The sequence below is a fragment of the Sus scrofa genome, chromosome 12 (genome assembly GCF_000003025.6).
Source record: "Sus scrofa isolate TJ Tabasco breed Duroc chromosome 12, Sscrofa11.1, whole genome shotgun sequence".
Lineage (NCBI taxonomy): Eukaryota > Metazoa > Chordata > Mammalia > Artiodactyla > Suidae > Sus > Sus scrofa.
In genome coordinates this window covers 52,285,472-52,543,726 of record NC_010454.4, presented here as the reverse complement: position 1 = coordinate 52,543,726, position 258,255 = coordinate 52,285,472, and the positions used below count along the sequence as shown (strand labels likewise).

At 49.4% G+C, this 258,255-nt stretch overlaps 10 protein-coding genes, 4 long non-coding RNA genes, 2 other non-coding genes and 1 pseudogene across 40 annotated transcripts; 9 read left to right on the top strand and 8 right to left on the bottom strand.

Moving 5' to 3' along the window:
- Nucleotides 3,091–6,989, top strand: ASGR1 (asialoglycoprotein receptor 1). 2 transcript variants are annotated; one of them, XM_013987940.2, is made up of 9 exons: nucleotides 3,091–3,307; nucleotides 3,498–3,616; nucleotides 5,172–5,288; nucleotides 5,415–5,510; nucleotides 5,589–5,660; nucleotides 5,898–5,984; nucleotides 6,080–6,231; nucleotides 6,301–6,425; nucleotides 6,562–6,963. In XM_013987940.2, exons 2-9 carry the CDS (start codon nucleotides 3,550–3,552, stop codon nucleotides 6,722–6,724), a joined length of 879 nt encoding a protein of 292 aa, XP_013843394.1. In that variant the 5' UTR covers nucleotides 3,091–3,307; nucleotides 3,498–3,549; the 3' UTR covers nucleotides 6,725–6,963.
- LOC100736856 lies at nucleotides 9,964–10,891 on the top strand (annotated as a pseudogene).
- Nucleotides 32,541–37,221, bottom strand: LOC110256107. The gene is made up of 3 exons (XR_002337354.1): nucleotides 37,141–37,221; nucleotides 34,360–34,575; nucleotides 32,541–32,660 (listed from the first exon to the last, which is right to left on the bottom strand). It is a non-coding gene; the product is annotated as an uncharacterized LOC110256107 (long non-coding RNA).
- On the top strand, nucleotides 37,158–64,323 carry ASGR2 (asialoglycoprotein receptor 2). Of its 11 annotated transcripts, none has more exons than XM_013981301.2 (11): nucleotides 37,158–37,241; nucleotides 44,399–44,603; nucleotides 46,186–46,387; nucleotides 46,695–46,834; nucleotides 52,653–52,772; nucleotides 52,966–53,061; nucleotides 53,663–53,734; nucleotides 53,890–53,976; nucleotides 54,059–54,204; nucleotides 63,517–63,623; nucleotides 63,822–64,323. In XM_013981301.2, exons 4-11 carry the CDS (start codon nucleotides 46,714–46,716, stop codon nucleotides 63,976–63,978), a joined length of 906 nt encoding a protein of 301 aa, XP_013836755.1. In that variant the 5' UTR covers nucleotides 37,158–37,241; nucleotides 44,399–44,603; nucleotides 46,186–46,387; nucleotides 46,695–46,713; the 3' UTR covers nucleotides 63,979–64,323. The 11 variants fall into 11 exon arrangements, with proteins under 11 accessions (XP_013836755.1, XP_020923465.1, XP_005669255.1 ...); XM_021067806.1 differs by having other exon boundaries at nucleotides 54,059–54,267; nucleotides 63,822–64,227; XM_005669198.2 differs by lacking the exons at nucleotides 37,158–37,241; nucleotides 44,399–44,603 and having other exon boundaries at nucleotides 45,939–46,387.
- On the top strand, nucleotides 79,095–81,977 carry CLEC10A (C-type lectin domain containing 10A). Its single transcript, XM_021066313.1, is given in 12 exon segments — nucleotides 79,095–79,221; nucleotides 79,290–79,371; nucleotides 79,453–79,616; nucleotides 79,886–79,981; nucleotides 80,074–80,144; nucleotides 80,255–80,263; nucleotides 80,409–80,559; nucleotides 80,920–81,000; nucleotides 81,003–81,070; nucleotides 81,318–81,424; nucleotides 81,564–81,604; nucleotides 81,607–81,977. Coding segments are annotated over 12 exon segments (1,110 nt in total). The 3' UTR covers nucleotides 81,720–81,977.
- On the bottom strand, nucleotides 95,774–101,248 carry LOC102159513. Its single transcript, XR_306601.3, has 4 exons — nucleotides 100,100–101,248; nucleotides 98,804–98,906; nucleotides 98,020–98,342; nucleotides 95,774–96,540 (listed from the first exon to the last, which is right to left on the bottom strand). It is a non-coding gene; the product is annotated as an uncharacterized LOC102159513 (long non-coding RNA).
- On the top strand, nucleotides 101,251–109,120 carry SLC16A11 (solute carrier family 16 member 11). 6 transcript variants are annotated; one of them, XM_005669186.3, is made up of 6 exons: nucleotides 101,251–101,435; nucleotides 101,698–101,905; nucleotides 102,168–102,311; nucleotides 102,476–103,243; nucleotides 103,332–108,409; nucleotides 108,711–109,120. In XM_005669186.3, the coding sequence occupies exons 2-5, from the start codon at nucleotides 101,704–101,706 to the stop codon at nucleotides 103,559–103,561; spliced, it is 1,344 nt and encodes a 447-aa protein (XP_005669243.1). In that variant the 5' UTR covers nucleotides 101,251–101,435; nucleotides 101,698–101,703; the 3' UTR covers nucleotides 103,562–108,409; nucleotides 108,711–109,120. The 6 variants fall into 6 exon arrangements, with proteins under 6 accessions (XP_005669243.1, XP_020923464.1, XP_005669245.1 ...); XM_021067805.1 differs by having other exon boundaries at nucleotides 101,260–101,430; XM_005669188.3 differs by having other exon boundaries at nucleotides 101,288–101,435; nucleotides 101,698–101,864.
- On the bottom strand, nucleotides 104,096–108,208 carry SLC16A13 (solute carrier family 16 member 13). The gene is made up of 4 exons (XM_003131926.4): nucleotides 107,517–108,208; nucleotides 107,225–107,368; nucleotides 105,894–106,631; nucleotides 104,096–104,918 (listed from the first exon to the last, which is right to left on the bottom strand). The coding sequence occupies exons 1-4, from the start codon at nucleotides 107,713–107,715 to the stop codon at nucleotides 104,737–104,739; spliced, it is 1,263 nt and encodes a 420-aa protein (XP_003131974.1). The 5' UTR covers nucleotides 107,716–108,208; the 3' UTR covers nucleotides 104,096–104,736.
- On the bottom strand, nucleotides 110,496–116,322 carry BCL6B (B-cell CLL/lymphoma 6B). The gene is made up of 9 exons (XM_003131927.6): nucleotides 116,218–116,322; nucleotides 115,478–115,668; nucleotides 115,047–115,268; nucleotides 114,563–114,937; nucleotides 114,162–114,286; nucleotides 113,425–113,589; nucleotides 113,200–113,330; nucleotides 112,946–113,083; nucleotides 110,496–112,584 (listed from the first exon to the last, which is right to left on the bottom strand). Exons 2-9 carry the CDS (start codon nucleotides 115,654–115,656, stop codon nucleotides 112,468–112,470), a joined length of 1,452 nt encoding a protein of 483 aa, XP_003131975.4. The 5' UTR covers nucleotides 115,657–115,668; nucleotides 116,218–116,322; the 3' UTR covers nucleotides 110,496–112,467.
- LOC102161115 lies at nucleotides 119,272–123,552 on the top strand. The gene is made up of 3 exons (XR_001300001.2): nucleotides 119,272–119,943; nucleotides 121,919–122,191; nucleotides 122,659–123,552. It is a non-coding gene; the product is annotated as an uncharacterized LOC102161115 (long non-coding RNA).
- On the top strand, nucleotides 121,319–121,398 carry MIR497 (microRNA 497). Its single transcript, NR_038558.1, has one exon. It is a non-coding gene; the product is annotated as a microRNA 497 (primary transcript).
- MIR195 (microRNA 195) lies at nucleotides 121,609–121,688 on the top strand. The gene has a single exon (NR_038559.1). It is a non-coding gene; the product is annotated as a microRNA 195 (primary transcript).
- C12H17orf49 (chromosome 12 C17orf49 homolog) lies at nucleotides 121,789–124,738 on the bottom strand. Of its 4 annotated transcripts, none has more exons than XM_003131935.6 (6): nucleotides 124,504–124,738; nucleotides 124,205–124,299; nucleotides 123,495–123,596; nucleotides 122,640–122,830; nucleotides 122,313–122,417; nucleotides 121,789–122,056 (listed from the first exon to the last, which is right to left on the bottom strand). In XM_003131935.6, exons 1-6 carry the CDS (start codon nucleotides 124,522–124,524, stop codon nucleotides 121,992–121,994), a joined length of 579 nt encoding a protein of 192 aa, XP_003131983.3. In that variant the 5' UTR covers nucleotides 124,525–124,738; the 3' UTR covers nucleotides 121,789–121,991. The 4 variants fall into 4 exon arrangements, with proteins under 4 accessions (XP_003131983.3, XP_005669251.1, XP_005669252.1 ...); XM_005669194.3 differs by having other exon boundaries at nucleotides 121,789–122,052; nucleotides 124,504–124,735; XM_005669195.3 differs by lacking the exon at nucleotides 123,495–123,596 and having other exon boundaries at nucleotides 124,504–124,735.
- On the bottom strand, nucleotides 124,851–126,824 carry RNASEK (ribonuclease K; the record flags this gene model as incomplete). Its single annotated transcript, XM_003358238.4, has 3 exons — nucleotides 124,851–125,243; nucleotides 125,628–125,704; nucleotides 126,375–126,824. Coding segments are annotated over 3 exons (669 nt in total), but the record flags the coding sequence as incomplete, so codon positions are not given.
- ALOX12 (arachidonate 12-lipoxygenase, 12S type) lies at nucleotides 128,814–141,866 on the bottom strand. Of its 3 annotated transcripts, XM_003483092.4 has the most exons (14): nucleotides 141,714–141,866; nucleotides 140,922–141,123; nucleotides 139,450–139,531; nucleotides 139,212–139,334; nucleotides 138,996–139,099; nucleotides 138,596–138,756; nucleotides 137,622–137,765; nucleotides 136,617–136,826; nucleotides 133,939–134,025; nucleotides 133,584–133,753; nucleotides 132,468–132,589; nucleotides 129,738–129,838; nucleotides 129,445–129,615; nucleotides 128,814–129,322 (listed from the first exon to the last, which is right to left on the bottom strand). In XM_003483092.4, the coding sequence occupies exons 1-14, from the start codon at nucleotides 141,846–141,848 to the stop codon at nucleotides 129,143–129,145; spliced, it is 1,992 nt and encodes a 663-aa protein (XP_003483140.1). In that variant the 5' UTR covers nucleotides 141,849–141,866; the 3' UTR covers nucleotides 128,814–129,142. The 3 variants fall into 3 exon arrangements, with proteins under 3 accessions (XP_003483140.1, XP_020923459.1, XP_020923460.1); XM_021067800.1 differs by lacking the exon at nucleotides 141,714–141,866 and having other exon boundaries at nucleotides 140,922–141,514; XM_021067801.1 differs by lacking the exons at nucleotides 128,814–129,322; nucleotides 129,445–129,615; nucleotides 129,738–129,838; nucleotides 141,714–141,866 and adding an exon at nucleotides 132,247–132,354 and having other exon boundaries at nucleotides 140,922–141,514.
- On the top strand, nucleotides 141,238–228,756 carry LOC110256106. 3 transcript variants are annotated; one of them, XR_002337351.1, is made up of 9 exons: nucleotides 141,238–141,375; nucleotides 141,478–142,093; nucleotides 167,661–167,784; nucleotides 170,443–170,625; nucleotides 201,140–201,278; nucleotides 202,507–202,629; nucleotides 211,514–211,792; nucleotides 224,872–225,105; nucleotides 228,465–228,756. It is a non-coding gene; the product is annotated as an uncharacterized LOC110256106 (long non-coding RNA). The 3 variants fall into 3 exon arrangements; XR_002337352.1 differs by lacking the exons at nucleotides 141,238–141,375; nucleotides 141,478–142,093 and adding an exon at nucleotides 142,130–142,257; XR_002337353.1 differs by lacking the exons at nucleotides 141,238–141,375; nucleotides 141,478–142,093 and adding an exon at nucleotides 163,640–164,812.
- On the bottom strand, nucleotides 247,854–256,553 carry ALOX15 (arachidonate 15-lipoxygenase). Of its 2 annotated transcripts, none has more exons than XM_013981286.2 (14): nucleotides 255,022–255,950; nucleotides 254,429–254,633; nucleotides 254,041–254,122; nucleotides 253,826–253,948; nucleotides 253,581–253,684; nucleotides 253,230–253,390; nucleotides 252,497–252,640; nucleotides 251,252–251,461; nucleotides 250,549–250,635; nucleotides 250,280–250,449; nucleotides 249,990–250,111; nucleotides 249,333–249,433; nucleotides 249,043–249,210; nucleotides 247,854–248,931 (listed from the first exon to the last, which is right to left on the bottom strand). In XM_013981286.2, the coding sequence occupies exons 1-14, from the start codon at nucleotides 255,049–255,051 to the stop codon at nucleotides 248,752–248,754; spliced, it is 1,887 nt and encodes a 628-aa protein (XP_013836740.2). In that variant the 5' UTR covers nucleotides 255,052–255,950; the 3' UTR covers nucleotides 247,854–248,751.

Sequence of the window (258,255 nt, the reverse complement as noted above, 5' to 3'; positions counted from 1 at the left end):
TTTGTTTCATCACTTCCAGCTCTCACTCCCAAGTCTGTTGGCTTTGGGTGTCTTTTGACACTGGTCCAAGTACCGCTCCTTAATCAATGGGTTTGGGGAAATGGTTATAGGGTAGAACCAGCTTGCACGAACGTCTTATTCTAGTATAAGATACAAGCAGAAGAACACACAGCTCTTAAGTGGACAGCATTCAGCAGCTTTACAAACTGAACACACCCTTGCAATCAGCATCCAGATCAAGAAGGGGAACATTTTCTCCCTTTCTCTTTCTTTCTTTCTCTCTCTCTCTCCTTCCTTCCTTCCTTCTTCTTTCTCTTTTTGCTTTTTAGGGCTGCACCTGTGGCATGTGGAGGTTCCCAGGCTAGGGGTCAAATGGGACCTGTAGCTGCCAGCCTATGCCACAGCCACAGCAACGTGGGAACTGAGCCGTGTCTGCGACCTACACCACAGCTCATGGCAACCCAGATCCCTGACCTACTGAGTGAGGCTAGGATTGAACCTGCATCCTCATGCCTCATGCATACTAGTTGGGTTCATTTTTGCCAGGCTACAAGGGAAACTCCAAGACGTGGAATATTTCCTTGGCTCAGAGGCTCCCTTCCAGGCACTGCTCCTGTGGGGTGACTGCTATTCTGACCAAAACAGCGTAGGTTTGTTTGCCTGAATAAACCAGATTGTTAAGTGATAATATCAGAGAAGCCAAATTCACAGCCATCCAAATGACTGGCCACAGTCCCAGTGCATGAGAACAACATGGGGCTTTTCAAGACACAGACACAAGAGGGTTCAGCCAGGGCTTCTTCTTGTATGCATGTCTCATAATGTAAACTCTCCTAACTCAGGGTCACGTTTTCTCATGGAATAACTGCAACATAGGATTTGCGTGACTCCACATTTGGGGCTAAACTGAGACTTATTCATGTCTTTCACATTGCCCAATTTCCTTTTTTTTTTGTCTTTTTGCCTTTTCTAGGGCTGCTCCTGTGGCACATGGAGGTTCCCAGGCTAGAGATCGAATTGGAGCTGTAGCCGCCGGCCTACACCACAGCCACAGCAACGCGGGATCCAAGCCACGTCTGCGACCTACACCACAGCTCATGGCAACACCGGATCCTTAACCCACTGAGCAAGGGCAGGGATCGAACATGCAATCTCATGGTTCCTAGTCGGATTCGTTAACCACTGCGCCACAATGGGAACCCCTCCTTTTTTTTTTTTAATTTAAATTTTTAATTTTCTTTTAAAAATTTTTTGGAGTTCCCATCATGGCTCAGCGGTTAGCAAACCCGACTAGCATTGATGAAGGTGCAGGTTCGATCCCTGGCCTTGCTCAGTGGGTTAGGGATCCAGCAATGCCGTGAACTGTGGTGTAGGTCGCAGGTGCGGCCTGGATCCCGACTTGCTGTGGCTCTGGCGTAGGCTGGCAGCTACAGCTCCGATTGGACCCCTGGACTGGGAATCTGCATAAGCTGTGGGTGTGGCCCTAAAAAATACAAAAAAAGCAAAAAAAAAAAAAGAAACAGAGCTGAGAATCAGCAGAAATACCCAAAAGCTGAAACAAATAAACAAATACCTTAAAAAAAATTTTTTTTGGGCGTTCCATCGTGGCTTAGTTGTAACCAACCCAACTAGTATCCATGAGATTGAGGGTTCGATTCCTGGCCTCGATCAATGGGTTAAAGGTCCAGAATTGCTGTGGCTGTGGTGTAGGCCGGCAGGTATATCTCCGATTTGACCCCTAGCCTGGGAACTTCCATAAGCTGCAGATGTGGCCCTAAAAAAAAAAAGACAAAAAAAATCTAGTTGATTTACAGTGTTTTTTTTTTTTTTTAATTTTGTTATTCTCTTAAATTTTTTTTTTTTTGGTCTTTTTGCTATTTCTAGGGCCACTCCCACAGCATATGGAGGTTCCCAGGCTAGGGGTTGAATTGGAGCTGTGGCCTACGTCGGATCTTCAACCCACTGTGCAAGGCCAGGGACCGAACCTGCAACCTCATGGTTCCTAGTCGGATTCGTTAATCACTGAGCCATGATGGGAACTCCTTAAAATTTTTTTATTAAGGTATTGGTGATTTACAATGTAACATTGCCCAATTTCTTTCTTTTTCCTTTCTTCTCCTTCTTCTTTTTTTTTTTTTTTTTTTTGCTTTTTAGGGCCACACCTGCAGCATATGGAAGTTCCCAGGCTAGGGGTTGAATTGGAGCTATTGCCGCAGGCCTATACCACAGCCACAGCAATACAGGATCTGAGCCACATCTGTAACCTATGTTGCAGCTCATGGCAACATCAGATCCTTAACCCACTGATCGAGGCCAGGGATCGAACCCACAACCTCAATGATTTAGCTGGATTCTTAATCTACTGAGCCACAAGGGGAACTCCCCGCCCAACTTCTAATTTAGCCTAATTTCAATTTGCACACGCCTCAATCCTCCGTGAACCCTCCATGGGGTGCTGAGGGATCACTTGTAGCATCTCTGGGACCCTGGGGCCCAGTTGTGGCGACAGGAGGGGATTCTGGCTCTGAGGGCAGCACACAGGCCCTGGAGTCCCACCGCCCACATTCCAGTCCTTGTCTGCTCTTCCTTGCGGTGTGACCCTGGGTAAGCTCTTACCACGCAGGGCTCGGCTTCCCCATCTCCACATTGGTGCCTGGTTGGCACCAATCCTGGCCAAGGGGGGAAAGCCTACCTCCCCCACCCCCAACAGTGTGCAGGGCTTACTCCCCTGAGAGAGTCCCCAGAAAGCCAGCCTTAGGTTCAGATGCCAGGGTCACAGGCCCGGATTGGGTAAGAGCAGAGCAGAGATCGGCCCCTCTGTTCCTGGTCCAGAGGCAGTTGGAGACACTAAAAATTCTGGAAAATTCAGAGGCAGGAAGTGAAGGGGGAAGGGCGGAGGGGAAACAGCAAAGGGCACCCTGGCCGCTCTGGGCCTGGCCCCCCTCCCAAACTGTGCCTTCAGTGAGGTTGGGGCGGGGAGGACAGCCCAGGTGACTCCCTGTCCCTGGGAAGCCAAGATGAGACAACCCATCCCCCGCTCCCACCCCCACACCCCCCCGAGGTCCAAATCCATTTCTGCCTGTTTACGTCCAAAGTCCTGGGCACTGGGGATGCCAGGTTTGGTGTGTGCGGACACACAGACACGCAGACGCACAGGGCTCAGGGCCCGCGTATGGACCCTGCCCCCTCCGCTCCCACTTTCCAGGGCTGTCCGCGCACCCTAATTCTCCAGCCTTCGGCCGCTCTCCCAGCCGGGCATCTGCACAGCAGTGAGGGACCCAGGAGTCCACCTTGAGACCTTCAGCAAGTAAAAGGGGAAGAAGGGCGGGGGGTGGGGGCTGGGGGCTGGGGTGCCGATGGGGCCGCGCAGCTTCAGAAGACAGATTTTTGGATGCTGGGTCTGGGAGGGAAGGGGAGAAAGAAGAAGGGTCTCCGCGTAGCCGCTGATCCCTTAGAAAGGGACGGGGCCTCCCACACCCAAGTCTGTTCAACCCCAGCCTCAGCCTTAACCTTGGCGGTGACCTGGTTCGAGGTCTAGCCAGCCTTAGCATGACAAAGGAATATCAGGATCTGCAGCATCTGGACAATGAGGAGAATGACCAGCAGCACAGAAAAGGTGAGGGGACGCCTCCGGCCATTTCCAGAAGGCTCTCGCCCCGCCCCCTCGCCTCGGCTCCTCTTCCTCCTGTGACCCTGACTCTTCCTGGGGTCTAAGCCGCCCTCTTACAGGAGGGCAGGGTGCAGGGCTGCAGTCCCTTTCTTGACCCCTCTCCTGTCCCTCGCCTTGTCACCAGCTTCTCAGGACCCTGGGGAGAGGGGTGCTCAGGGGCGTGGGAGTAAGCGGAAGAAGTCAGACCCCCTTCTTTCCTCTTCCAGCACCCCAAGAGCTTTGGCCGAGTGTGTGTGAGTGGATGTGAGTGTGTGAGTGTGAGTGCACAGGTGTCTGGGATTTTTAAAAAATTTTTTATTTATTGGAGATCCCATCGTGGCTCAGTGGTTAATGAATCCGACTAGTAACCGTGAGGTTGCAGGTTCGATCCCTGGCCTTGCACAGTGGATTAAGGATCCGGCGTTGCCCTGAGCTGTGGTGTAGGTTGCAGACGCGGCTCGGATCCCATGTGGCTGTGGCTGTGGTGTAGGCCGGCAGCAATAGCTCTGATTAGACCCCTATCCTGGGAACCTCCATATGCTGCGGGTGTGGCCCTAAAAAGACAAAAAAAAAAAAAAGATAAGGAAATATTTATTATTATTATTATTTATTTATTTATTTATTTTAGTGTGTGGCATTAGTTTGGTCAAGGGGTAAGATGTCTTTGAAAGGCCAAGGGATCCCTGAGAGTGGGGGAGATGAGGCCCTCCTACATCAAAAACCAACCCCCCTTTCTTCCTCCTGCGACCAGGGATGTTTGGCTGAGCCAAGATGAAGTTCTTGGTGGATGGGAGAGGGCAGTGCCTTTTGATGGGGGAAGGGGCTGCTGGTGAGAATGGAGGGGGGCCCCCCCACATTCCAGCTCATGGGGGACAGGGTTCCTGAGAGCGACTTGGGGAAACTGAAGTCTGGTTATTCTGCCTCCTGTCCCTGGGCCCAGCCAGAGAGGAGTGGGATTCACGGGGAGAGCAAGAAATCCACTTCTCTTGCCTCACCTGCAAGCGCCCCCCATCCCAGTCCCCCAGTCTTCCTGCTCACGAACTCGGGCCTCCAGGCTGAGTTCATCAGCTGCAGTGACTAAGTTCAGCCACCAGATGTCAGCAAAAGCCCATGAACTGGGTAGGGTTCCGGCCGGTCAAAGTTTCCGTCCCTCCCCTGCTCCAGGTCACCGCTGGCTCCTCAGCTTCACCCACCGCCTAGGTTTCCTTTCTTCCCCCATTCCTCTTTTCTTGTCGTGTCTTTTCCTTCTTCTTTCCTTCCTTTCCCTTCCTTCCTCCCTCCCTTCCTTCTTTTTTGGCTGTGTCTACATGCAGAAATTCTTGGGCTAGGGATTGAACCCTTGCCATGGCAATGCTGGCTCTTTAACCCACCGAGCCACCAGGGAACTCCCATGTTTCTTAATCTATAAGGTTCCTGCTCGTCTACAAGAGGAGGCCCAGGATGCTCTCCTCCTAGGACCCCAGAGCTGCCCTGCCCCAGGTCCCCTCTGTCCCTGAGGGCGTGACGCCCTCTCCTCTTGCAGGGCCACCTCCTCAACAGTCACTCTTTCGGCGTCTCTGCTCGGGACCCTGCCTCCTCCTGATTTCCATGGGCCTTAGCCTCCTGCTGCTGGTAGTTGTCTGTGTGATCGGATCCCAGAGTGAGTTCCCTGGGGCTGGCTGGGGAGGGAGCATTGTTGGGGTGGGATGGGGGACAGTGGCAGGGGGAGCGCTGGCTTGTGGACACGGCTCCTCATGTTGTCCTGTCCACACCCTCTCCTGCCCAGACTCCAAGCTGCAGGAGGAGCTGCAGGCCCTGAGAGAGACCTTCAGCAACCTCACCGCGAGCACAGACGCCAAGGTCAAGACCCTCAGCATGCAGGGTGAGGAGGGCTGGGGCCTGGTGGGGGGGTGCTGGGACCAAAAAGCAACAGCGGGATACTGAGCGGAGTCTCCTCCAGGAGGAAATGTGGGCAGAAAGATGAAGTCTCTGGAGTCCCAGCTGGAGAAACAGCAGCAGGACCTGAGTGAAGGTCAGAGAGGGAGCCTGTGTACACGAGTGTGCACAAGTGTGCATCTGTGTGTGTGTGTGCATGTGTGCGCAGGATACAGGGGTCTCGGGCCAAACCAGGGAGCTTTGTGGCAGGAGCATCTGTGATCTGGCCTCAGCGCGGAGATGACAGAGCCTTCCCAGCTCTCAGGGTACATCCTGGCCCCTTTCCCTCCCCTGTGCCCATCTCCGTGCCCCCTCTGCCCTGCTGTCCCCCTAGATCACTCCAGCTTGCTGCTCCACGTGAAGCAGTTTGTGTCCGACCTGCGGAGCCTCAGCTGTCAGATGGCTGTCCTCCAGGGCAATGGTGAGGAGTGGGGGTGCCCAGCCCCTCTTTCCTGCCCACTTCCCCTCAGCCCCTCACCTTCCCTCTGTCCCCCCACCCCTGCTGCCACCCTGCAGGCTCTGAAAGGACCTGCTGCCCGGTTAACTGGGTGGACTATGAAGGCAGCTGCTACTGGTTCTCCCGCTCTGGGAAGCCCTGGCCGGAGGCCGAGAAGTACTGCCAGCTGGAGAACGCCCACCTCGTGGTGGTGGGCTCCTGGGAGGAGCAGGTGAGGGCCCCCCTCCACCCCAGGAGGGGCTCAGCTGGGAGGCTGGCAGGCTGAAGGCCGGGTCTCCAGCCCCTTCTTTGTCCCCAGAAATTTATCCAGCACCACGTGGGCCCTGTGAACTCCTGGATCGGCCTCACTGATCAGAGCGGGCCCTGGAAGTGGGTGGATGGCACCGACTACGAGTCGGGCTTCAAGTGAGTGTGCGGCGCCCCGTGGCACTGCCCCTCCAACTGCGCCCCCTCCCCAGTGGGGGGGTCCAGGGGCGCCCAGGCTGCTCCCCTCGGCTGAGGCTCTGGCCCCCTGGGGCCCCCGTCCGTCTGGTCTCTTTAGGAACTGGAGACCCGAGCAGCCGGATGACTGGTACGGGCATGGGCTCGGGGGTGGCGAGGACTGTGCCCACTTTACGGAGGACGGCGGCTGGAACGATGACGTCTGCCAGAGGCCCTACCGCTGGGTCTGCGAGACACAGCGGGACAGGGACAGCGGCAGCTAGGAGTCTCCTCTCCCTCTAATTTATGTCCTCAATGCTTTTACCTGCCACGGGGGTCTTGGTTGGGGGACCCTCCCCTCTGGGTGCTTCCGGATTTTCACCTCGGATTTTGAGGGAAGGGAGAAGGGTGGGGTCTGAGGAATGGAGAGTGATGTTTGGAGGGGTGGGGAGTTTGAAACGCCTGCCAGTTTCTGTAGTTTGCAGGGTATTATTGTCAACTTTTTTTTTTTTTTTTTTTTAAGAGTAAAAAGAAGTGAAATATACAAAACATTCTGAGTTGTTTGGTTGTTGGGGATTAGGAATTGGGAGTGGGCTGGGTGATGCTAGGAAGCCTTAGGCAGGCAGCAGGTCATTCTGAGAACTTTTTTTTTTTTTTTTCCATTTCTTGGGCCGCTCCCGTGGCATACGGAAGTTCCCAGGCTAGGGGTCTAATCGGAGCTGGAGCCGCCGGCCTACACCACAGCCACAGCCACGTGGGATCCAAGCCAAGTTGCAACCTAGACCACAGCTTACGGCAACACCGGATCCTTAACCCACTGAGCAAGGCCGGGATCGAGCCCGCCCCTCATGGTTCCTAGTTGGATTCCTTAACCGCTGCGCCACAATGGGAGCTCCCATTCTGAGAACGTTCTGGGCTTTGGCGGGTGGCCCCAGGAGGTGCTATTTACAGGTATGTGAGTTAGAGCAAGTGATTCCGCTCTCCGCGTCTAAGCTGTGAAACAGTGTTGGTGCTGAACTCAGCTTCAGCGGCTCAGCTCTCAAGAATCTGGTACTGAGGAGTTCCCGCTTTGGCTCAGCGGTAACAAACCCAATTGTTCCTGTTCCTGGAGGCCAGTTCTTGGAATTGGGCAAGATGGAGTGGCTTCTGTCGTGACTACAGTCTAGACGTGATGCAGTTAGTTTTTTCGATTTAGTGGTGGTTTTAGTATCTGAAAAACAACTTGGGAATGTGCATCAGACACTCATCTCTGTCCTTCGGGGAGGAGCTAAAGATTCTGTAATTCTGTTGTCCTTATCTTTAACTGCTTGAGCTGGCTCTTTTGTGACTCAGGGGAGGCTTGGGAGACTACAGCATTTTAAAAAAATGTTTCTTTACAAACAAGCGCTAGGGGACGTGGAGGGGGTTTTGTACTTGGGAAGGCCCTTCAGGGTCCTGCTTGGTGTCACTGGGACCATCCTACCTCCAGCAACGTCCCCAGGAACAGAACCACCCTAATGTGAATGGAAGCAGCATCCGTAGATAGGTAACAACTGCAAGATAAACCACAAATACCGTGGAAGAGAAAACCCCAATGAGTAAACCCACACTGTAATGATGTATAAAGAGCATATAAGAAAAAATGAAAAATCCGGAGACCCCATCGTGGCTCAGTGGTCAAAGAATCTGACCAGGAACCATGAGGTTGCAGGTTCGATTCCTGGTCTTGCTCCGTGGGTTGGGGATCCAGCATTGCTGTGAGCTGTGGTGTAGGTCAAAGACGTGGCACAGATCCCGTGTTGCTACAGCTCCCATTAGACCCCTAGTCTGGGAACCTCCACATGCCACGGGAGCGGCCCTAGAAAAGGCAAAAAGACAAAAAAAAAAAAAACCCGCCAAATTCATATATAAATTCAATGCAATAAAAGTACAAATTTCAGATGGGTTTTTTGTTTTATCTTGTTTTATTTTGTTTTTGGCCTCACCTGTGGGCTGCAGAAGTTCCCAGGCCAAGGATCAAACCTGAGCCCTAGCAGTCACCCAAGCCACAGCAGGGACATCGACAGGTCCTTACCCCACTAGGCCGCTGGGGAACTCCTGGGAGATGTTTTCATAAAGGGACGATTGACAAAATCCTGTGTGAGCAGGATTAGGGAAGCCACAAGAAACAGGGAAGGGACCCAGGTGTCCCGGCAGTGGGGAACTGGCAGCACCTTCAGGAACCCAGGGAGAGAGAAAGCTGCATGGATGGGGTCTCCCGTTGCAGCTGTGACTCTCAGTCTGTTGTGACCTTTGTTCGCAGGAGGTAATTAGCCCACGGAGGGAGATGGGGAGTCAGTATCTTTCCTCCCCTCCTCTTCCTCCCCCTGATCTCCTGCCCCAGCCTGAAGCCAGATGGCAAGGGAGCGCTTTGATGGAGCCATGCAGCTCAGCCTCTGAGGCCACAAGACAACGTGGAGACAGTGGATGCAGAGGGACCAAGAGAAGACATCCAGCTCTTGGGAGTTCCTGTTGTGGCTCAGTGGTTTACGAATCCGACTAGGAACTATGAGGTTGCGGGTTCGATCCCTGGCCTTGCGCAGTGGGTTAAGGATCCGGCGTTGCCGGGAGCTGTGGTGTAGGTGGCTCAGATCTGGCGTTGCTGTGGCTTTGGCGTAGGCCGGTGGCTACAGCTCTGATTAGACCCCTAGCCTGGGAACCTCCATATGCCACGGGAGCGGCCCAAGAAATGACAAAAAGACATCCAGCTCTGAAGGAGCCCAGAGGCGAAAACATTGATAGGAAACCTATTAGACAATTAGCCAAGGTTACAAACGGTGGGTTCACAGAAGAGGAAGCCCAGGGATCTGATGGGCCTATGAAGATATGCTCATAATCACCAGTAAGGAGAGAAATGCAATTAGAACAAACACCAATGTGTCGTCTCTTTACACCCATTCAGTTGACAAAACTTAGAGAGGAAGTCAAACGCTGGCAAGGGTGTGGGGGAAATGGGAAACTTATGCACCTGCTGGGAAGAGTATAAATTGAAGTAACCATTCTGCAAGGTATTTAGTGGAATTCAGAATGCATGAAAATTGGAGTCCCCTGGTGGCTCAATGGGTTAAGGATCCGGGGTTGTCACTGCTGTGGCTCAGGTTTGATCCTTGGCCCGGAACTTCCGCATGGTGTGGGTGGGGCCAAAAAAAAAAAAAAAAAAGATGATTAGACAGGAGAAGGTCAATTAAAAAAAAAATTGCAGGGGAGTTCCCGTCGCGGCACAGTGGTTAACGAATCCGACTAGGAGCCATGAGGTTGCGGGTTCGGTCCCTGCCCTTGCTCAGTGGGTTAACGATCTGGCGTTGCCGTGAGCTGTGGTGTAGGTTGCAGACGCGGCTCGGATCCCGCGTTGCTGTGGCTCTGGCGTAGGCCAGTGGCTACAGCTCCGATTCGACCCCTAGCCTGGGAATCTCCATATGCCGCGGGGGCGGCCCAAAAAATGCAAAAAGACAAAAAAAAAAAAAAAAAATTGCAGAAGCTTTCCGCGCTGCCCAGACTGGGGTCCACACGGCGTTGTTCTTGATTCCCGTGGTAACTTAAAAGGGAAACTTTCGCAACGTCTGCAGCCCTCGATGTCCAGCAAAGCGGAGGATGTCTGCAGGTTCCTTGCAGCAGGAACCCACCTTGCTGGCACCAACCTTGACTTCCACATGGAACAGTACTCCACAAAAGGAAAAGTGATGGCATTACATCAGAAATCGGAAGAGAACCTGGGAGAAGCTTCTGTTGGCAGCTCTTGCCATTGTTGCCATGGCAACCCAGCTGAGGTCAGTGTCACCTCCTCTAGGAATATCGGCCAGTGGGCTGTGCTGAAGTTTGCTGCTGCCACTGGAGCCCCTCCTATTGCTGGCTGCTTCACTCCTGGAACCTTCCCTAACCAGATCCAGGCAGCCTTCTGGGGCCAAGACTTCTGGTGGTGACCGATCCCAGGGCTGACCCCCCGCCTCTCACAGAGGCCTCCTGTGTTAACCTGCCTACCATTGCTCTGTGTAACACAGACTCGCCTCTGCGTTATGTGGACATCGCCATCCCGAGCAACCACAAGGGAGCTCACTCAGTGGGTCCGATGTGGTGGATGCTCGCCTGGGAAGTTCTGCGCATGCGTGGCGCCATCACCCGTGAACCCCCGTGGGAAGCCAGGTGGCCTGACCTCTCCTGCTACAGAGACCCTGAAGAGATTGAAGAGGAAGAGCAGGCAGTGGCGGAGAAGGCTGTGACCAAGGAGGAATTTCAGGGTGAATGGACTGTGCCAGCTCTTCGGTTCCCTGCTACTCAACCTGATGGGTCTGAAGGCGTGCAGGTGCCCTCTGTGCCCATCCAGCAGGTCCCTGATGCAGATGGGTCTGCAGCTCCCACTGCTCAGGCCACTGAATGGGTAGGAACAACCACTGAGTGGTCTGAAGTTCTTCCAAAACTCTTAAAATAGAAATGCGTGGGTGTAAAATAAACAGTTAAAAAAAAAAATTTCAGGAGTTCCCGTCGTGGCTCAGGGGAAAGGAATCCGACCAGGAACCATGAGGTTACGGGTTTGATCTCTGGCCTCGCTCAGTGGGTTAAGGACCTGGAGTTGCTGTGAGCTGTGGTGTAGATCGCAGATGCGGCTTGGATCCTGCCTTGCTGGGCTGTGGTGTAGGCTGGTGGCTACAGTTCTGATTGGACTCCTAGCCTGGGAACCTCCATATGCCGCGGGTGTGGCCCTCAAAAGACAGAAAACAAAAAATTGCAGATATTAAGGGCTCCCATTTTGAAGCAATGGGTGCTACTCAGCATCACCTGGGAAAGAATTTTCTCTGAGAACCTTGAACCTGAATCTAATTAAGCTTCAAGTGCTGACTACCAGTTCATTGTCAATTTAGCGGAGAGGGGAGCACCTCCCTGGTGTGCATTCTGTTAAATCCGGAAGCAGGAGGAGTTTACAGCCAATTTCCGGTTTCTTTAACGAATAAAGGACAAGGAAAAAAAAGAGGGCGGGACTTGTTAGAGATTAAAGAGCCCTAAGAGGCGGATCCTCTCTGTGCAACGTGCGGAATGATGGATGCTGATTGGAACAGACCAATTGTAAAAAGACAATGCAGGAATATCAGGTAATTTTGAATACTACGTGGTTAAGGCATTATTGTCAATTATTTTTTGGTAAACTATTATGTGTCTTGGTGAAGTAAAAAATGGCAGATTATTTTAGAGATTCATGCTGAGATATTTACAGGTGAAATTACATGTCTAGGATTTGCTCCGAAATAATTCGGCAGTGTGTAGGGTGGTGCGGGGGCCACAGGCTGGGATGAATGCAGAAGAAATGAAACCCGTCACACGTTGGCAATTGCTGAGACCAGCCACGGAACGTCGGCGTTCACACTTGTTTTAACTTTGCTGCATGTTTTATTCACTACAGCTCAATCAGAAAATGCAGGGCCGCAGTTCCCGTTGTGGCTCAGCGGAAAAGAATTCAGCTGGTATCCATAAGGATATGGGTTCGATCCCCGGCCTGGCTCAGTGGGTTAAGGATCCAGTGTTGCCGTGAGCTGTGGTGTAGGGCCCAGACACGGTTTGGAGCCCGAGTTGCTGTGGTGTAGGTGGCAGCTACAGCTCCAATTTGACCCCTAGCCTGGGAACCTCCTTAAGCTTTGGGTGTGGGCCTAAAAAGCAAAACAAAACAAAAATCCAAAAAAAAGAAAGAAAAACAAAAGGGAGTTCCTGTCATGGCTCTGTGGTTAACGAACCGACTAGTATCCATGAGGTTATCGCTTTGATCCCTGGCCTCGCTCAGCGGGTTAAGGATCCGGCGTTGCCGTAGGCTGTGGTGTAGGTCGCAGATGTGGCTCAGATCTGGTGTTGCTGTGCTCTGGTGTAGGCTGGTGGCTACAGCTTTGATTCAACCCCTAGCCTGGGAACCTCCATATGCTGCAGGTGTGGTCCTAAATGTACAAAAAAAAAAAAAAAAAAAAAAAAAGCAGGGCCTGCAGATATGACTTAGTAGAAATATGGGGCATAATCGATTTTTACAGATGTAATGTGGGGAAGTAATATTTTGCTTTTACAGAAAAGATGGGCAGATTTGACTTCACTAAAATCGGAAACAAGCAATAGACTCGGATGAATTATTTGCAAAATTTCTAGCAAGTAATTAATATCTGGAGTACAAAGAACTCCTGCTCAGAAGTTAACAAACTCGGAGTTCCTGTCGTGGCGCAGTGGTTAACGAATCCGACTAGGAACCATGAGGTTGCGGGTTCGGTCCCTGCCCTTGCTCAGTGGGTTAACGATCCGGCGTTCCTGTGAGCTGTGGTGTAGGTTGCAGACGCGGCTCGGATCCCGTGCTGCTGTGGCTCTGGCATAGGCCTGTGGCTACAGCTCCGATTCAACCCCTAGCTGGGAACCTCCACATGCCGCAGGAGCGCCCAAGAAATAGCAACAACAACAACAACAAAAAAGACAAAAGACCAAAAAAAAAAAAAGTTAACAAACTTGACTAGCATCCATGAGGATGTGGGTTCGATTCCAGGCCTTGCTCAGTAGGTTAAGGATCTGGTGTTGCCCTGAGCTGTGCTGTAGTTCGCAGATGTGGCTCAGATCTGGCGTGGCTGTGGCTGTGGTGTAGGCCTGCGACTACAGCTCTGATTCGACCCCTAGCCTGGAAACTTCCATATGCTGCAGGCGTGGCCCTAAAAAAGGACACAAATTCCCCACCTGAACTTCGGGCCCTTCTCTAAGCCGTTGTCTTGTCTTCCTCTTTCCTCCTCAGGCTAGCTGTGCTTGGGGGAATAAAGGGAGGGGCTCTTTGGGGTCTTACAATTTCGGAGGAGCTCAGCCTTGTCAGGGAGGTTGGAGGTGGGTAAGGCGCCATGGGTAAGAACTCGGAAATATTTGGCTTACAGACCGACACACAAGTGTGTGTGCTCATGTGTCTGTGGGTAGTTGTACATGTGTGTGTGTGTTTGTGTGTATATATGTGTGTCTGTGGATATACACGTGCGTGTTTGCATATGTGCACACACACACACGTGCCTGCTGGGAAGGAGAGTCCAGGGAAAGGGGACCCTGTCTATCAGGAGTTTGCTTTTCTTTTCCTCTTTTCTTTTCTCTCTCTCTCTTTTTTTTGGCTGCGCCTGGGGACATGTGGAAGTTCCCAGGCCAGGGATCCAACCCATGCCATAGCACTGATGTCTCTGGATCCTCAACCCCCTGAGCCACCAGGAAACTCCCCTTGGGACTTTGATTCCCCTGCCCTGGCTCTCCGGAGGCCTAGGTTAGCCTTTCCTGCCCCTCCTCACCCTGCCTCCCAAAGGACCTCATTACATCCCTCGGCACCACTCTCACCAGAAGAGACGCAGGGCAGACTGGTTCCAGCCCTGTTCGTGCTGCCTGAGGCTGGAGGGACGATTCTTGGCAGCAGGAAGACCAACCAGCTCAAGGGATCCTCTTAGAAGATTCCCTTGTCTCAGCTGAGTCAGAATCCCCCAGGAGGCCTGTCTCGGCTTGAGGGTCTCCCAGAAGGATCTCTGCCTGGGAGAAAGCCTTGAGAAAGAGGGTTTTCTTGGGAGCTGGTTCCAGAAAGCAGGAGGGAAGGAGGGGGAGAGGAGCAGGGAAGTGCACCCCCATTTGGTGTCAGAAGTGTGAATAGAGAAACCAGTGTTTTAATAATTGTGGAGTTTCAAATCAGAAGCAGAAAGATGCAGTGAATAGCAGCAGGCCGGTTGTCCAAATCATTGGCCTCATCACTTAAAAAATATTTGATGGTGGGAATCATTTTTCTTTCTTTTTTTTTTTTTTTTTTTTTTTTTTTTAGGGTTGCACCTGTGGCATATGGAAGTTCCCAGGCTAGGGATTGAATCAGAGCTACAGCTGCCAGCCTGCACCACCACAGCAACCTGTGATCTAAGCCGCGTCTGCGACCTACACCACAGCTCATGGCAATGCAGGATCCTTAACCCACTAAGCAAGCCAGGGATCAACCTGTGTCCTCATGGATGCCAGTCAGATTTGTTACCGCTGAGCCACAGTGGGAACTCCCAATAATTTATTTCTTACGCGTTATCTTCCTAAATTCTGAATGCCTGGGATGCTACTTCTCAAAAATATGGGTTTAAATATGACATTTCATGCTGATGGGACAGAAATAGTAAGATTGGCACAGAAGAGCTATGGTTACCCCAAGGTTTTAATAAGCAGTGAAGAAAACTTCAAATTCAAAGCTTAGGAGTTCCCGTATGGCGCAGTGGTCAACGAATCCGACTAGGAACCATGAGGTTGCAGGTTCGGTCCCTGCCCTTGCTCAGTGGGTTAATGATCCGGCCATGAGCTGTGGTATAGGTTGCAGATGCGGCTCGGATCCCGCGTTGCTGTGGCTCTGGCGTAGGCTGGTGGCTGCAGCTCCGATTCAACCCCTAGCCTGGGAACCTCCATATGCCGCGGGAGTGGCCCAAGAAATGGCAAAAAGAAAAAAAAAAAAAAAAATTCAAAGCTTAAAATGTTTGCCATGAAGTGAAACCCAGAGAGCTTCTTCCCTCTGTTTGAAGTCCTGTGTTTTACCAAAAATAAACTCTTTTGAAACAGCTATGGAACACATTCCACCTGTGTGGAAAATGCTTGTGAAAAACGTTTGTGGATTATATATATATACATATATATTTTTTTTCTTTGCATTTTAATACCTGCAGCATATGGAAGTTCCCAGGCTAGGGGTTGAGTCAGAGCTGTAGCTGCTGCCTACACCACAGCCATTGCAACTCAGGATCCAAGCCTCGTCTGTGACCTACACCCACAGTTCATGGCAATGCCGGATCCTTAACCAACCCACCGAGCAAGACCAGGGATCGAACCCGCAGCCTCATCATTCTAGTTAGATTCGTTTCCACTGCGCCACAATGAGAACTCCATTTTTTAAAAAAAATACTTCCTCTCTCGAAGTTCTCGTCATGGCTCAGTGGTTAATGAATCCAACCAGGAACCATGAGGTTGCGGGTTTGATCCCTGGCCTCGCTCAGTGGGTTAAGGATCCAGCGTTGCGTGGGCTGTGGTGTAGGCTGGTGGCTACAGCTCCGATTGGACCCCTAGCCTGGGAAGCTCCATATGCTGCGAGTGCAGCCCTAGACAAGACAAAAAGACAAAAAAAAAACAAACAAACAAACAAACCAAAAAACCTTCCTCTCCCCCAATTCCTCCTTGGTGTCTCTTGATGGAGTGTAGAGGCTGCTGGTTGAGAATCATAGCTGACACCGTCTGATGAACGATAGAAGGTAAAAACCCCATCGAGGAACCGTGGGCGTGGAATTGTCCTCCTAAGGACGCCACACCAAGGCAAGAGCCTTGGAAAAATCCCCAGTCTTGGAACATTCTTCCTTATGCATGATGCCACCTTCTCAGTGTGGCTTGTGACTCCAAGTAGGTACCCAGTTGCTCTCAGGGACTTGCAGCCATTCCTGGGCTTCCTATCCTTCTCTACTCCCTGCCAGGAAGCTCGGATGTGCCCAGTGTGCTTGGCAGGTTGAAGGAGGAAAAAAATCCCTCCCACAGCTGTGGCCGCTGCCTCCCCAACCTCCAGGAAAACAAACCCCTTGTGCCACCTGGGGATACCTCCCCTCGTCATGGGGGGTGATCACGCTAGACTGCTGTGCCCAGGCACCACTGTTCCTTAGAAAATTCTTCAAGGTCCAGCAGTTCTCAAACTTTGCTCAGTTTCCTTGCCTGGGCACAGCCATGTAGACGGGCTTGTGTCCCGAGGACATTGCAGGGGCTCCTGCTTTGGCATTATCCTTCCCTTGTCATGCTCCCTGCCCTTCTCGGTGAGCCACCTGAAGTCACTATAGTTAAAATTAGAATTATAGTCCTTTCATACCCTGAATTTCCTTGCTCCTCTTTCCCTCTGTCATTCTCACCAGGCAAAACTCCAACCCCAGTTTAACTCTTTATTTTTCATTTTTAATCAATTAAATTATCTTTTTTGGCTGCGCCTGTGGCATTGGGTAAGTTCCTGGGTCGGGGATGGAACCCAAGCCATGGTGGTGACAACACCAAGTCCTTAACTGCTTGGCCACTGGGGAACTTCTCTCCAGTTAATTTCTTTTCCTCTTGCTCTGTTCCTACACCTGGGTGGGTGAACAGGCTATAGAAAGCAGCTCCAATAGCAGCACCACCACGGCATGATGACCTGTCTGGCTTAAAAATTGTGACCGATTTCAAGTGACTCTTCAGCACTGCCTGACACTCCTACAGATTCTGCTAATCAGTCTGCTGTCCTTCCATCCAAGATCGTTGCTTCATATTTTCTTTTCTCTCCATCTTCCTTACTTTTGGTTGATGGCCTTCCTTATTATTATTATTTTTTGGCCACACCTGTGGCATGCAGAAATTCCTGAGCCAGGGATTGAACCCACGCCACCAGGGACAATGCCAGGTCCTTAACCCACTGAACCACCAGGGAACTCCCAACCTTGCTTTCTTATTTCACTGAAGAAATGCCTCATGTCAGTGAGTGTCCCCCCACCCCCTCCTCCCTGGTGAACACCACACCTGGTCTCCTAGGCCGCTCATCTCCTCTCCTCCTGCCAGCCTGCCTTACAGGTAGGTTGGGGCAAGGTGACTGGCTTCCAGCTTGTACTGCTCCTGTCTGGCTCGGGTCTGGCCATGACGCGTCCCACTGGGTCCTTCTCATTTTCTCTTTCCTCCTCCGTTGGCTAGATGGAAGGGATCCCGTGGAGGCCCTGGTGGACAGCAGAGCCCAGGGTGGGAGAAGCCTGGACCCTGGGTCACACTAGTGAGGAAACCTGTCCTCCTTGGGACTGTGAGGTGAGTGAGAAATACGCTTTGTGACGCTAAACCATCCAGGTGGGTGTTAGGCAGCTAAGGAGGCTCACTTCTCACCTCTGTTACCATTCCTGCATCTCTACACACACACACACACACACACACACACACACACACACACACACACACACACACACACACACACACACAGTGTGTGCGTGCGCAGGGCTTCCCAGGCACACACACACACACACACACACACACACACACACACACACACACACACACACACACAGTGTGTGCGTGCGCAGGGCTTCCCAGCCCTCGGCACCCATGAGTTCTCTCTCCCTCCTGAATCATCCCCTACAAATTAGAATCAAGTCTCCCCCCATCTCAGACGCCCAGTCTCTGGAACACAAACCATTTCAGTGAGTTCCCAGCCTCTTAGCTTTTCTTTTTTTTTTTTTTTTTTTTTCTTTTGTCCTTTTAGGGCCGAATCCTCAGCATGTGGAGGTTCCCAGGCTAGGGATGGAATCCGAGCTGCAGCTGTGGTCTACACTGCAGCTATGGCAATGCCCGGACCCTTTGTAACCCACTACTTAGCTAACTCTGATCCTTCTTTCTTTCTTGCTTTTTTCTTTTAGGGCCGCTCCCACAGCATATGGAGGTTCCCAGGCTAGGGGTTGAATCAGAGCTACAGCTGCCAGTCTACACCACAGCCACAGCAACACCAGATCTGAGCCACATCTGCAACCTACACCACAGCTCATGGCAACGCCAGATCCTTAACCCACTGAGCGAGGCCAGGGATCGAACCCATGACCTCATGATTCCTGGTTGGATTCGTTTTTGCTGTGTCACAATGGGAACTCTTTAGCTTTTCTTGAGGGCAAAACTCTTGAAGAGTTGTCTTTTTCATTGTCTTCACTTCCTCACTTCCTCTTTTTAATAAAAAATGATATTATATTTCAAACCTATAGGAAAATGTAGGAAAAAAATTTAGCCATATACCCAGCATCTGGTGTTCACAGGTCTTAATATTTGCTGCATGATTTCCGAAATATTTTATTTTTTATTTTGTTTGGTCTTTTTGTCTTTTTAGGGCTGCACCTGCAGCATATGGAAGTTCCCAGGCTAGGAGTCGAATCAGAGCTACTGCTGCTGGTCTACACCACAGCCACAGCAATGCCAGATCTGAGACGTGTCTGCTACCTACACCACAGCTCACGGCAACGCCAGATCCTTAACCCACTGAGCGAGGCCAGGGATTGAACGCATGTCCTCATGGATACTAACTAGTCGAGTTCGTTAACCACTGAGTCATGATGGGAAATCCTGAAATATTTTATTTTTAAAAACTATTTTACTGGAGTATAGTTGATTTACAGTGTTGTGTTGGTTTCAGGTGTACAGCAAAGTGGATCAATTTTACATATACATGTGTCCATTCTTTTTCAGATTATTTCCCCACATAGGTTTTTACAGAATATTGAGGAGAGTTCCCTGTGCTGTACAGTAGTCCTTGTTAGTTACCTATTTTCTATATAGTAGTGAGTATGCTAATCCCGAATTCCTAGTTTATCCCTCCACCCCATGTTTCCCTTTGGGTAACCATAAACTTTATTTGTGTGTGTGTGTGTGTGTGTGTGTATGTGTATAATATTACATATATATAATACATATTATATAAATGTATGTAAGATTCCACATATGATATCATATGATATTTGTCTTTCTCTGCCTGGCTTGCTTTGCTTAATACGATAATCTCTAGGTCCATCAAGATTGCTCAAATGGCATTATTTCATTCTTTTTTATGGCTGAGTAATATTCCATTGTATGTATGTACCATATTTTCTTTATCCAATGCTCTGTCGATAGACATTTAAGTTGCTTCCATGTTGTGGCTATTGTAAATAGTGCTGCAATAAACATTAGGGTGCATGTATCTTTAAAAATTTAAAAAAAAATTATAGTTGATTTACAATTTTTGTTAATTTATTTTATTATTATTATTATTTTTTTGTCTTTTCTAGGGCTGCACCCATGGCATATGGAGGTTCCTAGGCTAGGGGTCTAATCGGAGCTGTAGCCGCTGTCTATGCCAGGGCCACAGCAACACAAGATCCAAGCCGCGGCTGTGACCTCTGGTGTTCATGGCAACACCAGATCCTTAACCCACTGAGCAAGGCCAGGGATTGAACCCACAACCTCATGGTTCCTAGTCGGATTCGTTAACCACTGAGCCATAATGGAAATGCCTATAATTTTTTCATTACAGTTGATTTACAATTATAATTGATTTATAGTCAATTTCTGCTGTATAGCAAAGTGACCCAGTTATGCATACATATATATGCATATATATACATACATTTACATGTTTTTCTCATATTATCTTCCATCATGTTCCATCACAAGTGATTTATATAGTAGGATCTCACTGCTTACCCACTCCAAACGCAATAGTTTGCCTCTGATAACACCAAACCCCCAGTTTGGCACAGCTTCCCCGTCCCTCTTGGCAACCACAAGTCTGTTCTCTATGTCCATGTGTTTCTGTTCTGTAGACAGGTTCATTCATGCCATATTTTAGATTCCACATATAAGTGATATCACATGCTATCTGTCTTTCTCTTTCTAACTTCACTTAGTGTGAAAATCTCTAGTTCCATCCCTATTACCACAAATGGCATTCTTTGGTTCTTTTTTATGGCTGAGTAGTGTTCCATTGTGTATAGGTACCACATCTTCTTAATCCATTCATCTGTTGATGGACATTTAGGTTGTTTCTATTCATTGGCTATTGTGAATAGTGCTGCAATGAACATGGGGTTTCATGTATCTTTTTGAAGGAAAGTTTTGTCCAGATATATGCCCAGGAGTGGGATTCCGGAACCTATGGTATTCTATATTTAGTTTAAGGAAGCGCCATATTGTTCTGACATATTTAAAAGAGATAACCAGTCACTTAAAGCCACTGGCACACCGTTTCCAATGCCACCTCGTGCCTTTGTCTTCTTAGGTAACCCCTGCCTGGAAATAAACCAGTGTGGTTCAAATTTTTGTATTTTAATTTATGTCATATGTGCCCATTACTAATGACTAGCATTATTTTGAGTGTTTCTAAACACAAATTAGAGTCCCCATGCATAATATCCTACTTTACATCTATAATAACCTACTTATAAATCATTCTACAAATTGCAGTTATTCACTCAGTATTTTGTTTGTGAGGTGTATCCTTTTGAGTGTATGTAGGAATATTTTTACTTCATATAAAACCATCGAAGGGTTCCGTTTTTTGGACGACACAGCAGTCTCCCTCGCTCCCATTTTTATTTCCCCTCTAATGCTCATTTGGGTTGTTTGCAACGTTTTCCTGTTATAGATTAACTTATTGAGTAATTTGCAAAAAGTTATCTTTATTCTAATTTGTCCATTCTGTTTCCATCTTCAAATACTGTCCCAATATTATTTATAGTAGTCTACTTCTTTTTAATCTCTGCCATATCTTGAGTTATAGCTTCTTTTGAATTCCTTTTCTTTTTTTTTTTTTTTTGTGACTAATGTTTTCAGATAAGGTCAATTGCAAAGAAACACCTTTTGGCTTTGCTAATAGTCTGTTTTCTGTTTAATTCATCTTAGTTCTCATCTTTCTTACCACTTTTCTGCTCTCTTTAGTTTATTCTCTTCTTTTTCTAACTTTTAAAGAAGGCTACTTAATCTTTATGCTTTTCTACTTGAAAGATGTGAGAATATGAATTTTCTCCCATGTCCTCCTTTTGCTGCATGCTATAAGTTTTGATGCGTAATGTTTGCAATATTGCTCAATTCTAAAGATTTAAAATTTGTTGTTATGGTTTTTCTTTGATAAGATGTTAGAAGCAGGTTTTAAAATTTCCAACTGTTCAGGAATGTTTACATTTATCTGCTTATCAATGGCTTCTTACTGATTGTCATTTGATGAGAAATCTATATGATATTCCTTCCTTGAGATTTGTTGAGACTTGCCTCTAGCCTTATTTTATTTTATTTTATTTATTTATTTTTTTGGCTGTGCCTGCAGCATGTGGAAGTTCCCAGGCCAGGGATTTGACCCACCCCTCAGCAGTGACTTGGGCCACAGCAGTGACACTACTAGATCTTAAGGTGTAGTGCTACAGGGGAAACTCCCTCAGCTAATTTAATATAGATTCCGTGTGTTCGAATAGACGGTGTAATCTTTAATTCTTTGGAGCAGGGTTTACATGACATTAAATCAAGTTTTTAGTTCCTGTTGTGGTTCAGTGGAAATGAATCCAGCCAGTATCTGTGAAGATGCAGGTTCGATCCCTGGCCTCACTCAGTGGGTTAAGGATCTGGCATTGCCATAAGCTGTGGTGTCGGTCACAGATGAGGCTCGGATCCTGGTGTAGGCTGGCGGCTACAGCTCCAAATCAACCCCTAGCCTGGGAACCTCCATATGTCATGAGTGCGACCCTAAAAAGCAAAAAAAAAAAAAAAAAAAAAAGATCAAATTTTAGACTTTTTCAAATCTTCCATATCTTTGTTATTGATTTATTTACGGTTGGTGGGGGAGGCGGTGATCGATCCACCAGTAATTGAGGAAGCATGTTGCAGTCTCCCACCCTGATGGTGAATTTGTCAGTTTCTCTCTGTCGTCCTATCACATTTTCCCTCTACATTCATTGAGGTTATTTCACTGAGTTCATATAATTTTACTCATTGCATTCATTTAATTTTACAAGTGTTCTATCTTTCAAGTGATTGAATCTTTCATCATTTTATAATGAGCCCGGAATTCCCATTGTGGCTTAACAGCTTACAAATCCGACTAGTATCCATGAGGATTCAGGTTCGATCCCTGGCCCCGCTCAGTGGGTTAAGGATCCTGCGTTGCCTTGAGCTGCGGTGTAGGTCGCAGACTCGGCTCAGATCCCAAGTTGCTGTGGCTGTGGTGTAGGCTGGCAGCTGCAGCTCCAGTTTGACCCCTAGCCTGGGAACTTCCATATGCCACACTTGTGGCCCTAAAAAAAAAAAAAAAAAAGAAATTTATAAGGAGCCCTTCTATCTCTGAAGTGTTCTTTCTGTGGGTCCAGCATCACTGGCCAGTACTTCCCTCTAGGAGCGTGGATGGAGCCTTGGGAGCAGCAGCCAAGGCTGGAAGTGGTGCCCAGAGTGGAGCAGAAACGCAGGGCAGAGATCACGATGAGGATGGGAACGTGGCGTGGAGGAGGGACTCGACAGGCTGGACCAGGTGAAGGATGTGAGGCGTCCAGTGGTTGACCGTTTCTCACGTGTGTGATGCTGGTTTATAGCAGGTGACCTGTTTTGTGCACCTGCGATGCACGACCGTCACCTTGTGTCATGTATCAGGTTGGGGCAGCGGGATCTGGTGGAGCCAAGCAAAGCCAGAAAAGATCACCAGACCACGGGGCTACTTCCTGTATTCATCAGAACGCCCTGTTGGAAGGTGACAGAAACAAAAAGGAGAATTTCTTGACTCATAAAACCCAACCTGGTGAAGGACAGGGGCGGACCTGCTCTTTGAGGCTTCTGGAAGAAACCCAAACACCATTAGGATTCTTTTTCTGCCTGTTGGCGTCTTTCTCCCAGGCCCACTTGTCCCCAAGGCCCATGGCCATGGTGCTGGCCCTTCTGTTTTAACATCCTCAATTCTCCGAAAGGGACTTCCAGGACGAACACATAGACAGCAGTCAGCCTCAAGCGCTTTCCTGCGAAATCACGAAAAGACCATGGAAAATTCCATTTTAAATAAACCTGGAAAAGAGACGTAGCCACAGATAGCACAGTTCCAGCTGTCCATGGGCCGGTGATTAGGAGAAAGGGAAGGTGGGACCGTGGCAAGGGGCTGGAGGGGCTGCAGCTTTCTGGAAGCACAAAGACGCTTCTGGAAGGTGAGAGGGCCATGCAGTTGCATCACGAGTAGAGCAAGAAGCCGGAACTGGAGGGACCCGGGCTGGGGTCGTTATTCTGTCCACTGTCTGTTGAGTGAAGCAGAGGAGTTGGGGGTCCTCAGAGACCCCACCCTTGAGCCTTACTTCGAGGAAGCAGACACGCAGAGAGCCTTTGGGCTGTGACGCTGGAAAGGACACTGGGCAAATACTGGCCTAGGAAAATCCAGCTCATTCCGTGACGAGTCCCAAAAAGTAACCAGCACAGCGTTGAGGCCGTAGACCAAGGGGGTGGGGGTGGGGGGATGTGGAAAATGGCTGTAAAATTCACAAGGAGGGGGAGAGCGCTCACCGAAAAAGTTTTGCCATGGAGCAGTTGAAAACGGTCCCTGAAGACTGTGCGAGGAATTTAAACAATTTAATTGAGCAAATCCTCCAGGCGAAGGAAGATAATAAGGCAGAAATGCAAGCGCTCAGAAAAGCAGCGGTGGGACATCCGGGGCAGGTGGAGTGAGAGCTGGCTGAGTTTCAGGAAGCAATGGAAGAAACACCTCGCACGCATCGGAGAAATGAAAACGAAAAAATGAAAAGGAGAATGAAGAATAGACACTGCGGAAAACCTGGCCAAGGACAGAGGAGTGAAATGAGAAACATGAATGAACAAAATGGAAATAAAAGCAGAGCTAAAAAGAATATCAGATTCTATACGCACACGATAATGTACTACACACATGTAACAGTATACATTGTTGTATAGATATATATGATATCTATAATGTAAGATATAGAATTATGGCTTGCAAAGGTGATCCAATAGATGTGTAGGTGGAATCTCTGAAAAAAACAAAAAACAGGAGTTCCCATTGTGGCTTAGTGGTAATGAACCAGACTAGTATCCATGAGGATGCAGGTTTGATCCCTGGCCTCGCTCTGTAGGTTAAAAATCTAGCATTGCTGTGGCTGCGGTGTAGGCCGGTAGCTACATCTCTGATTCGACTTGGAGCCTGGGAATTTCCATACATCACAGGTGTGGCCCTGAAAAAGACAAAAAACAAAAAAACACAAAAACAAAAAACAACAAAAAGACCCCCAAACAATTGATAGAACACAGCATTTTTTTGTTTTGTTTTGTTTTTTGTTTTTGTTTTTGGCCATGCCTGAGGCACATGGAATTTCCTGGGCCAGGAATCAAACCCACACTGCGACCCTAGCTGCTGCAGTGGCAATGCTACATCCTTAACCCCCTGCACCACAAGAGAACTCCCAATAGAGCACACATTTAAATATGTAATTCAAGGAGTTCCCGTCGTGGCGCAGTGGTTAATGAATCCGACTGGGAACCATGAGGTTGTAGGTTCGATTCCTGGCCTCGCTCAGCGGGTTAAGGATCCGGCATTGCCGTGAGCTGTGGTGTAGGTCACAGACGCGGCTTGGATCCTGCGTTGCTGTGGCTCTGGTGTAGGCCGGCAGCTACAGCTCCGATTAGACCCCAGCCTGGAATCTCCATATGCTGCAGGTGCGGCCCTGGGAAGAAAAAAAAAAAAGACAGAAATAAATAAATATATAATCAAGAAAGGTTATCTGCGATGAAAGAGACCTGACTTTCTATAGTGAGAGAGGACGCGATGTGCTGGGGGAGACTAATCCAGTTAGGGAAGTCTAAACATACAGAGTTTTTCGAGCAGCCAGGAAAAAAGATTAAGTCACTTCTAAGGAGATACAAAGCAGGCTAGCCTGGGGTGTTTGCATACCCACATCAGATGCCAGGAGAGATGGCACAAGATGTTTAAGGAAAGAAAACACGAGTCAGGATTTTATTAAAAGGCCGCTGGCAGGCTTCTTGCTTCCTCCTCTCACTCCTCCAGGCAGCCATTGATCTTTTTACTGCCTCAATAGCTTTTTTTCCCCTAATATTTCACATGGTTGGAATCATATAGTATGTCGCCTTTTTATTTTCTTTTGAACCCACCCATGGCACCCAGACGTTCCCCGGGCCAGGGATGCAACCCAAGCCACCGTGGTGACAAGGCCGGAGCCTTCAGTGCTAGGCCACCAGGAAACTCCAGCATGTAGCCTTTTTAGACTGGCTTCTTTCACTTAGCACTGTGCAATTAAATTTCCTTCGTGGTTTGTAGCTCATTTCTTTTCGTTGCTGAACATATTCCATTGCTTGGAAGTACCACAATTTGCTCATCCGTGCATCTATGGAGGGACATTCTGGTTGCTTCCAATTTTTGGGTGCTTAGGAATAAAGCTGCTGTTGACATTCGTGTACAGGCTTTTGCGTGGACACACACTTTCAACTCATTTAGGGAAATACCTAGGGGTGCGGCGGCTGGATTGTAAGGGAAGTCTATGCTTCCTTTAGCTTTGTGAGAAACTGCCAAATTGTCCGGCTAAGGAGCTGTGCTGTTTTGCATCTCGCCAGCAATGAAGAGGGTTCCTTTTGCTCCATTTTGGCAGCATTTGTTTCCAGTGTTTGGGATTGTAGCCATCTAATAGGTGTGTGTGGGTACCCACTTTTTAAAAAATTTTTATTTATTTATTTGTTTTATTACTCAAATGAATTTATCACATCTGTAGTTGTATAATGATCAGAACAATCCAATTTCACAGGATTTCCATCCCATAACCCAAGCACATCCCCCACCCCACTTTTTTTTTTAGTGTAAAATCACCTAATGACATATAATGTAGAGCATCTTTCCAGATACTTCTTTGCCTTCCATATGTCTTCGTTGATGAGGCAGACGTTCAGATCTTTTGCCCGTTTTTCAATTGGGTCGTTTGTTTCCTAACTGCTGTGTTTTAAGAGTTCTATGTAGATTTTGGACAGAAGTCCTGTATCAGAGCGATGTTTTGCAATTTTTTTTCCCTTAGACTGTGGCTTGCCTTTTGATCTTCTAAACCATGGAGAGTTTTGAACAGGCATGATCTGAGGACATAATTGTTCTCATGAATGATATTTGTGAAGAAATTACTAGAGGATGAAATTGAGTCACCCAAGGGATAACTGAGTGACTTTCAATGGGAGGGAGGCAGTGAATGTTGAATACATTGAACAGGGAAATAAGACAAAAACAAAAGTTTGGTGGTAGAGTTGAGAGAAGGAAGGAGAGAAAATAAGGCTATAAGCTCATTTATTTGTTGTTCATAGGAAACCAATTTGAAAAGCTGCATTCTTTCTGTCTTTCTGTCTGTCTGTCTTTCTGTCTTTCTTTCTTTCTGTCTTTTTTTGGTCTTTTTGCCTTTTCTAAGGCTGTTCCCTCGGCATATGGAGGTTCCCAGGCTAGGGGTTGAATCGGAGCTACAGCTGCCGGCCTACACCACAGCCACAGCAACTCGGGATCCGAGCCACATCTGTGACCTACACCACAGCTCATGGCAACGCTGGATCCTTAACCCACTGAGCAAGGCCAGGGATCGAACCTGCAACCTCATCGTTCCTAGTTGGATTTGTTAACCACTGTGCCATGATGGGAACTCCTGCATTATTTTCTTTAAAAAATTATTTAATAAAAATATCCCAGGAGAGGAGTTCCCTTTGTGGCTCAGTGGGTTAAGAAACCAACTAGTATCCATGAAGATATGGGTTTGATCCCTGGCCTTGCTCAGTGGGTTAAGGATCTGGCATTGCTGTGAGCTGTGGTGTAGGTTGCAGATTTGGCACAGATCTGGTGTTACTGTGGCTGTGGTGTAGGCCGGTGGCCATAGCTCTGATTCAACAGGTAGCCTGGGAATCTCCATATGCCACAGGTGTGGCCCTAAAAAGACAAAAAAAAAAAAAAAAAAAAGTATCCCAGAATGGAGAAAATATATACAGACATTTCTAATACAGGAAAGATTTCAAAGAGCCAATATCTTCCCCCAAAAGGATCAGGCTCGGATGGTTTTGCAAAGAAATTCTAACAAACCTTTGGAGATTATTTGATACTGTTCCAGGGCACAGAAAAAGAGGTGCCAAAGATCTCCAAATTATTATTATTTGTCTTTTGTCTTTTTAGCGCCACATCTATGGCATATGGAAGTTCCCAGCCTAGGGGTGGAATCGGAGCTAGAGCTGCTGGCCTATACCACAGCCACAGCCATGCCAGATCCAAGCCTCGTCTGCGACGTACACCACAGCTCATGGCAATGCTAGATCCTCAACCCACTGAGTGAGGCCAGGGATCGAACCTGTGTTTTCATGGATGCTAGTCGGATTTGTTTCCACTAAGCCACAACGAGAACTCCTGAGCCCAGATGGGAACTTACCTAATTATTTTAACTAAGGCAATACATCATTAATTCCAAAGCTTGATCAAAATTACATAAATATTATTTACTTCTTCTAGCTACAAACATGGATGCGAAAATACTAAATAATATATTAGCAAACGGAAGCCAGCAACACATTAAAAGAATTGGGAAATGCGAGGAGGGTTCAGCATCACTAACCTTCTACGTAAGCTTAACTTTCATGCAATAATAACGATATCACACCTCTACCCAACATGGGGCGACAATTTTTATTCCAATGAAGATGTCCCCAAAAGGGGGAGACAGAAAGCCCTATCATTCCCCTTCCCCATCTCTGGGTGATAGTCATTCCTCCTCTCGTTCAGTCGCAACCACGCCTGGATGTTATGTGACCTGAGAAATACAAATTAACGTTAACCACCGCTAATAGTCTTCCTATGAAATGGGAGGAAAAGGGGAAAAAGCAAATAACCAGTTAATGCATTCAGATCAGTAATAAGCAAGGCAGATACGCATATATCTGCTGCAGTCCTTTTTTCTGTTATGGCTACAGAGCTATCGTTCTAGTTATAACTTCATTCTTCCACTACCTACTACCTCCTCCCTCTGTCCCCGGTGAGCCCTCAAGCAGGCAGACAGGGCATCCTTTTCTGGTAGGAGATACAAACCTGCAGGCCTGAAGGTCTGAGCCCCTGGATTCTACGCCTTATTAGGCTGTGGCCATCCTCTATGAAGCATTACTCTAAGGCATGGATGGACCAAGGGCCGCCCGGGAGCCCCTTCCATTCTAGAGAGATGCCTCCCAGCCCCCGTGGTGTCGCAGCAACCCCATTCCACCTTGGGAACCACGATGAATCCCTCTGGACATTGAGTCACTTCCCTGTGGTTGGGTGGCCAGAGGGGCCCAGGATGGTCGTGGCGTATCTCATTGGTTCAGTGGACCCAATCACGTCCCCCCATGGAAGCAGTGCACCCGTGGGAATGAAGACTTCTAAAGTTGGGAGGTCTCCTGTGGGGCAGCGGGTTAAGGATCCAGCATTGTCACTGTAGCGGCTCAGGTGACTGCTGTGGTGCGGGTTCGATCCCTGGCCTGGGGAACTTCCACATGCCGTGGGCGAGACCAAGAAAACAAAAACCAAAAAACCCCCAAGACGTCTAAAGTCGGTAGAACAGGAGCCAAACACGAGTGGGTCATTAAATGCGGTGGGGGAAAGAATGCTTTGATTTCTAGACCTGGGAATTCAGGCTATGGGAGGAACCATCAACGTCTATAGAGAGCTGGTAGGATGGACCCCTGTCTTCCGGGGTGTTGCCGAGCTGGCACAGCAATGGAGGGTTGACTAAGGCATTCCACCAGAAGACAGACCAGGCACCTCTGAGCAACGAGGTCCCAGGAAGAATCAGTGCCCTCCAGGGGCTTGAGGCCAAGGCTGTACTTCCTTTGCTGTCAGATGAGTTGCCGGTGTGGCTCCACGATAGTGAATGAGGCTTTCCGGGAGTCCAGGCATGGATGGTGGTGCTGGCTGAACAGTGCAGGCAGTGAAGACCAGTCTCTATGCCAAATAGCGACTAAGTCTATGTGCTGCCCCCTCTGCGATGTCCAGTACCATTAGCCTGCTAAACTGCTACGAGGTGGGTGATTAGCTGGTTTCCATCCCTCCCCCCCACCTCGCTACCATGAGGTCTAGCTTCTTTCTTCTACATGATACCAGGGAAGTTTGGGTATCATCCCAGTCTTAACCAGTACAGACCACTCCCGGACCCAGATTTCAATCAGTCAGCCAAATTGTTACAGCTGCTCTCAGCTGCTTGACTCAGTGAATCCAGACCCTCTCAGAAGTGCATTTACAGGAGTTTCCGTCGTGGCTCAGCGGTTAATGAATTTGACTAGGAACCATGAGGTTGCAGGTTCGATCCCTAGCCTTGCTAGCCTTGCTCAGTGGGTTAACGATCGGGCGTTGCCGTGAGCTGTGGTGTAGGTTGCAGATGCGGCTCGCATCCCGCGTTGCTGTGGCTCTGGCGTAGACTGGTGGCTACAGCTCCGATTCAACCCCTAGCCTGGGAACCTCCATATGCCACAGGAGCGGCCCTAGAAAAGGCAAAAAGACAAAAAAAAAAAAAAAAAAAAAAAAAAAGGATTTACATCAGTGAAATAACTAGGTGTCACAGAGACCTCTTTCTCCCTTTTTAATTTCGTGGTACGTGATTTGCAATGTTGTATCGATGTTTGCCGTCCAGCAGAACAACTCAGTTATACATACATATATTCTTTTTCATCTTCTTTTCCATTATGGTTTAGCACAGGATACTGAGTAGAGTTCCTTGTGCTCTTGCTGTTTATCCATCCTATATATTCCTGTTTGCACCTGCTAAGCTCAAACTCCCAGTCCTCCTCTTCCCCCAGAGACTTGTCTCTGTAAGCCTATGGCTGGAAATGGGCAATGGTTTAAGTCTCAAGTGTGTGGCCAAGGGCCGCCTGGCCAGATCATAGCCAGGGATGCTCCAGCTTGAGCAGACCAAGGACAGCTTCCTGGACAGATTGTGTTGGCTGTGGGTCACCCCGGAGCACCTAAGGGTGGTCACAGGCGGGCCTCGGCAGTGGGAGGAGCATAGCGTGGATGCTGAGAGAGGCTGGCACAGGTGGGGAGAGGGCAGGCGTGCGTCTCTCAGGGATGTCCTGTCTCACTCTGGACATTTATGACCAGAGATATTAAGACTGGCCTCTCTGAGCCCAAGAAACCAAATGTCATTATTACCACAATCAGGGAGTTCCTGTTGTGGCTCAGAGGTAACAAACCTGACTAGGAACCATGAGGATTTGGGTTCGATCCCTAGCCTTGCTCAGTGGGTTAAGGATCCAGAGTTGTGAGCTGGGGTGTAGGTCAAAGACGCTGCTTGGATCCCACATTGCTGTGGCTGTGGCTGTGGCCAGAGACTACAGCTTCAATTTGACCCCTAGCCTGGGAACGTCCATATGCTGCAGGTGCGTCCCTAAAGAAAAATGACCACAATCATTGCAAGTTCAATGAATTGCTTTTTTTTTGGGGGGTCCATTTCTTTGGGGGTGTCAAGCCACAGAAAGGACAATACGTTCTGAGATGCCAGCCTGTACCTGCGTACAAATATGGAAACAGTCCCCAAAGGCAGACCTTGCTTGTCCCAAAAGCCAGTCTTCACAGGGGCCATCTCAGCTTTGTGCTCTGCTCTTCTTATGGGCTGCATCGCGTTCCCTGATATGCAGATGTTACTGTCCTAAATTCCGGTACCTCACAAGGTGACCCTGTTGGGCAGGAGGGACTTTATTTTTTGTCTTTATTTTTGCCTTTTAGGGCCGCTCCCGCGGCATATGGAGGTTCCCAGGCTAGGGGTTGAATCGGAGCTGTAGCCACCAGCCTACACCACAGCCACAGCAATGGGGGATCCGAGCCAAGTTGCAACCTATACCACAGCTCGTGGCAACACCAGATCCTTAACCCACTGAGCAAGGGCAGAGATCGAACCCACAACCTCCTGGTTCCTAGTCGGATTCATTAACCACTGAGCCCCGACAGGAACTCCCGAGAGGGACCTTAAAGAGAGAATTAAGTTGAAGAGAGGTGATGGGGGTTAGGCTCTAATCCACGGCACTGGGGAGGGACCTATGGACCCAAACACACATTATGAAGATGATGCGAAGACACACGGTGAAGACAACCACCTGCAAGGCAGGGAGAGACGCCGGAAGAGACCCTGCCCACACCTTGACCTCTAACTTCCAGCCTCCAGGACGACAAGAAATGAATTTTTGCTGCTTGAGCCCACGCAGACAGCTCCCTTCCTGGGTGGATGCATGTAAAATTCGGAGTCCCCTCTGAAAACCGGTGCTGCGACAAAATAACCAAGTCCACCCGTGACCATCTCTCCCCAAACCAATTAGGATGATTAAGGCGTCGAGTCCTGCAGGGGAGGAAGGCATCCAGCGAGATTTGTGCCAGTGGGTTCCTGTTTTGGAATCCCAGTGTGATGGAGGAAATTCCTGGGAGTTCTCTGATAGCCTAGCTGGTTAAGGCTCCGGCGTTTTCACCACCGTGGCTCTGGTTGCTGCGTGTGGCACACGTTTGATCCCTGGCCTGAGAACTTCCACATGCTGCAGGGTGTAGCAAAAAAGAGAGCGAGAGGGAACTCTCATTTAAAAAAAAAAAAAGAAAGAAAGAAAGCAAAGCAAACTCCCTCCTTTTGCATTGCCTCAGTATCAGCAAAGAAGTCCAGTGTAAAACGGATAGCACTGCTTTGAGCAGCGAAAAACCTGCCGGGAGCATTAACCTTGACGTTGACCTTCTCTCCCACCCCCAGGCCCCCCACCCCGGCTCCCTTTTAGGCTCCCTCTGGCCCCCTCTGCCGTTTCTAGGCTGCGCATCGGAGGAAATGCCTTCTTTCCTCCAAGCTGAACTCCCATCGTCATAGCGACCTGCACGCCTCATCCCGAAGGATGGAGGATGCGGGGCTTTGCCGTCGAACGAGCTTGCCTGGTATTTTCAGTAGTTTGTTTGGCTGTGAAGAAATTTCCGGGGTGAAAGGGGCCAAAGTCCAACAGGCAGCTTTTAACTTTGGTGTGGATTGGGTAGCCTTCCTTTTCTGGAAGCTCCTTCTCTCTTCCCTGGGGTTGGCAGCTTTATTGCCAGGGGAGACCCTCCTGCCCTCCCAGCAACATTCCTGCCCCGCCCCACCTCCCACCGCAGCAGGGCTGTGCTTTCTGTTTTTTATGGAGGAAAAGAGAACAACTCACACATCTGAAATACAAAATTAGGATCTTGGAGGTCCCTTTGTGGCACAGTGGTTAACGAACTCGACCAGGAACCTGAGGTGGCGGGTTCGATCCCTGGCCTTGCTCAGTGGGTTAAGCATCCAGCGTTGCCGTGAGCTGTGGTGTAGGTTGCAGAGGAGGCTTGTGTTGCTGTGGCTCTGGCGTAGGCCAGGGGCTACAACTTGGATTCGACCCCTAGCCTGGGAACCTCCATATGCCGCAGGTGTGGCCCTAAAAGACCAAAAACAAAACAAAACAAAAACCCAGATGTTCCAACATCCCTTAACAAGAGGACAGCTTTCAATTGAACAGTAAGTTTTGTGGTTCAAGGGAGGGGCTAGGTCCTTAAGCAAACATGTCACTTAGGTATACTCACTAGTTGTATTTTTATTGCAAATATTTAAGGAGTTCAAAAAGCAGAGGATCCAGTTCCCACTGGGGAAATAAAAACTCAGGTTTGTTTTAGGAACAAATGAACCATCAGCACCTCCTGGGTTTGGGGATGGGGGCAGAGAGCACCTGTGAAAACAAACGAACTTGTTAGAAACACTTAAAAATATGAATTTCACAGCAGAAGTGCAACCTACGCAGACAGACCAACTATATCATGGCTTCCATTGCGGACATTTTTTTTTTTTTATTAAGAAATTGAGCTGTGTGTTTAAGAAAACAATCCTTTCCTCAAACAGAGCAAGACTTTTGATCTTGCCATTGGCAACAACAGGGAGGGTATTTTGCTGAGTGAAATAAGACGAAGACAAATATTGGATGTGGAATCTTAAAAAAAGAAAAAAAAAAAACAACCCTCAAGACCAAAAACCGAAATCATAGGTACAGAGGACAGATTGGTTGTTGCCGGAGGCAGGTTTGTATATAGAGGGGGTGAAATGAGTGAGGGGACAAAAGGCACAAACTTCTAGTTATAAAATAATTCAGTCCTGGGGGCTTAATGTACAGCGTGGTAACTGTACTTAATAATATGAATTGCAGAGTTCCCGTCGTGGCGCAGTGGTTAATGAATCCGACTAGGAACCATGAGGTTGTGGGTTCGATCCCTGGCCTTGCTCAGTGGGTTCAGGATCCGGCGTTGCCGTGAGTTGTGGTGTAGGCTGGTGGCTACAGCTTCAATTTGACCCCTAGCCTGGGAGCTTCCATATGCTGCAGGAGCAGCCCAAGAAATGGCAAAAAGACAAAAAAAAAAAAAAAACCCCAAAAAACCTGAATTGCATATTTGAAAGTGGCTAAGAGACTAGATCTTATAACTTCGTATAAGGAAGACATGTTTTTGTAACTGCGTGGTGACCAATGTGCACCAGACTTTGAGGATCATTTTGCAACCTCTTCAGATATCGAATGGCACAAATAACTAATCTAAGGCAGAAGGCAATAAACTTCATAGGAGAGAGAGAAAATGTTTTGGATGTTTATAGAGGGAATTCAAGGACAGCCATTCATCTTAAGTTTAAATAAATTTATTTTGGCACTGAAAAAAAAAAAAGAGTTCCTGGAGTTCCCATCATGCCTCAGTGGTTAATGAATCGGACTAGTATCCATGAGGATGCAGGTTCAGTCACTGGCCCCGCTCAATGGGTTAAGGCTCCAGTATTGCTGTGAGCTGTGTTGTATGTAGGTCACAGATACAGCTTGGATCCCCAGTTGCTGTGGCTGTACCATAGGCCGGCAGCTGTAGCTCTGATTTGACCCCTAGCCTGGGAACCTCCATATGCTGCAAGTGTGGCCCTAAAAAGTCAAGAGACATAAAAATTTTAAAAGTTCCTGTTGTGGTACAGTGGGTTAAGGACCTGGTGCTGCTGCAGCTGTGGCCTAAGTCACAGCTCCAGCTTAGATTCTGTCCCTGGCCTGGGACCTTCCATATGCTGTAGGTCCAGCTGAAAGAGAAAAAAATAAACAAACAAAACCAAAAAAGGAGTCTTAGAGTTCCCTGGTGGCCTAGTGGTCAAGGACTTGGTGCTGTCACTGCTGTGGCTTGGCTTACTGCTGTGGCACAGTTACTGCTGTGGCCTGGGAACTTCCTCATGCTTCAGGCTTGGCCAAAAAAAAAATAATGTAAAAAAAAAAAAAAGTGTTTTGTAAGACTCGGGACACTCTGGCTGGTGGTGACAGTAAGCAGATGGGGGGCTCCAGGGAGGCTCTGAGCATGAGCAGGACACCTGGGGTGGGTGCAGGGTGCTGTGGCTGAGGGGGACACAGACCCCACCTGGCATAGGTGTTAATGAGAGCAGCAAAGATGGAGCAAGAAGGGACAGAGCAGCCCAGCTGGCGGTTGCAAAGCCACAACAGGGCAGAAGAACTCTTGGCGAGCGGAAGTGACTTGACGAAGGTCGTTGAGCTGGATGGAGCCAGTTGGAGACCAAAGTGGGAGGCTGGGCTTTCTCTCCCTCTGCAGGCTTTCCGGGCTTCTCTGCCGCAGGCTCTTGAGGAGGGGAGACAAAACATATTTATTTCGACCCATACAACTGGCTTCACCAGCCTGCAGTACGACTAAAGTTACCTTCCTTGTACATATTCCAAGTTATTGTTCGAGACCACAGCAGGCCAGATGGGTGGGAAGCCCTCGGCCAAGTTCTTGGACGACTTGTGGAGACATAGGGAGGCACAGTTTTTGTCTGTTTGTTTGTTTGTTTCAGGGCTGCACTCGTGGCAAATGGAAGTTCCCAGGCTAGGGGTCAAATTGGAGCTGTAGCTGTCGGCCTACGCCACAGCCACAGCCAGGTCGGTGACCTACACTGCAGCTCAGGGCAACACTGGATCCTTAACCCACTGAGCGAGGCCAGGGATCGAACCCAAGTCCTCGTGGATACTAGCCGGGTTCTTAACCCACTGAGCCACAACAGGAACTCCTTTTAAAATTATTTATTTAGATGTAGGCACTTCTAAAGGGCCAGACCTCTCTCCATATGCGCTGCAGAGAGAGACCTGGAGGGGCCTTCTGTCCCCAGCAGGCTCCGTTTTCTCCTGCCTTGTTGCTCATGGTTGCTGCTAGAGGCTGGTGAAGACAGGTCCTGTGCTGCCTGAGGCTGCCCTGCTCAAGGCTGTGTCATCCATCCAACCCCATTGTGCTCAGCTTCCACCTTCCTTAAGCCCCTGGATGCCTGGGCTGTGAGAATTTCAGCTCTTCTGCTGCCCATGCATGGCTCATTCTGGGCGACCTTGCTCTCTCCATAGTCCTGATGAGCGAGTCCTTGGGGCTCGCGTCCTTGGGGCTCGTAGGCAACCCTTTATTTTTTTAAATGTTTTATCTTTTTATTTTTTGTCTTTTCCAGGTCCGCACCTGCGGCATATGGAAGTTCCCAGGCTAGGAGTCCAATCGGAGCTGTAGCTGCCGGCCTACGCCACAGCCACAGCCACGCCAGATCCTTAACCCACTGAGTGAGGCCAGGGATCGAACCTGCAACCTCATGGTTCCTAGTCGGATTTGTCAACCACTGAGCCAGGACGGGAACTCCAGTTTTCTATCTTTTTATTTTTTATTTTATTTTATTTTATTTTATTTGTCTTTTTGCTATTTCTTGGGCCGCTCCCGCGGCATATGGAGGTTCCCAGGCTAGGGGTCTAATCGGAGCTGTAGCTACTGGCCTACGCCAGAGCCACAGCAACGTGGGATCCGAGCCGCGACTGCAACCTACACCACAGCTCATGGCAACGCTGGATCGTTAACCCACTGAGCAAGGGCAGGGACCGAACCCACAACTTCATGGTTCCTAGTCGGATTCGTTAACCACTGCGCCACGACGGGAACTCCAGTTTTTTATGCCTGCACCGCAGCATGTGGGAAGTTCCTGGGCCAGGGACTGAATCCGAGTCACAGCTGAGACCTCCACCACAGCTGCGGCCACGCCAAATCCTTTAAACCACTGTGTCCGGCCGGGGATCAAACCCAGCTTCTTAAGGCACCGCAGCATGGTGGGAACCCCCAGCACAGCGCTTTAGTTCATAGCACCTGCTCAGCGCTGGTCCCCAAAGCACAGCTTCTAGCATCTATCCGTCAGGAGGCATCTTCCATCTGTGCCCAGCTTGCCCTCCTCTGGGAAACTGTTCTAGGCTTTAGCACTGACGCCAGGTGCATCTGCCCAAATTTGGATGTCGAAGCCCCAAGCCCCAGGGTGATGGTATTTGGAGGCGGTGCCTTTGGGGAGTGATCAGGTCACGAGGGTGGAGCTCTTTATGAGAAGAGGAAGCAATCGCGCCCCCTCTGTCTGCTGCGTGAAAGCAGTGTCTCTTGTCTAAGGCACCCAGTGTGTGTGTGGGGTACGCTGTTGTAGCCGCCGAGCTAAGGCACAGGGGCCCTTGTTCTGGCTCTTTCTTTGCTCCCAATGGCTTCCTCTTGGGCCCTCAGGTTCCCTTTCTTTTCAGCAGACCTTAGTCAGAGCCATGGCTCTCCTTAGGAGATCCTTGTCACGTCAGATCCCCCAAAGGAAAGAGGTGGGGTTCTCGATCTTTCTTCTTTAATGGATCGAGGTACAGTGAAATCCGTCTATTCCAAAGACATTCCCTGGCCCCTGTGAAAAGGGCCCGGGTCCTCTCAGCAGCCAGCCCTGCACCAAGGCCTGTGAGAGGAGCAGTCTTGGCCAAGCCCCGGGGACAGGCTTTGTGTCCCCTCCCCTGGAGGGCAGCTGATTGAAGCCTCTGAGGAGAGGCTGCAAGGCTTCTAGCAGAGCGGCCTGCTGCAAAGTCACTTGCAGAGAAATTGTTAGCAAGTTTTACCTGTCAGCTTGGGAAACAAAACAAGGTTACAGGTACCTGAATCAGGAACCAGGTTTCTTCATCAATAGTTAATTACAAAAAAGCTCTTGCCTGGATGGATCGCAGGCAGCCAGGCGGCCCTGATGGGGGGTGGGCGCCCGCCAAGGCAGGGGCCTGGGCAGGGGCTGCCAGAGGGTGGGTGGGGCGGGGGTGAGATCAGAGGTGTGTGTGGTGTGAGGCGATTGGGCAACACCTGGGATATTCGTCAAAGACAGAACCAGGAGGGAGAGCTCACCTTACGTGAACTGCAGACGGAACAGCTGAAGGCCGGGAGGACAGAACACCCGCAGAACCGGCCCAGGAGGAAGATTGACTCAGGCCCCACCTGAGGCCCAGGTGAGGGGAGGGCGGGGCTTATCGGGGGTGGGAGTGGCGGGAGTGGCAGGGGTGGGGGTGGGAACCAAGGGACCCCAGCAAAGGCCAAACGCGGTGATGGAGGGAGTGGGCCGCAGGCCCCAGAAGGCCTGGCAGGTGCAGCCCAGGCCCTTCCTCACGCTTTCAGGGTGGGCGGAGCGGGCAAGCAGGGCATCTCCTGCCTGGGAGGGTCCCAGCGCCTCCCAGGGCGCGGTCCTTTTCATCCTGGGCTCGGGCGCTTGCAGGTGGATTTGCATACCGCCAAATCGGAGGGGCCTTCCGTGTCACTAACTTGCTAAAAGGGTGTGTGTGTCGGGGGCGGGGGGGGGGGGCGTTCAAAGAGCATGACCGCTGAAGATATGCTTGCATTTAACCTTGAAGGGAACAGTTTGAGGATTCCTTGGGGCAGGTTGTCACGCAGCCGGGCCGCATCCGAGACATCCGTGGGTGATGCAGGGCGGGGGCCCCTGGGCTGCGGAGGAGGTGGGTGGTCCTGCCTGGTGGGAGGGGCCGTCCTCCTCCAGCCCGACCCGAGAGCACGCTGCTCTCTCCTGCTTTCGGCAAGAAGCGGATAAGATGACAGTGGACTGTGTAGATTCCGCTCCCCGTCCCCATTTCCTAATTTGACTAAGAGGAATGAAGCAGAGATCTGATAGAAGCTGCGCGGTGTGTTAAACGCTTTCGTGGAAGGTAAAACTCGAGAGGCCCATCTCTTTCCCCCCTCCTCCTCCGCCTCCCAGCCCTTAGAAACCTGGGGCTTATAAACACAGGCGTCCTGGCTTTTGAACTTGGAGTTCAATAGGTCTGGTCATTACACGGAGAGAAACTACCACTGTTTGATGCCATCTTGACACCTTCAGGGGCTTTGCAAGCCTTTAGTGACTCTCAGATGGAAGTCAGAATAACCAGAAAGTGTACAGGATTCGACCTGGAATTTTTTTTTTTTAAATTGAAGTATAGTTGTTTACCATGTTAAGCTGGGATAAGTTAATAAAAGTAAATAAAGGAAAAATGATCAGAGGAAATGCCGGGGCCAGCTCAGCAGGATGGGGCTGAAGAACGAGTGCTGTGGAACTTAAGGAAAAAAGGTTAACATAAAACAAGACACAGAGACATTTATCTTAAGTAAAGGTGGGAACCGGGGGACTCAAGGTCTCAGGGACCAAGAGCGCCCTGCCTCAAGAAACCACACTGCTTTTATTGTGAGATCAAGTGAGGAGTGGCTATGGGTGGATGATACAGGGTTTGTTTACTATTATATAAGTTCTTTTACTATTTAGAAAGCCACTTAGGTGGTAAAGGGTTAAGCTCTTACTCTGACCTCTAGGCACATAACAGTTCTTAAGCTTAAGTCACTTATGCCTTTAGGTCTTTGTTCTTAAGCTTAAGTCATTTACCAGCACTGTGACTGTTTTTCCAAGAAGGAAGATGGGATAAAATAAGACAAGAAGATGGGATAAAGTAAAGAAGGGCAAGATGGAGTTTTCAAGGAAACATGTCTTGCGACAAGGAAAAAGTCGCCAAATTGCACCTAGGAGTTGATTTGTGGAAAACTTTAGTTAGCAGAATGACCCCTGGGACTTCCCTTGTGCAGATCTGGCATTGCTGCAGCTGTGGTGCAGGTTCCATCCCTGGCCTGGGAACTTCCACATGCCTCCGCGTGAGGCAAAAACAACCAACCAACCAAACAAAAAAACCAACACTTGAAAAAAAGAGAATGATCCTTTTACTATTTAATGTTTTGCTTCAGTTATTTGGAGAGAGGCAGGATGCTAAAAAAAAATGTTGGGGGATCCGGTGGAAGTGATGGAGTCTCCGTTCTCGGAGACTGGCGCATCATGCAGGTGTGACCACAAGGTGGCGCTGCCCTCATGGAAGTTGGGAACGTAAGCGGAAAAAGGAAAGAAAAAACCTAGCTTCTTCAATGGTGAAAAAGTAAAACCCTCCAAAAACGAAATGACTTTTCATGTCTATTATAGTAACTTAAAGAAAATTTCCAGAGGAGTTCCCTCGTGGGGTAGCGGGTTAAAGATCCCACTTTGTCACTGCAGTGGCTCCAGGTTGCTGCTGTGGTGCAGGTTGGACCCTTTGCCAGAGAACTTGAACGTGCCATGGGCCGGGCAAAAAAAAGAAAAAAAGTTTTCCAGAGACACGCATAGGTCCAGTTCCACAAATCGAAAACAAAAGTGCAATCCGGTTTTCAAAAGAACATAGTCAGTACCCCGGAATCCCCTTATTTCCCCTTCCAGTCCTGGCTCCCTGTCTGACTTCGAGTAGCATAGGTTAGTTTTGCTCGTTTTTGTACTTCAGTAAATGGAAGCAGGCCAGATGCGCTCATTTGAGTCTGGCTTCTTTCACTTATTGTGAGAATCATCTGAGTTGTTGCACAGTCTAACTGGCCGTGTGCTGTCCCATTGTGTGAAGAGACCCCAGTCCATCCACTCCGTTGCTGAGAGGCATTTGGGTAGTTCCCCCCCCCTTTTTTTTGTCTTTTTAGGGCTGCAACTGCCGTACATGGAGGTTCTTAGGCTAGGAGTTGAATCGGAGCTGTAGCGGCCGGCCTACATCACATCCACAGCAGCTCGGGATCCGAGCCGTGTCTGAGCGACCTACACTGCAGCTCACGGCAATGCCAGATCCTTAACCCACTGAGCAAGGCCAGGGATCGAATCTGCATCCCCTTGGATGCTAGCCTGGTTCATTACCGCTGAGCCATGATGGGATCTCCACCATTCTTGTTTCTTTACAGGTGAACTTCTCTCCCTCTCCAGTAGCTTTTAGAATCTTTATTGCTATTATTCTGAAATTTCATGATTGTGCCTTTTGGTCATTCTTCAGTGAAAAGCTGGGCAATTAGTAGGTTATCAAAATTTGGAGCCTCGTCCTTTCCATTCTAAGTCACATTCTTGTGTTATTTCTTTGAGAACGTTCTCCCTTTAACTTCCTATTTCTAGAACTATCAATTGGATGTTGGTTCTCCAAATTGCTTTTTCATGCTACCGGTACAGAGTTTGCAAAGCTGCTCAGAAAGAGCCCTTTCCTCTCCTCTGAAGTTTGAACCCAACTGAGAATCAAAATAGAGCAGACAGATAAGGGATGTTAGGACATTAGCTTTATTGCTGATGAGCAGCAAAGGAGGATTTGGCTTAGAACTTTTTTTTTTTTTGCTCTTTAGGGCTGCACCTGCGGTATGTGGAGGTTCCCAGGCCAGAGGTCCAGTTGGAGCTACAGCTGCCAGCCTACGCCACAGCCACAGCAACGAGGGATCTGAGGACTTATACCATGGCTCAGGGCAATGCTGGATCCTTAACCCACTGAGCGAGGGATCCTTAACCCACTGAGACGCAGGGATCAAACCTGTGTCTTCATGGATACTAGTCAGATCTGTTTCCACTGCGCCATGATGGGAACCCCGGATTTGGCTTAGAACCTTTAATCAAAAGGATGTGTTAATATTTCATCCAAGAATTAGGAGCATGTTTACCCAGTCACAGGCAGAGCTGGGCAAAGCAGGCTTTCTCTGCAGGGGCGGGCTCAGTGTCACCTGGCAGAAAATAGGTTACAAGCTGAGCAGGGAGATGCCAAAGAACCCCACGGGGCTGAGCCAGGCGTGCTCAGTAAGTCAAGCTTCCTCCCCTGGGGAAGAGTGCGTTGGGGGGGTGTCTGGAGAGAGCCCCGGGGGGTTTCTGTAGTGGGAAATATACACAGAAGCAAACATGAGGCCAGGGGAAAAATTCCCCCCAATTTAGCTATATGTTTTCTTTTCTTTTTTTTTTTTAGGGCCGCACCTGCAGCATAGGGATTGAACCAGAGCTGTGTCTGTGACCTACACCACAGCTCATGGCAACGCTGGATCCTTAATCCATTGAGCGAGGCCAGGGATCGAACTTGCATCCTCATGGTTACTAGTTGGGTTTGCTAACCGCTGAGCCATGAAGGGAATGCCCTAGCTACTTGTTTTCTGATTTAATAATAACAAAGAAAGACTGTGGAATTCCCTTGTGGTACAGTGTTAAGGATCCAGTGTTGTCACAGCTTTGGCTCAGGTCGCTGCTGGGGTGCGGGTTCAATCCCTGGACTGGGAATTTCTGCATGCTGCAGGCATGGCCAACCTCCCCCCCCCCAAAAAAAAAACCAAAACCTTTGTCCTTTTTTTTTTATGATTTCCTAATTTTTATCTTCCAAAATTTCTCTGAATTTTTAAAAAATTTGTTTTGTCTGCATTTTTTAGGATCATGCGTGAGGCACATGGAAGTTCCCAGGCTAGAGGTCGAATCAGAGCTATAGCTGCTGACCTACACCACAGCCACAGCAATTTGGGATCTGAGCCACATCTGCGACCTATACTACAGCTCAGAGCAATGCTGGATTCCCGACCCACTGAGTGAGGCCAGGGCTCAAACCCAGATCCTCATGGATACTAGTCAGATTCGTTTCTGCTGCACCATAACAGGAACTCTGTCTGTGAATTTTTTTTTGCTTTAATTTTTTTTTTTTTTTTTTTTTTTTTTTTGCTTTAATGCTCTTTTGGAGTTCTCTTGTGGCTCAGCAGTAATGAACCCAACTAGCATCCATGAGGACATGGGTTTGATCCCTGGCCTCATTCAGTACGTTAAGGGTCCTGAGTTGCTGAAAGCTGTGGCATAGGTCACAGATGAGGCTCCGATCTGGGCTGGCTGTGGCTGTGGTGTAGGCTGGCAGCTGCAGCTCTGATTCGACCCCTGGCTTGGGAACTTCCATGAGCTTTGGGTATAGCCCTAAAAAAAAAAATAATAATAAAAATACTTTTTATGTTCAAGAGAACTTTCTTGTTTTCTGAACAAGTGTCTAGAATATACAAGAAATTGTGCTCATCAGCAAAGCGGATTCAGGCGAACCCAATAGAAAAACGGGTAGAGTATATGGAAGAGTGGGTCCACGCAAGGGGAAACCCAAACGATAGGAAAGCAGATGAAGAAGGGTTCAAACCCATTACTAACTGCAAGTGTGACGTCACTGAGCAGTGAGATGACATCGGTCTGGCAGCATGGTGGGGGTTTCAACGGGAATGACCATCCTGGAGAATGTACAGCCTGGCAGGACTCAGTGAAATTAAGCCTGCGACTACTCGGTGCCCTCACGCTTTCACTCCTGGATTTATTTCAGAGGGACGTTCTCACCTAGGTCCCCCGGGGAACTTGATGAAGCATTAACAGCAGAGATAAGACAGTAAGACCATTTTTGGGTTCTTACTATCATCATAGGAGGGGCAGGAATGGAAGAAGCAGTGAGGGGCAGAGTAGAGCAGCATGAGGCAAGCAAGAAAAGAAAGGGAATAAAAACTGTACTGAAAAAGAGTATGGAGGGAGTTCCCGCTGTGGCATCTCTGTGGCCCCAGGACACGGGTTCAATCCCTGGCCTAGCACAGTGGGGTCCAGGATCTGGCATTGCCGCAGCTGCCGCGGAGGTTGCAACTGTGGCTAGGATCTGATTCCTGGCCCAGGAACTCCATATGCCACGGGGTGGCCAAAAATGAAAAAAAAAAAAAAAAAAAAAAAAAAAAGATCACAGATATGATCTCATTGATGCAAAAAATGTGTGTGTGTGTGTGCGCATGAAATTAATTATGAGGAGTTCCCTAGTGGCCCAGTGTGTTCAGGGCCTGGTGTTGTCACTGCTGTGGCGTGGGTTTGATCCCTGGCCAGGTAACTTCTGCATAGCATAGCCAAGGGAAAAAAAAAAAAAAAAAAGAAAATTAAGTATGAGAATATTCTGTGATCTAGAAGTTTTATTCTTGGATGTAGTCCTGAGAGACAGTCTCACCTAGGTCCTCAGAAGGACATCGTGGTCATTGGCTGTCGGGCACAACCTAGGGTTCATTACTAAGGGACTCGTAAATGTGCTGTGATGGTTACACACCATTGACCACCATTCAGCCGTTCATAGTAACAGACCAGAAGTACAAATAGCAACATGGGTAGATCTTAAACCTTTATTGTTGGCTGAAGGAGGTCGGGGACAAATGGGATTTATAAAAGTTCCGCTGATGTTTCCAACAAGCAGGCACACAAACTATACCACATATTTTATAAGGATACCTATGTAAGAACATATATTGTTTCAGTTATCCGCTGACACATAACAGAGCAACCCAGAGCGTTTGTGGTTTAAAACAAATGGCTACAGTTGACCCTTGAATCCATGTCTACGCCATTTTTTTTCCAGCTAAAAATGTATTATGCCACCTGCAGGTGCCAAACGGGGGATACAGAGAGAGACTATAAAGGGATACTCGGGGATTTTTTACTGCAGGGGAGGGCTGGTGCCCTAACCCCTGCATTATTCGAGGCAATGCAGTTTAGTTGGTCATGAACTTGAACGCAAGCAGCAAGGTAAGCATTGCTTAATGGAACATTCATGTCGATAAGATATCTACAAATTCACTCATTCATTCATTCATTCACTAAATGCTTGTTGAGCACCTAATATGGGCTGGGCACTGGGGATGCAGGAGAAAGTCAAGCATACAAATATACATGCGTGTGCGCAGGTGCCTGTGTGTGTGTGTGTTCCGGGTCACACTTGTAAAAAATGTAGCTCTTACTGCCAGTTACAGTCACAAAGCAAAGCAGCCACCACTGCTTTAGTGGCTTTGCAGGAATGCCAGGCTGTTGGAATGTGTGGCTACTTCCTGTGTGCCAAAAAGTTACCCCAAGGAAATCAGAGGCCTGTGTCCTTTTCAACACAAGGGGAAACGCAGGCAGCTTTATAAGAGCCACTCTGCCCACAGCCAGCAGCCAAAGTCTGAGGAGGATCAGAAACTCAATGACAGGAGTTCCCGTCATGGCGCAGTGGTTAGCGAATCCAACTAGGAACCATGAGGTTGCGGGTTCGATCCCTGCCCTTGCTCAGTGGGTTAACGATCCGGCGTTGCCGTGAGCTGTGGTGTAGGTTGCAGACGCGGCTCGGATCCCGCGTTGCTGTGGCTCTGGCGTAGGCCAGTGGCTACAGCTCCGAGTCAACCCCTAGCCTGGGAACCTCCATATGCTGCGGGAGCGGCCCAAGAAATAGCAACAACAACAACAACAAAAAAGACAAAAGGCAAAAAAAAAAAAAAAAAAGAAAAAAGAAACTCAATGACAAAAATTATGTTTTCTCAGCCACCAGGCTGCCCAGCTCTGGGCCAACTCGCTTCACCCTCCAGGGGAGTAGAGACCCTCAGGGACCTGGAGTTCAGGGGGAGGAGGGAAGAGCATCCAGAAGGCGGAAGGCAGGAGGGACTCAGCTCCAGAGATAAGCCCCTTCGGTGGCCCTGGGTCCTCAGACTCAGCCACGGCGCCAAATGAGCCACAGATGTTTTTGCAGGTAATTCTCACAACCGGTCACCTCAGGAGGTGGGTTCTGCAGCTGTTCCCCTTTCACAAGAGGCGGAAATGGAGCCTCGGGGAGATTAAGCGACTTGCCCCAGGTTGGTGGGTAGGGACATTGAGAGGCCAAATTGAGTAAAGAGGAACGAAAAAGAGAGCTACCACGTGATCCTGCACTCCCAGTCGTGGGCAGCTCTCCCCAGAAAACCGTGATTCGAAAAGATACATGCACTCCGGTGTTCATTGTAGCACTTGTTACAACAGCCACGACACGGAAGCAAGCCAGATATCCAGCAATTGAGGAATAGATAAAGAAGAGGTGGGACATGTATACAGTGGAATATTACCAGCTATAAAAACAATGAAGCAAGGCCATTATAGCAACATGAATGGACCTATAGAAATGATCATTCTCAATGAAGTAAGGCAGACATCTAGCATATGATATCACTTATATGTAGAACCTGAAAAAAAAAAAAAAAAAAAAAAGGATACAGGGAGTTCCTGTTGTGGCTCAATGTTAACAAACCTGACTGGTCTCTATAAGGATGTGGGTTCGATCCCTGGCCTTGCTCAGGGGGTGAAGGATCCAGAGTCGCCGTGAGCTGTGCTGTAGGTCACAGATGCAGCTTTGATGCGGTGGGGCTGTGGCTGCGGCCCTGGTGTAGGCCAGCAGCTGCAGCTCCAATTCGGCCACCAGGAACCCGAGCCTGGGAACGTCCATATGCTGTGGGTGTGGCCATCAAAAGCCAAAAAATAAAAATTAAGAAAAAATTTTAAGATAAAAGTGATCTTATTTACCAAACCGAAATAGACCCACAGACATAGAAAACAAACTTACGGTTACTAAAGGGGAAAGTGAGCAGGATAAATTAGGATAAATTAGGAGGAGGATGGGATTAACATCCACACCCGACACTATGCATAAAATAGATGGTCAACAAGGACCTCCTGTGTAGCGCAGGGAACTCGATTCAATATTTTGTAATATCCTATAAGGGAAAAGAATCTGAAAAAGAATATAAATATTTTATATATATATGCTTATGTATTATATATAACACATGTTATATATAATATATAAAACCGAATCACTTACATATATCGGATGTATAGTTATATATGTAACTGAGTATAGAGACTATATACTCTTTTTCAGGTTATGTATACATATACACACACATATCTATCTACTATGCGTTGTTATTTCAGGTGTACAGTACATCCTAGGATGTGGGAGCCTAGGCTCAGACGTCAGACTGGGCAAGAGCGCAGAGCCCGCCCCCCTCTGATCCCAGGCAGGGATATTTGGAGAAAGCAGGAATTCTGGGAAAGTCAGAGGCAGGAAGTGAATGGGGGAGGAGGGGCAGAGGGGAAGCAGCAGCAAACCTCACCCGGGCTCCTCCTGTCCCCCCCACCTTGCCACGTGCCATGAGGAGTGGGGTGACTGGCTTGCGGGGGTGAGGGGGACAGACCAGGAGTCACCTTCTCTGTGAAGGACAGAGACAGTCCTGCCCCCTGCCCCCACCACAATTCGCCTGAGTTCCACCTCGGTTTCCACTCCTATTGACTGTCCAAAGTCCCAGGGGCAAGAGATGCCAGGATAGAAGCGCCGGGACGCTCAGACGCACGGGCTCAGAGCCCTCAGCTGGACTGGCCCTCGCTGCCGCGCTGCCGCAGCCTCCAGCACCACCTGTCCCACTTCTTCTGCTTCTTGCCCCTCCTTAGCCCTGGGGCCTGGGCTGCCCGAGAACACGACTCAGCCCGCCATACCCTTAACAGGTAACCCAGGCTCGGGGAGCAGCTGGCACTGGGAACAGCCCCCGGTTCAGGGATGGAGGGGGGCAGATGGGAAGAGAAGTTAGGGGGGCATTTGGAAACTGTGGAGGGGAGGCTCCTGGCCATGGCAAGGCCCAAGCAGTTTCCTGAGAAGGGATGGGACCCCGCTGTATTTTGGCCCCAAACTCACCTCCAAGCCAAACCATTGCCTTGACCCACCCTCACCCCACATCCATCAGCCCTCCCCCCAAATTAGCCTCTGAGCACAAGCATCAGCCCTGAAAGAGAGGCCCCCCCCACCCCGGTCCAGTTGCAGCCCAGGACCCAGCATGGCGAGGGACTTCCAGGACATCCAGCAGCTGGACTCCGAGGAGAACGACCACCAGCTGGGCAGAGGTGAGGGCCCAGGCGCTGGGTACCGTCCCAAGAGAGAAGACCCAATCTGGAAAGGCAAGTGTCCAGTGTCAGCCTAGCTCCTGGTCACTCTCAGTCCCTGGGAGTTCTCTGTCACATTCACTCCATGACCAGGGACTGTCCCCTGTGGTCACCTCCTTCTCCACCCCCAGGCCCCCAGGGATGGTTCCTCTTCCTTCCAACCTGAGCAGCATGTGCTGTGTGTGTGGGGGTGGGGGGTGGGGAGGGAGTGGGGATGGGTGTGTGTTCTAGGGAAAGAATACATAGAGGTCCTGGAAGATTCTAGAAGATTCCTACTTTCCCCCCAATCCCTCTGCCTGGATTCTTCTCTAGCAATTTTTTCTTTTTTTTTGTCTTTTTGCCTTTTCTGGGGCCACTTCGCGGCATATGGAGGTTCCCAGGCTAGGGGTCTAATCCGAGTTGTAGCCGCTGGCCTACGCCAGGGCCACAGCAACGTGGGATCAGAGCCGTGTCTGCGACCTACACCACAGCTCATGGCAACACTGGATCCTTAACCCACTGAGCAAGGCCAGGGACCGAACCTTCATCCTCTTGGTTCCTAGTTGGATTCGTTAACCACTGTGCCACGACGGGAACTCCTTCTTTAGCAAATCTTAACCAAAGGCCCCAAGTGTCTGGGAGATGGTTTTCAGGTGAGAAAGATCTGAACAATTCTAGGCTGTGTGGCAGCCAGGGCTCAAAGCTCAGGGAAGGGGATGGGAGGTTTAGGGACCCTCTCCTTCCTGAGGCTGGCAGACCCAGGGAAGGCTGGTGCTGTGGCGGGGTGGGACCTGGACGGGGCAGAAACAGTGGGGGGCAGAGCACAGGAATCCCCACCAGCTTCTCCTTAACTTTTGAAAAATGGAATACAAGAGTTACAATAACTATTTGAGCATTTTGGGGGGCTGTGCCGGCAGCATGTAGAAATTCCCAGGCCAGGGACAGAACTCTGGCCACAGCAGCTACCGGAGCTGCTGCGGTGACAATGCCAGATCCTTCCCCTGCTGCACCACAAGGGAAGTTGACAAGAACTCTTTTGATGCCCTTGTCTGCTAATCCTAACAGTTCTGTCAGTTCTGGCTTAGTTTTGGTAGATTGATTAACCTCCTTATCATGAGTTGTGTTTTCCTGTTGCTTTGTATGCCTGGTAACCTCTGATTGGGTGCTGGACACTGGGCATTTTACCCTGTTATGTCCTGGGCATATTTGTACTCCTCTAAAGATGCTTGAGGTCTTGGAGTTCCTGTTGTGGCTCAGTGGTTAATGAATCCAACTGGGAACCACGAGGTTGCGGGTTCCATCCCTGGCCTTGCTCAGTGGGTTAAGGATCCAGCGTTGCTGTGAGCTGTGGTGTAGGTCACAGACGCGGCTCGGATCCCGTGTTGCTGTGATTGTGGTGTAGGCTGGCAGCTACAGCTCCAATTAGACCCCTAGCCCAGGAACCTCCATATGCCGAGGGAGCGTCCCTAGAATAGGCAAAAAAAAAAAAAAAAAGATGCTTGAGATCTGTTCTGAGATGCAGTCAAGTAACTTAGAGTCAATTGGATCCTTTTGGGTTTTGCTTTTGAAACAGCCACACCTAAGGCACATGAAAGTTTTCAGACAGGAGTTCCCGTTGTGGCGCAGTGGTTAACGAATCCGACTAGGAACCATGAGGTTGTGGGTTCGGTCCCTGCCCTTGCTCAGTGGGTTAAGGATCCGGCGTGGCCGTGAGCTGTGGTGTAGGTTGCAGACGCGGCTCGGATCCCGCGTTGCTGTGGCTCTGGCGTAGGCCGGTGGCTACAGCTCCGATTGGACCCCTAGCCTGGGAACCTCCATATGCCGCGGGAGCGGCCCAAGAAATAGCAAAAAGACAAAAAAAAAAAAAAAAGAAAGAAAGAAAGTTTTCAGACAAAGGGTTGAATTGGAGCTGCAGCTGCTGGCCTATGCCCCAGCCATGGCAACACCGGATCCGAGCCACGTCTGCAGCCTACACCACAGCTCGAGGCCATGCCAGATCCTTAATCCAGTGAGCGAGGCCAGGGATGGAACTCATATCCTTACCGACGCTGTGTTGAGTTCTTAACTCACTGAACCGCAACGGGAACTCCTGGGTTTTGCTTTTATGGTGTGTTAGATGGGTCTGAAGCTCTACTGAGGCAAGAGCTTCTTGGGTACTTTACCCACTGCCCTGTGGGTTATGAGTTTTCCAGTCTGGCTGGTGGGAATGGCACTATTCCCGGCCCTGTGTGAGTGCCAGGCATTCTTCCCTAAGGCTTTTGGGTTGTTTTCCTCCTGGCCTTGGCCAGTTTTCCCCACATGCATGTGGTGATCAGTACTCAGCTTGCCTGAGCAGGTCTCTGGGATTCTCTGATCCTCTGCCCTGTGACCTCTGACTGCCTTGCTCTCCAGACTCTCAGCTCCATCTCCCTCTCTCTCTCTCTCTCTTCAAAGGGCCGTGTTCATGGCACATGGAAGTTCCCGGGCCAGGGGTCAAATCGGAGCTGTAGCTGCCAGCCTAACCACAGCCACAGCAATGCCAGATCTGAGCCTCATCTGTGAGGCTTCCCCACAGTTCATGGCAACGCTGGATCCTTTTTTTTTTTTTTTTTTTGTCTTTTTGTCTTTGTTATTGTTGTTGTTGTTGCTATTTCTTGGGCCGCTCCCACGGCATATGGAGGTTCCCAGGCTAGGGGTTGAATCGGAGCTGTAGCCACCGGCCTACGCCAGAGCCACAGCAACATGGGATCCGAGCAGCGTCTGCAACCTACACCACAGCTCATGGCAACGCCGGATCGTTAACCCACTGAGCAGGGGCAGGGACCGAACCTGCAACCTCATGGTTCCTAGTCGGATTTGTTAACCACTGCGCCACGACGGGAACTCCCAACGCTGGATCCTTAACCCACTAAGTGAGGCCAGGGATCCAACTTGCATCCTCATGGATACTAGTCAGGTTTGTTACGGCTGAGCCACAGCAGGAACTCCCAGATCCATCTCTTTATGGCAAGCAGTCTGCTGGGCTCTGCTTGGCTCTCCCCTCCCTGCCCCATGGCCTGCAAACTTTGTCCTACCTGGAGGCTGGGGCTGTCTGATGACTTGTCTTGTTGGTTTCCTGTCTCCACAGGGATCACTTGTCTTTGTTTCCTGAATTCCAGTATCTCAAAAAATGTTGTTTCTTGGAGTTCCCGCTGTGGCACAGTGGGTTAAGAATTTGACTGCCCTGGCTAGGGTCGATTTGGAGGCGTGGATTTGATCCCCAGCCTGGTGCAGTAGATTCAAGGATGTGGTGTTGCCACAGCTGGGGCTCAGATTCAATCCCTGGCCCAGGAATTTCTATATGCAGAGGGTGTGGCCATAAGAAAAAAGGAAAAGGAAACATTTTTTCTTATAGCTCTCTGCTTTTTGTTCGGCTTGTTTCTGGCAGTAGGGTGGATCTAGTGCCTCTGCCTCCATGTTTAGAAGACTCTGACTTTCAAACTCGCCTGAGCTGCACTTGATATGTTTCATTTCACTCTCAGAACAGTCCAATCAGGCAGCTACTGTTCCTACCCCATTTTTTTTAAATTTTCTTTTTCTTTTTCTTTTTTTTTTTTTTTTGTCTTTTTTGCTATTTCTTGGGCCGCTCCTGCGGCATATGGAGGTTCCCAGGCTAGGGTTCTAATCAGAGCTGTAGCCACCGGCCTATGCCAGAGCCACAGCAACGCGGGATCTGAGCCGTGTCTGCAACCTACACCACAGCTCACGGCAACGCCAGATCGTTAACCCACTGAGCAAGGGCAGGGACCGAACCTGCAACCTCATGGTTCCTAGTCAGATTCGTTAACCACTGCGCCATGACGGGAACTCCCCCCCCCCTTTTTTTTTTTTTTTAAATTGCAGTAAGAAGAACACTGAATATGAGATCCACCCTCTTTTTTTTTTCGGGGAGGGGGAGAAACTCTTTTTTTTTTTTTTTTTGCCACTTCACATGGCATACGGAAGGTCCCAGGTCAGGGACTGAATCTGAGGCAGAGCTGTGACCTACACCACAGCTGCAGCAACGCCGGATCCTTAACTTGCCGTGCTGGGCTGGGGACTGAACCCAGGGCTTCCAGAGCCGTAAGCCGGATCATTAACCCACTGTGCCACAGCAGGCACTCCGAGATCTACCCTCTTAAGGCATTTTATTTTATTTATTTATTTATTTATTTATTTATTTATTTATTTATTTTTGCTATTTCTTGGGCCCCTCCTGCGGCATATGGAGGTTCCCAGGCTAGAGGTCGAATCGGAGCTGTAGCCACCGGCCTACGCCAGAGCCACAGCAACATGGGATCCGAGCCGTGTCTGCAACCTACACCACAGCTCACGGCAACGCCGGATCATTAACCCACTGAGCAAGGGCGGGGACCGAACCCGCAACCTCATGGTTCCTAGTCGGATTCATTAACCACTGCGCCACGACGGGAACTCCTCTTAAGGCATTTTAAAGGGTCCAGCGGCCCCTTGTGAGTTCAGGAACAGCATTGTAGGCAGCTCTCCAGAACGCACTCGACTTGCACGACAAAATTGGAACCTGTTGATCCGCAACTCCCCGTGTCCCCAGCCCCTGGGGACCATCCCTCTGCTGTCGATGCCTGTGGGTTTGATTCTTTTAGATTTGTCACTTAAATCAACTGGCTCCTGACCTCAGAGCCAGTTGATGGCACAGCTGGATCAGCTGTGGGAGGGTCTGGTTTCAGGGCAGAGGTCCAGGGGGCAGATGCTGAGTGGACCCAGAGTCGGGACTTACAGGTCGTACGTCGGTTTGGGAAGCAAGCCAAGGGCCCGTTGAATGGACGGTGCTGGAGAGAGGGTCAGGGCTCAGCCGCGGGGTCCCCAGGGGCGGGGAAGACCGTGTGGCCTGGGAGAGGGGAAGCCTTGTAGGAAGCGAGAGGCAAGGGGGAGGCTGTGCCGAGTGGCAAGGGGTGCGTCGGGGACCTGCCTCTCTAGGGTAGGAGAAGGGCCTGGGTATGGCCCACGTGGACGAAGCTGACAATCCTTGGTGTGAGGGGTCAGGGGTTCTGGGTGGATGTGGGGGTGCCTGAGTGTGATACACATGAGAGAGGGAGCTCAGGCAGGAGCCCAGAGCTCTGAGAATCCGGGGCGGGGGCGCGCGGGGGGGGGGGGGAAGCTCTGCGTGTGCATGTGTGTAAGAGGACGTGACATTTAGTGTGTGTGCGTGAGGGCATGTGCTGATGAGAGTGTGTGTATGCAGGAGCGTGAAATGAAAAATATGTGTGCAGCTGTGTGTGACGGGGGGGTCTTGGCTTGGTTGAGGGAAAGGAGAGGTTTCTGTGGGGTGACTGAGCCTGAGGGGAGAGGGTGTATGGTGGGACCAGGGCTTCTGAGGGTCAAGGGCGGAGGGCCCCCAGTGGTGGGAGACGAGAGGATGGGCGTTCGGGGTGGGGTGGGGTGGAGGGCGGCTGCTGGGGATGGGTGCGCAGTGGAATGCCCTGGACTTAAGGATCCCAGTGGAACTGGGGGCGGTTGTCACAGGGTGGGATTGGTCTGAGGGGCCCAGACAAATTTAAAGCACACAGGATCTGGTTTCTAGGACCCCCAGGTCCAAGATCAGGGCTGTGCACACCGACGATGTGACCATCGGGTGCATGTGTGCTGGATGCACCTGTGTGTGTGCATGTTTGTATGTGTTCCTGTGGGTGTGTGTGCAAATGTGTGTGTGTGTGCGTGCACGATGCATGAACACAGGATAAAGCCCATGGTCTTACGCACCAGCACCCCCCACCCCGTCTCCTTTCTTCCCACCCACCCGGCGCTGCGCTTCCTCTGCTCCCCTGGTGCTCCCCGTCGCTCTCTGGCTTCCTGGCCTCTGACGCCCCTTCTCTTCCAGGGACACCTCTTCCCCAGCCTCTTGTGCTGCAACGTCTCTGCTCCAAGCTCCGCCTCAGTCTGCTTGTCCTGGGCTTCAACGTCCTGATGCTGGTGGCTGTCTGTGTGGTGGGGTCCCAAAGTGAGGGTCACAGGGATGGGGCAGCCATGGGGGAGGAGAGGCGGGCAGTGCTGGGGGCAACGAGAGCCATGACGAGGAGGGGATGGAGGCAGTTAGCGGCAGTGAAGGGGAAGGCACGTGGACAGTGATGGGGGGCTGTCATATGGGACACAGTCCCTTCCACTTTGTCCCCTTTCCACTGTCTTCGGGCAAGGAACACAACTGCAAATGGAACTGCAGACCCTAAAGGAAACGTTCAGCAACTTCTCCTCCAGCCTCCTGATGGAGATGCTGACGCTAAGCACCCGTGGTGAGTGGGTGCTCCCCCAAAGGGAGGGACTGGGTGGGCTGGCTGGTCAAGGGGTTGGTTTGTCCCCGTGGGTTGGCTGGGCTCCGTGCTGGGTCTACTATATGGGTGTGTTCCGGATGCTGGGGACCGGGGCACAGACCCGGGCAGATAACTCAGTGGGAGAAGCTGGGGAAGGCTTCCACAGATGCCGATTCCTGTGCAGAAGGCCCCTGGAGGATGAATAGGGGTTAAGGGATGGAGGGTGGAGCCAGGTAAAGCACAGAGTCTGTGATGACCGCGGCGGGAGGAAGACCACTGTACATTCTGGGACTGTGACCACTTTCAATGGGGCAGGAGGGGTGGGCCAGAGAGGTGCCTAGGGCCAGGCCATGCAGGCAAGCTGTGCTAACTCGTGGGGCTTTAAGAAAATGGGGATCTCTTGGAAGAATTTAACAGGGGAGCGGCCCGAGCAGTTTGTGCTTCAGAAAACCAGCGTGCAGTGCAGGGAAAACTGGGCGGAGTCGGAGAGACCAGAGCGCGGTGCGCCCCAAGTCCAGGATCTGTGGTCCAGTGGCGTGAGGATGTCGGGGCGGGAAAACAGCTTAGCTTTCCTCTGTTGCAGGAGGCAGCGCAGGTGACAAGGTGACATCTCTGGAAGCCAAGATGGAAAAACAGCAGCAAGACCTGAAGGCAGGTCAGAGACCCTCCTTTGAATGCGTGCGTGCGTGCGTACGCGCGTGCATGCGTGTGTGCGTGTCGTGTTTCCTCCGCCGAACGCAGGCGTCCTGGTAGCTGGGGCATGCGCACTGGCCTCACCATTGTCGTCCGTCGCCCCCCCCGCCCCCCCAGATCATGCCACCTTGCGCCTTCATCTGAAGCACTTCCCGAGGGATGTGCGCACGCTGACTTGTCGGTTGGTGTTCCTCCAGAGCAACGGTAAGGAGCGGGGTGGTCTCCCGTCCCTTGAGCCTGCCGCCTCCAGCTGGATCTCATCTCCCTCTCGCCCCGATCCCCTCAGGCACGGAATGCTGCCCGGTTAACTGGGTGGACTATGAAGGCAGCTGCTACTGGTTCTCTCGCTCTGGGAAGGCCTGGGCCGAGGCTGAGAAGTACTGCCAGCTAGAGAACGCCCACCTCGTGGTCATCAACTCCAGAGAGGAGCAGGTGACACCGTCCTCTTCCCCAAGACGGGAGGAAACCTCGGGACCGCGAACTCTGGGAGGCTGGGTCAGGCTTGTTTTGTTACTCTTGACCTGAGGAAGAGTCCGGAAGCAGGGGTCTGGCAGAGCTCTGGGAGATTCGTGGTGGAGGAGCCACTGATTCTAAGAGGTGGGGGATTACAGCCGGGACCTGGGACAGAGGAACAGGAGCAGGTGACCAGGTGATGAGCAGGTCAGGAGACAGGACGCGGGGCAGGATGAGCTGGATGGCCAGGACTTGGGTGGAGAACACAGTGGAGAGGCACAGCTTCCGCTTGCTGGGTGCTGGCCTTGGGGTGTGATGGTCTCAGGGACTCACCTGCCATGGGTTACTGTGTCCCCCCAAGGCGCCCCAGCTCTCCCGTGCCCTCTGCTGCCCCCAGACCACAGCCCCAAACACCAAGTACAGGGAGGCGTCCGGCTGTTAGAACAGGGAGGACATTTTTTGGGAAAAGTCGATGCTATCATTTACTGAGTCCTTCCTATGTGTCAGGGCCTTTCATAATCCAGTCCTTGGATCCTCCCACCCTGTGCGTTGAGCACTCTTGTTAACTCCACTTGGAGGGGCATAGAGATGAGGGAACTAAAGAACAGAGGTGAAGCAACTTGCCACACAACTAGTAAGTGCTAACTAGATCTATATGTGCATGGTAGGATGGTTACAAACATATTGCTTCACTGATCGGGTTGAACTTGTCACTATTTTATCAGTATTGGCCTGTAAAATGCCAATTGCATGCAGGTCCACCTAAGACTTTGGTAGTTTGGAGTTCCCTGGTGTCCTAGTATGTTAAGGACCTGGCCTTGTCACTGCACTGGCGCAGGTTCCATCCCCGGCCTGGGAGCATCTGCATGCCATGGGGGTGGGGGGTGGCCAAAAAAAAGACTTGAGTCGACTGTGATTTGATCCACAGCTGGTTCATGCTGGTGACGACTTCATGGTGGGTGGGCTCGTAGCTCCGTCCTGATGAAGTCAACGCCGGTGTTCTGTTTGGTGCTTTTGGCCTTGAATTCATCTTCATGTGATATGAAGAGACTGGTCCTTGATGTCTTTTCGCTGGCATCTGCTTAATGTATCTCTGTCCATTCTTTGTCTCCAGCCTATTTGCGTCTCTGTTTTAGATGAGTGAGTCTCAGCCTTGGCAGTATACTGTAAGCTCTTGAGGAATTTAAAACATTGACACCTGGAGTTCCCGTCGTGGCGCAGTGGTTAACGAATCCGACTAGGAACCATGAGGTTGTGGGTTCGGTCCCTGCCCTTGCTCAGTGGGTTAACGATCCGGCGTTGCCGTGAGCTGTGGTGTAGGTTGCAGACGCGGCTCGGATCCCGCGTTGCTGTGGCTCTGGCGTAGGCCGGTGGCTACAGCTCCGATTGGACCCCTAGCCTGGGAACCTCCATATGCCGTGGGAGCGGCCCAAGAAATAGCAACAACAACAAAAAAGACAAAAGACAAAAACAAAAAAAAAAACAACAAAAAAAACATTGACACCTGGTCTCACACACAAAGATTTGATTTAATTAATCTTGGATTCATCCTGGGCTTTGAGATTTTTAAAGTTCCTCCCAAGCATCACTATTCTGATGAAGTAGCATCTTGTCCTTTTGGGGAGCTCAAGGCCAGACCTCTGCTTGGCTTGAAAAGGGACGTTTTCCAGAATTTTCTGTCCCTTAGGGCGTCTTTGCCTCTTAAAATTCCCCAATAAACTCATCAACTTTAAAAACAAGTGACGCTACTCTACAAGCTGAAGGTATTTCTCCTATAGGTTATGTATAAGTTTTGTGTTTGTTTTTTAATTTCAATTTTTAAAATTATTTTAATTTTATTTTTTATGTGATGGCCACACCCGAAGCATATGGAAGATCCTGGGCCAGAGATGGAATCCGAGCCACAGCTGTGACCTCTGCTGCGGGTGCGGCAACATCAGATCCTTTAACCCGCCTCTGCCAGGCTGGGGATCAAACCCGCACCTCCGCAGTGACCCGAGCTGCTGCATTTGGATTCTTAACCCACTGTGCCAGGGTGGGAACTCCTGTTTTTGGTTTTTAAAAACTGAATATGTAAGCGCCTTTTTGCCTTTTAGAGGTGAGTATATCTCATTTACATTTTCAAATTTTAAAAACATGTTTAAAGGAGGTAGAGTTGACTTACAAAATTGTGTTTGAGATATATAGCAAAGCGATTCAGTATTTTCAGATTTTTTCCCATTTTAGATTATTACAAGATATTGAATATAGTTCCCTATGCTCTACAGCAAATCCTTGTCACTTATCTATTTTTTATCTAAAAAATATTCGTTTTCTACTAATCCCACACTCCTAATTTATCCCTCCCCGCCAGTCCCCTTTGATAACCATGTTTGTTTGCTATGTCTGAGTCCATTTCTGTTTTGTACATAGATCCATTTGTATTATTTTTTAGATTCCATATGAGTGATATCATAATATTTGTCTGATTTATTTCACTTGGTGTGATAATCCCTTGAGTATGATCATTGATAAACCCTGATACCGTTACTGCAAATGGCAATATGGTTATTTTTCGTGGCTGAGTAATATTTCCTTGTGTGCATGAGAGTGTTTGTGTGTGTATACACTCAGGTTGCTTCCATGTCTTGGCTATTGTAAATAGTACTGCGGTGAACACGGAGGTGCGTGTAACTTTTAGAATTAGCGTTTTCATCTTTCCCAGATATATACCTAGGGGTAGGATTGCTAGATCATATGGTAGCTCTCTTTTTAGTTTTGTTGGTTTTTTTTGTATTTTCTCGGGCCACACCCATGGCACATGGAGGTTCCCAGGCTAGGGGTCTAATCGGAGCTGTAGCTGCCGGCCTTCGCCACAGCAACTCGAGATCTGAGCCATGTCTGCAACCTACACCACAGCTCATGGCAACACCAGATCCTTAACCCACTGGGCGAGGCCAGGGATCGAACCCACAACTTCATGGTTCCTAGTCAGATTCATTAACCACTGCGCCACGACGGGAACTCCCTTTTTTTAAAATCTGCACCTGTGGCATGTGGAAGTTCTCAGGCTAGGGGTTGAACTGGAACTGCAGCTGCTGGCCTATACCACAGCCACAGCAATATGGGATCCTTAACCCACTGAGCAAGGCCAGGGATTGAATCTGCATCTTCATGGTTACTAGTCAGGTTCTTAACTGCTGAATGACAACGGGAGCTCCTATTTGAAGACTTCCGATGCTGGCCATTCTGACCCGTGTGAGATGACAACCCCACTGTGGGTTTGATTGGCATTTCTCTAATAATTAGTGGTGTTGAGCATCTTTTCATGTACCTGTTGGCCGTCTGTATGTCCTGTAGAGAAATACCTATTTCGGCCTTCTGTCCGTTTTTTGGATTGGGTTATTTGTGTTTTCGATATTGAGTTGTCGGCACTGTTTGTATATTTTGGGTGTAACCCCATCATTTGAGGTATTTTCTCTCATTCTGTAGTTGTCTTTTAGTTTCGTGTATGGTTTGCCTTTGCGGTGCAAAATCTCTCAAGTTTCATGTGATCTGGTTTTGTTTTGTTTTTTTTTTTTTTGGCCGCAACTGAGGCATGCAGAAGTTCCCCGGCCAGGGATCAAACTTTGTGCCACAGCAATGACAATGCTGAATCCTCAGCCACTAGGCCACCAGGGAACTTTTTCCCCCCCGTTTATTTATTTTCGCGTCTGTTTCTTTTCCTTTGGGAAACGGATCTAAGAAAATATTGCTGTGCTTTATGTCCGAGAATATTTTGCCTGTGGACTCTTCTAGCAGTTTCATGGTGTCATGTCTTATATTTAGGTCTTTAACCCATTTTGAGTTTATCTTTGGGTAGCTGTGGGGGAGTGGTCAAAGTTCATTGATTTACATGTATCAGTCCAGCTTTCCCAGCACCACTTGTTAAAGAGCCTGTCTTTTGTCCATTGTGTATTCTTGCCTCCTTTGCTGTAGAATGACTGTAGGTGTATGGGTTTATTTCTGGGCTCGCTCATATTTTAATTTTTTTATTATTTATTTATTTATTTTGTCTTTTTGCCTTTTCTAGGGCCGCTCCCACAGCGTATGGAGGTTCCTAGGCCAGGGGTCCAATCAGAGCTGTAGCCGCCGGCCTACACCACAGCCACAGTCACACGGGATCTGAGCTGTGTCTGCGACCTACACCACAGCTCACGGCAATGCCAGATCCTTAACCCACTGAGCAAGGCCAGGGATCAAACCCGCAACCTCATGGTTCCTGGACAGATTTGTTTCTGCTGCCCCATGACGGGAACTCTTTTTTTTTTTCTTTTATTCTTCCACTTGCAATATGAGCTGTATCCTTTTTGTTTTCTCTTCTGTGGTATTTTCGACTAGATGTAGCTTGTTTTTAGTTATATTAGTAATTGCTGTCACAACTTTAAAGGATGGGCTGAAAGTTATTGGCTTCAAAACATGAAAGAGTGTGTGTAACTTTCCATATGAAAGATGAGACTGGCCCCCTGCTTCGCATGCCTCATTCTATTCTCTTTTTAAAAATGGAAAAATTATTGACATATAATACCGTGTAAGTTTGAGGTGTAGAACAAACTGGTTTGATGCATTCACACACTGCAATAGGGGTGATGGATCCGTGTTACTTTCGCCTTTATCATGTCACATAATTATCATTTCTTTTCTGTGTTGAAAACAATTAAGATTATCTCCTAGCAACTTTGAAGTTTATAATGGCTCGTTCTTTTTTTTTTTTTACAAACACTTTTCTGTTTGTTTATACGTGAAGGAGGGGGAAGCAAATCATTTACAAAGAGGAGGGAACAAAGGGAATACGGTTTCATTACATGTCAGTGTTTCTCAGTTTCTACAACAAGATTCTGTGATAGCAGGGGTTTGTTTCTGGTCTCCTTTGTTTGGGTATTGACATTTTGCAATGCTTAAACAAGCTGCACACCGGGGCCTGAGATCGCAGGGACAAAGAGGAATCAAGGCGGGAAAACCTACCGAGCTGTTACCTAGGGAAAGAACCTTTTTTGTGTGTGAAACTATTCCAACCGAGCTATGGATTTAAGGCAAAAATGAGTAGGTTGTTGGACAGTCATTTCATGTAAAATGGTATGGCAGGAGATTACGCTTTTCAGATAAATAGGATCCCTTGATTTTTTTTTTTTTTCTTTTTTTGTCTTTTTGCCTTTTCTAAGGGCCACCCCCGGAGCATATGGAGGTTCCCAGGCTAGGGGTCAAATCCGAGCTGGAGCCGCTGGTCTACACCAGAGCCACAGTAACACGGGATCTGAGCAGAGTCTGCAACCTACGCCACAGCTCACGGCAAAACCGGATCCTTAACCCACTGAGCAAGGCCAGGGATCAAACCCACAACCTCATGGTTCCTAGTCGGATTCGTTAACCACTGCGCAACGAAGGGAACTCCCAGGATCCCTTGATTATTGCAGATGTACATGAAGCATCTTTGACATGCAAGCAACAGTCTTTGATGAAATCCTCGCTTTTCCGTGTGCAATAATGGCTCATTCATTTCTTCCCGCATTCCTTATGTGTTGGCACAAAGAGTTGGAGTCTTTTCTCTTTTTTAGGAAGATATTAAATCACCTTTAAATTTTTTTAAATACAGTTGATTTAAATACAGTTGATTTAAAATGTTAAATTATCCGTAATCACAGATTGTATGTTTATGGTTTGAGATTACATAAAAGTACTCGACACATAATGCATTAGATCCTAAACCGTAAGTTTAACAAAATTGCTGGATCGCACACAGTTAAATATAGCATTTCTCTTTTTTGGATATTTATTTTTATTTTGCATTTTAATATTTTATTAATTTTGATTTTATATCAGAGTATGATCGTTGTACACTCTTGTCTTAGTTTCAGGGGTACAGCCCAGTGGTTGAGTTATGCGTATACCCATATTCTTTTTCAGATTCTTTTCCCATGTAGGTTATTACAGAATATTGAGTGCAGTTCTCTGTGACATACAGAGGGTTTTGTTTTTTTTTTTTTTGGTCTTTTGCCTTTTCTAGGGATGCTCCTGTGGCATATGGAGGTTCCCAGGCTAGGGGTTTAATCAGAGCTGTAGCTGCCAGCCTACGCCAGAGCCACAGCAATGCCAGATCTGAGCCGTGTTTGTGACCTACACCACCGCTCACGGCAACGCCGGATCGTTAACCCACTGAGCAAGGCCAGGGATCGAACCCACAACCCCATGGTTCCTAGTTGGATTCGTTAACCACTGAGCCATGACGGGAACTCCCTGCAGTAGGTTCTTGTTGATTATTTTATATATAGTAGTGTGTGTATGTTAATCCAAGTCTCCCCCACCTTTCCCCTTTGGTAATCCTAAATTTGCTTTCCAAGTTTGTGAGGCTGCTTCTGTTTTATAAATAAATTCTTTTGTATCTTTTTTCTTTTTCTTTTTTCTTGGTCTTTTTGCCTTCGTAGCACCACTCTCACGCCATATGGAAGTTCCCAGGTTAGGGGTTGAATCGGAGCTGCAGCTTCCAGCCTGCACCACAGCCACAGAAACTCAGGATCCAAGCCACGTCTGTGACCTACACCACAGCTCACGGCAACGCCAGATCCTTAACCCACCAATCAAGGCCAGGGATCGAACCCGCATCCTCGTGGATACTAGTAGGGTTCGTCACTGCCGAGCTGCAATGGGAACTCCTAGTATCCACTGTGTATACGCCCCACATCTTCTTCATCCAGTCCTCTGTCGATGGACATGTAGGTTGCTTCCCTGTCTTGGGTGTAGTAAATAGTGCTACAGTGAACAGTAGAATGTATGTGTGTTTTCGAATTAGATTTTTCTCTGGATAGATGCCTAGGAGTGGGATTGCAGCATCATTTGGTTGTTCTATTTTTAGCTTTCAAAGGCACCTCCATACTGTTCAGTTAGAGTCTCTTCTGTCTTTGGATTTCATTAGCCTCATCCAGATATATCTCTGTGTTGCTATTCTGTCTGTATTTTTGCTCTAAGGAGAGTCCTGTTAACCACGAAGTTAGGTTTTATAACATTTGGGAAGACTTTCTTAAGCCACATATTTGAATAATTTTTTTCACGTCCATTTGTTGTCTTTTCCCCTGGATCACATCATCCAAAATTATCTCCATCATCTGCAGCCATCATCTGGTTGCTGCTTACTTCCATCTTTCTCTTTTTTCCGCTGTCTTCTGGGTCCTTTTTGCAAGCCTATCTTTCGTATTTCAGACTTGGTTTTTTTCCTAGGTTGCTGTTTGTTTGTTTCATGTAGCTCAAAATTTTCTCTTCATGGGAGTTCCCGTTGTGGCTCAGTGGGAACGAATCCGACTCGGAACCATGAGGTTGCGGGTTCGATCCCTGGCCTCGCTCTGTGGATTAAGGATCTGGTGTTGCTGTGACCTGTGGCTCAGATCTGATGTGGCGGTGCCTGTGGCATAGGCTGGCAGCTGTAGCTCTGATTGGACCCCCAGCCTGGGCACCTCCATCTGAAAATGTGGCCCTGAAAAGCGCAAAAAAAAAAAAAGAAAAAAAGATTTTCTCTTCAGTTTCTTCCCTTTACTTATCAGTGTTACCTTTCTTCTTTCATAATTTTATTTATTTTTTTTTTAATTTTTATTTTTTGGTCTTTTTGCCTTTTCTAAAGGGGCCGCTCCCACGGCATATATGGAAGTTCCCAGGCTCGGGGTCTAATCGGAGCTGTAGCCGCCAACCTACACCACAGCCATAGCCATACCAGATCCGAGCTGCTTCTGCAACCTACACCATAGCTCACGGCAACACTGGATCCTTAACCCGCTGAGCGAGGCCAGGGATCGAACCCGCAACCTCATGATTCCCAGTCAGATTTTTTCCATTGCACCGTGATGGGAACTCCTTTTCATATTTTTATATCATTCATCTCCTCTTTAATATTTTTGAGGATGTAAGTTGTTGCTCAGTATCCTCTCATGTTTTGAAACATGACTTCTTTACAAAGCACATTTTCCATCCTTTTTTTTTTTTTTTTTTTTTTTTTTTTTGCCTTTTTGCTTTTTAGGGCTGCACCAGTGACATAGAAGTTCTCAGGCTAGGGGTTGAATTGGAGGCACAGCTTCTGGCCTATGCCACACTGGATCCTTAAACCACTGAGCGAGGCCAGGGATCGAACCTGTGTCCCCATGGATACTAGTCAGATTTGTTTCTGCTGAGCCGCGACGAGAATGCCCACTTTTCTTGTTGATATCACCGTTGCGTCCTTCCTCTTCTCTTCTTCCTTTTCAAGGCCTTCAGGGGTGCTCCCCTCTCTGCCTTCGGAGGAGGCGACTCGCTGTAATCTTAGTTGTGTCTCTAGGAAGTGAGAGTGGAATTAGGAAAATTCCCTCCAAATGCAGCTGGAGCCGCTTCATGTGGTGTCAGAGGGAACAGCTACATGTGCATGTTGATCAGCCCATCGCTCTGTTTCCTCCTAAAACAAGGCGACCACACCCTCCCCCTGCCGTCCTCCCAAACCAGGGACCTCAAGGCCCCAGAGGCAGCCGTAGCTGTAAGAGAAAGCCACCTGGGGGGTCCCTTGTCCCAGGAGAAGTGCCGGAGTCCTGGGAAGCCACCTCATAGACAGCTTTCCCCCCCCACCCCCGGCCCCTGCCAGCTGGATGGTGGGGCTGCCCCTCACACACAGGGCATCCTCCAGAGCTCCGACTGCCAGACCCCGCGTAGCCAAGTCGCAACAGGGCTGTGGGCAGTGGGTCCACACTTGGGTGCTCCAAGGCCTGGAAAACTCTAGAAATGACAGCTACACATAGAAACAGGAGCAGAGGTACTCAAGAGGCAAGCTTCAGTGGGGTGCTGGGGTCCATGGGGGCAGCAGGGGCAAGAGCCCAGGTCAGGATCCCGAGAATTTGGGGCTCTGGGTGGAAGACAGAAGACTAGAATCTGAGTCTAACAGCTGTGAGTTAGGTGTGAAGTGGGGGGCCCGGTCAGGGGGCAGAGGTCCTGAACTTGGGCACTGGCCCTCAGGCTCTGGACTCTGCTGGCTGCCACCGAGTTCCTTAACCTCCCGTGGAAAGTGTGAATCCTTAGGGCACCCAACTTAGAGGACTTCGTAAGGATTAACTAGGATCCTCTTGGTAAAGCACTTGGCGTGAGGGTTAGCCCGGTCAGTGGTCACTGTACGATGCTGAGGATGCAGAGGAAAAATGCAGGAACTAGTATGGGGAGCTGATGCTTCAACCTGGGGGCAGATCAGTCTGGGGAGGGCTGAGGGAACCACAGCGAAAGCCCACGTGGTGGTACACAGGCCTAGAAATTGCCCTCCTGCATGTCTTCCAGAAATTCATTGCACAACGCACGAACCCCTTTCAAACGTGGATAGGTCTCACCGACAGTGACGGTTCCTGGAAATGGGTGGATGGCACAGACTATGGGAACGGCTACAAGTAAGTGGCCTCGCCTCCCCACTCCCTCAGGGACCAAATTCTCCAACCATCCCCAGGCTCCCCGCCTCCAAGGCTGCAGCTGCTGCTCCCTGCACACACACCCCAAACCCCGAGGTCGTGCTTTTCTGAGCTGGGGGTGAGGGTTGCTGGGCTGGGGGTGGGGGGCATCTGGAGCTGAGCTCTGTCCTGCCTTCCTAGGAACTGGGGTGCCCTGCAACCAGACGACTGGCAGGGGCACGAGCTGGGGGGCAGCGAGGACTGTGTCGAGATCCAGGGGGACGGCCGCTGGAATGATGATTTCTGCCAGCAAGTGAAACGCTGGGTGTGTGAGATGAAGCAGAATATTACCATGTAGACCCCCGACCTCCAGCAGACCCCTGCCTCCAGCCCCCCCACCACCCGGGGGGGGGTTGCATTTTGAAGAAAAGGAGGAGAAGAGAGTCGTCAGAGGCGGGGGGAGGGGCTGAGGAAAGCTAGCAGGGGCTGGTTGAAGAATCTCGGACCCCGGGGAGCCTGTGAGCCTGCCTCCTTCTGAAATTCACTGTAATTATGATCATTTTCGGCCTCCTCAATGGCGTAGGAAGAGAACAAATACTTGAAAGGCTGCGTGGAGTGGTTATTTGGCGCTGGCAAGTGCAGGCTGCAAAGAGGGAGGGCGGGGGAGTCCGGAAGAGGGAAAGCTAAATAAATATCTAAGAAAACAAGTACTAGGCGGCTGTCCTTGACACCTGGTCCTGAAGGACAAGGGTCAGGGACGGGAGGGAAGAGGCTGGAGCAAGGTGCCCCCATGGAAGGGAGACAAAGGTGGCTGGGCTGGGGCGGGAGGGTGTCCACACCCACACTCTGAGCGGTTCTCTGGAGTTGGGGTCCCCTCCAGAAGAGGTTCCAGGGAACAGCCCTGCTCCACCGTCAGCTGGAAACTGGGCTGGGGAAGGCCAGTGAAAAAGCTTTGCTGGAGCTCCCTGGTGGGTCAGTGGGTTAAGGGCCTGGCGATGTCCCTGCTGTGGTGGTGTTGGGATCCTGGCCTGGGAACGTCCGCCTGCTGCCGGCCTAGCAGAAAACAAACAAAAGGGGTTTGCGAAGAGGAGGGTGGGTCGGTTCCAGCAGATCTGGACGTCTCTCTAGAGTGTCATCTACGACTTCTGCAGTGCGTAAATGTCACCTTCCAAGGTCATTCTGAAACTGACTTTAAAGGAGTCTTTAAGCAACTGGATTTTGGTGTGTGTGTCTTTTTGTCATTTCTTGGGCTGCTCCCGCGGCATATGGAGGTTCCCAGGCTAGGGGTTGAATTGGAGCTGTAGCCACCAGCCTATGCCAGAGCCACAGCAACGTGGGATCCGCGCCGAGTCTGCAACCTACACCACAGCTCATGGCAACGCCGGATCCTTAACTCACTGAGCAAGGCCAAGGATCGAACCCACAACCTCATGGTTCCTAGTTGGATTCGTTAACCACTGCACCACGATGGGAATTCCTGCAACTGGATTTTTTTTTTGTTTTATTTTTATTATAAAATAGTATAGGAGTTTGCATGGCTACAGCTCCGATTAGACCCCTAGTCTGGGAACCTCTATATGCTGTGGGAAGCAGCCCTAAAAAGACAAAAAAAAAAAAAAAAAAAAAAAAAAGGAAAATTGACCATTGCAGGTTTCCTCTCAGGATGCTTCCTGTGTGGATGTGTGTCATTATGTAGTTTGCTTTTTTTTTTCACTCTCCAGTGTCTCATGGACATTGAGTCCCAGCTACTTGATTCGCTGAGTTTTACTTAATTAAATTTAGCAGGGGCAGCGAATGCCAAAAGTATGCATGTGCCATATGCTGTTTAATCATTCTCTGATGGGTGAGTAGTTGCTATTTTTATCTTCACGCAATTACTCTTTCAAGCAATTTTTGCTTCTAAGCTTGTGCTGGGTCAAGGCTTCCCAGTCCTCGGCTGGAAATTTTTCTAGGGCTTCTTCAAAATGTGTATAATTGGCATTAAATTAAACAAATTATGGCAGAAATAATACATGCACTTTCAAGTCTTAGAGGGCTGGAAGCAGTTACTGGTGCTGTTCAGAGAAACTAATTTTAGCGTTTTAGCTGTTTGCCTTAGTCCTGACATTTGTACTTTGATGTGAGACCACACAAACTATCTATTTCTCAATTGCAGGCATTATTTAGTCATTTTTTATCGTGTAGATGGGTACAGTTGTCCAGTTTAGTCTACAACAATTTTTACTTAAATCCAAATGCAGACTGTATCGGTTATAGCTGTGTCAATATTGTTCACTGCTGAGTCAAGTCGTATAATCTGATTACATTCCCTTTCTTGCACAACTTCTGTTTCTTCTGAAGTTAATCATTTAAAATTTTGCTTTGTCTTCTTTGAACCAATTGCAGTCTTCCTTAACTGTAACCAGCCTGACCACACAATTTTCTGCAGGTGCCAACTGGTCACATAGCCAGCATTTCCGTTGTACTTTTCCCGTAAAACCCCTGGGATGAATCCAGGTTTCAGGGGGTCTGAAAGGTACACAATTGTGGGGAGCTCTCCTTAGGAAAGAAATGCTAAATTAGTAATAGAAAATTAAGCGTAAAAATTAATGAGGAGTTCCCATCGTGGCGCAGTGGAAGCGAATCTGACTAGGAACCATGAGGTTGTGGGTTCAATCCCTGGCCTCACTCAGTGGGTTAAGGATCCCGCGTTGCTGTGAGCTGTGGTGTAGGTTGCAGACGCGTCTCGGATCTGGCATTGCTGTGGTGTAGGCTGGCAGCTGTAGCTCCGATTGGACCCCTAGCCTGGGAACCTCCATGTACCGTGGGTGCAGCCCTGAAAAGATGAAAGCCCAAAAAAATAATAATAATAAAATAAAAAATAAAAATAAAAAATCTAAGTTAGAAGAATACACAAAAAAGCTGAAAACTACCATAAACATCACAAAATCCAGAGAAGTGATTTTTAAAAATTAATTAATTATTTATTTTTCGCTTTTTAAGGGCCGCTCCCATGGCATGTGGAAGTTCCCAGGCTAGCAGTCGAATCAGAGCTATAGCTGCCGGCCTCTACCACAGCCACAGCAGCGGGGGACCCGAGCTGCATCTGAGACCTACACCACAGCTCACGGCAACGCTGGATCCTTTAACCCACTGAGCGAGGCCAGGGATCGAACCCACATCCTCATTAACCGCTGAGCCACAAAGGGAACTCCCGTGATATATTTTTAATAATCTTTTAAAACACCTGTGAAACCCGTCTTCCCCACACTTTGTGGCCACATGCTTATTGTCTATTTCTGCAGGTGGTAAGGGGGTCGTACGGTGACTTTCCATAGAGAGAAGAGGAAGATAAGAGGTTTCCTCCGGAGTGTTTCTTTTTTATTACTGAAGTCCATGCTTCAGGGTGGCTCGCGGCCCACCTTCATGTCACGGGAGTCTTCGCAGGCGGAGCAGGGGCGGCAGCACCCCCAGAAGCTATGCCTGGGCAGGTGGGCCAACCTTAGGGAGGAATGCCGTGATGGCGAGGCGTCAATCAGGGACCCTCTCCGACGCAAGCCGCACTGTGTTTCAACTCAGCTTCTTAGTGGCATGTTAAAAAGGCCACCGGCCACGAAGGGAAGCGTGCAGGAGGGGAGGGAAGGGGAAGCCGTGGAAAGTGACTCTGCCCATCTGCAGTGATGGTAATTCAAATAGCCTCGCTTCCCATAACGTACCAAAGCTTGGGATCCTGTGAGGACTTGCTGCAGCCTGGGCCCTGCTGAGAAGCTCCTGAAGGGGCCCTCGAGCTCAAGCTCCCTTAGGTTGCCTGTTGACCCCCTCCTGCACCGCCTTCTCCCCGTCCCCTGCCAGTCCACCAGCCTTTCGGTCTCATCTTGGCTCCCACTGGAAAGGTCGTTCTCTGCTTCTCTGCAGAGCAGTTACCTTGGGACTTCTCGGTCATCCTGCGAAATTCCTGGACCTCTCTTTCTCCTGGGCTGGAATCTCCCTTCCCTGGATCCGTGTGTTCTTTCTTGGTTGAGTTCCTTGTTTTATTGAAACCTTACTCCCCCCTCCCACTCCCCGCGTGCGCCCCGTAGCTTTCTGAAAAAGGGTGTACAGGAGGGGCTTTTTTGGACAGACGGATGGATCATTTGTGGAAATAGGGCATGCTAGGGTGAAAAGGAATCTCCTTTTACGGTTTCATTGGCCTCACCCCGTGTTTTCCAGCTTTCAACGGGCTGCGGAGAGATTTGACCCTCTCCTAGGCCTGGTCCCTGTGCGTCTTTAGATGTTTACCACCGGTGTCTGAAAAGCCTTGCAGTCATCATACGAGCGCTCATGGGGGTTTTGGTCTGGGAGGGAGGAAGGCCGTGCTGTGGGAGAGCCACATGGTTGGCCTTTGGGGCAGGTCCGAGGGTTCTGGTGCTACTTGCTCGAATTCTGCTGCTGGCTGTATATTCTGCTGTGTTTCTTCCTACCCTGTGTCTCCTGGGTGTCTCTGGAAAACCTCCAGAGACGTTTGTCCACATCCTCACCTGCATTTGGTCACTGGGTTTTGGTTTTTTTGTTTTGGTTTTTTGCTTTTTTGGGCCACTCCTGCCGCATAAGGAGATTCCCAGGCTAGGAGTCTAATCTGAGCTACAGCTGCTGACCTATATCACAGCCGTAGCCACACAGAATCCGAGCCACATCTGGGACCTACACCACAGCTCACGGCAATGCTGGATCCCCAACCCACTGGGCGAGGCCAGGGATCGAACCTGCAACCTCATGGTTCCTAGTCTGATTTGTTTCTGCTGCGCCACGACAGGAACTCCTGTTTTTGTTTTTGTTTTCAGTCCTTCTGATGGGTGTGTAGTGATGTGTTATTGTGGTGGTGGTGTTTTTTCTCTTTAGGGCTGCATGTGTGGCGTATGGAAGTTCCCAGGCTAGGGGTCCAATCAGATGAGAGCTGCCAGCCTACGCCACAGCCTATGCCACAGCCACGCCAGATTGGAGCTATTTCTGCGACCTACACCACAGATCTCAGCAACACTGGATCCTTAACCCACTGAGCGAGGCCAGGGATCAAACCCACGTCCTCATGAATACTAGTTGGGTTCTTAGCCCACTGAGCCACAACAGGAATGCCTGTATATCCTCTTGACTCAGTGTCGCTTCGTGTCTTTTGCCTACTTTCTAATTTTTTTTTTAACTGTTGAGTTTTGAAAATTCTTGACATATTCTAGACACCACCAGTCTTTGATTGGATATGGTAGCTTATCTTTCGATTCTTTTAACAAAACCCATTTCTAGAGAGACTGCTGTGATAAAATTTTGGCGAGCCCAGTTAAGGAACTGAGAAGACTGACATGACCACATGAAACAGGAGGTTAAATAACACTTTTCCCGATTTTAGAGAAATTTGGCCGAATTCCCCAAACTGAGAGTGATGTTTGATAAGCGCTTATACATTTAAAGCAGAGAGCTGGGTGGGGGAGGGGGGAATGGGGTGATAGGGGTCAAAGGGCACAAACTTCCAGTTATGAGATTAACAAGTTTGGGGATCAGTGTGCAGCACCGTGAGTGTGGCTAATAATACTGTTTCCTCTACTTGAAGGTTGCTAACAGAGGCGGTCTTAAATGTTCTCCCCACACAAAAGAAGTGAATAATATGAGGTGGGTTGGAAGTGGTAGCTACTACTATGGAAATAAGCGTGTTACAGTTTATACATGTATCAGATCAACACAGGGGATGCCTTAAGCTTATACAATGTTACATTAAAGCTGGAAAACAAAACAAAACAAGACAGAGGAGCTGGAGATAATCTCATTAGGATTTACTAAGAGATGCCCACCCAAGCAAGCAATCCTTCCTCTTCCCAGCCTTGAAGTAGAAGGGTAGAGAGTTGACTATTTGGAGGGAATTCCTAGATGTAGCAGGAGAGCCAACGCTTTTTCTCCCCATACGGAGGAGGGGAGTGCGTCTCCATATCCCACTAGCCGGATGATGGGGTCCAAAGAGAACCACTACAGAGAGTGGGCTTGTCTTCAAGGGGGCGAGACAGGCCCGTCACTACCAGGTCCGATGGTCATTGAGCCGCAGATGCGATTGGGGTCACTCTGGACTGCTGTTTGAGAGGGGCAAGAAGACTTTGGGGGGAGGCTGTGGGTGTGTCCTTAGGAGATGTGGGGTAACCATGGAGAAATAGACTCATCCTTGACAGGAAACGTCTGAAGATGAAAACCTGGGCTGGAGCTGCCCCTTTCATCAGTCGACCAGGCTGCGGTTGGTTATCTGCCAGAGAACCTGTGCACCTGCCGGACCCCATGGAGGTCAAGCTTAAATCATGTAGGGAGGACCCTGCCCAAGAGAACTGCCTGGCAGAGTGAGGCTGAAGGAGGATGTGGGTGTACACCTGCATTCTGGGCCAGGAGCCAGTGGTGACCCTCACAGAGGGTCGCCAGAGAGTTCGTCATCCTTGTGAGGGACCGATAGGGTGCAGAGGGTCCCGTAGGGTCTCTGAGGCACCACCTCCGAGAGGCCCGTGTCGATGCCTGCTGTGAAGAGCGTCTTGGCGGCTGTAACAGCACCAGGTCCTGGACCTCTTTTGGTTGCGTTCTCCCCTCCCTTGCCCTGACCCTGCGATACAGAGAAGAGGAAAGAGAAAGGAGCAGAACAGCCTGTAACTTCTGTTCTGGCTTCTCCAGAAGCAGATCCTGAGAGGAGGAACCTTGTGAAAGTGATTCATTAGAAAGTGTTTTTAGGGAGGCGTAGTGGAAATGAATCCGCCTAGTGTGTTCGATCCTTTGGCCTTGCTCAGTGGGCTGGGGACCAGTGTTGCCATGAGCGGCGGTGTAGGTTGGAGACGTGGCGCAGGTCTGGCTTTGCTGTGGCTGTGGTGTAGGCCAACAGGTACAGCTCCGATTCACCCCCTAGCCTGGGAGTTTCCATATGCCTTGGGTGGGCCCTAAAAATAAATAAAAATAAGGGGATGAGGGCACAGGATGAGGACGAGGAGGACATCAAGCAGGAGCGCAATAGAAGCTGACCACAAGCCGAGGGTTCTTGTGAACGTGCGTCATTGAGAAGTGTTTTTAGGCCATGTTAAGCGAAGTCCTGTGATAGTGGTGCTGTAACCAGCTCGGTCCGCAGGCAGAAATGGGGACAGTGTGGATCACATCTCAGAGTTGCCTCAATCAGGGACGAGAGATCTGGAGTATGGGTCCCCTTGCATCCATAGTCATTGGTTAAGGGCGGTCTGTGGTTTGGGAGAATGTAAATGCTGAGATACTTCCTGTTTCCTTTGTGCCCAGGTGAAGCACCTTCTAGCAGCCTGAGAGCAGTCCCCTGACAAAGAGATGCAGGTGCTGGTTGTTAAGAAAAAACTCACATTGGAAACTAGTGTGCATGACAAGAATGAAGGGATCTGATCAAAATCCTGGCCGTGTCTGCTACAGCCCAGACCTCCAGATCCCGAGTAGGTGGCATATAAAGCATTAGTTGGATGTGAGATTAAAGTTTAGCTTTATTCTAGACTGCACCTTTGAGACCTTAAATTAAGACTGATCTTATAGCCGATTATATAGGCAAGAAAAACTCCAAGAAAATCTGCTTAGTAGCAATGGAATGACGCATTAGTATGTGATGCTCTTTATCAGCTCGAGGAGGTTCCCTTTTATTTCTAGTTTGCTTCGAGTTTCAAAAAGATCATAACTGGCTATTGAATTTGGTCTAATGCTCTTCTAAATGAATCGATCCTATTAAATGGATCTTCTTCTATTGTTAATTTAGTGGATCACATTGATTTTTGAATATCGAGCCAACCTTGCCGTCCGGCAGCAAGCCTCACTTGGTCATAGTTGTTACACTTTTTTTTAGTTGCTAGATTCAAATTGTTAGTGTTTTGTTGAGGAGTTTTATATCCATGGGCATGAGAGACATTGGTCTGTAGTTTTCTTCTCTCGTGTTATCTTTGTCTCACTTGGTAGCAGGGAAAATGCTAGCTTGATAAAACGAGAAATATTCCCTCCTCTTCTATTTTTCTGGAAAAGATTATATAGAATTGGTGTTCTTTAAGTGTTTGGGAGAATGCTCTAGTTAAGCCATCTAGGGCTGGAGATTTCTTTTTTGGAAGGTTTTAGATTATGAATTCAATTTCTTTCATTGTTATGGAACTACCAATTTTTAAAAAATTTCTGTCTTTTTAGGGCCACACCCGAAGCACATGGAGGTCCCCAGACTAGGGGTCAAATCGGAGCTGTAGCCACTGACCTACACCACAATGACGGCAACGCCAGATCTGAGCCGCGTCTGTGACCTGCACCACAGCTCATGGCAACACCGGATCCTAATCCACTGAGCGATGCCAGGGATCGAACCTGCATCCTCATGGATCCTAGTTAGATTCGTTTCCCCTGAGCCACGACAGGAACTCCTGTACCACATTTTCTTAATCCATTCATCTGTTGATGGACATTTAGGTTGTTTCCATGTCTTGGCTGCAGTGAACATGGGGGTGCATGTATCTTTTTGCATGGAAGTTTTGTGCAGATACATGCCCAGGCTGGGATTGCCGGATCCTATGGTAGTTCTGTATTTAGTTTTCTGAGGAATCTCCATACTGTTTTCCATAGTGGTTATACCAGTATGTTGACTGTGTTTTTCTTTTTTATCCTGTTCAGGCCTCACCTGCAGCATATGGAAGTTCCCAGGCTAGGGGTTGAATCTGAGCTAAAGCTGCCAGCCTACACTACAGCCACAGCAACATGGATCCAGGCCGAGTCTGTGACCTACAGCTTACACCCCAGCTCATGGCAGCGCTGGATCCTTAAACCACTGAGTGGGGCACCAGGGATTGAACCTGCATCATGGATACTAGTCGGGTTCGTTACTGCTGAGCCACAGCGGGAACGCTGTGTTGACTGTTTTAAAATAGCAGTTAGACATTTCTGTCTTCCAGCCGTAGTTGTCCATTATAAACTTTAATTAAGTAAAAGAGCTCCTGACAGTTCCTGTACCTAAAATATAATGCAAAATTTTGGCTTTTTTCCCCCAAACCAGCGTTCAGGTAAGTGCTCATTGAAATAATGAAATAGAAGATATATATTTTTTTATGGCGACACTCAAAGCATGGAAGTTCCCAGGCCAGGGATTGAATCCAAGCCACAGCTGTGACCTACGCTGCAGACGTGGCAATGCTGGATCCTTTAACCCACTGCACTGGCTTTGCCGTGGATCAAACCTGCACTTCTGCAGCAACCCAAGCCGCTGCAATTAGGTTCTTAACCTACTGCACCACAGCAGGAAGTCCAGAAGATATTTCTTGAATATCATTGGCAAGAAGTTACAAGATTTATGGTGAAGGTGAGAATAAACAAAAATCCTTAGGGAGTTCCACCATGGCGCAGCGGAAATGAATCCGACTAGGAACCCTGAGGTTGCAGGTTCGATCCCTGGACTCGCTCAGTGGGTTAAGGGTCTGGCATTGCCATGAGCTGTGGTGTAGCTTGTAGGTCGAAGACGCGGCCTGGGTCCCACATTGCTGTGACTGTGGTGTAGGCAGGCAGCTGTAGCTCAGATTCGACCCCTAGCCTGGGAACCTCCATATGCTATGGATGTGGCCCTAAAAAGACAAAAGAAAAGAAAAGAAAATCCTTATACAGGGTTGGGGAGAAAATAAATTGGTAATGTCTTTTCAGAGCTGCTTGACAGTATCTGTCCAATTTTAAATTTTAAGATAGGTGTTTCTACTCAGCAATTCTACTTCTAGTTTTTTTGTTTTGTTTTGTTTTGTTTTGTTTTGTCTTTTGTCTTTTTAGGATCGCACCCACAGCATATGGAGGTTACCAAGCTAGGGGTCCAGTTGGAGCTGTAGCTGGCAGCGTGCACCACAACCACAGCAACACCAGATCCGAGCCGCGTCTTCGGCTTACACCACAGCTCACGACAACGCTAGGTCCTCAACTCACTGAGCAAGGCCAGGGATCAAACCCGCAACCTCACGGCTCCTAGTCGGATTCGTTTCCCCTGCGCCACGACGGGAACTCCCTCTACTTCTAGATATTTAACCAAGAGACGTGTTTGCTCGTTAGCACAAACAGGAATATATAAGCCTATTCATGTCAACATTATTTATAAAAGCCGAGGACACAAGCATTTCAAAAGTGTGTCACCAAGGGAATCGTGAAATAAAGTCTGGAACATCCACACCCTGGAACATCATGCAGCCGTTGAACAGAAAGAGATGGGCTGCCCCGTGGGAAGATGCTCAAGATCCATTTTTAGGCAGAAACATGTTTAAGAGAAAACTTTGTGATAGGGAGAAAAAAATCTTCACTGCTTATGTGTATGGGTTCTTACAGGCATATCAGTGTATCTGAAGATACATCAGTATGCTATCTCTAGGCTTGAGGGCTAGAAATGGGATAAATTTCTTCTTTTACTACCTTCCCCTGACCTCTCACGCCTGAGCCCTTGGTGAGGATACAGCTTAAATCAGTGGCCGGGAGTTCCCGCTGTGGCTCAAAGGGATCGGTGGCATCTCTGCAGTGCCGGGGTGTAGGTTCAGTCCCTGGCCTGGCCCCGTGGGTTAAAGGATCCAGTGCTGCTGCAGCTGCCATGTAGGTCGCAACTGTGGATCGGGTTGGATATCTGGCCTGGGAACTCCATATGCTGAAGGGCGGCCAGAAATGAAAAAAGAAAAAAAAAAATCAGTGGCCAATATGGTGCAATCTCCCCAAGCCATGTGCACAACCAAAGGACAGAGCAGAGGGGTGTCTCCTCTGACCTGACACCTAATAATCCACCCATTTGGGAGAATAGCTTTGGTTCTGTTTAAATTTGGAGACAGAGAGTTCCCTGGTGGCCTAGGAGTCAAAGGATCTGATGTTGTCCCTGCTGTGGTGAAGTTTCCATCCCTGACCCAGGAACTTCTGCACTCCGTAATGTTCAAAAAATTTTTTTTTGAAGATGAGATTGAATCCTGGCTGATTTGGGCTTCTCATTATGCCTCTAGGTAGGAGATGAGGGTAATTGTATTTTTTGGGGGGAGGTGTGTGACCAATTCTGATTAAGGGAAATAGGTCTGCTGCTTCACAATGGGAAAAAAAGAGGACAGCCTGGAAATCAGGAGACTCTGGGGTGCCACGTAGCACTCCCATGTCCAATATTACAATGGTCAGTGGTGAACTGTGGTGACCCCGTAAGACCCCAGAAGACTTGAGGGGTGTAGAAACAAAGGTATGGGTCACCACACCTGGTAAAAGAATCGTGACCAGCTGAGGTGCTGGGAGAGGGTATAAAAGGGACCGTGGACAAGGTGGCAGAAACAGGAAGCTGTCATTGTCAAGCATGAGAGAGCTCAGAAACAAAAGGGGGGAGAAAAAAAAGGTCACTTGCAAAGAAGTTGTAAAGGGAAGCAGACTTGGGGAGGGACAGGCTCACCAAACACAACCCCACCAGGTAGTCAAAGGAAAATTCTGCACAGTTAGGTAGTGTGTGCAGGTGTCTGTCTGTCCGCTCCTGGCGGCAAAACACCTTCTCGCACGTGATGATCGTATTCACAAAAGAGGTTGTAAGGCACCCGCATTGCCTTGGCAAGGGAGAAAGTTGTGTTTCGTAGGGAGTCAGCAATTTATGGGAAATGCACAAAGTTTCTTGTATTTTGGGGATTAGAAGGAGGACTGTGGTTTCCTGTGTGTGTGAAATCCACATGCAATTTATCAGCAAAAATCCTGTCGATTCTACCTTCACCGTATATCCAGAATCAAAACACTTCTTGCCACTTCCAGGCACAGACTGCCAGCATCTTTCCAGCAGACACTACAATAGTCCTTTGCTGGACCCTGGGTTTCCACTCTGGTCCGTTTTTGTGCAAGTCACAACACAGGAGTCACATTGTTACCATTAAAATGTGAGTCCGTGTACTCGCTCCTCACTGACCCCCTCCCCCAAAGCCTGCCCCTCTAAATCAGAGTAAAAACTAATCTATAGCAATAGCCTACAGGCCGGAAAGAACTGGCGCTCCATGTTTGCCCTGTGACTCATCGACTTCTCCCCCGCCTCCTTCAGACTTGTGCTTGGATATCGTCTTCCTACTAAAGCTGTTCTTGACATCCTATTAAAAACTGACCTGTCTTGGAAGCTTCCTACACTGTTGGCGAGAATGTAAACTGGTGCAACCACTGTGGAGAACAGTATGGAAGTTCCTTAAGAACCTACATATAGAAAGAGTTCCCGATGTGGTGAAGTGGGTTAAGGATCCTGCTGCATCCGTGACATGGGGTGCAGCTCTGGCTTGGATTTGATCCCTGGCGCACGAACGTCCATATACCACAGGTGTGGCCAGTTTAAAAAAAAAAAGCAAAAAAAAAAAAAAAAGCAAATTAATGCAGAGCTACCCTATGATCTAGCAATCCCAGTCCTGGCCATCTATCAGGAGAAAAACGTAATTCTAAAAGATACATGCACCCCCCAGCGGTCATTGCAGCACTATTTACAATAGCCAAGACACGGAAGCAATCTAAATATTCAGCAACAGAGGAATAAAGAACATTTGGTATAGATATACAATGGACTATTAACCAGCCATTAAAAAGAAGGAAATAATGCTATTTGAAATAATGAAATAATGTAGTGCGATGGATGGACCTCGAGTGAAGTCAGAGAAAAACAAATGGGAATTGGGTGTTCCCCTTGTGGTGCAGCAGAAACGAATCCGACTAGTATCCATGAGGCACGAGGCGGGTTCTATCCCTGGCCTCACTCAGTGGATTAAGGATCCGCTTTTGTCATGAGCTGTGGTGTAGGTTGCAGATGCGGCTTGGATCTGGCATTGCTGTGGCTGTGGTATAGGCCGGTGGCTACAACTCCAATTTGACTCTTAGCCTGGGAGCTTCCATATGCAGCAGTGTAGCCCTAAAAAGAAAAAAAGAAAAAAAAAAACAAAAACCTATATGGGGACGGATGGCCAATGGGGACCTGCTGAGGGGCACAGGGAACTCTATTCCATGTCCTGTGACAACCTGTATGGGAAGGGATGTGTGCACACGTGTGGCTGGATCACTTCGTGGTGCAGCAGAAATTAATACAACATTGTGAAACAGCTGTACATCAGTAAAATTAAATCTAAAATTAAATTTTAAAAGATACAGAACAAAAAAAGTGGATTTTATCCTACCCACTTTCTTGCAATGTTTTCCTTTCTAGCACTTATCACTGTTATATCATCTATTATATTTTACTCATTTCTTCTGTTTATCTCTCTCTCTCACCCTTTAAAGTAGGAACTCTGTGACCCGGGCATTTTTTGCTGTGTGTTCACTTTTTTTTTTTTTTTTTTCTTTCCCAGGGCCGCTCCCGCGGCATATGGAGGTTCCCAGGCTAGGGATCTAATCGGCCTACGCCAGAGCCACAGCAACACAGGATCCAAGCCGCATCTGCGACCTACACCACAGCTCACGGCAATGCTGGATCCTTAACCCACTGAGCAGGGTCAGGGATCGAACCTGCAACCTCATGGTTCCTAATCAGATTCGTTAACCACTGAGCCACGATGGGAACTCCTGTGTGCTCACTTCTGAAGGCTGCCTCGTCTGGAGGATGATGCCTGGCATATTGCAGACACTGTTGATGGAAATAATCAGTAAACAATCAATAGCAAGAATAGAAAAGAGGTTTATTTGAGCCACATTGAAGACTATATAGCCTGGAAGCCAGCTTCTCAGATTACGCTGAGAAACTGCTCCAGAGAAAGATGGCTTTCAGCACAGTTTTTTGTTTTTTGTTTTTGTTTTTTTCTTTCTATGGTCACACCTGCAGCACATGGACTTTCCCGGGGCCAGGGGTGGAATTGGAGCCGCAACTGCTGTGGCAACTCCAGATCCGAGCTGCATCTGCAACCTACACTGCAGCTTGCAGCAAAACCGGATCCTTAACCCTCTGAGCGAGGCCAGGGATTGAACCTGCATCCTCATGGAGACAACATCGGGTCCTTAACCTGCTGAGCCACAACGGGAACTCTTCCAGCACAGTTTTATATCTTGTCAGAGCAAAGAACATTCAACGAGTCAGGGATACATTTCTTCAAGGTTTCAAAAAAACCAGGTCAGCACATCCACATCAGGCTAGGTTGTCAGGTAGCCCCGGGCAGGGATTCTGGCTCTCGCTTTTACTCCAGGCTTGAGATCTTGGGCAAGTCACGCAATGGATCAGGGGTGCTTAAAAAGGGCGGAAAGGGAGCAGACACTCCCTGGAGGAGGAGAGCAGAGCCAGCCCCGCGTGCACCGTCTCTGCCTGTGTCCTGACTGCCGTTCCTTCTCGTCATTTATTGCTCCAGATCGAGGAATTGGGACATCCCAGATTTATAGACTCCTGGTGTTTCAGACACAAAGACCAGCAGGACTTGGGTCACTTAGGTGGCTCTGACTTCGCTCACCTCTGCCCCAGCGCTCCAGGATTTTTTTCCCAGCTCTGATCATGGCTGCACCAAGAACTCAAGAACCACAGCCTCTCGACGGCACGGGTAACCTGACTGGGGATGCCAGTGGGACGGAAGGGTCAAGGAGGATGTCAGAGAAAGCGGGGAGGCGGGTCTTAGGTGGGACTGAATGGGAAGGTAGACAATGGGGCATCTTGGGGGTTTCATGATTGAGTAGAGGTTTGAGGCTCTCGTCCTTGCACTGGATGCAGGTTGAATGATGGCACGTACGGCCTCAGTCACAAGCTGAGACTCACACAACCCTTTCTCGAGCCCAGTTCCAGCCTCATGTTCGGCCCCCACCCCAGGCACAGCCTGATCCCCATCCTAACCCCAGCTTCTCCTTTAACCCCAGTGCAGCTTCGACCCCAGAGTCAACTTGAATCTGAGCACGGGCCCTCCCACCCAAGCTTGAACCTCAATTCTCTCCTATTTCCAACTTCAGCACCAGGCTCAGGTCCATCTCTTCTCATGCGGGAGATGCACCCTCAATTCCAGCCCTCATGTTAGTCTCCGTCCTAGGACTACCTTCTGCTTCAACTTGACCTCTGCTGTCAACCCCACACTTAACCTGACCCTGGCGCAAAGCCCAATTGTGATCCCACGTCTGGCCTCAGCTGAAAACCCAAGCCCAGCCCCGTTCCTAGCCTTGACCCCCAAACCCAAGCCCAGCCCCGTTCCTAGCCTTGACCCCCAAACCCAAGCCCAGCCCCGTTCCTAGCCTTGACCCCGCGTTCCTTCTCAACTGTCAGCTCTTCGCTCATCTCCAGCCCTGCCCACAACTCCTACTCAGCCCCAGGCTGCCCCTTTGCCCCAGCTCCCACCCCAGCCTGGCCACTGGCCCTGCCTCCATTCAGCTCCGACAGCCTCAGAGGCCTCGTCGATCCAAGGATGTCAGTGCATATGAACATCTCCAGAAGTTGGAGGGGGAGGAGAAAAGCCGGGGCTTCACGGATGCTAAGACCAAAGGAGACACGGCCCCTCCTCAAATCTCTGAATATGCATAGCAGGGTTTTCCTGTTGTGCATCCTGTCTGCACCTCTGCATGCGTACTATGGGTCCTCCCCAGCCTCTGGGGGCCCCAAGAGGAGGAGGATTCAAGGTCCACGATGGGACTGGCTTCCTGTGTTCTGGGGAGAGCATCGGAGTAAAGCCACTTTCTAGCCGGTTTTCAGCCATCAGTGTGGTGAGCCTGCTCAGGACCCGGCTGCCCCCATCTCTCTCCGGGCCCTCTTGCCACCTCCCCCAGCTCTAATGAGAGGACCTTACATTCGCCAGCATCCCCTGTGTGTCTATGTGTTCGTGTGTCCCCAGGGCGGTGAGGGGCCCATGTGACTGAGCACTCGTGCTGGTCCATGAGGGGTGTCCCCTGTCCCCCCAGCATTTCCAGCGCACCAGCCTCCTGCCTGAAGGTCCTCCTCCCTGTGTCTCTGGACCCTGACGCCCTCTCCTCTTGCAGGGCCGCCTCCTCTGCAGACCCTCCTGCAGCGGCTCCTCTCCGGCCCCCGCCCCTGTCTTCTCTCCCTGGGCCTCAGCCTCCTCCTGCTGGTCGGCATCTGTGCCATCGCATCCCAAAGTGAGGGGCCCTGGGAGGAGAGAAGTAATGGGGTGCTGTGGTGGGGGCGCCGAGGGCGATGGGTGAGGATGGCTGGCTGCCAACGCTGTCACTTTCAGTTGGGGAAGGCAGTCAAATTCTGTCAATACTGGGTGACAGTCGCACCTGTCCCTTTGGGTGGGGTGGCTGTAGGGACCCAATGAGAAAATGCACATCAGGCGACCTGCCCAGTGCTGGCGCAGAGAGGGCCTGAAACCCCTCTGTCCGGATGGTCCCATCCGCCTGATCAGATTCCAAGTTGCAGAGGGACCTGGTGACCCTGACAACAACTTTCAGTAACTTCATCTCCAACACTTCGGCTGAGATCCGGGCACTGAACTTCCAGGGTGAGCCTGGGGGGCAGGGGAGCTGGGGAGGGAGGTGCGATGGGGGAGGGGCGGGGGCTGACTTCGGAGCCCTGAGCCCCAGTGTCCTCCAGATGGCACTTTGCAAGGAAGGATAGCATCTCTGAACACGGAAGTGGAAGGTCAAAAGCAGCAACTGCAGCAGGTGGGAGACCCTACCCCTTCGCGAGTGCAGGGGTGGGGCGGGGGCTCCAGGATGGAGATGGCGGGGGAGGGGGGGAGCAGCCACGTGGTGCTGAGTGCCCTCCCCTCCAGCTCAGAGCTTGAACGACAAGGTGCTTTCTCTGGAGAGCAGGCTGGAGAAAGAACAGAAGGAACTCCAAACAGGTAAGGCCCCGGCTCCCCCCACCTGGGCATGAGGCAGGGGGTTCCTAGGCTGGGCCGCCCAGCATGAACCTCTGGTCTTCAGGGACTCAAGAAGCAGAAGCCACACCCAGGGCACTGTCCCCACTGCCCATCTGTGTGTGTCCCAGGCTACTCTGAAATGCTCCTCCGAGTCCAGCAGCTGGTTGAGACCACAGACTCCCTGACCTGCAGGATGTCTGCGCTCAAGAGCCATGGTGAGGCGTTCCCTTTGTGGCTCAGCGGCAACAAACCTGCCTAGTATCCATGAAGATGCGGGTTGGATCCCTGGCCTCGCTCAGTGGGTTAAGGATCCGGCGTTGCTGTGCACTGCAGTGTAGGTTGCAGTCTCGGCTCAGATCTGGCGTGGCAGTGGCTGTGGCTGTGGCATAGGCCGGCAGCTGCAGCTCCCATGTGACCTCTAGCCTGGGAACTTCGCCAAGGGTGTGGCCCTAAAAAGACCCCCCCCAAAAAAAAGCAAGGGCGAGGGGTGTGGGGGAGGGCGGTGGGCCAGGCCCCAGTTCCTGCCCAGTTCGCAGGGGCAGCATCTGAGACCCTCCCCCACCCCGACCCCCTAGACTCGAGAGATTCCTGCTGCCCCACTGATTGGCTGGAGCATAGAGGCAGCTGCTACTGGTTCTCTGGCTCTGAGAAGCCCTGGCTGAGGCTGAGAAGTAGTGCCAGCTGGAGAATGCCCACCTCATGGTCATCAACTCCAGAGAGGAGCAGGTGAGGACGGCAGGTCCTGAGTCCCGCCCCTCGAAGGGGTTCTCAGCCTTGGCTGCTCATGGGCATCACCTGGGGAGATTGACCTTGACCGCCCTCTGAGCCAGCCCCACAGGGCTTTCATTGGCCCGTGGGTCGGGGGTAACCAACCCAAATCACCTTGGCGGATTGAACACGTGAGGTTCAGAATTGCTAGTCCCCAGAGCTGGCTGCGGCGGGGAGAAGTCACCTTTGCCCTTCTGTCTCCCAGAATTTTATCCAGGCCCATATGGGCTCCTTCTACACCTGGATGGGCCTCAGTGACCCGGACCGAGTCTGGAAATGGGCGGATGGGACGGATTATGAGACCAACTTCCAGTGAGTGCCTGGCTTTCTGTGCCCTTCCTCGTCCTTCAGCTCTGCTCCCCCGGGGGTCTGTGCCGCAGCCCCTTCTCCCCGAGCTGGATTCTGTTCCCTCTGACCTTCCAGCTTGTTCCTGTCCTTCCTGTCCCCTCAGGAACTGGAAGCCAGGCCAGCCAGACGACTGGCACGGGCACGGGCTGGGGGAGGTGAGGACTGTGCCCACCTCCACCCGGATGGCATGTGGAATGACGACGCTTGCCAGAGGCCCTACCACTGGATTTGTGAGGCCAGGCTGAGCAAGGCCAGCTAGGGGAGTGGGCGTGCTGCTACCTGTGGAGCCCAAGGCCACGGCCAGGGCAGCAGTGGTGGGGGAGGGGAATAAGCCCCCCGGGGGGGGGTTGGAGCACTGCCATCATTTCGAGTTTTTTCCCTTAACTTTTAAAAGCCTATCTAGAGTGCCTAAGGTATGTGAAACTTTTTCTGCTTAATTGAGGTGTCGTTGACTTAGAAAATTGTAAATATTTAAAAGTGTACATTGTGGAGTTCCCATGGTGGCTCAGTGTTAAGGAAGCGGCCTAGCATCCATGAGGATGCAGGTTTGATCCCTGGCCCCGCCCAGCAGGTTAAAGGATCTGGGGTTGCCCTGAGCTGTGGTGTAGGTCACAGCTGCCACTTGGATCTGGCATGGCCGTGGCCACAGCTGTACCTCCGATTCAATCCCTAGCCTGGGAGGTTCCACATGCCACAGGTTCATCCTTAAAAACCCAAAAAAACAGGCTCGGATCCCGAGTTGCTGTGGCTCTGGCGTAGGCTGGTGGCTACAGCTCCGATTCGACCCCTAGCCTGGGAACCTCCATATGCCGCGGGAGTGGACCAAGAAATGGCAAAAAGACAAAAGTAAATAAATAAATAAACGTATCCATAGCCTCACATATTCATCTTTCTTTTTCAGATGAGAACCCTTGAGTTCTCCTCTCTTGGCAAATTTCAGTTATACGATGCAGTGTTATCTGTGGTCACTGTGCTTTGTGTTAGATCTGCAGACGGACTTCATCTTACACCTGACTGTTCCGACCCTTGACCAACCTCTCCCTATTCCCCCTGCCCCCCAGCCCCTGGCAACCACTCATCTGCCTATGAATGTGACTTTTTGCAAAGCTTCTACATGCAATATAGAAGCAGGATTGTCTTTCTCTTCCGGTTTATATCACTTGGTGTAAATGCTGTCAAGTTCCATCCATGTTGTTGCAAATAGCAGGATTCCTTCTTTCTCATGGCTGAGTAATAATACTCCATCACATATATATGATGGGATTGTATATTCATACATACGTACATACATATGTAATGGGATATTATTCTTTATTCATTCATCATTGATGGACACAGATTAATTCCGTATCTTGACTATTGTGAATAATGCTACAGTGACCGTGGGAGTGCAGATATTTCTTTTGATATTCTATTTTCATTTCCTTTGTATATAAACCGAGGAGTGGGATTGCTGGATCATATGGTAGTTTGTTTTATTCATTCATTCATTCATTCCTTCTGCACCACGACATATGGAAGTTCCTGGTCCAGGGATCCACAATGCTGAATCCTTAACCCACTGTGCCACGGCAGGAACTCCAGGAGATCTAGTTTTAATCTTTCGAGAAACTTCCGTATTGCTTTCCGTCCTGGCAGCACCAATTTGCATCCTCACCAACAGTGCAGAAGGGTTTCCTTTTCTCCTCATCCTCACCAACTTCCATTTTTTTTTGCCTTGACAAGCAGCTTTATTGAGGTGTAATTCTTACCTGATAAAATGCACCCAGAGTAGAGGTGACTTTTGACAAATGGGAATACCTAGGGAACTTGCCCTCCGGTGAAGACATGGAACATTTCTGTCACCCCCTCAAAGCTCCCTCGTGCCCCTTTGCAATCTGACCCACTTACTTGTCCCCAGGCAGCTAATGATCTGCTTGCTTTTCACTGTTGATTGGTTTTTGCCGGCTCTAGCATTTCACATGAATGAAATCACACAGTGTATACGCTTCTGTGAAACCCCATGGTTGTCATGTTTCCTGGTGGAGAAGCCGGTGGGGCCTTGGATATAGGGCGCATTCAGTGCTCACTTGCTGCCTTTAGAATCATCTCTTTGTCTTTAACGTTTGCCATTTTAATGACAGTATGTCTTGGTCTGCGCCTTTGTGGGTTCACCTCGTTGAGGGCTCTTTCTGCTCCCTGAGCTTGGATATCTTTCTGTCTTTAGGTTTAGGGAGTTTTCATCTCTCATTTTTTTTACGACCACACGCATGGCATATGGAAGTTCCTGGACCTGAGACTGACTCCAAGCCCCAGCTGCGAAGTACACTGCAGCTGCGGCAACACTGGATCCTTTAACTCGCTTCAAGGGGCCAGGGATCGGAGCCCGCGGCACCACAGAGACAGCACTGGATCATTAACCCACTGCCCGGCAGCGGAAGCTCCCTCACTTTATTCTTCGCTTTCTCTGAAGCTGTGTTCTCTGTTTCTGTGACAATATTAATTATATTTTTTGTTTTCTGTGTTTGATGATGCTTTGACATTCTGCACATAGCCCTTCTGTTGTAAAGGGAGAGTCAGACCAAGTCTATTGGGAGCTCGGAGCAGCGGAAGCCTAAAAAGAAAGCTGGGTTTTGGAGTTCCCGTCATGGCTCAGTGGTTAATGAATCCAACTAGGAACCATGAGGTTGTGGGCTCGATCCCTGGCCTTGCTCAGTGGGTTAAGGATCCATGAGCTTTTGTGTGGGTCGCAGACAGTGGCTCGGATCCTGCATTGCTGTGGTTCTGGCGTAGGCCAGCGGCTATAGCTCTTAGACCCCCTAGCCTCTGGGTTCAGCCCTAGGAAGGACAAAAAAAAAAAAAAAAAAGAAAGAAAGCTGTGTTTTGATTGTACTCTACCAATCAAAGTAGTTCAGCCTATTGAAAGAGTAGATTATTGACAGATGGGGAAGAAAGTAAATGCATTAAAAAGAAAATGATTTGCAACTCCAGGACAATAAAATTTAAAGACCTGGGAGAGTTCCCATCGTGGCTGACGTGGTTAACGAACCCGACTGGTATCCATGAGGATTTGGGTTTGATCCCTGGTCTTGATCAGTGGGTTAAGGATCCAGCGTTACCGTGAGCTGTGGTGTAGGTCACAGATGCGGCTCAGATCTGGTGTTGCTATGGCTTTGGCATAGGCCAGCAGCTACAGCTCTGATTTGACCCCTAGCCTGGGAACCTCCATGTGCTGCAGGTGCTGCCCTAAAAAGACAAAAGACAAAAAAATAATTTAGGAGTTCCCATCGTGGCACAGTGGTTTACAAATCCAACTAGGAACCATGAGGTTGCGGGTTCGACCCCTAGCCTTGCTCAGCGGGTTAAGGATCCGGCGTTGCCAAGAGCTGTAGTGTAGGTTGCAGACGAGGCTTGGATCTGGCATTGCTGCGGTTGTGGCATAGGTCGGCAGCTACAGCTCCGATTCGACCCCTCGCCTGGGAAGCTCCATATGTTGTGGGAAGTGGCCCTAGAAAAAGACCAAAAAAAAAAAAAAAAAAAAAATTAAAGACCAGAGATGAATGATTATCTAGCAAAATATAAATCAACTAAAGTTGACCAAGAAGGATAGAAAACCCATATAGACTGAAAATCATGGAAAAGAGTATAAAGATAATTAAAGTAGGATGTATTTGAAAATAGATAAGCTAATTCTACAGCTCCTATGAAGTAACATAGCAGCCAGAGGAAGTATCTAGGCAAATCTAGAAAGAGAGGTAATGTGGGTTAGATTAGCTTTGTTGGATGCAGAAAAAAAAAAAAAAAAAGCACAATAGTTAAAATAGTGTGGTAGAGGTACCTTTTTTTCTTTTTTTTTTTTTTTTTTTTTTTTGGTCTTTCCGAGGCCCACACTCAGGACATATGGAGGTTCCAAGGCTAGGGGTCTGATCGGAGCTGTTGCCACCAGCCTACATCACAGCCACAGCAATGTGGGATCCGAGCCACATATGTGACCTGCACCACAGCTCATGGCAATGCCAGATCCTTAACCCACTGAACAAGGCCAGGGATCGAACTGGCAACCTCATGGTTCCTAGTCGGATTCATTTCCGCTGCACATTTCTTATATCTTGAAGACATTCCTTCACCTCCATGTTCATTGCGACATTATTTACAGTAGTCAAGACATGAAGACAACCTAAGTACTCAGTGATGGATGGATGAATAAAGAAGATGTAATATGTATTATATATATATAGTGGAATATTATTCAGCCACGAAAAAGAGGAAGTCCTGCCTTTTGTGATAGCAGACTTTGAGGGCGTTAGGCTAAGTGAAATAAATCAGAGAAAACAAATACTGTTTGCTCCCTTATATGTGGAATCTGGAAAACCTGAACTCCTAGATACAGACAGCAGATTGATGGTTGCTGGGGGCGGGGGATGGCCTGATACAATCTCCATCATAGATTTGATGCTCAGTAAAGGTTTGCTTCTTTCCCCAGCTCCTCCCCCTCCTGTTCCGGTCAGGAAATCCTATTCTCCATCACCCTCTCTCCTCCCTCCCCCGTGGTCTGGACTCCTTGGTTGACTTGTACTTCTGAGTGCTGGGAAGGCCAGAGCTGGGCGAGCCTAGTGGCTGAGCTGTCTGATGGAGCTGGGTCAGGGGGTTCAGGTCCTAGGAGGCCAGGTCTGCATTGGGCCAGAGAAGAGACATGGGTTCCTCCAGACCAGAGCCCATGATATCTGGAGACATTAGCAATTCTGGGAAGTTGAGAGGCAGGAAGCGAAACAGGATGAGGCAGAGGAGAAAAAAAAGCTGCGGCCCTGGCCCCTTCCTGACCTGCTCCCTCTCTCAAATGCAGAAAGGAGGAAGTCAGGAAGCTGGAAAGAAGAGGAAAGAGAGGACAGGCTCCCTGGAGGAGGGGTCCCAAGTGGGGCTCACCGCCCCCCAAATAAACGCTTTGTCTATGCCGCCCCAACCTTCTCATTTACTGTCCACAGTCAGGAGCTAGGGGACCCCGGGGTACAGAATGCTGGGCCCTCACAGGGTCGGGAAGGAGTCAGGCACTTGTGTGGAATATTTCCATTTTATGGTCCTCAGTTCCGACCTTCCTGACCCTGGGACTTGCACCGCCTGGGGAAACCAGGAATCACCTTCTCCAGCTTTTTGCAGCTCCCGGCACTGAGGAGGCCCGGAGGAGATGAGGGGGTGGTAACTTTGTGTTTTAGGTGGAAATAAATGGGAGTTTGGATCACAGACCGGATGACTGATTGTAGGAGACTGAGACTCTGCCTCTCCGCTGACCTCGGGATCGGGTTAGACGGTCCTGAAGCAGCACAACCACGGCGCCAGCTCCAGCTTCAGACTCAACCTCATCCTGTACCCAGCTCCAGCCTGAGCCCAACCCCACCCCGAACCCAGCTCCTGCACCCAATTTCAGTGTCGGCCTTGGCTCTAAATCCATCACTAATTCAAGGTCTGGCCCAAATGCCGGTCCAGCCTGGCCCCGCCCCAACCTCAAGCCCCCACTCCTTCCTGCCTTCCTTGGGCCTCGGCCTCCTCCTGTGGGTTGGCATCTGTGTGATTGGATCCCAAAGTGAGGGTCACGGGGTGCACAGGGATGGAGGCACTAGTGAGACAGAGTGATGGCACAGGGATGGGAGAGTCCTGAGGTTAGTGATGGATGGTTGAGAGGATAAGTGTTGAGATAAGCGGGAAATCTTGGAAAAATGTTGGGGCCAAGGCAGTACAGCAGAGTGGGCCCAGTGATGAGGGCAGTTTCTGGAGAATTGTGTGACACTTACGGCACATATGAGAGCAGTATTTGGAGAGTGACAAAGGAGTGGTTGGGCCATGATGAAGGCGGTGGCGGGGACAGTGTTGGATCGTGATAAGAGCCACTGGGGCATTCTGGAGTCAGACACACTAGGGTCTGGTGTTCGGGCTATTGCAGTTACTAGTGTAACATGGATTAATCCTCCCCCCCGCTCCCCAGCTATAGTTTCATCCTCTGTACCATTAGAACTATAAAGTGCCCACCTCACTGAAGACTAAATGAGATGATGCCCATCAAGTGCCCCGCCCAGCACTGACAAGAAAGAGGACCTGATAAATCTTAGTTCCGGTTGTCACAAACACATTCCCTACCTGATCAGTTTCTCCACATCAGAGGAGCCTGCTGGCCCTAAAAAATGATCAGCGAAATCACATCAAGCTGCATGGCTGTGGAGTTCCCGCTGTGGTGCAATGGGGTCTGCAGCATCCTGGGATCGCTAGGATGCAGATTTGATCCCCTGGCCAGGCACAGTGGGTTAAGGATCTGGCATTGCTACAACTGTGGCTTAGGTCGAGACTGTGGCTCAGATCTGATCCCTGGCCTGGGAACTCCAAATGCTTCAGGGTGGCCAAAAAAGAAAAAAAGAAAAACAAACAAACAAACAAAAAAAGCAACATGGCTGAGGCCCAGGCATTGGAATTTCTACAGTGGACCTGGCTTGTGTGAGGCTAGATTGGGAAGCGGATGGAAACTGACTTGGGGACCTAGTTCCCCTGTCCCCCAGGTGGAAGCTTAAAAGAAGAGATAATTGGGAGTTCCCACTGTGGTACACTGGGTTAAGGATCTGACAGTTGCCGCAGTGGTGGCATAGGTGGAAGATGGCTCAGATTCGATCCTGGCTCAGGAACTTCCATGTGCCATGGATGCAGCCAAGAGACAGAGAAATATTCTAGAAACCAAGTCCAGGGCCATGATCAGGAACTGCAAGAAGGTGAGAGACCTCCCAAGACAAAGTGGTAGCGGGAGCAAGCAGGGAGTTGTCGGAGGCAGCCCACACCCAAGCGGGATGATGCAGGATGATGCCAGCCGTGGGGATGAGCTGGAGAAATCAGAGCAGCAACTCAGGTCAGAGACCACCCTTGGATGCAATGTGTGAGAGGGCATGAGCACTCCCAGGGCAAGGTCAGGGCACAGGGTGAAGGCATCTGACCCCCGGAGACCCTCGCCGACCCCCACTGCCCATCTGTGTGTGTCCACGGGACAGGTGCCTATGTTCCTGCAAGTCCAGCAGCTGGTGAGTGACCTGCAAGTTCTCCCTTGTGTGAGGAGAGCCTGGTGCCCAGCCCCACGGACCCACCTCAGTCCTTCCACCCTGACTCTGGCCATCAGGTGCTAAAAGACCCTGCTGCTCCTCAAGCTGGGTGGCCACAAAGGCAGCTGCTACTGATTGTGCCATGTTGAGACATCCTGGCCTGAGGAGTTCCTGCCAGCTGCAGAATGCCCACCTGGTTCCATCAACTCCTGGGGTGTATGTATGATATATAGGTCCATTCGTGTTGCTGCAAATAGCATTGTTTCATTCCTTTTTATGTCTGAGTAATATTCCATTGTGTGTATATACCAAATCTGTATCCATTCATCTGTTTGTGGGCGCTTAGTTTGCTTCCATGTCTTGTCTCTTGTAAACAGTGCTGCCATGAACACTGCAGTGCGTGTGTCTTTTCAGATTAGAGTTTAACGCCTTTTCAGGATATATACCCAGGAGTGGGTTTTCTCCATCATACCGTAGTTCTGTTTTTAGTTTGTTAAGGGACCTGTGTGCTGTTTTCTGTCGTGGCTGCACCAATTTACATTCCCATCAAGAGTGGAGGAGGGTTCCCTTTTCTGTACATCCTCTCTAGCATTTATTATTTGTAGATGTTTTGACGATGGCCATTCTGACGGTCGTGTGCTGATACCGCATTGAAGTTTTGATTTGCATTTCTGCGCTCATTAATTAGGTTGAGTATATTTTCATGTGTTTCTTGGCCATCTGTATGTCTTCTTTGGAAAAATGTCTGTTTAGATATTCTGCCCAGTTTTTGATTGAGTTTCTCTCTTTTTTTTTTTTTCAGTATTGTGTCCTATGAGTTGTTTGTGTATTTTGTGTATTAACCTCTTGAGGATCAAATCATTTGCAAATATCTCCTCCCATTCTATAGGTTGTCTTTTCATTTCGTCGATGGTTTCCTCTGCTGTGCAAAAGCTGTTAAGTTTGATGAGGGCCCATTTGTTTGTTTTTGCTTTTATTTCTTTGGCCTTGGGAGACGGATTTTAGAAAATATTGCTATGATGTATGTCTGAGAATGTTGCGCCTGTGTTCTCCTCTAGGAGTTTTATGGTGTCATATTTTATATTTAGGTCTTTAAACCATTTTGAGTTTATTTTTGTATGTGGTGTGCTCTTCTTTCTTCCTAGTTCCCCTCCTGCCGCCGTGGAATTGTCTCTCTCCCTGCAGGGCTGGGAGGCTGGCCCCCCGACTGCGCCCTCAGCTCTGGATCTGGGTTTACACGGTCATATTGCTGTTGATATTGAGAGCGAAACTTTTGGAATCTGAAAAAAATCTTTTCTCTCCTCCACAGCCTGGCTCTTGCCAATCACTGTGGTTTTCAGGATGTTGCTGCTGTCATGAGTTTAAAAATCCATTCAGAACTCGAGTTGAAACCTTTGTCTTGGGTTTATGTGCACACCAGCTCCAACTCAGGGCAGAGACTGGAAAGTGGTCCAGACTGCATGAGTGGTTGGCAGAACAGCGGTTATGCACAGATTTGGCACAGGAAACAAAGGAGCATCATCTACTGCTGCTCCAAATATTCTTTTTTTTTTTTTCTTTGCTTTGCTTTTTAGGCCCACACCTGTGGCATATGGAGATTCCCAGGCTAGGGGTCTAATCAGAGCTGCAGTTGCCGGCCTACGCCACAGCCACAGCAATGCAGGATCCGAGCCACAACTGTGACCTACACCACCGATCAGGGCAATGCCAGATCCTTGATCTACTGAGCGAGGCCAGGGATCAAACCCACAACCTCATGGTTCCTAGTTGGATTTGTTAATCGCTGTGCCATTACGGGAACTCCCTCCCCAGATATTCTTATTGCCTGTTTTTCATCCAACTTTTCTGCACTGCTTGGATTTTCTAACTGCATAAAGTATTTTTTTTTTTTTTTGTCTTTTGTCTTTTTTGTTGTTGTTGCTATTTCTTGGGTCGCTCCCACGGCATATGGAGGCTCCCAGGCTAGGGGTTGAATCGGAGCTGTAGCCACCGGCCTACGCCAGAGCCACAGCAACGCGGGATCCGAGCCGCGTCTGCAACCTACACCACAGCAAGTTCTCGGGCCGGATCGTTAACCCACTGAGCAAGGACAGGGACCGAACCCGCAACCTCATGTTTCCTAGTCGGATTCGTTAACCACTGAGCCACGACGGGAACTCCTTCTTTTTTTTTTTTTTTTTTTTTGTCTTTTGTCTTTTTTGTTGTTGTTGTTGTTGGTATTTTTTTAATAAAAAAAAAACTGAGGAGTTCCCTTGTGGAGCAGTGAATTCAGGATCCAGCGTTGTCACTGCAGCAGCTCTGGTTCCTGCTGTGCCACGGGTTTGATTCTTAGCTTGGGAACCTCCACATGCTGTGGGTGTGGGCAAACATTTTTTAAAATAAATATGGAGTGTCCGTCATGGCTCAGTGGTTAACGAATCCGACGAGGAACCATGAGGTTGCGGGTTCAATCCCTGGCCTCGCTCCGTGGGTTAAGGATGTGGTGTTGCTGTGAGCTGTGGTGTAGGTCACAGACGTGGTTCCGATCCTGCATTGCTGTGGCCATGGTGTAGGCTGGCACCTGTAGCTCCAATTAGACCCCTAGCCTGGGAACCTCCATATGCCGAAAGTGCAGCCCTAAAAAGCGGGAGAAAAAAGATATCAATATCGAGAAGAGGGGGCAGGGATTGGGAGGGAAGCACGACTAACCTAGCACCAACCTCCGATGCATCAGGAGGATCACGCAAAAAGATGTTTTTTGTTTTGTTTTGTTTTTAATTTTTGGCCTTGTCTGTGGTGTGTGCAAGTTCTCGGGCCAGGGACTGAGCCACAACAGTGACCCAAACCACCGCAATGACAACACCAGATCCTTAACCCACCGCGCCACATGGGAATCCCAAAAAAGTGTTATTTAAAGGCTACATTTTCACGAATTACAACAACAACAGCAACCTGAATTTTCTTCTGTCTGGCATGAATATATTTTAAAAGCAGACTATTCCCAAATTTTAGGAAACTTCCAAGACTGGCTCTCTAATTAAACAAGCAAACTCTCTGTTATTCAGAGGCATACAAGACCCTCTTCTGGAAAAAGACTTTGGTTCAAAAGAAATAAACCGCTCTTGGGTAATCATGTAAGCTTTTCTAAGTTGCTTCTGGAAACAGTCTTTTTTTTTTTTTTTTTTTTTTTTTTTTTTTGCTTTTTAGGGCAGCACCCGCAGCATATGAAGGTTCCCAGGCTAGGGGTCAAATGGGACCCGTAGCCACTCGCCCACACCACAGCCACAGCCATGCCAGAGCTATAGCAGTGCCAGATCCGAGCCACGTCTACAACCTACACCACAGCTCACGGCAGCACCAGATCCTCAACCCACTGGGCAGGGCCAGGGATTGAACCCACAACCTCACAGTTCCTAGTCAGATTTGTTTCCATGGCTCCTCGAAGGGAACTCCTGGAAACAAACAGTCTTAGGTGAGGAGAGGATGAGACTGAGGAAGGGATGGTGTGACCGTGTTTGTCTGGACTAGTTTGAACTCCAACTAGAGTCCTGTATTAGAAGGACTTTGGTTGTAAACTACAGAAAGCCTCTGAATTTAGGGAATGCCACAAGACCGTTCCTTATACAAAGGTGTCTGTCTCGGCCTGTTCTCAGTTGAATTGTGTCCTCTAAAAAGATACGTTGAAGTCCAAAACCCCCGTCCCTGTGACTTTACTTGGAAGGAAGACGGTAACAGATGTAATTAGTTACACTGAGGTCACAGTAGCATAAGGTGGTTCTTTAATCCACTGCAATGAGTGTCCATATAAGGGGGAGAGACACACACAGGGGAAGAACCAGTGGCTACCGAGGTGTGGCAGCCTGCAAGCCGGGGAACATCCAAGATCGGGGCAAACCAGCGGAAGCTAGGAAGATGCGAGGAAGAGCCCTCCCCTAAAGGTTTCAGAAGGAGCATAGCCCTTCTGGGACCTTCATTTCAGACTCCTAACCTCCAGGTCTGTGAGACAGTGCACTGCTGTTGCCTTTGCAGCACTCTCTTCGAGCAGTGGTACCTAGGAGACCAGCAGGCGACTCCAGGGCTGAGAAGTGATTGAGGCCCAGGAGCTGGAACCCTGAGGGACTCTTTCCTCTCCTCCACTGGCTTTAGTCGCCTTGCTAATGGCAGACTGTCCTTCTCTGCTCTTTCGCCAACACTTCCTGCGCACATTTCCTGCCCCTGCTCCTTGCTTTGTTGAGGCTCGCAGGTCTGGGGCAGCTACCAGTCCAAGGTAGCCTCTACCCTTCTTGCCACCAAGGGCTGGGTTCCAATTGGTTTAAACCTATTAGGCCACGCCCACTCTTTTGTCTGTGATTGGTTAAGGGGTAGACAGGAGGGGGGGTTGTTTGTTTTTAAGGCTTTTTAAAGAGCCACACCCTAGCTTATGGAAGTTCCCAGGCTAGGGGTCCACTTGAAGTTACAGCTGCTGGCCAACACCACAGCAACACCTGAGCCGAGCCTCATCCTCTCGACCTACACCGCAGCTCATGGCAATGCCGGATCCTAAACCCCATGAGGACGTAGGGATCGAACCTGCATCCTCATGGAAACCAGTCGGATTTCCTTCTGCTATGCCACAACGGGAACTCCCTTTCTTTCTCTCTCTCTCTTTTTTTTTTTTTTTTTTGTGACTCAGTTTTGGCTAATGACATTGAGGGTCTGGAAACCTGCTGGGGCTTCTATGAACGATTTTCTTCTCTGATTTAAAAAAAAAAAAAAGAGAAATTCCTGTCGTGACTCAGTGGTTAACGAATCCGACGAGGAACCATGAAGTGGCGGGTTCAATCCCTGGCCTTGCTTAGTGGGTTAAGGATCCGGCGTTGCCGTGAGCTCTGGTGTAGGCTGGTGGCTAATGCTCCGATTAGACCCCCTAGCCCAGGACCTCCATATGCCGCGGGAGCGGCCCTAGAAATGGCAAAAAGACAAAAAAAAAAAAAAAAAAAAAAGAAAGAAAGAAAGAAACAAAGCTGGAAACGAATCCGACTAGGAACCATGAGGTTGTGGGTTTGATCCCTGCCCTCGCTCAGTGGGTTAAGGATCCTGCGTTGCCATGAGCTGTGGTGTGGGTCACAGACAAGGCTTGGATCTGGTGTTGCTGTGGCTGTGGTGTAGGCTGGCAGCTACAGCTCCGATTCGACCCCTAGCCTGGGAACCTCCATATGCCATGGGCGCAGCCCTCAAAAAAAAGGCAAAAGACCAAAAAAAAAAAAAAAAGAAAGAAAGAAAAGAAAAAAGAAACAAAGCTATCTAAGAAAGGAAACCTGGAGTTCCTGTTGTGGCTCAGTGGAAACGAACCTGACTAGTATCCATGAGGATGTGGGTTCCATCCCTGGCCCTGATCAGTGGGTTAAGGATTTGGCATTGCCTTGAGCTGTGGTGTGGGCTGAGGACAAGGCTCGGGTCTGGCGTTGCTGTGGCTGTGGTGTAAGCCAGCAGCTGTTGCTCTGATTTGATCCCTAGCCTGGGAACTTCCATATGCTAAGGGTGTGGCCCTAAAAAAACAAACAAACAAAAAGAGAGAGAGAGAGAGCAAAACCCTGCTTGTTGCTTTCTTGCTGTGGATGGGTTCCTTCTAAGGAAATGATGTTGGCAGCTGTCACATGATGATGAAGAGAAAGTCAGGAGTAAGGAGTTATTTAACTGCTGAAGTGGTGTGAACCTACTCGACTCCTTTGGCGAAGGCGGGAGCTGGTGTTTAGGGGCTAATGCTATGCCCAGCCAAGGGCTCTGCACATCTGCTTCTCCTCTGGAATGAAAACATACACATCTTTTAGAATTAACCTACTCACATGTTTGGGAGGAAAAGGACAAAAATCTGAACAAAATCTGTGACTCATTGGATAGAAAGGAAGACAAATGCCTGTAGTTGTCCCCCGGAATTATTAGCATTCGAAATGTCAAAATGAGTCATACCTGGTCATGTTTTATAAGTGAAAAAGCAATCCCATTGTGTATTATTCACATGGGGCATGATTACTTTATGGAGGTGGATGGGAACAGACTACTACCATTTAATAGAATAGTTTCAGAATGAGAAAAGAAAACCATTACAGAAACCAGGATAAGCAATGCTAACTCCACTGCTTTTCCTTGCATTGATTTGCACTGCCTGAGAATAAGGGGCAAGACGCTTCTCCCTGCTGTACACGTGGGCATGGTCACTACCGCCTAAAACCAGTCAGTTCCAGAGTCCTCTTGTGGCACAGTGGGTTAAGCATCCGGTGGCACTGCAACGGCTTGGGCCACTGCGGTGGCACAGGATCGATCCCTGGCCCAGGAACTTCTACAAGCCACAAGTGCGGCCAAAAAATAAAAATAAAAAAAAAAATCAGTCAATTCAGAAGTTAACCCATAAACTCCAGTTTCATACCTTAACCATGGTGAAGAGTAAGTAGGAATAGAGGAATTCTATTCCAGGAGGTCATAACGAACAGAACGCTTATATAAACTAAACTGACTTTGACCTCCGTTAAGAAATTACATGGACAGCAGTTGCAAAAACTGGAAAAGATTGTTCCCTTCCATCAGCAAAACTGTTGAGTCATACTCTGCTGAAGTCCTCATCCGCTTCTGTTGATCCAGCAGATGGACAAGAATGAATGGGAAGCGGAGTTCCCGGTGTGGCGCAGTGGAAACAACCTGACTAGTATCCATGAGGATGCGGGTTCGATCCCTGGCCTCAGTCAGTGGGTTAAGGATCTGGCGTTGCCCTGAGGTGTGGTGTATGTAGGTTGCAGGTGCGGCTCGGATCTGGCCTTGTTGCTATGGCGTGAGGCCAGCAGCTGTAGCTTCAATTAGGCTCCTGGCCTGGGAACTTACATATGCCTCGAGGGCCCTAAGAACAAGAATGAATGGGAAGCAACCTCATGTGCATCATACTGCCCTGCCATCGACCTTAACCCTGGATGGAGGCAGCACTATGCTTCTCAACTTAAAGGACTGGGCTCAACTCCTTCTCGCCTCCATTGTCCTCATTCTACCGCTGCTTTCAGGCTCTTTCTGGATTTTCAGGAGGTCTCCTTTCTTTCTTTCTTTCTTTCTTTTTTTTTTTTTTTTTTTTTTTTTTAAGGGGCAGCATATGGAGGTTCCCAGGCCAGGGGTCCATTCAGAGCCACAGCTGCCAGCCTACGCCAGAGCCACAGCAACATCAGATGGGAGCCACATCCACGACCTACACCACAGCTCATGGTAACGCCAGATCCTTAACCCACTGAGCAAGACCAGGAATTGAACCTGCAACCTCATGGTTCCTAGTCGGATTCATTTCCACTGTGCCACGACGGGAACTCCCAGGGGGTCTCCTTTCTTAAAGTCAAAGAGGGGTGGGCCACCCATGCTCAGGCTCTTCCAGCCTGAGAATCACTCCACGTCCCTGCCTGACCTTGGGAACTGGGTCTATCAATGCTCTAGTGCCTAAATGGTGCATTTGGTAGAATTCCACTAAAGTAGCCAATGACTCAAACTCCTGATCTTCTGTTTGGAAGCTGAGGTGACTCAACCCAGTTACTCCGCTCCTCTGAGTGGAAGTCACCTACCTTGGTGGTGTCTGCACCCACGTGCTGAGACACCTGCCAGCCCCAGCAACCACACCGCAGTGGACCAGCTGGTGTCTCAGCCTCACTGTTGTGCCTGCAGTGGCAACAGCAGCTGTGAGCACTCCCCACTGGAAGTCTCTCTAATCCCCTTGATAATTTTTTTTCCTATACATATTTTCAAACTCTCTTTGGCTTATTTAAACATATTAGATATATTTATTTCATATGTTTCCAATAATTCCAAGGTCTAAACATAAACTGGCTCACCGTTGGCTCTTTCTGCTGACTCACCCCTGGGGCTCTGTTTCTTTTGTGTCCTCTTTTGTGACTTTCTTTTGTATTATTCTTGTTTTACCTTATATCCTCTTAGTTTTGAAACTTTGTCTCTCAAGATTCTTTCAGGTCTGGTCCAGTGGTATATTCCCCCAGAGGGGATGTGTCTTTGCTTCTGCCAGGTGCCTGAGGTCCTTCTAAGCTGAGACTATGTTTAAAAAAAAAAAAAAAAATTATGTTAGATTGGAGTGTAGTTGATTGACAGTGTTTGTTGTGCAACAAAGTGGTTCATTTACATATACATTTGACTGAGCAGAGTTCCCTGCATGATGGCTTTAAATAAATCACTCAGCAGGATATTTCCTGAAATTCAAATGACATGTGTATTTGTGGGCTGATCCTGCTTGCGGGCAGGCTTGGTTATTATCGTTTATGGGACTCTTCCTTCATTCTCTAGGAGAGCAGCTTTCTTCTTGTCTTTTTTGGGGGTCCTTCCTGAGGCCGCCTTTAGATCTCTCCCCTCTACCTCGTGTGGGCCCAAGCCACTCATAGGGGTGTTTGCTTTGAAACTCCATATTACTGCATTCAGCTTTGAGGCCTGTATCTGATTTTCTTTATTTTATTTTATTGCTTTTTAGGGCCACACCTGCAGCATATGGAGATTCCCCAGGCGGGGGGTCGAATTGGAGCTATAGCCACCAGCCTACACCACAGCCACAGCCATGCCAGATCTGAGCCGTGTCTGTGACCGACACCGCAGCTCACGGCAGCGCTGGATCCTTAACCCACTGAGCGAGTCCAGGGATCGAACCTGCATCCTCATGGATACTAGTCGGATTTGTTACCGCTGAGCCACAATGGGAGCTCCTATCCTTGCTTTTTAAAGAATCATTTGCTCTTTAGGGCTTTTCTGAGAAATAGCCTTTATTAAATTTAAGATGTTTCCTTATATTTCTAGTTAGAGTTTTTAAAAAATAGAAAATGGTAGCATTCCCTGGTGACCTAGTAGTTAAGGATTTGGCGTTGTCACTTCTGTGGCACAGGTCACTGCTCTGGCTCGTTTGATCCCTGGCACAGGTGTGCTGCAGGCTCAGCCAAAAAAAAAAAAAAAAGAAAAGAAAGAAAATGGCTCCTGAAGCACATCCAGTATCTTCCTAGAATATATTTGTGTGAGGCTACATCCAGCTTGTAACCATGCTGTGCCTTATCATGCTTCACTCATTCACCCCTTCAGGGGGCTGAAGCTCAAGATCCAGAGAGAGCGAGAGCTCTAAAGATACTCAGGCTGATTCAAAAGATAAAGGCCCTTGTGTTCCTGGCTAAGGAGTCTTGAGTTTGTCCCGAGGGCAGTGGGGAGCCTTGGTGGGTAGATCAGATTTGAATTTTAAAAGAAACCGCTCTGTTGCAGTGAAGAGAATGAATCGCTGGCGGGCTGGTGGCGGGGGGGGGGGGGGGGGGGGGGGGGGGGGGGGGGGACACCAGTTAGGATGTGGGTACCATCATCCAGGCTCAGGGAGGAGAGACAGGCTTTTCTCTCCTGCTGCCCTCTCGCTGTCCTTCCCACGGAGCAGAGGGAGCAGAGGCGAGTCTTCCTGCTCCTGTGTGGATGGGTGGAGGGAGGACGAGCTTCTGGCAACCATCAGAGGGAACAAATGATATTAATAATACCAAACAAAGAAATCCTCACCAGAGTCCCAGGAACAGTCTGCTCCCGAGGAATCTCTGGTTTTCCAGTCGCCCCCAGGTGTCTTCAGATGCCAGCAGGGGGGTCGGGGACGGTCCAGCCAGCCCACTGCGGTTCCTGTGCAACGTAGCTGCGGGGCAGCGGCAGGAGTTTCTAGGCCCAGTGGCTGCAAAAGGACTGCTTCATTCACTTCTGTCTCCAAATCCAAGTCCAGGGTCTTGCTCCTGATCACCTTAACCTTGGTGGCGTGTGCTCATTCTCCCTGGAAGGGGCACCAGCCACAGCTGTGGTGGAGGTCGCAGCAGGGAGTCAGATATTTTCTGTCACTGTAAGGATGTAAATTAGACATCATGAGGATCTGACACGGGTAAGGCAGAGTTTGGGGGCCCTATTCTCTTTCCCCAAGGGGGAACTCTCTGTGTAGACACTGCCAGCTGTGGGATGGGGACGGACCGAGCCCTGGGAACCTGAAGAGTCATTGGAAGAGTCTGTGAACTAAAGAGCCTGTGCGTGGCCGCTGCTGTGACATCTAGTGTCCAGCGGTAACAGCAGTGGCCTTGGCCCCCCATCAGGCTTAGGGCAGTCTGTGTTATTGCCAAATCTAGTTCTGTAGTCTTAGTAATTCTGAGCACTACCCAGTATCCTGTAACCAATCATTTCTCTCCTTAAATAAGACAGAGTTGGTGTCCACAGCTTACAACTGAGAACTTTGATACACGTGTTGGCCAAAGCCCCAGAAGAAGAAAATGCCAGAATAAGACATATTTGCATATTTAAACACACAGACCAGGCTCAAAGACTTTAGCTGGGTGCTTCCTCCACCATCCGGGTCCCCTGACGTGGAAGCTGGGGTGTCGGGAGAAGTCCGAAAGCCAGAGGTGGGTGGGGCCCTAAAAAGTCCAAAAAAAAAAAAAAAAAAAAGCCAATGATTATGAAACAGGATGCAAAATGCCACAGTTTCTTTCCCTTTTTTTTGGCCACACCCATGGCATGCAGAAGTTCCCTGGCCAGGGATGGAACCTGCACCACAGCAGTGACAACACCAGATCCTTAACCTGCTGAGCCACAAGGGAACTCCTCCATATGAATTTTCAATGTAAAACAAGATATTTCAAAGAAATTTCACTGCCATAAAAGGTCTACACTGCAGGAGTTCCCATCGTGGCGCAGTGGTTAACAAATCTGACTAGGAACCGTGAGGTTGAGGGTTCGATCCCTGGCCTTGTGCAGTGGGTTAAGGATCTGGTGTTGCCGTGAGCCGTGGTGTAGGTCACAGACATGGCTCGGATCCCATGTTGCTGTGGCTCTGGTGTAGCCTGGCGGCTACAGCTCTGGTTCAACCCCTAGCCTGGGAACCTCCATATTGCCGCCGGAGCGGCCCAAGAAATGGCAAAAAAAAAAAAAAAAAAAAAAGATGGGTTTCAAACCCGGGAAGTCTAGCTTGGGAATTGATCCTCCCAACCTCACTGCTGTATTAGCTCCCTGAGCAAAGGATGTGTACAGTGATGGTGATTTTGGCTAAGCCTACAGGGAACATGAAGATGCATGTGCCCTCCTGTAACCAATACAGCTTGGTGCCAGGCTCTGAGATGATGCCAGGCTCTGGGTTCATAAGTGTCTGGGAGAGGTGCTCAGGATCACTGTGTGTGACTCCCAGATCCCAAGGGCTCAGTGTCCTCTTTGACTGCCCTGCTCTTCTATTTCACCCCCGAGAGGGAGGGATTTGTTTCAGCTGACTTCATTCAGATTGGGGCGGAGAGCTTGCCTGACATCCCAGGAAGTGGGCTCCCTGCCTTCCTGGTGGCTGAGGACCTGCTGGCCCCGCCTCCCAGGTGTCTTTCGCAAGAGTACCCCAGGCTAGGTAAACCCTTGAGACCACTCTTCCACGGTCCATGTGGCAGGAATCCAGTACCCCGTCCAGGTCATTTCAAGCAGTGGGGCATGATATATACAAAACTTGAGGAGAAAAAGTTATGCCTGCTCACAGAGCAGGGTGAGAAGCTAATGGCTGATTGTGGAAGGGTGAGGGGGGGGGGCGCGGGGATGGAAAGATAGCCTGGGTTGCCTTTGTGAACGGCCTTACACTCAAAGTAGAGGATTGTGGGCTTTTCCCTCCTTTAGCCATTGGAGAGCCAGCAAAGGTCATGTTGTCTTGTTAGGCTCATAGTTTTCACTGATCCAGAAGCTGTGTTTCTTTTATTTGCAGGAACTTTTTCAACAATTAGGAAACACTGCCACCATGTGGCTGCCAGGTGATGCATGCTCCAAACTGTAAGCCACAAATTTTCGGATATTAATAATTACACCAAAAAATACATCTCTTGATTCAAATAGCTGGAGTAAATCACTGGTAACCCCAATTCTAATGTAAAAAGAGTACTTTCAAAAAATCTTTTCAAGAAATCCGTCACGGGGTACAATTCTCTGATTTCTTACTTCGTTTTTAAAATTCTAATCTAAATCCTCATTGATTCTTAGGATCCTTTCTATTCCCAGTAACCCCTATCTCAGAATCACAAACTCACGGGCCTGGAAAGGCTCTACCATTCCCAGGTCAGCTTGGCATCAAACTGTCTCCAGGCCATTTCCCTCCGCGGTGGCAGATTCTACTTCAGTCCCCCGTCTGTTCTCCTTGTATGGTTCCTAGTTGGACAGACCCAAACTCAAATATTTCCACCATTTTTTTTTTTTAAGCTGGGTGATTTGGGGCAAGTGACCTAAGCTGCCTAAGCTTCAACTCGTTCATCTGTAAAATGGGGAGAAGCCTTTTCACAGGGTGACTGTAAAGATGAAAGATGGCATGTCCCTAACACATCACAAGGAAGTCCCTTTCTTTCCCCTCCGTCCTTGAGTGCATATATTGTTGAGGCCGCAGCACGCACTCGGTGGAGGTCTGTGATCTGAGGTTTACCTGGGTCTTCAGCACCGTCCCCAGGGAACGAAAATACTGGTCCCTTCATGCTTTGGGAGGATCACCGGTTTCCTTGCGTTGCCTACCGACCTTGGGCTGGCGATTGATCCATGGGTCTCCGGTGAGCGCAGCCGGCGACAGGTGCGTGAGCGTGGGCGGGGCTGGGGAGGCTTTCATTCCTCGCCCCACCCTTCCCCAGGGCTGGGGGGGGGCGGTGTAGGAGGATAATTCAATCCCCGTGGGACTAGGTGTCTGGCCTCACCCGTGGCTCCGCGGATTGGCTGTCTCCGCTCGCCCCCGCCCTCCGTACCCTCCCCAACCCCCCCCCCACGCCCCAGGTGGCCCAGGCCCCCAGTGGCAATCCCTGTTTACCCGGAGAGCCTGTGCAAGTTGGGCTCCATCTCGGCATTCTCTCCCCTCTGGGGCCCCGCCCGCCCGGAAAGCGGGGAGAAAACCGGGCCGAGCCATTCCTCGCCCTTCCCCTCCCCGCACCGCCGGGAGAGGTCGGGTAAGGGGGACCCATGTGTGTGTGGGGGGGGGAGTCTCAGGCCTGGGGGGGGGCGGTCCGGCTGTCACCCTGTACTCGCGCGGACCCGGGAGTTCTATCCCTAGGCCTAGCTCCCTCTCCTCCGCCCCGGTCCTGTTGTGCTCAGGGTGACGTGCCCACCCTGGGCAAACAGCCAGAGGCTGGACCTCAGGGATGCCCAGGTCCCTAGAGGAAGCACAGACGTGGAGGCTTGCCTCACAGGTATCTCCCCTCCTTCCCCCAGGCGGCGATGACCCCCAAGCCAGCCGGACCCCCGGACGGGGGCTGGGGCTGGGTGGTGGCGGCCGCAGCCTTCGTGGTGAATGGGCTCTCCTACGGGCTGTTACGCTCCCTGGGCCTCGCCCTCCCTGACCTCGCGGAGCATTTTGACCGAAGCGCTCAGGACACTGCGTGGGTCAGCGCCCTGGCCTTGGCGGTGCAGCAGGCAGCCAGTGAGGGGGGGGGGGCCCGAGGAGGGAGGCGGGAACTGGGGTGGGCGGGCCATGAGGGCAGTGGTGGGGGGCTCACCTGATGGATTACCAGACAATCTATTGGTGGAACTAAGTTCTAGAAGAAGAGTGGGTCTAGAGGGCAAGAGAAGGGGCTGCTAGACAGCGGGGGGGCGTTTAAGCCATGCAAACAGCCAATGAGAAGTGTTGGAGCGACTTTGGAGGCTCCGGGAGCGTGTCTTCCGTTGACCCCGCCCCCTTCTAGGCCCAGTGGGCAGCGCCCTGAGCACCCGCTGGGGGGCGCGCCCGGTTGTGATGGTTGGAGGCGTCCTCACCTCGCTCGGCTTCGTTTTCTCGGCTTTCGCCCGCAGTCTGCTGCACCTCTATCTTGGCCTGGGCGTCCTTGCTGGTGAGGGGGGAGGGACACCCGGGTTCTTAAGGGGTGATGGTGCAGAGCCCAGCTCGTTGGGGGCCAGAGGCCAAGGGGGCGGGGCCTCCTGCAACCAGCGGGGCCGGGACGGCGGGGGCGGGCGCTCCCGCTTCCTGCCCTCACCTGGTCCTATCCATTCGCAGGCGCCGGCTGGGCCCTGGTGTTCGCCCCTGCCCTTGGGACCCTCTCACGTTACTTCTCCCGCCGTCGAGTCTTGGCCGTGGGGCTGGCCCTCACGGGCAACGGGGCCTCCTCGCTGCTCCTGGCGCCCGCCTTGCAGCTCCTCCTGGATCATTTCGGCTGGCGGGGCGCCCTGCTCCTCCTCGGCGCCGTTACCCTCCACCTCACCCCCTGCGGCGCCCTGCTGCGACCCCTGGAGCTCCCAGGCGACCCCCCGACCCCACCCCGAAGCCCTCTGGCAGCCCTCGGCCTAGATCTCTTCACACGCCGGGTCTTCTTGGTTTTTGCTCTAGGCACGGCCTTGGTGGCGGGCGGGTACTTCATCCCCTACGTGCACTTGGCCCCTCACGCTTTAGATCGGGGTCTGGGCGGATACGGGGCAGCACTGGTGGTGGCGGTGGCCGCGGTGGGGGACGCGGGCGCCCGGCTGCTCAGCGGGTGGCTGGCGGACCAGGGTTGGGTGCCCCTCCCGCGTCTGCTGGCGATGTTCGGGGCTCTGACCGGGCTGGGGCTGCTGGCGGTGGGACTGGTGCCCGTGGTGGGGAGCGAGGAGGGCTGGGGAGGCCCCCTGTTGGCCGTGGCTGGGGCCTACGGGCTGAGCGCCGGAAGCTACGCCCCGCTGGTGTTCGGTGTGCTCCCGGGGCTGGTGGGCATCGGAGGTGTCGTCCAGGCCACCGGGCTGGTGATGATGCTGATGAGCCTCGGGGGGCTTCTGGGCCCTCCCCTGTCAGGTAAGGGCCTGAGCCAGCAGATCCATTCGCATCCCTCCTCTGCACCTGCGGTCCGAGGCCTCTGACGTCCTTTCCCCCTCCGCTCCAGGCTTCCTAAGGGATGAAACAGGAGACTTCACCGCCTCCTTCCTCGTGTGCGGCTCTTTCATCCTCTCGGGCAGCTTCGTCTACATGGGGCTGCCCAGAGCGCTGCCCTCCTGCCGTCCAGCCTCGCGTCCAGCCACCCCTCCCCCGGAGAGGGGGGAGCTGCTCCCCGCCCCTCAGGTGGCCCTGCTCTCCCCAGGAGGCCCTCGCTCCACGCTGGACACCACTTGTTGACCATTTTCTTGTTGGAGCCCCTCCCCCAATAAAGACTTTATGATTTTTCCTGCAAACTCCAATTGTTAGGCAATCTAGGATGCTGGAAACGCTCGACTTAAGATATCCATAAACACTGGTTCAGAGGAAGAGGATCCCGCTAAGCCCCAGAAGGCAGGAAGGGTGTTTGTTCAGGCAGTCCATTTCTCTTTGCCCATTACAGCAGGAAATCTTTGAGAAATCGTTTGCTTCCTCGCAGCTTCAGCTGGTTGGGGGGGGTGAGAGGGGGTGGTGTGCTCCCGGGTGCTAGCTGCCCCATTCTCATTTCCCAGATAACTTTTTCCTGCATGTCAACCTCCTTCCACTGGCCTGAGGGAAATATAAGAATCCCAGACCTGTGGAGTTCCCTCGCAGCACAGTGGGTTAAGGATCCAGTGTTGCCACTGCCGAGGCTCTGGTCACTGCTGTGGCACGGGTTCTATCCCTGCCCAGGAACTTCCACATGTCACAGGAGCAGAAAAAAAAAAAAAAAAAAAAAAAATCCCAGACCTGGACTTCAGCTTTTTTAGCTTTATCTCCCCCTCCCAAACTAGCACCCCCCACCATGTTCTTCACTATTTTCTTTCTTCCTTTTCTAAGTTACAGGGGAGAGTGGGAAAGAGGAGGTCAGTGGGCAAGTGGGAACAACTGTGGTGAGAGAGCAGAGTCCAGGGTTTAAATGCTCGGGGTCACCGGAACTCCTGGCTACCTCCCCTCAGCCAACCCAAGCATGTGGGCCCCGGCTCTTTTTGAGGTTCTGATGATCATCCAGTTTTCTTCATCAGTTGAATCTCAAAGGGACATCCCTCTTCCCCAAAGATCTGTCTTCAGGGAAGAAACTTAGGAGGCAACACTAGGAGATCACGTGAAACAGGGTAAGTCTCTTGGCCTTTGATTTCCACACTCTGTGGTCAGCTGTCTGGAGCAGGCTGAACTCCTGATCCTTCAGAACAGGTCACAGGAGCAAAGAAGAGGTAAGAACCCTCCACGGAATACAAAGGGTGGGCACAGCCATCCCAGGAGCCCCAAGCCTGCTCTGGCGGGAGGCGGATCTTGATGCTAAGGCACTGTGGTCTGTGGGTGCCAAGGTGGGGCAGGCGAACACCGGGAGCCGCCAACCTCTGGCTTTCGGGGTCTGACTCTCCCCGTCTTGGCGTTCAGTCCTCTCCCAGGCCCTCCTTGGGCAGCACCTCTGTTACAGGGTCCTGGGCCTTGGAGGTAGGAGCTGAGAAGCAGAAGAAGTGGGGCAGAGTGATGAGAACGCCACTCCCTGCAAGAAGGAAGGCCCCCGCCACCACAAAAGAAGCTGTGTAGTTGCCTGTCACATCCCGGAGGTAGCCTAGGTTCAAGAGAAAAAGAATACACATGGGTGATCTGTTTCCGGGGCCGCGAGCTCAGACACACTTGGGGGAGGAGGGAAGAAAATCATCCCTGGCTGATCATCTTGGAAGAGTGAGGACTCTCAAGATACAACTGGGTGAACTTGAGGACTGGGCTTTCCAAGGGGCCTGAAAAGTTATTTTCAGCCGCCTTCCTGCCTTCTGAAAGCATCTCTGCACCAGCCAGTGGGGGCCTGGGGATCCAGATGGAGTCAGGCACGCCTGTGCCTTTCTTCCCAATAACTGGGACCCTCGCTACCATGCCTTCACTTCATAGGGGTTTTTTTGGTTTGTTTTTTGCTTTTTAGGGCCTCACTCGCGGCCTATGAAAGTTCCCAGGCCAGGGGTTGAATTGGAGCTACTGCTGCCGGCCTACACCACAGCCACAACAACGCTGGATCCAAGCTGTGTCCGCGACCTACACCACAGCTCACAGCAACGCCGGATCCTTAACCCACTGAGCGAGGCCAGGGATCGAACCCGCAACCTCATGGTTCCTGGTCAGATTCGTTTCCGCGGCGCCACAACGGGACCTCCAGGACTTCAGTTAATGGTGAAGAGGAAAATAAACGTTACGGATCTGAAGGTTCTGGCATCTGGAGCCTGGAGAACTTTAACCAGATGGCTCAGACCCCTGGCCTGGGGCCCAGTGGGCCAGGAGAGAAGGCAGACAGCGGTATGCTCGGTCTGGCCAGGTCGTCTGAAAGCCCAAGCTGGAGGTACCTGGCCAAGTGTGCCACATGGCTTCCCTTCACCTTTCCACTGCCCCCGTTTCTTTGCTCCTTGGACCCGTTTCAGGGCTGTTCTGGTTGACCACGTGGGCTGTGCACTGTAGCACAGCAGGGGGCAATAGGCACACACATCCTACAGTAAATTCCCTCCCTGAATGGGCTGACACGGCAGCCATGGCCCCGGGACGCCCCCCTTCCCCTTACCTGACAGAGGGGCCCCCAGCAGCCCCCCGATGCTCTCTACCATCTGCACCAGTCCCAGGCCACAGTATATCCTTCCGGTCCCCACCAGTTCAGGCAGCACGGAGAAGGCCACTGGGGTCAGAGCCCCTGATGTGAAGCCATAGGCCACAGACAGAGCCACCAAGGCTGTGGGAGCCTGAGCCACAGGGAACAGGGCGAGTATCACCCCCGTCAGGGTGGTCCAGAGCATCAGGAGTCTTGCCACAGGCCCTGGGACTGCATCCCCTAGACACCCAGAAGCCACTCGCCCCACAAGGTCAGAAATAGCAGCCACCGAGAGTAGGAAGGCAGCAGGAAGTGCGTCCCAATCCAGGTCCCGGAGATGGGCCACCAGGTGCACATAAGGGATGAAGTAGCCCGTGTTGATCAGGGTCAGGGCCACAGTGTAACGGAGGAAGGGGCCGTGATGGAGGAGGCAGGTGAGCTGGGCCCCGGGGCCACCCACAGCAGGGTCCTCAGCCAGGGAGAGTGGGCGGAGCAGAGCACCACAGGCCACCAAGTGGAGGGAGAGGGCAGACACCAGCAGTAGGGCCCCCCGCCAGGCATAGTGGCTGAGCAGCCATTGGAAGAGTGGGGCAAAAGCAAAGGAGGACAGGCCCACGCCCGTCAGCGCCAGCCCGGTGGCCAGGGACCGCCGGCGAGAGAAGTAACGGGACAGGCAGGCCAGGGTTGGAGTGAAGGTCAAGGCCCAGCCAGATCCTGTCAAAAGGAAGAAATGGGGGTTGAGGGACTCTTAGGGAGCTCAGGGCACCCAGTCATCCTCCCACCACTGCCTGAATGCGGCACAGGCCTGAGTTACGGTCCTAGCTCCATGCTTTCTAGCTGTGTGACCTTGTGCAGTTCACCTCCCACCTTCAGTCTCATTGCAAAACAGGGCTTATATATTTTATGAGACTCTGGAGGCTTAGAGATAATGTTTGCAAAGTACCACAGACCTTTGGAGTTAGACCTGGGCTCTCCCGTTTCTGGCTGCATGTGCTTCATTTGCGAGTAGCATAAGCTCATCTGTAAATAGGATAATGAAAAGTCCCTGCCGCCACTTCACAGTAACTCCAGTCCCACTAGCCCTGGGCTTGTACTTTCTGGATTCATCGTCTTTGAGTTTCCTGATCTTCCCTAACCGGTTTCTCACTTTAGTCACCTCTCTTTAAGAAGCCCCTCAGGGCCCAGGCGCCAGCCAAACCTTTCCCTCGGCTTCTCCCTAAGCCTTTCAAAGCAGCCAGAAGAAGGTAAAAAGTCCAGAGGCCAAAGACTCAGGCTTTTGACTCTCCGGCCCTTGCCCAGGGTCTCACCTGAGAGCAGCCCAATACTCAGGTACAGGTGGGTCAAAGAGGTAGCAAAGGAGGCGAGCAGCATCCCTAATGCAGCCAAGATGCCTCCAGCCATCACCACAGGCCTGGGTCCGAACTTCGTGCTCAGGGCACTGCCCACTGGGCCTGGAGAAGAGGAAAGGTTCTGGGGGAAGCGCCCAGGCGTCCTTCCCCAGCAACCACCCGCCCCATCTCCTTGACTGTCTCCCCCCACCCCCGCCTCCCTTCCGAGGGTCAAGGGTCGCAGGACTCTGGACCCAGGCGCAGCACTCACTCCCGAACTGCTGCACCGCGATTCCTATGGAAGCGATCCAGGAGACTCGCGCCGCCTGCTCCTCAAACGCCGCCACAAACTCCACAAAGAAGACGCCGAAGGAGCGGAGCACCCCGAACACCAGCGCCGACTGGAAGAACGCTGAGAGCACCACCATCCATCCCCAGCCCCCGTCGGGGGGCTCAGCCCTATGTGCCATCAGGGAGGCAACAGGGCAGCCGCCACCAAGAGACCTTCGGGAGCAGGGCTCAGGAGGTTGCGCCCACCCACCTGGCCACCCAGCCGGCCGGCTCCGGACCGCGCGGGGGCGGAGAGGATGGTAGCGAGGAAAGCACCTACGAGGGCTTGAAAGATGCAGAGAGGCTGCGTGAGGCGCCTGCGCCTTTTCCTTAGTGGGGGAGCGATATAGGTGGGGTGACCAGGCCCTCGCTGGCCCCCCGCGTTCAGCGCCAGGGGGCGTGGCTACGCTGGCGGTAGTCGAGAGTCCGGGCCCGGGTGGGACAGACGGAGGCAGGGGCGGCCATTCGGTCTAGGAGCCCGGGGGCGGGGGCAGCACTGGCTTTGAGCCCCACCCCTGGGGCGCCAGCCTCCGGGTGGATCATCAATCTTATCATCGGAAGGGTCAGCACCTGGCCAGCCCGGCCGACATCCCCGTCTGCAGCTCACCAATGAAAACGCGGAACTCCTCGGCGAGGGGCGGGGCCAGAGGGGCGGGGCGGGGTTTAGAGCCCGTTCCTTGCAGGGGCAACGAGCCCGGCGCATGCGTGAGGCGGGGACTTTCCGGGACCAAGTCAGCGGACCCCGCGTGACCCAGGAGCCTACGAGGAGGCTCCTTCGGTCTCCTGTCTACCTAGCGGGCTAATTCGACCAGATTTCAGCACGGAGACGTGCACGTAAGGAGTCCCTGGGGGTTGGCGGTGGGTGAACTACTTCAGGAGAAGATAACGTACCTGCTTAATGAGGGACCCAGGAGTTGAAAGGTGGGGCGGGGGTGGGTGGGGGAGGGGGTTCCGAGGGATTCTGAGATAAGACTAAACAAAGTATCTGGCCAAGCACCTGAGGCCACTAGAATCTAGCCGGCTAGATCCCCGAGGGATTCAAAGACCAAGGAAGGAGGCAAGGGAATGGGCTGTTGGACTCCTGCGCTGATTTCTGTAATAGGAACTCGTTCCTGTTCCCTGTTCCCACTAACAGGAAACCTACAGGTCACGGAGACCAAAAATAACTGGGGAGAGGAAGTGCAGCTCTGAGCTCACTGGAGCCCCACCAAGCACCCTTCTTCAGTGGGGCTGGAAACTTTTCCTCTGCACTCTAGTAACAAGCACTTCCTGACCACAATTTTTGATCTCATGGTGGGATAGACTAAAGAGACAAGCTGTGACCACCACTGGAGCAATAAGCCCCTTCTACCCCACCAGCACCCAATTTCTCCAGTCTTACACAGCGCTATAGGGCTCGGCTTCAAGATCTTTAGGACACTGACCTTGAAATGTGAGCTCAAGTGTTCATACCGGACAAGTGGGCTGGGATGAGGAGGGAGGCTGGGTACTTTTCAAAAGCGTATTGAATCTTTATATGTGGGAAATAAAAATAATCATGCCCCAGATGCTCTTTTTTTGGGGGGAGGGGGGAGTGGGGTCAGAACTTTGGCTGGTGGGGACTGCATCAAAGATGTGGAAATTGGTGTGGCTGTATGATCGTGCCTAAGGGCACAGTCTTTAGAATCAAATCAGAGTTTCAGTCCGGGCTTGATCACTTGTTAACTTGACCAAGATCTTGAACCTCTCAGCTGGTTTCCCTAGTTGTAAATTGAAGCTAATAATAGTACCTACTTTTAGGATTGGCAGGGGAGTTGAATTAGAAAATCTATATGCTATCGGAGTTCCCGTCGTAGCTCAGTGGTTCATGAATCCAGCTAGGAACCATGAGGTTGCGGGTTTGATCCCTGGCCTCGCTCAGTGGGTTAAGGATCTGGCATTGCTGTGGCTGTGGTGTAGGCTGGCAGCTGTAGCTCCAATTCGACCCCTAGCCTGGGAACCTCCATACGCCGTGGGAGTGGCTCTAGAAAAGGCAAAAAGACAAAAGAAAAAACCCCAAAAGCAAAAAACTCTATGCTAAAAGGCATAGTTTAGAGCCTGGCATGTAGCAGGAGGTAAGTAATAGTAGCTGGTTTCATTTTACACAGGGGATAAGCTGTAGTGGGAGAGGAAGGAAGGTTTTAGTTTAGCTTCTTTGTTTTGTTTTTTGCTTGAAAAAAAAAAATCTAATCCAGATCATGGGTTTTCAAAGATTGAGAAACATAATCACAAACAAAATGTTGGAAGGAACTTACTCCTTCCATGTTAATGGACTTGTTTCACAGACGAGGAATTTAAATCCAAAAGGAAGGTAAGTTATCAGAATTAGTGATCCTTTTTCTTCTGCCCACAGGGCAGAACAAAGCTGGGCAGCAAGAAACACGGGGCAGGGGAAAGGGTGGAAGAGAAGCATGTGTCAGACATGGATGGATTCCAAGGCACCATTGCTGGGGAGGGGTAAAGTTGGCACACTGGCTCTAACCACACAGCCTTCTCACTGCCACCTCTAGCTCCTGTTGTCCTTACGGGACTCAAGTCCTATCCATTTTCCATGGCGGTGGTGGTGGTAGGGGGTATCCCAAGCATTAAGTTCCCCAGCACAGATGCATCCCCCAGCCTCTTGGTATTATTAGTGGCTTCCTGGTTTCTCCCTGCCGCCTCCACACCTCAGGCAGGAAGTGACTTCAGAGCAGCAGGATGCAGGTGGCTCCGGAGAGACTTCATGAAGTCACTGGTTCCTACACAATGAGCCGGAAGGCAAGGGGAGAACAAGGGCCCCTCAAAACATCTGGTGGCATGGGCACAAAGTCCAAGATGGTATCCAGGAGGGAAGACCCCCTTTCCCCCCCTCCAGCTTCTCCCAGTCCCCAGATCTGCCCAGGCAAGAACCCAGGACACAGCAGGCAGCACAAAGAGGCTTCTTTATTCCATGATTCTGATCTTGCAAGATCTAACATCTCCACCCCTTGGCACTCTGCACCTGCCCATCCAATCTGCTAAAAAACCCCACAATGGTTCCTTCTCATGTCACTCCTCTGCTTTCCCTCCCTCCTTCAGTTCTGCCGCGGGGAGTAAGAGGGAAAGAGGGAGAAGAGGAGCTGTCTTACCAGTCCCCAAGTGACAGTCACTAGCACTGACCTGTCTTGAAGCTCCACCCCACAATTTCAAAGCGCTTCTTACCCTCCACTCTATGCCCCCAAATCCAGCAGGCCCCAGGGTAACAGGAGCAGGCCTGTAAATCAAGGCTTCAGAGACTCATCTAACATTCCAGACAGTGCTCCCACACAGTGAAGCATCAACCCATTCCTAACTTTCTGCCTATTTGGTCTACACCAGAGACGGTGCCTGTCAACCAACCGCTTAATCCTACCTGGATTCTTGGTCGACCGGAAGGTCAATCAGTCTTTTAAATCTTCTCCATCTCTAAACCCAGCCATAATCCTAATTATAATCTCAAACAACAGCAACTCCAGAATGGAACTCAGCCCCGTTTCTTTCCTGTGGAAGGTTCTAGTGCATTCACTGGTTCCAGACAGGAATGCAGTGGCGGGAAAACCAGGTCGCAGACCCGGGCTGTTCTAAGGTAAGAAAGTTACCAAGCACCTGGGACTTCTAGAGGCAAAGACATTTCTGGAATCTGGATACTTGCCAGAAGATATCCAAAAACCCACTAAAGGAAGACGAGGTTCATCTCAGGTAGACCCCCCCAGGAACATTCACACCCAGACGCCTTTGCAGTAAAGAATGGGTTGTATTCTTTACTGCTGAGTTGAGATAAAAGGTTTCGTAATTCTCCCCTAGGTCGTAACCTTCTTAGGGACTGGGCAGACTCAGAAACGGTTGCACCATCTCTGATGAGGAAATTTCAGATTTCTCCCACATGGAGGGATCAACTCAGTGCTAAGAAGGGGCCTCAGTGGAGGCTTATGGGCTCAACTCAAGCTCCTGGGTGGGCTCTGTCATGAGAGACAGATGCAGTGGAGCCAAACCTAGGTGACCGGACCCCTGGGGCAGTCCGAAGCAAAAGAGAGAGCCTCTCCAATCAGCTCCCCCAGATCCAAGACTGACAGAGGCCCCATACCCACAGCCTCCAGGAGGTATTTATTACCTCGACTCCAGGCTCACCATAAAGGTTCCTATAACCCTTGAAGAACAGAGCAAAATCTATATTGGGTGCTAGCCTGCTAGAGAACCTGCAATATCTAGTATACCAAAGAGGGTTCCTGACCCAATTCCGTAAACCCACATGTTCCCACAGCTGCCCCAGAACAAACGAAGGTTCCAGACCTAGAATTGAAGGGGCAGGACACAGAGAACCCCTTTCTCCATTCTAAACTAACCAACAAGAAAACAGAAGAAAGAATTCTAAAGAGAAAAGTTAGGACAATGGTAATACAAAATACTCAAGCCAAAGGAGACAGCCAAGTGCTAATCTCTGCCAGCAGAGCTGTGACCTCACATTCTGTGTTTCAGGTCACGTTTGATCACACTTGTGGAAGAGGGACCTGGGAAATGCAGCAGAATGAAGGCCCCGGGTGCCACCCAAAGGCCTCAATAAATTATATTTACAGATAAACTAAGATGGGGGCTGCAGGTGGAGGCCTGATTTCCTTAAGGCTCCCCTCCTCCAGCTCCTAGCTTGTTCTCTCCTCAGAAGCAATTTTGATTGTGGGGAAGAGGTTTTGACCAGCAAAACAGAGGCAGATCTAGCCGGGACCTGCCACCCTGCTCTCCCCAGTGAGAAAATGAAGGTGGTGGCAGTCGCTGACATCCAGGGTCCTTGCACACCCCCATGCCCAAGCCTGACAGAGAACCAGGCTGAGCCACAGCTTTCCCATCTCCGGGGAAGGGAGTGGGGCCTGGGCCGCGCTCAGCTAGGGCCCCCCCAGAATGTGGTAATGCACTTTGGTGTTGGTAGCAGCTCCGTGTTTCTGGCGCAGATGCAGCCGGAGTTGACTCTTGTGCCGGAAATGCAGGCTGCAGGGGTCGCACTGTGGGAGGACAGCCGAGTCAGGTCCCTCTCCACCCACCACCCCCTTTTAGGCGCTGAGCGAAGGAGGACCGCAATTTGGTCCGCACAGCGTCCCAAATCCTCCGGGGAGGGCCGAGGAGATAAGCCCCGCCCCTTTTCTAGCCCTCAGCTCCTCTGCGGGAGGGATAGTGCCCCATCCCGGAGTCGAACTTTCCTACCTGCGATCCCTACCCCCGGCCCCGCCCTTTACTCACCAGGGCTCTTCCAAGACCCCGCCCACCTCGAAGAGCTCTGGCCACGCCCGCTCCTCTCCAGAGCCCCGCCCCACGGTAAACGGGAGGTCACTCCGGGCTTCGGGCCCGGCCAGGTCCGCTACTCACGTGGTAAGGCTTCTCTCCCGTGTGGATGCGAACGTGGCTCTTGAGGGTCTGTAGGTGGCGGAAGCGAGTCCCGCAGGTGGGGCAAGGATAGGGCTTTTCCCCCGTGTGGATCAGCACGTGGGCCCGCAGATGCGCCACCTGGGAGAGGAGGGGATGTCAACCGCGCCTCCGGTAGGGACGGAACCCTTCCCGTTCGGCCCGCCCCGCCCTCCCGTACCCTTGCCGTTCGGCCGGCGCAGAGCCCGGCGTCCTACCTGGACAAAGCGCGAGCCACACGTCTCACACTTATAGGGCTTCTCTCCCGAATGGATGCGGCTGTGCGTTTTCAGGTTAGCAGGCCGGTTGAAGCGGGCTCCGCAGATGGAGCAGTGGTAGGGCTTTTCCCCTGGAGCCGAGGAGGGAGGGAGGTCAGGGACTCCACCAGAGGACACCTGCGGGGCACGAAGGCCAGGGCCGTCGCCTCCCTGCCCCTCCCCTACCTGTGTGCACAGTGCGGTGACTGGCCAAGTTGCCCTTATAGCGGAAGGCAGACCGGCAGAGCTGACACTTGTAGGGCTTGTCCTCATCCCCAGGAGCCAAGGGGTCCAGCCCCGATGAGCACCCAGCCACAGCCTCACAGTTCTGGCAGCTGAAAAATTCACTTCCTGGGAAGGAGGGTGGGGCATGACAACAACGCCTTGAATCCTCAGACCAAGCGGGAGCAGGCTTCCTTTTTCTCGGGTGCCTGTTAAGGTTTCTGGGGCTCCGCTGACTTGCCTGGGGTCACACGGTTTTTAAGCGGACAAACCAAGATCTGACGCCGTGTCTGTCCGATTCCAGAGTACTGGGCGAATCTCCCCGGTAGTGGTCGTGGTAGGTGGAGGCCCTACTCGCGGGTGGAGGTTTCTGTTTCTTTCTCCTCTCTTGCACCACTCTGGAGGACAGCTTGCCAGAGAGGCATTGCCAAGCCGTGGGCTGACCACTCAGCCCTGGATGGGAATAGGCCCGGAGGCTCCCAACTTTGCCGCTCATTGGAAGCTTTAAAAAAATATGGATGCCTGCCTGCGGACATTCTGATCTACAGGGTGTGACCTGGGCAATGGGAGGTTTAAAAGCTCCCTAGGGATTCTAATTTGCAGGAATTGGAATAGGCCCTTCCTGAGGGCTTTTGGCCTAAACTGGCCTTGAGCAGCCACAGGCGAAAAGCCAAAAAGGAGGCAGAAGGAGAGGCTCTTACCTGGTAGTGGACGGGCCCGCCCAGAGGGTGGCCCAGTGGTCTCTGGAGCCCGGGGTGCGAGGAGAAGGGGGGTATTGACTGGAGCCCCACATTTGAACTGTCCAGTGGCAGCAGTGGGAGAGAGCCTAGGCAGACGTCACGGCCCAGAGAAAGGGGGAAGGAGAGATTATATGGTTGGGGGTTCTTCCCTGGGGAACTTGTTGCCTAAGGCCCACCCGCTGGATGTGAGAGTACTGACAATGAGCCATATCCAACTATGCTCCCAAAGTCCCCTCCCCCACCGAGAAAGCCTGGCCAACTCCCTAAGGGGAGCCAGTGTCTCTGAAGGCCACCCCCTCACTCCCTCTTCCCAACCACCGAGGCCAGCCTCTCCACGTTCTGGGGGTTTCCAGTCACTGCACCTGCTCTGGGGGCCAGGAATGGGTCCTTCTTCGCTGCCGCTGCTGCTGCTGCTGCTGCTGCTGCTGCTGCTGCTGGAAGCCTCATCTGCACTGGGGAGCTGAGCTTGGGAGCAAAGTTGACCAGAACTTCTCTCCCCGCCTAGGCTCCCTGCTTGGGAGGCCTGAGAGTTTAGCACGATGAACTTGTACTTTTTCCAGTTGCAGGCCTTGGGGTCTGGGCTGCCTGGACTGGGGGGCCCTTGACTGCAGCTGCGAGACTCAGTAGGTGGGTCTGGGTGTCCTTCGGAGCGCCTGGGACTGCCTGGAGGAGGGGCCGTTGGGGGCGTGGGGGGTTCTGCCTCCAGGGGTCGCAGGGAGATGCCCAGAGGTTCATAGCTGAGAAAAGAGTGATGGACATTAGTCCTGTTTCCTAATTTTGTCCTCTGCCCTAGACACCTAGGTTGCCACTTCATCCACGGGGAACGCCAAGGCGGGGCTCCCTCACCTGGCCTGGATGAAGCGGTGGCATGCCTGGACCACGTGTTCCATCTGCAAGTAGGTGGCAGCTGCCAGGACCGCTGGCGCCGTAGCCGGAGAGAGGCGTAGGCGCGAGGTGTACATGAAGTCCAGAAGAGGAGCGAAGCCTCCAGCTTCCGGACCCCCAGGCAGGGAGAGCATGTCTACCCCCACTCCTGCACGGCCTCGGAAAATTGAATAGAAGAAGCCACTGGAGAGAGGGCAGATGGGTCACATTAGGGGCTGGGGAACCGAGGGAGACCAGCGCACCAGTAGAAACCCGCCCCTACAGAGAGCCCCGCCCCCAAGCCCTAGACGCCCCGCCTCCTGCTTCTGGAAGGCTTGGCTTCGGGTTCCCTCGCCAAGTCCTCATGGCTCCGCCCCCTTCCCATTTGGGCCCAACCCAGCCACGCCTCGAACCTGCAGGCAATAAGAACCGCCTTGTGCGCTCGCAGGGGTTGCCCGCCAACCAGTAGCGTGACGTCAGTGAGGATCCCGCGCAGGCGCAGCTCATTCAGGTTGCCGAGCACGTCGGAGGAGTGGCGAGTGAACTCGCGGACGTAGCCCAGCGCTCCCTCCGGGGTAGCGGTGGAACCCATCGCGACGTAGGCCTGCGGGTGCCGAGGCAAGGGCTCAGGGATCCAGGCCGTCCTAAGACGCCTTCCCTTCCGCGGTTTGCCTCCTCCTCCTGAGGGGCAGCTAGAGCCAAGCCCCCGGCCCCGGCTCTCGCAGCCTCATTTAATTCGTCTTGTTCTCTCTGCCTTCAACCACAGCATCGCTCGCTTTCCTCCTCTAGATGCCACAGCGCTTGGAGCGAGTTGAAGGTTCCCACACCGCGGCGTCGATGGCAAGCGTGGGGAATCCGGCCCGCAGGGTCCTTAGTTAGACTCCCAGTGCCCTTCCGGCATCCCCATTTCCCCTCAGCCTCACTGCGCGCCTGGTCTCAGGTGTCCGATCCTGCTTGGAGACCCCAGACGACCTGCGGTCCACACCTCTCCAAATCCCAATCGAAGCTCCCTTCCCCGAAACACAAACTTCCACTCTCCAGTCCCGGATCCCTAGTTTAGCCCAGTTTCTGGGCCTCAGTCTTCTTTCCATCAACAAGCCCCAACCCTCTTAGGGGACCTAGGCGTCTGGCTCCCACAGTCTCAGGTTCTTACCCCCGTCCTGCAGGGGCTTCGGCTTCTCTTCTCAAGGGGGGCGGGGTCTCTCTCCCTCTTGGCTTCGGCTCCTTTATCTGGCCGGGATGTCGGGGGCGGGGGTGGAGGTGGGGTGAACGCCTGGGTCTGTATCCTTCCTTCCTCCCTCGCTCTCCAGATGGTGAACCCGGGGCGGGGTCCCCGGCTCCAGGGCGGGACCTCAGAAACGCTGGGTGGTCGTAACGTAAGGGGTCTTGGGCCTGAAGGTGGAACTGAGGATGGGACATTGGAGTTGGGGAGGAGGTTGGGGATATTGAGATTGGAAGTGTGCATAACCTGGGTCGTCGGGGGGCCCGGGCGGGACAGCGAAAACTGACGTGTTGCCTTTAGCAAGGAGCCTTTTAACAGGAGAGTGAATACTACACAACCCCCCTTCCAATGTACGGTATTACGGAGATAAAGGGGAGCCCTAAGAGGCACCAGGTTTGGGGAGCTGATGGGGGGCTCCTGCGGGCTCTCGGACAGCCGGAGGGTGTGGTGGAATGACAGCCTCCTCTGGCAGGGCCTGCAAAAAGGGGGGCTCTGACCGCGCTCGGTAGGGAGGGGGCGGATATGATTTCTAGTTCGTTTCCTTCCATTGTCCTGCGACCGGACGGCTCCGCCAGCTGCTTCCCCTCGAGGAGGTGGGGAAAGCCCCGGGTGGGGGCCGAGAGACGTTCAGGAGCCCTAGGGTCCGGACTTTCGCTCCCCACTCTCTTCTTACTCCTTTTAGGGATCCGGAGAGACAGACTCCCGCCCAAAGCCCGCTCGCCCTCCCCCAGTCCCAGCTCACTAGGGCCTCGGGCACCCGCCCGTCGGCTACGCTTGGAGGCTGGCGGGACGCCGGGGTCCAGCGCGGCAAGTAGGCAAAGCTCGGCAATGTTTGGCTCCTTCCACGAGGGGGCGGACGAGCACCAGCCTCGCCTCGCCCCGTCGTCTCCACCGGCTGGGGGGTCCACAGGATCGGTTAGGTCTGGGTGGCCGTAACCTTCGTTCTCCCCCCACTTTGCGCTGGTTTATTTTGTCCAAGGGAGTAAGGTTGGGCGGAGGGAGGGCGAGTTAGGCGACAGAGGGGACTTTCCTCTGCGGCTGTGGTTCCTACCTGGGGTGAGAAATCCGCGAGTGGGACAAGGAGCAGGGTCTGAGCGCTGGGAGCTTCTTTTCTTACTGAGCTGGATACTGTTATCTGTCTTTAGGGGTGACTTTTTAGGGAACATTCATATGAAAGTTGGATGCGGTGAACAGACAGAGGGAGGGTCTCAGGGTAAAAGAAGGGAGCCAGGGCAGGAGGGGCCGCTAAGCCCAGTTTGAGTCCCTGATCTGGGAGATAGGCCCGGGTCACAGCCTCATATTTTCTTTGCGGAGACAAGGTTTTGTTGGCGGAGCAAGGTTCATTTGGAGAAGGGGGGGGGGGTCAGAGCGGAGTCTGGCTGCAAAGCAGGGCTTGCGTTTGGGCTCAGAAGAGTCTCCAGTTACCCAGTGATGACTGCCCATTATCCATGGAGCTGCCTAACCTGGCCTGGGGCCCTCCCCTTCAGATTTGAGGGTGTCTTTATTTGGGTGCAGGAAAGAGCTGTTGAGAAACTGGGAATGGGGGACCACTCAGGATTCCGGATGGTGAGGTGGCTTTTGCAAATGGCCATTACCTTGGTCTCTGCCCAGTTGGAGGTGGGAGTTTGACTAGGGGCTCCCTTTGGTATCAGGATGGAGCTGCTTTTGTGTCATCTGGTTAATTTGTCAATTGCGGGGTGCATGTTTCTTATGGGATGTTGAATTAGTTTGATTGGTTTGGGCACCAGGGGGCCTGCGTTCGGGCTTGAGGGCCAGTAGTAAGTTTGAGGCATGGAGCTGACTTTGAAGCTATGTTAGTTCTGGGGATCCGGGCACCCACACTTTGGAGATGGTCATTTTGGACTATCAGGAGAACCTGCTAGGTGTTCTTTGGAGGTGGATGAGCGCTTTGTTTGGGGGGGGTGCATAGTCATTGGTGCGTGGGGACCGTCTGAGTTCCAGTAGAGGAATCCTCCCGATTTGGGGATGCAGTCTATTTTGGGGTGCCAGAGAAACGTCAGGGCTCAGGCTATGTTTTGGGGGGCAGGAAATTCAATTTTGGGCTTTTATTAGCTTGAGGTAGACCATATTAGGGAGCTGGGAGCCAGTTTGAAGGCCTTGTGTGCTTGCAGGTCCTTGACGGGGAGCAAAGTTTTATACTGAATGTTGTGCAGACTTACTTCGAGGAGAGGAATGTTTCTGCATACGTGTTGCTGGCCAGGAAGCTTTTTCCAGGGGGAGGTGTCAAGGTGAGGGCCCAGGAAAGGAGACGAAAGTTTGGGGGTGTCCTTATTTGGGGGTGTTTTGCCACTCTGGGTGCATTTGGGGAAGCTAAGTAATGGCTCATAAGGCGAGACTGATTAGGGTCCCCTTAACCGGGAGCACAGTGCTTGTCCGAGACGCCCTTCGCTTACACTGCCTCTCACCCCAGATTCTAGAAGTTTCTTTCTCGAGTGAACCTCCACATATGCCCAGGATCTGAAGGGAGACATTTGGCAAGGGAGCATCATTTCTCTTACTCCGATGTGGCCTGGGTAGATCTGAGGGAGAAAAGATGGTTTCAGACTCTGAACCCCAATTTCTTGAGGGAGCACGCCTCGGTCTGGGGGGAGACGGGGGAGATGGGGGTATCTTGTGGTAAAGTGGACCCCCGTGACTAGGACAGTGCTGTTGGAACGGTGACAGGGAGGTGAATCTTGAACCCTGATTTGCTAGATTAAGAGCCCCAAACAGAAAGCATGCAGAGGACTGGGAGTGTGGGTGAGATGGGGGGGTTCCCCCGGGCGGCAGGGGCTGCGGGTGGGCAAGCCAGGCCGGCTCTGCACACCCCGGTGCCTGCTGTCTTCGGCTCTCCTCCCCTCTCTCCCTCCCACCGCCCACCCCCCCAACCCAAGGAAAAAAAACTGCCTGTGCAACAGCAATGGCAGATTCCAATCCTCCAGGCTTTCCTAAACCACCACCGAGACCAGCCAGGGGGGAGGGGAAGGGAGGATCGGGCTTTCCTGCTTCCCTAAGACTGGGGCTATGAGCTTGACCTCCTGGCCCCTAGCCCTCCGAGGAGTGCCCCCCTCCCCCTGGCCTGGAAGCCAGGTGTCCTGGACCCTAGCCCCCGAGCAGGGGGGGGGCCTGGAGAGACGGGGAGGAGGAAGGAGGGAGTGACTTCCAAAATTGGCATCGGGACAGAGCAGGGCTGGCGGGAGGCAGGTGAAAGACGGAATTTTCCTGAAAAAACGGGGGGATCTGAGGACCCCAAATTTGGAGAGCTAGTCCAGGACCGTCCTGCCAACATCCTAGATTTTTTTGGGATTTTTTGGGGCCCCCGGGACCCCTCTAGATGGGGTGAGGAATGTAGTGTTGGGGGAATCTGACTGGGGCATTGCAGCTGCCTCTCCCGCCGAGTTGGAGACGGATGGGCTGGGACGGGTTTGGGGGGGTGTCCCCAGTTCTGACTGGGAGTGGAGGAACCCCCTCCTGTGCTCTCTTGTGGGGGTCCCCCCTCCCTAGGGCACTCCCCACTCCCTGAGCCAGCCGAGAGGAAGGAGGCCAGCGATGCGACTGGGGCGGCTCCTTTCTCCTGCACCCCAAATGTGAGGGATGCACCCCAAAATTTGTTCCCTTCATAATAGGGGACCAGGATCTCAGGGGAGAGTAGCTGAGGTAAGTGGGGAGGAAAGTGTCCCCTGTTTTCAGGAGAGACGTGGCGGTTGGGGGGAGGTTTGGAGGTGCGTGCTGGGGTGGGGTTGGGCTTTATCAGTCTTGAAACTGGGGGGATGATTGGAGAGGCTTTCTCTTACACCCCGAAACTGCAGTCCCCCAGGTAGAAGCCAAAGACTGAGACCAGAGGGCCCCCCACCATCCCAAGCCGTTAGTGTAGTGTTTGATTTCTGTTTCATCCCCACAAAGGCTCTGCCGAGGATGGGAGCTGGGGCAGCTGTTCGGGTTTGGGGGTTGCGGAGGGTGGCGTGAGGAGCAGGCGGCCTTGGCAGGATTTGATGTAGGACAGACAGGGGTCTTGACCGAGGGGGTCTGGCATCCCCCGGGGCCTAAAAAGTCTGCTTACACCACCATCTTAGATCTTTGTGATTGCTAAGAGTTTTGGGGGGTGTGTCGGAAGGGGGGTTGGTATAGGATGGGATGCGAGGTGGGAAGGTAGCTTGTGGGTTTTAGCAGATATTGTTTTGATTTGCGGAAGGGACTTTGGACCTGGGATTCTGCTTTCTGGGGGGTGTTTTTAAAAACTCCAGCCCTGGACAGGAGGAGAAGGCTGAGGGAAGGCCTAGGGTGGAGGTGGGGAGAGGCATGTTTGTCTCAGCTTAAACGTGGCTTTCTGGGGTGGGCCCGCCTTCCTGGGCCTGGTGGATGGGCTGATGGGGGTTGTTGCGGGGGGGTGGGACTTGGGTCCTGGGGGGCTGTGGGGAGTTAGGACAGTGCTGGGGGGTAAATACCTGGCCCCCAGGTCCAGATGGCCCCCGCCCCGGGCCCTGCTGCTCCCCTTTCCCCCTGGCCTCCATTTCCTGCCTTTGGCCTCCATCTTGTGGCAGGCCCAGGGCCCAGGGCGACTTCCGGCCCCCCTCTCCCAACCATGTTCCGGCCCCACCACCTCTGGACTGCCAACTCCCAACCCTGCTGTCCTTGGCCTTCCGTCTCTCCTTGCTTTCTCTTGGGTTCTGACCCAGGGAGGGGAGGAACGGACACAGGAAGCCTTGGGTCCCTGCCCTTGCTGAGCCGAGAGGCCGTCTATTGGTCCCCACAGTCATTCCCCGTTTCCTCTGCCTCTGACCCCACCCTGAGGCTCCCCTGAGCAGAGAGCCTCCAGGGAAGATGCGCCCAGTCTTGTCCCACGGCGAGCTCCCCCTCGGGGCCCTCTCCCTCCAGGTGCCTGCTCAGCTCCTCGCTCTGGCTTACTGTCCTCCCCAGCCCTTCTTGGGGCCATGTTTGCCTTTTAAGCCTTGGCGACCTCCCGCCCTTGGCGGTGGGGGTCTTCGCAGCCCTGGCGCGTGCTCCCTTCCTCTCAACCCACCCCAGTCCTGCTCCCGCCCCAGCAGCACACTGTGGTTTGTACGGCACTGTGGCCACGTCCAAACCACACTGTGGTGTTAGAGCGAGGGTGGGGGAGGCATCGCGGAGGCTTGGCCCGGAGGCCACCCTGGAGAAGCGACACAAAAAACATCTGGGGCCTTCTGCTGAGGTGGGGTCGGGGAGGTGTGAAAGCGCTGGAGGCTGCCCCCCTGAAGTCCCCAGGGTCTCAGGATACTGCCTGCCAGAGACCCCGGAGTCCGTGCCGCCTCCGGAGAGCAGAGGGGGGCCTTCGTTGCCCACACGCAGCCCCCCTGGCTCTAGCAGCACAGAAATATTGGCACCGGGCGGAGAGTCTGCCAGTATTGGCTGTGCTGCCCCAGGCAGGGTGGTGAGAGCTGCGGAGGAGGGGCTGAGCCCCGGGGGCCTAAGGAGAGAGGGACGAGTCCCCTGTCCTCCAATAACCTCAGGCCCAAGGCACCAAGCTGAGAGGGAGATCTTTATTGTTTTCTGTATAAAAATGTCCATCAGACGGGGGATCCGAGGGGTCGGGGCCGGATGCTCATACAGGAACAGCAAGCTGGGCCGCCCCGGCGGCCTTTCTGCCCTCTCTCAGGCAGGCCTTGCTCAGAGTCCCAGGCGGTCCACAGGTCCAGGGTGAACAGTGACAGGGGTCAGAGGTGGCAGGCTCAGCAAGAGAGCAGAGGAGGATCAGCAGAGGTCAGAAGAAGGCCAGAATCCAGGGTCAGGCTGTCTGGAACAGGAAGTGAAACGGGCCGAGATGGAGCGAGCCCCAAGGTGGCCTCCGAGATGACCCCGACCTCCCGGAGCAGCGGGCACCTGACAGACCCTGCGTGCACAGGAGGGCACCTTCTCTCCCAAAGCCCAGGTAGGTGGGAGGGGGCTCCTGCCGAGGTCCGCCCCCCACCATCGGCATCAGCACAGGGGGGCGCGGGGGTGTGGGGGCGGGGGCGCCCCTTCAGCTGCTGTGGGAGGAGGCAGACTCCTACCCTGGTCGAAGTTGAGTTTCTTGGCCGGAGGAGTCTCTCCCAGCCCTTCAATGTCCACCAGGTCACTGTTGGCGTCGGAGTCGTTCAGAGCACTGAGTGTCACATCTGGGAGGGGGGCACAAGCTAGGTTCTGGGTCCCCTGACGTCCCCCCCACCTCCACTTCCCAAAGTTCCAAGCCCGCCCTCCGTCCCTCCCCTGCTCCAGCCCCTCTCTGGGAGCCTTCACTGGGAGAAGAAGAGAGACGTGCCCTTTGACCCAAGCCCAGTTCTCTCACTGAACCTCCTGTGGGCCCTTTAATCCCTAGGCAGCAGCTCCACAGCCCTCACCAGCCTTCTGTTTCTTTAGGGGGGGACCCCCGGCCTCGGGGGCACTGGAGCTGCTTGGTGGAGGGGCAGCCGGAGGAGGCGACAAGACGCCAGATGCCACCTTCTTGGGCCCTTTCTTGGGCGAATCAGCCGGAAGGGGGATGCCGGAGTCTTCGTATACCTTGCGCTTCACCGTGGCCTTTATCTGAGCCCTGAAGAGGAGAGAGAGCAAGTTGGGAAGGGGGGTCGTCAGACAGGCTGAGGGAAGAAGGGAGGGGAGGGCAGGGGCAGTGGGCCACTCTGAAGGGACACGGGGGCGCCCCGTCCTAAGAATGCAGGCCAGGGTCCCAGCGCTTTGGGCAGGCTCTGATCTTTCTGAAGCTGTGCAGCCACTTAGGGCCAATGGAGCGTGAAGAGCGGAGTCCCTCGGCTGAGTCGTGGGACAGGCCCAGCTCCTAATTCTCTTCTGGGAGGGATGACTGGATGTGTGGAAGCTACCAGGTGAGCCTGGGTGATCGACAGGTAGCCTGAGACTTATCCTGATCTGCTAGTTCAGAATCCTAATACCGCTGGAAACACCGCAGGAGCGTCTCGAAAGATCTGTACAAATAACCAGGGAACTCCTATCACCAGATTCGATTGCTCAGGCAACCTAAAATCCAATTCTTGTAAGGGCCTGACTGCCAGAGCATTTTAGTTAACTTCTGATCAATTGTAACAATTCTTTTACTCTTTCAGTCCTCGAGGGAATGCTAACAAAACTAGCAACCGAGTAGGAAAGATGTTGAGCTGGGCGTTCTGAGGAAGACGGAGCAACGGGCATGGAGGAAGAAAGCTGCCCACCCACCCTCTCTCTGCCAGCCAACCCTCCCTCACACTGTCCGTTCCTTGATGACACAGCTGATGTGATTAAGATCGTCCCCAAATCGCTTCACAGCAGCCCTCAGCATCTCTATCTCCGTCTCCGTCCACTTGGCACTGTCAGAAGGGGAGAGGGGAATTGCCAAAGTGGGAGGAGGAGGAGGGGTGTGGAGCCAGCCCACCGGCCATGCATTCCACAGCAACCAGCCTCCTCCCCTCAATGCCTGGGGCCCCTCCCACGGGTCCACAAAGACATCCTCCTTTAAAAAAAAAAAAAAAAAAAAGGTCCCGTGGGAACCCTGAGGACCCCCCAAGCACACAATATTGCAACAAGCGCCACCTTAGAAGAAACCCTCCCCCCCCAACGTGACACTGCTGCTGTAAACAGCATTCAAAAGTAGGAATCTTACAAACAGAACCCCTAAACACAGTCTGCAGCAGTTTGACAGAATGCCACATGATTGGGGTAGGTGGGGAGTGGTGGTGATCTACAGTCTGCTAGTTCGCAGCAGGGTAGAGCTGTGAAATGAGTCCGGATCGTGAGCCTCAGTCTGTGTTTCATTCATTCATTCATTCATGCAACAATCATTTATTAACACCTATTCTGCGCTGTGCCAGGCACAAAGGGAAACTAACATCTGTCCCGGCCCTAGAGAGTGTCCGTGTCTGTGACCGAGTCCCAGCGTCCGCTCTCAGCGTCCACGTCCCAGCCTGGGCTCACGTACCCCGCCGGGGATGAGTCGGCCACGGGATGCAGCTGCATGGTCAGCTCCCCGAGCTTCGTGAAGGCGGCGCCCGCCGCGGAGAAGATCTCTCCGACCTGGGGGCGGGGCAGCATTACGGGGGGCCGGCGCACACCCCCGCGCCGTCCCGCCCGGAGCCCCTAACCCCACCCCAGGCTGGACTCCCGCCCGCCACCCCACCCCCGCCCCCCGCCCCCGCCCCGGACGGAAGAGCCGGGAGCCAACTGAGAGCCCGCCCTCCCGTGGCCGCCAGGGAGCGCTGTCCGCGAGGGAGGTCGAACCTTTGTGGACGCTGACGTCATGGCCCCGCGCGCCTCCTCACGGAGACGCAGCCGCCGCCGCTAGCCCAGAGCCGGGACCACGGAGAGCGGGGAGACCGAACGGCTCCGGCCTCCGCGCAGGAAGTCCCGCCCCTTCCCGCAGCTGATTGGCTCCAGCTCGGCCGCTCTTCGCCTCACTAGCCACGGTTACTTAGGTCGCCTCCGCGCGCGCAGGGAAGGAAAGTGGAAGACACCGCCTCACTTCCGGCTCTGCTGCATTCCACTTCCGTCGAGGGGTCGGACTCCCTATTTGGAGGCAGATCTCCCGCCCCGGTGCCCGCCCCCCAGCCCAAGCATACACAGGAGGCTTCAGAGAGCAGTTTCTCTTTTATTGTGGAACCGGACATGGCAAGAGGGCCAGAGGGATAGGGGACGGCCAGCCCTAGCCTCCCTCCACTGGGGGCAGTCTCCCGAGGTTGGTGAACAAGGGATTCCATCTCTAGCCAGGGAAACCCAGTCCGCAGAGGGCTCCAGAATGGGCGGGGCGGGGCGGGGGCGGGGTTGACCGGGTGGTCTTTAAATAGAAGAGGGGGCTGGAGCGGGGAAACGCAGTGGTGCTCTAGCGCACCATATATTCCTTGCGCTTATTGAGCCGAACTTGGCAGAAAGAGAAGCCTCCGAGGAGAAGGTAAAGGCCCGCGGCGATGAAACAGTTGTAGCTGACTTGCTCGTAGAGCTTGTATATGTCCTGGGGGCCATTCCTAGGGGTGGGATTAGGTAGAGAAATGTCAGAAACATTAAGAGCAGCCAACATTTACTGAGCACTATGTGCCAGGTACCGTTCTAAAAGATTTTACGTGTGTTATCTTTTTCAATCTTCATAACCCTATGGGGTGAGTTCTAGTATAGTATCCACTTTGCAGAGGTGGACGGAGGCCCAGAAAAATAAAATGCCTAACTAAAGAAGCCGCCCCAAAGTGGTGGGTTTAGTATGGTCGCTGAGGTCTGACCCAAAACTGCTCCTGTGTGCCAAAGAGAGCAACTCTCCGCACCCAGTTCCCTGGCCTCCTGGCCCCAAGCATCCCACTTTCTGCAGTTTCCCCACCCATAATTCTGACCATTTCCGCTGCCGCCTCTCCACTTACTCAAAATCTTTCTCCGTGAAAGGAACGTCTTCAATGAGCACAGCAGAGTGGACATTGAAAAAGATTCCGAGCATTATCTGAAAAAAGGAAAAGGGTAGCTTGTTGAACCTCAGGTACCTGACGGGTCACCGCCTAAACTCCTCCCACTTTGAATGTTGCCACAACATCTGGGTTTGGGAATTACCAAAACGACCTGGGATTAGGGATGGTTGTTGCCGGATTTGGGCTCCAGTCACCCGGAATAGGGTGTGAGTGTGACATAAAGAAGACTTTGCTGGGGCAAGGGCAGGAAGAGTGAGGGACCCAGATTATCCTTCTCTCTGGAGGCGTCATTATCATGGGACAGCGCGGAGGAGGTCAAGGGGAATCGGCACTTCTCCATATTTCTTCCTCAAGTGGGGCGAGAAACAAGGCCCAGCTACCCCTCTCGGGACCAAGCGCTCCCTTTCCCAATGCCCTCCATTCAGCTCAAGGATCTCTCAAGAACCCAGCTCTTCTTCTTACCCTGAGGGGTCTCCAAATGTACCATCCCCGGCTCCCATTCCAAGCTCCAGCTCCCCTCGCCCCTTTCCCCCCTCCCAGTTCTCCATTTTTCAATTCAGTTCTTTCTCGTTCTCCAGCGGCTAATCAACCACCCCCTCCAGCCTGCCTGCTGCTTTCCAAGGCCTGAAGTCTCCTAGCCTCCAGCCCTCCAGCAACAGGGCCCCTCAGGCCCTCTCTCCGGTTCTCGCCGGGCAGTCCCCTCACCAACATGATCACTCCCCAGGCGCTAAGGACGATGCCGCAGGCGGCCAGCTTGGGCCCACAGCACAGAAGCGACGCCATGAAGAAGGGAGTCGGGGATCGCCTAGAGGTGGGCCAGGTAGAAAGGCGGCAGGAGGAGGCCGATGAGCTGGGGGAAAGCGAGCAGGACTTGGGGGCTCGCGCCGCAGAGGACCGAGAGCAGGTAGGGCGGCTGAGGGGGCGGGGCCTCAGGATCCAACCATCTTGGGTGTGTGTGGGGGGCGCCAAGCGGAGAATGTTGGCGCTTCCGGATCCCCCCGGACTTTGGCGGGAACAGACGGTGTGTCTGGAACCGTAGCAGCCCTTTAGGAATCCTCTGTTGACCCCTACGTAGCTGAAGTGAGAGTAGGCTGGAGTAAAGGCCCCCGTCTTCTTGGCGTCCCCCCCGCCTCTCCAGGATGAATGGGAGGGGCTATCGTGTCACGTGACCAAAGCTGGCACAGCAAATGAAGAGGAGGAAGCCGTAGCTCGGCCTCGGGAAAGAGTTTAAGCTCTGCCGGAGACCCAGGTGACCTTGGCGATGGGCTCTTAGGGGCAGAGGACTGAAGTTATCTGATTTTTCTTTCAGATACCATAGTCACGGGTGGTATCCTGAAGGGGGCGTGGTAAGTAGAGACAGAGATTTAAACGGAGGGAGAACCTCTGTATCTCCTCTCTACGCATCCCTACCTTTTAAAATAGACGTCCTGACCCAGGAAAAGGAGGCAGGAGCCCCCTCCCAAGCCCAAGCCTACTTGCTGTGGCAAGAGCGCCTTAAGATTGCTGAGGGTTCTTGGCGCTGGAAATACTTAGGTAGCGTTTTGTTACCAAGCATGGACTACTGAAGCGTTTTGGATGCCAAGTCCAGGAAAAATACGGGCGTTAGGAAAAGTCCAGGGAAAGCAGACTCAGTGAACAAGTTGTTAAGGTGAGTGGTCCTGCCAGATGTGCTGGAGCAAGGAGTAAGTCCACAAAAATGTCGCTTTGCTTCCCTGCCGTAAACTAAGAAAACGGATCATAAATCCTTTGAGCAAGGCAAGGCACAAGATTTTGAAACTATGAATAGATCATATTCTCCAAAGGATAAGTTTGTATACTTTGCTGGTGAAAGACGATGATCCGTAATATTATTCAGGGCAATAGTGGTGTTTGAAGAACACAGTTTTGCGCTGAGCTTGTCATATGCATTCTAGTCAGGACGGTGATCTTAGCATAATTGAGAAGGGTCATTTTGATCCCAAGACCCCAGAGCCAAACACTGTCAGTGGTTAGCATACATTTGTGTTATTTTTCCATGTATTTTGTGCATATTGTTCTTAGAAGGGTCATGACAGAGAACTTGCAACGTGGGAAAAATAGAGGCCCTGGGGTACTGCAGAGGCTGGCAAATGACCTTCAGACGTGAATTGTGTCTCTTTTGTTTGAGACTGTATGGGGGGAAGCCCTTGTGCGGTGAAGGTTTTTATTCTGCCTTGGGAGCACCATTCTCGTTCAGGGACTTTGGGGGTAGGTGTGTGAATAGGAGATGAAGGGGAGGAAGGAAAGCTGCCAAAGAAGAGTCAGGAGGAGTTCCCGTCATGGCGCAGTGGTTAACAAATCCGACTAGGAACCATGAGGTTGCGGGTTCGATCCCTGGCCTCACTCAGTGGGTTAAGGATCCGGCGTTGCCGAGAGCTGTGGTGTAGGTTGCAGACGTGGCTCGGATCCTGCGTTGCTGTGGCTCTGGTGTAGGATGGCGGCTACAGCTCCGATTAGACCCCTAGCCTGGGAACCTCCATATGCTGCGAGAGCGGCCCAAGAAATGGCAAAAAAGGCAAAAAAAAAAAGAAGAGTCAGGAATTTTTGAGCTGGTCACCAAGCATGAAGTCAAGCTCCTGGGAAAGGAGAATTGGTTGAGCTTCTCCAAGAAACCTTCCCTGTCTCCAACCCAGCCGCCCAGCATTCTCTGGATGTTTTGCAAGTACAGTCAATTCCTCAGGCTCCTGCAGGTCACCCTTGGGCAGATACCGCCCTTGAGGGCCAAATCCAGCCTGCAGCCTGTGCTTCCATTTAGCAAAGGCACAGGTTTTTGTTTTTCTGCATTTTATTTTATTTATTTTTATGTTTATTTTTGTATTTTGTCCATTTAGGGCTGCACCCGCAGCATATGGAGGTTCTCAGGCTAGGGGTCTAATGGGAGCTATTGCTGCCAGCCTATGCCAGAGCCACGGCAATGTCAGATCCGAGCCATGTCTGTGACCTACACCACAGCTCACAGCAATGCTGGATCCTTAACCCACTGAGCAAGGGCAGGGATCGAACCCGCAACCTCATGGTTCCTAGTCGGATTTGTTTCCGCTGCGCCACGACGGGTACTCCTGTTTTTCTGCATTTTAAGATGGTTTACTAAACCAAAAGAAGAAGGATGTTTTATGACACAGGCAGTTCCTATTTCACTGTCCATAAATAAAGTTTTATTGGAACATGGGTCACATTCATTTACATCTTGCCGGTGGCTGCTTTTGTGCTACAACAGGAGAGCTGAGTGGTTTCAACACTGACTGTGTGGCCTGCAAAGCCTATAATATTATCAGGACCTTTACAGAAAAGCTTTGCCACCTGCCTCCTGAGCTCGTGGGATACAGATATAGGGTGTTTCATTGGGGGAGGAAATGGAGCTGCAGCAGCAGAGTTGTAAGAAACCTTGAAACTCAAGGTGCAAGTGTCGGTCCCAGAGCTGATCTGCAATCTTCCTGCTGGAGGTGCCTTCGAGCTCAGATGGTAACGCTGTTCTCTATGAGGCTGGGCCTCAGGTATTCATAGGGCAGGTTAAGTTGCTCATTGCGGGCTGTAATAGCCTTTTCCAAGTTTTCCAAATCTCTTTGGAATTGGTTTAGTACAGCCTTGGCCTTGGGGCTTGAGAAATACATTTCTTTGTGATGCCCCAGAGGCACCTATGAAGGAACAAAGGGTCAGTCAGCTTCAGGTCGGAAGGCAGACAGGCCTGGAGCCTAGCCTGTCACCCTGATGTTTCCCTTCCAACTGTCGTTTCCCTTTCCCCAGCGTCCTCTCTTACCATGTCTGGCTGGCGGCGACCCAGATGCCATGTGATGGCCATTTGAAGACAGGCCTGTCGGACATCAGGTAGCGAGCCCATCACTGTGGCCATTGTCACGTCTTCCTTGGTGGTGGGTGGGGGCATCCGCATCGTGCAGGGGGCATTAGGGACCCAGGCGTACCAGTCCAGCTGGGGGAAGAAACTGCACCCCTAGGATCCTGCTACTTAGTGTTTGAACCCCCACCTCTCCCTTAGGCCTCCCAAGGTCCAGACACTTGCCTTCGGGGACCTGGGCTTTCAGCTGTCCATACCTGGCCCTGGTTGATGGCCCCGTGCTGAGCGGTGCACGTGAAGACGCACATGGTAAGGAAATGGCAGAGTTGGTTCTGGGACTGGAGGGACACAGGGAAACCTGGGCAGGAAAGAATAGGATTTCGAGGCTGCAGCCTGAGAGGAGAGAAATAAAGGCCAGTATCTTGGAAGGTCTACATTTTGGCGTTGATGGATGTTTAGTTGTTCATTGATTCAAATATATTTGCATCAGACATGGGTTTCAATTCAGGCTCAAGCAATATATTTGGAGTACCTTAGGCCAATTACTTCACCTCTCTGAACCTCGACTTCTCCACCTATAAAATGGGTGGGTCAGAGTTCCCGTCGTGGCTCCGTGGTTAACGAATCCGACTAAGAACCATGAGGTTGCGGGTTCGATCCCTGCCCTTGCTCAGTGGGTTAAGGATCCAGCGTTGCCCTGAGCTGTGGTGTAGGTTGCAGATGGGGCTCAGATCTGGTGTTGCTCTGGCTCTGGAATAGGCTGGCGGCTACAGCTCTGATTCGACCTCTAGCCTGGCAACCTCCATATGCTGCAGAAGCGGCCCAAGAAATGGCAAAAAGACAAAACAAAACAAAAAAATGTATATATGTATATATGTATACATATATACGTATATGTATATATATATACGTATATGTGTGTGTATACATATATACGTATATGAGTGTGTATACATATATATGTATATGTGTGTGTATACATATATACGTATATGTGTGTGTGTATATATATGTATATGTGTATATATAGGTGGGTGATACCTACTCTATAAATGAGATAATCCCCTGATATGGGACACAAGCTCCATACATAATAACTGTTACTATAGCAGGGTTGGGGGCTGAAAAAGTCAGAGTGATTAAATATCCTCTGTCAAAAAGTGGTTGAGAATTCAGGGGTGAGTATAACCAACTATAAAGGAAAAAATAAAAATCTTTTTTTTAAAAAAAAAAAAAAGGAATTTAGGGATACTTCCGCCTAATCCAAGCAGGGAATTAACAGATGTCTGAGGTATAATGTGAAGGAGGAGAGAGGTCCTAGATTCATAATGTCACAGCCAAGAGAGGCTTTCCATAATGGATTATGTCTGGTCACTTGGTTTACAGTTGAAGTTGGGGGCTCAGAGACCCAGCAACCCTGTTAGGGAGGTGAAACAGATATAATCACTGCCTTTTTATAGATTAAACAAAAATCAGGAGTTCCTACTGTGGTCCACTGGGATTGGTGGCGTCTCTACGGCAGCCAGGACGCCGATTAGATCCCCAGCCCAGCATAGCGTGTTATAGGATTTAGCGCTGCGGCAGCTGCAGCGTCACTCACATCTGTGACTCGGATCTGATCCCTGGCCGGGGACCTCCATATGCCTCAGGGTGGCCAAAAAAAAGAAAAGAAAAAGAAATCCAAGACCAGAGATGCTAAACCACTTGTTAGGATCGCACAGCTGGGCAAAGGCAGAGGCTGACCTTGAACCGGAGTTCCTGACGGCTAATCTCAGACTTTTTAAAATGTTCACACAGTTTTCTCTAAAAAGTCTGTTGGGGAAAATGAGGCAAAGGTGCGCTGTGAGAACCGCGGGGGAGCGGAGGGAGGCTGGCTGCGAGGCACTGGGGGAGGGTCAGGCTAACACGCAGGTGGCAGGTGTTTGTTTTTACTGTCAAGGTTGGATCCTGGTTGGGGAGAAGCTGGCCTCGGAGAGGAGGGAGGGGCTTCTGGGAGCACGTGGGGCCCCCAGGACTCACGAGACAAGTAGCGACAGTGTACTCCTGGAAGTGGGGGGCAGGGGCGGCCACAGATTCCCCAGGGGGCCGCTCCCTCCGGAGTGGGAGTGCTGATTTACTGCTCACTGAGTCCCCAGGGGCTGGCCGCAGCGGCTCCCCAGTAAACATTCGTAGGTGTCCCACACAGGGGCAGAGGTGTTGGTGTGAAGTGTGACGGGCGGGGACTGGAGGGCAACGTGGGGCCGTCCAGGCCGGCCCACGTGTGTTGGAGGAGGATGAGCTCAGGGCGAGCTGGAGAAAGGCTGTTTGTTGCAGGGGGTGGTAAAGGGAGTGGCTGGTCCTAGCAGCATTGGGGCCCCGGGGGGGCAAGGCCGCAGTGGCCAAAGAAATGGGAGCCCCAGGGGCCAGGGCGTTCAGGGTTGAGCCAGAGCACCTGGAGCACTGACTGAGTTGGCACCTGGCAAGGACCTTGCCCTGTGGTCGGTGTGCCCTGTGCCCGGACTTCCTGTGTGTGTGCTGGACAGTAGCGGGCCGGAGAGGGAAGACAGACGGCATGCGCACAGCACTTAGTGGCCCTGTGGTCGGTGTGCCCTGTGCCCGGACTTCCTGTGTGTGTGCTGGACAGTAGCGGGCCGGAGAGGGAAGACAGACGGCATGCGCACAGCACTTAGTGGCCCTCTCTTCCCGTCTATATCCTCAAGCAGGACTGGACAGCCGGGCGAGGAGATCACCCGCCCGGGCAGATCCCTCGCTGGCTGAAGTTCTGGCCCTGTTGGGCCCCGTGCTATGGCAGGTTAGGCGGTCAGGGTGGAAGGTGGATGGCCAGGGTCTCCGAGGAGGGCTCTCTCGACTCGTCCTGAGTCTTAGGAGGTGTGCCTGGAGACGGGAACGCGGTGAAGCGTTGCCGTCCTGACCCCTGACAGGCAGGGCTGGGAAGGGGCTCTGGGCAGAGGGTCCAAGGAGCTCCTGTCTCTGGGGAGGGGTCTTACCTCGGTCCTGGGCCTGGCACAGCCCCACCTCAGTGATCTCCCGACACCAGGCCTGCAGCTCAGGGTCCTCTTTGACGACATCGTCCCCGTGGTAGAAGAGCTGGACAATCCCCTCCACGTACCTGCCCCCAGGATCAAGCAGGTGAGCTTCCTGAGAGGAGAGGGCTCTGGCCTCTGACCTCCGCACTTTGCCTCGGTCTCTGGCCAGCCCGACGCTCACTGTGCCTGAGGACACAGCTGACAAGACTCGCCCTCTGGCACATCCCTTAGCTCTTTCTAAACACTAGTTGAGGGAGTTCCCGTCATGGCGCAGTGGAAACGCATCTAACTAGTACCCATGAGGATGCAGGTTCCATCCCTGGCCTCGCTCAGTGGGCTAAGGATCCGTCGTTGCCTTGAGCTGTGGTGTAGGTCGCAGACATGGCTTGGATCTGGCGTTTGATTCAACCCCTAGCCTGGGAACCTCCATGTGCCGCGGATGTGGCCCTAAAAAGGTCAAAAAAATAAACACTCCTTTAGAAAGGAAGGAAATAGGGGTCTTTGGTTCTGGAATACCCTATACATGGTTGATAACTCTTTTTACTAACAAAAACTGGGTCCTCCAGTTCCCTCAGTCTCTTCATCCACTGGGACTAGATTTCGGCTCTCCAGCCCCATCCCAGTGTCCTCCTCCTCAGACCCGACCCACTTTCTCCCCACCTTCCTCATCTCACCCCAGGATCGAGTCTTCTGCTCCTCCTGTGGGACCTTCTTTTTTTTTTTTGTCTTTTTGCCATTTCTTGGGCCACTTCCTCGGAGGTTCCCAGGCTAGGGGTCGAATCGGAGCCGTAGGTGCCGGCCTGTACCACAGCCACAGCAACGTGGGATCCGAGCTGTGCCTGCAGCCTACACCAGAGCTCACGGCAATGCTGGATCCTTAACCTACTGAGCGAGGCCAGGGATCGAACCTGCAACCTCATGGTTTCTAGTCGGATTCATTAACCACTGAGCCATGACGGGAACTCCCCCGTGGGACCTTATGTTCATGTTCCTTCTGCCCCATGCTGACCTCAGGCCAGAGCCCCACTGGCTTGCCTCCCCCCGCCCCTCCAGTTCTCGGCTCCCGCTCGCACCCACCGAGCAGTGATCTCCCAGAGCTGCAAAGCATCGTGGGCATAGTGAGCCCCTGGGGTTCCCAGCAGGCCGCGGTCAGCCAGATCGTGAGGGGGACAGAGGGAGCGGTAGGTCAGCTGAGCCATCGCCCGGCGGAGCAAGTGCACGTGGCCCCCTCCACCGGTGCCCACTGCCTGGGACAAGAGAGATGCGAGGCCTTGAGGAAGAAGCCAGCACAGTACCTAAGGGGTTCCGATGTGGGGGCTTCACCTTAGAGACACGGATATAAAGGGACAGGCTCACAGGTTTAAGGGTCCGGGATCTTGACAGTGGCAGGAGATCACTGCCTGGCCAGCGCCACGCCCCATCCCCTCTTTACCTTATCGAATATACCTCCGTCCGAGATGAGCTGGGTCCGGGCCCGCGTGTTGATTTCCATAGTGTAGCGGATGTGTGGGATCAGGAGCTGGGACGGGGGAGATTAGAGGGGAGGGTTTATGGGGGACAGGCTGGGGTCCTTCCTTGTAGGCAGCACGGTGGCCTCTCCTCAGCCTGTGGCGCTCCAGGCCAGGGACAGGATCTGAGCCACAGGTGTGACCTACGCCACAGCTGCGGTGATGCAGGATCCTTTAACCCACGGTGCCGGGCCAGGGATTGAACCCGCATCCTGGTGCTGCAGAAACATTGCCTTCGCTCCTCTTGCTCCTTTCCTTCCTTGACAGGCTGGTCTGCATGTCTGATCGCTCGCTCTCATGCTCTTTACACTTCGGTGAGTCAGGCCCCGGAGCCAGACTGGCCTGGGTTTCCATCTAGGCTTGAGCGCTCACTCTGACACTTGTCCAAGGTACCGACCCTCTAAGTGGTGGTCTGTCTCATCTCCTTTGTAGCACCTCCTCTGTCAACAGTGGGTCATTTGCCCCAGGAGGCTGTGGTGATGCTCCTGCGAGTGGCGTGTGAAGAGTGTGTAGTACACAGACATCCTTGAGTAGAAACTGTTACCATTTATCTTTGGGATTTCTGCCTGGAGTGTAGGTGGCCTTTGAGAATCAGCCTCTTTTGATTTGCTTTTGTGCTTCTGTCATTTACATCATCATAGCTTATGGGAGTTCCATCATGGTAAACGAATCCAACTAGGAACCATGAGGTTTCGGGTTCGATTCCTGCGGCCTCGCTCAGTGGGTTAAGGATCCGGCATTGCCGTGAGCTGTGGTGTAGGTCGCAAACTCGGCTTGGATCCTGCGTTGCTGTGGCTCTGGCATAGGCCGGCGGCTATAGCTCCGATTCGACCCCTAGCCTGGGAACCTCCATATGCCACAGGAGCGGCCCCAGAAAAGACAAAAAACAAAACAAAAAAAAAACCCCAAAAAGATATCATCTAGCTTAAATCAGCCTCTCTACTGGCTATTAAAGCCACACCCCCACCCCCTAGTTGCTTCATTGTTGGGTGTTTGGGGGATGTGTACCTTTAGTGAAATTTATTTTTATTTTTTTTTTTTTAATTTTTTTTTTTTTTTTTTTTTTTTTTTTTTTGTTGTTGTTGTTGCTATTTCTTGGGCCGCTCCCGCGGCATATGGAGGTTCCCAGGCTAGGGGTTGAATCGGAGCTGTAGCCACCAGCCTACGCCAGAGCCACAGCAACGCGGGATCCGAGCCGCGTCTGCAACCTACACCACAGCTCACGGCAACGCCGGATCGTTAACCCACTGAGCAAGGGCAGGGACCGAACCCGCAACCTCATGGTTCCTAGTCGGATTCGTTAACCACTGCGCCACGACGGGAACTCCCCTTTAGTGAAATTTAGAGGAGACATCCTGAGCCACCTGCTTAAGCAGCAGAGGGGCTGTTGTCAAATTGCCCCCCATCCCCAGTTAGGCCCCCTTTTTTTTTTTTTTTGCCTAGCCCACAGCATGCGGAAGGTCCTGGGCCAGTGATTGAACCCTCATCACAGCTGTAACCAGAGCCATAGCATCGACAACACTGGATCCTTAACTCACTGAGCCACCAGGAAACTCCCCCTCCTCCGTTTTTAAATAGTCTTTTTTTAAAAATAGCTTTTCCTTAGCTATTAAAAAAGGCCATCTAGGAGTTCCTTGAGGTACAGCTGGTTAAGGGTCTGGCATTATCACTGCAGCGGTGTTGCTCACTGCAGTGGCTCAACTTCGATCCCGTGTCTGGGAACTTCCACATGCCATGGACACAGCCAAAAAAGGGCCATCTAATCCTCACGTGCATTTCTTTTTATCTCAGACTATTTTGTCTTGCTTTTCACCCAGTTCATGTCCAGGTTTCAGGCAGTGGTGGCATTTATCTGAGTTGTTGCTGGACACAGGGAATGAGCCAGAGATACCTCTGGTGTCAGAGGTCAAAGCAGCTCACACTGGACCCACGCTTTTCAGAAAGCTCATGAGAGATGCTCAGTGTCCTGGCAAGGCCACGGTCTGTGTGAAAAGGCACCTGAGGCCTAACCGCTCATACTAGTAATAATCATTAAGAACCAATGCTTTTTGTAGCTTTTCGCTTCTGTCACACTGTGAAGTCATTTGCTCCTTTTGACAACCCCACACTGGGGCGCCTGTGTCCCCATCTAGCCGTGAGGATACAACTCACATCTGCTCAGTACCGAGGCTGGGATTCAGGATTCAGAGCCCAGCAGCCTGAACCCAGAGCCTGCAGGCGACTTCTGGGACATGTGCTGGCTTGGCTCTCCCGTGGGTAGTGGTAACAACTCCGCTTTGCCAGGACGTTGCCATGGGCGTGGAACTAGAGGGGGAGAGGGCTGAACTCATAAAGGGGGATTTTACGTGTGGATAGAGGCCGAGCAGAAGGTGATGGTGCAGGAGCACCACGACGTTAGGAAAACCCAAGATTCTGCTCACCACGCTGCTCTGCATCTTGTCTGCGCTACCCCAGAGCCGAGAGGCCGCAGCTCCTCCTGGCCCACAGTCCTTCTCCTTACCCCACAGTAATCTAGGTATTTGTTGCTGCTGCAGTATCATTTGCTCTTGGGCTGTTTCCTTTCCCTGGGGTCCACGTGGGACCTGAAAAGTAGAGGATGTACCTTGAAGACAGGGTGCAGCCCTGGGAGACACCTCATGGTGGCCACGGCAATGACCTCAGCCAGCAGGTGGGTGTTCAGCAGATGATACTGGAGCTGGTGCAGCTGGAAATCGGAATTTCGGACCCAGCACTTGGCCAGGAGCCAGGCAAGGGGAGGATCGGAGGGCAGGAACAGGGGTGGCGTGGGACAGCTGTGGCTGGGAGGCTGGATCTGGGAAAAAGAAACGAAGCCTTTGCTGAACTCACACATCGTGTCACTTTATGTGTGACATGACGGTCAGCACGCCTGGGGGAGCAGGGATGAGTAAGCGCTGTGCCTGCCGTCCAGGAGGTGGTGATCTAGGAGGAGGAGCAAGGACCTTGCCACCCTGCCTCTCACCAGCTGTGGCGCCGTGCGAGCACCGTGCCGCTCCGGTTTACCCCGGGGGAGTGAGAAGCAGGGACTGCAGTGGGGAGACAGTGGTTTGGCAGAATCGTGCTGGGGCCTGAATGACGCTGGGGATCCGAAGAGGGAGCTGGGGCTGTGCGATAATTGACCGTGCTCCTTACCTAACCTGAGGACAGCGGGGCAGGAGACGGATGGGTCATGCGGGTCAGAGGGACCGAGAGATCAAATAGTGCTTCTCCAGACTCGCGGCACCAGCATCGCTTTGGAACTTGTTAGGCATGCAAGTTCCCAGTTCCCCACCCCGGACCTACGGACCCAGAAGTGGTGGGGGGACCCAGCGAGCCGTGTTTTAACAAGCCCTCTAGGTGAGTCTGAGGCCCCCAAAAGTTTGAGACCCACTGGCTCTAGGACAAGACTCCAGAAGGCCATTATGACTCGGGAACGAGTACTTCCAGTTGGGTGAGTCAGGAGACACGGAGCTGCAAGCACAGGGACATGAGGACGGGCCACGCTGCCTGAGGAGGGAGCTGGGGAGCCAGGCCCAGTGGGCTGGGTCCTGGGGAGCAGAGGTCGAGGGCAAGAGAAAGCCAGCATTGGGGGGGGCCCAGGGCGCCTCACCTGGATAACCATGGGTAGCAGCTTCCCGCTGGGCTCCATCTTCAGCAGGACGAGGGGGGCAGCCAGGTACTGCTGCTCTCCGCGGATCACGTTGGCCGGAATTCCATCCAGGAGGGTGAAATCGGCCTTGAACAGGGAGCCATTCTGGGGAAAGGAGGAAGGCAGTCCATCGTTAGGGTTCAAAGTCAACCCCCAGAGAGCCGGGGCGGAGGGGGCAGACATTCAAAGACATTTATCTCGCTTCTTGCCACCACCCTCTGCCCGTCGCAGAGACCTAGCGGTGGAACCTGAGCCCCCGGCCCGAGTCCTCTCATTTGAGGGGAAGAAACAGCCTAGTGAGGGCAGACGCCCCGTGCAGGGATTGTAGCAGTGAGTCTGATCTCAGAACCGGGCCTGCTCGGGCCGCTGTGCAAGCTGTCCCCTGTGGGGCTGGCCAGGCCCCTTCCCCACTGTCCCTTTGATCTGCTCCCTGTGTCTGGTTGTGGCCAGCTCAGCAAACCCTTTTTCACTCCCTGTCCGAAACTCACCTCTGCCAGGTAACCCACAGCGGCTCCCCTGCCCGCACGCCGCCGCATCCAGCGCTCACACTGTGCTCCCATCCCGCCTCGCTTGTCCTCCTCCCGTGCCGCTCGGCTCTTCCACACCCAGGCAACCCCCGCAGGTCTCCCCACCTTTCTCCCTGCCCGGGAACACGCGTGTCCAGAGTGCCGATGTCAGCCAGGGAATGTCATTGTCCCCGCTCACATCTCTGGCCCCTTCTGTGCCCCGGGAATCCATCCCGTTGCCCCTGCACGCTGGGAGCTCCTCCTGGTGTCCCCTACAGACCTCCTCTTCTCTGGGTTTTCCCAGCCCTGGAGTCTGGACCGAGAGGCGGCAGGTTGGCACAGCCTCCCTCCCCTGCCCCCATCCTTGGGCCCTCCCCTCACTGCTCTGGCTGCGCCGCCAAGGAGAGAACAGCACAGGGCGGAGGGTACCTCGAGTTCTTTTTCCAGCTGGGCCCGTAGCGCCTCCATCCCCGAGGACAGCACGAGCCGGGAGGGCAGAGAGGTGCAGCGTCTCAACAGCATAGGGTTGGCGCCATTGAGGAACTGGTAGCCAAAGAGTTCATCCTCCTGCCAGTGCTGGCGAACCTGCTCTGTGGGGTCGGGGTGGCGTGTAGGGAGCATGTTTACACGGTCGGGATATTCCTCCTCCAGGCCCTTCCCCAGCGATCCAGGCACGTGACCTCCCCATGTCCAGCCCCTGCCTTTTCATCGCGGGGCCTGTGGGTGATATGTTCTCATCGGGGGGGTGATCGCAAGGGACTGTGGAGTGTGACGGGCGGGTCATCAGAAGGGGCCATCAAGGGTTATAGAGACCTGGGGGGCGACTGACCAGCCAGGGTGCTCTTCTGGCCCCAGAAGATGTTATCAAAATCCTCCAGGTGGTTCCAGGAGCTCAGGAGGGTGTAGACACGCTTGAGGACCATCTCCAGAGCCCTAGGAGGTGGGGAGGCACGAACTCACTCGCTGGTCCCTCAGCCCCTCCCCACGTACCACCACGTGGGTCTCCCAGCCCTTTTCCCACTCTGAGCCCCAGGCTTGTCCTCACCCTGCCTTCAGTGTCCACTCAAAGTCTCTCCTCTTCTCCTCATGGAATCTCACGTTTGGAGGTAGGTCATCCTCACAGCCTGCAGCTATTGTCTGGGGTAACCCTTCCTTCCAGGTGGCCCAGCTAGGACATGGGGACAAGGCTTCAGGGAGAGTGTCCAGGTCAGTGATGGGGGCCGGGTCAGGGAGGGTGGTGTGTGGGGGGGAACAGCTGAGAGGCCCTGCATGTTGGTGGTTACCAGTATATCTGACGTCTTTCTTTCAGTTCCTTTTCTCGATGCTTCTGGAACACGTCCAGTGCATTGTCTCCTGCCAGGCGGGCTGGGGAGACATCAAGACGATTGGCCACAGTTTGTGAGGTCCTGGGCACTCCCCTCCTTGTCCTCCTCTTCCTTTCCGTGGTCACAGGCCTTGTGGTCAGTCACGCTCTGTTGCTTTCACCTCTGGCCTTGCCTCGCTCCATCGGTTCCCCAGACACATTAATCTTTGCCAGCTTTGCCCTCCGGCTTTCCCCAGCCTTGGCGCTCCTCTCTTGCCTTGAGACAGCCATCTCCGGGGTTATACACCCTTCCTGGTCTCTTAACTCCTCTTTTCCCTCCCTGATCCAATGTCATCGATATTTATGGTTGGAAAAATCCCCCTAATTAAGGTGATAAAATCTCCATCACCCATGTGCCCACAGTTATTTTCTCCTGTATTTTGCTTTGGTTCATTTCACGTGTCTTGAGCCCCCACCTGCCACACCTTACCCGCCCACAAGAGGCTTTGAGGAAGAGCTGTATTTGCTTTGTCCCCTGACTTCCCTTTGCTGAGACTTAGCTGCAGAGTGTATATGATCGATTTGTTCCTGCTCTTGTTTGTACTGTGCTCACCCGGCTCAAAGTGGTAGAGTTCATTTGCCTCCGCCACCAGCTCTCCTCATTTCCCACTGTAACAAATTCTGTATTTGCTGTCCTCCTGTTCATCCGCACCCGCTGTTGGCGGGCTCCTGCCCCTCACAGTCTCCTTCCATGTTCTTCCAACCAAACCAGCTCTCCAAGTTTTTTTGGTTTTGTTTTGTCCTTGTTAGGGCCGTACCCACAGCATATGGAGGTTCCCAGGCCAGGGGTCCAATCGGAGCTGCAGCCACCGGCCTACGCCACAGCCACAGCAACGCCAGATCCGAGGCACATCTGTAAACCACACCACAGCTCATGGCAACGCCACATCTTTAACCCGCTGAGTGAGGCCAGGGATTGAACCCGCGTTCTCATGGGTCCTAGTCGGGTACGTTAACCACTGAGCCACGACAGGAACTCCTCCATGTCAGACCGTTTATTGTTTCCCTTTGCTGTCTCCTCTGGGGGGGTCGCTCCCATCCCTAGTCCGTGTGCCACCCTTACCTGTCCTGCCCTAACTCTCCAAGACCCCCTATGGAGCTCACCCCCCCTCCCCCCAGTTCTTATGTTTTCCAGCCTTGCTGCAAGCCCCCTGCTTGTCCTCACCTTCTTGGAGGGTGGGACCTACACAAAGTGTCCCAGTCCGGCCCCACGTGCAGCCTTTTTATTCTGTGTATAAATTTGGCACTTTATAACTTTTTCCCATTTCCTGCCTTCTCTGCATTTAACCTGCTGAACACCCACTTTTTTTCAAGCCCCTTTGATCTTTCTCAGACCTCGCCCCTCCTCCCTTCCCCAGGGCCTGCGCCCCGTCTCCCGACCCTGCCCCTCACCGGTGCCCTCGGGCAGGCACAGTACGCCGTCCCCCTGCACCCAGCGGTAGCAGGGGAAGGCGACCTCCTCGCCGGCTCCAGGGCCCTGCACCGTGATGCGGTCGCAGAACCACGCGTCGTCCACCAGGGAGTGGTGTTTGCGCAGCTTGACGAACTGCAGCGGCCCCAAGTCCTTGGGAGCGTCAAGCCCGAACTCCTCCTCCTGTGGGACCAGAATCCGGAGACTCAATAGCAGGGTCCTGGGGGGGGGGGCGTTTTTGCCAGGGTGGGGGTTGGGGGCCAGACGTGCGATGGGGACGGGAGAGGAGAGGGCTCTTCGTGGAGCCTCCGTTGTCAAGACCTCCAAAGACAGCCTCCGTCCTTCCCTGTTCCTGACACCCGCGCGGTGGGTCTCAGCCGCCCCGTCGCACCGGGAGGAAGAGGGAGCCCGGCGCGCGGCCCGCAGAGACGTGAGGTCTGAGCATCCTCCCCTCCGTGGGTCCTTTAACTGAGCTCTCCCGCGCCCGCGCGCTCTCGGGAGCTTCCCGTTTGACCCGTCATCCTGTATTGACACTAGGGTCATTTGGAGGAGGAGGAGTTGGAGGCTGCGAGGAGGGCCGTCGCGAAGGGAGAAGCAGGTCGCTCCCAGCCCGGGCCGTGCCCCCCACCCCCATCCTCTCCTGGCCCGGGCGCCGCCGCCGTCCCAACGCCTGGCAAGGTCCTGCTGCCGTTTGGCCCCCGGACCCCGCCCCTCGCCAGCCCCCCGCGTCCCGGCCGGGGAGGGGGGGGTCTGGCCCCGCGCCGCCCGCTGACCTGGCCCCGCGCCGGCCGCAGCTGCAGCTCCAGCTCCGTCTCCCCGCGCGCCCCGACCAGCCCCAGCTGCACGCTGTTGAGCGACCCGGCGAAGATCGAGTCTCCGGTGGCCACCCGGATGCGGTAGCGGCCCATGGCGGCTCGGGCGAGGGGACCCGCGCCGTGCGCGCTTCTCGGGGCCGCCCCGGGCGGCCGGCGGCTGTCGAGGCGCCTTAGGGCCGGTCCGGGCCTTTAAGGCTGGGTCCGCGTCCCCGCCCTCGTCCCCACTTTCAGGCGCTCCCAGACCCCGCCCCGGACTAGCCCAAACCTGCAGCGGCCCCGCGGGCTGTGCGGAAGGGCCGCGCCTCCCGGCCGGCCGGCCGGAGCGGAGCTGCGAGAAGGTAAAGGGGCCTCAGCCCGGGTGAGGCCGAGAGGATGGATGCGCCGGGGTCTCTCTGGAACCGCCTGGGAGGCCTGAGGCCAGAAGCCTCGGGGGAGGAGGGAGCCCCGAGGAGGACACTTCCCGAGGGCTCTGGGCCTTTTGGAGAGCTGGGAGGAAGAGGGGGTGAGTCAGTCTTCCAAACGGAGGGGAAAGTCTAAGTTTTTCTGGGTTGGGACCTGGGGAAAACTGGACCGACCCCAGGGAGGCTGTGCTGGGCCCTGGGAATGTCTGGCTCTTAGACCCAGTGCGGCCCAGTAAGGCTTCAGTTCCTGATTCCTATCTCCTTCGAGCCCAGTCTTTAAGTAAGTGGCCAGAGGCCCCCCAGGCCGCCTAGAACCTGGAAAAGTAACAGCTCAAAGCCTTCTCCCTCCCTTCCCCTGACCTCGTTTCAGAGAGGGTGGGGTTAGGACCAGATGCCCGCCAGAGGCTGAGGGAGGCCTCTGAGGCAGGACAGTGAAAGCCTTCTTTTTTCCAGCCTTCAGAGCGGGTGCAGAGAATGTTAGGGACTCAGGTGTTAGGGCTCAGGATGGAGTCACTTAGGGACCCAGCATCCGTGGGCGACTCCCATGGCCTTTCCCCCCTCCAGGTGAATGCAGCCTCTTCCCTTCCTCCCTCCTTCCCTCTCTCTCTTTCTTTCTTTTTTTTTTTTTTTAATCTTTTCTAGGGCCACACCTGCAGCATATGGAGGTTCCCAGGCTAGGGGTCTAATCAGAGCTGTAGCCGCCGGCCTACACCACAGCCACAGCAACACGAGATTCGAGCTGAATCTGCCACCTACACGGCAATGCCGGATCCTTAACCCACTGAGCAAGGCCAGGGATCGAACCTGCAGCTTCACAGTTCCTAGTCGGATTTGTTAACCACTGAGCCACAACAGGAACTCCTTCCCCTTCTTTCTGTTCCAGGTTAATTTTTTACTCTGGCTTCACCGACCCTGGTGCCTGCTTCCCTCACCGGAATTCAACTTTCTCCTAAAAAATCGATATAAAGTTGGTATTAGTCACGAACTTCTACTTCTTTTCTCTTTCCTCTTGTCTTCATCCTGCTCCCCCCAGCTATTTCCTGGTCCTCCGTGGCCCTCAGGGCAGGAAACCAGGGAGCAGCAGTGGAGCCAGTGCTGGTTAGGGACTTTGTAAACATGAGAAGGATGATTCAGGGCTCAGGCTTTGCCACTCACCCACGAAGTCTCTTGCATGACCCTATCTAGGTATTCTGGGCCCAAGTCATATAAATATTTGGCTCATAGAGGATGTGACTGGTGGCCTGGGCTAGGCTGGAGCAAGGAAAATCTGCTTTCTTCAGCCAGACCCTCAAAAATGACCTGACATGTTAGTTACTGGTGGGGGTAAGAGGAATTCCAGTCCTACGTTCCAGCCTCCAAAGCTTATGGAGGCGAACGATCCTTGCTGGGTGCCCTTTTTTGGCTGCCCTGCCAGGGATCAGATCTGAGCTGCAGTTGTGAACTATGCTGCAGTTGCAGCAATGCTGGATCCTTAACCCACTGCGGGGCCAGGGATCGAAACTGTCCCAGCACTCCAGAGACTGCAGATCCTGTTGTGCCACAGCAGGAACTCTGCTCCTCCCCTTTATCTTCTGGGCCTACTCCTGGCCACCTCCTCAGTGCTCAGGGCTGGTGTCTGCCGTTTGCTGGCCCCCCATTTCCTCTAGTTCTGGGAGTCACCAGAATATCCAAGTAGAATGGCTCTCATTCCCATCTCAGGTAGTAGCTGAATCTGGCCTTTCCATACCCTTTTGCTTAGAAAAGAGTTTGCTTCATACCTACTCTCTAAACCAGTCATATTTCCACCTGCTTCTCTGCTGTTTCATGGCACCTTTTCTGCCCACTGGAGAGGACTTCAAGGTCACAGAGCAGAGACAGGGTGGGGGTGGGGATGAATAATTAAGAACTATTGGAGTTCCCATTGTGGCTCAGCGATAATGAACCCAACTAGTATCCATGAGGATGTGGGTTTGATCCCTAGCTTTGCTCAGTGGGTTAAGGATCCGGTGGTGTAGGTGGCAGATGTGGCTCCAATTGCACCCTTAACCTGGGAACCTCCATGTGCTAAAAACAAGACAAAAAAAAAATAATCCAATAAGCTATAATCCAAGCTATTACCTATGTCAAATAAGTTCATGTTTAAAGCACTTAGATGGAGTTCCCACTGTGGCTCAGCGGAAATGAACCCAACTAGTATCCATGAGAATGCAGGTTTGATCCCTGGTCACACTCAGTGGGTTAAGGGTCTGGCGTTGCCACGAGCTGTGTTGTAGGTTGCAGACGCCGCTCGGATCTGGCATTGTGGCTGTGGCGTAGGCCGGCAGCTATAGCTCCAGTTCCACCCCTATCCCCGGAACGTCCATATGCTACAAGGTGTGGCCCTAAAACGTGGGGAAAAAATAAATAAAACCCTTAGAGCTCATTCCTTCTAGAAATCCCTTTGCATTTCCCTACCCCATACTGTTTTTCCATGTCCAGGTCTCAGCCTCCATTTAGGGGTCTTTCTTCTCAAGACCCTCCCACTTGTTTTTGCATAAGCAGAAGCATTCTGTTTGGAGGCTATAATTAAAAACAAAATTTCCCAACCTGGGAAAAGCTTTCCGCAAAGGTAGCAGAGGAAAGAAGACAGTTTCACAGTTGAATGAGCATTTCCAGAACGTGACCTGAGTCACGGGCCATCCGCTGAGAGATTGTAAAGTAACCCCACCCATTTATAGAACCAAGCAGATAGAGCCATCACACACAGGTTCCCAAGATAAACATTAATTAGTCCTCAAGTAAGAGGCCTGACACCCCCTCTTGTCACACACATTCCAACTTTACCTGGTAGTTGGTAGTCCTTGGGTTATTAACAGGCTTAGTCATAGGAAAAGCAAAGTTCCTGCATGTTTATGACAGGGGGTAGTTTTGCATCTTGGAGCCAGGAGCCCACCTCCTGGCTCAGTTAGGGTCCTACCCTCCCACAGAAGCTGGGAGATAGGGGTGCCCTCTCTTCCGATGCTTCCATTTCAAAGAGGTGCCTCCCAGGGCCTTGGCAGAGACGGTCCTGGGTCATAACGCTGCAAGAGGCTGGCTTAGCTTCTAAAAAGATTGATTCCAGTCACAGCTCAGCAGTAACAAGCCTGACTGGTAACCATGAGGATGAGGGTTCGATCCCTGGCCTCACTCGGTGGGCTAAGCATTCGGTGTTGCTGTGAGCTGTGGTGTAGGTTGCAGACACAGCTTGGAGCCCACGTTGCTGTGGCTGTGGCGTAGGCCCGGAGCTATAGCTCTGATTCGACCCCTAGCCTGGGAACTTATATATGCAGTAGGTGCGGCCCTAAAAGGCGAAAAAAAGAAAAAAGAAGAATTGACATACCTTTCAAAGAGACAGAAGAGCTTATATTAAAATTACTGCTCTAGGAGTTCTTGTCGTGGCTCAGTGGTTAACGAATCCAACTAGAAACCATGAGGTTGTGGGTTCGATCCCTGGCCTCACTCAGTGGGTTAAGGATCTGGCGTTGCCGTGAGCTGTGGTGTAGGTCACAGATACATTTCGGATCCCATGTTGCTATGGCTGTGGCATAGGCCGGCAGCTGTAGCTCCGATTAGATCCCTAGCCTGGGAACCTCCATATGCTGCGGGGGAGGCCCTGGAAAAGAAAAGAAAAAAAAATAATGCTCTAAGAAAGATGGGGTGGGGAGGAAGAAGTTTCTTATTTTCAACAGAGAAAATTAAGTGTCTTATTTTGAAGTATTTATTAGTCCTTACAGTTGCCATTTTGTTCTCATGGATGCCACAGGGAAGACCGCATGCTTGGTTTTGCTGGGCCCTTTGCAGTAGGGGAGCCCGCGTGTGCACCAAAGCTAGACCCCCTTTGCAGCCGCCCAGGGCACTCTTCTCCCTCCCACGTTCCCAGGACTTCTCTTTGCAGAACAATTTAACTTCTTGATCAAAGCTTCTCCCACTGGATTATTCCCCAGGGGGTGTGGGTGAGGGGAACGGACCTCGCCTCTCAGAGCCAGCCACCCTTGTTAAAGGGTTCTTCTAAACACAAGAATAATTCACCCCTTTCTCTCCTGTGCCGTGTGGCTCCAACTTTGGTCGGCTGGAGGGTCCCTCCCCGGTTGCCACCATGTGAGTATTCGGAGCCCACATTTGGGCTGTAGAAGTTCGTGTTTGTTCCTTGAGGACAAATTAGACATACAAACACAGCATTATAAACTGTGTAACTTTCAACTAAACATAGCCTCTGACTTCAGGACAGATATTACATCATGGGGTTTTTCTGTTTGGTGACCTAAGGGCCCACCCACTGTATTCGCAGGAAGCCCAGCATGTCCCTCTCCATGTGCTGTTACTGGCTTCTGGTTTTATTTATTTATTTATTTCTGGCCATACCCAAGGCATGTAACCTGAGCCCCAGCGGTGACCATGCGGGATCCTGAACTACCAGGCCACCAGGGAACTCCACTGTCTTCTGTTCTTGTTCAGTGGTGGAACCAGGAAACACTGTTCCCGCACCATCTGATGGGTCCTTTCCTGGTGCTGCAGGGACCACTGCACAGGCCACAACAGTGACACACACTTGGGCTTCCCCACCTTAGTTTGCACAGGCTTGGGCAAGGCCCCAAGTGTGACGGTGGCGCAAGGGACCTGGGTCAGGGCCATGTGCAGCCTCAGCCCCGTAAACCTTTAGGCCTTGGTGTTGAGCCTGGTCATTTGATTTTGCTCACAGAGGGTTCCCTTTGGGGATCTTTGGGGCTCGTTCCTGCCGGTGGGTCTCTGTTAGAGCCGTCTGGAGCTTTCGGAGACAGCTTGATGTCAGACAATGCGGAAGATGAATTCAAGTCTCAACTGCTTTTCTTCTGGGTGGTGTCTTGGGCCCTTTGGGTATGTTTTCCCAGCTCGTCCTCATCTACCAAGTCTGCATACCAAGGGGGTCCTGGGGTGGCAGTGGGACATGGGGACAGTGTGCTGGGGAAGGGAGAGCCTTGTGGGGGACCTCAAAAGGGTGCCGGAGAGGGGACCCTCAAGGCTTAGAGAAGAGGCAAAGAGGGTTTGCTCTCAGGGAGCTGTGTCCTTTCAGAGGGAAGAAAGCTGGCAGGTTCTTGCTCCCCCGCTGCCTGTCCCTCTCTTCATCCCCTTCCCCTCCCCCCCTTCCTGGCAGATGTGCCCAAGTTGGATCTAGAGAATCTGTTCAAGTTTCTGTGGGTTTCTGGAATCATCTTCAATCCTGCACACGCTTCTAGGGGTGGCTGGGTTTTGTTTAAAGAATCTGTGCCAGGAGTTCTCTTGTGGCTCAGCAGGTTAAGGGTCCAGCCCTGTCACTGCTGTGGCTCAGGTTGCTGCTGTGGCTAGGGTTCGATCCCTGGCCCAGGAATTTCTGTATGCTGCAGGCGGGCCAAAAAAAAAAAAAAAAAAAAAAAAAAATCCGAAGTTCCCATTGTGGTGCAGTGGAAACGAATCCGAGTAGGAACCATGAGGTTGTGGGTTCAATTCCCTGGCCTCACTCAGCAGGTTAAGGATCCGGTGTTGCTATGAGCTGTGGTGTAGGTCACAAATGCGGCTCCGATCTGGCGTTGCTGTGGCTCTGGTGTAGGCCGATGGCTACAGCTCCAATTGGACCCCTAACCTGGGAACCTCCATATACTGTGGGTGCGCCCCTAAAAAAAAAAAAATCTGTGCCACACTATGTACGTTTCTTGTGGCTAGCGTTTCTCACATAAGGGGTATATCTCTTGGAAATCTTTGCAGTTTCACTTCTTATACATTAGACTCATTGTTTTTAAAAAAATCGTTGAAGCGTATTTGATCTACAATGTATTCATTCCTACTGTACAGCAAAGTGACTCGGTTATGTGTATATATAGACACACACACACACATACACAAACACACATGTATACACACACACACACACACACACACACTCTTTTTCCACATCCATGGCGTGCAAAAGTTCCCGAGCCAGGAATGAACCTGTGCTACTTCAGTACCCAGAGCCATTGCACTGACAGTGCCAGATCCTTAACCCACTGAACCACAAGGGAACTCCTATCCATTCTTTTTCACATTCTTTTCCCATTATGCTTTAGCAGAGGATGCTGAATATCGTTCCCTGTGCTGTACAGTCAGACCTTTTGGTTGATCCATCCTGTATACAACCGTTCGCATCTGCTCTTCCCAAGCTCCTAACCCATCCCTCCCCCTTGGAAACCACAGGTCTGTTCTCTGTGTCTGAGTGGACTCGTTCTTTTAACAGGTGCATGGTGCTCCACAGTGGTTTTAACCATTTCTCTGCTGACGATTCTTCCAGCCTTTTGAAATATGATGTTAGTTTTTTTTGACATATGATGAGTGCTGCAAAGGGCCTGTTGGTATTTATATCCTTATGTACTAGGTGGTTTTATTTCTATGGGTTAGAGTCCAAGAAAAGGTACAAAGACTAAAAGACCACCAAATTAAAAAAAAAAAAAACAACCTCAAAAAACAAGAACAAAATAAAACAAACAGAAACACAGAGTTCCCGTTGTAGCTCAGCGGTAACAAACACAACCAGTATCCATGAGGATGCTGGTTCAATCCCTGGCCTTGATCACTGGGCTGTGGTGCGTTGTTGCCGTGAGCTGTGGTGTAGGTCGTAGATGAGGCTCGGATCCAGTGTTGCTGGGGCTGTGGTGTAGACCAGCGGCTGCAGCTCCTATTTGACCTCCGTGTGCCACAGGTGTGGGCTTTAAAAAAAACAAAAGCAAAAACAAAACCTCCCCTCCCCAAACCCCAAAACTTAACAAACAAAAACAACTGACAAAGCTGAGTGTCTGTCTTGTCAGGCAGAGGAAGCCTGAGCAGAGAAGCCACTGACTGAATCGTTCTTGGCCTGGGTAAGTCAGGGGTTTCTCACGGATGCTTATAATGCTGATGCTAATTAAACGTTGCTGCTTATGCCCTGGAGAGGCTGGACCCCGTCCACAGGATTGTAGAGAGTTGGTGGAGACAAGTCCTGTTGTTCCAAGGGAGTTTTAAGTTAGGCCCACTAAGGACTGGGTGCACCAGTGTCACTCCACGTTCATGATTCTTGGGAATCTTCAGCTGCATGGAAAGAGCTGTAGTGAAACATAGCCTTCGCTTTTGCTAACTCCTAGGCAAGTGCCGATAGAATTTCTTTTACACGGGATTTCTGGGTGGGAAAGTAAGTGCGAGGAGGGATGCTGGCTCTTTGTCCCTCTCTCTCTCTCTTTTTTTTAAAGGGCTGTACCCGTGGCACATGGAGGTTCCCAGGCTAGGGGTTGAATTGGAGCTGGAGCTGGTGGCCTATACCAGAGCCACAGCAATGCCAGATCTGAGCCGTGTCTGTGACCTACACCACAGCTCACGGCAACGCTGGATCCTTAACCCACTGAGCAAGGCCAGGGATCGAACCTTCGTCCTCGTGGATATTACTGAGCCGTAACAGGAACTCCCTTATTTGTCTTTTTTTTTTTTTTCCTTTTGTGATATCATGGAGAACAGGTTCAGGAGAGAGGAGAAGGCAGGATGCAGGTCGGAGTGGAGCGTGCCCTCAAGAAGCAAGGCTGGGAGGGGAACAGAGAGAGGGTGGTGGCTGGCGGTGGCTGGCCGGTGGGGACAGTGAGAGGAAGAGGTTGGGGGAAGACCTCGAGGGAGGAAATAAAATCCAGAAAAAGTGTGGAGCAGCTGGCGGCAGGTCCCGCATGCTCACGGCACAGGTGTGGGGAGTCGGGAGGGGCAGGAGGCACAACATCGAAGCTGTTACCTTGGTGTGGGGCCCTTCAGAGGGCCACATACCTGAACAGATGCGTGAAGAGATTAAACTCTCATGGGCTGGGGGGCAGAACGCAATTAGGGAAAAAGGTGACTTCAAGGCTTTGTAAGGGGGCAATTATGGCAAAAAGGTAGAGACACCTGACTCGGGTGTGATTCCGTAGAGGTACTCTGAGCTTGGTTGCTGACACAAGAAAAAGAAGGGGTTGGAATCATGCAGGGCGTTTTCCTGAGGCTCCGTCTGGCAGGGCTGATGGCAGCGCCTCCCTCATTCTTCTCTTCCCAGAGTCGGTGGTAGAGCAGGTATGGACCCATTCTTATATGTCATCAATTAGCATTTTAAGTAACTGTGGCATCGAGAAAGGCTGCCTAGACTCCGTTTTGATGCGATTGACATCTCAAAACTCCTTGGACCTACCTGTTCTGAAGCTGGCTCTTCTCAACATTTCTTTAAAGGGGCTGAGAGGTTGGTCCCGGGCCTCCCTCCAGGGCCCACTGCTCGTCTTTGTTCTTCAAGGATCTAATATCCAGATCCTGGCCTCTCTTTTCGGCACTGAACTGCAAGGCCAGGACCGCAGCATCTTGGGTTTCTCACTCCATCGTGAGGAGACATAGGTTAAGGGACCATTGAGTCGTGGGGTCCGTCAGAGGGTCCCGGGGGTACAGGCATTTCACCTCTTCTCTAGGATCCCTGCCAGCACCCCCAAACCATCCCAAACTCTTTGTTCAAATGTTCATCTTATAATCCTACAGTGTTCATTTTTTTTAAATCACATTGATTTCCAGATAATTTTCATTTCTTGTCTATTGCCTATGATTTTGCTCCACCCTGTACTGAACCATATTTAAAACTGGTCACTGACCCAAGGCTATTCCTTGTATCCGATTTGTACTGAAGGTTTGAAAGGCCAGTAGCCAGGGCAGGAACTAGGGTGAGGCGACAAAGGCATTTCCCTTGGGTGCAATGGTTAAGGTGCCCTCCAAAATCAGATAATCAGGGTAAATAATATTTTAATGCAATATTTGAAACAAATCAGAGTGAATACAAAAAAAAATTCACAACTACAAAATATCAACATTTAATTATATTTATTTTTATTTTTATTTTCAGGGCTGCACCCCGAGGCATATGGAGGGTCCCAGGCCAGGGGTTGAATTGGAGCTACAGCTGATGGCCTGCACCACAGCCACAGCAATGGCAGATCCGAGCCGTGTCTGCAGCTTATACTACAGCTCACGGCAAGTCCAGCTCCTTAACCCATTGAGCGAGGCCAGGGATGAAACTGGCAACCTCATAGTTCCTTGTCAGTTTCTGATGCGCCACAGGAACTCCAAAATATCAACATTTTAAATAAAGACAAGGTCAGTTCTAAGGCTTAATGTTGGCCATCTACATATATTCCTTTTTTTTTTTTTTTTTTTTTTTGCTTTTTAGGGCCATGCCTGTGGCATATGGCGGTTCCCAGGCTAGGGGTCAAATCAGAGCCGCATCTGCGACCTACACACCAACAGCTCACAGCAATACCAGATCCTTAACCCACTGAATGAGGCCAAGGATCAAACCCTGGTCCTCATGGATCCTAGTTGGGTTCGTTACTGCTGCACCACCACTGCAACTCCCAAGAAGATATTTTAAGACAGTCTTGTGCTTCTCAAACTCTGGATCAAAGAAACAAAAAGTAGTGTAACCCATATATCCTGCTTTACCAGTTTGTTACAAAATTAGGTTACACTCCTTCAATATCTAGATTAGGCTCTTCCTTACCTCCACCCTGCCTATTCGGATGTGTTAGTTTTCCTTCTCTAGGATCCTTTTTTTTTTTGGCTTTTTTTAGGGCCGCACCCACAGCATATGGAGGTTCCCAGGCTAGGGGTCTAATCAGAGCTACAGCTGCTGGTCTACACCACAGCTCACGGCAACGCCAGATCCTTAACCCACTGAGGGAAGCCAGGGATCGAACCCGCAACCTCATGGTTCCTAGTCAGATTCGTTTCCACTGCTCCACGACGACTACACCTCCAGGATCCTTCTTCCGTGATGATGGGTACCAGTTCTATCATCTTTCCTTTGGGCCAGATATTATTCTAAGTGCTTTTTACATATGTTAACTCATAATAACTGCAGACTCCTCAGGGAAGCTTTTTAAGTGTAATGTGTTAGTACTTAGTACTGTCTTGAGGAGAACACACTTTGAGAGCCTGCTCCGTCCACCAGAGATTCCTGGCGTGTGTGTGTGTGTGTGTGTGTGTGTGTGTGTGTGTGTGTTTTAACTGTTGTTGCTGGTGAATCTCAAGTTGCCCAATGATTTTGATCCTTGTCTACTGATCAACAACCTGGGGAGTCCCAATCAGTGAGAGTGTCAGTGATTGGTTAAGGGGTGGATGCATGGGATGCTCATTGGAGCCCCAGGGACTTGGATGCAAATGGAGGTGTGAAGTCTTTGTGTTTCCTCCTCGACTCCCAAGCTTGTAGATGATAGGTCTGTTGACTGCAGTGGCTTCTCCTTGGAGAAAACCTAATAGAGAATAAAGCTGATGTAGAGAAAAGCATGGCAGTGTCCCAGAGAGAGAGAGTCAGTCCTGATGATATGGTTTGAAACCCTTGATCCAGCCATATCTGAAGTCGGACTGCTCCTGACTTCTCAAATGATCAGAGCCAATAAATGTCTTTTTCTTTTTTCTTTTCTTTTTTTTTTTTGACTCTGGAAATTCCCAGGCCATGGATCAAACCCACACCACAGCAGTGATCCAAGCAGCTGTGGTGACAATGCAGGGTCCTTAACCCACTGCGCCGCAAGGGAACTCTGTCTTTTTCTAAAAGCCACTTTGAATCGACTTTCTGTTACATGTATACAAAGAATCCTGAATAATGAAGAGGTGTGGCAGTGACACAGCCTGTTGTCTGGGTACCCCAGGTTTGGATCCAAGAGATAGTAACTTAAAACAATGTGCCAGCCTGTGAATGGCGTTCTCCCCAGGCAGCCCAGGATCTGTGTGAGTGAGTTTGGATGTGGATTTCTCACTATCTCCCTAGGGTCCTTTTCCAAATGGCACTCTTTTTTGTTTTTTGTTTTCTTTTTAGGGCTGCACCTGAGACATATGGAGGTTCCCAGGCTAGGGGTTGAATTGGAGCTGTAGCTGCTGGCCCACACCACAGCCACAGCATTGTTGGATCAGAGCTTCATTTGTGACCCACACCACAGATCACAGTGTAGCTCACAGATCCAAGTTAACACTGGATCCTTAACCCACTGAGCGAGGCCATGGATGGATACTAGTCGGGTTCATTAACTGCTGAGCCACAATGGAACTCCTCTGTTTCTTTTGACCATCCTGAAGCATATGGAGTTCCCCGGCCAGGGGTCAGGTCTGAGCTGAGGTTGCAACCTACATCACAGCATTCGGCAGCGTCAGATCCTTTATCCCACTGTGCTGGGCAGGGGATCGAACCTTTGACCTGGATCTGTAGACACCGCCCATTCCATTGAGCCATAGCGGAAACTCCCAAACAGTACTCTTTTCTTAACAGCTGAGACCTCCTTTCAGGGGCAGGAGCCTGGTCTCTCCTGGCTTTTTTCAGATTTCTTGAACCTCTGGGTGACTCAATTAGTTTAATAGACTAATTGATTAAACTAATTAGTTCAACCAGTGCTGAGAGCTCCCTGGTAGCCTAGTGGTTAAGGAGCTGGCATTGTCACTGCTATTGCTTGGGTCACTGCTGTGGTGCAGGTTTGATCCTTGGCTCGGGAACCTCCACATACCACAGGTGCAGCCAAAAAAAAAAAAAAAAAGTCTCTGGGTATGGGAAGGCTCTTTGTCTAGTGATTGGCTTATATTTTCATTTTGACTCACTATTTAAATTTTTTTCCCCTTATATATAATCAGAAGTAGAAATCTGTTTTTTCCTAGACAGCTGTGGTGGGGTTTTTTGGTTGTTGTTACTGTGGTTTTTGTGTTTTGTGGTTTTTTTTTTGTTTTGTTTTGTTTTGTTTTTTGCTGGAAGGTCAGGTTTTGTCCTGGTGCCGACTTGCTAAGCTTAGAAGGGATGGCCGGACAGTACTGTCCGCCAGCTCTCCTAGAGGAGGGACTTTGTTTTTTGTTTTTTTAGGGCCTTACCCGAGGCATATGGAAGGTCCTGAGCTAGGGGTCTAGTTGGAGCTGCAGCTACCGGCCTGCCCCACAGCCATAGCAATGCCAGATCCGAGCCGTGTCTGCAGCCTATGCTGTAGTTCACAGCAACGCTGGACCCTTAACCCAGTGAGCGAGGCCAGGGATCGAACCCTCATCCTCATGGATACACATGAGGTTGGGTTCCTAACCTTCTGAGCCACAACGGGAACTCCAAGGAGGGACTTTAAAGGTAGTTCACCTTGAATTGGCCTCTCCCACTCCATTTGTATTTGTTCATGGACAACATTCCAGGTCTTTCCATCACTAGGTAGAGAGCACCTGTCCACTGGCCGACTAGTTTATGTTAATTTTATAGTAATATTTATCTTTTCCATAGTTCCTGGCATCTGGAAGCACTTTTGTGCGCAGCTGCAACAGGGAACCAATATATTTTGGGAGATGTACTTTAAGTGTGGTTTTCTAAATCTCCCTTCCCCAAATCCATGCTCAAGCATTAACCCGTGAGCAGCTGTGGTCTCCACCTAACATCAAAAATTGGCACATTAAGCTGGTGACATCATGACGGTTTCACCGATTCATGTTCCAAAAATGTCACAACTCCTGCTCAGGCTGCAGTGTCGGCAGTATGTTTTAAAAAATACAGGGATTTATTTTTATGTAGGAATAGTTCTTTTTATTGTATTTATTATTATTATTTTTTTTTTTAGGGCTGCACTTGTGGCATGTGGAGATTCCCAGGCTAGGGGTCGAATCGGAGCTACAGCTGCCAGCCTACGCCACAGGCAGAGCAACGCAGGATCTGAGCTGTGTCTGCGACCTACACCACAGCTCATGGCGACACCAGATCCTTAACCCACTGAGTGAGGCTGGGGATGGAACCCGCCTCCTCATGGATACCAGTTGGATTTGTTGCTGCTTCGCCACAACAGGAACTCTGAATAAGTTCTTTTTGAAAGATAAACTTTTTTTTTTTTTTTTTGTCTTTTGTCTTTTGTCTTTTTTGTCGTTGTTTTGTTGTTGTTGTTGTTGCTATTTCTTGGGCCGCTCCCTCGGCATATGGAGGTTCCCAGGCTAGGGGTCCAATCGGAGCTGTAGCCACCGGCCTACGCCACAGCCACAGCAACTCGGGATCCGAGCCGCGTCTGCAACCTACACCACAGCTCACGGCAACGCTGGATCGTTAACCCACTGAGCAAGGGCAGGGACCGAACCCGCAACCTCATGGTTCCTAGTCGGATTCGTTAACCACTGCGCCACGACGGGAACTCCCTGAAAGATAAACTTTTAATTTTAGAATAGTTTTAGCTTTCCTGCAAAATTGGGAAGACAGTACAGAGATTTTGTCATCAGTACTTTGAAATTTGTTTGAAAAATTTTAAATTGGGGGGCGGGTTCTCTCTGGGGTTATTTGGTGATGACTCTGTACTTTTGTACATTAAGGTGACTGTTGTAGCCAGTGACTGGATCTCAGTCTCTGGCTCGTAATCCGAGGGGATTATATCAAGAAACCCTTAGATTGGAGAATCATTTCCCCTTCATTATATTTGTGCAAATGTGGTTACTTTCTAGTTTCAGGTGGGAAATGCCTCTACATGGTTAGTAAAGTAATTGCAACATAAATGGGCCACTACGATTTCACTTCTCAGGAGTTCCCATTGTGGTTCAGGGGAACCAACCCAGCTAATATCTACGAGGACGCGGGTTGGTTCAATCCCCGGCCTCACTCAGTGGGTGAGGAATCCAGAGTTGCTGTGAGCTGCGGTGTATGTTGTAGAGACAGCTCGGATCTGGTGTGGCTGTAGCTGTGGCTGTGGCATCGGCCTCAGTTCCCTAGCCTGGGAACTTCCATATGCCATGAGTGCAGCCCCCCAAAGCAAAAACCAAACCAAACCAAACCAAAACAAACAAAAGGATTTCACCTCTCAGTCTTTGAGGATAATATGAGGGTATACAGTGGGAGTTCCTTGGTGGCCTAGTGGTTAATGATTGGGTATTATCACTGCTGTGACTTGGGTTCACTGCTGTATGCTGTGGGTGTGGCCAAAAAAAAAAAAAAAAGAGGCTATACAATGTATAAATATTACTTTGGAGGACATATATAAAGTGTCAATGTTAGCAAGGTTTTTGTGTACATAATTGGGTATTACAGTTGGATCTGGGTGTTCCCATTGTGGCTCAGTGGGTTGAGAACCTGGACGAGGGTTCCATCCCTGGCCTCGTTCAGTGGGTTGAGGATCTGGCGTTGCTGTGAGCTGTGGTGTAGGCCGCAGATGCAGTTCAGATCCTGTGTTGCTGTAGCTGTGGGGTAGGCCAGTGGCTATGGCTCCAAATCAGCCTGGGAACTTTCATGTGCAGAAGGAGCGGCTTTCAAAAAAAAAAATTGAAAAAAAAATTAAAAAATTGACTCTGACTTTCTCAGCCGTCTTATATTCAAATGGCCAAGAATGCCATATTTTCATAGCAAAAAAACATATAATTGCATATTTCTTTTCTTCTCTGACTCTGGTGGCGGGGGCGGGGGGGGCAGCACCTTGTTATCCCTGGCGGGGATGGAAGCCTCTGATCCCCATGTGGTCTCCTCTGATGTTTCGGGGGGGAGGCCTCATCAGTACCAAGTGGGGGTTTTCACTAGGTCTCCACCCAGTCTTCTCTGATGCCACCCCACGGGGAGCCGCTGGAGGGGCCTCGGTACAATCAGGTGGGAGTAGAAGTCCAGGCTCCCCATTCAGCATTTGCTGATGGGGCTGGTGATGGGACTCTGGTTCTTTCCATGGTGTTTGGCTGGGATAGAGTGATGACATCTAAGTGTTTTCTGTCTTCCTGGTGTGCCCCTTTCCTCTTCCTTTGGCCAGAGAGGTTTCATGGGGATTATTTTGTTGGCGCCTGTCGGTGTTCCCAGTTTGGCAGCTTCTCCAGCATCCAGGCTCATTTACGAGGCAAAAAGAAAACCCAAGGAACTCATTGCCATGTTGTTTCCAGGGTCCCAAGGTCACTAGCTGGTCAGTCTTCTTATCTCTACCTTTTGCAGTCTTATGTTTGTTTTATATATAATGCCCATAGTTTTTAGCTATACTTAGTGGGAAGTAGAGGAGGAAGTATAACTATTTTCTTTTTTTTTTTTTTTTGGTTTTGGTTTTGGTTGCTCTGTGTGGCTTGTGGAATCTCAGTTCCCCAACCAGGGGTTGAACCCAGGCCACGGCAGTGAAAGTGCTGAATCCTAACCACTAGACCACCAGGGAACTCCGGAAGTGTATCTATTACATCTTCGATTCATTTTTTTCTTTTTTTTTTTTGCTGAGTAATCTTAAGTTGTATAGCAATTCCACAATATACCACAATTCATTTATCCAGTTACCTGTTGATACACATTTGGATTGTTTCCAGTTTGGGGCTTTATGAATAATTCTCTCTCTTTCTCTCTTTTTTTTTTTTTTTTTTTTTTTTTTTTTGGTCTTTTTAGGTCCACACCTGAGGCATATGGAGGTTCCCGGGCTAGGGAATCGGAGCTGCAGCTACTAGCCTGCAGCCACAGCCATGCGGGATCCGAGCTACATCTTTGAACTGCACCACAGCTCACGGCAACACCAGATCCTTAACCCACTGAGCCAGGGCAGGGATCGAACCCGCATCCTCGTGGTTCCTAGTCGGGTTCATTAACCACTGAGCCACGACAAGAACTCCCGCATACGTCTCCTTTGAACATGATTTACTGCGTCTATAACTATACATCCTCAAATCTTTGTGTGGACACATGTTTTCATTTCTGTTGGATAAACACCTAGGGGTGGAATCGCTGAGTCGCATGGTAATTATATGTTTAACTTTACAAGAAGCTGTCAAACTGTTTTCCAGAGTGGTTGTACCATTTTGCTTTCCCACCAGCAGCGTTCCAAGTGCTCTTATCCTCACCAACATTTGGGATTGACAGTCTTTTAAGTTTGAGTCATTCTCATTTTAATTTGCATTTCCCTGGTGACTGAGGATGCTGAACATCCTTTCATGTGCTCATTTGCCATTCCTGGATCTCCTTTGGTCATATTTCTGTTCAAATATTTGGCCTATTTTATTTTATTGGGTTGTTTGTCTTTGTATTATGGAGCTGTAAACGTTCCTATGTATTCTGGATATGGTTTTATTAGATATATGTTTTACACATATTTTCTCCTAGTCCACGTCTTGGCTCTTCATTGTCGTAACCATGTCTTTTGAAGTTGATAATTTTGTTTTGTTTTGTTTGTTTGTTTTTGTTTTGTCTTTTTGTCTTTTTGCCTTTTCTAGGGCCGCTCCTGCGGCACATGGAGGTTCCCAGGCTAGGGGTTTAATTGGAGCAGTAGCCACTGGTCTACGCCACAGCCACTCAGGATCCGAGCCAAGTCTGCAACCTACACCACAGCTCACGGTAACGCCGGATCCTTAACCCACTGAGAGAGGCCAGGAATTGAACCCGAAACCTCATGGTTCCTAGTTGGATTCGTTAACCACTGGCCACAACGGGAATTCTGAAGTTGCTCATTTTAATGACGTCTGGTTTAAAAATTTTTTTCTTTTAGAGTTGACATGGTTTTGTCTTATCTAAGAAAAATTTACCCAAGGAGAAAATTCTCCTGGCTTTTTGTCTAGAAGTATTATAGAGTCAACTCTTGTATTGAAGTTTATAATTCGAGTTATTTTTCTCTGTAGTATGAGGTAAGGGTTGAGATTCATTCTTTTGCATATGGCTCTCCAATTATGTCAGCACCGTTTGTTGAGAGGGCTAATCTTTTTTGAAAAGACTATCCTAAATTACCTCCAAACATTTGTTCACGACCAGTTGACGCTATGTGTGTCTATATCTGTACTCTATTCCATTCATTTATATTTCTACCCACATGCCAGTATCATAATGCTAATAATAAATTACCATTTTCTATATTAATATGTAATAATAGAGGAGGCCTGGCCTTATGGTTCGCTGGTTCTGTAGTGAGTCTTAAGAGTCAAGTATTGTAAGTCCTTCCACTTTGTGTTTTTCCGGATTGTTTTGGGTGTTGCAGGCCCTTTGTGTTTCCATTTAAAGTTGAGACTCAGCCTGTCCATTTCTACAAAATAGCTGTCTGGTATTTTTATTGGTCTTGCATTAATCTATAGATCAATTTGGGGAGAGGTGACACCTTAACTATACTGAGTCTTCTGATCTATGAGCGTGGTGTATACCTCTTCATTTATTGAAGTGCTTTTTTTGTTTGGTTGTTTTTTTTGGCCACACGCATGGCATATGGAGGTTCCCAGGCCAGGGGTCGAATCTGGGCTGCATCTGCAACCTACACCATGGCTGGAGCAATTCCAGATTCTTTTTTTCCTCTTTTTTTTTTTTTTTTTTTTTTAGGGCCATACCTGAGGCATATGGAGGTTCCCAGGTTAGGGGTCCAATTGGAGCTGTAGCCACTGGCCTACACCTCAGCTCACCATAACTCCAGATCCTTAACCCAGGGGTCTAACCTGCGTCCTCATAGATACTAGTCAGATTTGTTTCCACTGAGCCGTGACGGGAAATCCTTATTATTTTTTTTTGCAAGTCTGTAAATGAAAAAGTTGAAATAACTTTCCTAAGGTCACATACTTTCCTAAGGTCACTTTCCTAAGGTGAAGCCAGGACTGCAAACACAAATAGCCTAGATCTGTAGTCTGTAATCTCTTTATTCATTTCTTTTTTGGCCGCACCCAGCCAGGGATCAAATCCAAGCTGTAGCTGTAACCTCCTCAACCCACTGTGCCACAGCAAGAAGTCCCTGTAGTCTGTACACTCTTTTTTTTTTTTTTTTTTTTTTTTTTTTTTGTCGTCTGTACTCTTAATGACCGGCCCATATTGCCTCCTCACACAGGGGTGCTGTGTGCTCAGCTGCAACCCCTGGCTAACTCTATTTTAAGGTTTCCCAATTGTTTTTATCCACAGAACACGTTTTAAGTTTTAATAAACTTCATGAACGGCTACAAGATTCAAGAGATGTACTATATGGCTGAATTTAAAAAGGAAACAAGAATGAAAGACTAAACGGAAGGAAAGGATGAATGCGCAAACAGAGGGAAGGAGAGAGAGCAGAGGGAAGGAAGGGAGAAATAAAGAGGAATAGAGAGAGTGAAGAAAGTAGGGGGAGAATTGGTCTAAAAATTACATGAAATGACCAATACCGTGAATTTTTTTTTTTTTTTTTTTTTTTTTTTTTTTTTTTTGCCTTTTCTAGGGCTGCTCCCGCGGCATATGGAGGTTCCCAGGCTAGGGGTCGAATCGGAGCTGTAGCCACTGGCCTACGCCACATCCACAGCAATGCCAGACCCGAGCCGCATCTGTGACCTATACCACAGCTCACGGCAATGCCAGATCTTTAACCCACTGAGCAAGGCCAGGGATTGAACCTGCAGCCTCATGGTTCCTAGTCGGATTCGTTAACCACTGAGCCACAACGGGAACTCCAACACTGCAAATGTATATCTACAAAAGCATGGTGAGAAGCATTAAATAACACCTAAATAGGCGTTCCCACTGTGGCACAGCAGGTTAAGAATCTGGAATTGCAGGAGTTCCCGTCCTGGCTTTGCGGTTAACGAATCTGACTAGCATCCATGAGGATGGCAGCTACAGCTCTGATTGGACCCCTAGCCTGGAAACCTCCGTATGCCACAGGTGCAGCCCTAAAAAGACATACCTAGATAAACAAACAAATAAATAAAATTGCAAAAACAATAGTACTGACACTATTTTTTTGAAGGTTAAAGGTCAATGTATAGAAAGTGATTAAAATAGTGACTGGTAAACACTGGATTAATGTATGATGATGCTATTATTATGACCCATCGTCTTCTGCAAGATGCAGTGGCAATAAAAATAAAGTGCATAAGGATTCTAATTAAGGCCTAGGAGGAGTTCCCGTCATGGCTCAGTGGTTAACAAATCTGACTAGGAACCATGAAGTTGCGGGTTTGATCCCTGGCCTTGCTCAGTGGGTTAAGGATCCGGCATTGCCGTGAGCTGTGGTGTAGGTCACAGACGTGGCTCGGATCCTGTGTTGCTGTGGCTGTGGTGTAGGCTGGCAGCTGTAGCTCCAATTCGACCCCTAGCCTGGGAACCTCCATATGCTGCAGGTGCAGCCCTAAAAAATAAACAAACAAACAAAAACACAAAGGCAGAGGAGTCTGATACAACAAAGTGCTTGTGGGGGCAGTAAGCGGTTTGTGGGCTGGGACGCAGACTTCATGGAAGAAGACAAAGGAGTGAGCACTGGGAGGGGTAGGCAGAGGCCAGATCACCATGGGCTTTTGTGTGTAGTGAAAGCTGGGAAGGAAGATGCAGAATTTGTGCTGAACCTGCACATTGAACTTTGGGAGGAGGTGGTACCAGTGAAGAGAGTGAAGGTTTGGGAGTTGTTTTGTTTCGTTTTGTTTGTTTTCTGTCTGAGCCAGACATGGTTCATCAAAAAGCAAGGGCAGAACTACATACCAGAGAAGTTAGGAGTGACAGCTGAGCTGGGAGACGAGGCATCCGTGAAGGTCGGTGTGGTGGCCGTTTGTGAGACAGGCAGTCACAGCGGTAACAGTGTTGAATGGGCCTCTTCTTCCTTTATTCATTCAACTAAGTTTTCTTAAACTTAGTACCATATGGTACCATGAACCATATGCCCTGATACTTGTAGCGACTGAGGACACGGCAGTGGACAAAGGGACAATATCCCACTCTTATTTTGCCTTCTACACCGTATTTACTATATGTATTTCTTTTTTAAAGTTTTACAATTTTTTTGGCTGCACCTGTGGCATGTGGACGTTCCTGGGCCAGAGATGGAACAGCCACCCGCTGCAGTGACAACACTCAATCCTTAACCAGATGTGCCGCAAGGGAACTCTACGTTTAAATATTCTAGTATGTATCTCTTGCTGATAAGGACTTAAAAAAAAATAATGACCAAAAGACAAGACAAAAACAAACAAAACGAACAAGCAAAAAGGAGTTCCCATCGTGGCGCAGTGGAAACGAATCTGACTAGGAACCATGAGGTTTCGGGTTCAACCGCTGGCCTCACTCAGTGGGTTAAGGATCCGGCATGACCATGAGCTGTGGTGTAGTTTGCAGAGGCGGCTCGGATTCTGTGTTGCTGTGGCTGTGGTGTAGGCCAGCAGCTGTAGCTCTGACTGGACCCCTAGCCCGGGAACTTCCATGTGCTGCGGGTGCGGGTAGGCCAACCTCTCCTTCCCAGGTGGATGCTGCTTGAGCCGCAGAAAGAGCTGCTTCCTGAGAAAGAGGAGAGTTTGGTGAAAGACTTCTTGGGATTACTCGCGCTCCACCACCTGCAGATTGGAGAGGACCATGGAGGGGTGCCTGGTCTTTGCTTTTTTGCCTCTCATCCTTTCTCTCATCCTGATTCTGGAGGTGCTAAAGCAGTATAATAAGCAGGGGAGAGGGAGGAGGGGAAAAACAAGGAGAAAATATTTAAAGATGCAGAACACTTCCTCCACGCATTCCTTTAGGGAGGGTTTCTAAGTCTCAGTCAATCCTGAGCAGGGAGAAAGGGAATAAGCTTTGCACTGGGTGAAGAATGCAAACTTGATGGCAGATTAGATCTTTTCATAACCGAAATTATCAGTATTCCAACAAAGTGGCACAAAAAGCTGTAGGATCTTAGATGCTAATTATGCAGGCTTGTGAAAATTCATTAGACATACACATGACGTGTACTTTGTATGTGTATATTTTGATGACAATTTGAAAAGAAAGCTAGACGTGATCAATTCATTTGAGTAATATATAAAAGAAAAGAAAAGAAAGCTATAGTTTGTAATATAATCCAGAGGGAGATATTAAACAGCAGGTCTGAAGGACAGTGGAGAGTTAAAGAGAAAAGAGACTTTGTGATTGTTCGTGTTTATACCAGTGAGAGGTAGATTATTATCTCTTGTATCCACAGTTCGAGGTAGCAAGGGAAAAACCATGAAGTTCCTGTTGTGACTCAGTGGTAACAAACCGACTAGTATCCACGAGGATGCTGGTTCGATCCCTGGCCTCAATCAGCGGTGTATGGATCTGGCATTGTCGTGAGCTGTGGTGTAGGTTGCAGAGGTGGCTTGGATCCTGCGTGGCTGTGGCTGGGGTGGAGGCCAGCAGCTGCAGCTCCAATTCGACCCCTGACTGGGGAACCTCCATAGGCTGTAGGTGGGGCCCTGAACAGCAGAAAAAGAAAGAAAACCCACTTATGTGTGCCTGGCCAGGACATTTTATCAGGAAATTAATGGACCGGGTTGTAATGGCGGCGTGACATTTTGGAACATTCATTGTAGTTTCTGTGTCAGTAGGCGGGAGGAGACCAGTGGGTTAGGCAGGGCAGTCAAGAGATTGTAATGGACATTCTGGTGGCTCAGAGCACTGCAGGGGGACGGGGATCAAGATTACATTTACAGGAGTTCCCGTCGTGGTGCAGCGGAAAACGGATCCTACTAGGAACCACGAGGTTGTGAGTTCGATCCTTGGCCTCGCTCAGTGGGTTAAGGATCCGGTGTTGCCCTGCGCTGTAGTGTAGGCCAGCAGCTGTAGCTCCGATTAGACCTCTAGCCTGGGAATCTCCATATGCTGAGGCTGCGGCCCTAAAAAGCCAAAAAAAAAAAAAAAAAAAAAAAAAAGACTGCATTTACACCTCCAGCTCCCACCTCTTCCCCGAGGATCTCTGCAGACAACTTCCAGGTATGAATCAGCTTTTAGATATTAAAAGGCACCTCAGTCTCACCACATTCAACCTGAACTCATGATCTGCCCCAAACCTGATTCTGTTCCAGTGTTCCCAATCTCTGTGAATCATTTTCATCATATGTTAGTTATGCAAAGCAGCATCTAGAAGTCACTCTTAACTCCTCCTCCCTTTCAGCAAGCCCTGCTGATTATATCTGTTCAATGGCTCTTGAATTCTTTAGTGTCTCTGCAACTTCACCGTCTTTATCCCCGTCCAGGCTGCCTGGGCCATTGCAGCAGGATCTTCATTTGTTTAGCTTTGCTCACCCACTCTGACCTGCAGCTGGTTCACTCACTGCACTAAAGCTGATTGATCTGAATTATTTAGGATTCTCATGGCTGGAACCAGTCCCAGGAAGGTTTTCCCTATGTGGTGGCGCCTGCCCCATGCCTCTAGGCTTACACCCTGCTAGATGAGTGACCCCTCTGTCAACATATAGATGGTATTCGAAGGCAGTGGACTAGATGAGCTTTGCCAGGGATGGTTATGCGAAGAGAAGATGACCACGTCAGAATCCCGGGGCCCGGGCTGCACCTGGTTGATTGAGAAGGAAATAGCCAGGATGCTTGTTGCTCCTAGGACCCAATCCAGCCTCATTCACCCAAAAAGGGGGTGCCCCGAATATTTGGTCAAATCAAGAAAGCATCTGTCCTTTCCCCACTTTTTTTTTTGTTTTTGTTTTTTCTTTTTCTTTCTCTAAGCTTCATTTCTCCAAGACTTAGGGGCTCTGAGTCACGCAGAGGACTCCCTCATCTATTGCTGTGTTCCCATCCCCAGGTTTCTGGGAGTTTGACTCCCCCCCCATCCACAAGTTAACACCCTTTTCCTGGGTGTAGTTGATTGCTTTAGAGATAAGCACCTGACTGAGGCTGGCCGATCTTTCCCAGGAATTTGGAAGCAAGGCTGAGGCTGCAGCGCAGACTCCCGCGATAAAGAGGACTTCCGGTTTCCCCCGGAAGCGCTCAGGAGTCTCCAGTTCCAGCCTCTTCCGAGCCTGTGTTTGAGGCCTAGCCAGATCTCTGCCCTGAGTTCTGTGAGTACCCCCAGGTTCCTTAAAATACGATTTCCTTCACAAATTTAAGCTGGCCGAAGTGGGTTTCTGTTACTGGGAATCAAAGTCCTCCTACTTGATGATTCTCAGAGAACACTTTTTATACGTGCAAAGACGGCCCGAGATTAGTCATACAATTGTTTCGTTCTTCCTGGAGAAAAAGATGGAGATGACAGAGTACATTATTAAACAAATAACTGCAAAGCTCTACCCTCCTTCCAAAAGGTAAATTGCAGCAAAGGAAGAACTTTGTTATTTGCAGAATTGCAAAACTTGGGCTCTTTGAGGATAAATCCTATTCAGCTTTGCTCACGTAAGAGGGAGTCATCCTTGAAAGCTGCCCCCAGTGTCTCCAGTGATAGAACAGAGTAGTGGATAGATGCTCAGACACACAGGACGTCTGCTATCGTTTCTCTTCTGCTGACAGATTTGCATGCGTGTTCCTTCTGAGCCCAAGGGCAAGCTTCGGAAGAAGGGGCATCAAAAATACTTGGGATCGGAAAAAAAAAGAAAAGGAATCTCAGCAGTGGAGGGTTAAAACTTGTGTGGCTGTTGTTGGAATATCCCTTAGTTCTGATTTAGCTTGATGATAAAGGGGGGGAGGACATTAGAGAGAAAAAAGCCTCTAACTTCTATCCATCCCTTTATGTTCTGAAAGTAAGCCCAGTTTAGGGAGAGACATTTTCTTGGTTTTGGCAATGACCTGAAAGAAGCTGGGCTTGGGACTAGTTTTGGGACTTGCTCTCTTGGGGGCTTGCGGGGGCCGAGAAGGTGGTCTCAGAGGGATGGGGGAGGGGTGCGGGAGTGGGGGGATTCTGTCTCCTCGCTGCCTCCCTTCCCCTTTCTGCGGTTGCTATAGGAGGCACCTGAGTCCTTTTGCAGCTCATAGTTGCTTGGAAGAGCAGGTGGGAGAAGCTTGTTAGCTCTTCAGTTTTACTCGTTTATTTCTTAACATTCTTGTCCCTGGCATTGGATGTTAAGATCCTTAAGATTATGCCCTGAGGCAGTTTTGGAAGATGTCCACAGATTCTTTGACACTCTGGCCTTTGAAAGGTGGGGTTTATGTCCTTCCCTCGCCCTGAACCTGGGCTAGTTTGTCACTCACTTGTAATCAATAGAGTGTGATGGAAACGATGTGTGATTCTGAGGCCAGGTCAGGATAAATGCTTGCAGCTTCTGCCTTGTTGGTTCAACATTTGTTTTTGGAGCCCTGAGCTGCAAGGTAAGAAGTCTGAGGCCAGGTCAAGGGGAGGGGCCACATGGAAGTGCTATGGTCATTAGCCCCAGGGGAGGTGTCGGCAGAACAGTCAACGGCAAACTCAGGAGTGAAGGGACCTCCATGTGAATCCAGCCTTTAGCAGCCTTCCAGCCCTGGAGCCTTCCCAGCCAAGGCCCCAGAGGTCATGCAGCAGAGGCAGTCCATTCTGGGGGGCCCCTTCTGGGTTTCTGACCCACAGAATCTGAAAGCAAAATAAAATGTTTGTTTTAAGCCTTTGTGTTTTGGGTTGTTTTGTGTATTTTTTATTTTTTTAATTGAAGTATAGTTAGTTTACGATGATGTGTTAATTTCAAGCATACAGCAAAGTGATTCAGTATATGCAGAATATATCTATATTCTTTTTTGTTTTGTTTTGGTCTTTTTAGGGCCATACCCTCAGCATATGTAAGTTCCCAGGATAGGGGTCGAATTGGAGCTGTAGCTGCTGGCGTACACTACAGCCACAGCCATGCCAGATCCAAGCTGCATCTGCGACCTACACCATAGCTCATGGCAATGCTGTATCCTTAACCTGATGAGCAGGGCCAGGGATTGAACCTGAGTCCTCATGGATACTAGTTGGGTTCATTACCACTGAGCTGCAGTGGTAACTCCCAGAATATATGTATATTCTTTTTCGGATTTTTTTCCATTACAGATTATTTTAAGATACTGAGTATAGTTCCCTTGGGGTAACTTGTTAGAAAGCAGTAGTACTCAGAACACACTCCTAAACCGAGCCTCCCCACCCCTCTCTGTACAACTGGAAGCTTGGAAGGCAATAATTGTGAACTCATGGTCTCTGTAGTCCCACTGGCTCCCAAGAAGAAAAAAAATGGGAGTTCCCATTGTGGCTCAGTGGGTTAAGAACCTGACTAGTATCCATGAGGACGAAGGTCAGATCCCTGGCCTAGCTTAGTGGGTTAAGGATCTGGCATTGCCGCCAGCTGTGGCATAGGTTGCAGATGTGACTTGGATCTGGCATTGCTATGGTGTAGGCCGGCAACTGCAGCTCCAATTCAACCCCTAGCTGGGAACGTGCATTTGCCGTGGGTGTGACCCCAAAAAGAAGAAAAAACATGGAGGAGCCAAGTCATATGTTCCCTTTTATTCGTCCCATGATTACCAAGGAGATAGGTTATTTCTTCACCCCCGAGACCTGGACCCTTACGTCGATTAAGCTTCCTCCTCATCAAAGAAACATTAGAAGGGTGCAGGTGTTCACCTCTGTCCAGAAGCTTATCTTAGGGAGTTCCCTGTGCAGTGGGTTGAGGCTCCAGCATGGTCATTGCAGCAGCTCAGGTCGCTGCTCAGGTTTGATCCTTGGCCCGGGAACTTCTACATGCAGGCATGGCCCAAAAAAAAAAAAAAAATAAAGTATTTAAGAGGGCTTATTTTCTCCTCTCCCCTCAAATTATTTCAGTTAACCCTTGTATTTCTTTTTGTTATAGTGTCATAATATAAATTACAGGAAAGTTAAAAGTTATAATAAATTTGTTACATAATTGTATAGAATATATGTGATAAAAAGTTATAATAAAAATAAAAACGACCTGCTGTCTCTCCTTTTAGGGGTTCTCTTTGGATGGTTCGTATTCCTAGGCTGTGTCTTCACGCAAATATGTGGCAGTGCAGTGCTGGAAGCCCCTCGCATGTGAGCAGTTTGTGGATACATGGGCCCTGCACGGGGAGCCTGGTAGGTGAAAGAGTCATGTTATTGACTGTACCCTCAAGCGTTAGAATGAGGAGAACTTCTCTCTGGAGGAGTTTGATTGTGCAGAGGAGGCCGGCCCATCTCCTGTTCTGTAGTAGGAGCTGCTTGCAAATCTAGGAGCTGGTTGCCAAGAGCTGGGGTCTCGAGCATTCAGTGTTGTTTTGCTTAACCTCTCTGTGTTCAGCCACATAGCTCATCACCACCACCCCCCCACTCCTCTCCCTGGTCACCCCGAGTCTGGAGCGTCACTTCTTCATAATGTAAACCTCCTGTCTCTTGCAGCGAGGAAGGGTGCCAGCCTGCAGGTGGGGAATACGACGGGGTGGGATGGGCTGGTCCCTCGAGAAACATGTCCAAGCCCCTTCTCATTTCAGTCTCCTGTTTCGCCTCCAGTTTTGGTGGTACCTTGAACCTCCAAGGACTGAGCCTTTCCGGGTCCTCTGAGGTTTAATTGGCTTCTTCCCTAATGGGCATCCCTTCAGGGTGGGGAAGATTAAATTGCCCAAAGTTACACATCTGGTCAAGGAACTCAGACTCCACCTCAGACGTGCCCATCTTCAAAGTCCTGTATTTCTTACTTTAGGAAGCTAGAATAAAGCCTGATAATCCTGAGAAAATAGAATACCGGAAGAGCCAGTTTCAGAATGTAGATGCAGGATTCCTAAATGCTAACAAACCGAATCTAGGACAGTAATGAACAATCTGTACAAGGGAGGCCACTCAGTAAAGACTGTAGGAAGTTCCTGTGTGGAGCAGCAGGTTAAGGAGCCAGGGTTGCCACCACTGTGGGGGCAAGCTGCCACTGTGGCGTGGGTTCGATCCCTGGCCTGGGAACTTCCACATGCTGTGTGTGAGGCCACAAAAAAAAAAAAAAAAAAAAAAAACAGTAAGAAGAAGAAATGCAGAGTAAAATGAGATACCACTTTGTGTGTATATGATTAACTTGGCAGGATTTTAAGGAAGATCCTATCCATTGTGGGCATAGGGGGAATTAGGCCCTCCCATGTGCTTTGGGTATGAGAGTAAATTGGCATCCCATTTCGAGGGGTCACTTTAACTGTATGTAGCAAAAGTTTTAATATCCCTCCTGACTTTTGACCCAGAAGTTCCAGTTCTCAGAATTTATTTTCAGGAAACCATCGTGATATGCACACTTTGCTGTGAGGATAGTAATGTCAACATTATATATAATAACAAAATTATAACATAATAATAAAATAAATTACACAATTTTATTATATATTTTAAAATAATATAATTATATAATCATAAAATTGCTATAATAAAAATCAATAACAGTAATGCTAATAACAATAAATTAGTAACAACTGTTTTGTATATTTTAGTATTTTGAAATAATATAATAAATTTGTATAATTATAAACGTGTTATAATCATAAAATAATAACCCTTTACCTGTTCACTAATATTTATTTTCAGGGAACACTCGTGATATGCACATTTAGCTATGAGGATGTTCATTTCACTGTTACCTATCACAACAAAATAATAATAATAAAATCATATAATTCTATGATAACACAATATTTTAAAATAATAGAAAATTGACAATAAATTGTTATAATAAATTAATTAATAACAATTAATGAAATTAATATTAATAAAATTAACAGCAGTTTATCTGGTCACTAATTTGGTCTTGATAAATTATAATATCAAAACAAAATAGTGTTGGAGAATGATTTTTAGTAACGTGGAAATATAATGATACATTAAGTGAAATACCTAGGTTCAAAACAGTATGTTCTCAGTTTTTTTGTATTGCAGTTTGTGCAGTGATAAAAAGTCAACTGAAAGTGGCTGAAGAGAAAGAAAAGGAGGAGTTCCTGTTGTGGTTCAGTGGTTAACGAATCCCGCTAGGAACCATGAGGTTGCGGGTTCGCTCCCTGGCCTTGCTCAGTGGGTTAAGGATCCGGCATTGCCGTGAGCTGTGGTGTAGGTCACAGACGTGGCTCGGATCCTGTGTTGCCATGAGCTGTGGTGTAGGCCGGCGGCCACAGCTCTGATTAGACCCCTAGCCTAGGAAGCTCCATATGCCGAGGGTATGGCCCTAGAAAAGGCAAAGAAAAAGAAAAGAAAAGAAAAGAGAAAGAAAAGGAGTGTATTGATTCGTAGCACTAGAAAGGCAGCGCCCATGACGCCTCAGGTGCGCTGGACCCAGGCACTGGTGGACCATCTTCTTAATCTGCTTCCATCTCTTAATTCTTATGTTGTGTTGGTTGTACCTCCAGGTAAACTCTCCACAAATGTTGCTAAAGAGGGGGTGGTAGTCAGTGTTCCCCAGATAAACAGAGCCACAGGGACCCAGGAAAGCCGATGTATAGTTCAAAGGCCAGAGAGTCCCAAGTTACACAGTCAAGCAGAGAGTGAACTCACCCTTCCCCCACCTTTCTGTTCCCTGGGGAGAGCCTCTGCCTCCCCCAGCCCACTGATTCAAACGGTAATCTCTTCTAGAACAGCTCCCAGGCACACCCAGAAGTAATTTTTAGCCAGGTATCTGGGCACCCTGTGGCCCAGTCAAGTTGACGCGTAAGATTAACCATCACAAGTCGTCCCCCCCCTCCCCCGCCGGCCACTTGGACACTCATTCGTATCTCCTTAAACCATCCTCATTTCCAGGTAAAGAATAGCAAAGGCTTAACCCGTCCTGACACAATGCAGCCGTCCTGCGTGCAACTGAGAACGCGCGCTCACCCCTTCCCCCGGAAGAGGAAGTCAAGTCCTTGAGTGCTGTTGACTCTTCTGGTTGGCCTCTCACCTAAACGCTGTGCTGTGAGACTCTCCAAGCGGAAACGCTGTGAGGTAAGGTCAGCACATCTTAGGTTTCGTGATAAGGAAATCAGACAGGAAGGAAAACAAGGATACACACACATTCATGACGAAATAGGGAGGAAAGCTCCATGGCAGTTATACCCCTCCTTTCTCTAACTGACCATGTGGCTGGTATTTATAACTATCTTCTTCTACTACCCATGCTGTATTCTTCACTAGGCATGTTGTATTCTTGTCCTGCCTCAGCGGGTCCTCTTGCTTCACTTGGTAGGGTGACCCAACCCGCATTCCTGCAGAGTCTGGGCCATTGTTGTAGTTGTCCTTGGACCCTGATCGCAGGTCACAGTAACCCTAAGAGACGCCTGAGGGTCTCCCGGATTGCACGCACACTCTTCTTGACCTCCGTGGTGGAGAAGTGCTCCAGTTGCCTCAGGAGCAGTTGTCCCAGCCAGCACAGCGACTCTTGGCCTGTTGATTCAGAAGCATGAGACGCCCCAAGTGGCCGGGTGGTCGTCGTTAACGTCCAGCTTGATGGAATCACGGCTGTCTCTCTTGGTGGAAGCGTTCCTCCTTCTGGAACTAACGACCCCTAGGTCTAGGTCATGGGAACAGGAAGCCAAAACTTTGCTAGTGGGTCACCAGGGGTCAGAGCGAGTGGTGCCACTCCCATTTTCACCCCGACTCCTGCACCCACGAATCATGGCTTTGGGAGGAGCAGGACCATATATTAATTAGACACTGATTTGGAGCCTATACGGCCTCCTGGAGAACCTTGCTCCAGCCCTGCCAGGTATCTCCGTGTAGCTGGCACTGTGACTGAGTCTAGAGTAGTTGCTGCTTTTTTACTCAGTAGGTCCTCATTGGAATAGTGTCATCAAGGCAGTGGACCAGAGGGATGTCTTGGTGGAGGGAAAGGTGATCAGGACGCCTGTGAACTAAATTAGGACATAGGGCTGGAGACTTGGTATGTTGCTGAGGGTAGGCCAGCAAAAGTCTGTTGTTGGCTTTGCCAGCTGAAACTAAACACTGCCACCCCTAATGGGGTGGAGAAAAAGGCATTTGCTAGAACAGTAGCTGCGTATGAAGTGCCAGGAGATGTGTTACTTTGCTCAGGCAACGAAACCGCATCTGGTACAGTGGCTGCCATTGCAGCCGCCACCTGGTTAAGCATATGACAATCCGCTGTTACTTTCCAGGACCCACCTGTCATCTGCACAGGCCAGATCAGGCACCTCGAAAAGGAATGTGGGGGGAATCCACACCCCTTTATCCCTGATGTCCTTGGTGGTGGCCCTCATCTCGGCGACACCTCCGGGAATGCAGTTTTGCTTTTGGTTTACTAGTTTCCTACGTAGAGGCGGCTCTAGTGGCTTCCACTTGGCCTTTCCCACCCTGAGAGCCCTCATACCACAGATCTGGGAACCCGTATAGGGATTCTGCCAGCGGCTGAGTCTGTTTATCCCAAGTATGCATTCTGGAACTGGGGAACTAACTTTAAGATGGGTTTGAGGACCCACTGGACCCTCGGGGAGAGGGACCTGAGCTAAAATGCCATTGATCGCCTGAATTCTATCAGGCTCTACTCCAACTGGGGGCATCACAGCGCGTTTTGGGTCTCCTGGAATTAGTGTCACTTCAGAGCCAGTAGTCCCTGACAGGTCTGGTTATCTTTTCTTGCCAATACAGTTGCTCTGGTAAAGGCTGTAGATTCCTCTGGAGGAAAGCTGGGGGAAAGATTAATGGCATAAATTTTAGGTAGCATACCAGGGTCCTTCCTCAGGGGGACCGACCTCCCCTTCAATCAACGGGTCCTGGGTCCAGAGTTCCTGTTGTGGCTCAGGGGGTTAAGAACCTGACCCAGTGTCTATGAGGTTGCGGGTTTGATCCCTGGCCTCGCCCACTGGGTTAAGGATCTGGCATTGCTGTGAGCTGTGGTGTAGGTCACAGATGCAGCTTGGATCTGGTATGGCTGTGGCTGTGGCATAGACCTGCAGCTGCAGCTCTGATTTGATCCCTAGCCCAGAAACTTCCATATGCCTCGGGTGCAGCTATATTAAAAAAACAAACAAACAAACAAACAAAAAACCCCAAAAACCCAAAACCCAAACCAGAGGGTTCTGGGTCTATAACCTGTCTCAAGTCAGGGAATTGATTGTGGACCATGACTCTCTGTTTTTACTATTGCAGTTAGCGTTTTGTTCACGTGACCTCGAACTTTTCTGCTTGTACAAATTAAGTAGAATCCAGTAGGCTCCCTAACTGCGTCACTTCTGAAACACCGTGATCGCCTAGCCAACACCACAGGTCTGGGAAGGGTCAGGCCATTCTGATGAATACTCTGCTCTCTCTTGGTAACCAGGCCCGTCTTGCCCACGGGTGGCTGACGGTCGCCCCTTGGCCTCCGCCATCCTGGGACCCAGTGGCCTCCATTGTATTAAGGTTGCCCAGTTCAGTGGCTGCAGTGCCCACTGCGAGGTCTGGCCCTCAGAGGAGCAGTTGCAGAGCTCTGCCAGCGCCTGGGCCTCCCCTCCCGGCTTGACTTCTCACAGCAGCGCTGGGGAAAGGTGTGTCTTCCAGGCCCTCATAGCGTGGGTGTCTAGATCGTCAGTGACAAATCCGCTGTGACTTTCCAGTCTCCCGGATCGTTTGACTCCTTTCCTCCCGCTGAAAGCAGGGCAGGTTCAGCATTTCCCGTTGGGTCACTATGGGTCGCCTTTTGGACCATGTTTCAGCCAACCAATCAAATCGTCAGAGCCCTCTCTAACTTCCCAAGCAGCAAAGTAAATACAGAATCTCCGTGTACTGAGCCCCGATCAATAAGTTTGGCCCGATCCACCTTCCTTTCACTATGATCCTACAGCCTTGGTACCCATTCCTTCATGCTCCCCACTTCTGTCTGTATCCATTAGAAAACTTATCTATTATTATAAATTATATGTAAATTATAAATACTAGGAAGATGTTTATTCTAAGGTATTGGCTCATAGAATTATGGAGGCTGAGGAGTTCCCGTCGTGGCACAGTGGTTAATGAATCCGACTAGGAACCACGAGGTTGCGGGTTCAATCCCTGGCCTTGCTCAGTGGGTTAAGGATCCGGCGTTGCCATGAGCTGTGGCATAGGTCACAGATGCGGTTCAGATCCCGCGTTGCTGTGGCTGTGGTGTAGGCCGGTGGCTACAGCTCTGATTAGACTGCTAGCCTGGGAACCTCCATATACCGTGGGAGTGGCCCAAGAAAAGACAAAAAGACAAGAAAAAAAAAGAATTATGGAGGCTGAGATATCCCATGATCTGCCATCTGTAAGCGGGAGGCCAGGGAGAGCTGATGGTGTAGATTCTAGTCTGAGTCTGAAGGCTGGAGAACTAGGAGTGTTGGAGACAGAAGTTTCCATAGTCAGGCAGAAAGCGAGTTCAACCTTTTGGTACCTGTTTGTTCAATTCAGTCCTCAATGGATCAGATAAAGCCCATGCACCCTGGGGACGGCTGTTTGCCTTACTAGGTTCACTAATTCAAATGCCGGTCTTTTCTAGAAACACCTTCCCAGACTACCCAGAGATAAGCCTAAACCAGTTCTCTAGACATCCTGTCGTCCGGTCCCGTCGACACAAAATGAACCATCACAGAGGGCCAGGAGCAGTTCTGGGATTGTGTGTTACCAATTTAATAACAACCTAACCAAAACAGAGTCTTTCCTTGGAACTCATTCCAGCAAAACTCCCAGTGCTGAATCTCTTTGACCAGGCTTGATCATGTCCTCTTCAGCTGAGAGGTGGTGTGGATCCCAGCTAAATTATGTAGTAATAGTTTAGATGGTTAAAATTTAATGAAGACTAATTATGTGTCAAGTAGTGAATCTGATTCTGAATTCTGTGATTGTGTAACCTTGGGCAATTCCGTCTCCCCAAACCTGTAAAGGGTACAAAATCAGTGTTCTCTGTATTGTTTCTCTTCGTCCTCTTGACAGCTCCAATGAAATAGGTTCTGTCATCATCCTCATTTAACAGACGAAGAAACTAAAGCCCAGGCAGGTTAAGTGTATTATGCGCAAGACAGGAATTAAACAATTGATGAGGTCACTTGTATGGATTGAAAATGTGGGCAGAGGGAGTTTCCCAAAAAAGAATCAGATGCCGCATCTGACCTTGGAGATAGAACCGAGAACAAAACAACCAACCACACAGGATACAGGGATATAAATACTTGAAATGTCTATCATTGATATAGTCATAAAGGTGAGAGAATATATTACACTCGTGTCATAAGAACAGGGTGATATAATTTTAAATATTAAGAGAATACAAAAGAGCCCTTAAAAGTTCAAGCAGGATAGTAGACCTGAAAAATGTGATGCAAGAATTGGAAGATAAACTCGAGGAAATCCTGAAGACGATGAAGAGAGGGCATATGGGAGAGAAAAGATAAGATCTGGAGAATAAGCCTGGGAGGTTCAATCTCTGAATAATAGGAGGTCCAGACAATAACAGAGAACACCAATAAAACAGTACGAAAAAATTGACCAGAGCCAAGGACATGCATTTCTGGACTGAGGGGGTCCTTCAAATGCCCAGAAAAAAAGACAAGAAGAGACCCACCCAGACACATTACCATGACATTTCAGAACGCTGGGGCACAGAGATTTGCAAAGGAAAAGGAGACAGAGATGGAGGCTGGGACCCAGATTTGGCTTTGCCTTCTTCAGTGAATAACACTGGAAGCACGAAGGCAACAGAGCAGTGCCTGCAAAATTCTGAAGCAGGAGTTCTTGTCTTGGCGCAGCAGAAGCGAATCCGACTAGGAATCATGAGGTTGCAGGTTTGATCCTTGGCCTCGCTCAGTGGGTGAAGGATCCGGCGTTGCCATGAGCTGTGGTGTAGGTCAAAGACGTGGCTCGGATCCCGAGTTGCTGTAGCTGTGGTGTCAAGATCTCCGAGCATTTCCCTCCCATGCGGCCTTTCTGAAGAAGCTACTGGAGGCTGTGTTTTGTTTTGTTTCTTGGGTTTTTTTGGTCATGCCTGCAGCATGCAGAAGTTCCCCAGCCAGGGATCAAACCCATGCCATGGCAGTGACCTGAGCCACAGCCGTGGCAATGCTGGATCTTTAACCCCCTGCACAGCCAGGGAACTCTGGAGGCTGTGTGTGGGGGGATTTTTTCTTTCCTATGGCTGCACCTGCAGCATATGGAAGTTCCTGGGCCACTGATTGACTGAATTTGAGCTGTAGCTGTGTCAATGCCGGATCCTTTAATGCACTGTACCAGGCAGGGGATGGAATCCATGCCTCCACAGTGTCTTGAGCTGCTGCAGTAGGATTCTTAACCCACTGTGCCACAGTGGGAACTCCCAGAGGCTTTTTTTTTTTTTCTTTTTAAATGGCGCACCCTAGGCATATGGAGGTTCCCAGGCTAGGGGTGGAATTGGAGTTACAGCTGCCAGCCTACACCACAGCCACAGCAACGCAAGATCTGAGCTGCATCTGAGACCTATGCTGCAGCTTGTGGCAAAGCCAGATCCTTAACCCACTGAGTAAGGCCAGGGATTGCACCTGCATCCTCATGGACAACGGAGTTGTGTTTTTAACCCACTGAGCAACAGTGCACACTCTCAGCAGCTGTGTTGTTTTTTTAAATAGTTGAGTTACAATGTTGTGTCCATTTCTGCTGTACAGTAACGTGAGCCAGTTGTACATGTATATACGTTCTTTTTCTCACATTCTCCCTGGATTTTCTCACAACATCCCTGTGTTTTTTTAACGAGAGAATAAACCAAGAGGAAGGTGTGGGACACAACAGGTAGGGATCTGACGCAGGAGAAAGGAGAGGGGAGTCCTTGAGGTGAGGGTGTTGGGGGCTCCAGGATGACAGCTGCGCTAGTTGCAGAAGGAAACCATTGCGGATTGAAGCAGCGTGACCCCAGAGAGAGAGACAAATGGAGGGCAGCTGCCCCCCTCTGCCCCTGTGCCATCAGGTGGACTTTTAAATCAAGGACAGGGTGTTCAGAGAGACAGGCCCCAGTTTTTCTCTGAACTTCCCCAACGTGCTGATTACTCATGCGTGATCTGCTGTGGATGTTTGTCTACAAATGCTCTGCTTTGACTTTTTTTTTTTTTTTTTTTTTTTTTTTGTCTTTTTGCCTTTTCTAGGGCCGCTCCCCCGGCATATGGAGGTTCCCAGGCTAGAGGTCAAATTGGAGCTGTAGCCGCCAGCCTACGCCAGAACCACAGCCACATGGGATCCGAGCCACTCTGTGACCTACACCACAGCTCACGGCAACGCTGGATCCTTAACCCACTGAGCAGGGCCAGGGCTCGAACCCGTCACCTCCTCGTTCCTAGTTGGATTCGTTAACCACTGAGCCACGATGGGAACTCCTGACTTCTTTGAGGAGTTGGAGCACAAGTCATGTGAACAGAAAACACAGAGGAGCCCCTCCCTCTGACTGTATCCCAGCCAGACACCTAAACCCTGGCCCGTGCTGCGGTGCTGCCACATGTCTCAACTGCTGAGCCTGATGCCCGGGGTTACTCATCGTCTTACTCAATGATTTTCCCATTAAGGCTCTTGTAAAGGCTCCGGGAAGCTGAAGCCAGACAGTGGCCCAGAGTCGGTTCAGCTTCTCTTCTCCTTCAACGGTGGCAGGATCACCTCTTCCTCGCCCTCCTTGACTGGTGCTTGCTACTCAGGTTTCCAAAACAAAGTAATATTTAGGGGTGCAAATTAGGTGGAAATGGAAAGGAAAAATTGGAATGACCAACGCAATAACCATCCCAGCGGTTAGCGCTGAGGGTAAAGACTGCAACTGAGGCGTAAACAGAGGCTTTGAAAAGACTGGAAATGTTTTATATCTCACACTGGGTGGTTGGTAGCTTGCGCTGTTATTGAAGTGGCACTAATTAGTTTACCCCCCCTCCTATTTATGCGCTGCATTTCACAATGACCCATTGTAAACAGCAGGTGCTATCACTCAATAAATAAGGAGATGAACGGGCACCAGCAGAACGAAGAGATGTTCATCCAGAATCTTTGAAAAAGGAAAACACCTGCACAGAGAAAGGGCGGGAGGGACCGTTTGTGTCCGGCTCTGCTGCCGGGAACAGAGATCTGCTTGATTTAACTCGAGAGAGGGGTGGGGATTGTTTTGCGTCTATGTGTGGAATGAACTGGAAGGATCAAACCCAGGAAGTTTTTCACTTTCCCTACAGGCATCTCTGCGTCCCTGTCTGTCTCCTCTGCTCTCTATTGGTTCTACGGTGAACCTCCCCCAAATTCTTTGGCTTAAAGCAACAATCGCCTTTTATTTATTGGCTCTCGATGCTGTGATTTGGGAAGGGATCGGCGGGAACGGCTCAGTCCCGCTCCATCGAGTGTTGGCTGGGTCAGCCTGACTGGGGCTGAGTGACGTTGATGGCTTCACTCACGTGTGTGGCTTCTCAGCTACAGTGTCTAGACCAGCGAGGGCTCAGCTGGACCAATCTCTCCGGGGGGAGCTATTTTTCCTGGTGACTCAGTGCTTGAGGAGAACTCAAGCCGAAGCTGTCAGGTCCCTTAAGCCCCAGGTCCAGAGCTGGCACTGTGTCACTTCCGCTGGATTTTGTTGACCAAAGCGAATTCAGATGACAGGGAGGAGAAACAGACTTCCCCTCTTAATGGGAGAAGTGGAAAGATTACTTGGCAGCTATTTTTGCAATTTGCCATAGCTTTTCTCCTACCGCATAATTTTGACTCGCGCATAATTTTAGTTTGCTCTTTGCCGTAACTCCACTCGTGTTTTTCTGTTAGCTCCAAATTTATTGCTAACCGGTAAGTTCTCTTTTGTATTTTTAGGTTCAAATGCCTAAGAACTAGTTGGTTCAGTTCATCTTTTCACCTCATGCCAGTGGTCAAAGCCTATTTTTTCCCTCAAGTTTTTAGTTTGAAAAATGTTACACTTTCAGGATAGTTGCCTGAATAATAGACCAAATGCCTGTAGACTCCTCACGTAGTCACCAATTTTAACACTTGCCACTTTGCTTGATTGCGCTTTATATAAATGTGTGCAGTTAGTTGAAGACATCATGGCATTTTCCTTTTTTTTTTTTTTTTTTATCTTTTTAGGGCTGAACCTGTGGCATATGGAGGTTCCCAGGCTAGAGGTTGAATCGGAACTATAACTGCCGGCCACAGCCACAGCCATGTAGGATCCAAGCTGTGTCTGCAACCTACACCACAGTCATGGCAACAACGGGTCTGAGCCGCACCTGTGGCCTCTGTCAGAGCTTGCGGCAATGCCAGATCCTCAACCCACTGAGCGAGGCCAGGGGTCGAACCCACATCCTCAGGGACACTATATTGGATTCTGAACCCACTGAGCCACGACAGGAACTCTTGATTATTTCCTCTTGGTTAGAGTCCGCGTGAACCTTTTTGGTAAGAATCGGTGATGGCGTGTGGCTGGCCAGCTGATCGGTTGCTCTTAGACAGTTGCTGGCCAATTGCTTATGTGCATTCACTCCCATCCCCTCTCCTGTCCTCCTCTGGTCAGAACCTTCTGGGTAGCTTCGGCCAAAGGAAGACAGTGGCAGATGATTGGAGAATAGGAGAGGGGAAAGGCTAGGGGGTCCTCCCTGCTTTGTCTCTTCCTGTGAGGTCCTTGACTACGACTGCTTCTCTTTTCTGAAGTCTCCTGTTCCCCCCTGCCAAAAAAAAAAAAAAAAAACAGACCTTCCTGCTATGGGTCCACCTCCCTGGAAATCCCTTTCCTTGCTTCTGGCTCCTTCTGGCTGGTCCCAACCTCTGTGTTCTGATAAAACGTCCTTCTCCCGCCGTCCCTTCAGCCCTGGGGCAGCAGCTGCTCCTGACCCTCGTGAACCTCCAGTCGCCTCGCCATCCTCTGTTTGGCCTCTCAGCTTTTCCATTTCCTGTGGAACCCATTTCCTTTATTTGGTTTGAAAAACTCAGGGTGGCGTCTGCTTTCCTGACTAAACCCTGACTAATACAGGCAGGATGCCTCATCCAGTGACCTGAGGGGTGGCGCTGACGGTATAAACTCAGCAGCATGAGCAGCTGGGGTGGTAAGAGGGGAAATTCCTCCCGAAGGAGGAGCAAGCACTGTAGGTCTCCTCTGTGGTTACACAGAAAAAAAGAAAATGTGCAGAAAAGGTCACATGTCTTGGTGGGAGGATTTGGGATGATTTTTATATTATTTTTTCTCCTTTTTTGTTTATCCAAATTCCCTACCTTTTCTGCAGTGGACAGGGAGTATTTTGTCTTGCAGAAAAAAGTCTAGCCATGCTATATTTATTCAGCAAATTAGAGAATGGTGAAAACCTGTGCATCTATTTTTTTGAGTTAGAGTTTTTGGTTTTTTCTGGCTGTATACCCAGGAGTGGGATTGCTGGATCATATGGTAGCTCTATTTTTAGTTTAGTTTTTGTTTTTGTTTTTCTTTTTATGGCTGCACCTGTGGCATATGGGTCGAATTGGAGGCTAAGGGTCGAATGGGAGCTGCAGCTGCAGGCCTATGCCACAGCCACGGCAACACTGGATCGGAGGTGCATCTGCGACCTACAGTGTAGCTTGCAGCAATGCTGGGTCCTTAACCCACAGAGCGAGGCCAGGGATGGAACCCATTTCCTCACAGAGGCTGCATTGGGTCCTTAACCCACTGAGCCACAATGAGAACTCCTATTTTTAGTTCTTTTAACTCCATAATGTTTTCCATGGTGGCTGCACCAATTTACCTTCCTACCAACAGTATGAGAGGGCTCCCTTTTTTCCACACCCTTTCTAGCATTTATTATTTGTAGATTTTTTGTCGATAGCCAATCTGACCAGTGTGAGATGACACCTCATTGTGGTTTTAATTGGCATTTCTCTAATAATTAGCAATGCTGAGAATCTTTTTGTGTACCTGTTGTCCATCTGTATGTCTTCTTCTTCTTTTTTTTTTTTGTCTGTCTTCTTTTTTGCTTTTTAGGGCCACTCCCATGGCATATAGAGGCTCCTAGGCTAGGGGTCGAATCAGAGCTCCAGCTGCCAGCCTACACCACAACCACAGCTACGCAGGATCCAAGCGTGTCTGTGACCTACATCACAGCTCATGGCAACGCTGGATCCTTGACCCACTGAGCGAGGCCAGGGATGGAACCCACAGCCTCGTGGTTTCTAGTCGGATTTGTTTTTGCTGTGCCATGATGGGAACTCCTATCTTTGGTCTTTTTAGGGCCACACCCACAGCATATGGAGTTTCCCAGGCTTGGGGTCAAATCAGAGCTGCAGCTGCCAGCCTACACCACAGCCACAGCAACACCAGATCCGAGCCGCGTCTGCGACCTACACCATAGCTCAGAGCAAACCAGATCCTTAACCCACTGAGTGAGGCCAGGGGTTGAACCTGTGTCCTCATGAATACTAGTCAGGTTCATTACTACTGAGCCACGATAGGAACTCCTGTTTTGTTTTGTTCTGTGTTGTTATTGACTTATATGAGCTGTTTGTGTATTTTGGATATTAACCCCCTTGTTGCATCATTTACTAATATTTTCTCCTAGTCCATAGGTTGTCTTTTCATTTTGTTTATGGTTTCCTTTGCTGTGCAAAAGCTTATACGTTTGATTAGATCCCATTTGTTTATTTTTTCCTTTGGTTTCTGTTGCCTTGGTAGACTGACCTCAGGAAACACCGGTATGAGGTATGTCAGAGAAGGTTTTTCCTCTGTTCTCTACCAGGAACACAGTAAATGCTGTCATATCTTACATAAGCCTTTACGCCACTGTGAGTTTGTTTTTGTCTGTGGTATGAGAGTGTGTGTTAATTTCATTGATTTACGTCTGGCTTTCAACTTTCCCAACACTACTTGCTGAAGAGACTGTCCTTCCCCATTGTATATGCTTGACTCCTTTGTTTTTTTGGTTTTTTGGTTTTTCTTTTTGCTTTCTAGGGCTGCTCCCGAGGCATATGGAGGTTCCCAGGCTAGGGGTCCAATCGGAGCTGTAGCCACCGGCCTACGCCAGAGCCACAGCAACGCGGGATCCGAGCCGCGTCTGCAACCTACACCACAGCTCACGGCAACGCCGGATCGTTAACCCACTGAGCAAGGGCAGGGACCGAACCCGCAACCTCATGGTTCCTAGTCGGATTCGTTAACCACTGCGCCACGACGGGAACTCCTTCTTTTTTTTTTTTTTTAAGCAGTTTTAGGTTTACAACAAAATTGACAGCCAGGTACAGCAATTCGCCATATACCCCCTTCCTACACAGGCATAGCCATTATCAACATCATTGGGCAGCGTGGTCCTTTTTTTTCTGTTTTTAAACCAAGGATGAGCTACATGGACACATCATTTTCACCAAGGCCCACAGTTCACCTTAGGGTTCACTTTAATGACGTGAGTCGTACTGTTGCACATTCTTTGAGTTGGAACCCATTTTTTCTTTGTTTTTTTTCCTCCTTGAGAGAGAGGTTCGAAGTCTTTGTGTCTGTAAGACCACTCGTGGCCCACCCATGGCCTGTTGTGGCCCAGAGAGGCTCTTGGTGGTAAATTCCCCCACCAAAAGCTGCAGCTTTTCTTCTAGTTCCCTGGTCCTGCCCAGCAGCCATGTGGAGGTACAGGGGGACACATGTTGGGTGTTTGTTCACAGGAAAGCCACAAGTTTTGTGCCTCTTGTCGTATGAACCCCGATTTCCTGTTGGGTCTGTTGTAAACAGAGGAGCTGTTTCTTCAGGCCCCCTGCTCTGAGCACACTCCAATGTCCTTCTCTTCTAAATGATAATCTTTCTGGTTAGAGTATCCTAGGTTGCAGATCTTTCCTTTTTAGGACTTTGAATATATCATGCTGCTTTCTTCTGGCCTGCAAACGAAATTAGCAGATAGCCTTACAGGGGTTCTCTTGTAACCAACTCTTTGGTTTTCTCTTGATGCCTTTATTTTATTTTATTTTTTTGTCTTTTTGCCTTTTCTAGGGCCGCACCTGCAGCATGTGGAGGTTCCCAGGCTAGGGGTCTCATTGGAGCCGTAGCTGCCAAGCCTATGCCACAGCCACAGCAACACAGGATCTGAGCCACGTCTGTGACCTACACCACAGCTCACGGCAATGCCGGATCCTTAACCCACTGTGCAAGGCCAGGGATGGAACCCACAACCTCATGGTTCCTAGTCGGATTCGTTAACCACTGAGCCACAATGGGAACTCCTCTTGATGCCTTTAGAATCTTCTCTTTGTGTCTTAATTCTGCAGTTTTAATTCTGATATGTCTTGGTGCAGGATATGTTCAGGTTCATCTTGTTTGGGGCCCTTTGTGCTTCCTGTACCTGGATCTGTTTCCTTCCTTAGGGTGGGGAAATTTTCTTTCCCTTTCTTTTCTTTTCTCTTTTCTTTTCTTTTCTTTTCTTTTCTTTTCTTTCCTGCACCCACAGCATATGGAGGTTCCCAGGCTAGGGGTCCACTCAGGGCTACAGCTACTGGCCTACACCACAGCCACAGCCATGCCAGATCCGAGCCGCATCTGTAGCCTACACCACAGCTCATGGCAACGCCGGATCCTTAACCCACTGAGCGAGGCCAGTGATCAAACCTGCAACCTCATGGTTCTAGTTGGATTCATTTCCACTGCACCACAGTGGGAACTCCCTGAATTGTCTATTTTTGATTGGGTCACCTTTCTACTTTTCTGGTTCCTTATCACAGTCATCTGCATCTCTGTTGATAATCTTTCCTAGTTCCTTTAGCATTTTTGCTACCTCCTTTTTGCACTTGGGATTAGGTAGACTGACAAGGTCTGTCCCATTATTTGTTCTTTCAGGGGATTTCTATTGTTCCTTTAACTGGCGGTACTGCTGCCTTTTTATTTTGCTTAACTTTTTCTATCTCTATGAATTTAGGAGGACCATTTATCTACTTTAGTCTTGAAGGGGTGTTTTTATTTGGACTGCCTCTGTATAGACTGTGTGAGTCCATGGTTTTTGGTGCACGAGCTGCTTTTGGTATGGATGCCAGCCATGTCTTTGCTCAGAATGTTCTGGCCACTATCCCCTTGGTAAGAGAGTATGGTTGGTTTCGTCATTTCTAGAGTCTGGCTGTTCGGCTGGATCTGGGGCAGGGCTTCCTCTTTGCTCCGTGGCTGTCACCATCCTGTCCGGGGCGGGGTCTGCTCCTCAGTTGCTGTAGTAGAAGCCTTGAGGATCAGGTCCGATCAGGATCCACTGCCCTTGAGTTTGTCTTGAGCTCTGTCCCCAAGGAGGTGATGGCTGAAGCAGCTGAGGCCTGTGTGGTCACAGAGAACCTATGCACCACCTCTGCCGGCTTTTGTTGTGCTCAGAAATAGCCCGAGCTTATGGCTCCTTTCCTGTTGTGTTTGTCCCAGATCTGGTGCAAGGATGGGGTGTGGAGCAGGCTGGGGCGGAGGTCAGGGTGTTGTGGCTACAAGAATTGACGTGGTTTGCTGCAGCCTGAGGTCTGGGCTGCCTGCCTTCTCCCAGGCCCTGTCCTCCCCAAGTCTAGGGCCAAGCTGTGCTGTGGAGTGGGGAGAGCTGGGGTGCTCTCATTAGGAAGCCAGCTTCAGGGTACTCCAGCCCAGGGCCTGTCTGCCCAAGATTTATCACTGAGTCGCCGTGCGTTCTTGTGGTGCTGCCCTGTGTGCAAGGCCGACACGTCTGCCCAGCTAGACCCACTGCCCTATGCATGTGCCAACAGTGGGCTTTGCTCTTCCGTCCAGGTCACTGCCAGGCATCCCATCTGTCTCTGCGTAGCTAGACCCTATCTTTGCCCAGGTCTCGGCCAGCCTGTGGTGTGAAGTGAGCGAGGTGGGGGTGTTGGCCCCTTTGGATTGGGCAGGGCGGTGGGACAGCCACCACCGCAGGTGCCAGGATCTCTCCACCCTGACATGCAGGCCAGCATGTGCGCGCCCCTGGTGAGAAGCGCCTAGGCTGCTGTCTGTCTCAGTGATTTCCCAGCAGGCGAGCGAGCGTGCGTGTCTCCTCCGTACAGGACCCCGGGACAGGGATGCCCAGACTGTGACTCAGCCTGCCCCCCACCAGCTGAGGCTGAGGGTCCACCCGAGTGGACCTTCTCTTCACTGTAGATCCCTCCCAGGGGCACAGGTCATGACCTGATGCCTTTTTTCTTTTGCCATCTTACCCAGTTTCATGGAGCTCTTTCTCGCAGCTGTGGTTGTATAGCAGTTCTGCCAGTTTCCAGCTGGTTTTCTGTGGGAATTGTTCTACCTGTGGGTGTATTTTTGGTGCGTGTGGAGGTGGAGGTGAGCGCCACATCTTCCTACGCCACCGTCTTCACCTCCCGCCATGAGGTTCACCTAAACATGCTTTTTAGGTTTCACCTATAAATGATATCATGCACTATCTGTCATTCTCTGTCTGGCTCCCCAAATCTTTTAAATTAAAGAGAGGGAGACTTATTCGGTATCATGTAAGAAGATAGCGCAGCACGAATTTTCTCTTGTGAGATTTATATAAAATGCTTCTACATTTGGTGCGTGTGATGGAGTTCCTAACATAATTTAATAATTGAAAAATGCTGGTGCCATAACCATAAAAAGGACATGAATGGCTCCCTTGTTGAGGTTTTCACTTAATCACTTAAGCGCATGAGTAGGCACATGTCTGGGGATCGGGAGAAAACCACGCTGGTTCATCAAGATATGCTTACCTTTAACAGATGACTTTTGTGATTGTTTGTAGACCTGGAGGCATTTTTCATTGTTTAAGTACTTTATCAAGTAGTCTTAGGAGTTTGGGAACATTTTTTAACTGAAAGACTGAAGGATTTCCAGGGATAATAAAGCAGCTGAAGCATGAGTTAATTCTGAGAAAATGAGTAGAAAAGGCTAAAGCAATTGTAGTGGAAAGACTAAATGGAATACAAGGCTGAAGTAAAAGAGCAGCAAGAGAGATGGACAGGAAGCATTGGAGATAAACTATTGGAAATGAGAAGAGCAGAAAAAAAATTATAGGGTTAAGCAAGTAGTACTAGATTTGAATAATTAATACAGAGTTTTGCAGAAGAGCCTAACGCTGGAATTATGCACTGCAGTGGGAAACTCAGCAAAATCTGCTTCTTCTCTACACATAACCCAGTATAGTTTGGCGCAGTATCTTCTTTTTGCTTTTTAGGGCCGAATCCATGGCATGTGGAGGTTCCCAGGCTAGAGGTCGAATTGGAGCTGTAGCTGCCGGCCTACACCACAGCCACAGCACCGTCGGATCCAAGCCGTATCTGTGACCTGTGCCACAGCTCACAGCAATGCTGGATTCTTAACCCACTGAGCCAGGCCAGGGGTCGAACCTTCATCCTCCTGGATGCTAGTCAGATTCGCTTCCGCTGAGCCACGACGGGAACTCCTGGCATAGCATCTTCGAGAGTCGAAAGAAAACATTTTCCGGAGTTCCTGTCGTGGCTCAGCAGTAATGATCCCAACTAATGTCCATGAGGATGCGGGTTCAATCCCTGGCCTGGCTCAGTGGTTTAAGGATCTGGCATTGCCTTGAGCTGTGGTCTAGGCTGCGGATGCAGCTCGGATCCCACGTTGCTGTGGCTGTGGTGTAGGCTGGCAGCTGGAGCTCCGATTTGACCCCACCATATGCTGCAAGTGTGGCCCTAAAAAAGAAAAAGAAAAAAAGAAAGAAAGAAAGCATTTTCCTAGATGTTTAACTGTTTCAATGACCACCCCCCCATGAGTCATAGCATCAGACTTTTGACTTCAACCTGCTTCTGCCTGCTAAGACCTGCATTTAGTCAGGCTCTATTTATGGCGCTCTCAAGAGTTTGTTCCCTGGTCTCATAAAGTCCTGTATGTGAGAAGAATGAGATTGCTAAGTCTGTCTGCAGTGAAGCGTATGGATGCACAAATGAGTTGACCTTTGATTGTGGATTACCGTGACCTCTTAGTATTGTGCATTTAATGCTGTTGTCTTTTATGAACATAGACGAGAGTGTCAAGTCAAGGTTAGACCTGTTTCTCTTCAGCACTTACTCTGAGAAAAGAATCTATGTCGAGGAAGCATCTCTGGCTCTGGGAAGCTCCTTCTTCTAGGATTTTCCATGGACAGTATTGGAGGCCATGATCCGGGCTATGCAATACCTAGGCTGCAGCGTGCTGTATGGTGCTGGTATGGATGTTGGCAGAGATCGCTTGATTAGTTATTCCATTATCTTTATTTTCTCCCAGCTTTCATCCTGAGTGAATGTCTCATTAGAGCTGTGTCTCGTAATTGAAAGAGCCTTCCAGAAGCTGCTTAGCTGTAACGACATTCTCCAGGCACATCAGGAAAATTTAAACCAACAGATCCAAGGGGAGAAAACTCAGGCCCTTGATGTCTTCTCGGTGTACCTCACACCACCCAGATAATAAAAAGGAAAGAGACTGCAGGCTTAAGAACCCTTCTTTATTAACCATGTGGTTCAGGCTTTCTCTCCTCTCTCTCTCTCTTTTTTTTTTTTTTTTTTTTTTTTTTTGTCTTTTTGTCTTTTCTAGGGCCGCTCCCATGGCATATGGAGGTTCCTAGGCTGGGGGTCGAATCGGAGCTGTAGCCACCAGCCTACGCCAGAGCCACAGCAACGCGGGATCCGAGCCGCGTCTGCAACCTACACCACAGCTCACAGCAACGCTGGATCCTTAACCCACTGAGAGAGGCCAGGGATCGAACCTGCAACCTCATGGTTCCTAGTCAGATTCATTAACCACTGCGCCATGACAGGAACTCCGATTCAGGCTTTCTCTTTTAAATGTTTCCCCCTCTGTTTTGCAGAAATTCTAGGTCTCGATTGTCTTTCACATTTCCAGAGACACTATGATGTAACCATCGTTATATTTTTAGTTGTAGGTTATACATAGAAGAGTTAATGCTGTGACATTCGGAGTGTGGTAACTGATTTTTCTGGAAATACCTGGGACGGCTATAATTTCTGGAAATACCTAAGGCCTTAAAGTATTACACAGGCCTCTGAATAGAAGATACATCTGAACTGGGGTTGGTGGAAGGGTGGGATTCTTTTGAAAGCTATTGACTTACAGTCGCATCAAAAATACAATAGCTGTTAATACCCATAACCCAGTTGAGAGTAAGCACATGCACAGTCACTACTCCAACTAACAGTTCCATTTTTGGCTTTTTTTTTTTTTTTTTTTTAGGGTCACACCTGTGGCATATGGAGTTTCCCAGGCTAGGGGCTGAAACGGAGCTGTAGCTGCCAGCCTACACCACAGCAATAGCAACTCGGGATCTGAGCTGTGTCTGCAACCTACACCACAGCTCACAGCAACACTGGATCCTTAATCCTCTGAATGAGGCCAGGGATCGAACCCGCAACCTCATGGTTCCTAGTCAGATTCGTTTCTGCTGTGCCACGACGGGAACTCCCCATTTGGGGCATTTTAATTACATTAGTTGTGTAAAAGCAAAAATATCTTAGAGCAGTGGAATTCCTGTTGTGGCGCAGCGGAAATGAATCCGACTGGGAACCATGAGGTTGCAGGTTTGATCCCTGGCCTCGCTCAGTGGGTTAAGGATCTGGTGTTGCTGTGAACTCTGGTGTAGGTCACAGAAGCGGCTCAGATCTGGCATGGCTGTGGTTGTGGCATAGGCCAGCAGCTGTAGCTCCAATTTGACCCCTAGCCCGGGAACCTGCATATGCTGCGAGTGCGGCCCTAAAAGGCAAAGGAAAAAAAAATATGTCTTAGAGCAGTCCTGCACCATGCAGGGGAGCAAAACTTGCCTCTCCAAAATCTCTCTCTGATATGCAGATTATTTCTACCTGAAAACAATCAAGGCCCAAAGACTCAGGAAGAAACTTTAACGTTTCCCTTAACTGCCTAAAAGAATGTAGACAGAGGACCTGTTCCAGGAAGTGAGTTATCTCTGTAGATAACTATAGCAGGCACGAGGTGTGGAGATAGGAACCTAGCAAAGTCTGTTTGTGAAAATTCCCTCTGTGTCCCATTGTTTCATCACGGCCCAGCCGACACTCATTTACCAGACATTTGCTTTTCCACATCCATGGGAATTACCTTCGTCCCCTGTAAAGTCCCAAACCACTACCCCCTACATCCTATCTTGTTTGTAGCTGAAGATGATGCTTAAGCGGAGAGTTTTGGCCATTTCGGCGAGTTGCTCCCTCTTGGGGGTCTCTTCCATGTTGACCTGTTATTAAACCTTTGCGTGATTTCTTTTCCCTCTGTTAATATATCTCATGGCAATTTTAAAAAACTGAATAAACCATTTATTGCGTTGATTAAAACCAGTCCATTGGACATCCGTTGTTTCAGGGGTTCAGTATGGTTATACTATCTCCAACCATCATGACTCCTCATGGCAATTTAATTCTCAAACCAGCCAGAAAAACAAAGGTAGAGGACAGACAATTTTTTCTCCGACTCCCCAGCAGTGAAACATTGCCGGTCCCCTCGTTACTGTGCGTTTCAGTCATATGCAGTTGTTCTCAAAAAGCACATCTCTTAAAGAATTTTTTTTGCATACTTAGTGTAACTTATTCTCCTGATGTACCTACTAGGAACAGTAATTCATCTTCATTTGAAGACGTGTATTTTTCCTATTTCCGAAGTTAGGGGTCTGTGTTCTTTCCGAAGACAAAACACATCTAGCTTAGTTTTGTTTCCAAGAATTACAGTCGGACATGGTATCCCTTATATTCTGTAACTGTAACAAAGGACACACTGATTCCAAGGTTGTTTTTTTTTTTTTTTAAAGAGTATGATTCATATCCAGAATAAACATTTTGAAATCAACTATAACAGAAAAATAAAAATCATTAAAAAACATGTTGAAAATGAGGAGACTTTATTTTTTAGAGCAGTTTTAGGTTTACAGATGCATTGAGTGGAAAGCAGTAATCTGTTTTTCGAACAGAAGTTCTTAAGAGCTCATAAAATTCCAGGGTCTATCGCAGTAGCAAACCAATAGCCTATAACCAATAACCTAATAGCCTATAACCAAGTGCAAATTAGTACTCCTCAAAAGTCCGTGAGTGATCCATTTAAATTACGAGGCTGTAAATTACAGCATTTATATCCCTATGTATCTTTTACGCTGCCACTTCCGTACTGCAGTTGCTCTTATCCTCAATACAGAGTCTCTAAGAATATCTTTTGGTATTGTTAAATCATGATTTAGAAACTGCCCACACCGAGCCCACCACCACATCTTCTCTTTAAGGACAGCGCAAACCACAGTGACACTATGCGTGCCCTTTAAAATCAGCAGGACAGCCAGCCAGCCCCTTGGATTTCGTCAATGAGCTCCTGAGTGAATGGCTTGGCAGCCATCCCCACGTCTGACCAGAGGCTGGTGCTCCCCGGTCTGTTCTAGGCTGTTTCTGGTTTCAGAAACTGGTCTTGGGTGATTGTGTCCCTCCCGGAGGGGTGCTGATCCAAACAGCTACTTTTGTGGCCCAGGAGGCTATTGTTTAACCACTGTGGGCCAGAGAGTGTAATTATCTGTTAGTTTCCAGTGTATTCTTATGAAGCATTCCCTTAGAATAGGGCCTCTTTAGGGCCATACCTGTGGCATATGAAGGTTCTTAGGCTAGACGTTGAATCAAAGCTGGGGCTGCTGGCGTACACCACAGCCACCGCGATGCAGGATCTGAGCTGCATCTGCGACCTACACCCCAGCTCCTGGCAACATCAGATCCTTAACCCACTGAGCGAGGCCAGGGATGGAACCTGCATCCTCATGGATACTAGTCGGGCTCCGGGAGTTCCTGTTGTGGTTCAGTGGAAGTGAACCCAACTAGTGGCTGTGGCTGTGGCTGACAGCTGCAGCTCCAATTCAACCCCTAACCTGGGAACCTCCATGAGCCACATGTGTGGCCCTAAAAAGCAAACCAAAAAAAAAAAAAAAAAAGCAAAAAAAAACTCTAGTCGAGCTACCTCTTCACTGAGCCACATAGGAACTCCCAGAATAGGGACTTTAAATTCAGATTCTATAGCAGAGGTTTTCACCTGGGGCCTAAGCACCCTCTTGTTAATGGTTGAGTTTTCGTGCATCTGCGAATCCTTTGAAATTACATATAAATTTCTGTAGATGTGATTTTCCTGAAGACAGAGTTTTTAACTTTCATCAGATTCTTCAGGAATTGATGTCCCTAAAAGGCTAAGAGCCCCTGGTCTGTCCTGTCTGTGACCTCGATGGAACTGGACACACACAGTTCCTTGTTTGTATTTCTAACCAGTAGAGTGTGGACTGGTTTTGGCAAGGCCTTAAGAGTTGATAGATTTCTGTGTCTTTTTCTTGCTTTTGTTCTATTGGATTATGTATTTTTCTGGTTGGACAACCAATTTCTGGGTATTATTTTATTTTATTTTGTCTTTTTGTGGATTGTATACATCATCCAAAAGAGCACATATCTACGTGAAATTTATAGAGAAAATTAAAGCAATTAAGAAGCACCAGGTCAGGGGTTTAAGAACCTGATAGAGTGTCTGTGAGGATGCGGGTTCAATCCCTGGCCTCGCTCATTGGGTTAAGGATCCGGCATTGCTGTAAGTTGCATTGTAGGAAGCAGATGCCGCCCAGATCCAGGGTTGCTGCGGCTGTGGTGCAGGCTTCAGCTTCAGCTGTGATTTGACCTCTAGCTTCCCCATGGCACAGGTACAACTGTCGAAAGAAAGAATACGCACCCAGTTACCACAGCCCAGTTCAAGAGTTAAGATGTTGCTGGTGTCACATCATCCATACCATTGCCACCACCCCCACACAAAAAAACCTCTCCCAGAAGTAACCACTCTTCTAACCTCAAGATAACTGTTTCGCTACCTATCTTTATAGCTGTTCTGTGTATATACGCATTATTCAGTTTTGACTGCTTTTGAACTTTATGTAAATGAAATTATAAGGAGTTATGTTTTAGCTTCTTTTCTTAGCTCAATATTATATTCACATTGCTTCGCGTGGCTGTAGTTCATTCACTTTTGTTGCTTCGCAGGGCTCTTTTATGTGCATATACGGTAATTAATGTCTCTATTTCACCGTCGAAGGACAGCAGATGATTTCCTGTTAATAGCTGTTGAGATAATGCCATCCTTTTCTCATCCGTGGTGCGAATGGACAAGAGTTTCTCACAGGTGCGCACCTAGAATTGGAATCGCTACTTTGAAGGGTATGAGCAAGTTCAAGTTGACGAGCAAATGCCAGTGCGTTTCCAAAGCGGTTCTAGGAATTGACGTTCTCAAGAGCAGTGAAGGAGAATCGCCCCACATCCTCAGTAATCACGGGTATTATGACTGTTTTTATTTTAGCTATTCTGGAAGTATGTTGTATCTCATTGAAGTGTTAATCTGTATTTTGCTGATCATGAATAAGGTTGGGGATTTTCAAATATGCTTATGACCTTTGGGGTCTCTTCTTCTGTGAATGGCCTGTCCACGTGTTTGGCCTACTTCGTATTAGGTTCTCACTAATTAATTTACTAAAATTCTTTTTTTTTTTTTTTTTTTTTTTTTTTGTCCTTTTGCCATTTTTCTTGGGCCACTCTCTCGGCATGTGGATGTTCCCAGGCTAGGGGTTGAATCGGAGCTGTAGCCACCAGCCTACGCCAGAGCCACAGCAACGCGGGATGCGAGCCGTGTCTGCAACCTACACCACAGCTCACGGCAACACCGGAGGGTCAACCCACTGAGCAAGGTCAGGGATTGAACCCACAACCTCATGGTTCCTAGTCGGATTCGTTAACCACTGCACCACGACGGGAACTCCTAAAATTCTTTTTTTACCCTAGACACGAGCCCTTCTTTGTTTTTTTGAATCTATGTATGGAAAATATTCTCTCTTCCATCACTGGTTCTCTTACAACTTTCTTTGTGAATCTTTTATAAAAAATCTTTTTTTATTGTCGTTTCAAGCATAGAGAAAAATAGAAAATATAAGACCCCTCCTGCCAACCACCCATTTCAACAATTGTGCAATTTTTTTTAATGAACAGTTCTTAATTTTAGTGTAGTTTACTTTCTCAATCTCTTTTTTTAAGAGGTAGTACTATTTATGTCTTATTTGAAAAATCTCTCCCCAAGGTCTTGACAGTATTCTCCTGTTATTTTCTGTTGGAAGATTTATAGTTTTATTTTAGCCCTTTAATCTACTTGAATTGATTTATGTATGATATGAATACAGATCCAATTTTTTTTTCAGTATGGTTGCCTGCCTGTCCCAGCATCATTTATTAAACATTTTCTGGAGCTCCTGTTGTGGCTCAGCGGTTAACAAACCCGACTGGGATCCATGATGATGAGGGTTCGATCCCTGGCCTCTCTCAGTGGGTTGAGGATCCAGGGTTGCCGTGAGCTGTGGTGTAGGTCGCAGACATGGCTCAGATCTCATGTTACTGTGGCTCTGGCTTAGGTCGGTGGCTACAGCTCCGATTAGACCCCTAGCCTGGGAACCTCCATATGCCGAGGGTGGGGCCTAAAAAGCAAAAAAAAAAAAAAAAAAAAAAAAATCCTCCTTCCTCTCCTGGTCTGTACCATCACTGCTGCCAAAATGATGAATGTGCCTGGGTCAGTTTCTGCGCTCTCCATTCTATTCCAGTTAATCTATTTCTCAGTACCTGTGATGATAAATACCGAGCAGTCTTCTTAAGCAGATTTTTGCTATTGGCTTGGTTGCATGTAGTAGTCATAGCTTGGCTAATTCCAGTCTTCTGATTTTGTTGACTTGGTTTCTTATTCTCCACTATGGTCCATTTTTGTAAGGGTTCTGTGTGTTCTTGAGAAGAACAGGTGTTATGTGACTTGGGGTGCTGTGTTCTGCAAATGCCTACTTGATAAAGTTTGTTTATTGTAATGTTCAAAACTTCCTCTTTCTTTTGCATTTTCATTTATTTTTTTTCTTTTCGTTTTATTGAGATATAATGGACAAACAGCACTGTATAAGTTTAAGGTGTATGACAAAATGATTTTACTTACATCATGAAATGATTACCAAAATAATAACAGGGACAGGCAGCCAATTTTCACTTCCTCTTCTCCTTCCATTCCTTGTCCCTTTTTCTCTGGGAAGAAATACTTTTGTCGTCTTTTCTCGTCGATATTGCATCATAAGCACTTTTCCATGTTGCTAATGTGTTTCCTTTTCTTTTATCTTGTTAGGGCTGCACCCTCGGCATATGGAAGTTCCCAGGCTAGGGGTCAATTCAGAGCTACAGCTGCTGGCCTATGCCACAGCCACAGCCACGCCAGATCTGAGCCACCTCTGCGACCTACACCACAGCTCATGGCAACCCTGGATCCTTAACCCACTGAGCCAGGCCAGGGATTGAACTCGCATCCTCATGGATACTAGTCAGGTTCCTTACCACTGAGCCACAGTGGAAACTCCATGTTTTCTTTTCTTTTCGTTGTTTTAGGGCCGAACCTGAAGCATATGGAGGTTCCCAGGCTAGGGGTTGAATCACAGCTGTAGCCACTGGCTTATGCCACAGCCATGCCAGATCTGAGCCACGTCTGTGATCTACACCACAGCTCACGGCAATGCTGGATCCTTAACCCACTGAGTGAGGCTAGGGATCGAACCCGAGTCCTCACGGATACTAGTCAGATTCATTTCCATTGAGCCCTTGATGGGAACTCCCACTCTGTGTTTTCTTAATAAACTTTTTATCGTGGAGTCATGTTTGATTTGTCGAGAAGTTGCAAAGATGGTGATGAGAGTTTTCCTACTCGCCTCATGCCGTTTGTGTCTTTATATGTTGATCATCTTGCATTTTGCTGTGGTCCATTTGTCCACACTAAGAAGCCGCCCTTGGTACCTTACTATTAACTGGACTCCAGAATTTCCCTGGGTGCAAGTAGATTTGCATAATGAATTCTCAGAAACATTGCTGGCCCAAAGGGCACATGCATTTGTGATCTTGCTGGATTTTACCAAATTGCCCTTTGTAAGGATTATATCCAGTTTACCTACCCACTAGCATGTGTGAAGCTGTGATTGCCCTATTATCCCATTATCCACAAAGAGCGTGTTATTAAACCCGTGAGTTCCTGGGTCCAAGCACCTTAGCACAGTGAATGGAACATAGCAAGAGTCTTCCTTCCGTTTATTGCCATTGTTGTTATTAGAGTTCTGCCCATCTGATGGGCGAAAGATGGTACCTTGGCGTCATTCCATTTGTTTTTGTCTTATTATGAGTGAGACTGAGTCTCTTCTCACATATGTCACAGGCATTTCTACTCCCTTTTTCTATGACCTCTCTCTGCATCTCTTTTGTCAGTTGTCTGCTGGTGGATGATCTTTTTTTCTTAGTCATAGGAGCTGTTTAAACATGAGGGAGATTAGCCCTTTGTGATATGAATGGCAAATAGCGATTCCCAGTTTGCCATTTGTCTGGTCCATCTTTGTTTTTTTTTTTTTTTTTTTTTTTTTTTTTTTTTTTGCTATTTCTTGGGCCGCTCCTGCGGCATATGGAGGTTCCCAGGCTAGGGGTGTAATCGGAGCTGTAGCCACAGGCCTACTCCAGAGCCACAGCAACGCGGGATCCGAGCCGCGTCTGCAACCTACACCACAGCTCACGGCAACGCCGGATCGTTAACCCACTGAGCAAGGGCAGGGACCGAACCCGCAACCTCATGGTTCCTAGTCGGATTCGTTAACCACTGCGCCACGACGGAACTCCCGTCTTTGTTTTTTAAGTGTTCTGGTTTTTGACTCAGAGAGGCTTTCATGGTTTCCATGTTTCCATTTAACTATGTTGTTCTTTTGTGATATATCCTGGCAGACGGTGCGAGGATGTTTGAAATTTTTGTTGATTTAATTACTGTAAGTTAATGCCTCGGTGGTATTTTTCTCTGCTTCTGTTTGAGTGTTGGTAAAGTGGAATATCCTTCTCTGCATTCATTTTCTAATTTTATTTCGTCTCACATGAATGGTCTGTACTTTCTCCTCCGTATATAATGAGCCTTTGGAATCTCAACACTTCTTCTGCCAACCTGCAATATACCTTAAATAAATGGACAGTGTCCATATCTTAATGTAAATGTGTTTCCCAGCCTTTTTCTTCTTTTTATATTTATCACGTTCCACAAAAGTTCCGCTCTTTACACGGTAAAAGTTAACCTTTTTACCTCTAGGCCTCATTTGGAGTACTTGCTATATTGCTGTGTCTTCAAGTTCATTGATCCTGCGGTGTCTCAAGTGAAATGTTTATTGCATCAAGCTCTTTGAAGAGTCCCCTTCTGTGTTGCATTCCAGAAATTTCCTCCAGGCAGAAAGCCTGTGCACCTAGACGTTTCATCTCATTCTTTTCCCTTCACAGTCCCAAAGTACCTGTTTTCCAACATGTGACAGTGGTTGTTTTGCATAGTTTCTGGCTGTTGTTGATTTTTTAAAAATTTATTTTATTAAAAAACTTTTTTTAATGCCAGGAGGACAGGTCCCATAGTAGTTACCAAATCTCCAGCTTTTTATATGTTATTTTCTTGGTGATTGTTTCTATTATACAAATCTGGGAGAATAATTCTCCTTCTTTCAGAAATAATATAAACCTAACTTTGAAGACGTCCTTCCTTCAAAGAAAGAAAGAAACTTTTGAGGGGAGCCACCTGCACTGAGTCGTGAAATCTGAGTCGGCTTCTGCCAGCTTCAGGGGAACAGGGGAGGGCTGGGGAGAGGGTGGGCATTCTGGGCAGAGAGGCCACAAGAGTTTCGGGGAGATGGTGAAATTTGAGGGAGCTTCATGAGCTTGGGGCCAGGAAGAGAATAGCGATGTGGTTACAGGAGAAGGATTAAGACGGCAGAGGAGTAAGACTTAGGCTCACCTTCTCCCACAAACACATAAAAAATCTACACGTTGAACAATTTGCACAGAACGTTGGCTGAACACCGGCAGAACTTAAACCCCAAAAAGAGCAAGAAACCCTCCACAGAACTGAGTAGAACAAAAGAAAATACACAGACAGAGAGAGAGATGTGGTTGCAAAGGAAATGCAAGACCCTTGAGAAGGCTTCTTTGGATGCTGGTGAGAGCTGGAGGGGGCCCGCAGCAAGGCAGGGGGCGGGGGCACAGAAACGGGGCAGGGTGCAGGAGATGCGAAGGCAGTGGCATTGTCAAGACTGTTGGTCAGCTGGCGAGGGTTGGGAGAGAAAGGAGAGACCAATGTGAGCCAGAGAGGGCAGAAGCGCGGCGAGAAGGCAAGAGAGATTGATCCAGTGTGGCCCCCTGGTTCTCGGCTGGGGCAGCGAGGTGGATGATGCTGTCCTTTACTGAGACGTGGGACTCAGAAGGACTGGAAGGATTAGGAAATAGGATATCCTTGGTTTTGACAAATCAAGTTTGAGGGGCCTCTCGGACCTATGGAGAAATACCACCCCCGCCCCTCCCCTCCGACCCCAGGCCCACCTAAGGGTCCATGGCGTTGCATATGTAAAAACTTGGGTGTCTGAGAAAGGCCAAAGCAATCCTGGGTAGAGGAGCTAAAAGCAAGTACAAAATCCAATGCGAAATAAGTGAATGATCTTAAAATGGTTTCTTCCTTGATTCTACAAAAGTCAAAGAAAATTAGGTGAACTTTATCTATTTATATTGATCTGAGATAACAAAATTTTAATTAACAATTATTGAATTTATGAAAACAAGACATTCTTCTAAAACAACATTTTATTATAGTCATAGTAAAGGATTGTGTTCGGAAGATCTGAATTAAATTCCCTAACATTAAAATTTACTTACTGTGTGACATTGGGAAGATTAGTAACCACAATCCATTATATTCCCCTCACTAGTTGGAGATTTACTTCACAGAGTTAAGAGATCAACCCTATGGAGATATTCTATTACCAAAAATTAAAATAAAAAAATTTTTTAAATTAAAAAAAAAAAAGCTCAAAAAAACCCCCAAATAAATTAACGAACATTTACGATACTCCAGATGGCACAACACACACACACGCTGCTCTCCAAGGGGCAGAGACTCTCTGCCTTGTTCACATTGGCAGCCCAGTGCCTGGTACACAGTGATACACAGTGGACATATAATTAACATTTGTTGCATGCTAACTGAATGTAATCTGGATATTTAAAAACATTTTTTATGAAAGTATAATTGATTTACAGTGTTTCTTCAATTTCTGTTGTACAGCAAAGTGACCCAGTCATACAGCAGGACCTCATTGTCCATCCAATCCTTATGTAACAGTTTGCATCCACCGATCCCAAACTCCTTGTCCACCTCACTTCCTCCCCTCTCCCCCCGGCAACCACATGTCTGCTCTCCTTGGCCACGATGGTTTTTGTTTTGTAGATAGGATCGTGTGTGCCATATTTTAGATTCCACAAATAAGTGATATCACATGGTATTTGTCTTTCTCTTTCTGACTTACTTCACTTAGTATGAGAATCTCTAGTTGCAGCCGTGTTACTGCACATGGCATCATTTTGTCCCTTTTTATGGCTGAGTAGTATTCCACTCTGTATATATACCATATCTTCTTAATAATCGGCATATTTTGAATATTATGGTATAAGACTCAATCTTGTGTAAGTCCTATAGAGCATGGTGGTTTTTTTTTTTGTTTTGTTTTGTTTTGGTCTTTTTGCCTTTTCTAGGGCCACTCCTGAAGCATATGGAGGTTCCCAGGCTAGGGGTCTAATCAGAGCTGTAGCTGCTGGCCTACACCACAGTTCTGAGCCGTGTCTGCAACCTCCGCCACAGCTCACAGCAGTGCCAGATCCTTAACCCACTGAGCAAGGCCAGAGATCGAACCTGCAACCTCATGGTTCCTAGTCGGAGTCGTTAACCACTGAGCCACAACGGGAATTTCAGCATGCTGGTATTTTTGTTTTCTCAGGCAAGTGGACTGGTTGGGTTCAGGTCACAAATTCCAGTCAGTGTTCTGTGATTGTGGTTTTGATGCCAGTTCTGTTTTCCAGGTCTTTGCAGCATTATTTGGATCTGTCCCATATGTGTGGATCTGTCCCATATGTGTGCCACCCAGTGGCCAGTCTGGAATCTGGGTGGTAGCCTGTCTCTTAATTCACTTTCCAAGTCTATTGACTATTCTTATAAGTTCTTATAGTCTGTTTGTGACCTGATCTTTGCCTGTACAGTTCAGGAGTGAGCCCAGGAGTTCTTAAAAGGCAAAGCAATTCCAGAGTTCCCCTGTGGTGCAACAGGTTAAGGACCCAACATTATCATTCCTATGGCTTGGGTCACAGCTGTGGCGCAGATTTGATCCCTGGCCCTCGAACTTCCACATGCTGCGAGTGCAGCCCCAAAAAAATAGTAATGCATTTCCAGTAAATGGTTAATTTTTTTCTAGACCCAACAGGTTGATTATAAAGTTTATTTAGAAGAATAAACTAGCAAAAAATACCCAGGAAATCTCTGAGAAAGAAGGGCTGTGGGGCAAAAGCCACAACCCAACCAAGTATGACATATATTTTTTTAAAGCCTCCATCATGGAGATTGTGGTTTTGTTGGGCTAGTAAACAGATCATTGAAAATTTGTAGAAATCTCGAAATACATATAAGAGCACATGACAAATTCATATGAGTAGAGATGCCCCAAATATCCTTCAGTAGGACTGGCTTATGGATATGAAAATTGTCAAAAATAAAAATACAGTAAATATACAACATTAGATAGCAGCAACAAAAAGGCTGAAATAGCTTGACAGTCCACCAGGAAGACAGAATAACTCCGTATTTGCTTTGTACCTAATAACATAGTTTGAAAATATGTAATGCAAAAATTGACATAACGATAATGAGAAGTATACACATCCTAAGTTTTAGCAGGAAATTAACTGGTGCGACAAACAGGCAGAAAATGATGAGGTTGTAGGAGATTTGAACCATGTAATGAGATTGAACAATTCAACCTAAAATACATTATATCTTAAATATTAAATGCACGTGGAACAATTTACCTTAATTGATGTGTAGGGCTATAAAGTAAACTGGGGGAGTTCCCGTTGAGTCTCATTGGTAATGAACCCGACTAGGATCCATGAGGACACAGGTTCAATCCCTGACCTCAGTCAGTGGGTTAAGGATCTCGAGTTGCCATGAGCAGCAATGTAGGTCACAGACATGGCTTGGATCTGGCATTGCTGTGGCTGTGGTGTAGGCCAGCAGCTGCAGCTCCCATTCGATCTCTAGCCTGGGAACCTCCATATGCCATGGGTGTGGTCCTAAAAAAAAAAAAAGTAAACCAATAAATTTCAAAGGATTTCAAATCATGCAGAATAGATTTTCTGACCTCAATGGCACTGTTTGAAACCAAATAATATCATTAGACCATCTCAAATCACAACACATTGAAACACATTGAAAAAACCACAGGTCTGTAAAGAAATAACAATGGAAACTGGAAGATGGTTTAACTAAATACACATGAGAGTGTCTGTCAAACCGTGTGCACTGCAGTTGGAACCATGCTTAGAGGGAGATGTAGGGCACTGAATGAAGAGATCAAAAAAGAATTCCAGGATCAATAGTAACTATTTGTGTATCATCTCACGAAGGTAGAGAAATAATAGCAAATAAACTTTAAGAAAGTAGAAAAGAGTAAGTAATAAGGAGTGGAAATTAATTAAATAGAAACAAACTCATAATAGGAAACATCATAAAAAAGTAAGAGTTTGTTATTTTAAAATATTGATCAAATTGAAAAAACCCAGGCAAAGCTAATATAGCAATGAACATGGACAAATTATTGCTAAATGCAGTAAATACATGAATCTCACAACCAAATGTTGAGCAAAAAAAGCCAGGCTAAAAGTATATGCTGTGTAATTCCATTAATATAAATTTTTGAAAACAGACAAAATTATATATGGTATCAAAAGTAAAAAGAACAGTTACCTCTGGGGAGAAAGGAAGGAAAAGTGATTGGAGGGGATGCCAGGAGGGGAGCTTTTAGGATGCTGGAAAATTTCTTTTTTTTTGGCCACGCCTGTGGCCTATGGAATTTCCTGCACCAGGGATCAAACCAGTGCCACAGTAGCAACCAGAGCTGTTGCAGTGACAATGCTGGCTCCTTAACCCATTGTGCCACAAGGGAACCCCTGGACATTTCTATTTCCTGCGTAAATATTAATTACCTGGTTTTGTCCACCCTGTGATAACTGACCTGTGATAAATGACCTATGCACTTAGGATCTGTGTGCTCTTTGAAATGTTATACCGCAATAAGTTTTTATCAAGAAGAGACAGAAATCATTAGAAAATAGTTAATTGAGGAGTTCCCATCGTGACTCAGTGGTTAACGAACCTGACTAGCATCCATGAGGGACTCGGCTTTGCTCCCTGGCCTCGCTCAGTGGGTTAAGGATCTGGCGTTGCGGTGAGCTGTGGTGTAGGTCACAGATGCAGCTCTGCTTCTGCGTTACTGTGGCTGTGAGGTAGGCTGGTGGCTGTAACTCTGATTTGACCCCTAGCCTGGGAACCTCCATATGCTGCGGGTACGGCCCAAGAAAGACAAAAAGGCAAAAATAAAATAAAATAGAAAATAGTTCCTTGACAAAGTCAATGCAAAAAAAAAAAAAAAAAAAAAAAAAAGGCGGGGGAGAATAAGAATAAACCCGTTTCTCTTTTACTTTCAAGCTGCCTGGAATCTGAACTCAATGCTTGGAGACTCAGAAGCCACTTATAATCATGAAGATGAAAGCCACAGAGCACAGCAGATCTGAAAGATGGAGGGACCATGACCTCAGTCTTGGATGCCCTACTGCAGACATGTTAGGTAAGAAAAAATAAAGCCGTTGCCTTACATGAAGCTGAATGCTACTTCAGCTAATGGTTTAAGTATTCGGTTTTTTTTTTTTTTAGGGGGGCCGTACCCATGACATATGGAATTTCCCAGGTTAGGGGTCAAATTGGAGCCCCAGCCTCTGGCGTACATCACAGCCACAACACCACCAGATATGAGGAGCTGCATCTGCAACCTCTGCCACAGCTCACAGCAATGTCAGATCCTTAACCCACTGAGCCACAATGGGAGCTCCTAAGTATTCAATCTTTAAAAACTAGGAACAGAAGCACAATTTAATCCTAAATAGAGTAGGAGAAAGCAAATAAGACAAATTGATAAGGTAGGAAATGGAGAAACAAGAATGTACATTAAAACATTTAAAAATAAAACCAACAAAATAAACAAATCTCAAAACAAGCTTTATTTTTTTTCCCTCAAACTAAACTGTGTTAAAAAGAAATAGAAGAGGCTCTACCTACGCAATATAGATTTAAAAAGAAACAACACAGTAACTCTGCCGTGGGGATACAAAGCAGACAGAGCCTGAGGAATCCTGGACAACTTAGAGACCCTGCTGTTTGAACTGCATCATTACCTGACATGTATGGTGTTCCTGCTGTAACATCTTATGCAGTTAAAAGTGTCAGTGGCCCTCTTTTTAAGTCATCAGAATTGTTGCTTGGATTTCAGCCAGTCCTCAGGTTGAAAAATGTAACCCACCTCGTCTGGTGATGAGACACTTCGGGACCACACGTGCTCATCCTCAGTTTGTTGCTCACCGTTTAGGTAGAGCGCCCTCTAGGGGGAAAGCTGTGGAATGACAGGAGCTGCCGTTGGTTATTGTGGAGAGTGGAGGGTGACCAAATGGTGATCTAGAGATCAGGGCTTGCAGATCGAAGAGAAGACTTGGGGAGTTCCTGTCGTGGAGCAGCAGAAACGGATCTGACTAGGAACCGTGAGGTTGCGCGTTCGATCCCTGGCCCCGCTCATTGGGTTAAGGATCTGACCTTGCCGTGAGCTGTGGTGTAGGTCGCAGACTTGGCTCAGATCTGGCGTTGCTGTGGCTGTGGTGTAGACCTGCGGCTACATCTCTGATTTAACCCCTAGCCTGGGAACCTCCATATGCCACAGGTGCAGCCCTAAAAAGCAAAAAAAAAAAAAAAAAAAGGGAGGGGGAGAGAAGGCTTGGTGTTAGAATGTGCTCTCTTATTTCTCATAGTATTTACAGATGGCCACCGTGTCACACAACTGCTGTGGAAACATTCCCAGAATCCCATGTGTGTGCCCACCTTGGAGCCGTGTGCAGCAAGGCAGCCCTCCGGGGGTACAGATGGAGGTAGAGGTAAGAACGAGCAAAGTCAGATCAAAGGAAGGTGACTGAGATTCCCGAAGGTGTTTTGAGCCTGGTATAAAAGGAGTGGAGAGAGATTATTGATGGGAAAATTAAGGGTGTGTTGCCCACATGAGACTCACCATTAACAAAGATTTAGAGGCAACAGCAGGTCTCTTATGTGCAGCGATGCCTGGCAGACTGTCTCAGTTAAAGAAAGAATGGTGGTACCAGACTCTCCCGGCAGATTAGGGTGGACGGATTTAAAGACTGGACTGGGTCCTTTGCTCACCCACATTCAGCCTTGATAGTTTAATTTGGACCGCAGTGACCCCCTTTCCAGCTGTCTGCTTAATTTCCTCCTGTAAGTATCCACTGCTATTCTAACTTAGACAGTTTCTCTTCTCCCTAGCCCAGTCCTGCCCTTACTCATAACCACAGGCTCAATCTTTTCATCTCCCTCATTAACTTCTTCTCGTCTGAAATTCAGTCTTTAAGTTCTTTTGATCTTTACCTCACAGAGTTTCTTCAGAAAAACTTCTAAGCAACCAATGCAGAAATTCTCAGAGTCTCCGATTTCAGAGACTGTCTTTTATTTTCCATCTGAGCAGGCAAGTTCTGAACTAAAAACCACCTCCTGCTTGGTGAGACAGTGAGTGGGTTGTTGAAAACTGGTGGCAGTAGGTGATTTTTAATGGATCCTACATGTCTATTTCTACTTTATTAACTGTATTATGTTAACCTTCTTTAAGTTGCTTCAGATATTTGTGGAAAGCTGTGGGGCATAGATAAACTGAATGTGCAAGATGTTTTAAGAATTGAGGAGTTCCTGTTGTGGTACAGTGGAAAGGAATCTGACTAGGACCCGTGAGATTGCAGGTTCGATCCCCGGCCTTGATTAGCGGGTTAAGGATCTGGCCTTGCCGTGAGCTGTGTTGTAGGTCACAGACTTGGCTTGGATCTGGCGTTGTTGTGGCTGTGGTGTAGGCTGGTTCCCTAGCATGGGAACCTCCATATGCTGCAGGTGTGTCCCTAAAAAGCAAATAAATAAATAAATAAAAGATGTTTCAAGAATTTAGACTCCCTTTATCTGTCTTGTCCTTTGCCATCCCACAGCCTCTACCCCTGGCAAGGTAGGCTCCTTATAGTGAGAGGACAGCAGATTTACAGATTGGTCCTTTGGTCTCTGTGTTTTGAGATGTATCTTTTTATACACAGTTTGATTCATGTTCTTAATCCCAGCTTTGGTTCTTCTTCTCAACTGGCCCCTGATCTTGTTATATCTGGTTCTATGTCATGCTTTTATTTACTCTTTCAAACATATGGCCCTGGTGGAAACAGAGCAGTGAATCTACAATATTTTTTTGTCATATCCTTGGAGGTGGGTGGGGGCTTCCACGTGGTACATGGGTTCCTGGAGTGCTAGTCCAGTGGCACCTACTTAGGGGCCCAGGCTGCTGATTTTTGCAGTCAATCCTCCTGTGCTGTGCTCTGAGGGAACCTATTATGGATTACCTGACCCAGGTTGTCAGAAACACACACAAAGGCAAAATAGCTGGGCTAGGACACTTTAGGGAGATAGGGAAATAAAATCAGAAGAATCTGAGGCCAAGAGACCAGAACTTATATACAAAAAGGAATACAAAGACCAGAAATGTGGATATACAGAGAAGGAGAAAGTCCTTGGCCTTTGGATTATGTGGCTCATTCATAGTGGGTATTTGAATGTTTCTTGACATGGAATGAAACTTGGAATTGTGAGGAACGATGGAACATATTGGAACTATGTAGGAAAGAGTGTGAGAAATTACTTGAGATATGTAAAACCACCTTAAGAGGTATAAAAGATGTACAGATAAATGCAAAGAAAACTCTCTTTGCACACGTCTTAATTAAACCACTGAAAACTAAAGAAAAGAGAAAATGTTAAAAAGGTGCCAGAGGAGAACACAATAATTTCAGAAGATCAATAAGACTGACAGCCGACTTCGCAACAGAAACAATGGAAAGCAAAACACAAGCTCTGCAACAGAGTAAATTTTTTTAAAGTATAGTTGATTTACAATGTTGTGCCAGTTTCTACTGTACAGCAGTGACTTAGTCATTAGTCATATATATATATATACACACACACACACATTCTTTTTAATATTATTTTCTTTTTTCCCCCATCTTTTTAGAGCTGCACCTACAGCATATGCAAGTTCCCAGGCTAGGGGTCGAATCAAAGTTATAGCCACTGGCCTACACCACAGCCACAGCAACACCAGATCTGACCTGCGTCTGTGACCTACACCACCGCTCACAGCAATGCCACATCCTTAACCCACTGAGCAAGGACAGGAATCGAATCTGTGTCCTCATGGATACTAGTCAGGTTCATTACTGCTGAGCCACAACGGGAACTCTCTTTATATTAGTTTCCATTATGGTCTATCCCAGGAGATTGGATATAGCTTCCTGTGCTAGAGAGTAGGACCTTATCATTTGTCCATTCTAAATGTAATAGTTTGCATCTACTAACCCCAAACTCCCACCAGAGTCCCTTCTGCCAGAGTAACTTTTTACCTAACATTTTGTACTCAGAATATTCTACAAACTGAAGTAAAAATAAAGATTTTTTGGCATCTTTTTAGGGCTACACCCTCAGCATATGGAGGTTTCCAGGCTAGGGATCAAACTGGAGCTGTAGCTGCCAGCCTACACCACAGCCACAGCAACATAGCATCTGACCCGGATCTGAGACCTACACCACAGCTCACGGCAGATGCGGCTCAGATCCCACGCTGCTGTGGCTCTGGTGTAGGCTGGTGGCTACAGCTCTGATTTGACCCCTAGCCTGGGAACCTCCATATGCCACAGGAGCGGCCCAAGAAATGGCAAAAAAAGACAAAAAAAAAGTGTTCTGAGATACTTGTTTTATTGGGTAAATGGTCAAAGTACTGATTTGTCTAAGATTATAGTAATGCAAAGACAAATGCTATAATGCAAAATATAACCATCAAAAATTGCAACACACACGTAGGCTAAAAGGAAAATGAAATAAAAAATACTTGATTCAAAAAGAAGGCACAAAATAAAAAAAAAGAAGAAAACAGCAAGAACCCAAGAGATTACCACATCTGGATAGGTAGCATCTACCAAAAACCCTAGCTAGCATCACAGTTATAGGTAAAGACTGAATGCTCCTCCTTTCTTTTTTTTTTTTTTTTTTTTTTTGTCTTTTTGCTATTTCTTGGGCCACTCCCATGGCATATGGAGGTTCCCAGGCTAGGGGTTGAATCGGAGCTGCAGCAACCGGCCTACGCCAGAGCCACAGCAACGCGGGATCCGAGCCGCGTCTGCAACCTACACCACAGCTCACGGCAACGCCAGATCATTAACCCACTGAGCAAGGGCAGGGACGAACCCGCAACCTCATGGTTCCTAGTCGGATTCGTTAACCACTGCGCCACGACGGGAACTCCGCTCCTCCTTTCTTTTGAATTTCCTAATACTCTTATCATCCTTCCTGGGAAGTAAAAAAAAAAAAATTGTAATGATATGTGCTGCCATATCTCCCTGCACTATGCGTGAGATCTGTATATTCCTAAAAAGGCCCAACTATCCCACTTGAGAACTAGGTCTCATGGTCTTTCACCTACCCCCAAAATATCATGCTCGTAACTTTCCCTGTGCATTAGTGATTTTTCTGTCTTGGCTCTTTCTCATCAGCACTCATACATGTTGTTACTTTCTCCCATTTTAAAAGCTCCTCTAGGAGTTCCCGGGGAACTCGCAAGGTCCCAAGTAGGGTGTCATTGGCAGGTGGCTGTGAGTTGACCCAAGGCCAGTGGGAGGATCTGTGCCTTACCCCCTGGCCCTGGGCCCCTGCAGCCGGTCTCTGGTCTCTCTCAGCTGGGCCTGCAGCTCTGGATCATCTTTCACGGCTCCATCACTCTCACAGAAAAGACAAACCATCCCTCTATACACCTGCTCCCCAGAGAGGAAGACACTGGGTTTCAGGTGGCCAGCATAGGACCCTCTGGACCTATGTCTGGACCAACTGCCCCCTTTGTCCTCACCAGCATGCCCACTGTGGCTTCCCTCTCTGTGTCCCCCTCACCGGCTGATGTGTCCCCAGAGCCTAAGCTCATCTTGACCGAAGAGATAAGACTATACATCCAGGGGCCCTCGGTCAGCCAGGTCATGGGGAGGGCAAACGGAGCAGTGGGTCAGACCAGCCGTGGCTCTCGGGGAATGTCCGTATGGCCTCCACTCCCAGTGCTCACCGCCTGAGGACACCCACAGGAGATAAACTGGGAAGGGAGACCAGGGCCAGGGGATTCATGGCTAATGGTCCTACCCAGGCCCCTTTATGCAGGGAGCCCCTCGGGTGGGGGAGGCCTTCGGCGGGGGACACGGAGCCTCGGGAGGAGCGGGCAAGTGAATTCCTTCTTCACCGAACCCTCCTCCCTCTGTAGGCATCCCGTTCCATGCCAGATCCGAAATGCCCCATTCAGAGACAAGATTACTCTGGGCCAGGATGTTGATCCCCATGGGGTAGCGAAAGTGGGGGACCAGGAGCTGATTGTGGAAGAAAGAATTGGGACACAGTCAAATAGAGGGATTCCCAGGACCCATGAGTGGAAGGGAAACCAAAGGACTGGAGAGAGAAGAAGATGAATGGGGGTGAGGCTGGGTCCTCAAAAACCAGGAGATGTCCTGTTGGATTGGATTGGGTCTGGTTAGGACTTGGGAGAAAAGAGATGGGGAAATGTCCTCTCAGGGCCTCTCAAGGTCAAGGGTTTTAGGAGTTCACTTATTTGCACAGTCTCATGTTATTATGTAAGAACTCTGGGAATCTCTTGTCTTGTGTCACAAAAACTAAGAAGCTTCCTACCTGTGAGACTCTGCCTGTCTCTCATTCCTGTTGATAAAGTAGCTCTGTTCCCTTCCGAGGCAAATTCCTCCCATCCACCTTGCCTTCCCCAAGGATGTCACCCTGCTCTCCCTCTCCCTGCTTCTTGGTCACTTGGTATTTGATTCCCTAAAAAAGAAAACCCTTGGCTTGATCCTAGACCCATCTTTAACAGCCTCCTCATATCTTGCCTCCCCTTTTCACAGCGAGTCTTCTTAAAAGAGTCCCCTGGTATTGTTTCAACTTCATTATGTCATATTTTTCTGCTCCGCCCGCTCCAATCAGACTTGCAGTCGCCCATCACCTCCGATCGCCCGAGACGGACTGGGCAGTGGATTAACCAATGCCTTCCATATTGACAGATCCAAATGCCGCTTCTCCGTGCCTCTCCCGAAACACCTGCCCCTCTCGGCTGCCGGGGCATCAGACTTTCCGTCTCTCTCCTTCCTCAAAGGCTCTCTCTCCTCTCACTCCTTTTCTTGCTTCACCCCCTCCTCTCAATGGATAAAGGCTGTGACATACTCTAGAGTTACATCTGGGCCAGACTCTCTGCTGTGGCTACAAATCCTCGGCAACTTCATCCAGCGAAATGACTTTAGATATTTCTGTTTTCTGATAACTTTAAACCTATACCTTCAACCTTGACCTGTTCCAAGAACTCCAAGCACATCCATCTAATGCTGCCTTCCAATGGGTTCCTCTAGGCATCGGAAATCTCACGTGGTCAAAGTAGATCTCTCGATTCGTCCCCCGACTAAGTACCATGGCTTTCTCTCTCATCTTCTCTCACCTCCCTTTCTTCCTCCCCTGCCCTACTCTTCCATCACACCCGCTCTCAGCCACTATGCCCGCGCCTCCGCAGGTCTCTCCACCTCACCAGCCAGCTGGCTACCTCCTCAGCCCAAATTTCAGTTCCCGTGTAAGGCTATTCTCACTCTTTTTCCATAGCACTGTGTGTGTGGAAAGCGAGGTTGTTGCTAACCTAATAGGCTACAAAGTTAGCTCCAGTGTGAATGTCTCCTGAGTCTAGGAGCCTAAACTCTGAAGGGCGGTCAGATGCAGAGTGAAGAGATGCTGAAATACCTTGTAGACGGGATGCAGGCAGGCAGGCTCATCATTGTGGCCACAGAAATAACCTCAGCCATCAGGGGTGCCCTCAGCAGTTGTGACTGTAACTGATGCAGCCGGAAATCAGAGCTATGGACCCAGGTCTTGGCCAGGAGCCAGGCCATGGGGGGATCCAAAGGCAGGAACAACACAGGTGGGGGCATTCTTGACGAGATGGCTGGAGCTGGAGCAGGAGAGGGGGTGGGGGGGCTAAGGACCTGTGTGTCCAAGTCCCCAGTGGGGATCAATGCCCAGGGACAGGACACCTGGGTCCTCTTACCTGGATGACTGTAGGTAAGAGTCTTCCATCAGGCTGGAGCTTCAGCGTGACCAGAGAGGCTGCCACATATTGTTGCTTAAAAATGATGACATTAGGCTTGATGCCATCCAGCAGGGAGAAATCAGCTTCCAAAAGAGATCCAGCCCGAGTGGGGGGAGAGCAGGGGTAGATAAGGGGGCTGGGGTCAGCTCTGAACCTGACTCCCCTGCTCTCATTTGTCAAGTGGTTCCTCTCTCCATCCATCAGGTCTTTTACTTTAAATGCCCATCACGGGAGCTCCTGTTGAGGTGCAGCGGAAACAAATCCAACTTGTATCCAAGAGGATGCGGGTTCAGTCCCTGGCCTTGCTCAATGGGTTAAGGATCTGGCATTGCCGTGAGCTGTGGTGTAGGTCAAAGATGCGGCTCTAATCTCGCGTTGCTGTTGCTGCGGCTTTGGCGTAGGCTGGCAGCTGTAGCTCCAATTCGACCCCTAGCCTGGGAACTTGCATATGCCACGGGGGCAGCCCTAAAAAGACAAAAAAAAAAAAAAAGGACCCCAAAACAAACAAAACCCCACAAATTCCAATCACTTCCCCCATAACTAAAGCCCTAAATGCCAAGTTTCTGTGCCTCGTATCTTCCATCAGAGTCGGGGCACCCCGATGTGAACTTTCTGGTTTTCCCCACGTTCCCTGCCCCCCCATCCAAATTTTCCCTTATCCCCTTCCTTCAGAACTTAGCCAAATGTAGCAAAAATCTTTTTTTTATCTGAACCCCCCCCCAAAAAAAAACATAGCCCCAGCCCTCTGCAGAATTTGTTTAGTCTTTCTTGCTGTTTCCCTCCGGGAACTTGAGCTTTTCCCTGAGGCTGAGAAACAGCTAATGAAGAAGGAAGAGATGAAGGTGGAGATGGGAGAGGAGTGGGAAGAGGAGATGACAGGCGGAGATGGGATAGATAAGTGGTTCTCCACCAGGGTTTGGTTTGGTTTGATTTTGTTTAAGGCCAAGCCTGTGGCATATGGACATTTCCGGGCTAGGGGTTGAATCGGACTGAAGCTGCCAGCCTAGCCGCAGCCACACCGCAATCCAAGCCGCATCTTGAACCTTTGCCGCAGCTCGCAGCAATGCTGGATCCTTAATCCACTGAATAAGGCCAGGGATCAAACCCACATCCTCCTGGATATTAGGTTCTTAACCCACTGAGCCACAGTGGGAACTCCTCCACCAGGGTTGATGTTGTCCCCACCCCAGCCCAGAAGGTGTCTGGCAATGCCAGGAGACATTTTTGGTTGTCACAACGAGGGGGATGCTACTGGCAGCGAGTGAGTAGAAGCCACGGATGCCGTTAAATGTCCTGCATCGCACAGGACAGCTCCCACAACAAAGAGTTAGCTGATCCAAAAACACCAGTGCCAAGGACGAGAACCCCTAAGTGAAGATGGAGGAGGGTGTAGATTATAGAGCTGTTGATGGAGGGAATGAGGGAAGGGGGGAAGGGGATAGAATGAGGCAGAGACAAGGAGGTGGGGACAGTGGCTGCGGTGGGGGGCGAACAGATGGAGCACAGCACCTGGAGTTCTTTCTCCAGCTGTGCTTCAAGTCTTCCATCCCTGGAGGCACCACCAGCTGTGCTGGGAGGCTTGCCGAGCGCCTCAGGAGTTTGCTCTGTTGAGGAACTGGTACCCAAACTGGGCATCATCCTTCCAGCATCGTGGACCTGCTCCAGGGACGTTATTTGGGAGTACACTGTGAGCTCTGAGCTCCCAATCTCACTTCTACATCACTCTCTACTCTCTCCCCCTCTTCTTTCAATTCTCTGGCTCGTAAATATGTACACTGGAAGGAAAAGAATGTATAGGGGATTGGCGGTGTCTTTGGAGTGCTCGGTCGCAGGTTCAATCCCCGACTCAGATCTGGCATTGCTGCAGCTCAGCCTAGATCACAGGGGGGGTTGGGATCTGATCCCTGGCCCAGGAACTCCATTTGCCACGGGGCAGCCAAAAAAAAAAAAAAAAAAAAAAGGAATGTGTATATCTGTATGACTGGGTCATTTTGCTGTACAGCAGAAATTGGAACAACATTGTAAATCAACTATAATTAAAGAGTAAAAAATAAACATTTTTTAAAAATTAAAAACATCACTTAGAGTTCCTGTCATGGCTCAGTGGTTAATGAATCTGACTAGGAACCATGAGGTTTCGGGTTCGGTCCCTGCCTTGCTCAGTGGGTTGACGATCTGGTTGCCGTGAGCTGTGGTGTAGGTTGCAGACGCGGCTCGGATCCCGAGTTGCTGTGGCTCTGGCGTAGGCCGGTGGCTACAGCTCCGATTCGACCCCTAGCCTGGGAATCTCCATATGCCACAGGAGCGGCCCAAGAAAATGGCAAAAAGACAAAAAAAAAAAAAAATTAAAAACATTACAACAGAAAATCAAAAACAGCTGACCTCCTGTACTTTTTCTCCATTACAAGGGATGGGAGGGTATATATACTTCATCAGTAAATCGACAGCTTTTATTTAAAAAAAAAAAAAAGAATGAGAATTGGTTTAGGAAGCTTGTGATAACTGACTAGCCAGGGCAGTCCTTCCATGTGGGATTTTTTTTTTTTAATTTTCCATTCTTTTTACAGAATTTGTGAGATCAGCTCTTCCCTTTAAGGCCAAGTCCTTCAACGCATGCAGAGAAGGCCAGTGTAAGAAGATCAAGGGAGAATTCCAGCTGGCTTCCTGGAGTGCAGGTGCCCAGCCTTAACCTGGCACTCACACTTTTGCCAGGGAGAGAGTGAAGTCTAAATATCCTCAGGGATTAGCTCGTTTCCTGGGACGATCCCACTGTGTAGTCCCTGCTATGGGCAGGATTAACCCATCTTTCCCGGAGCCCCACCTGGAGGAAGGAACAGGCAATCCGGGTAAGTGCAGTGGTGGGTTTCTTGGGATCTGCTGGGGGATCAAAGGCTTTCAGGCTGGCGGGTACACCTTCCTTCTTTCCTCAGGCTCCTGCTCCTGATGCTTCTTAAAACGGTCCTGGGGGTCATCCCTCATCGTCCGGGCTGGGGAGGAGGATGCAAGAGCAAGGGTCTCCCTCGACGTCCCTCTGTGCACAGCTCCCTCTGTCAACCCAGCTGCTCAGCCCCATCCTCTTTTCCTTCTGCCCTCTCCTCCAACTCTCTCTCCTTTCCATCAGAGCATCAGCCCGCGGTGCATGCCTCCCTCCGCTTCCCCACCGCCCTCCCCAGTGCTCTCCGGCAGACAGGCAGGTGGTCCCGTCGTCGCCCTGCCCTCAGGGGTAGCAGGGGAGAAAGGCCGCGCCTTGGATGCCCGGGCCCTGGACCGTGGCCCACTTGCAGAACCAGTCGGAATCCCACAGGCCTTTGTGCTTGCGCAGCTTCACCAGCAGGAGGCGCCCCCGGTATAGGGGGACGTTGATCTCAAACTCCGTCTCCTGTTTGACGGGACCGAGCTCAGACACGGGTTTGGAGGTCCTTGCAGAGAGCAGTTCAGAGAAGCCTGGCTGTGCTTTTCCCTCGGAGCATCCTCGGGAGAGCCCTGGGTCCCGGCTGGAGGTGAGGAGGAACCGCCCACTCTGGGGACCCCTCAGACCAGCAAGCGTCTCTTCTCCGCCCCTCCAGCCGGGCAGGGACGCGCCGCTCTTCCCTAGGCAGCCTCTTCACCTTCTCTTTTCCTACCTGACATCCCGCCCGACCTCCTTCTCCGGCCGACGTCCTTCCCTGCCGACGCCCCAGGGTCCCGCATCCGCGCCCCCAGTGCCGCGACACTGACCTTGACTCGCAGCGACCTCAGCTGCTTCCCCAGGTCCGCTTTCCGGGCTCGCCCACCAGCCACAGCTGTACCTGTTGCTGGAGTCCGCCGGGAGCGAGTCCCCGGTGGCTGCACGGATCGAGTACTTGCCCGTCTTGCCTGGACTTGGACCTAGGGGACCGAGGGGGAAATAAGCAATTTATGGGGCTCTGAGGCTCAGCCCCCGAGGAAGCCCCACCCAGATCAATGACCCTGTGGTATCAGGCTCCAGGGTCCCCACCTCCCACCGACTTCAGACGCGCAGATCCCTATCGGCTACTCTCTGTACGCGGGGGTTTCTCACCGAAGCTTTAAGCTTAGCTATATGCGCCCCACCCCTACCCTCCTGCCCTTGGCAGCCCCTCCCTGCTGCCAGTTCCACTCCCCGCCAGGAGCGCAGCAGCAGCCTCCAGACGGCGGCGGCTGGACCCCAGACGGCACACCCACCCAGTTTCCGTGAATAAACGAGTACGGTGGCAACAGGCAGCAGAGACGAGGGAGGTGGAAAGATTGGAAGGGTGAGGGAGTTTTCAGCGAAGAGTGAGTCGCCGTCTTGGCAGAGGTGTAGGGCATCCTGAGGGCAAGGATGAGAAAATGCCCACAAGGTGAAGCAGATGAGTTTGTTGTCCAGACTCGGCAGCCAAGAAGGGGGAGTCTGGAATTCCCCTTTAGGTCCAGTCGCGAAGCTTCCATTGGACGTTCCTGAAACGGGCTTTTGGGGCCCAGCACCCTAGGCTGAGCACCTAGGCTGTGCCCCATCAGCATGTTCCATTCAGGGCCTGTCTCCCCGTCTCTTGCTCTCCTCAGCCTCTCTAAGGACACCTGCTGTACCAGTCCCCCCCAGATTCCTTTGGTTTGGTTTGGTTTGGTTTTGGTTTTTTCCACTTTTTTTGGCATAGGCTATACTACTTTTTTTTTTAAGAAATTATTATAGTTGATTTACAATATTCTGCCAAAGTGACCTAGTTGCACACACATATATACATTCTTTTTCTCACATTATCCTCCATCAGAAGTGACTAGTTATACTTCCCGGTGCTGTACAGCAGGATCTCATTGCTTATCCATTCCAAAGGCAATAGTTAGCATCTATTAGCCCCAGATTTCCAGTCCACCCCACTCCCGCCCCCCTCCCCCTTGGCAACCACAAGTCTGTTCTCCAAGTCCATGAGTTTCTTTTCCGTGGAAAGGTTCATTTGTGCCATATATTAGATTCCAGATATAAGTGATAGCATATGGTGTTTGTCTCTCTTTTTCTGACTTACTTCACTTAGTATGGTAGTTTCTAGTTCCATCCATGTTGCTACAAATGGCATTATTTGGTTCTTTTTTATGGCTGAGTAGTATTTCATTGTGTATATGTACCACACCTTCTTAATCCTTTCGTTTGTCGATGGACATTTAGGTTGTTTCCGTGTCTTGGCTATTGTGAATAGTGCTGCAATGAACATAGGGGTGCATGTAGTTTGGGGTTTTTTTTGTTTTTTTTGGGGGGGCCAAACCTGAGGCATATGGAAATTCCCAGGCTAGGGGTTGAATCGGAGCTGCAGTTGCTGGCCGACACCAGATCCACGCTGTGTCTGTGACCTACACCACAGCTCATGGCAACACCAGATCCTTAATCCACTGAGCAAGGCCAGGGATTGAACCTGTGTCCTCATGGATCCTAGTCAGATTTGTTTCCGCTGAGCCACAATGGGAACTTCAGGCCTTCTTAGAACTCATGACTGGTGTCTCACTCAAAAATCTCCAGCAAGATTCCTTCATTCGAATCTCTAGACCAACAGCAAGCAGGAGCTTCTATATCAGAGTTTTCCTCCAAATTCAGAAGACACATAGCTTTCTCTTCTTCCCCACGATGGAGGAAGGGCCTCAGAACTCGTTCCCTTTTTAAAATTGATGCACAGCACAGGGAACTATATCTAGTCACTTACGATGGAACATGATGGAGGATAATGTGAGAAAAAGAATGTGTGTGTATATATATATATATGTATATATACACACACACACACACACACACACACACGTGACTGGGTCGCTTTGTTGTCCAGTAGAAATTGACAGAACACTGTAAACCAACTATAATGGAAAAAATAAAAATCATTTAAAAAAAATAGGAGTTCCTGTCATGGCGCAGTGGTTAACGAATCCGACTAGGAACCATGAGGTTGCAGGTTTGGTCCCTGCCCCTGCTCAGTGGGTTGACGCTCCGGCGTTGCCATGAGCTGTGGTGTAGGTTGCAGACGCGGCTCAGATCCTGTGTTGCTGTGGCTCTGGAGTAGGCCAGGGGCTATAGCTCCGATTTGACCCCTAGCCTGAGAACCTCCATATGCCCCTGGAGCGGCCCAAAGAAATAGGAAAAAAGACAAAAAAAATAAATAAAAATTAAAAAATAGCAGTAAAAAAATAAAATTGAAGTATAGTTGATTGACAATGTTGTGTTAGTTTTAGGTGTACAGCAGTGATACAGTTATTTTTTTCAGATTATTCTCTATTATAGGTTATTACAAAATTTTGAACATAGTTCCTGTGTTACACAGTAAATCCTGTTGCTTATCTATTTTACACAGAGTAGTTTGTATCTTTTGATCCCAGACTCCTAATTTATCACTCCGCTTTTCCCTATGGTAACCATTAAGTTTCTTTTCTTTGAATGTGACTGTTTCTGTTGTGTATATATTATTTTTTTATATTACACATATGAGTGATATCACTTAGCATTTGGCTTTCTCTGACTTATTTCACTAAGTATAATATTCTCTAGGTCCATCCATGTTGCTGCATATGGCAGTATTTCATTCCTTTTTATGGATGAGTAGTATTCCATTGTGTGTGTGTGTGTGTGTGTGTGTGTGTGTGTGTGTGTGTGTTTATTACATCTTCTTAAGTTAATCATCTATTGATGGGCATTTGAGTTGTTTCCATGTCCTGGCTATGAACACTTTTGAATTAGCATTTTCTTTTTTTTTCTGGGAACATACTCAGGAGTGGGATTGTTGGATCATTTTAGTTTTTTAAGGAACCTCCATACTGTTTTCCATAGTGGCTGCACCAATTTACATCCCTACCAACAGTGTTCAAGGTTCCCTTTTCTCCACACCCTCTCCAGCATTTATTATGTGTAGACTGTTTTTCTGCTTTTCAGGGCCACACTGTAGCATATGGAAGTTCCCAGGCTAGGGGTCAAATTGGAGCCATAGCTACCAGCCTATATCTCAGCCACAGCAACGCCAGATCCGAGCCTTATCTGTGACCTAGGCCACAGTTCACCTAACGCCGGATCCTTAACCCACTGAGCAAGACCAGGGATCGAACCCCCATCCTCATGGATACTAGTCGGATTCTTAACCCCCTGAGCCACAGTGGGAACTCCCATTATGTGTAGACTTTTTGATGATGGCCATTTGACCGGTTTGCCATACTTCATTGTGGTTTTGATTTGCATTTCTCTTATAATTAGTAATGTTGAGCATCTTCTCCTATGCCCATTGACCATATGTATGTCATCTTTGGAGAAATGTCTGTTTAGGTTTCCTGCCGATTTTTGATTGGGTTGTTTGTTTTTTGATAGAGATATGATTTGTGTATTTTGAATATTAACCCCTTGGCAGTCACATCATTTGCAAGTATTTTCTCCCGTTCAATAGGTTGTCTTTTCATTTTGTTTATGGTTTCTTTTGCTATATGAAAGCTTTTAAGTTTGTTTAGGTCCCATTTATTTATTTTTGTTTTTATTTCTTTTGCCTTGGGAGACAGATCTAAGAAAATACTGCTACAATTTATGTCTGAGACTGTTTTGCCTGTGACCTCTTCTAGGAGTTTTACGGTGTCATGTCTTAGATTTAGGTCTTTAAACCATTTTGAATTTATTTATTTTCATAGCCACATCCGTGGCATATGGAAGTTCCCATGCCAGCGGTGGAATCCAAGCCATAGCTGTGACCTACACCACAGCTGCAGCAACACCTAATCCTTTAACCCACTGTGCTGGGCCAGGAACAAACCCTCACCTCCTCAGGGACCTGAGCCTCTGCAGTTGGATTCTAACCCACTGTATCAGGATTCTAACCCACTGTGGCAAGGACAAAGTCCTTGAGTTTATTTTTGTATTTGGCATGAGGGAGTTTTCTAGTTTCATGGATTTACGTGGCGCCGTCCAGCTTTCCCAACGCCACTCGCTGAAGAGACTGTCTTTTTCTTTTCCCCATTGCATATACTTGCCTCCTTTGTCGTAGATGAATTGACTGTAGGTGTGTGGTTTTATTTCTGGACTCTCTATTCTGTTCCATTGATCTATATATCCATTTTTGTGCCGGAACTCTGCTATTTCGATTACTCTAGCTTCATAGTGTTGTCTGAAGTCTGGGAGGGTTATGCCACCAGCTTTGTTTTTTGCTCAGGATTGCTTTGGCAGTTTGGGGTCTTTTGTGGCTCCATATACATTTTAGAATTGTTTGTTCCAGTTCTGTGAAAAATGTCATGGGTGTTTCGAAAAGGAATGCGTTCAATCTGATGATCGCTTTGGATAGCAAGTGACGTTCTGGAAAAGACAAAACTGCAGAGACAGTGAAAAGACCTGCTGTTGGCGGTAGTGGCAGAATGAATAAAGAAAGCACAGTGGAACTATTCTCTGTGTCACTGTAATGCCGGATACATATCATTATGTATTTGTCAAAGCCCTTACAACTGTACGAATACAAAGAGTGAACTTTCAACTATGGGCTTTGGTTCATAATAATATGTCAACATCAGTCCCCTAATTGCAGCAAATGTAGAACATTAATACAAGATGCTAAGAATAGGGGAAACCGTGTACCAGGGTGGGCAAGGATATGCATCTAAATCGGCAGCGCATCTGGGTTGTCATGCCTGAAGGGTTTCCAGCCTCTTTCCCCCAGACAGTAGGTGCAAATTTAAAGAATTTGTTTTCTCCTCGTAACTGAACCTCTTTCACTGTGCAGATGGCCTCCTTCTCTGCTCCTGTACAGTTGCTAATTCATTGACTGATACCCAATTCCTATTGGAAGATCTGGCTCAAAAGGGACAGAGGTTTCAAGGGGACAGTTTTGTTGTCCTTGGTTTCATTATTTAGGATATATCTCTCCTAAGGAAAAAAAACAAAAAACAAAAAAAACCGTGTCCACAGATGTATCAAGACGATCCTTAATTACCCTTTACCAAAAATATTGAGACAATTCCTGGCCTTCTGGGACCGATTGGTTCTTGTAGAATGGGTCATGCCTCTGCATCTCAGAAGGAGACTTGCAGTTAGGATAAGCCATGACAGATTCCCCAACTCCATATAATATGAGCCTCTCCCCAGTACAAAAATCAGCTCAGATAGAAGAATGCGTGGCTCTCAGCTAAGGATGAGAGGGCTAACATCCACAGGGACAGCAGATGTTGGGGTGTATTACATGACTTTGATGTGTTACAAAGAGCCAAGAGATTTATGACTACAGCTGCAATGCCAACTGAAATAAGGAGCAGGTGGCTGAGCTCCTAGATGCCTTGTTATTACAGTAAGAGGAGGCCATACTCAAAATTGAAGCTTATATGGGCATTAAGGTCCCTGAGGCAAAAGGAAACTCATTAGCTGATAAATATGCTAAAGCAGCCGTTTGTAAGTCTGTCCCAATCCCATCACCATCAGACAAGATGCTAAATATATTCAGTTCACCACTTGATCTCTCTCATAACTGAGGAAATAAAAATATCTCAGTTCAAGGCCCCTGAAGATGAAAAAGCCCGTTGGAAACATGGCGGACTTTTAAATCCAGCCTGGCAGACCTTGGAGATGCCCCGAAGGCCACTCGCTCTCTGCTCAGTCACTCCTCTGATCCTGTCTTCACGAGACTACTCCTAATGGGAGAGACAAGCTAAAGCACCTCGGCCACCGTCACTCTCACCTGGAACAAGTGGTATCCCCCTGTCCCATCTGCCAAAGACATAATCCTGGCACAGATCCAAAGTTTTCTTCTCAAAGAGTGGCAGACCTCCCCCCCCTTCCTAGACTCACTTACAATTGGATGCTTCTTATCTCAAGATCCACATCCCCAGACCCATCCATGAAAATAACAGAACCCCAGCCTGCAGTCAGACAGACTAGAGGATGATTCAGTAGGTATTTTCTTTACTTACTTGGCTAATACTTAGTCTGCAGAAACCAGGCCTCTTGGTATCCATCAGCTCATTGCACTGGACCCTGCTACCTAGGGTCTCATCAGCCCTTACCTAATCTTTAACCAGACTGGACTCATCTTTCATCTTAATTTTTCTGTTACCTCTGACTGTTTGGGTCCCAACCCACCTAAGCGATCTACAAGCACCACAAGGTGTTACAGTCAAAGACTCAGGTATACGATGCCCACTTCTAAAGGAAGCTCTGACTCTCCCATCTCACCTCACTCAGAAGAGGCCCTGAAACGTGAAGCCCGGTGATGGGGAGTAAACCTAGAGGATTTAGCCACTGCTAGGATGGACTTTGCATGGTCTGCCCAAGAGCTGCCGCCATGTGGGCCACGCAGGAAGTTTCTGAAACTCCTGCTTCTTTCACACTTTGCTCCGGGAGGTAACCAGGCCTGTGGACAGTCTCACCGAAACCACCAGCATCATCACCGGAGAACGGAAAGGACTCCAGCAAATTGTCCTTCACAACCACCTGCCAAAGGCGTCCCAAGGAGGTACTTGCTGGGTCTGTAGCAGCTGCCCTGCATCTGTTCCTCACCACCTCTCTAATGCCTGTGCCGTCCCCAGAAGCTCATCAGCAGTTCCCTAGCGGCCCAGCAGCTAAGGATTCGGCATTGTCACTGCTGTGGTGCAGGTTTGATCTCTGGTCTGGGCACTTCTGTACACTGTGGGCGTAGCCAAAAAAACAAAAAAACAAAAAAAAATTTTTTTTTTCATTGACTCAGAGTTCATCAGTTCACCACTGTTCTCCCTCCACTATTTCAGGACACTCAGCTTCGCTGTCCTGGAACCTTCTTGATTGACTCCCTTCATGCCTTACGTCTTGGTTTTACCCCCTTGTTCAGTCTTGCATAGATAGTATTTCTCTTGGTTAGTTTCTCTTAGGCAAGCACCTGATTTGGAACATCCTCCAACAGCTCAGTCTGACAACATGCTCAACAGGTGACTCACCTAACTTTGCAGGAGCATCAGCAAGTGTCCGCAGGAGATTATTTCTTAGACCCTGACTTGCCTCCTTCAGGAGGCTTATTATTACCTCTGAGGTGTCCAACAACAAATGATATTCACCCGTATTTAGCAGAAATGGAGACTGGCCATGTGGAACTTTACCCAAACCCTGCGATCCTGGAAAAGACGGAGAGTTAATGAAACCCCCTCATGCTGTGTGTCCCAGGGAATGGTTTACTGCAAAGAGTCACCCTTCCACGTAGGATTTAGGTAAAACTCGTGGATAAGCCCCCTTGTTTACCGAGAACAAAGCCAGGCACAGAGCCTCCAAATTCCCATTCTTTGGCTCATAAATGATTATCTGTGTTGTTTACCCTCCTGATCCACGGGAGCAAAATGCCAACTGAACTTGACCAAACTTCAGTTAAGCTTCTTGCCTCCCCACAGGATCCTGAACTTGGATTCAGTCCTAAGGGTAGCGCACATCCTTTTTCTCACAGTAGCCTCCGTCTGAGTCCATCACGAGTGACTGCATATAGTTCCCTGCACTGTACGGCACGATCTCGTTGCTTATCCACTCCAAATGCAATAGCGTGCATCTCCTTACCCCAAACCCCCGGCCCATCCCACTCCCTCCCTTGAGTCTCTGGTATCTGAGCCAAGACCTGCTCCCTGCTTCCTCCTCCTAGGGAGGTGGAAGCTCCACTCCAGACTGGAGTGAATACGGAGCTCCTTCTCCCCCAGGTCGCAGTCAGAGGGCTGTTCGCATTTGGTGCACTTTTCCAAGAACACATGGCATTTTTCATCCTGCTGCCAATCACCTGTTGCTGGGGGTAAGTTCCAGACAAGTGCAGTCAGGAGGTGGGGGCTCCCTTCTGCCACCCAGCCTCCACTCGTGGGACAGAGGCTTGGGCACAGCACAGGAGAATGTCTAACTGGTAGGTTCCCAGGGGGATAGGGGCAGAACCCCTCCCCCATGTGGCTATTAGAGTTGGGCAGTGAGAAACAGTGGTCTGTGGAAAACAACTGCCTGCATAGCTGAACCACCTACAAAGATGAACTGCCCTTGGTCATGGACTTGACCTCCTACCCCTCCCTCGAACTGTGTAACCTTCCCCTCCTATTTATTGTTCGTGCCACAAGTTCCTGCCGTAAACTCCCAGCACAGATTCCCTCCACGAATCCTTTATAAGCCCAGCATCTCCTCATAGTCGATGCTGGCCCATCTGAGCTCAGCCCATCCTTTTCAGATGCCTTAATTTCTTTCGCTTTACTGACGCGGCAGTGCACGTTCCTCCCTCGGCAAACCCAACACGCACCTAATTTTATAGCATGAGGCCAAGAAAAAGAAGAGCAAACTAAACCCAAAGCTGGCGGAAGGAAAGGAATAAAAAGTATTAGAATGGAGAGAAATAAAGAACAGAAAAACAATAGAATCAAGGACATCAAAAGCTGATTTTTTTTAACAGATCAACAAGATTAACAACCTTTAGCTAGACTAACAAGAAAGGCGAGAAGATGCTAATAACTGAAATCAGAAAGAAAAGTGGGACCATTACCACCAACTTTATAGGAGGGGAAAGTATTATAGGAGACTACCATGAACAGTTGTGTATTGACAGACTAGCCTAGATGAAATGAAAAAAAATTCCCGGAAAACACACAAATTACCAAAGCTGACTCAAGAAGGAATAGGAACTCTGAATAGAATTGTAACAAAAGGTTGACTCTGTAATCAAAAATCTTCCAACAAAGAAAAATGCTTTACGAATGTGACTTGTGATGGATCCATGTTTCTGTTGTCTATCAAGGGGGTGTCTTTGGTCCATTCACACTTTGGTGCATTGGACAGTTATCTTTTGCTTTTATTTATTTAGCATGGTTGTCTAATCAGCCCAACCAATAGGCAAGGATATCTAGGAACTAAATAAAATCTTGCCTGGCGTCATAGAGCTGATCATTGCAGGACCCAGGATTTGAACCTATGCCGTGCAGACCAGAGCCTACGTTCTCAATCGCTGTACTCTTCTGAGATCCTGTAGTGGAGAGACCTTAGGAAGTGGGAGCCTCTGAACCCATTGGGTATTCCATTCCTCACTGTGGAATTTAAAATAGCTATTTGGGAGTTTCTGTTGTGGCTTAGTGGTAACAAACCCAACTAGTATCCATGAGGATGTGGGTTCGATCCCTGGCCTCGCTCAGTGGGTTCAGGATCCAGCATTGCCGTGAGCTGTGGTGTAGGTCGCAGACATGGCTCGGATCCCACATTGCTGTGGCTGTGGCTGTGACTGTGGTGTAGGCTGGCAGCCTCAGCTCCTGTTTGACCCCTGGCCTAGCAACTTCCATATGCCGTGGGTGTGGCCCTAAACCCCCCCCAAAAAGTTTTATATGTGTGTATATATTTGATCACTCACTTTTATTTATTTATTTATTTATTTATTTATTTTTGGCTTTTTGCTATTTCTTTGGGCCGCTTCTGCGGCATATGGAGGTTCCCAGGCGAGGGGTCTAATCGGAGCTGTAGCCGCCGGCCCACACCAGAGCCACAGCAACGAAGGATCCGAGCCGCGTCTGCAACCTACACCACAGCTCATGGCAACAATGGATCGTTAACCCACTGAGCAAGGGCAGGGACCGAACCCTCAACCTCATGGTTCCTAGTCGGATTCGTAAACCACTGCGCCACGATGGGAACTCCTGATCACTCACTTTTAAAATGAAATCTTTTGTAAAATGTAAAAATGAAGTACTTTTTAAAAACATAAACATTCATAAAATAAATGCGTAATGCTGGGGTTGTCATTTTGCTCCAGGAGTGTAACCACTAGGTGAGAGCCCCCAGCACACCCATAACCAGCGGAGGGAAAATGCAGGCCCTTCTGGCCACTCGTTTTAGTCACAGGGAGACAGGAAGTGTCCCAAAGACCTAAGGCCAGCTATAGGGTCTCCACAGCCCGCCTGTTTCTCTGGGCTTCATGGGCGCCAGGAGGCTCCTCCGGCTCGTACTGCCTGGTTGCCAGCAGGTGGCGCGCAAAGCTCGAAGTTAGCTAAGGGGCCGGCCTGAATTTGCCCGTTATCTTTGGAAGATGGAAAACAAATGATGAAGACCAGGTTGTTTCCATTCCCACCCCAGCCGCTTCCATCTCCCTGCCCCTCCCACTGCTAGGTACAGAGTGCACATCCTTTCAAACTGATGAAAAATGCTCGACTGTGTCAGTGGCTTAGGCCGAGGCCACGCCCTCCGCAGTGTCAGGACGGCTGATACAGAGCCCATCCTTAGGCTACGGGGAGATGGGGTGGCTTCTGGTGTCTAAGGCCAGAGTGTACCCAAAGGGGGTGTACTACAGCCCCACTGAGCCCCAAGTGCCTGCGCCCCTGTGGCCAGCATGCTCCTCCTGTCCATCCTAAGTCTTATCAGCCACCCTGTGTGGGCGGAGGGTGGACCCCAGCGGGAGTGGGGAGAAGGGGAGGAGGAAGGATGCAGCCAGGAGCAGGACTGTTTGGGGGACAGGGCCAGCAGCCGGGTTATAAATGAACCCTGCCAGCTCCAGCAACACCTTGCATCCCGCTCACCTGCTGCCCGGAGTCCGCAAGGCCCCTTCCTCCATGTGAGCCTAGACCAAGGGGGTCTTTCCGTGTGCAGGCTGCAACCCGCTGATGCCTGGGCGCCTGGGGAACAGGGTTAAAGGGTCGTCCAGATTCACCAATAAAAAGACAGCCTTTTCCTTCCCTCTCACCTAATACTTACCCAGGCTTTTTTGTTTTGTTTTGTTTTCTTGTCTTTTTAGGTCCGCACCTTTAGCATATGGAGGTTCCCAGGCTAGGAGTTGAATTGCACCTGTAGCCGCCGACCTACACCACAACCACACAGCAATCCAAGCTGTGTCTGTGACCTACACCACGACTCATTCCAACACCAGATCCCTAACCCATTGAACAAGGCCAGGGACGGAACCCACATCCTCATGGATACTAGTTGGGTTCGTAACCCGCTGAGCCACAACGGGAACTCCCAGTACCTCCTGGGTACTTATTAAATGCCTGACCCTTCGCTAAGCCTGACGTGTTGGGGGTGGAGCAATGGGGAGGCAGAAGAGACAGGAGGACCTGAGCTCTGAGCTTACAGAGTTCACGGCGGGCAGGGCTGACACGGATGGGGAGGAGTCACCCTCGGATTGCAGAGGGGGGCTCACGGTAGGGAAGACGCACGAGATTTGGTCGCTTCTGTCTGTTATGTCCGGGGAATGTCGCACATGGAGGAGCCCCACAGCCTGGTTTGTTCCCAGAAACAGAGGGAACAGCAGAGACAAAGGCAGAGAAGTGAGAGACTGTTTCCTGGAGGGTGGGAGGTGGGCCCGGGGTGAGAAAGGGGCAGATGATTCCAGGATGGTTCGGTGCCCTGCTCAGCTGGTTCCCTCCTTGCAGATGAGGCTCCGGGTCCATCCGTCACAGAGGACCTGCTTCTTAACTGAGGAGAAAGCAGCTCCGGTCCAAGCAGTGGTGGAAGCTCAGGCCTCAGGAGTGTGTGTGTCTGGGGCCCGAGGTCAGACTGAGCAGGACAGCCTGGGAGGAGAGGACTCTGTCCTTTCTCTTGTCTTTATTCCCCCCCAGGTGGCAGACGCCTCTCTCCAGCTCACGTGTTCAGACGGCACCGCCTCTGCAGAGACTAATGTCATGCATGTGGACGGTGTGTCTCTGGACTGTGATGCCCAAGGCCGTCCTCTCTCCTTCCCAGATTCTGGTCCTGGGGCAGCACCACGTTCCTCTGGCTCCCGGCCTCTGCTTCTTGGCTTTGCTCTGAACTTGGTCCCCAGACACCTGTGTTTCTGCTGCTAACCCCGGGAGGTCATGCCTACCAGAGCCACGCTGCGTGCCCAGAGCACCGGCATCCATTCTGGGGCCACCTCTGGGATTGGGCCACATGGCCCATGGATAAGTCTCTTTGGTTGGCTCTTGGACATGGACCAGTTTAGGTCCAGAGGGCAGATCCCAGGTGGGAGAAAGAATGTCTGAATGTTCTCCATCAGCCTTGACTTCTTCTCACCCTCAGGGGAGTCCTGCATCTGAGAATGGTCCAGCTTTCTCTCTGAGCACCCAGCTTCCCCCAGGGAGTGCTGTGAACCCCGAATGACCCTCAGCCTCCTCGCTTGGACTGCCAACAGGAAGTGGATTGAAGGTCCTCACGCAGTGTAGCCCCGGAACCCTAGCGTGCTGATCCGGGTGTGCCGTAGCCCCTGCTACAACTCGCCCAGGTGTTGCCTTTGAGCCGTCCCTGATGCTAGAGGTAAGTGAAGCCTGCCCCGGGCCAGGGAAGCTTTGAGGGGCTACAGAGCCCTGTACCAGGAGCTCACTCCCAGTCTGCAGGGAAAAGCTGTAAGGATACCCTGGGGTGGGAGAAGGAAGAGGATGGAGAAATTGGCAGAGGTAGCAAATAAGCAGACGCGCTTATGCGCCGTATTGAATGTTTTCCACACCATCGCCATTGCTTTTCATTTCTACTGAAAGATGAAACCGAATCTTAAACTGTTCATCGCAAACCTTCAGGGCAAACTGGGCTGTTAGAAGATTTGAATACAAACAAGGCTCCTTTATTTTTGTTATTTACTTGTTTTTAAATGATTTTTATTTTCCATTATAGCTGGTTTGCCAAACAGGGCTCCTTTGAGAAAAATTGAATCAGCTTACTGTTGGGTGTTTTTACATTAATTGATAAAACGCATCTTTAAACATCATTAATCTGAAAGGCCTAACAGAGGCTTCCTAATGTCCATGAAGACAAGAGTAAACTATCTCTTTTTTGATATTATCTTGGTCTTAGAAAAAGTCTTCTCTTCCTAAAAGAACACAAATTGCCGTGTGTACAGAGGAACTGAAAAATATATTTCTCTTGGAATTTTTTCTTTAATATGTAATCTTGCCAAGAAGCAAGATACAGATTTTTCAACATTCTTAAAAGAGACACGCATAATTTTAGATCATTTTTATCCTTAGGTTAAAAAGTAGAAGGCTCGGGTATTTTTTTTTTTAAACAAAGAATTATCTTATTCATACAAACGTACATAAAAGCTATAAAGCACTAAAATTTAAATATCGAAGTCATGGCAAAGAGGCAGCAATTCAACATCCAGGCAATCTGGTGCTTTTCAGGCAGGTTGAAACTCTCAAAAGGTAAAGGATTGAAGGGAAAGAAGTTTTTTGTTTTGTTTCTGGATGGGCATCATCCGAGTTGGGAACACAGCTCCCCCAAAGCTAAAATGGCAAATGAACACCGATGAAGAGACTTTTACAGATATTTCATCTACAATGTTATTCATTCTTACAGTTGCTCTTAAAAGAACGGTGGTGAGAGCTATTCGACAGAATTCCAAAGCATGATCATATCACATATTTTAAAATACAATTTGGAACTATCTGCCTAGCAAAGGAGAAGACAGACCTCTTCCAGAAGAAGATACCATCTGGGGTCTCTGCAATTTTTATGCACATTATCCAGCATTCAGTCAAAAAGTTCTAATCGGAGTTCCTGTCGTGGCTCAGTGGAAATGAATCTGACTAGCATCCATGAGGACGCAGGTTCGATCCCTAGCCTTGTTCAGTGGGTTAAGGATCCAGTGTTGCCATGAGCTGTGGTTGTAGGTCACAGACACAGCTTGGATCTGGCGTAGGCTGGCAGCTGCAGCTCTGATCGGACCCCTAGCCTGGGAACCTCCATATGCCATGAGTGAGGCCCTAAAATTAAAAATAAGACCAAAAAAAAAAAAAGTACTAATCAAGGCAAGAGACAGGGCTAGAGTACAAGAGAAAAAATTCAAAGGAAAGAGAATCACAGATGATACAGATATCAGAGTTAGCGAAACAAAGACAGCAAAATAATGGATGCATGTGCTGAAGAAAATAGGTGAAATGATGAAAGATTTCACCAGAGAACTGTAATCAGTAAAAATAAATCAACTAGAAACCCTAGAACTGAGCAATATAATAATTGAGATAAAGATTTCAATGGGTGAGCAGTTCCCATCGTGGCTCAGTGGTAATGAACCTGACTAGCATCCATGAGGATGTGAGTTCGATCCCTGGCTCTGCTCAGTGGGTTAAGGATCTGGTGTTGCTGTGAGCTGTGGTGCAGCTCGCAGATGCAGCTCAGATCTGGCATTGCTGTGGCCCTGGCTAAGCCGGAAGCTACAGCTCCGATTTGACCCCTAGCCTGGGAACTCATATGCCATGGGTGTGGCCCTAAAAAGATTAAATAAATAAATAAATAAATAAATAAAAATAAAAAATTTCAATAAGTGGACTTATAGTAGAATAAACCTAGCATAAAATTAATAAACCAGAAAATGGGTCAAAAGAGAATAATCACATAATAGAGAAAGGAAAAATAAAAAATAGAATAAGTATGTTGAACACAATTAGAACACATGTTCTAACCTGTGGAATTCTAAAAGAACAGATAATTAGGCAATGGCAATTTGAAGAGGTAATGGCCAAAATTTCTCAAGACTGATTAAAGATGTAAGACCACAGATTCAAGAATCTCTGAACCTCAAGCTCCCAAGCAGAATAAGTACAAAGAAAATGACTCCCAGATTCATAACAGCAAAAGTGCTTAAAAAAAAGACAAATTGAAAGCTACAAAAGCACCCTGGAGTGGGGTGGCGGGGAAACATAACTAAAGGAATCATAGTTGAGGTGCCATCTCCATTTCTCAACAAAAATGATGGAAATCAGAAGACAACAGAATGATACTTTTAAGCCTGCACCTGTAGCATATGGACGTTCCCAGGCTAGGAGTCAAATCACAGCTGCAGCTGCCGGGCTACACCACAGCCGCAGCACCACAGGGTCCAGGCTGTGTCTGCAACCTACATCGTAGCGCACCGAAACACTGTGAGTGAGACCAGGGAGCTAACCCGCATTCTCACGGACGCTATGTTGAGTTCTTAACCTGCTGAACCACAGTGGGAACTCCCCAGAATGATATTTTTGAAGTTCTAAGAGAAAGTACCTCTTACCTCTAAGTCTGTACTCAGTGAAAACATCCTTCAAAAATACACAGTAAAGATATTTTTAGACAAACGAAAAACGAGAGTTCATCACTATCACATCTACTGAAAATACAAGGACTAAAGGAAATTTTTTTAGGCAGAAAGGAATGGTTCCAAAGTGGAACACATAAATATAGGGCAAGCGCGCGCGCACACACACACACACACACACACACACACACACACACACACACAGAGGAGTGTTATTCAGCCATGAGAAAGAATGAAATTCTGCCATTTGTGACAATGACGATGGTTTTAGAGGGCATTATGCTAAGTGAAATAAGTCAGAGAAAGACACGTACTGTATGTTTGTACTTATGTGCGGAATCTAAGAAAGCTGAACTTGTAGAACCAAAGGGTAGGATGGTGGTTGTGGGGGGCGGGGAGATGGGAAATGTTGGTCAAAATGTGCAGCTTGCAGTTAGAAGATGAATCGGTCCCGGGAATGTGACGCATGGCGTTGTGATTATCGGCCATAATACTGCCCCAGGCACTTGAAAATGGCTCAGGAGGTAGATCCTAAGTGTTCTCACCGCCGCAGAAGAAAGGGTAGCGATGTGACAGGATGACGGCGTTGGCGAATTTGTCCCAACAGCCTGAGCGGACCAAGACCTTCTCCTTTCCACAACCAGCCTCCGTTGTGTTCCTGAGGCAGTTTGGATGGACAGGCCGATAAGACTTCGCTTCGCCTCTAAAGGACGTCGTTGGGATCGGGGTCCCTGTGAGCAGAAGCTTACAATCCTCGCACGGGAGGAGAACACATTGGAAAATATACAGAATCAACCTTCATCTGGGGAACACTGAAATAAGTTCTAATGAAATGCAAAAAAAAAAAAAAAAAAACCATTCATTTTATGAGAGAAATGAGCATGTAAAGTAAATAAAAGGTAAAGAAAAAACATTTGCTGCCCTCATGGAAAACGAAGAAAGGTACCAATGACATGATTTGGAAGTAATTGCAGCTGTACAGGTGAGGTTCTCTCTTTCTCTCAATCTCTCTCCTCATTCACGTCAATAAAATAAATAAATGAGAAAACGGGAGCACGGTATACACAGAACCTATTGATAGAGGGTCGTGTGTGTTTAAGGAGTCATACAGTCAGGTGATGCCGTGCATGTATGGTGGGGATTTTGGCAGAAAGCAAAGGAGGAGGCAGGCACAAGACACTTACCAAACGATAGAAATGGAGATTTACTGTTTTGGGAATGTTAGCAAAAGCAATTGCAGGGAGCTTATTGAGGCAGCCCCATGGGCGGGGCTCACTGATCCCTTCACGGGACACCTCACCTTCTGACCCTCCCCACTAGGCCAAGTTCCGGAGTTCAGTGGGCGTCTGAGAAAGGCGGTCATGCTCCCGGCATCCACCTCGTTAGGCGTAAACCTCCCGCTCCCCCTTTTCCTGAAGACGCTGCTCCTCCCTGGCTGAGACATGGTGTCATCACCTCACCAGAGAAGACCCTGGGTAAGAAACCCGTTCTCCCTCCGCCTCCGTCCCCATCCCCTCAGAGGCTGGTAATCAGGGAGTCCCACCAAATGTGGAGTCATTACCGTCATTCTCCTGCTCTTTTAGGTTTGACCGCTGCCCACCATTGCATTTAAAAAGCTGCTGGCCAAGCCCCAGATGCTTTCCTTCCAAGACTCTTACATAACAGAATGTTGTTTGTACCCCAAACAGTCATGTATTGTTGCATGTGTCTTAGGTTTTTTAGACGGTTGGGTTGGTGCCTGGAAAGAAAGTTCATAGGAGCTGTTATCTCCTGACCATCCCCATTAGGTGAAATTCCGCAGTTAAGAGGACACCCAAGAAGTAGTCATTTCCCTGGCATCCATCCCATTAGAGATGAGCCTCTCCCTCCCTCCTCCTCTGAAGAAACTCCTCTTCCCTGGTGTAGACACAATGTAACCATTTCATCAGACGCCATCAAGAAAATAATTGTAATAATTCCCCTCAAAATAACGATTTTCTCCAACAAACAAAAGGTAAAAGAGTACAGCAATACTGAACCCATTCTAAAAGAAATACTGAAAGGGCTTCTCTAAAGTAAAAAAAAAAAAAAAAAAAAAGAGAGAGGGAGAGAAAAGAGAAAAAGAAGAATTAGGATGAAGGAAACCACAATTGGAAAGCAGTCACTTATATAAGACATCAAAATCATACAATGTGGGGAAGGAAAGTAAGAAGATATAGATTCTTTTTTTTTATTGTAATGATGTGTTTGAGCCTGTATGACCATCAGGCAAAAGCAAGCACACATAGGAAAGGCTTAATGTGCTCAAAAAACAGGGCAACCACAAGTCAAAACCAAACATTAACATTCGCAAAAACTGAAAATTCCCCTCAGACCCACTCCCCATCCCATCACTAGCTAGTAAGCAGAGTGGGATCCCAGTATTCCAGGGTGTAAGATATAACATCTATTCTGGAAGAGGAACTTTGCATGCTGAGAGGATCTTAGAATTTGCTTATTTGTGTCAGTAAAAATCTAGAGACTCGTTATGGAAATGGATTTCTGAGAATGAGCAACTGAGGTGAAAGGAACATCATTTTATGTCAGGCTGTATCTGTCAATACTAGTGGATGTATAGATCATTTGCACATCTGGGTGTGATTCTCACACTGGTATGTTGGCCAACCTGAAGTCAGATGCAGTTTTGAAATGCAAATGAAGTTTGATGCAGGCTAGGGGTCAAATCAGAGCTACAGCTGCCAGCCTACACCACAGCCACAGCAACACCAAGTCCTTAACCCACTAAGCAGGACCAAGGATTGAACCTGCATCCTCATGGATACTAGTTGGGTTCTTAACCCACTGAGCCACCATGGGAACTCCTGCAAATGAAGTTTAGATGCCATAAAACTCCTGATGTAATCCAAAGAAGGTCTTCAAAGACGTGGGTGCATAAATGTGCTGGATTAATTCCATCGCCTATGTTCCACCCACACGCCCGTACACCGTGTCTCCTAAGAGGACCCAAAAGATTCTTCCTCCGTAGAACTGAATAAACAATATCCTTTAAGTGAGGTTTACTGACTGTTCAATAAAAGATTAGTATGTTTAGGGATTGTCATTTCCTGGAGTTTCAATTCAATACAAGTCTCCAAGTAAACTAAGTTCACTCACTAATTACCTCAAATCCACATTAGTCCAAGGAACCAAAATCAGCTATGGATTCTGTAAAGTATGTTAAAGTTAGCATCGTAAAACAACACAATAACTCTTGATTAGAAGTATTTGTCAGGGAGTTCCCGTCGTGGCACAGTGGTTAACGAATCCGACTAGGAACCATGAGGTCGCGGGTTCGGTCCCTGCCCTTGCTCAGTGGGTTAACGATCCGGTGTTGCCGTGAGCTGTGGTGTAGGTTGCAGACGCGGCTCGGATCCCAAGTTGCTGTGGCTCTGGCGTAGGCTGGTGGCTACAGCTCCGATTCAACCCCTAGCCTGGGAACCTCCATATGCCGCGGGAGCGGCCCAAGAAATAGCAACAACAAAAGACAAAAAAAAAAAAAAAAAAAGAAGTATTTGTCAGAAAAATACATCTTAAAATTTTTCCCCTCCAGATTAGTGGAGTAATTCCACAGAGCCACATAGATAGCAATGTATCTGACAATCTCAGAAGAAAGATGGAATCAAAGTAATATTTGATGAAATAAGGTCAATGATTTTCCAAAACTAGTGAAAGACATTAAGTCACAAATTTGAGAATATTGTTTTCAAAGAGGACAAGGAAGTCTGGAAGCTGACTTCTCAACAACAAAAATCTGTGAAACCAGAAGGCAACGGAATGAAGAGGAACAGGAAAAGTGACTCTTGTGAGGCACATTCAATTATCCCAAAATCAGAAGTGATACATTTAATAAGGCCAATACTTCTAAGAGCTTTGATAGTATTTTAGCTTACTATTTTTTGTCAAGAAGGAAACGGGAGACATCTGACTTCAAGTTCACCCAACTGTCAAGTTCAATTTGAACCGATACTTTTTAATAAAAACTTATTTTCAGGGTCAATACTCCAACCAAAGCTATATATAAGGAAAAGCAGTAAAATTGATGTTTTCAAATAAAGGAGAAGCCAAATGACAATTGGTCCATTTTACTGATACTTTGAAAAATTAGGTATGGACTTTGATCTCTTTGCACATATTCAAATCTAAATGTGTCGGTGGTTATAAATATTGTGACTCGTTTGTATAATAAGTGTTACATTTAAAGCATTTTAAACAAAGACAGACTTTTGTCTAAAGTTAATTCATCTTAATGCCATCTCACTTTTATTTTTAAAAAATACTACTTGGCTTTGCTCTGCGCATTAGATGCGAAACTGAAGTTTTATATAATGTGGAAAATTATACTCTAAACAATTTTTCTGTGGATTCCAATTGCAGCTTTAGGAATGTTTTTGTACTAAATTTTTTTTCTGATGCACAAATATCACAGGTAAATTTCAACCATTCCTTGTTAAACCACATTCTGCATGTAATAAAGCAGAGTTCATCGCAAAATCTGCAAAATATTTGCTCCAATAGACAAACAATGGACATATATTATTTACATCATTTTCATCCTCCTAGGAGTCTTCCCAATTCTATAGCCCTGGAATGTTTTCACACATGAATGGCCCTTCACCATCATCGTGGGAATTCACTTCCTCTCTCTTCTGAAGGATCCCCTGCTTCTCAGCTCATTCTTTCACCCAGCAAATAATTGAGCACGTCCATCTGTGCCAGAAACTCTTACAAGCTTTGGGGACTAGTAACATACCCTATTTGACACACAGTGGAGGAGTTTCCTCTTCCCTATAAGATAAAATTTCTAGTAAAAATCATGTACTAATGGACACTAGTCATTTGTATTTATTCTTTAGTTTTTAAAGCAATTAACAAAAAAGAACAATTTTTAAATGTTTATTTTTGGCCACCCCAAGGTATATGGAGTTCCCGGGCCAGGGATCAGATCTGAGCCGTGGTTGCGACCTAACCACCACAGCAGCAGCAATGCTAGATCCTTAACCCCTGTGCTTGGCTGGGGATTGAACCTGCGTCCCAGTGCTCCAGAGACACTGCCGATCCCGTTGCGCCAAAGTAGGAATTCCCAGGTTTGAATTTTAAACATATTTTTCAAATTCTGTACGGTGAACTCAACTGTGAACTAAAATTTCTCTCCCTCAAAAATAAATATATATGTATATTACACCCTTCAGTTCTTCCAGCATCCCAGATTTATAGATTTGGTGCATAAACAAGAGTCCCACATTTGGAGAGAGGCATTTCTACCAAGCTGTCCTTGGCCCACCACTACTAAGGGTACATCAGTGAATAAAACATAATAAAGCAAAATTTCTACTCACATGGAGCTCAGAGGTTATAGGCAAGGAGACAGACAATAAACAAATAAGTTATACACATAGTATGTTGAACAGTGATAAGCACTGTGGAGGAATAAGAGAGCCAGGTAGGAGAGGATGGAGGGGGAGGCTTACAATTTTAAACAGAAGTTCAGGGAAACCCTTGCTGAGAAGGTGGCGTTTATGTAAAACCCTAAAGGAGATGTGAGCCATGGATGTATCTGGAAGGAGAGCATTCCATGTTGAGGGACCAGCAAGTGAAAAGACTAACGTGGGAATGTTGAAGGAGCCTGTTTAGCTGGAGCTGAGTAAGCACGGAGAGGAGAGTGGAAAGTGAGCTCAGAGAGGAAATTGGGAGCCACCATATCGTCCTCACTTTTTACTCTGAATAAGAAAGACACTGAAGGGGTTTGAAGCCAGGTGACTTAGTTAATGGCAGCACTGAACGGCTGTGGAGAGGAAGGGCGCGTGGGTGACTTCTTCAGAGGTATTGCAGTGATCCAAGAAGAGCTGCCGTGGGCTTGAACAAACATGGGAGGAGGAGACACAGGGAGAAGAACGGGCAGATTGTGAATATGTGTTGTGGGAAGAGCAGACAGGGTTTGCTGACAGGTTGGATACGAGATAGGAGACAAATAGAGAAATCATGGCATTTGACCTGAGAGATTTTTAAGATTGAGTTTTCCTTTATTGATCATCTCGGTAGATGTGAGTCCCGAGGGAAAGAGCAGAAGTTTGTTTGTGCACATGCTAAGTTGGAGGTGCCCATCGTAGGGGTAACCTAACTTGGAGGTCCAGCCTAAAGAGGCACATCTGGGAGTCGCTGTGTAGAAAAGGTGTTTTAAACCATGCTGAGGTCACAGAGCTCGTGAGAAGGGATGAGCTACAGCCCTTGCGGTCGATGCGGGTGATGTGTAACACAGATCCCCTGTCAGGATGGGGCCGCTCCTCTCCCCAGCTGTCAAGAGTTGAGGGCTAACAGCTGAGTCAAAGGGAGCTGCCTCTTGCAGGATTGGCCAAAGGGAGCTGCCGCTTACAGGATCACAGCCTTGCCCAGGAACAGCCCACATCAAATCCATGGTCAACATGGGAGGACAGAGACCTCCGTGTGGGGAAAGTTTGAGGGACCATTGCAGCTCCAGAGCTCCCTGTGTGATCAGCATCGCTGGTCAACTTCCTCCTGGGTCCAGCCCGGCCTCCTTCACTGCGTCACAGGTATGTTCTCGAAAGCGTGCCGTCTCCATTTCATCCCTCTTTCCTGAGAACCTGCATTAAGATAGGACTCCAACTTCAGAGTTGGGGAGGTAAATGAGAATTGGCCAAGAAGGCTAAGAAGGAGTGGCTGGTTAGGTGGGAGGAAAAGAATGCGGTTTCCTGGAGACTGTCTTTCCCAAAAACTAAGCACTAAAGAGCAGATAGAAGTTCTGTGAGTCTGGGCGAGACTTGCCGAGGAGCGGACCTCCCACCATGCTGCCGGCCTTGCTCTTTCATTGGAAAAACCCAGTTGATGGTACTTCTAAGTCTTTTCTCAAGATCGTCAGATTCATCAGATAGGAATTTCCTGTTGCCAGAAGGAAGACTCTTGCCACCAGCATTTGGTGTGGGAAGGGAATTGGGGAATCTCCTAATTCATCCTGTAGATTTAATCCCTCTGCATTGAAGACTACATCCCCTCCCATCCTCAGCTGGGACGAAGTGTCCTGAGTCCAGACCCAGTTTCTCTGGAGGGTGAACCTCCAGTCTCCTGCTGACTTAAGGGAGGGGCAGTGAATTCTGCCTGCAAATTGTAGCTGATGTCCCATCCTCTCAGCCTACCTTGAGCTCATCTGATATCTTTTTTTTTTTTTTTTTTTTTTTGGCTTTTGTCTTTTTACTGCCACACCTGTGGGATATGAAGGTTCCCAGGCTAGGGGTCTCATCGGAGCTACAGCTGCCGGCCTACGCCACAGCCGCAGCCACAGCCACAGCAATGTGGGATCCGAGCTGCATCTGCGACCTACACCACAGCTCATGGCAATGCCGGATCCTTAACCCACTGAGCAAGGCCAGGGATGGAACCCACAACCTCATGGTTCCTAGTCGGATTCGTTTCCACTGCATCACGATGGGAACTCCTGATATCTTTTTTTTTTTTTTTTCACTTAAGACGATTCCAGGTAAATGCAATGTACTTGTGAAATTGGAAAGGTTTTCCTTGCCCTACTCTTGCCTATTGAGTAGCTGTTCGTGTAGGTTATTTGATAATGCATATAATTTATCCCACTGTAACATACACCCTTGGCTTCAGGTGTCTCCCTCTCCTTCTTTTCTTTCTCTTCTTGTCAGTCTCCTTTGCTGGTTTCTCCTTCTGGACCATCCTTTAGAATAAGGGTGTTCTTGAACTTCAAAGATCTCTCGCTCTGTACTCTCTCCCTCAGCTCTGCAGTCTACTCCTAGGACTTGAAATAGTAAAGACTTCACTGGGTCTAAAGCTCTGCCATGCTCAGAGAATCTGTCTTCACTTGTAGCTGCTGAGCTAAAGTTAAAAAAAAAAAAGTATAAGGATTCATGGGTTGAAGAATCACAGAGTCCGTTGCGTTCTCATTATCTTGTCTCATCATAGAGGATCCAGGGGACTGATGAGGAATTAGTGAGACTGATCATTGGGATGGGTTATCTGGGAAAATCAGAAAACTTGGAGAGTTCCCAAACCTTTTCTTTTCTTTTCTTTTTTTTTTTTTTTTTTTTTTTTTTGTCTTTTGTTGTTGTTGCTGTTGCTATTTCTTGGGCCGCTCCTGCGGCATATGGAGGTTCCCAGGCTAGGGGTTGAATCGGAACTGCAGCCACCGGCCTACGCCAGAGCCACAGCAACTCGGGATCCGAGCCGCGTCTGCAACCTACACCACAGCTCACGGCAACGCCGGATCATCAACCCACTGAGCAAGGGCAGGGACCGAACCCGCAACCTCATGGTTCCTAGTCGGATTCGTTAACCACTGCGCCACGACGGGAACTCCCTTTTTTTTTTTTTCCAAACCTTTTCTGAGGCATTTCCCACTGGGAGTTCCCGTCGTGGCTCAGTAGTTAATGTATCTGACTAGGAACCATGAGGTTGCAGGTTCGATCCCTGGCCTTGCTCAGTGGTTTAAGGATCTGGTGTTGCCGTGAACTGTGGTGTAGGTCACAGATGTGGCTCGGATCCCGCGTTGCTGTGGCTCTGGCATAGGCCGGTGGCTACAGCTCCAATTGGACCCATAGCCTGGGAACCTCCATATGCCGCTGGAGCGGCCCAAGAAATGGCAAAAAGACAAAAAAAAAAAAAAAAGAAGAAGAAGAAGAAGAAGCACTTCCCGCTTTCCTCCCCTGTGGCAGACACTGTATAGGCTGGGAAGTTTGCTACACAAATGAAAAAGGAAGACACTGATTAATTTAAAAAAAATTACCAAGTGAGAAGTGTAGAACTTTATAAACTCATATGGGCAATGAGGTGACCAAGGGAAAATTGGAAAAGTACTTATTAGTGCAGCTCCCCGATGTCCCACTTCCCCCAGAGAAATTGTGCAGGAGATGCCAGAGACAGCATCACACCCAAAATAGCCCTCACTGACCCTGGGGAGCCACATTGGTTCTATCTGTCAGACCATTAGACAAAGCTGCCTCCAGGCACTGCATGCAAAAATTCTCTATTAATTTCTCTTTGTCACTCCTCTGATATCACAGATGCAGGAAACATTCAAACCAAAACCAGTTATAGCTAATCTTGTTTTGATGGTTGAGCTGTTGCTTGGGGAAAAAGTTCCCAGAACTTTATCTTCTGGCCATCCGCACTGGGTAAAATTCCACAGTTAAGTACATTCAAGAAAGGGAGTCATGCCCCCAGCATCCACCTCTTTAGGATGAGCCTCCCTGCCCCTCCTTCCCTGAAGAGGCTGCCTCTCCCTAGCTCAGACATGCTGCTACCGCCTCACCAGAGGAAGACCCCAAACACTAACCCCCCTCAGGACCCACCCCTTAGCAAGAACCGGTAATCAGATGGGATCCCAGCATTCAGCGGCACGTGTTCGCAGATACAGCCTACGAGTCAAGGTAAAACACATGTAAACGTGAAATCGGATTTCAAAAGAGAAAGTTTTGCATATTGAAAAGATTAGAGATAGTTTGTTTATTAATGTAAACACAATTCCAAGGACTTTTCTGGGAAGTAGATTTTCAGGGTGATCGGCCAAAGAGAAAGGAGTATTATCTTACACCAGGCTGAAATGGTCGATCCAGGTGGATTTCACAGAGATTCTGCGTTCAGTATGTTGTTTGGCACATCGGGGTGTGATTCTTAACAGCTTGTTAGGTTGGGCAGTAAACTGCCAGATACAGAATGATACAAAGGACGTTTAGATGCCATACAATCCCTGGCATCTTGCAGAGGAAGAAACTGCGACGTGGAGACGAGAATGTGGAGTTCGTCCCAGTATATAAATCCCATTCGTTCAAATGCTAGGCCCTTCACAGGACCCAGAATATTCTCCCCTCGCTGAGACTGAGAAACACATCAGTATGGGAAGCATGAGTTCTTTTTAAAGAGTTTTACTGGCTCATCTAAATATATATATATTTTTAAAATATATGATATATATATATATTTTAATATATGTGTTACTCAAGAAGACATCTGGAGGCTGTGCAACAACCACGTACTTTATTTCCTTTGTGATTTTTAATTTCAATTGTAGCCTTCATATAAGTAAAATCACTCAATTACTTCAACTTTGGTTTAGATTAAGGTCTTATAAACAATCAAGAATTTTAGAAAGTACACTTTAATACCATTAAACATCATCATTGGAGTTCTGTGGCGCAGTGGGCTAAGGATCTGGGTTGGTTGCTATATCTGTGGCATCGCTACGTCTGTGGCATCGGTGGCGTAGGTCGCAGCTGCGGCTCAGGTTTGATCCCTGGCTGTGGAACTTCCATATGCTGCTGGTGCAGCCATAAAAAAAAAATTTATATATATATATATGATTCTCTCAGTTTTCTTGTACTAATATTAAGTTCTTCTATGTGTTAATTAAAAGTCTTGCTATAAAGTGTTTAAGGAGTTTTATGACCACTAATAGTTGGCCTGACTTAAATTCACATTCTTGTTCTTTAGCTTATAACTCAGCAAGGACGAGTAAAAATTTCTCTTTGATTCTCCCAAAACTTGGGAGAGGTAGAAAGGATGTATTCTGAAATAAGAATACTGAGGAAATTTGTATGAATAACTGTTTTGCACAGTTTATGTGTATGGATTTTATTTTTTTCATCAGTGTGTATTTTTTAATTGAGGTATGGTTGATTTACAATATTGTATTAGTTTCAGGTGTACAACACAGTGATTCAAAAAGTTTATAGGTTATACTCCATTTATAGTTGTTAGAAAATATTGACTATATTCTCTGTGCTGTACAAGATTTCCTTCTAGCGTATTTATTTTATACACGGTAATTTGTACCTCTTAATTCCCTAGCTCTGTCTTCCTCTCCCCGTTGGTAACTGCTAGTTTGTTCTCCATATCTGTAGGTCTGTTTCTTTTTTGTTATATTCGCTAGTTTGTTTTATTATTTTAGGTTCAACAGATATAAGTAATAACACACCATGTTTGTTTTTCTCTGACATTTCACTAAGCATTATACCCTCTAGGGCCATCTATGTTGTTGCAAATGGCAAGATTTCATTCTTTTTTATGGCTGAGTAGTATCCCATTGCGTGTAAATACTACATCTTCTTTAATCTGTTCATCTGTTGATGGACACTTAGATTGCTTCCATATTTGGGCTATTGTAAATAATGGTGCTGTGAACATTAGGGTGCATGTAGCTTTTTGAATTAGTGGTTTTGTTTGCTTTGGATATATGCCCGGAAGAGGAATTGCTGGATCATACGGTAGTTCTATTTTTGGGTTTTTGCGAAACTTCCAGTATGTAATATTTGTCTTTTAATTAAATGTTTTATAACTTATTGAGTAATACATATATTTTACTTAAAAATGTCCTTTTACATCATGAAAACCAAAATAAGATTCAGTCACTTTGAGGCTAATTTAGTTAATGTGTGTTATGTATTTGTGGAAGGTAATAAATATAAACGATTTGGCTCTCTTTTCAAAGACTGTGAAGTTTTAAGATGTCATTTTCTTCTGACATTTATTTCCTTTTCTTTTAGCCTAATGAGAACTTTTCCTAAAGACTCTCATATCTAAAACGCTGTCAATTTGGGGTATCATCTCTACCTAGCCTCAGCTGGTATTTGTATTTTCTTATCTTAGGTTATTGTAAGCACTTACTTATAATTAAACAAAACAGAAATTCTGTTTAATATGGAAGATTTCATGACCTTTCTAATACCTCTAATTCAAAGATGCTTTCCGAAGAAAATCCCGTTTTTCTTTTTTATCCATGGAGTATATATAGTGCTAATTCTTGGGGAATTGACAACTCTGGCAAACATACTGGTTTGTTTTTTTTTTAATTGAAGTGTAGTTGATTTACAATATTGTGTTATTTTAAGGTGCATTGCATAGTGATTCAGTTATTTTTTTGCATATTATATCCTATTACAGCTATTACAAAATATTTGGTACAATTCCTCATGCTGTACAGTAAATCCTTCTTGCTTATCCATTTTATGTTTAGCGGTATCTATCTGTTGATACCAAACTTGTATTTGGTCCCTCTCCCCCCCTTCCTTTTGGTAACCATAAGTTTATGTTCTATGTTTGTGAGTCTGTTTCTGTTTTATAATAGAGAATCATTTGTCTTATTTTTTAGATTATCACATAAGTGGTATCATAGAATATTTGTCTTTCTCTGACTTCACTTAGTATGCTATTGTCTAGGTCCATAAATATTGCTGCACTATTTCATTCTTTTATGGCTAACATTCCTATATATATATATATATAGAATATATATATATATATATATATGAATGTTTTATATATATAAACCAATCATCTGTTGGTGGGCACTTGGGTTGTTTTCATGTCTTGGATATTGTAAACAGAGCTGCTGTGAACATTGGGGTGCATGTATCTTTTCAAATGAGTTTTTGTCTTTTCCAGATGTATACCCCAGAGTAGAATTGCTGGATCATATGGTAGCTCTATTTTTAGTTTTTTAGGGAGCCTCCATACTGTTTTCCATAGTGGCTGCACCAATGTACATTCCCACCAACAGTGTACAAGGGGTCTCTTTTTGCCACACCTTCTTCAGCATTGGTTATTTGTAGCCTCTTTGATGACAGCCATTCTGCCTGATGTGAGGTAATACCTCACTGTAGTTCTGATTGGCAATTTTCTAACAATTAGTGATGCTGAGCATCTTTTCATGTGCCTGTTGGCCATCTGTATGTCGTCTTTAAGGAAATGTCTATTTAGGTCTTCTACCTTTTTTTTTTAAATTGGGTTGTTTGATTTTTTTGATAATGAGTTATATGAACTGTTTGTATATTTTGGATGTTAACTCCATGTTGGTCACATCATTTGCAAATATTTTCTCCAATTCTGTAGGTTGTCTTTTTACTTTGTTGATGATTTCCTTTGCTGTGCAAAAGATCTTGATTAGGTCCCATTTGTTTATTTGTGCTTTTTTTAATTTGTTTTTTTTGCCTGAGGAGACTGATCTAAGGAAATATTGCTGTGATTTATGTCCAAGAACGTTTTACCTATGTCTCTTCTAGGAGCTTTATGGTGTCATTTCTTATATTTGGGGGATTATTTTTCTATATTTTTGTATAATGTATACAAAATTGTATATGCTATGCATTTGGTATGTTTTTGTATATTTTCATTGATTTGCACATAGCTTTCCCAACACCGCTTGTTGAAGAGACTATCTTTTCTCCATTGTATATACTTGCCTCCTTTGTCAGAGATTAATTGGCCACAAGTATGTGGGTTCATTTCTGGGCTCTCTCTTCTGTTCCAGTGATCTATGTGTCTGTTTTTGTACCAGAATTATGCTGTTTTGATTACTAAAGCTTTATAGTACAGTCTAAAATCCAGAAGGGTTATGCCTCCAGCTTTGTTCTTTTTCCTCAGGATTGCTTTGGCAATTCTGGGCCTTTTGTTGTTCCATATATATTTTAGGATTATTTAGTCTAGTTCTGTGAAAAATGTAATGGGTATTTGGTAGAGATTATATTAAATCTGTAGATTGCTTGGCTATATTAACCATTAATTTTTCCAGTCCAAGAGCATGAGATATCTTTCCATTTCTTTGAATCATCTTCACTTTTCTTTATCAGCATTTTATAGTGGGAGGGCTGGTTTTGGTATGGATGCCAGCCATGTCTTTCCGTCATCGCCTTGATGGGGGTGTGATTGGAGCTGTGGCATCAGGACACTGTGCTGGATACTGGGGCCTCCTCTTTGCTCTGTGGCTGTCACCATCCTGTCAGGGGTGGGGTCTGCCCCCCAGTTGTTGGAGTAGAAAACCTGAGAGTTGGGTTTGATCAGGCTCCTTTGCCCTTGAGTGTGTGCCCTGCTCCAAAGGAAGAGTTTTTGAAGCAAGGGAGGCCTGTGCGGTCACAGAAAACCTACGCACGAACTGTGTAGGCATCCACGGTTCTGCTCAGAAGCAGCCCAAGGTTGCTCTCCTCCTCTGTTGTGTTTGTCTCTGATCCAAGGATGTGGTGTGGACCAGGCTGGAGCTGGAGGTCAGGATGCTGTGGCTGAAGGAACGGGGGTGGTCGTGCTGCCATCTGAGAACAGGGGCTGCCTCTGTGACAGAATCCTCCCAGATATAGGGCTCAGCTGCAGTGTGGAGTTGGCAGAGCTGGAGCATCCCCACTAGGAAATGAAATGCTCTGGACTCCCACCCAGCGCCCCTCTGCCCCGGATTCAGTGCTCGGTCACTGTATATCCTTGTGGCATCACTGGTGCATGTGCAATGGGTTCCGTGGCTCCACTTGGATCTTGGAGTGAGTGGGGCAGGAGGGTGTGCCCCTTCAGAGTGGGAAGTGCCCGTGAGATGGCAGCTGATTTCTGCCCTGTCAGCAAGCCAGCATGTGCGTCCTCCTCATGTGTGGAGTCTAGGCTTCTCTAGACCCTCTATCTGTATCATTGACTTCCAGCAGGCAAGGGAGCTTGCCTCCTCCATGCAGGACCCCAGGACTGGGATGCGCCGTGCATGACTCAACCTGCTCACTCCCTAGGGTGGACCTTACCCATACCCCCCAGGGGCACAGGTCCTGACCCAAAGCCTTTTGTCTTTCTTTTTCTTTTTCTTTTTTTGGTCCTACCTGGAGATCTTTCTCGCGGCTTTGGTTGTATAGGAGTTCTTCTGCCAGTTTCCAGTGACTTTTCTGTGTGAACTGCTCCGTGTGGAGATGGGGGCTTCTGAGGTGACATGGGGAGAGGTGAGCTCCTTGCCCTCCTACTCACCACCTTGATCCCCTTCCCTCCCATTTTTTATTACTGGAAAGTCTGGAGTCTTCTCTAGGGTCTTTGAATTCTCTTTGAATTTTCACTCTACATTTTAAAAATTCATATGGGTTTTAACTCAAGAGAAAAGTAATCTCATATTTAAACAATGAGGAAAATAATAAATTTGGTGGCAAGGGCAGACTATACAGCATCTCTTCTTTCAAGGAGGGCGAAGGGGGAAATGTATATATTCAGAATAGAGAGCATGACCCTGAGCCCAAACTTGACCCCTATTTTACTACTTACTAGAGGACAGCAGTTCTCTACCCTGAGACAATGCAGTCTTTTAAGAGTCCCGCTTTTCCTCTCAGAAACTCTGTCCTCTTGGTCCAGTAGCACTTCGGGGGAAATTCACTCAATTGACCTTCATTCTCCTAAAGAAAGGAAAGCCAACTTTTGAGGCTTGAAACATTCTTTCCAAGAGAGACCAGTCCTCTGAGCTCGGCTACTGATTCACAGATAAAATTTCACCTGTATCCCATGGCTACGTACCCAACACTGTGCATCAAAAACCGTTAGAAATGATTATCAACAGCAGAAAACAAAAAGACAGCAAGCATAATCTTGCTTTCCAGTGTGTGGCAGAGACTGCTACCCATCCTTCAAGGGCCACTTTGTCCTTATTCCATAAAACTAAAAGTATAAGCTATCACATGATTGACCAAGTCCACCAGTATTTGCCAGCCTCCTTGGAGTTAGATTTGGCCACGTGCCTTAATCATTGCCAAAGAAGGGCAAACAGATGTGAGAGCTACCTCTTCTGATTCAACACCTGAGACTAGACTGTCTCTGCTTCAGATTCTCTGTTTTCCCGCTCTATTGAGGTATAACTGACAAATTATATAAAAAGTGTATTCATTTAAGGTGCCCAACATGTTTTGACAGATGTGTATGTTGTAAAATGATGACCACATCCAGCTAATTAACATACCCATCATCTGTTACCTTTTTAAAAGGAAAACAATTAAGATCTACCCTCTTAGTAAATTTCTTTTTTATGGAAGTGTAGTTGGTTTAGTGTTTAAGATGTATCTTAGTAAATTTCAAGTGTGCAATACAATAGTAACTAGTCACCGTGCTGTCACATTCTTTTTCTCATTCCTGCTGGTTAAAATCCAATTTCAATCACATAGAGGAATACAGTACCCTATGGAATGGAAGAAAAACAATGTGGAAAGAACCTGGGCTCTTGAATTGTGATGTAGAGTGACTGAGTAAAAACACTACCTTGAACTGGTACATTGAAGAGAAACAAAACATCCTGTTTTAGCCATTGAATATGTAGGGTCTCTTCCTTACAGCAGTTTAACCTACCCTAAAACAAAACATCCCTATAGATTTTCTCAGCAAGACAGCTCTTTCCCATTATTCCTAAGAGGTAAGAGATGGGTAGCAGAAGTGGTTAGACTCCTCAGTCATACCCAGCAGCGGTTAGACTTAGCTTCCTTTCATTGGCTTGTATGTAGAATCATACTGTTCCCCATGCACCATCAGTTCATTTTATTCCAACCGCATCATTGCACCATTTGTTAATTTACATGAGACAAGACTTAGAAAATCTTAAATAAGAAGTCTAGCAGAACTAGTATTTTATTTTTACTTCGTGCATGGAGGAGAGAGGGGAGGTACCAATGATCCCTCCTTCATTAACAGAGGAAATTCACAAATTTTAGACTTCTTGAAAAATATAAATGTCCATTGTCAATATTTTGGTCAGAACAACACCTTATTCATTAAAATCAGCCAACCAGAATTAGAAATGTCCTAGTCATTAAGAAATATTTTCATAATACATAGCAACAGTATCTAAGTTCTGGTAACTTACAAGACTACTTTGTTTAAAAGAATATCTACAAGAACAGCTTTATCAAGCAAAACACCATCTGCTTTTCTCTGCAGCTGCAAGGAAAGAGGAAGCATGTTCTCTCATCTTGCAGAGATTTCTTGCACCAGCAATGAGAAGAGCTTAGAGTTTCAAGGTCAAGCACTGAAATTCCATTAGTAAATCTGGCTTAGGAGGTCCAGGTTTTACAATAGGAAAAGAAGAAAGCAGAATAGGGTTATGACCAAGTGGAAGACAAAGCAGGTAGTATTTTACATCTGCATGTCAATAATTGAAAGAGTTGCTACTATGAAATGAATCTGAGAGGATTATATATAAGCTGATCACAAAGATGATATGAAAGAGAAGACAGAAGACTATCCGAGGAAATTTTGAAAATAATATTTGTCAAAATATGGGATAAAACTACTCTATGTAGGAAATGCAGAATGGTTATCGGCCTAAGAGGAGGAAAACAGATGAGCTGCATCACAGGGGGAACTCCAAACCTTCAGTTTTTAAAGCACACTACCTGCAAAGCACAATAAAGCTAAGTGCAAATAAAACGAGGTCTGCCTATGTAAAAGGACCATTCTTATACTTCCAGTTGCTGTGAAGGGAAGCAACAAAACTCCAACTCCAACAAAACAAATATACTGTTAAAATATTTCTTGGCTCAAAAAGGTAGGGAAATCAGTAAGTATTGGTGGGTAAAATATTTCAAGTATTTGTAGGAAAAAGGAATATAATGAGGAGAGAAAACAATGATATGAATGAGAACCAAATGAATGCCTAGAATTAAAGAAAAAAAATCTGAAATAAAAATTTTACTGGATGGGATTAACAGCAGATTAGACATTGCAGAAAAAAGATCGGAGACCTTAAAACATAGCAACAGAACCTAACCAAATGAATCGTACAGAGGGAAAAAAATATACAGAGCCTCAATAATCTGTGGAATAATATCAAAAGGTCTAACACAGATATGGTGGGAGTCCCAGAAGGATAGAAAAGTAGAACAAAATTTTTTTGAAAATGTAGTGGCTGAAATGTTTCCAAATTGGATAAAAACTAAAAATTTTCCGATCCCAGAATTCAATAAATCCTAGACAGGCTAAACATACACACACAGCTGACACAAAGGCACATCATAATCAAATTGTAGAACGACAGAAGCTTGAAGGCATTCAGAGAAAAGACGTTATATACAATGTAATAAATAATAAAAATTATCACAGGCTTATCAGATATTATATGTCAGAAGGTGGTGGAAAGACATCTTTAAAGCAATGAAAAAGTTATCAGAGTTCCTGTTGTGGCTCAGTGGATTAAGAATCCGATTAGTATCCATGAGGATAGGGGTTCAGTCCCTGGCCACACTCAGTGGGTTAAGGATCCAGCATTGCCTTGAGCTGTGGTACAGGTTGCAGATATGGCTTGGACTCCACATTGGTGTGGCTCCAATTCCAGCACCTGCAGCTCCAATTCAACCCCTAGCCTAGGAACTTCCATATGCCACAGGTATGGCCCTAAAAAGAAAAAAAAAAAGATATCCTTCAAAAACTAAGACAAAACCTTTTGGAGAAAAAAGTTGCATTAAAAGACATTATCAGAAAAGTAAAAATACAGCCTACAGAATGAGAGAAAATATTTGCAAATTGTGTCTCTAATAAGGCTCTAGTAATCAAAATATACAGAGGACTCTTACAATAAAAAGACGAGCAACCCAATTAAAAAATGCGCCAAGGTCTTAAATAGACATTTCCAGGAAGAAGATACACAAATGGAAAATAAGCATGTGAAAAGATAATACCATTAGTCATTAGGGAAATGCAAATTAAAACCAGCGTGAGGTCCCACCTCACATTCACCAGGATGGCTCTAATTAAAAAAAGAAGAGAATCACAAGTGTTGGTTCAGATGTGGAGAAGTTTCTGGTAGGAACATAAATGGTATAGCCATTGTGTACACCATTTGGGGAATGAATTCTCCAAAAAGTTAACAGTGGAGTTAACACAGGAGCCTGAAATTCCACTCCTAGCTTACTTACCTAAAAGTAATGTAGCTCATCAGGACCTCATTTTTTATTTCCTGCAACTTCATTGGAATTTAAGAGGCATGGTTTCAGGGGTTCCTGTTGTGGCACAGCGAAACGAATCCGACTAGGAACCACGAGGTTGCGGGTTCGATCCTTGGCCTTGCTCAGTGGGTTAAGGATCTGGCATTGCCGTGAGCTGTGGTATAGGTCACAGACGCGGCTCAAATCTGGCATTGCTGTGGCTGTGATGTAGGCTGGCAGCTGTAGCTCCGATTTAGACCCCTAGCCTGGGAACCTCCATATGCTACAGGTGTGGCCCTAAAAGGACAAAAAGACAAAAAAAAAAAAAAAAAAAAAAAAAAAAAAAAAAGGAAGAAAGGCATGGTTTCATGTCTTAGAGACCATCAAGACCATATATCTTGGTTTTTTCTCCCCATAGGCCTGTTTGTGATACGCCTGTGGCTTGAAAAGACTCATTTCCAAAAAACAAGGAGATTTGTAGTTTTCCCTGTTGGGGACTGAGGAGAAAAGCTACGAGATGAAAAAAATGCATTGGTAAGGAACCGATAATGAGGGTGTCTCCCCAAAGAGAAAGTGTGTGGCCGCCAATGAGAAAGGGTAGCTCTGTGACTTCCAGGAACCTGTTATACCCTTTTATAATCCATCACTGGCTGTTTCCTAAAGGTCAAACTGGAGTTCCCATCATGGCTCAGGGGTTAATGAGCCCGACTGGTATCCATGAGGATGCGGGTTCCATCCCTGGCTTCGCTCAGTGGGTTGAGGATCCAGCATTGCTATGAGCTGTGGTGTAGGTCGTAGACGTGTCTCGGATCCTGCGTTGCTGTGGCCGTGGTGCAGGCTGGCAGCTGTAGCCTCAATTCGTCCCCTAGCCTGGGAACCTCCATATGCTGTGGATGCAGCCCTCAAAAGACAAAAGACATACAAATAAAATAAAAATAAATAAGTAAGGGTCAAGCCTAATTTCCTGGCATGAAGCCCGTTCTTCTTGAGCCCTCCCCTTCCCACGGCTCTCTCCTAGCCCCATCCCTCCCCGGGCTGCACCACTGCCAAGTCTGCATTACTCTGGTATGAAGCTGTGCCATGCTCTCTCTTACCTCCTTTGGGCTCTCCTAGATCCCAGCATTAAACTCTACTTCCAACTCTCAAGGGTTCATTTCCTATTCTTCCTTCAAGAACCAGACCAAGCATCACCCATAGGTCATCTGTCAGATGACATAGAATTGAGGCAAGAAGCAACTTTGGTCACGCTGTAAAGGAAACAGTTCTGACCTGTGTAAACTAACAAGTTTCGCAGACGATCGTGTGAAGAAATCAAACTTCCAAGCTTATTTGTCCAAAACTTTAATCAGATACAGAAGTTGGATTTTGTTATTCCTTTGTTGTCCCTTATTAAAATAATGAGGGTTTTTTTTTTTGTTTTTTGTTTTTTTTTTTTTTTGGTCACACAGAGATTGAACCCACACCAACAGTGACCCAACCCACTGCACCATTGAAGAACTCTGAAATAATGAGATTTTTTTTAGTATTTGTAAAATCATTTCAATTTGGGAGCTTCCCCAAGCCAACAAGTGAGTTATAGTTCTGAATCCCTTGGGCAAAACCCTGACGCCAAATACCTCTAGCTGGGAGCAGCTTCTGCCACTGAACCAGCTTTCTTCCGTCTATCGTTTTCTACTGAGCCACGGAATGAAAATCTCGAGGACTTGGCTGCGTCAGTGGTTTGCTTCATGTCGTGTCTGGTTTCAGGACACGCGGTGAATCCCATCTGGTTAGAAAGCTGGGCTCTCTCTTCTTTTGCCAATACTCGATGTGGGATAGTTTGGCCTCAAGTCTTTTCTTTCATTAGTCTGAAGTACCTCTTTCTTGTCATTACACTCACTTTAGGTTCAAAATCATAGTCGACTCATAAAAAGTGGGGAGTAACACCTACTGTTACCCTGTTCTGTTCTGGATCCTTTCGAATAAATGCGGCTATTACCTGCCCTCTGGGAGGCCTGGATGCAGGAAGGGAGGGGGAAAGGAAGAAAGGGAATGAGGTCCCTGGGTGGTGCGTCTAGAGTAAAATGCACTTGCAGTGGGCACAGACCGTGAGAGGGCGACTCTCTCGGGAGGGTGCGAGTTGGGAAGAGGATGGGGTTTAGGGCGGGCCAAACTGGAAGCGCTAAAGAATGGACGGGGGTGGCCTGGCCAGAAGGGGCTCAAACAGCCCAAGGCTGGGGCTGCTCAGATGGCCACACTGTTTTCCACCCGGCTGGGCCGCAGGTATTCGTAGGGCAGGGCCAGCTTGGCATTCCGGACCTCGATGTCCTTGTCCAGGGCAGCCAGCTCCTCCCTGAACTTTGTCAGCACAGCCTTGGGCCCAGGGCCCGAAAAGTATTCCTCCTCATGCTGACCTAGAGCCACCTGGGCCAGAGAGGAAAAAGGCAGCGGAGAGCTTGGCTGACCCTCCGTTTGCAGTGCCACCTCTCCCCGCAGCCACCCCCTGCCGCGGGGACCCAGGCACCCGGCTCTCACCATAGTGGGCTGGCATCTGCCCAGCTGCCAAGTGATGGACATCTGGAGAGAAGCCTGATGGAAGTTGGGCAGGGTTGCCATCACCGTCTCCAGCGTCGCATCCTTGGTGGTCGGCGGGGGCAGCCGCATCGTGCAGGGCGCGTTAGGGACCCACGCGTACCAGTCCAGCTAAGGAGGGGCGGATATCTAGAGTCGATGTCGGCGAAGGCTGAAAACCCCTTAGCCCACCTGCACGCAGCCCCTCCCCCACTCCAGCTGCAAGTGCCCAGCTGCCCCCTCCTGCTAAGCACCTGGCCCAGGTGGTTGGAGGAGTGCTGGCCAGTGCAGGTGAAGATACACATGGTGACAAAGTGGCAGAGCTGCTCCTTGGACTGTAGGGAGACAGGAAACCCTGCGAGGGGTACGGGAGTTAGAAGCTGGGCGGCCAGGCACAGAGGCAGAGCTCTGAGGGACTGAGGGAGGTGAAAGGAGAGGTGAGAAGGGGTGCCCAGGACTCTCGGTGACTATCACGGGAAGTGACGCGCACATGGGTTGAGGTGGCGGAAGTGTGGAGATCTCCGGGGAGGGACCCACTCGGTAGGTACTGGGTGTGGCCCATACTGGCTCTCGAGACTCAATGGTGTCAGACGTTCAGATGTTTAGCCAGGTGGCTGTCATCAGTGTGGAAATGGGCGCATGCTCCAAATCAGGGCATTTCCCCCCCAGAGAGCCGACGGTTAAATAAACATCTATGAGCAACCACTGGTCCCACTGGTTCTGGGACCTAGAGGGGCTCTCTGTGCACAGGATGGGGACCTGTCTCTAGCTGAGAGGAGAGGGAATCTGGGAAGGCTTTGGGTGTTTCCCTAGGGGTTGGAAAGGCTTCTGGAAGGTTCCAGAGCAGTAGAGAGGATTCTGGGGAAGTTCGAGGGAGGAATCTTGCGTGGGAGTCTCGAGGCCCATCTTACCTCGGTCCTGGGCCCCCAGCAGCCCAATCTCAGTGAACTCTCGACACCAAGCCTGCAGCTCAAGATCCTCCTTCACAGACTCGTCCGTCTTGTAGTGGAGACTCACAATTCCCTCCACGTAGCTGCCAGGGGAGGGGTCAGGCCGAGGGAGCTGAGGTGGGCAGAAACCCTGCAGGCCCCCTGCTCCTTGCCTGCGCTGGCCAGGACCCACAGCCCCCCAGCCGGGGCACAGCCCTCCTGTTCTCCCAGCCTCCTCCCCGAGCCCAGCTCCGCTGGCCCGGCTGCCTCACCGAGAGATGACTTCCCAGAGCCGCAGGGCATCTTGGGCATAGAAAGAAGACTCGACTCCCAGGAGCCCCCGGTCAGCCAGGTCATCAGGGGGGCAGAATGAGCTATAGGTTAGCAAGGCTGCTGCTCGCCTGAGCAGCTCCACGTGGCCACCCCCACCTGTGCTCACCACCTGAGGAGCAAGGGCAGGCGGGGTCAGGCACATCCACCTGCTCTGAGGCCAGAGGCCAAGGGAGCATGAACTCCGGAGTCCCCCTCTCTGTCCTCATACCTGGTCAAAAATTCCCAAATCAGAGACCAGCCCATTCCTGGCCCGGACGTTAATTTCCATCGTGTATCGGAAGTGGGGAATGAGAAGCTAGAGGGGGAAGAACGGGGAAGGGCAGGGTCAGAAGACAGCTGTGGCCGGTCCCTGCAAGAAAGAGGGGCTGAAAAGCAGGGAAGGTACCGAGTCTGCAGGAAAAGTAGAGACGGAAGCCCAGTGGCCCTCGACACCTCGGACTTCGTGCTCTTTGATAATTGAAAGAATCATTCTCCTTTTCATGTAAGATGGTTCAAGGTCAAGCTCAGTGTTTCTCTTTTCATTATCACTTCTCTAGAGAGGCTTTTAGGATGTTTTTCCCTACTCTCACCTGCCCCATGAAATGTTGGTGCTTTGGGTCTACCATATAACTGTTAGGTACCATATCTATATACGTGCTTTATACATAAAAAGAGTAAAACTTCTGGACCCCACCCCCTCACCCTCACACCACTCCCCACCCTACCAGTGAATCATTTTCACTTCCTTGGGAAGTGATATCACCCTGTTGAAAGTGCAGAGCAAGCCACGCTCTGACTCCCTCGCTCATTTGTCTTTCATTGGTTGGTTCTCCCCAAATGACGAGGTTCCACCAAGAAGGTGCCTCCAGAGCTGAGACCGCACAGTGGGGCAGAGAGCGGGCCAGGCAGGAGGGACAGGGCTAAGGTGTTACCTTGAAGATAGGGTGTATGGATGGAAGGCACCTCATGGTGGCCACAGCAATGACCTCAGCCATCAAGTGTCCCCTCAGGAGGTGAGAGTGCAGCTCATGAAGCTGGAAGTCTGAGCTGCGGACCCAGCATTTGGCCAGGAGCCAAACCATCGGTGGATCCGTGGGCAGGAAAAGCGGTGGCAGGGGGGACCCCTCACGGGGCAGTTGGAGCTGGAGCAGAGACAAGGGTGCAGGGAAGAGGGGGGTGAGGCCAGCTCACAACATACCCCCCCTTCCCTTGCATCTTTAAGCTCTTCTCTCTTCCTCTGAAGCCACCCAGCTTCCTCCATCTGCCGCTGCCCCCCTCGCCCTCCCTTTCCCACCCCCCCCCAGCCCATTAACACGAGGCAGGAGGCTGAGCTCTGCAGGAACGGCTCTTCCACTGCCTTCTCCAAGCTCCATTTCCCCCTTTTAGTCCCTCAGTGTGGACAGACGCGTTACAAGTGTCTCTGCATTAGCGAGAGAAAAGCCCCCATGGGGATCTTTTCTTCTTTCTTTGTGCCATTTCTGCAGGTGCCTTCCCTGCCTCTCCTTTCCCGCTTGCCTCAAATCCAGGCCAGTTTAACTTTCCTCTGTTCCCTCCCATCTTTCCTCACCACCCCCCAGCCACCTCCCCAATTCTGAGCCCGTCTCCTCCAAGGACAATTGCTTCCGCTTGCCATCTCTGTCTCCAGCATCCCCCTTCTCCAATCCATTCTCAACACACTTGCCCATATTGTGTGCCGGCAGCATTTTTCACAACAGCCTTCACCAGCTTCCCGTGTTCCTGCTCCCGAGGAGCTGGGCCTCTACCACCCGCCACAGCCTGACCCTCTCAGCTCAAGATACTCCCAACACGCCAGCCCAGCTGTCTACTGGGAATCTCCTGACTCCTGTCTGCCCAGCCCATCTTCCCCTGGTGGGGAGGTCCTGCCCTCTTTCCTGCTTGAAGAATCTGAGTCCCGACCCTCTTGCAAGGCTCGCCCCATCTCCAGTGATGCCCTGCAGGTGGTCCCCATCCTCTGAGACTTGCTCAGCACTGGGGCTTGTTCACATGCGCCTGGTCTAGTTTGTCTCTTGAGCTGGACGACAACTCTCCTCCTTTCCCCATTTTCTCCTTTCATGCCTCTCCCAAGGCCACAGCAGAGGGGGTACACAGAGAACTGGAGTGAGAAGCTGAGCTGAGAGGGCCAACCACTGGGGAACGGAAATCCTGGGTCCTCTCACCTGGATGACCATGGGCAAGAGTTTTCCATCAGGCTGCAGTTTCAGCATAACCAGAGGGACGGCCAGGTACTGCTGGCTACACAGGATGACATTGGCCTTGATCCCATCCAGCAGGGAGAAGTCAGCTTCAAATAGGGTGCCTCCCTGGATGAGGGCAAGGGCTGCTGTCGGTGTAAGGCATCCTTTCCCCACCCTGACTCCCGAGAGGAAGAAAGAAACTAACCTGTCTCCAGCACCTGCTCTTTACCTGGTAGTGGACCATGTACTCATTGCCTCATATAATTCTTAAATGCACACAAATTAGCCTCAGTTTTATACAAGAGGAAACAGAGGATCAGAGAGGATAGATGTCTTGCCTGAAGTCACACAGCTCATGAACAGCAGAGCCAGGATTCAGACTCAAGTCTGTCTCGCCCTAAATCCCATGAGTTGTCTCTCTCAGTTGTTCCAGGCTGACTCCCCATCAACAAGCCCAACCCCGACTCTGACTCTCTTTCTCCCACTCTCCCTAAATCTCAAGCACCAATCACAGCTCTTCATTTGGACTTTGACTCTGTCACCCATCACACACTCGCCCTCCATAGCACGCACGCTATTCTCATTAGGGGAGGGAGGCCAGGGGGTTGCACCCCTCCAGGATCACTCAAGAGTTTCGCTGTAGAAGCCTTTTAGGCCCACAGTGGACCCCACCGCCTTTTGCTGTGTGGTCTCCTTAGGGCCCTTTTGTCCGTACCTGGAGCTCCTTCTCCAGCTGGGCCTGCAGCTCCTCCATCCCTGGAGGGAACTTCAGGCGGGCAGGAAGCTCAACGGAGTGCCGCAGCAACATGGGGTTCGTGCCGTTGAGAAACTGGTACCCAAATAAGGCATCCTCCTTCCAGGAGTCCCGCACCCGCTCTGGGGGTGGCAGTTACAGAGCTTGCTGTGGATCTTAGCTCCTGGTCCTTTCAACCCCCACCAAACCATCCCCACTTGACCCCAGCCTACCAGAAGGACCCAGACCCCTGGTCTCCCAACCCCGGTTCCCTAGAGTGGTTAGGGTCTGGGGCTAAGGGTCCTAGGAGAAACAGTGAGTAGGGGTACTCACCAGCCAGCTTGCTCTGGCCACACCAGAAAATCCTGTTGAAGCTATCCAGGCTGTTCCAGCTCATCAGAACATTTAAAGAGTCTTTGACAGCTAGGTCTGCCAGCCTTCAGGAAAGGATAGGCAAAGAATTTGAGAGTTATTCCAGCATCAAACCCCCGGCTGCTCCAGCCCTATGATGTCCATAAGCCCACTGGCCTCCGCTGGACCAGGACAGCTCCCTGTCACCCAGTGTGACTTATTCTTACCCCTTGGCCAGTGAAGCCTCAAAGTCAATTCTTTTGTCCTCCAGAAATCTCTCGTCCACTGGGAGGTCATGTATGCCGGTGCTGGCTATATTTAGAATTAACCCATCCTTCCAGTTACCCCACCTGCCACGGAAATGAAGCCAGGCATTGGTCCTGGGGAAGGGTCAGCATCTCGCTGTGGGGTCAGGAGTCAGGGGGCCAGGAATAGGACTGACCGATACAGCTTCCTTCTCTCTGCCAGCTCCTCCTCCCTGTGTTTCTTGAACAGGCCTTGAGGGTCATCGACCACTGTGCGGGCTAGAAGCAGGGTGGTGGGCACAGGCCATAAGGCTCCTCAAGAGATTCTCTCCCCTGTCCCTGAAAGGGTCCCTCAGCCCGCCCTTCCCGCTGGCCCTCGACACCCCCCCCCCCCAGCCTTGCTGCTCTGTGCCAGCTCCAGAATCTGGCCTCTTCCCCAAGCCCTCAAGATGTTGCCCTCCAGGTGCCTGCCGCCACCCCCTCGCCTGGCGCCACCGCCCCCCCCACGCTGCGCGCCCTCTTCTCCGCTCCCCCACCCCCAGTTCCTCTTGTGCCCCGAGGCCTCTCACACCCAGAAGCGCTCACCAGTGCCCTCAGGGAGGCTCAGGATGCGGTCGCCCTCCACCCAGCGGTAGCAGGGGAACCTGAACTCGTCCCCGTTTGCTCCCGGACCCTGCACGGAGATCCAATTGCAGAACCACGCGTCATCCTGAAGGAGGTGCCGTTTGCGCAGTTTCACAAACAGCAGTGGCCCCAGGTACTCCGACACGTCTACACTGAATTCCGTCTCCTGCCAGCGACAAAAGAGAATCAGCAAGGTGGGGCTCCCCGGAAGGGGTCCTTGGACTGAGCCCTGGACGCCCTTCCCTCTGAGCCTCTGGGAAAGCGGCGCAACAGGAGCAAGGGAGAGACGGGGCCAGGGCGCAGGTGGCCCCACGACCCGTTCCTCGGTCTTTGAGTTTCTCGGCCCCGGGCGAGGTGGGGGAAGGAAGATGGAGAGGGCATTCCTTCCTTCGCCTTTCCTCCCGGTAGTCACTGATGGTGCGGAGAGAGCGCTGGGCCGGGCACCCGGCACCCACAGGGTGCCCTGGGCGAGCGCGCGCATTTGAGCCCGGAGACGCCCTGATGACCAGGCAATTAATCCTGTCACCAAAGCCGAGTGCGGACAGAAGCCCCACCTGGCCTGGGGCAGGTTTCCGGGAGGACATGGCATCTAAACCGAGACCCCCGGGTGGAAAGGGTTTAGCCAGGGAGAGTGGGAGAGTGGGAAAGGTGGGGGGGGGGCAGGAGAGCGGAGTCGTGGAGCTGGAGCGCTGATCGCGAAGTGGGGGAAGACAAGCAGGAGCAGATGGTGAAGTCTGGAAGGCTGAGCCGAGAGCTTTGGATGGGTGCTGCGAACTAGCGGAAGCCACTCATACGCCGTCAGCCGGGGGACTGTGTGGCGGGTGGGAAGAAATCGCGCCGACGGCAGGAGGGTCTGGAACGGCAGGAGCGCAAGCAGCGACGCGGGTGAAGAGGAAGAAGGTGACAGGTTCAAGGGGATCTTGGTGGTCAGGGCGGACGGACATCAGATCACGGATGCGGGCGACGTCTAGGAGATGCCCTTGACAGAGCTCCCTTCTTGGTTGAAGGAGGTGCGGGTGCGGAGGGCGCGAGCGCCCTTGGAGCAGAAAGGGAAGAGGTCTGGGAGCTGGGAAGAGGGAACGACCTCACTTCAGCACCGTCCTCTGAAGTGTCCATGGGACAGACATCGGGTCTGCGGGTCCTGGAGAGAGAGCTGGACGGGAGACGGGAATCGAGTCGGCGGACGAAACAAGTTACAGATGCCAGGGGCGAATAATAGGAAGATGCAATGGGAGAGGGGAACGGACCGGGAAGTTTACACTTCTCTCATCGCTTGGCTTCTTCTCCCACCCTTCTCCCGGTCCCCACTCCCCACCCATCCCGGAGATAAAGCCCGCGAGGTCGGAGATCTAGAAACTGTAGAGATGCTGTAAACAGCAACGTTTAGGGAGTTCTCTCTGTGGCTCAGCGGTTAAGGAACCTGACTAGGATCCTTGAGGATCCGGGTTCCATCCCTGGCCTCGCTCAGTGGGTTAAGGATCTGATGCTGCCATGAGCTGTGGTGTAGGTCACAGATGCAGCTCGGATCTGGAGTGGCTGTGGCTGTGGCTCCGATTTTACCCCTATGCTGCAGGTGCGGCCCTAAAAAGGAAAATAAAATAGCAACTTTTAAAAAGTGGAAACGGGGAGATGGAGGACGCTCCAAGGACCCCTGCGTTTCAAGAAAAGGCAGAGTTCTGGCGCGAAGGCCAAGCAAGACAATCCCAATTACAAAGAGGCCGGGAGGCGGGAACGTTTATTGAGTGCCTACCGTGCGCCACGTCGCTGCGCCCTAAAGCGCTTTACCCAGGGGTCTCCGAGCGCGCTCTGCCCGGGGCCGTGCGCCCTGAACCCCTGGGTGGAGCTGGAGGTCGGCCGGGGCGCGTCTCTTCCCGGGAACTTGCGACCTCGGGCCCGGGGCGGGGGCGCTCCCACCCCGCGGGGCTCCGGCCAGCTCACCTTGCCCCGCGCCGGCCGCAGGCACCATCCGAGCGCCGCCTCCCCGTGCTGGCCCACCAGCCAGAGCTGCACCTGGTTTTGGGAACCTGCGTAGAACGACGACCCAGTGGACACGCGGACGCGGTAGAGACCCATCTTGCAGAAAGCAGTTTCGGCCTTTCTGGGGGGAAGCAGAGTGGACGCCCCAAATAACCTGGCGGGAGACCCCGCCCCTCCCGGGCCTTGCGGAGGTTCGGGGTGTGAGTGGCAGGTCTCCAACCAGCCCCGCCCTGTCCCGCCCTGAGGTCCCCAGCTCCGCGCAGCCCAGAGCTCAGCCCTGACCGAGAAGGCGGGGTCCTGGCGGGGGCGGGCAGGGGGCGCAGCCCCTGGGGAAGATGATGGCAGGCGGAGCTGATGAGGAGTGGGACAGAAAACGTGCTGGAGGAAGGAATTGACACCTGGCACAGGGGACAGGACAGTGTGTGTCGCTGGAAGTCCTCTCCCTCTACACTCACGCACGCACCCGCACGTGTCGCACAAGTTAGCTCACCTTGGCCAGGGGTCGTGCATAGGTCGCAAACGAGGACGAAGAGCCAAGGAACCAGGTCGCAGCAGCATCTGAGGAAGGTCTGAGACTGGTCCCATTCCAACCACCGAATTAATCTGACCAGCTGCTTGCTGTGCCTTCCTTCCCTGTGCCAGACTCTGGGGCTCGTTCCTTTCGGGCTTCAAAGCCTCTGCCTCCCTTCTGCCCGCAGGATAAAAATCCAAATGCCTTGGCATTTAAAGCCCTTGCTCACCTGTCCTGCCCTCTGCCCACCGCACCTCGTCCTCATCTCTGGCTCTCCACTTCGGGCGGGAGCCCTGCGTTTCCCAGAGCTCACCATGTTGTTCGCTTGCCGTCCTTGGTCCTGGAAAATTCTATCCGGCCTTGTAAATGCTGGTTAGATCCAGTTTTTCACAGACGTCTTTCCTGAAGATTCCGCCCTTCCCCACTACCCCCATCAGAGCTAATGGGCTTTCCTCTCTCCTGCTCTCACCCTGGGCACCTCTGTTACTGCACACTCAATCCCCACCCCAGGGTGGTACTTTGTTTGTATGTCTGTCTCCCCCACTAAGGTGAGATCCTTCTAGACAGGGACCACATTCCCAGCATCACTTACTCACTTTTGCTTCTCCTGGGTTCCGCGCAGTATGAAAGCTTGTGGGCGTCAGCAGTGTTTGCTGAAACACACTGAACTGGCAATAGTAAAATGGACTCTGGTACCGCCATCGTATGGGGAACAATAAGCCTGGAAAAAGAAATGAAATCGATAGAAATACTTCTGTAATGCATAGTCTCTTGTGTGCTTTTTTTTTTTTTAAGTGGACGCACATTCACGTGACTCAAAGCTCAAAAAGTACAAAGGGGTGTTCACTTAGCATCTCCCTGCCTCTCAGCCCCAAGCACGCATGTCCTCTACCCTAATCAGTCAAGGTTATCAGCCTCTTTGCAATAAACTTTCACAAGTAAATGCATGTCTAACCTTCTTGTCCTTTTCCTGTAGGTCGTAGCAGATTTTAAGTTTTCTGTACCGAGTTTTTTTTTCATACTGCAACATAAGAGGTCACTTCCATGTCAAAACTTAGAATGCCTTCTTGTTCTTCACGCTGCCATTCTTCTGAGGTAACTTAATATACTATATTAGTTTATTTTTTTTTTCTGTTGGCTTTTGTCTTTTTTGGGCCACACCCGTGGCATATGGAGATTCCCAGGCTAGGGGGGCAAATAGGAGCTACAGCTACTGGCCACAGCCACAGCTACAGCAACGCCAGATCTGAGCCACATCTGCGACCTCCACCACAGCTCTCGGCAACACCGGATCCTTAAC

What these genes read in the sequence shown, in the direction of transcription:
- ASGR1 (XM_013987940.2), top strand. Translation starts at nt 3,550, where the DNA reads ATGACAAAGGAATATCAGGATCTGCAGCATCTGGACAATGAGGAGAAT. An exon ending in TGACCAGCAGCACAGAAAAG is followed by an intron (nt 3,617 to 5,171) that starts GTGAGGGGACGC and finishes CTCCTCTTGCAG; the next exon opens with GGCCACCTCCTCAACAGTCA. An exon ending in GGCTGTCCTCCAGGGCAATG is followed by an intron (nt 5,985 to 6,079) that starts GTGAGGAGTGGG and finishes GCCACCCTGCAG; the next exon opens with GCTCTGAAAGGACCTGCTGC.
- ASGR2 (XM_021067806.1), top strand. Translation starts at nt 46,714, where the DNA reads ATGGCGAGGGACTTCCAGGACATCCAGCAGCTGGACTCCGAGGAGAAC. An exon ending in GGTGTTCCTCCAGAGCAACG is followed by an intron (nt 53,977 to 54,058) that starts GTAAGGAGCGGG and finishes CGATCCCCTCAG; the next exon opens with GCACGGAATGCTGCCCGGTT. An exon ending in CGCGAACTCTGGGAGGCTGG is followed by an intron (nt 54,268 to 63,516) that starts GTCAGGCTTGTT and finishes CATGTCTTCCAG; the next exon opens with AAATTCATTGCACAACGCAC.
- SLC16A11 (XM_005669186.3), top strand. Translation starts at nt 101,704, where the DNA reads ATGACCCCCAAGCCAGCCGGACCCCCGGACGGGGGCTGGGGCTGGGTG. An exon ending in TGGCCTGGGCGTCCTTGCTG is followed by an intron (nt 102,312 to 102,475) that starts GTGAGGGGGGAG and finishes ATCCATTCGCAG; the next exon opens with GCGCCGGCTGGGCCCTGGTG. An exon ending in TCTGGGCCCTCCCCTGTCAG is followed by an intron (nt 103,244 to 103,331) that starts GTAAGGGCCTGA and finishes CCTCCGCTCCAG; the next exon opens with GCTTCCTAAGGGATGAAACA.
- SLC16A13 (XM_003131926.4), bottom strand. Translation starts at nt 107,715, where the DNA reads ATGGCACATAGGGCTGAGCCCCCCGACGGGGGCTGGGGATGGATGGTG. An exon ending in GAGTATTGGGCTGCTCTCAG is followed by an intron (nt 106,632 to 107,224) that starts GTGAGACCCTGG and finishes TCCTTTTGACAG; the next exon opens with GATCTGGCTGGGCCTTGACC. An exon ending in GCTGGGGGCCCCTCTGTCAG is followed by an intron (nt 104,919 to 105,893) that starts GTAAGGGGAAGG and finishes TCTTGAACCTAG; the next exon opens with GCTACCTCCGGGATGTGACA.
- BCL6B (XM_003131927.6), bottom strand. Translation starts at nt 115,656, where the DNA reads ATGGGTTCCACCGCTACCCCGGAGGGAGCGCTGGGCTACGTCCGCGAG. An exon ending in CACCGCTTCATCCAGGCCAG is followed by an intron (nt 114,938 to 115,046) that starts GTGAGGGAGCCC and finishes CTCTTTTCTCAG; the next exon opens with CTATGAACCTCTGGGCATCT. An exon ending in GTGGCTCGCGCTTTGTCCAG is followed by an intron (nt 113,084 to 113,199) that starts GTAGGACGCCGG and finishes CTCCTCTCCCAG; the next exon opens with GTGGCGCATCTGCGGGCCCA.
- C12H17orf49 (XM_003131935.6), bottom strand. Translation starts at nt 124,524, where the DNA reads ATGACGTCAGCGTCCACAAAG. An exon ending in GCCGACTCATCCCCGGCGGG is followed by an intron (nt 123,597 to 124,204) that starts GTACGTGAGCCC and finishes CCCTTCTGACAG; the next exon opens with TGCCAAGTGGACGGAGACGG. An exon ending in GAAACTCAACTTCGACCAGG is followed by an intron (nt 122,057 to 122,312) that starts GTAGGAGTCTGC and finishes TTCCTGTTCCAG; the next exon opens with ACAGCCTGACCCTGGATTCT.
- ALOX12 (XM_021067800.1), bottom strand. Translation starts at nt 141,483, where the DNA reads ATGACCCTAGTGTCAATACAGGATGACGGGTCAAACGGGAAGCTCCCG. An exon ending in TGCTACCCATGGTTATCCAG is followed by an intron (nt 136,827 to 137,621) that starts GTGAGGCGCCCT and finishes TCTTTTTCCCAG; the next exon opens with ATCCAGCCTCCCAGCCACAG. An exon ending in GTGCCAGGCCCAGGACCGAG is followed by an intron (nt 129,839 to 132,467) that starts GTAAGACCCCTC and finishes TTTCCTGCCCAG; the next exon opens with GTTTCCCTGTGTCCCTCCAG.
- ALOX15 (XM_013981286.2), bottom strand. Translation starts at nt 255,051, where the DNA reads ATGTCCTCCCGGAAACCTGCCCCAGGCCAG. An exon ending in GAGGCTTCACTGGCCAAGGG is followed by an intron (nt 253,685 to 253,825) that starts GTAAGAATAAGT and finishes CCTTTCCTGAAG; the next exon opens with GCTGGCAGACCTAGCTGTCA. An exon ending in CTCTGGGAAGTCATCTCTCG is followed by an intron (nt 250,112 to 250,279) that starts GTGAGGCAGCCG and finishes CTCCCCTGGCAG; the next exon opens with CTACGTGGAGGGAATTGTGA.